Raw genomic sequence first — 271024 nt, forward strand, 5'->3', positions numbered from 1 at the left:
TGTGTTTTCTGCTAAAAGGTTATTAAAACATTGAAGTCACCAAAAAAGAAATTACATACGTACTATATCACGTAATACCCACTTGCGATTACCTTGTAATGTAGTCCAAATATGTAGAAACTGTGATTTATAACCCTATTCCAATTCCATAATACCACATCAAGTGAAGATGTATAGTGATGTTGCTGAGTGTCATTATTTGGCTGGATGATGTTCGCATGTGAGGGACTGTCCTGCCAGATAGGAACAGCTGTAGGTTAGGAGTTGTGGGAAGCTGGCAGAGGGCAGCGGGGCTGTCAACACTGACCGACTGGCCCGCAGACATCAGACAGCAACTGGCACTTCAATTAGCAGAGGGCCCAGTCACCACCACTGGTTTCCCTCCACAGTCAAGCTGTGTCACTGCTCTGCTCAAACCTTCTGCAGCAGCCTTCTTCAAAGAGCACACGCTTTGTTGTGCGCTGTACTAGCAGACTTCATTTGTAGCACAGATCTTAATAAAGTTACTGGAGTTTGACTGATATGAGTTGTCCAAGGCGTATGCTGATAGTGGTTTTGCAATGGGGCAGCTGATAGTTGGTATTTTGTGCCACTGTTCACTCGTATTGTGTTTATAATGATGGACAATTTCCACCAAACTTAAAGTTTGCTCCATGTAAAACTGCTGAAAGAGCTTTTAAACTTTAATATCACAATAGCCTAAAACAAGCCACTGAAGCCTAAACATTACAGTAAATTTGTGCTGTAGGGGGGAATTGTATGTCTACATTACTACTAAATGAAGAATGGATTAGCAAAATAGGCATGACTACATTTATGTTTTAAGTAGCTGAAAACATGAAGAGCCTCTCAAGAGTAGGACATATTGCAGTGTAATCCTGTAACATATCGAATGTCAGAAACAAGATTTCATTCCTGAAAATGTGTTTTCAGCTGTGTGTTCTGTTTGTTGAGACTTGTCCTCAGTCTGGTTATTGTGAATGGGAGCAGCTCTTCGAAGTGTTGGAATGAAGTGCTGTTCTATGACGAGCCGGAAGATGGCGCGCCAACGTTAAGTAAAAAACAAGCAGCGCACTGCCGCTCACATGGCTGTTTATCACTTGAAGTGAGTCAACAGAAATGTAGGAGCCCATCTACCACCTATTACAAAACTATAGATTTTTCAGGAATGTAACTATTAAATATCACAGCTGATTTGCTGAGTAGCGTTTATGGTATAATGTATTTTATTGAGAGCTTCACCTGTTATATGTTTTTAATCTATTATGTGTTTAAGCTCAGGGAAAAAATCTTCTCCCTGTTAATTTTGCTTTGATATCGGTATAAAATTCTCCTGAACTTTGTCATAAGTTCACTAGACATCTTAATCGAAAAAATCTGTTTATACACATACACACATACCACTTCCATCACTGTCCCACCCACCTCCCCACCCATTTCTATCCTCTGATTGGACTCGGCTCCTGTCAGTCAATGGACCGGGCCCGTTAAGCTCTCTTCACTTGCTCTTAAAAAACTCTGGAATCTCACACGGTAACACATAGACGTTTTTTTCTACTCAAAATAAAAGCGGCAAAGTAGCCTTTTCAATAAAGTAAAAAAAAACTGGGTTTTAAATAACGACAGTTGTTTTATTTGTTGAAAATAAACACCACAAACTGTATAAATGTGCTAATTGCAGTCTATCCATATAAATAGAATAGCAGTAAAACTGGATGCAATTTCAACAAAATCACCCAACAATTCTGATGAATAACTTGCATGACTTCCACGCTCTCTGCCCTCAAAATATCACATCTCGAATCGAGGATAACCAAAAGCCCATATATCGCCAGCGCTGCTTCCTACACATCTCCTCTTGTTGGCGTACTTCGCTTTGTTGCTTCGTGGTGTTTGAATCCTTGTATCTGATTTGCAGATTTCCGTCAGCTCGTGAAGGCATCAGTAGTTTCATTGTGGCCCTGCAGAGCTAACGCCATCACACGCAGCGGCTACGACGAGCAGCACGGCGACATCAGGGCCACCACATCAGCGCAGCCTTCATTACTGTCCAATTATTTCTGTATAACGACAATGGAATACAGTGCTGCGGATTATTAGACGCGTTTGAACGGGTAAGACACATTGTTTTCCATTTTACTCATCATTCAGCTCGCTTGTTTCTATAAAGCCGAATGAATTACTTTGATTTTTCACGTATTACTATTATTGACATTTCTTGAACGTAAAGGTGCTTAGCCTGTTAGCTAGCTACACCTTTCTCCACCTTCCCTATGTAGAAAGATTGTCTGGGTGAGGCGTCGGCTTTTCTAAGTGCGATACTCTGTGTGTATTAATTGGAATATAAACACCAGCATACATGTAGCCTGAGTAAGTTGAATGAAGAAACAGCACCCGAAGCTCATTAGACAAGTAGGTTATCCACGGTCAATGGCACAGTAGAGGCAATACGCTGTTATTAGCACACAGGAGGCTTTTAGCCCTCAAAGCATCTTGACGCATTGGTTTTTGATCCTCTGCTCGGTTGTTTACCATGCCCCCACCTCCCCACTTTCTCTCATCATCATCCCAGCATCTCCTATTGATGCCTGGCGGAGTCAGATGAAGGACACGACCCCCCATGATTGACAGTGGCTCTGTGATCTGGGATGCATTTAGGCTCCTCTGCATGCAGTAGGGAGACCGTAGAGCTGGGTTAACTTTGAGGACCACTTTGCATTTCTCTACAGAAGGTGGAGGTGAAGGTGTGAGCTGCAGGTGAAGTGTGTTAGCATCGCTTTAATACATCTACCCATGCTGTGCTGATGCTTGGTTGTGACTTCTAGGGGATAGCATGATGTTTAACACGTGTATCCCTACTTCAATAAGTCTGATGTATTAGTATGTGAATACCTTCCTGTGATGCCGGCCTTCCTGCTGCTCAGTTAAGGGAAGTTTCTCCCTCCTTTCCTTTTTGCTGTCGAGGTTAATTACCCATGTCACCTCTGTCTCCTTTTTAAACAATGATGGGCATCCCTCCATCCATTCAGTCATCCCTTTTGACCCGGACTGAACTGCAACCATTTGTTCCACACACTGTCTTTGCAAAATGAGTTAGTGTAATTGATTATATGATCTGCCGCTGCCATTAGGTGCCCAGTAGCTTCTCTCTTACTTTATCTTTTCTCCCCTTAAGACATGTTTCTTAATGAAGCGGCCTCTATTTTCAAAATGTGGCTGACAGCAAGACGTGCCGCTTGTAATGAATGTATTTTTGGTGGCTCTCAAGGGAAAGCAGCACAAACTGGAAGTGATGCAATGTGATGTGGACTTGTAATTTCCCCTGCTTTCTTTTGCTGCAGAAGTCCTATTATCCCTATTTTCAGAAAGCCGGTTTTGAGCAATGGCAGCAGCTGGCAAACAGTTCGCTAAGTGTTAGATTTCTGCACCAAGAAGACAGAGCTGTTTATTTATCAACCATGTGATGTTATGGCCTGCTGAGTTCAGGTGCTGCAGGTGCAGTGTATGGAAGGCCAGTTTACTGGAAGGATTTGAGGAAGGATCTGTCCCCAGGCTGCTGGGAATATCTCTGTTGAGAGATAGTAGCCTTGGAAACCAAGCACAGGAACCAGTGTGCTTTATGAAACATCTTTTTTTGTTGGTGTTGTTGAAGCTGTACATACAAAGTGAAAGTGGATCTCATTCTCAAGGTGTGACGATGTGGATTGTAGGATCTAATCATGTGATGTCTGTTGGAAGTCAGCATTAAGCTTACCAAATTCTTAAAATTACAGCTATTAAATGAAAGTTTGTTTGTGTTAAATCTGGAATTCTTGCAGTGAAGTTCTGTGTTGCCGATGTACCCATCTGAGTCATGGCTTTTTGCAGAAAAACACTGCTCTTGTCAGGATAAATTATGAGTTACGGGCTGCTCCTTTTCATGCTTGGTGCTATAGAATAAGATGAGGCATGCACGGTGTCACTAATGAAAGTCCCTTTTTGTTAAGCCCACAGATTTAAACACCTTCTGATGCTCTTATACTGTGGTGAAACGCTGCCAAAGCACCGTGTTCCTAATCACAGTTTGCCCAGTCACTGACTGACAGACGGATACTTTGTGCTGGCAGCGGAGACCTGATCAGGCAGGTTATCACACAGAGGTGAGGAAGTGAGGACAGTAGAACACAGGAAGTCAAACGCAGCAGTTGATGTGTAAGCATGCACAAGTTGCTCTTGTCATTTTGAGAAATAGTCCCGAGACTAAACTTGAGAAACTGTAGTCTGGATTTAAGAAAAGACGTGCCATGGATTTGTGGTTTTTGTTTACATTACTGGATTACTTAGTTATTGCCAAAATAATCTGTGAGGGGGCCCTGGGTCCAAAATTAGCAGGGGGGGCCCCATTAGTGCACCAGTCCTCCCACCCTCCATGCAATGTGCAGTAGTACCTGGCCTCCAGTTTGCCATGTTGTGATTTGATTAAACACGAGCTGGTGTAGGAACATTCAACAGGTAAGCACAAACTGGAAAAATACAAACCTTGTAACTGGAGTTTGACACAGGGGCCCTCCTCCAGACAGGGCCTCAGGAGTGTGACACAGCAGGACCTCCTTTGTGACCGTGAACAGTGGTCAGCTGATATTGTGGTATAACGGTGCATATTCTAAAACACGTTTTCAGTTAAAAGAATGCAAACCAGTTGACACATACAGTAGTATGGTTGGAGCTTTCGGGGCCCCTGGGACCCCAGCCCAGCTCCCCTTATACCCGACTCAACTTTTCCCAATCTCTATGGAAGCACTATGGAATGATGAGTCATTATACTCGACTGTCAAAGTCCAGAACCCATGGATGCATGTTGACGTGCTTATTAAGACATACTCTGTTGGACATGTCCCGTTCACTGTTGTCTGCTTCATGCTGTTTGTCTCTGGTGGAGGAGGAGGAGGAGGAGGTCATGCTTTCAGTTGCATGTTTGTCTGTTTGTTTCTTAGCACAGTGGTTCACACCCTCTATGGCTTGTGAACTCTCAAAATTAGATGACGTCTACTTGTGACCACTTATTACAGATTATGGCCTTAGTATTAATGTTATATTGATTTTCTCCTCCCAGATGGTTTCATTTTGAAGCATTTCTTTAGTTGTATATTATAGCCATGATGTTAGAGTATTTTTTACACTGTTTCAGCCTTTCTTCTCATCTTGTGACTCTTTAGGGATTGGCGTCCCAAACCAAAGCTGGAGAACCACTGACTTAGCAGATATCTTTAAAAACTTGTGAACAGTCTGATGAAATTTGGTGGGACGGTGGAACTGTCGAACAAGTTATTTGTGTTTGGTGTGGGAGGGAGTGTATTTTACAAATGTTTTTCTCTTTCTCTTTACTCACTAGAATGAAAACAATGTGGCACGTGTCCGTTACTGTGCATCCAGATGTGATCATAACATAGCAGATATAGAAGACCGTGCAGTCTTCGTCCAGGCATTTTGCTTTGGAGGTGATTTCTTGTTTCAAGCTGGCCTTGCCATCGACCCACTTTAGACCACGTCTTGACTGGAGAACACCTGCTCTTGGAATTTGCTCAGACTCAGTCGGGTGACCTCCATTTATCCCTTCTGCGTAGCTTTGATTCATGGTTTTGGGGTGTACTGTGCTCCACATGTATGGTGTACTGTGCCACTGTATTGTGATTTATCTGTGTACCCATCAGAGAAGGGGACATAGAGCTATTGGGAAGTGCAGGGGTGCTCATGGCGGCTGCATCATCTCTAATGTCACTGTGGTCACTGTCACTGTGCTGCTCTGTGGCAGGAGCCATTTTGCACAGTTTTGGATGTGGTCCCTGTCTAGTAACCAGTGCAGAGAGCTGGCAGCACCCATGGTAAAGCTCTAATCCTCATCATTTTGCAACTTTATGTAACCTCTAATCTCTGTTACTTAAGACTTACACACTAACCCAGCAGTAAACAAGCAGTCAGGGAGCATTTCACTTTGTTTGGTGAGTTGACTTCAAAGAGACTCAGGCATAATGCTGCAATCAATGATTCAGTTCATTATCAGTTCATCTACTGATATTTTTTGAATGTATAGATAAGTATAAAATGTGAGACAATAGAATAAAAATATGACTTCAAATTCAGCACATGTTTAAGAAGCAGGATCCAGCAAATGCTCAGCATGTTTGCTTGATAAATGACTTGAATGATTAGTGCATTGTCATCTGTTGTTCATGACTTCATGATTAACCTTTGGGAACAGGATTTAAAACAAAATAGTCGAAGCTCAAAGGTCCATTTCTTAGATTTTCTGAGCTTTTAGTCGCAACTCTTTTCTTCTTGGGCAAACATCAGTGGTTGTCAGTTGATCTTCTTTTGATCAACTAATCAATTAACATTGAAACAATACAAAAAAAATAGAATGAGGATATTTCCTAGTTATCTATGAAACTGAAGTGCTGATCTATGGGTTTTACCCTGTTGGTTGGACAAAACAAGCAATTCGAGTATGGCCAGTTGGATACTGAGAATTACTGTTTGGCATTTTTCGATATATGGTTGCAAATAAACATCACTATGTACAGGCTAGAAGTATGAAAATAGATATGCAGTAGACTGTACTCTCAGAAAGAACAGCTAGACGACAATCATGCAATATTTATGTACAAGTTAAACTGTTGTACTTAAGAGTTTGAAGCTTTGTTCATAACATTAACATTTGAATTCTAAATAAATATTTGAATGCTGCCCACCTTTTCTTTGTTTTTGCATGTCTATTCATTCTGTTTAAACAGCTCAGTCTCATTCCTGGTTTGTAAGTTTCCAGCTTCTGTCACATCCCTCTGCAGTCACAGGCTCTAATACAGACACAAGGTACCCTTTAACATCTGAGACGACCAGGCTTCTGACTCCAGTGTAACCATCTGCAGTAATTCCAGAAACTGATCTTTTCTTAAATCTAAGTAGCTTTGGTCCATAAACTTAACTCCAAGCATTTCACAACTGGAACTGTTTCACAACCGTAACCACGTTTTGAGAAGGCTTTCAGGCTGGAACACACGAGATGTGGAGGAGCATGACAAAGACGTGGCATGAGAGCGTCTGCTTCAGTCCATATGTGTTGGCATTTAGTTTTTCCAAAACAACATTTTCACTGCGGTCAGAACACTGTTTGCTCTCTCCGCTTGCCAAAGACAGACATGCACCTGTATTAACAGGCCAGTCTAGCATCAATAAGCCTGAGGATATGATTATTATTTCATCATTTTTTATTAGCCTGCTGCCGACATGTGTTTATGTTGACAGCACTGCCAAGCTATATTCATTGAAGTTGATTTAATAAAAAGACTAGATCACATGAATCATTTTATTCAAATTGAGGATCTTGTTTGAGGATTTTTTTTTTTCGGGTGACGACATCATAAGATATAAAAACAGACGTTCAAAGCTTCATTTGAAAACCTCATTGTAGAAGCTTCGCATGTAAATAATGACATTTGGTACAATCGTAGTATTGTGCTCTACAAGTAATGCACGAGTGCGCTGCGAAGAATGTCAGAACTGTGTATACAGAGGTAAATTATCTGCGTCTCTTCATGATACAGCATAATATAAACAGCTCAGAATACACAGCTTTCTTAGACATTTTCTTATCCATTTTACAAAATACACACAGAGTTCCAGTTTGATTGTCAGTCTCTGAATGGAAAGCTCAAATCTGCTGCTTATTAAATCAAACCCAGCAGATTTGAGCGTTTTCACATGAATGATTAAATGTAGCCCCCACCCCAGCTCATTAGCTAAAGCTGAAGAAAAAAAGCTCCATCCTCCGCAGGAGAGTCCAGCTCGGGAGTGGATGTCATCACATGGAGCCTGTGGCGGGTCAGATGGCTCGGGCTCAGCGTCACACCAGAACCTCAGAGGTCCACAACAATGTTGTGCTTTGTGTCACGCTTCCAGTGGAGAGGGGTGAAATGTGTCTCTCTTCTCCCTCTCCCTGTGCTTGGTGGCTGAGTCGTGACGCACTCGCAGGCTGAAATGAAGTTATTGTTACGGATGAGTAAATGTTGAACTACGAATGAATGCAGGCTATGACAGAGCCTGTGGGGACGTACGCTGACATGTGAGAGCAGGACTACAGATCATATGATCACCTCTGAAACGCCCACAGTCCCTCCAGCATCACTATATCACAACTGCTAGTTTTCTTTCCACTCCGCTAACTCAGAACCCAAGTCGCTTTTTCCGCCATCTATCTGATTTATTACAAAATAGAAACATTGGTGAGCCACGCATACACCGTTGGGTCATTGTTACAGCGATATCAAGGGAGCAAATGATGTGTGAAAGTGATACACTTGCATGAAAGCTTGTCACGGTGGGGCCCATGGAGATGTCCGTCTTAGGGTGTTTCTTCAAAGGAATTCAATTAGCAGGAGTTGTTTGTCTTGCTTCAAGGAGCCGGAGTAACACAGATCCTATCACACTGATAGCATCACGCACAGCCTTCCACTTCCACCTGCCATGGCTCATCTTTGTGTTTGCTTATGTGTGTGTTGGCTCAAAATGTGCAAAGTCAGTCACTGGTCCTCAAGTGTGGCTTCATTTCCTCTGAAAAGAATCACAGTTGCTCATTTACATCTGGAGCGCAGGCGAGGCATGAGAGCACCGGCAAGCGTGGCTTTCTCTCATATCCTGCTCAACATTTTCCATTTTAATCTTCCTCATTTTTTTTCTTAATCTCTCCGATTCCATTTAGCTCTCAAGTCCATTTAGCCTTCATTCAGAAGTTCAATAGTGCAGTGGAGCGCCTTGGTCTATATTTAAAACCTTACCGCTGAGTAAATCGAGCAGAAATCCTTTAATTCTGCCAGCCACCACCCAAACCGAAAGTTTAGACCGCTGCTGAAGCGGTGGAATGGTTTCTTCCATATGCGGGTGTCTGAGCAGCTAGCCAGAGATTCAAGGCATGGTGTGGTCGTTAGACAAGCAGCTGGGAGAGCGGACTGACTCCACGCATTATGCTATCTACGACTCTGTGTCACGCAATGGATGTCCTGCTACAAACTTCACAAAGCAAGCTGATGAGATTTTAAAACACTGTTTTCCCATCTTGTAATTATCAGACATCATGTCATCAGCTAGTTATTATTTATGTGAGTCATTTAGCTGCTGAAAAACGTCTTCACAGTCTTTGTTTTGTTGATTCCATGTCTAGTCCAAAAAAAAAGCAGCAAATCCTCTGTGTGGAAGAGCTGGAATGTGTTTTTTGTTCGTGATGAATTGGTTAAACAAGTGATAATTTGAATTTGCTGATGAACATATTGATTATTTTGCTCGTCATTGGCACTCTTGACATTCACGGTGATGAATGTCAATCTCTGATCATTCTCTGATCATTCTCTGAGTCAATCAGCATTATTGTAGAGTGAGAGCTAGTTTCTACAGGTAGATTTTCATAGTGTATGGGAATGAACTGAAGACAATTGTGGCTTTGAAGATGAAGAAAAACACATTAAAACACAACAGCAAGCTTTGGAAAATGGCTGATGGTGATACAGAGTGTGCACTCTGTTTAGTAAATGGGGTAAAACATGTCTGACAATACAGGTGTGTAAGAAAAAAGAGCAGCCTACTGACAAAACCCAAGGCAGACACAAGCTTTGGTGTTTTGCTGTATATTCATGGAGTCTGACAACAGAAAAGCATCAGTGGGAAACATAAACATTTGCTGCGAGCTCCTGACTATACAGTGATGTTCATACAGGCAGATGTACCCCTCTGACAGAAGCTTGAATAGACCAGCATGCACTGCAGCCACAGCCTGCAGCTTTTCAGATGTGTTGCTGATGAAAAGTGAGTATGAAAAGCAAAGTCCCCTTCAGTTTTTTTCCATTTGCAGAATTGAGCAGAGCACATGACAGCATTTTGTGTCTCTCACTTTAGAGACACAACTGGTGTTTCTTTTCTTTCCCTACGTTGATGAAGAGAGTAGGTTTATTGTCAGCAGGCATTCTGGTTAACACTGTGAAATGTGTTGATATTAGATCCCATCCATTGTCTGAGGTTTGGCACCGATAACAACATTTCTTTGAGTTTAATCATGTTTTACTACAAAGCTTATTTTTCAGAGAATAAAAGTTCTCAAATATTGTCCAAACACAGGTGGCTGGATGAGAAATTTGCCTTTAAAATAGTCTAAATTCAGAGCCTTCTGATACTTTTGATACTACCACAAAAGTTAAGAGGTTTGAAGGCCAGCCTTTACTCTGATAAATGCAACAAATCTCTAACCTAATCACAAGAAAATACAATGGAAAGTGGGTGTGAAATACAGAAATCACCTTGTTTCATCACAAAATACCTTCTAGAGTGGATCGAACCAACACGAGCTAATTCTGTTTAACAGAAAATCAAGCCAGTCCAAATAGAAACAAAAAGCTTTGTAAAGTTGCATTTGAAGACAGTGATCAGGTCGTGGAACATCTTGGCGTTGATACGTGAGGCACGAGTAGTAATCATCTGGGCCTCCACCGGACGGACAGCACACCTCATTGCTTTATCATTTATTAATGATATGTGTACCATGGTGGCAGGAAGACTGATTGCAAGTGTTTGTTTTGGGAGGTGAAAACAGAAGTGCTTTCTGTATGAACTGTATGTTAATGGGCTGGAGATTTTACATACATAGTTAATTTGCGGTGAATTCTCCAGCTGTGTCTAATGCCATGTGTGAATTACAAAGGCAATATTATGTCCCAACAAAGCCTCCCTGTGCTGCGTGTGGATGATGCTGTTAGAAAATCTGCATTGCAAAGAAGTTATTATGTTTTATGGTCTCTATGAATTTCAATGTGGACTTACGCGGTTTGTGATTTTGGTTGACGCGCACAGATTTCCACCGAGCGCAGTGGAAGAGTGGCTGTTTATATGTAGAACTCCAGCTTCTGAGCGTTCATCTCATCTCACATATTAACTGTGTCAGACTCCCTGCCGAGAGGTTCCATCATGACCGCTTTCCACTGCAGTGTGCCGTCTCCTGAACTCTGCCGCCTGTCTGCCCTCTGTGTTACGCTCCGCTCACTGTTTGACTGTGCAGCATCATTTCTCTGCAGTGCTGATGCAGCTACGAGACGCTGACAGCGGAAATGAATGCTCGACCTGCCGGTGGCGTCACGCTGGCGCACCAGACCTCCTGGGCCTTGATCTTCTCATCTTTATCATTTCGCAGATTCCCCTGTGAAAAATGTCATGTATTAGAAATGAAGAATGCAAATCACTTGTAATGAGTTTTCATTTTAAAGTGACAAACCTGTGTGGATTTGCTTCGAGTGGCCTCCACTGCAGGTGAAAGTTCAATCTAATGAATCTAAAGCAGAATTACCTAATTACCACTGAGGACCCTCAGGGTTTTCCCTGCCTGTCTAACTCAAAGGCCGGCCGCCTTTGTATCATTGGCCACCACCAACAAAAACACAAAGGCTTTTCTTTCCATCTAAACTATTGTGCCTTTTATCAGCAACTGCATCGATGTGCTTATACCAAGTGCATGCAAGTTACCCATGGCACTCCAGTGTGGAAGAGCGGGGGAATGATACATTTACAGCTTCTGCAAGATCAAGATAAACAATGAAATTCTGATGTGCTCGACTTTTCGTCAGGATGTTGTGGGGCGTCCCAGACGCTGTATGAAAGCTCGTTTAGAAAGTCAAACTACGCAGGTACAGTATAGATGCCAGATGATCAGCCATGGTGCTGGTAATTTGTTGGCCCTGACTAAACCTTCTTTAAATCGTGTCATCTAATCACGGCATTATGTCCTCCTTAACATGTAAAAGTGTAGTAAAGCAATTTCTTTTGACTTGCCAATTAGTGTTGGTTGATATGACTTGTGCAGCATGATGATATCAATTTGTAAACCATCAGAGATTTTACCAGACTCTTTATACTGTGGTATCCATCCCCTTAAAGGCAGTGGTTCCCAAGTGGTTGTCAGCATATGACCTTTTAAATGAAGTCATGTGTAAAGAAAGAAAGACATCCTTTTATTAGTCACAATCCACACAACAGGCAGAGTTACAGGGGGGAGAAACTGTACATGCCATGCTTCTGTGAAATCCTCTTCTCTGCTTTTATCCCATCCTGGCAAGTCCTTCCTCCGTGGCAGACCAGGAGTGGTGGGCGACCAGGTGACAGCGGCGCCCGCTGTCGGTCAGGTGGTGATCTTCTTGCATGTTTTTAGTGGGGTTATTTTATGGAGGATACCCAGGGAGAAAATGCAACCTCCACACAGAAAGGCCCCTTTCCTCGAGCAGCAGGCACCAAAGGCATGGTGGAGGACGCGCCCCCGGCACCCACAGCAGGAATCGAACCCGGGACCTTCTAGCTGTGAGGCAACAGTGTTACCACCGTGCCACCAAATGAACTTGCTAGAAGTTCAACCAAAAAGTGAAATTCTCAGTTTGTTTCATTAAGAATGACTACATAGCCATTACCATAAAGAAGCAAAGAGTCTTAAAAGAAAACATACTTTGATTTGTGGAAAATGTTGTGTTGTCAAAAAGGGGCTATATATATATATACACACACACACACACACACACACATATATATATTCAATTCAATATACCTTTATTAGGGGAAATTCCAAATATATAAGCACTACAATGTAAAATGGCACAGTGATGGAAGATTTTCTCTGCATCACCCACTTCCTGCCAGTCATTCAGGGGTTCCCCCAACTTTGTGTTAGATCAGTTGTTAATTCTGTCCTCCTACGAACACACAGAAGCTTTGGAGTGTTTCTGAAGCGTTACTCTTGATCTGAAAAAACACCCTGATTTTAGCTTTCACCTGGTAAATCCCTCTCTCGTGTAGCATAGATGCAGAAAGCCAGTGCAGATGGAGTACAGGGGGCCTAATGTGTTGTGAGGATAATTGTCCATTTTAATCCACTCCTCAGCAGTGTCTGTCAGTCAGCTTCTCAGTGAGGGCTCGCAGCCCACTGGCAGTCCTGACCCGTCAATCAAATCACATCCACCAGGGCTCGTGGGAATGGGGATGAAACATTTTTGGATTTAATTAGTGCTCTTGCATGTCGTATCTTTACCATGAACTTCATGATGATGTTTCAGAAAAACACAGGCAGCTGAATATATTATCATTGCTCAACAACCCCACAGTCTGCAAGGTTGCTCTAAATCCATGTAAAGGCTGTAGCCTGCAGCTGTAAGCTTTGCAAATGCAGCTATTATTGAAATGGCAAAGTGCCCTACTTACCCTTTAGAGACTAGCCCTGAAATGAACCAGAAGTGGGTGGCTGACGGCGAGTTTTATGTTAAACTGCGCAAGACGTGAAGCGTCTGAGCGGCGCAGAGGGAGAGCAGTCGCCCACCACCAGAGACTTGGGTTCATTTCCCAGCAATGGCACCTCTGGCTTGGCCCGAGCCCCCAAAGACTGTGAGTGTCTGTGTTCACAGGTAAGCCAGGGAGGGAGCGTGCCTCTGCTGCTGAGATAGCGACTTCTGCACACATGTTCTGCAAAGCTTCCTGCTTGTTTCCTCGCCTCCTGCACTGTCAGGAAGTAACTCGAAGGAAGCAAGGACAGTTCAAATTAAGTGGAAAAATCACTTTCTGGCCATGGTTGTTGTTACTCCGTGTGAGTTTGAGCTTTAAGGGAGTGCTCGGAAATACTTGGAAATCTCTTGTGTTGGAAGTAACAAATACTTTTACTTAATAATGATTGTTTATACAAAAGGTTTATTGTTTAGTCCTCAAATTGCCAGAAATAATGAAAAATGCCAGAAGAGCCCAAATGCTGTACCTATATGTCAGATATATATGACAAAGAAGAAACACTTGGCACAATGGGAGCACTACATCGACATATAGCAGCTGGTGTGTTTGGAGATGACAGAATGTATGATGTGAGCACTGGTACAAACGGTATGATATAGCTTTCCCAGGCCATTGGAGGGGGAGGGGTTACACACATACAGTGTATGGAATTGGCTGTGCTGTAACACTGCTGCATGCAAATAGGAGAAAATGAAATAAAAAAATCAGCACAAAGGCTGATTTTTCTGCCTGAACTCTGGCTGCACAGTTCAGTACATGCAGTGCCACTGTCCTTCAGTCGCAGCTCAACACATTGAGAGCCGTGTCTTCTCTATGGATCGTGCTGTGTCTGGCCGGCTCAGTAGCCCACTCGTCTATCCCAGTAGCCGAGCAGCAGCAGCAGAATGACTGAGCCCGTTGTGCCTCGGCCGGTCATGTGACAGCTTTGTGTGGCTCAATGACTTTCCCCCGCAGCCTCAGTGCCATTATGTTTTATTGGAGGGGGCTGCTGATGAAAAGAGAGAGTCAGCTCTCCCTCCGGGGCCAGGGGCTCCACAAGCTCACAGCAAAGCTTGCTGGGAGCCCGTCGCCATGACTGCGTCAGGCAACAGAGAGAGTGGAGAGGAGGAAGGAGGCCACGGAGTGGACAGAGACATGTGGAGCAGCCAAATGGCAATTTTCTGCTGGTAAAGAAGACTTTAATCACATGTTTCACTCACACACTGAGGTCAGCTCGAGTATTCTGGGACACCCTCACAGTTCTTGCGCACAGATCCCCAAAATAGACACACTGTAACCTGCGACTGAAAAAGAAGTTTTCTTTCTGGCTCAACATTTGAATACTACTGGTACTTTCCTCACACCCCACTACAGCAGGGGTGGGGAACCTTTTTCCTATCAAGGGCCATTTCAGTTTTTGCTTAGTGGGGCCCCCAGAAGTTGGGGGTGGTATCTGTATTTATGAATTGCCTCACAGGCCGTATATGGCTCGAGGCCAGAGGTCTTCACCCCTGCGCTATTTGTTTTTAAAGGTGCTTTCTGTCCTGCTGAATTAAATTCTCAGGATGAGTGCAGCTGTATGATGTCATTCATAAATGTGCTAAAATACCACAGACTTAGCTGGAAAGGAAGAGTGTCAGAGCAAGTCTCTTCTCATCCTGTTGTCCTCATTATCTCGGCTGTTTTTCTCATTTCCTCTCTGCATCGTCTTCTACTTTGTCTCTTTTTGTCCTGCGTTATCTGCTGAGAGACAGAGAAGCCAAAGCAGTCCCCCACCCCACTATCTCCATCCACATCTCCACCATTCAGCTGTTCGGCTAGGAGATTTTAAATTAGAAAGTAGTGCTTTTAAAAATAGTCGTGTTTTTGTGTGCGTGTGTGTGTGTGTGTGTGTGTGTGCGTGTGTGTGTGGAGTCAAGCAGGTGGCTGCTGCACTGACACTGGTTGATGATATCTGCAGTGACAGTCTAATGACCATTCAACTCGAGCATAATTGTCTGCGCTGCCAAATAGCAAGCTGAACACAAACTGCTTCCCACCATGCCCTGCTTCACGTATATTGATCTTACACAGAAAACATCAACCCACGTTGGCCAATGAACCGTTCACTTTGTCGAGACCTATTCAGCCAATAACAGGAAACTGTCATGTAATGGACCCCCCCATACACAAACCACCAGCAGCAGCAGCAGCAGCAGCTTTCCATGTGGGCGTCTGCTGTTGCTGAACAAACTGTTGCATCACAGCACCCGAGCCTGCGTGCACTTGCAGTGTCATTACCGTTACGCCCCAGCAATCAACAAAGCCACGGAGACAGATTAAATTAGATTAGCAGGACTGAGCTTTAAAGTCAAATCAGCAGCTAATGGGTTCTAACATATCTGGCAGCGGTGACAGTGTGTCTTTTGTAAATAAAGGGCAGTTAGGAGGCGCGCCATGCAGTTAACCCTGACCGTCCTGCCACACAATGACTTCATTGTGCGGCTCAGCTGTCAGTCAAAGAGCTGGCAGCCACTGTAAAGTTTGTCCACGCCTGGTGGAGAGTTGTCCTGTAAATAAAAGTTTCTGTGTAGCGTGTCAGAAATGTCCTTTATGGTTGAGTTCCGCTCTTTTTTTCCTTCCTTCCTCCACAGTGACAGAGCATGTATTCTAATGAAGGAGTTACTATTAGAATAATGAGCCTGAAAACTGACAGAAGGCAGGAAAGTTAATCAGACAAGTTAATGATATAACGCAATATGTCAATAATTCAAACTGTTGGAAGGCCATGCGTGTCCTTGGCAGGGATTGGTCCATGGTGGATGTGTGTGCACGGACACACATCATCTCATTATTATATAAGAATGAAGGAAATTAAAAATATGGTTTGGCAATAAGCAAATGTTGCATATATGAATAAATGCTTAAATGTGTGCCATAACCAAAAATTAAAAAGATAAAGAATTCATTCATTTATATTATGAACAGATTGAAGCTTGTGTTTAAAAACATACGTTTCTTTTTAGACTTTCTTTTAATTATTGGACTAACATCATTTATTGATGCATTCATTTATATTTTTGACAAGTCTAATAAACTTCTAAGGCCTTTTTGTCAGTTTTTGGGGGCTGATTTCACATCCACTCAGTGGCTTCGCTTTGCCAGCATGGAAGCATTGCAGTGTTTTTCTGCTGGTCTGTAAAGCACTCAACCTCCCTTTCATAACAATGATTCTGTACGTGAAATGAAACGTTTATTTCCTAACCAGTTGGCATTGAGTAGTTGTTGTTGTTTTGTTTTTTTTTCAAGCCTGCTTGTGATTCCCTTCATTTAAAAGCATCCCCTCATTCACACCTGGAGAAGTGAATGAATGCATTTCATAAAAGCACCTGCCTGCTGGAGAGGCCGTGAAACGGGGTCATCACAGGCTTTTGATTAAAGTGTTGCTTGCGGCAACCTGTTGTTTACTAGTTGAAATATTACAGTCACAATGGTGACATGTTATTGTGTCACTCAGGTGAGGTTTATTTAGTTATTTGAAGTGGATTGGGGTTATTTGTTCCAGCTGTGTTTATCAACGTCTTCCTCTCTATATTTTATCACACTGTTTCATCACCATGATTATAGGTCAGAAAAGCTGTACAAATACAAGTTAAGGCTGACGGTCCCTTGGCACTGTGCCAAAGCATTCTGGGAAAAATTTGCAAGACCTATTTTTCACAAATAAGTGTGAATGACGGCGGCTGGCACATGCACTTGATTTTCATGTTTTATTGAATGAGAAAATGAATAATTGAGCATTTCTGTGTCCCTGCAGGGCCTCTGTTGTGGCAGCGCACAAAGCAATGTGGAGGAAATAAAAATCCTGATACGCTGAAAACCAGAGGTACGACTCTTCACACCACGCTGGACTCTCACATTTGTAACCTCACGCAAACACACTTACAGATGAAGTCGGGCGTGTTTAGTTGCACGTGCGCCATATGAGAGTGGCCTCATGCAGATACTGACAGCAGATGGATGGACTGCAAAACATGCTCATTCTGGAGGATCAGAACCAGCTGGCCACCAGTAGCTGAGATTGTTTGCCAGAGGCCAGCCTGCTGTCCCAAATGCATACACATACCTGCGGTGCATTAGCGTGGACTGTGTGTTCTGCACTCGGCAGCATGTGTACAGTTCCCTCATAAAAGGAAGCTTTTGCTAATGCCTCTTTGTGTACCTGCTATCACTGGAGCAGTGTGCTGTAGTTGTTTCAGATTGACCACAGGGCATCCGATGTAACAGCTAAAGGCTAAAGTGTCGTATCCCTTTATATGTTTATACACTATATGACCTGACCCAACTGTCTATTTCTGCTGCTGCCATCTTTAATCCGCAGTGCAGCAGTAAGGTCGGCCCATACATCGCCGTGGGGGTTAATGAGAGGTTAGCCAGTGCATGCTGCAGCTATTCCACTATGTGATTTCTCATGTACGCCAGCTGATCTGTGTGTCTTTTTTCTTATCCCATGCACCATATTTCCGGGCTAAAATTGCAGCAGATGAGAGATGTTTCAGTTATTTTCTAATCTGAGCCTTGGCATGCCGGGTCACTGCTAGGTTAGAGTGGAACACGATGGCACTGATGTCAGATTAGTTATTGACGGCTAGCAGCAGGTCCACAATGTACCCGAGTCCAAGAAGAGCATGAGCACGATGTGGCATCAAGAGAGGTGCACTTTGTCACATAAATGAATATGTGAAGGAAGCTGACAGATAGGCAGGAAATGAAATTCTTGAAATCCTTTGATTCAGGTTCATGCCGTCCCATCCCTAATCTTGACCAGCCTCTAATGCTGCAAGACACAAACATCTCAAACATGACTGACTGAAGAACACCCAACACACATTTGTTGTGACAGCAGTTCAGCATAATGAATGCAGATGCTTTTATGCAGGCTCACTGAATGGTTTGATATGGTCATGAAAAACAGTGATGTGTATCATTTGCTGTGGCCTTCACTGTCATCCCATCCTCTGTCCACCATCTGTCCATTGGAAAGTAGAAGACACACAAAATGTGTTTCTGCCAAACAGCAGGCCTCCAGGCCTCATCGTATTTTTAGTTTCCCAAATAATTTCTGTGATCTACAGCCCGAATCAAGAACCTTCTTTTTTGTTCTGTCAGCCATTTGTTAGCTTCACTTTTGTTCTGTGACCTATTTTGAAGCCAAAGAGATGTCCATGTCCGACTTTATCGGAGACCTTTCAGTCTGTAGCTTCCGCTCCATCAGTGGAGCTTCCAACGACCCAAACCCTGCTGACAAAGGAGACACTTTCTCAAAACCCAGCGGAGCAACTGACAAACAGCTATAAATGGAGAGGAGGGATATTTGGTAGGATTCATCAATGGGTTAGTGGAAAGAAGCTGAACAAGGGATTCTTCCAGGAAGCCAGAGTCAGCTGAGTATCCGACATTCATAGCAAGCGTATTCATTATGCAGGCTCAGTCATCGCTGCACTAATAGCTCCTTTATTATGTGTGCTCCAGTTTCCTACCGTGCTTCTGCGTGTCTCGCTGTTTGGAGATGGAGCCGGCAGAGTGGGCTCAATGCAGAGCGGAATCACAGTTTTGCGTGTGACTCAGCTTTTTTTCGGAAGAGCTGCTCGGCGTGTTGAGCGACTGTGGCGTGGTTGACATGCCACAGTACACGGCGGGCGTCAGAAGAAGCTCTGCGGAGCTAGCACATCAAGAGCAACCTTACTGTGGGAGCGTGGAGCAGATGTATGTATGTGTGTGTAAGTGTGAGAGTGCGTGTGTGCTTCAGCGCTCTTGCTGGGTGGGTGGCACTGTAGGCTGGTGAGAAACAGAAAGTGACTCACCGATGCAAGCGTGTTTTCAAGCTTCCACTTCTCTCTGGCTCTCTGAGAGTTTCTGCATTGTGCAGACAGAAGAGCTAAACAGCACAGCGGTAATTATCCGCACATATCCTAGACACTGATATCCAGTGCTTGAATCATTTGCAGCCATGAGACAAATACATGCTTGTGTTCGCCTTTTGCCTCCTCGCAGCTCCAAAGCTGACTATTCACCCTTGCCTCCTCCCAGCTTGTTACCTCCACCATAATGACTGTGCCAGTGTGGGCTGTGCAGCTATTCACTGAAATGTCAGCATGCCCTTAGACTGTGGCTCCATTGTGGTTCCCAGTTTGCCTGATGGAAAGGAGATGCAGTCAGTGGGTAGAAGTGGTTCTGCTAATGAACCTAGTTAAGCTCCTCTCCATTATATTGACACATCTGGTGGCATTTTTTGTCCGCGTGCTCTTGCTCTACCTAATTAAGTGATCTGCTCAGCATCTGGGCCGCAAACTGAAGTGCACCCACCACCGCACACTGGACCTACTGCACTGTATGCTGGCTCTCTGTGCTTGTTACTGAGTTTTAAAGAAGCCTCTTCAACCTCAGCCTGACACATCACCAGCTGTCACCAGCAGGTTCTGAGCACAGGACGTCCCCAGGTCATCCTTTGGCCATTTGATGGCTGTTAAGTATGCTGGTTTATAGAAAGAGCACTTCGTCTTGACTGTCAGATCCACTCATGTCAGAGCACCTCGCTCTCATCCTCACCGTCACTACGCCGTCAAGGTGCCGTGGTGGAGAATCTGTGAATTAGCTGGAGCAGCAGCAGCGCTCAGCCCCGCTGAGAGACGTCAGCTCTGGGAAACATCAAAGTGCGCTGGATCCTCAGTCAGCAGCACACAATGAGACATCATTCTGTCCCTGCTCGCAGTGACAGCACCGTATAGACGGATGTGTGGCAGCGTGTTTGTGAATGTAGACATTATTATCATTCATGATGTAGACACATGTTTAAACCCTAACATTTAGATGATTTAATGATGATGTAGATGTTTCCAGGATTTTTTTTTTTTTTTTTTTTTACAATGAATTGTAAAAAGTTCCATTCTGGTTCCAAATGGGAATATTTGCTGTTTTTTTAGACTTGACTGTGAATTTAAACTGACTATCTTTGGGTTTGGGACAGTTTTGAAGACATCTCATTGGGCTCTTTTAAACTGTGCTGAATATTTTATGACATATTTTCTATATTGTGACATATTTTATAGAGAGAACAGTGATATAATCAGCATAATCAATCATGAAAATAAGTGCTGGTTTCAGCACTGAGCAGCTGTGTTCTTCATGTGTGTGTCATACAGGTTTCCTTTGATTTGCCGCCTGTCTGTTGTTTCAGTTCCATAAGTTTTTTCCTATATTTTCCAAAATTCAATCGGATAAATTCCAGAGAACACAAAGATGTTCATTTGGTTGCACAGTACACGTCAGTCATGAGTTATGACTAAAGTCACGCTCTGTACTCAAACTTTGCGGTGGCTACATTCTTTCTGGTCCGCTGATGTGACGGCCAGTGAGAAACTGGTGTGTTTGTTTCTCCTTTCACAGATTATCCCCATGCATGATCGTAGAACAATGTGCTAGAAATATCCCAAGGTAAAAATATACACCCAAACAGCAAAATGGGCCCAAATATGCAGGCTTGTTTGCCAATAGCTGCTTTTTCAGGTCCAGCTTGAACTGCGAGACCGATGTGTTTTTTGATACTCAGGTCTGACTCTGAGTTCTTTGTGGAGCCCTGCTCTTACCCTGCTCACCGTTCCACGTGTCGTTCAAACAAAGCCTTTGAACAACACGTGGAAAGTAGCGTTACAGAATCTAGATGAGGTGGAGAGGGAAAAAGAGCAGGTGGGATGATTGACCGCTTTTAATCTACACCTCTACAGAAAGTTCTTTTGATATTCCGCCCTGTCCTCCACCCCTCAGTCCTCCATCTCACTTCAGATAAAAGAGGTCAGGGTGGGCGTAGGAAACCCAGAAGATGGAGAGGTTCAACCACAGCTTTTTAATGATTTCTCAGTTAAGCCCCCCATAAGTCTACCGTTGGCTGGGTGGGTGCAGAAAGCAGACGTTTGGCTCAGACAGAACTGGACTATTTATGCAGCATGTTGTCTGTTTATACTGATTCGTCTTGTTTGTCTGACTGGGAAGTTACATGGTTTAAAGTTTATGAACTGTCTCTGTTGAGCGCCGACAGCTGGCTGCCCTGGCTGGCTGCTGGCTGCAGCTTGTTGTTCTGCTGCTGACAGGATGCAAGCACGCACGTGTGTGTCTGTGTGTCTGTGTGTGTGTGTGTGTGTGTGTGTGTGTGGTTATGTGTGTGAGTGAGAGAGCCTACTGTGCAGATGGTAGTCCCATAACCTCATCCTGTTTTACTGACTCGCCAACTTGCTAAAGAGCCCACCTTCAGCGCATCTGCTGCAGCATGCTAATGACTCGCTTTGGTTCTGTTCAAAGATTTAAGTCTCAGAAATTTCTCCTCTGCTTCTAACAAGTCAAGTTCCTGTACTTGTGAGGTCAAAGCTGTGAGCGAGTGTTATGTAGTCTTATCTTTCCTGTTCGTCTGTGCTCTGTGTGTCTTACATAGCAGAAACATATCTTGACAAAAATGAGAGACTAGGTGAGCTCTCTGTCTATGTGCATGCACATTGAACGTCTAGGTCACCATATGGTCGGGGAGAAGAGAATGAACGCCGATTTTTATTGGCCTGTTAGAGAAAGCAGGGGCGGGGAATCAGATGGCTGGAACAACAGCAGCTGTAGATCCTCACTGATGAGCTTTAGACTCGCTGTCCAGCCCGCTGAGAGCTGTGACAGGTATATTGTCAGCAGAGCTGCGAGAGGCTGCGGGTGCACCAGGCCGTCGAATGGCTCACACTCGGATGGGCCTCACAAAGGCTAACAATTGAGTCTTTCACTCGGCTGTGGCAGGGCTGAAAATGTCCCACATAAAAACATTTCTGGTTTGCAAATTAGCCCGATCTTAACCCACCCAGGCGAGATGACGTCGATCCCACGAAGAGCACCTCTGGGGCAGAAACACCATGAATCCCATTGGAGGTCACTACACGGAGCTTCAGTTATGTAAATGCACCTCATGGACTGCACTTTGATTCCTCAAAGCTCTCACTGTTCCAGCTCAACTTTGTCATTATGTCTTATTTACCACTTTTCTGATGAAGGTTGTGAAGTGGTTCAGAGTTGTTAAACATTAAGAAGAGAGCACTTTTGATGTTTCACTAACTTCCTCTGCTCGGGGCAGTCTGGTTTGTCAATAATGGGCCACAGTTTCCATCAGAACTCCACATGTTGGAGGTTTAGCTGTGATGTGATTTTAATTATAATGGGGGTGGGGTATAAGGGTGGGGTGAGGGTGGCTGTTAGGTCTAGGCCATATGCCGGCCCCGGGTCCCCAGGGACTAAGCCAGCAGCTTAATGAGCAGCCCCACAGGAATTAGTGCTGCTTTAACCTCAGTGTTGTGACTGCTGAGAGAGGCCTGCTGCTCAGCTGATTTACAGCCGCTGATGGGTGGAAGAGGAGGAGTAGCTAAGGGGCCTCATCCTGTCTGTAAGTTCACATGAAGAGCTCTCCCTGAACTGTTTCAGGATACGGAGCTCTAACATCATTCAAAGTAACACAGTTGTTTCCTCCTCGACCTGAGAGGAATTATGAACTCGGTAAAAACGAGCTCTAATCTTCCATTATTAAGGCTGGGAAGTCTTTCAGTACTAGTGCCAAGACAATAACAGGTTTTCAGTACCGATAACAGAAATCTACATTTTTTGATACCTTACTTTTAGAAATATGAATGTTTTTCAACAGAACTCTTTTTTTGGATTTGATAAGTTCGCACACCAGCAGTTGTACAGGACCACAGCGTTAGTCAAATTCTGATTTCGATCAGGAACTATCTGACAGAAGAATTAAGATACATGATTACATATCTGACTGTATATGTGATGCCAGCTTTCGGGACTGGACAGAAGTGATCCTTTCAATACAGACACATTCAGCACCCGTCAGTCAGCACCAAAAAAAGTATTGAGGTTTGGCCGTGTTTATTTACATTCGCATTTTTATCTTTAGCAAGATTTTGCTGTTTGGCCCTTATCTGCCCTCTTGTGGATATACTTTTCAATCATTCAGGTACTCAAAGTACATGTGCAAAATTGTAAGTTATGCAATTCACCTGCAGCTGTTTGTCTGCGTGAACAACTCCATGTGCCACATTGTACCGTGGACGCCATCACACCACAGTCAGTTGTATAGAGAGGACATTGACGATATAGTATAGTTGCTGAAGTGGTTGCTTTTCTAATCTACATTGGATTTAGAAATCTCTTCATTTTAACGTGCACGAAAGGGAAACCTGCTGCGGCAGTAAAGTTCAGAAAACATTTAAAAGGTGGAGTAAACACAGGAAGCAGGATGTGGGACGGAGTCTGTCATGCTGAGTATGTGAAGCACAGAGTAGAACATCAGTGTCACGCTGTAATCTTTCATACACGCAGCATCACATTTCACATAAGTCCTGATGTTTTCATTCCTTTATCGTGTCAGTTTGAAATGTCCAATTTCAGACTGACTACTGTCTGCGAGAGCTCTCACTGTCTGGTCTGACAGGTTCCCATCATGCCGTTACTGCTGCAACGGCATCATAGCCCTCTTCAAACATTATCTGCTGACTGATCTTAATGGATCCCACCCGCTGTGTTGTGCTGTAGCCTCGATACAAACCAACAAAAGACAACGGGGGGCAAATTGCGTCAGGCCTGCCTCTCACATATGATACTACTGTGGTGACCGAAAGTCTACCTTCATAATACAGCACAAGAGGTGCCAAATAAGGACCTGCAGTTTCAGTGTCTGTGGTTTGGAAGGACAAATGCATCAGGGTGCATTGAATGTGAAGAGAAACTTTGAGGACCAGCAGACAAAAGCCAGTCCCACACTGGCACAGTGATGGTACAGTATCCACTGGGGTTGGTTATGATGCCACACATCTGTGGACAGACGACCAAGCTCTGCTGTAGCAAGATTGACAGGCTGTTTGTTTCCATGTGGCTTCACATGATTGAACCATGATTGATGGTCAGTCAATCACACAGGAAGCCCTCTGGCCCATCAGTCAGCCCAGCCTCAGACCCAAAGGACAGGTTCTTTGCCACTGCATGACCAGTTTCTCAGTTGTCAGTCATTTCTCCTGATGGATTCACACTGCACTTCTAACAGGATGCTGGTGTTGTCTGTCTGTCAGTCAGTCTGTATTAGTTGGTCCATATTGGTATTCTTATAATAGAAATAATAGTCACCTAAGGTCAATAAACAATAATATAGAGTGGAATATTATCATCCAGGCCTACATTTTAGTTCATTTCAGTGATGAAAGCATTAAAAGTAGCTTTACAGTTTTGTAAAATTGGTATTCCTGTTGTTCACTTGTTCATTGCATCTCTTGTGTATGGCTGTGTTGTTCCGTGCACGTGCGCGTGTGTGCCCATGCATGTAAACCCCGTGAAGACAAAGAATGATGAGCCTTAAAGATTATCCCCAGCGGAGCACAATCCTCTTTGGAGGTGCTGAGCGGCGGGGGCGTTCCTGAGCCTGGGCGCTGTCTAGACGCTGCTGCTCTGTGTGCAGGAACGTGCTGTACTGAGCCAGGCAGCTGCACACACTGGGCGCATGGAGTCACAGCTGATTCACAGTCTCCTCAGAGGCACAGCACATTTTCACATCTGAAGTCACAGACACATGCGCGCACTCACAGAAACAGAGAGACTTTTTCTTTCTGGAGACAGGTTTGAAGCCGTGCTTTAAAGGTGGAGTGATGTTGTGCTGTCTCCTCATCCCCGGTTCACCCTCCATCATTCAAAGGCTCTTTAATCGTCATGGCTACTGCGTCATTTCCAGACTATGCCAACAGAGCCAGGACCCGTCAGTGTGCTCAGGAATGTGGTAACCTAGCAACGGGATTGGAGAGACAGATCACTGTGTTGGGTCGGTGATGGGCAACCATGCCTTGTCTGCGCTCTGACAGCCTCATGTGATGTCACCCTCCAAGGCTTTGTTTTGAGCTGAAAGGGGGAGCAACCGCAGGGATGGAGAAGGCTACAGCAGCTAGGAGAACTGAGGAGTATGGCATCATAAGCAGGGATGTATGTAGAGGCATGTATCTAGAGCCTGATGTATGTTACTCCTCTGTGCCAAAAAACTGTTGTCTACAACCTAATATAGGTTATATAATATATATATATGTGTGTGTGTGTGTGTGTGTGTGTGTGTGTGTGTGTGTGTGTGTGTGTGTGTGTGTGTGTGTGTGTATATGTATATGTATGTATGTATGTATGTGTATATATATATGTGTGTGTGTGTGTGTGTGTGTGTGTGTGTATATGTATGTATGTATGTATGTGTATATATATATATATGTGTGTGTGTGTGTGTGTGTGTGGGTGTGTGTATATATATATATATATGTGTGTGTGTGTGTGTGTGTGTGTGTATATATGTATGTATGTGTATATGTGTGTGTGTGTGTGTGTGTGTGTGTGTGTGTGTGTGTGTGTGTGTATGTATGTATGTATATGTATATATATATATATGTGTGTGTGTGTGTGTATATGTGTGTGTGTGTGGGTGTGTATATACAGTCGTCCTCAAAATTATTCATACCCTTGCTAATTCTTGAGATTTTTTAATTTAGTGACGAAATATTACATTTTTTTTAAGTTTGTGTATCAGTTATATGTGAACAACAATTGAACGAATGACAACAATATAAAATTTATGAAAATATTCATTTCAGGGGTATTTTATTGATGGATTCCCAAAAAATGCCATGTTCAAAATTATTCATACCCCTGACAATATTTCAACAAAAATGTACCAAATGTGGTAATCTTTGTCCAGTAGTTACTTTAAGGTGTCACAATGGAATAAAACCCTTTAACATTGTTGACCAAATGTTAAACACTGATTTAAAAACAAAAAAACCCCATCCTTCCAGAAGAGTATAAATAGGGGAAAAGTGCTCAGGTCATTCCCAATTTCTGGTCATCATGGTCAAGAAGAAGGAGCTCAGCGAGGACCTACGTCACCGTCTTGTATGTGCCTACAGTGAAGGAAAGGGTTATAAGGCCATTTCCAAGCAGTATGATGTCCCTGTGTCAACCGTCCAGAGCATCATCAACAAGCACAAGAGGTTCAATACTGTTAAAAACCTCAGTGGGCGTGGCAGAAAGCTTAAGGTGTCCTCTAAACTTGCCAGGAAAATCTGCCGAGAGGTCAACAACAACCCACAGACCACAACCAAGGCCCTAATTGAAATGCTTGACCAGGCAGGGACACAGGTGTCACGGTCCACCATCGAGCGAGTTTTGCACAGAGGAGGTCTCCATGGACGTACACCTCGGAAGACGCCGTTGCTCAGGAAGAAACATCTGGAAGCTCGTCTGGCCTTTTCTAGACGTCATCTGAAGCAAGATCCCAGCTTTTGGTCAACCATCCTGTGGTCTGACGAGACAAAGTTGGAGTTATTTGGCCATATGGATACTCAGTATGTCTGGAGAAAGAAAGGAGAAGCCTACAGACCGAAGAACACTGTGCCCACTGTCAAGTATGGTGGTGGGAACATAATGCTATGGGGATGTTTCTTCTCCAGTGGCACAGGGAATCTCGTCAAGGTCCAAGGAACCATGAAAAAGGAGGATTACATCAGGATCCTTGATGAAAATGTGAAGGAATCTGCTGAGAAACTCCAGCTTGGCCACAACTGGACGTTCCAGCAAGACAATGATCCTAAACACACTGCCAAGGTAGTGAAGGAATGGTTCAAAGACAATGATGTCAGCGTCCTAGAATGGCCAAGTCAAAGTCCTGACCTGAACCCCATTGAAAACTTGTGGCATCACTTGAAGACCAGAGTGATGGCTAGGAAACCGACCAATCTGACCCAGCTTGAGGCTTTCGCCAAGGAAGAGTGGGCCAACATCCCACAGGAGACATGCAGGAAGCTTGTGGACACGTACAAGAATCGTCTAGAAGCAGTCATAAAGAACAAAGGCTATGCGATTGACTATTAAAGAAAGACAAAGGACGAGGGTATGAATAAATTTGAACATGGCATTTTTTGGGAATCCATCAATAAAATACCTCTGAAATAAAGATTTGTTTGAATTTTGTATTGTTGTCATTCTTTCAATTGTTGGTCACTTATAACTGGAACACAAACTTGAAAAATTGCATTCATTTCATCACTACATTAAAAAATCACAAGAATTAGCAAGGGTATGAATAATTTTGAGGACGACTGTATATATATATGTGTGTGTGTGTGTGTGTGTGTGTGTGTGTGTGTGTGTGTGTGTGTGTGTGTGTGTGTGTGTGTGTGTATATAAACACCAGAAAAGTAAGGTTGAAGATACCTCGGTGGAAATAAGGTGCAAAGCTGTGGTTTCTCTGGCGCTCTCTTTTCATCTGCAAGGTAGAGGAAGTTACTACAGCACGGAGCATCAAACTCATTTATCCTGTGTGTACACGCCATGAAGAATGCATGTGGCTGCTGGGTAATAAAACGTGCATCTGCTGTGATGGGACATACATAATAGCTTATTATGCGGACATCAGTATAGTTCTACATTAGCTTTGTGTTTTTCTTCTGCTGTTGGAGGCTGTGCAGAGAGGGTGGAGCAGGCAGTATCACACTAGTCAAACCTGCAGCATTTGCCGCAGCCTTTGACTCCAGGTCGGCCCGTTGATGAAGATGAAATGCAGAGAGTGAGAGCGGGACACAGAGGCCTCCTTGGCCTATATAGAGAAGGAGTCTTCAGAAAAACAGCCTCTCTCCAAATGGAAGAACTTTGTGGGTTTTTTAAGCATTTTGGGGTTGAGCCACATTATTACACAGCTCTCCTAAAACGTTATTCTCAGTAATGTGAATGGAAACTTAACACCCTTCAAGGTGTATTTCAGGGTTTTAATCACATCCTGTAGGCTGTCATACTGATGATGCTGAGATAGCTTCTGCTAGGGAGGTTCAGCAGAGTGTTGCACCATCACAGGAAGGTGCATCACCCGCAAGCTGAAATGTACAGTTGTGACCTTCAGTCTGTTTTTGTCTCACAAGGGTATTTCCTTTTGCCATTTTGCCCCCATAGCATCGTAATTGTAAACCTGTTGCTGATAAACCACTACCCACTATAAAGCAAGCCACTGCATCTCTTCAGTATCAGTGAATGCATGTGGTTGGACACGCTCGTCACTGTCTGCACAGGCTCTTCTCTAATAATATGCAAATTGAATACAGTGTGTGACCCTGACACCACTGTCCTTTGTCTCGTTGCCCTGAATGACAAGAACCTGGGGAACCTGCAGCAGTGCGTTCTAACAATGTTTTCTGCCCTTCTGTTTCCTCTGGTGATACTCAGTGATCTGAGGATGCTTTGAGAGTAGGGCTGGGCAATATGGCTGAAAACTGTATCACGATACAAGTGTTTTATATCGGTCGATATCGATAATTATTGATATTTTTTATGACCTATTTAAAATAAGGACCAGAAGAAAAATACATTCAATTTAAACATTTTTATTTTAAATTTAACCTTCCAAGGCAGAAAGGAAATGTCAACACAACCATGGAAACACTCAAATAATAAATGTAAATAAAAGTGTAAAAATGTAAACAGTGAGAAACCTGAGAACTTTTTTTCTGCAGGTTTAGTGCAGGAAGTTCACAAGCTGATTCACCCTCTGGTGAATAAAATGTTTTCAAATATGTGCAGTGTTTTGTAAACATAGCAGAAACTGAGGTAGACTTGACATCTGTAACATACAAAAAAACAAACATGATAGACAGCACAGTAACACTGACTGAACTATAAAACCAGCCTAGACATATGAACAACTTTAGTCACTCTTCTTACTCTAAACATACATTAACTATTCAATTATATTTTTATTGCAAGTGTGTTTAAAAAAAAAAGTATGTGCAAGAGATGTTTATAACCTGGCTTCTCCACAGTGCTCAGTGAAGCATGTGTATATGATAAACATGGACAAATGTGAAACATTCTATTCCCCCCAGTGTGACAAGTGTCTGGTGAAGACAAATAATCACCTAAAAATGTCAAAGCTATCCGTCTAAGGGTGCTTACAGAGTGACTGTGAAGGTGCCTCCTCCATTCTGTGCTCATGTGCTACTTTGTTTCTGAGCCAGAGCCCAGCAGTGCAACCATCCTGCTGTATGCCACGCTGATCACTGCCTGACATCCAGCCGCTCAGCCGATGACGTGACTGACGTGGGCACACGGTAAATGCATAAGTGTAATATATGATTTGACCAGTGTATTAAAAGAGGCTGGCAGAGAGAACTTGTCATTTGTGAAGTCATCACATTTACTGTTAATGATTAAAATTTGAAAGTACACTTGAAGCTGAATTTCCAGTGTGAGGTTTCCTGCCTTGTGTCATGGAAGAAAAGCACTTGTGAAAGATAATTGATGGCTCCCTCTGAGGACCAGATGAATATTTTGATGAGGAGAGCGGAGGCAGCATCTTGTGTTGGTGTTGATTCATCCAGAGCCCAGGGGAAGCAAAGAGTGTGGGGGCTGCCAGTTCAAGCCCTGGACACAGTTGCGTTATTAACAGAAGGTCAGCTGTCAGCACACGTCTGCAGGCCTCACATCAAGCAGCTCACTCAATTTTGCGCCTCTGGCTGACATGTTTGTAACCTTGTCGTCCATTTAATGAAGGTTCACAAGCCTTCTCTTCTAGCTTCTACATTTCTTTTCTTAGTCCAATAAAACCAAGCCAGACCACAAGGAGCGCATATTACACAGAGCATCTGGAACAACTTTGATTACCTCTCCATAAAAAATATATAGAAGCTATATTGAGAGAGAGCTGGCACATATTCACCTGAAGAACTTATAGGGCTGAACTCAGAAGCATGAAGTTGCTCACATCCAGTCTCACGAGATCAACCTTTTTTATCAGCTGTTGCAAAATCACATTAATGTTGTCAGTCAGCCAAACCGAAATATGAAAACTGTTGACTGTTGTCTGTTTAACACTCATCACAAGCTGGTGTCTGTACTATTGGCCAAGTTGAATTGTTACGGAAAGAAACGCCACGTTGTGTGGTTTAGATTTGATTCTAAGTCATTTTAATGAGAGCGCACAGAGCTCAGAGCTGAGCAGCAGCTTGTCCTGTCAGACTGTACAGCTACAACACATATTATCTAATGTGAGCTAATGTAACATTAGCTTAGCAGCCAAAGTGAGACTGGGAGCTGTGAGTAGAATCATTCTATACTATATCTTTAGCTTTAATTCTTAGATGTGACTTAGATGTGAATCATATTTCATATTGTATGTAGAGATTGTAGCCCTGACTAAATAAAACTTTCATTTAATTGGATGTGTTTAACTGTCAAACCATTTTTGGTATCGGAAAAATGTAAATAGGAGCTAATTAGTTGCTACGTTAGTGAAAATATGTCTAGACCCCGTAGAAGGGTACTGATAGGCCCATTTGATTCAGACAGTCTGAGCTCAAACACAAAACAGATGATAAGTCAGTGTATTTTCTGTTGATCAGCTCCACTTCAGGGTAGGGCTGGACGATATGGCTGAAAACTCTATTGCGATATAAGTGTTTTATATTGGTCGATATCGATAATTATTGATATTTTTTATGATCTATTTAAAATAAGGACCAGGAGAAAAACACATTCAATTCAAACGTTTTTATTTTAAATTTAACCTTCCTCTGATTATAATCCCCTCAGCTATCAAGGCAGAAAGGAAATGTCAACACAACCATGGAAAACACTGAGAACTTTTTTTCTGCAGCTTTAGTGCAGGAAGTTCACAAGCTGATTCACCTTCTGCTGAATAAAATGTTTTTAAATATGTGCAGTGTTTTGTAAACATAGCAGAAACTGAGGTGGACTTGACATCTGTAACATACAAACAAACAAACATGATAGACAGTAAGTAACAGTGACTGAACTATAAAACCAGCCTAGACATATGAACAACTTTAGTCACTCTTCTTACTCTCAACATACATGAACTATTCAATTATATTTTTATTGCAAGTGTGTTTAAGAAAAAAAAAGTACGTGCAAGAGATGTTTATAACCTGGCTTCTCCTCAGTGCTCAGTGAAGCATGTCTTTAGCTATATGATATGTCGCTGCCTCCGTTATGTCTTCGTGCCTTTTAGATGATTTGTCATCAGGCACTGAAGCAGATACCTCTGCATGGTGGTCAGCTGCTTGTGTGGTGGTGCTGCGGTTGTAGATGTTGTTGGACGTTGGCGAATAGGGCTGCGCTCCAAAGAGTGAGTGCGGCTAAGGTGGTTAAACAAGTTTGTGGTATTACCGTTCTTGGTGGGGACGACAGTCTTGCATAAGTTACAGACCACATTGGTCTGACTACGGTCCGACTTATAAAATCCAAAAAACTCCATACTGGCGAGCTGACTTTCCCTGTTCTGTCGACGATTTCTTCGCTCGCTGCAGCGCTCACTTTCTATTTCTCATCTCACTCCTCGCGGAGTAACAAACACGTGACAGCGAGATGGCGCTACCAAACTTGATAATGTTACATGATTGGCGTGTTAGCGTGTCTCTCTCACTGATTAGCGATTACTCCCTACGTTGCTCAGTTACCTGAGAGCGAGTCCCTTTGTTCATGCAACCAACCTCGCTTCGCAACTTCTGTTTCTTCCGATGAAGAAAAAAAAATTATCGAATGCTTTATCGAACGCATCTTATATTGATATTGATGACGTGTCTATCGCGAGATATATCGCTATCGGCCCAGCCCTACTTCAGGGTCAATAGCTTTCATCCCTACAGGAGGAGGGTGATTGGATGACTGCTGGGCTTACTGCCACTGAGCGCAGAGTCATGGTAGTCTGGACTCAAAGAGGCTAACGAATCAGCAGTTATAGTGCTGAGTCGCTGTCTGCCTTCCATGTCCCCACCTTGCTGGATCATAAGGTGTCATCCTCTTTCAGCTCCTACGAGTGTTGCCACTGTAGTTGCTGCTGCTGACATTGAGCCGCCCTGACACAATGGTGCCACTGCCGGCCCCACCCAGCTTGATTTTGACAGAGGAGCGGCGACGACAGAGGCTAGCTCCTTTCACAGTATGGAGAGAGCGGAGAGAAAAGACAGGGTCACAGGAGCAGGAATGGATGAGGCCTGTGTTGTTGTGATCCGGGCTCAGCCAGCAGGAAGAGATGTAGACAAGCATGTGGCCTCTCTGCTTCCCCCGGCGGAACCACAGACGAGCCGGGCGCAGGAGGAAGGGTTGTTCCAGTTTTGACAGCTCGCAGCTCATAATCCCAACCGGAGAGGAGACGCTGCTGACTGAAATGAACCATAAAGAGCTGTGTATAAAAAAAAAACAGCAGATACAGTAATGCCCAATTTTGACTGCCGTCTCCGGTCTTCCTTGTGCTCTCTGGCTCTGTAGCTGAGGTAGCGCACAAAGGTCTGCACACTGGGAGGTGACCTGCGCTGTCTGAGGAGCTCACACTGCGAGGGATAAAAGCAGGACAGAGTTTGTGATTTTTAATGAAAGGGGTTTGAGCATCCTCAGGCAGACCTCCAGCGGGGACACGGGCTGTAAAAAAAACGAGCTGTGAAAACAAGATAATCTAGTCCAGATTCTTGGCTTTCCAGAGCGTACCTCACCCAGCCTCTTTGAAGTAAGCTGGAAACTGCCAGTGCAGGATGCTTACTTAAGGCCAAAATGGAGAGCTTAACTTTTTAACGTTGACCTTGGGGAGGCCGGAAGCAGCTGCTCATGTCTAGTGAAGGCCGCTAGTTAAAGTTAAAAAGAATAAATCTTCTTGAATTGGGAGACGTGTTTTTGTTTTCCCTTTTACTATTTCCACTTATTAACATTTCCTCCTTTCCTGACATTGTCCCAAGCTTGCAAATCATTTCCTACAGAGTTGTAACAGAGTTGTTTTCAAGCAAACTAAAAATAGGCATGCCCAAGTTTTCCTTTTCAATCCCACCCAGCTGATTCTTAGTCGGTGTCTCTGCTCAGCGGTGTGTGTATTTCCCTTTTGCTCACCACAGCAAATCCTCCTTCCCGGGAAAAGGGAGGCCACTTTGTCTCGCTGCGGTTCGGCCGGCCTGGAGGCAGCAGGAATGTTTAGGGGAGGCAGGGATCACAGCTGCTGCAGCGGTGGTGTTGTGTAGGCAGTGTTTCCTCTGTGATGTGCCATGTGACCTCAGTGACCCCCACGGCATGAAGCCAGGCCAGCCTGAACAAGGGCTGCCCTCAGAGGGTCTAAGCCACATCGGTCCAACAGAATGTCCCTTTATTTCAAATGTGCACGAGTTGTTTGTGTTTAAAACTGCAGTGTGTGTTAACGTGTGTTCAGTCATACATGATTAGGATCAGTCCAATGTGCGTAATATGGAAGTGTCTAGAAAGGATTAGACAAAATATAAACTTTGGTTTATTTGTAAAGCAGTAGCTGTAGAATATTTCCAACATATTTGACTCATATACGTAATTTATATTCAGCCTCTCTTTACTTGTGCAATATGTTCGACCCAAATTGTGACCCACATGGCATACTAATTTTAATAGAGGCATGATTTGACATGCTTTCTAAAATTGCAACATTTTTGAATGTGGTTTCTGTCTGTGAAAACTCTGGCTAAACTTCCCCAAAGCCAACAGAGTGGGACAGCGCTGCTAGCATTAGCGTTACCCTAAATTCTGACACAATGCAATGGAGAAAGGATGTGCAATTGGTGAAATTTGTCCACGACAGACCAGGAGCGGTGGGCTGTCATCCAACCGGCGCCCGGGGACCCAGTTCCTTTCATCACCATTGGTCAGGTGGTGATATTCTTGCATGTTTTTCGTGGGTTTTTTTTTGTGGAGGATACCCCAGATGAATACGAGGAGAACATGCAAACTCCGCACAGAAAGGCCCCTTTTTCCTCGAGCAGCAGGCACCGAAGGTGGAGGACACGCCCCCGGCGCCCACAGCGGGAATCAAACCCGGGACCTTCTAGCTGTGAGGTGAGAGTGTTGCCACTGTGCCACCTGAGTGGCTAACCCTGACTGGCACAGGCCTCCGCCCTCTGCAGGATGCAGCATGACGCTGGCAGGACAGCATGCTGGGAGTGCAGAGGTGAGGCTTTTCCCTGGCAGACACGGGGGCGCAGCATATGACACCCAGAGCCCATCATTAGCCTGCTCGCTTTGTCGTGTGTCTGGGCGCTCGCTCCTCCCCCGTCCATCTTCCTGTCTATCCATTTCATCACCTGCCGCCTTCAGTTCCGCCCCCAGTCAACCCTCTCCTTCAATTCAATTCTGTCTCTTTATGTCATTGAGATTCCTCGACATAAACTTACAAATTTACTTGTATTTAAATGAGTCGATTTCATTAGAATTGTGCTATGATAAATGCTGGCATGACTATGGTGGGCTATATTCACATACGCCCCCTGCATTGTATACCAGCTTAAACTGATATTTGTGTAGTGAGAAGTGCTGGGGCAGGCAAATGAATGTTAACAGCTCAAGGACTGTAACTCTGCACTAAATTAATCACACTTACAAACACCACTGCACTGAGTCATACTAAGTTAAGATAGATAAGAGAAATGTGTGGCAGCCAGCAGTTGAGTTTTCAAAGCAGCATGAGACAATGAACAGACTAACAGAGACCAAATCCCATGTGCTACAAAATTGAATTGAGTTGTGGGCGCTGGGGGGCATGTCCTCCACCATGCCTTCGGTGCCTGCTGCTCAAGGAAAGGGGACTTTCTGTGTGGAGATTGCATGTTCTCCCCATGTTCACCTGGGGGATCCTCCATAAAAAAATGAAACCCCCCTCTAAAAAACATGCATGAAGATCACCACCTGACCAATGGTGACGAAGAAGAAACTGGGTCCCCGGGCACCGGTCGGCTGGCAGCCCACCGCTCCTGGTCTGCCGTGGAGGAAGGATGACCAGGATGGGTTAAAAGCAGAAGAAGAATTTCACCAAGCATCGTGTGTGTGTGTGTGTGTGTGTGTGTGTGTGTGTGTGTGTGTGTGTGTGTGTGTGTGTGTGTGTGTGTGTGTGTGTGTGTGTGTGTGTTGTGTGCATGTAGTGTGACTAATAAAGGATGTCTTTCTTACTTTGCTGTTTTAGTTCACTCTCACTGCCTTGATCCAGCAGGCAGCTGCTAATAGCAAAAAAGCTCTGATAAACCATCTGTACTCACTGAAGAGCAGACAGACACAGAGACTAGCTGGTGAACATAGTGGAGCAACAAGCAGCTAAAAAGCCAGTAAGTTCCCTGAGGAGGTGACGGAGACCAAAAATGGGGCTAAAAGCAGAGTGGATATTGGCTTTATGTTTGTCAGGTGGCAAAGGCTCCAAATTGATATTAATGTTGTTGTGTGTGCTGGATGTGTAAATAACTGTTTGCATTCCCCAAGTACTTGTCTTTCCCCAAGTGGACCAGAAGAGGTATTAACTGACCAGGATATGCTGGGTATACACAGCATACACTGTATATGACTGATAAACACTGCTAATTGTCATTCAACCTTATGAGACCCATCATTGTGGTAGTCTGTTGTGTTCTTGTGTATATGTTATGTACAGTATGTTACAGGGTAGGTCTGTTATTTCCAGTATGTGTGGCCCTGCAATCAGTATATGATATGCAGTGGAAAGCGTGGCTGTGCTCTCCTGAGCAGTTGCTGGAGTCATAACAGCGTGCACTGCCTTCATTTTCTCATTTTCAAGCATCGACAACAAGCTAGCTGTTTCCCCTCTGCTTCCAGTCTTTATGCTAAGCTAGGCTGATAGCCTTCTGACTCCAGCTCTGTACTTGTCACATCTACATGTCAGCAGTATCAAACTTCTCATCTCACTCTCGCAAAGAAAACAAATAGGTACATGTCCCAAAATGTTTAACTATTCCTTTAAAAGCGTTGAAGTGAATCTTTGAATTTCCTGAGTTACATATGTACAGTAACCTTTGATCCTGAAGCAGACGGGGATACCAGGTCAGAACATACATATTGTGTTTTCCACATTCTGATTCCATCGTAGTGGGTAGCATCCTAGCTGCTTTGTAGGATGGGTGATGGTCTAAGTAAAGCTCCTAGCACTCTTGCCTGTTGATGAAAAGGCAGGTTACTGAGTGCAGTTGTTGATACCTTTCTATTTCTTTGTCACCATCAGGACAGTTATCTGAGCATCTATTGCACTTGCCAAGTGTGAAGTGAGTCTGTGTCCATGGCACAGTTTAAAATGGAGAAGAATTGTAGTCTGAATGTGTCCTTGTCAAGGATATATGCTCCCACATGTATGTCCTAGTCTGTGTGAAACAAATTAGCAGACCACCTCTCCACCCCCACCCCTCCATTCTGTTTCCCCTCTCATGGACCCGGAGGTGTTTTCATTTGGACACCATCTCAACGGGGTTGACTTCAGCCCTTTCATGACCATAGGGATGGAAAAAGCCTTTCCTGAGGGGTTAATATGACAGTGTGCCCTCCACCTCCTGCTTTTAATGACACCCCCCACCTCCCTATCAAATATAAATGCAGCATCTCCCTCAACGGTTCCCCCCAGACGCCATGACATACCTTCAGCTCTGCACAAACGCCCCATGAATTATTCACCCAGAGTGGCTCGTGGACGTGGGTGTGCCTCTTGCAAAACCCCCCCAACGCCCTTCTTCAGCCCCCTGTCTTTTCTTAGACATGCACACAGGTGAAAATCACCTTATTTCACAATGACTTAATCAATTTTCATCCCATTTACTCTTTTTATCATGCTCTTTACATGTTCACATGCTTTAGGTCTTTGGCTCCAATTAAAGAACCTAATGAGTTTTGTCTATCCAGTGCTATATGAATAGCCTTTTGTGTTAACTAATTATAGATCTCACTCCACTACTGGTCATGTTCTGCGTTGTAATTGGATTTTCCCAGAGGGTCTATTGATTTTATGTTGAAAGTGGCTGAAACGTGGGATGAGGTACCTGGTCTGATATGAATCATGGGAGCATACTTAAAGCTGTATGCAAGCTGAACAAAGGAGAATACTTCATGCTTTCTTATGTGTAAATGTTTGGAGTTTAGAGACCCTTTGCCACGGTTAATTTCAGTGAAACTATGCTATGAAACGCCTCGGTTTTGGTTGAGGTTTAGTCCCTGCTAGTGCTCTTTTCCTGCAGCCCTCTGGGATGAGGATGAGAAACTGGGGGAGCAAACAGCAAAAAAGCCCCTACGGCAAGCAGGTGGTGGCTTTTTCTGCGAAGGAGGAATAATTAATCAGAGGAGAGGGCTGCGTGAAAAGGAGGGAAGGAAGGGGGAAATAAAGAGATGAAAGAGGCTTCAGTTCAAAGGCAGCAGCCAGTGATGAGCTTGGCCCTCACTGGCCTTGTAACAGGGCTTACAGCCGTCACGGCTGTCTTTGGACTGAAGCAGATTGCATTTAACATGAATCCAGTAATCTGATTGCTGACACGATTGTTCTAATTGATTAGAGTTGGTAAGCAAAACACAGCAATTGAATTACAGAATATGGTATTGGTTGGACTACTGTGGGGGGAGAAGACAGGATTTCTGTATACTGGAGTCAGAAGTTCAGTGTGGCGTGCTGTGGTTATACAGTGAATAGAAAGAAAATCTAGTGATTTTCAATCTGTCTCACTATCAGGATCATCTGTGTGATTAGAAGTAGCCATCCTTTGTAAATTCCTCAGAAGACGTCTTAAAAAGCATCATGTTGTCTATTAAAAAAAAAACTCCCCAGTAGCGTCCCCATGCTCCCGTTTGTGTCCCACCTACAAAGCTGATTGGTCAATAGTTTCTCTAACTGTTGGAATCCACCATCTATGAGCCTATTTGAATCTTGAAAAACAGATGTTTAGAATTACAATCCGTTGAATTTAAACAAAATGAGTTCATAAGTGAAGATATTATAATGACCAATGACCAACTAGGCAATGTTAAGAGGTAATGTCAAAGTTTTGACAGTAACCTTCCCAGTCAGAGGCTTTCTGGGGTTTGAGGCTGCCTCTGTAACAACATTACAGTAGTAGACTAGAATAACAATACTCCAGTTGGGCCTGTGGTAGCAGCAGATACAGTTATGACTGACTGCTTGATGTGTAATGTCACTCTGGGTGACAGGAGTGCCTCCACACTGCTTGCATATCGCAGTGGAGAGAGATACTTCGCATGTGTATGTGTGTGTGTGTGTGTGTGTGTGTGTGTGTGTGTGTGTGTGTGTGTGTGTGTGTGTGTGTGTGTGTGTGTGTGTGTGTGTGTGTGTGTGTGTGTATGTGTGTGTGTGTGTGTGTGTGTGTGTGTGTGTGTGTGTGTGTGTGTGTGTGTGTGTGTGTGTGTGTGTGTGTGTGTCATCACATATGATCTGCCCCAAATCAGAATCAAAAATCCATCAAAACCAGCTCCATCCAGCTCTATATGACCAGCTGTAATGCTAAGCCATAGCTCGCCCTGAAAATAGACCTGATCCATCGTCACCCCTCCTCCAAAGATTATCATTTAACAGCTGCACAGACACAGCTTTCCATCCGGCTCAGAAGGATCAATACATTTGTTTCCCTTCCAAAAACCGATTCGGTCTGCTTCAGCCAGTCATGGGTTACGTAAAGAGTGAGAATGCAGAGCGTTTGTGGTCTCCATCGGTGCTGCCTTGCGCTGCGAGCATATATGATTAGAGATGCTCTGCAGTCTTGCGCTGAGCGTAGCATTGCTGCTGTTGTTGCCTGGCCCCCTGCCTGGCCCGCGTCCTGTCACACAGGATTACAGCACCCGCTGACAGAGTCGTTGTGGCGTGTGCCGCTGCACTGCTGCTTCGCGAGCGAGCCGGCCATTTTTCTCTGCCAGCTCGGTTTGATGCCAGGTCATTGACATGGATCAAACTGAGACGATTACAAGGAGCACGGAGGTGATCAGGATGGGAAGTCAGCACCAGCCAAATGCTTCTAAGAGATGAAAGTGGTTGCTGGATTTCAAGCACAAAATAATGATTGACTGATGGTTGATCTGTCTGTAGCTGGTAGATGTTCACATTGTGAAGTCATTTCCCACCCTGGAGGTGATATTGCACTCATCCTGATCCCCTTTGCATCTGCGTAGTGCAGCTGTCAGCACAGAGATTGTGTCTTTATCCAGAAGGCACGTATATGTGATATGTGTTACTTAAAGCAGTGCTTCCTCAGGCAGTCACTGCACTGCTGCTGAATCACCGGCACTGACATTTTACAATGCTGCGAACCAAAACTGAGAACACCTTTCTACTCTCTCACAATTCCACACACTGCGCACATTCAGTGACCCATATCAGACCATTTCTAGCAAACACTTGAAAGATGCTAAAATTAAAAAGAAGACACAGATTGAACATATAGAGTGCCACAGAGAGAAGAGGCAGGGCATTCAGCTTGAGAAGCTCGTCCCTCTGTGTGCCGTGGGATTTTGTGAAAACATGTACATTATTATTGCAGTGTACAACTCAGGGTGAAACATAAGACTTGTCTCTGGGGTTTGTGTCAGGAGGAGGAATAATCCAGTGGATGTGTGCATTTCCAGTGTGGATGTGTGTATTTCAGGGTATCTCCAGTAGTTGCTGGGCTCAGCGGAGCTTTGTGGGGATTCGCAGTAAAACCTGGAGTGGACGTTTGACTGTCCATTCTTGGAATGAACAGTCAAACTGCTCACTGCTGTGGGTTTGTGGGAAAAACAAAACAGACTCTTTCCTCTGTGGACTGAACTCTGGGACTGTGGGGCATGTCTTAAAAAGCACTGGCAAAGACAGCACATTGTTATCTTGTTTGGTTTAAAAAAAAACCACACAAATAATACGGTACGATGCCTCTCTTTCAAACACTTCCTGTGACAACCTCTGATTGTGCTGACGGCATTTCGGCCTCTGTCGGCACCAGCGTGCCATCTGAGGGATCAGTCTGTAATTATGTTGAAAGAGAGTGGTCACGGTGTGTCAGTCAGTATGAGGCTGTTGTTCTAATTGGTAGAGAAGAAGGTTTCTCTCAGTGGCTGCACTGGAATCCATAAAGACCCAGCCTTAAACAAGGGCAGCCAATGCTAGCCTTCTGACATACCAAAGTAAAGCTCATCCTGAGGGAGGCACTAAAGGAAAAGTGTCTAAACTAGGAAGGGTTTATACTCTGTGTAACAGGAATGTACTCAGCAGATTTGTGCCCAATAGATTTGGTACATTTCATTATATCTTGTGCCTCTTTTGTAATTTTGGCTTGAGGGCGGCACTAGACAAGAGGTCATGGTGGTCACTGAAACCATCAGGGACCGTGAATATCCACAGCAGATTCTGCGGTGATATCTATCCAGCAGACAGATATTGTGTCAAGGTGTTGCTGTTCATGTACTTTCTGGCTTTCATCTTTGCAGCCTCTTGTCTCTGGCAGCTTGTCATTAGATTGCTGTGTGATTATCGCAATTCAAAGTGCTTATTGTCCCTCAGTGGCACTGTCGACTGATAGAAGAGTGAGGTTCCTTTCTATGATCCTCCACTTGTTTATTGCTGCTGCTGCTGCTGCTGCTGCTGCTGCTGCTGCTGCTGCTGCTAAGAAGGGAAAGCCCACACTCATCCTTCATTATTCCTCTCTCTGTCCTTATAGTGTGTCACCAGTGAATAAATTTCCTGCCTTTCGCTGCAGTCAGATGAGGCGGCTGAGCCATAAGACAGAGGGAAAGCAGGGGAGAGACAGAGAGAGGGGGAGGTGAAATATATTCGCCAAGTGACACAGACTGAGGACAGACTGGAGCTGAAGGCCAGACCGGCACTTTGTCTTCAGGGAGAGCCTGGATTTATCGCCCGTTGTGTCTGCGCTGATAAACCGTGGCGACACAGTTATTTCCATTCTTGTTTTGCTGAGAAACAATTACATGGCATTAGTTCCTCTGGGAGTACACCAAATTGTCTAAGGGTAATCTTGTGCCCCGCTGAGGTGTGGCTCATGTCCTTTTTTAAATCTCAACATTTAATTTTTTCTGAGGGACGGACCGCTGTAGCTTAGTCATAAATGAACTATTGAGAAGGATGTTTTCAGCCTGCAGTTTGGAGCCGTATCTCCATTTCAGCCGACAGGAACATGTGTGCAACAGAAACGTTCCTTCTCCTCTGCAGCGTAGCGTCTGCAGCGGATAGATTCCACTCTACACAATAGTTTCTGCTCATCACAAAAACAAAGTCAGATTTTGTACAGCACATATATCACGACTCTTATGTGGCAATGACCTTGTAAGTGTTCGTCTGTTTGGCACTTCCATAAAGTTGGCTCAAATCAACAGAGTCGAGGCCGAGCCTTTAGCTTTGAGTCAAGCTCCACAAACGCAGGATCCTATCGTTCCTGTAATGTAACTCCATCTCCAAACCCAAGCTGAGATACCCTGGTGATGCCCATGACTAGTAAATTAACTTTGCAAAATTGGTGGAGTGCAACTTTTAGATGTACCACCACTAATTGCCACTAGAGTGTGGCTTCAGAAAAATCCCACATTGTCCCAACGTATTGAAAAGTTCCAAGCTTTTCTCTCAAAACATAAATAATTGAACACACCTCAGTGGTTGTGGTTGTTTTACTGGTTGGGTATGTTTTCTCCTGACTGACAGGTGTCTCAGTTAGTCACGGTGGTGGCTCATCACTTGCTTATGCAACTGCAGCTCCACCCAAATCTTTTTTGATTTACCATTGCCAAAAGTTGTGGATGGTAGTTGGTACCTGAACTTTCAACTGTGTTGATGCTGGTGCAGGGATCTTGAGGTGAGTAAACCCCACCTACTCGCGATGATTATCGGTATAGCTATTTAGTGGGCCTTGAGCTAAGAGTATTTTGTCAACTTGTATTTCTAATGTCTAGAATTAACTTTCTGGTTCAGCTGAAGAGTTTGCTCATCCTTTGTTTGCTCTCTCCCATATGACTCCCACAGTACTGCTGAAGCGACAGACTAATTCACTGTAGTAACCTGTAAAGGAACCTGTTGGTGTCCATGTTTTCTCTATTCCTTGGCTCTATTTTTACTTTTTGTTAGATTTTGAATGAGGTTTTCTTACTTCTGGAGTCCTGAAATTTCAGTTTCATTTTGGTTATCGACATCCCACTCGTTGCTGTAACTGTATTTGCAGCTGAGTCCTTTGTTTTTTGCTTGTTAAGTAGAAAGTCAGTGCTGGCAGCCTTCTACAGCTCTCTGGAATGCAGTAGTACTTTTTATATAAAGAGGACTGTGGCAGATGATTTATAGGTAGACTGCACAGTAAAGGATATAGTTGAATGCTTTGATAGCATCCAACATGTGGAAGACAGGTGCAGATTCTTACTTCTGGCTGCTCAGGCAGACAGAGATCGTTTGGCTCGACGATCAAGCCAGCATTCAGTCGCCAGCACTCTGTCCTCCCACCAGTCTCCATTAAGATCAACAGGGCGATGTTGACAGCACAGCCATGCCTCCACGTCTCCCCTTCTGTCCGGTCAGCCTCCCTGATAGGAGGCGTTATTCTTTCTGACCAAGAGAGAGACACATTGTTTGTGTGAGTCATCCAGAGACCAAGCTGCTGTGTGAGGCTATAAAAACGGTCCCTGTCTCTCAGACCAGAGTGCCCATCAGTGGATGGATGTCATCTGTAGAGAAAGCAGTGTGAAGTGAAAACCTTGAAGAGAGTGATGAATTCCATGCTGTTTGGTGTGCTGTGCGGCCGAGTGCTTTTCTGTCGGCCCGTTCTTCTTCCAGACAGCATGTCTCATCTTATTGATCCACCAGTCCAGCTTCTAGTTTATAAGTTGAATTCATTCATCTCTTTTAGCCTGTTTGTGTTTTCATTTCTGCTGCCCATTATCATGTTTCATTTATCATTGTTGATGCAATCTTCCATTGTTGCACTTTACACACCCCCAACCTGCTGTCAGGTTGTAAAGTCATTCTGTTTTCATGCCATTGTTGGTTGAACTATGCTAGAGTTCTGTGATTAAACCACCTGCTTTAATTTAAACCAAGCTGGTTTTCTTTCTCTTGCCATCCACAGACTATAGATAATGGGCTGTGTGCAATGCAAGGATAAGGAGGCAACCAAACTCACAGATGACCGAGACACCAGCATCTCCCAGGGAGCAGGATACCGCTATGGGGCGGACCCCACGCCGCAGCACTACCCCAGCTTTGGGGTCACCGCCATCCCCAATTACAACAACTTCCACGCCCCCGTCGGACAAGGCATGACCGTCTTCGGAGGGGTCAGCACTTCCTCTCACACTGGAACCCTTAGGACTCGTGGAGGGACAGGTAAGGGAAGAGTAAACGCCACAGCAGCATCAAACTGAAGCAAAGTGAAATCAAAGCTGCGGCTAATTAGCCTTCTAGACCACGAACTGACTTTAGTGGTGCATTTTTCTTCGGCAAGCATTTGATTGGCTGCATTGAAATTAGATATTCACCTACATAGATGGATACCGAACAATATTCTAATGAATTATTGCACAACAAGGGGGCGCCATCGAGCTCACCCTTTTGGTCTGTGATGTCTCTCAAAGGTGATTCACAGAGCAGCTTTGTATGCTGGAGCTGTTTCCTTTCAGCTGGACTTTAAATATTTGATTGATAAATGGTAAACAGAGTTGTTAGGAATGATAATGAGGGTTATGAAACCAAGGATGTTTTAATAAATAAGGATTCTGCCTTCAGCACATCATTTGTTTTAATCAATCATTCACATCTTTGCCAATATAAATGTATTAAATATTTAAGTAAATTGATCAACTCAGTTATATTTTGATCAACTCTGGTTTTCTGATTTTCTTATGAACTCTGCAGTCACAGCAGTGTGTCTTTCTCTCAAGAGATTAAAAATAACACAAACTTTGTCTAATCCAGATATAATCACATACAGCCTCTGAAGCTCTAATACATTTGGAAATGATGGAAAGCGAAAGAAGACATCGACGCTAATCGTAAAGCATAAAACAGTACATACAGCATTAACCTTAGTGCAGACTAATCCAGCTCCGCTGCAGAGGTGCTGTTCAGGATTGCTCATGTACAAGAGATCCTTCGTCTCCATATGTTATTTTTGGACATTTGCTGGAACGACTGATGAGTTTTCTCATAGGAGGATATATACAACTCTCGTATTCCATGTTATAGTTTTTATTCTCACTGACCCACAAACAAGACATGTAACAATCAGGTAAATATCAAAGTCCAAAATGGTTTATTCTAGTAAACACGCAAGGGTCAAAATACTGAAAGGCCAATGAGAGAAAGGCAGACCTAACTGACAGGGATCAGGCAGGGGTCAGGAAGCTGGAAAGCTTAGTGAACTGCAAACACAGTCTGGCAACAGGCTAACAGAATCTAGTCCGAGGGAATGGCACGCAGGTGTGTGACTGGGTGAAGCAGGCCAGGTAAGGGAAAGGCGTTACTGGAGACCAGGAGGGAGTGGAAGACAGAGGTATACCTCTTTAAGAGAAAATGAGCCTGTATATGCAGGTTTTGAAATGCAGGTAAAGCCACTAAACATGGGCTGCTGACTCCTCTCCCATTGCCAGTAGAGGAGCTTGCCTCTCTGCTCCTTTGGTTTTTCTGCTGTGTCACATTTGACGTCACATTACACCAGAAAACAGAGAACAGTAGAAAGGAGCCGGACAGCAATAGTAAAGTGGTTACTTTGTTTATGCCTCCTCACTAACAACAGGGCAACCTCATATGAATGTGATATCTCAGCAACACGTTGAGGGAATTTCTTCAGATTTGGCCTGAAAGTTCACTTGGACTCAAGGATGAACTGATTAGGTTTCGCTGGTCAAAGGTCACTATGACCTCACACGACACATTTTGGGCCATAACAAAATAAATATTATTCTAATTAGGACAGAATTTCATAGAAATGTCTAATAGGATAAAATAATGAAATGATGGCATTTTATAGCCAAAAGGTCACAGTCTGGACTGTCTGCACTGACATGGATGTAAACCGCAAACATCCAACCACACAGCAGTAATTGTAATGGATGGAAACGGAGTCTAACGAGTTGACAGTTCTGTCTGATGTCAGGAAACAGTTATGCACTAACATCCAGAACTGTCATCATCATAGCTGCACAAAAGAGGCGAAAACTGACGTGTCCAACCAGCTGTCACGTTTCCATCACTGCAGATCGGAGCTTGAGCCACTAAAAACGCGTGACTCCTGCAGAGCCATTTGTCCTGCGAATGAATACCCATTAAACCCTTTCCCACTGAAGACAAAAGCCAGATGTTAGTGGGTGTTAGTGAATTTTTTTCGTCCAGAGTGAAAGAGGCAAACAGGAAAAACAAATGAGGCATTCATTTGCTTTTCATGAGTGAATGTATGAATACTGAGGGATCAGTAGTCTTCCTGGCACATCATTTAGGATAGTATCATGGTGTGGAAGAGTTCTGAGAACTTTAAAACAAAGAGAATAAGCTTTTTGTCTCCTTGTATCACAGGTTGTTCAAAGGTTATGTCATGGACAGCTGTGATCTCATTAGCTGCACATTGAAAGGTCAACACCAAATAAAGTCGAAGTTTATACTGATTGAACTTTGAGCCCTGCAATGAGGCAGAAAATCCAAACTGAGTGCAACACCCAAGGCAATGCTCCCTCAAGATTTGGGACATTCACTCTCTCAATTGGACAGTGAGTTACAGCGATATGGAGCAGCTCTGCCACTGATCATGTGTAGAGATCCTGTGTAGCGAAAGCAGCTTCAGTCTCCTGTCACTGTCTACCCAGGATGCATTCATCCGCAGCATCACTCATGCAGTTATGTGTGTAAAAGCTGATGAATAAAAGGTTGTGATTATGTGCCTGTAGCATGACTGAAATACGAGACATTCTGTAGCCCTGTTGATGAAAACAGAGGACGAGTGACGGACAACTGAAGAATGGCAGCAGTAGATAAGCCCTCACAACCTTAATGTGCCTCACTTTAAGTAAGTTGTACACCGTGTGAATTTTTAAATCAAAAATGTTCGCTCAATAATGGAGCACACTCTCAGACTGGTGTTGCTGGTCAAGGTGTTGCACTGAATACTTGAAAATTGGCAAAAGTAATTGTATGAGAAATGAAAAAAGGGAGCTTGATAGAGAAGAAGTTCATGCAGTGAGGTGTGTTTGAGTGTAGCTGCTCAGCGGCCAGCAGATTAGGCTGTGGGTGTGATGTATGTGACTGATACACACGAAGCAATGCACTACGACAACAACTACAGTCAACAGCTTCTGGGTCAAAAATTACAAACAATCAAAGCCATCAGTCAAGAGACTGCAAAAGCTAGGAGAGACAAACGGAACACAGAAGAGGAAATAATTCATCTGAAGGATATTTCTTGCAGCAATGTACCTTTGTCACATGAGGGAAAGTATCTGCAACACATATTGGAGTGTGAAGGTTGTTTCTTTTTACTTCATTCCCACACATTTACAGCATTGGTTGCGCTCAGTGAAAGCTCCCAGCCGCCCACATACATACACCTCCGTATGCAAATCGTGAAGGGATTCTTTGTGTAGTGATAGACTTCCTGTGGCATCCCAGAGTCCCAGTAATCCTCACCTCACAGTCCCTGCTGCAGCTCCACTGCTGACCCCAACCCAGCCATGTCAAGAACGTCCGGCTGGCATTAGCACAGGGCTTTGTGTGCCGGGCTCATTGTTTAGGTAGGGAATATTCCTACTCAGGATATCCTTTATGTTTGACTGAGCCCAGGCTGCTCTGCAGAGGAACTCAGCATTTCCACTCAACTTAGCAGGAGTCCTCTCCCTCAAAGTGCGGATTATTTTCTACGCTGTGTAATCCAAATCCACACAGTGGCAGAGGAGCAGAGAGGGGTTTAGCTTTTTAATTTTGTCATGGTGGGGAAATTTGGACATAAGCTGCCCCTCCCTCTCAACCTCTGTTATAACACAGCTGCCTGGCTTGTTTGCCTAACAGCCACAATCACCCCACTCAGTCGCACTGCAGAGGAACCCAAATTGCAGTTGGCATCGGACATCTTATTGATTAACAGTTGATCTTTTGCTGATGTCATTTCCCCACATGGAAATTCACAGCTAGTCCTATGGCCTTATGTAACTAATTGAGTAGGATCCCAGCAGACAACTCTAAGATGAATCAATAAATCAGTTTATACCGAGTGTCCACCTTTGCTGACCTAATGGAACATTTGAACAGTGAAAACCACAGCCGTGATGCATTCAGGGCCTTGTTATGTTCCGAAGGCTAGAAAGCCAAAGTGTTTCTATCAAACACTCTCTTTTTACCAGCCTGCTCTGCCTCCTCTCTGTTTGTTATCACATGAATAGCGGCAGGTCCTCTCTATCTGCAGTCCCATCAGCGAGAGCCTCACATAGCCTCTTCCTATCGACACCGTTCCCCACAAAGCCTCAGCCCGCTGAGAGCGTCTGGAGTGAAATGACTTGAATAAATGTGATCAAGAGAGTTTAAGTGGACTTTAAAGAAGTACCCATTCAGCTTCCATTTGTCAAACACTCAGGCATGAAACAGCTCAACAGCCACAGTCGCCACAAATCTGAGCAAAACACTTTGAGAGCTGATTTTGTCTTATCTCGACTCTCGTGTGCTCTGTTATGACACAGGACAAATCAAAAAAACCTGAGATAGTGAGATAGATAGAGATTCATACCTCGAAAAGGCTCATGTTTATGACATTGTTTTGACCTTCATCCCTATTGGTAATGATCACGTTGCACTCGCTAAGTTAATTGTTGAGATCTAGGAAAGCAACAACATTATTAAAATGAAGTCTACTGGTGAAAGAAACCCGAGCATCAGACAATCAGACAAAACCATAGATTAGTGAAACTTATTTGGAAGTGAAAACAAGGTGAACAGTCAGAGTCATCCTAAATCTGTGCCTCGGTTTTCCTGAGCTGTGAGGATTTTTTCACATTATGGGAACACTCACTTTCAATTTGACCTCTTTTGATTATTCCGATAAACTGTGGGCTCAGAAAGTTCTTTCCTGACAAAATGATATTAACTCAAGGTCTACTAACTTGCTTTTTGCAGAGCTTTTAACAACATCTAATGGTCTTTGTGCAGTCCTCATCTCTGAAGAAATAAACTGGTGCTATCCCTACATCTCCATGTTGTAGTTTCTCTAAACAGTGTTTCCACATTTGTTGCACATGGCAAATACCCCAGTGCCTCTCATCATATGATTATTAGACATTCTCAAAAAACCTGAGTGTGTTCTTAAACTGCAGAAAGCTCAGACTGTACTGAAGTCAGTGGAGAAATGTACAAGTTCATTCTAGAAATGATGGTCTTAATAGATGAATTCATTCATTTTGATACTGTGTGTGTTGTGGTAACAATTACAGACATTATTGTACTGCTTTGAAGATACGGACTGTTGACTTGATTTCTTAGTCGTAGTGGTTTCTGATTGTTTCGTACCACCTCGCACCATCATGTTGCCAAATGAAAAATATGTGAGTTGAGTAAATGATAAGATTGCAGTCAGCGATAATCTAAATGTAAGCTTCAAAAAGCCTCCTTGAAAAGTAACCTAGCATGGGCACCCCTGTGGCTTAGGTGGCAAACATGAACTATAACGTTCAACTGGTCTTGAGGGTTGATAATCAGCATGGCTGCTATGAAACTGTTTTCTCAAAGCATGGGTTAATGGGTGTTGAATATGGCACCACTATTACACTGTTAGAGTCTTTGTAGGGTTAGGGTTAGTATTAGTCCCCTGCTAGTAAGCATAGGCCTCACTGTCTACTCATGAGACACTGGCATCCTATTCAGTGCACAGATCCCAGTGCTGTGTTTGATTATGATGTCTGTATAGTGAAGTGTTGATGTACTGTAATATTAGCAGATACCCATTAAGAAGTGAAACAGATGGACGTGGCTTCCACTGACATGCATTCAGATGAATTACATAACATCAATACTGTCGCTTCACACTTCTAGTTTGTACAACTTTCCACAGGAACTCTCTTGCTGTTGTGTGAAAACCATTTCGGTTTTCTCTTATCACTAAAGAGGCCAACGGCATGAGGGAGGTTGTGGATATGAGCTTCATGGAAGTCGTGCAAAAACTACGTTACTTACATTGAGAATTTTGGACATGAACGGTGTGTAAAAAAACATCTTTCACTTTCCTTTCTCCTCTATTTCTGCCATCAGTAGTGTTGTTGTGAGATAATGCTGGACTGGCTGGGAAGGTTTTTCAGGCCACTGATTTTTATCTAGAGAGGTTTTAGCCCATCTGATTGGAATCAAACTGGATGGAGGCAATCCAGATCCCAGCTTCCGTCACCATACTGTTGAATGTCCGAAGCAGCTCACTGCTGTCCTGCAAGGCTGGATTACTGTGAGACCATACAGTTCAGGTGGTGGATCTCCCCCAGACAAGCAGACAAACACTTGCATGAAAGAGCAATGTTGAACCTTTCTAAACTGAAACTGTTGTAGGGATGCTCTGATTAAGAGAAGCACAGTGTTCATTGACAGTGGTCAGACAGTGAATTCAATCACAAATGGAGTTCTCAAAGCGCTATAACCTCATCACCCTAATTAAAAGTAAATAAGAATGAATGATCCATTCAGTGTAATTTTACAGTTTGTGTTAATATATACACAAAGACCTGGATGAACTGGTTTAGTTTGGCCTCAGGATCCCAAACCTGGGAGTTGATTTCTTTGCAAAATGTTTTATCTTCAAACCACGGTCTGTTTTCTTTTATTTAGCAGCCATTTACCATTTGATATTTATGTTCTACCAAACACACCTAAAAGGGCACTTTAACAGTTTGAATTTTTCTCTACTTCACACTTTCATTAGTATTATTAACCTCCTGCTGTGATCTGTTAACACATCTTTCAGTGAGCCTAAATTCCTTCATCACGTTTGCCACAAGCAAGCAGTAAGCAGGAATGTAAGGGTGAGAAAATATTCCTGTGAGAGAGGTGCTACTGGGAGATATTCAAATGAGAGCTACTATTCTTTCTTACTGCTGTGATGAGGGCAGAATTAGGAGGATTAGTGGAGGGAGATGTGGGAGAGGGGATAAGACACAGCAGGGAGAAGGTGACTTCAGGTACTTTATGAAAAGAATTTGGATTCTCCAAAGGTTGTTCTGCCCTTATGGAGCCGATTCTACTACAGGAAAGCTGTAGTGGCAAAGAATTAGAGAGAGCAAAGGTTAACAATACTACAAGACAAAGGAGTTTAGTGTGCTTGAAATGAACTAGTTGGTAAGTCATGCCGTCTGACCACGTCTAAAGACAGAAGTGTTCATGGCTGTTCTGAATGGCCATGCTGAAAAGCCAGGCTAAAAGCCTGCTGTGCTCGCCTCCCCCTGGCCGCATCTCACTGCTCCCCTTATCACTCTTGAATTCTCTGTCTTTAGCAGGTCTTTGCAGGCTTGAATTGCATTGAATTGTACAAATGGACACTCCTCAGAGGCTTTCATGGTGCTGAATTGTATCTGTGAAGAATGAAATATAGAGTTTGAGAGAGATATTGAAATTCTGCCGACTGCAACACCTTCACGAACGTGGCCAGCCACTGAATGAAGTGGGAATAATTTGTGCTTTCCATTTCAGAAGCCACAAAAACTGTCACATGCAGCCCCCCCTCAAGTCTAACCTCTAAATGTGGAGGTAGAAGGGATGCTAGTAGATGACACAGCAAGTACTTTGTGTAAAGCATACTGACATATTTAGCATCTGCAGCTACGCTAACGATTAGCCACAGTGTTTTATGCTAAATGCTCGCTGTACAAACTACTTTTTTTCCACCATACCATAATCTTAACATGTTTGCAATGAAAATGCAAACATGCTGATATTTAGTATGCAGTTTTTACAATGTTCACCATCTTGGTTTTGCTTGTTAGCACTAAATTTAAGTACAGCTGAGGCTGAACAGTACTCAACAGTAACTGTTGAGACATTTCAGTCACAAATGGCAAACCTTATGGTGGTACAAGGGGAAAGTGAGAGGATGAACACAGTCATTAGGATTCATCCCCTGTGACCATGAATATCTATACCAAATTATGTGCCAATCTGTCAAGTAGATGTTCAGATATTTAACTGGACAACTGAAAAATTTGATATGCCTTTGGCACCAAATAAAACATTTGGGGTCACCAAAGTTATTGTGATTTATCCTTTGATGACCATGAATGTTTGTACAAAATATAAATGTAATCCATTGAACAGCTGTCAATATTTCACTCTGGACTAACCACCAGCGCTGCTCTTTAATGATAAGAATAATAAGAATAATAAAAATAAAAGCTCCAACAGAATAAGTCTCTATTGCAGAAACACAACCAGTGCTCAAGTTCCATTACTGGGAAAAGCCTTCAAAATGTCCTTTACTTACTGGGGGCTCTGTTTCCATTCTATTTGCATCACCTGTACAATTTGATTACCCATTAAATTCAACATGACTGACTTACAGTCAAACCACTTACTCAGTGTACTGCAGCTACTACTGCGTCCTCAGTTAAACATGGCTCTGAGCTTCATTTTCTCTTGCTAATCTGCCGAGTGCTGACTCTGTGTTTCTATCCCCCCTGCAGGAGTCACCCTCTTTGTGGCACTTTATGACTACGAGGCACGGACAGAAGACGACCTCAGCTTCAGGAAAGGAGAAAGGTTCCAGATTATCAACAGCACGTAAGTCGCTACAGCTGCTTATCAGCCTGCCTGCACTCGGGAGGAATGCAAGCTTCCTATTTTATCACTGTCTTAAAGGGGATGGTGCTGCTGGGAGGAGAGCAGACAGGGCGTTGAATTTCAGCTGAGGTAAAAGTGGCAGCTTGTACATGGAAAAAAGTGTTTTGGTTTCATAATCTGGAGCAGGCTAGAGCTTAAAATAAGTCTGCTTTGCTTCAGTTTGTGGAAGTATAAAGTTCTGAAAAACATTTTTCAGTTGTTAGCACCAACGTGGCGCCCTAACATTTCAACTGAATTCTTTAGATGTAAAAACAGGCTTAAATGCAATCAAAAGAAGGCCAGAATTTGCAGCATCTTTGTACTGGGTACAATATTTAAGAGTGCAGAGCATTTCAAACGAGGTAAAAGTGGTGGCTTGAACATGCAATTTGACAATCAACAGTAAACACAGTTTATTTAAGGTTTACACAGGGTGGAGCCGGGTCTCCAGCCAGCAGTGATGAGTGTGGTGTTCCTTCAAGATTTCCCTCTGAGCTTGGACAGGAAGTACCCTGTTACACCCACAGTGCTGCTGGCTAGCCTTTCTTGCAGTCAGCAGAACTGCAGACGACCTGTGTGTGCGTGCGTGCGTGCGTGCGTGCGTGCGTGCGTGCGTGTGTGCGTGCGTGCGTGTCTGTGTGTGTGTGTGTGTGTGTGTGTGTGTGTGTGTGTGTGTGTGTGTGTGTGTGTGTGTGTGTGTGTGTGTGTGTGTGTGTGTGTGGAAGGAGAGGCGTGATCATTTGCCAACTCTTAAACCATCCTGGCCCCAGCTTGCGGATGGTTTTCATTTTCTTTCTGTCTACATGAGGCCTGCTGGAGTGACCCTCAGCTGCCTCTCTGTTTGGGTTTCTGCAGTGGTGCAGTGACATATGAGGAGGCGGGAGACTGCTGGTCCTCTGCCCTGACCCTGCTCTCCTTTAGGTTTCATGGACAGCAGGTTTGCTGTGACTCCGTTGTTTCATTAAGCTGATTGCCTGTATGTAGCCGTCACTACACGGCTAGCTCTTTGATTTCTGTGCCAATAGGTGAACATGCAGCCAGTGGAATGACACAGTGTCACAAAGCAGCCCTATCATTAGAATGGATTCTGGATAACTACCAAAGGTTTAGTTTCACAATGAAGTCAGTTTTTTTGTTTTTTTGGTTCTTCAAGTGAAACAAAACTGAAAGTATGGGAATGCTATTTCTGTCAATAGTGAGTAACAGTTGCCGCTGACCGCTTTGGGTTCCATTCAGTTTAAAAATCAATTAGCAAGCTTTTGAAACTTCTTGGGATGTATCGTCCTTCACCGTGAACGTCAAGTCTGCGTTATTGTTGATTGATAATACAACACAGGTACAGACTGACATGAAAAATCGTACTGTAGACTTGATGTTTACTGTGATGGATTACACAAATACAGCAGGAGTCTATTTATTTATTTCTGTCCATTAAGGAAACCAATAGATGCCAATGACGCAGCAGCATTCCTGGCAAAATGACAGCCTGTGGAGTAACATAAATATGATTTGGACTAAAGGTTTGAAACTGATATGGTCCTTGAAGATTCTGTTTGCATAAATATGATTAACATGTATTTCCTTTGTGCTCCTCATGTAAGTAACACTGCTGCTGTCTTTTAAATATGAAATTGCTTCAAGTGCAAATTATAGGCTGAACTGTAAACCAATTTCCATGTTATCAATACACCATAATAGCCAGCCATAGTGAATAAAACTGTATCACTTATCAAAGCTACAGTTTGCACAAAAAAATAGTCACTGATGAAAGAAACAAACGTGGAGTGATAACATAATCACACATTGACGATTATTTAGCTATGATTAAGTTACAATATAGATTCAACAATTCATTTCCCAGAAAACATGTAGCATTTAGAGCAGTGTCTGTTCCTTATCATTTCTACCAAAAAACAGAATTCTCTTCATATGAAATTATTAGGAAAATACTATCTTTTTCATGCTTTTGGGGCAATGTGGCAACTTGGAAACATGAGCTCAGTATTTTTACAGCCTTTGTTCTTTATCTAGCCTATATGTAGCTTTAGAGATGAAATCCAGGGCAAAAGAAGCACACAGAATGTCCCCAGTGCAAACCATACCCTTGGATAAGTGTTGCTTCTAATATTAGTCATGGTAGTTAATGCAACACTTGTGCTCGTAGAACGTGCTTTATTGATGCTTTCCTGTACTTTCACACAGAAACACAGCATCTGACGTATGAAATGTTAATGCTTATGCCGTGTAAGCCAGCTGCTGATGAATTATGGAAACTCTCTACTGTACATGGCTGCCTTATCACCCCAGCCTTTGGCCCAGCAAGGTTAGTCTTCCTCCTCACCACACCCAGCGAGCATCCTGTCCGGGCCAGCGTCTTGCACATTCCAGGACACACCTCAGTCCCTGCTGGCGCTCAGCCAGAGCAGGAAGACACCATCATTTGGAGCCTAGGCTCCCTCCTCTTCCTCCCTTCTCTCTCCTCCTCCTCAGCAGGGGCCAGACAGAGGTGTATCTTCACCCCTTCTCCCTCTCTCCTCTCCTCTCCACCTCCCTTCATCCTCCCACGCCTCAAATATGGACTGGGCTTCTTCCAGCCAGCCACACTGACCCCTGCTGGACCAAGGCGGTAAAAGCCTAAAATCCTCATCTGCCCCAGCCATCAGAGCTGGCAGGAAGTGACTGACAGATGCCCGAGCAGGCGGGGCTCACGTGAGGCAGCTCCACAAGAGATCCCAGCGCCGCCGCCGCATCAACTGACAGAAGGCACTGTTGTCCCTTTTTGTTTTGTGATGACATCCTCTAGGAAACAGGCCTCCATCCCTGAATGTTTATAAGGTGCTGCATTCAGCCCAGGCTTTTTATAACCCACCATGTTATTGTGAAGCTTCATCAGACATAATCAGGAAGCAGCTCCTGTTTTTACAGAATGCTACAAGTCTACGCTGTTCGTAAATGAAATTAGTGTTGTTCTCATTCTGCTGAATGCACATGCACAGACACATTGTGGTGCTGTGAATGAGTGCCTGTGCTGTGTGACTCCTCTCAGTCAACACGGTCCTGTGTTTAATTATTCTCTCATCAGCAGTCACCACGGGGAGAGAGGATTTGAATCCATTTGGAGACAGGAGGGAGGTTCTTTGTTTACTCTTGTTGTTGTTTTCTGTCTTTTTGCGGCAGAGCGGAGTTGGTTTAAGGGGTTTTGTTTCTGAAGACAAAAGAGGCAGCGGGACAGACTGGGGCCCACCCCGCCCCGTCTGTTTATGTCTCTCTGGCTCCACACAAACACACATACCGACACATCTTACACCGCACAAACACATCCTCCCGCTCCTGCATACTTTTCTCTCTCAGAAGGCAGATTGCTGAGACTCCATCTTTCCCTCCGTCCTCCCTCCTGAGGGATCCCTCGTGAACAAAGGGAAGCAGGCCTGTTTCTGCCTGGGATGTCGTCCCCAGGCGATCCCCCCTCATGGCTTTATTCAGCATAAATGTAGGACCAACAGCGCCTCTCCTCCCCCTTCCTCCACTCCCTTCTCTCTCTCTGTCTGTGTTTAGCATCCCTCTCACACACACACACAAACACACATACCCACAGACGCTCCCTCCTGGTGTGTAAGGGGTGTGATAGAAACAAGTCACCGGGTGGTACAGTGTGTCACAGGGCCATTGTCAAAGTATGAGCATGGGGGAAGAAAATGTACATGTGAGATTGTGCATTCATGTGAAAGCATTGGTAATTATGGTAAACCACTACTGCTAGCTGTCCCTTAAGGCAGCCAGATATCGATGTGTGTGAAGAAGAGAGTGAGGGATTGAAGGGAGAAGGCGAGGAGAAGAGGGGAAGGGAAATGGTGGAGAAGTAGAGATGAATGAAGGGGAGAGTGTCTGTAGGAGTGTGATAAAACATAAATGCATGTTAGTAACAACCTAGAAAACTCCACGCTCAGCTTGTTTACTGCCTCATTCACTTCTGCTTTTCTTAAAGGATGCTATTACCTATGTTTTTCTACAAATCACATGAAAAGATCAAAACCAATAAATGCTTTAAGATCGCCCCGCCGTGTTTGCGGCTCTCAGCCTCCAGCCCAAAGATGTTTGTGTTTAAAAATGGGTGACAAATGTGTCGTTTTCTTCATAAAATGTGCTTAGCGATCTCCTAAAACAGCTGTAGCAAACAGGAACAATAAGGGCGTGTGGTGCGGGAGAGTAAGTTTCACTTTGTGCATTAAAAAACTTCCATTCAAATTCCAAAAAAGTTGAAATATCACAAGAAAAGTTTTTCCGTCTGGCTGAGGTGGAAAATTAGGTGGATAGATAAATGCAAAATTCAGTGAAATGGAAAACAGATCGTTGCACACATAAAGCATGTGACAGAAATGCCACTGAAGCTTGTGCTCGTTGAAGAGGAGAACAGCAGCAGTCAGAGGAAAACCTCAGATCGCTGTGGAGACTGTAACCTTCCTAAAATGAGAGCACGAAACAAACAGAAATGTCATGTTTCCACCACGTTTTCCACAATGTTTTCATTCTTTTTTAGGTTTAGCTGGAGCTCCTCTAATTATGTCATCTCTTTGTGCCCTCTCCTTCTGCAGTGGTTTAATGACACCATCTCCAGACTGGAAGCGCTGCACCACCAGCCATTTATCTGAATGCACCCAGCTCCAAATATTTTCACATAGCAGCAGTGGCTGCAAGTGAACATGCATTCATTTGCATTTTCGCATTCATTTCCTGCTGATTTTGTGTAAATTTGTGCTAAATTTTAGTGGGAACAAGTCAAATGAAACAGCGCAACAATGTGGCTCACTGATGTGTTTTTAATGGACAGCACGGCGCAGAGGAGTACAGTGTACAGCGTCTCAGGCTTTAGCCACACAGGCAGTTTTTGATTATAGGATCAGTTCATTGTTGGTTTTGGTCTTTTCATGGGATTTGTTGGCAGTGAAAGGAAATCATTAAAGGAAAAGTCCTTAATGAATTGAGAGAGACTCCCAACAGCACAGAGCTCATGGCAGGGCAGTCAGCTGGCCTTAGGTATGGCGAGGGCAACAGTCAGAGTGAAGAGCAAAAGCTGCTCCAGTCACATGCCTCTGAGGCTCCAGCAGACCATGACGCTGCAGTGCATCATGGTCTGCTGAGGGCTTCTGCGGGCGTACAGATCAATCTGTTTGCCTGTTCTAAGATGGATTCCTGCATGTATGATCGTTGAAATCCTGGCCCTGACTCTGAGGGACTGACAGCAAAACCTGCTCTTTAGTGTCAAACCACAGATTTGTAACAAATTAAATGGGAAAGAATTGATAAATAAATGCCATTCATGTTCCAGTGGAGATCTAGAGACTTGGAGAGTCTCTGCAGAGGAGCATTGAAGCTGTCTGGAAGTTCTTAATGGACCAACAGCTTACTGAGACACGTCGTGTTGCTTTTAACTTTCATTTATCACTAATGTGACCTTTGTGGCTGTGCTGGAGAAATCTCTAGGTGGCATCATACTTTTTTATTTTGATCAGAAGGAAAATAAACAGCAAACATATCAGGTCGTGCCATTTTAGTGGTCGCCCCATGCTGGAATTCACAAAGAAGCTAAACTTAAATTTATTTAAAGGTCTGTCTAATGTCAATATTGTGGCACATTCTGAATGAATTTCCATTTTAAAGTTGCAGAGGTTTCGCTTCTCATGCTAATGGTTATGATGCAACTCAAACAGACCAAGTGCCTCAAATGAATGTGGCCAAATACATAAACTGAATCTTGGCTTTTAAGATGCAGTGATGGGAGGAAGAGGGGGGTGTGACGGACTTCTTGAACCCAAAGTGCGTCAGGATGTGGGAATATGAAAGGGAGAAAAGATTAAATATGAGACGTGTTAGGTAGGGAGGAGGATGGAAGATGAGTAGCTGAGTGAGTGGACAGATGAAAGAGTTGGAGGCGCAGTGAGGGATGGATGAGCCCAAAGAGACGCAGAGGACATCAGAGGGAGACACTAATGGCTGTGTGGGCATCCAGGCTGAGAGGTCTTTAAGGAGTCTCTCCTCCCTTCTCCTCCTCTGCCCTTCTGTGCTTTCTAGACATTTAGCAGACCCCCTTTAACACAGCCAAACTTCAACTCGTGTGTCACTAACGTCACACTTCAGCGACTGAGTAGAGAGGCTGAAACAAGAGTGCCAGGAATGCAGGAAAAGACAAACAGTTCAGCTCTATTTATCTTAAAAAACAGTTTCACTTTTTGTGAAACATCGCGTTTGCGTGTTAAATGCTGAGCTGGTGTCAGGATGTGGTTAGCTTAGCTTAGAAGACTGTGAAGACTGGACGGAGGGGGGACAGCTGGCCTCTGGCCAACGCTACAACAGCCAGGAGAAGTCAGCTAAACAGAAGAGCGTGTACTTGTAGGGGTGCTGCATGTTGTAGCTCATGTGTTTCTTGTTGAAGTACGACCAAGCTGTTAGCTAAGGAACAGTTCCAGCACGTAACTCTGCCTCTGAAACCACAGTTTGTTCTCCTCACAGGTTAAACCAACAAGATTCAACGGTGGGACAGTTTGGTGAACTTAAGCTTTCATGGTGTTAGGTTTTCACTTCGGACAGTCAGGCTAGCTGTTTACACGTAGCTACGGTAACCACGTCCTGAGTGCAGCTCTGCAGTTACCGCACAGACATGAGGTTGATTTTAATCCTCTCACCTTCCTTCTCTCAGAAAGAACAACCATAAATATTCAAACTGTGGACTTTTTGACTATTGTTTAGTTTAATAAAATGTAGAGAGTTCAAATTATTGGAGATTTGTCTTGACTGGTTCTTGATTTCTGTCAACTCACACAGTGTGTACAATGCCATTGTACCTTTTCAATGTCATTGGCTGCAGGGTTCAGAGCATGTCAGCTGATATGAAATAAAGTGTGTTAATGTCTCTCTCTCTCTCTCTCTCTCTCTCTCTCTCTCTCTCTCTCTCTCTCTCTCTCTCTCTCTCTCTCTCTCTCTCTCTCTCTCTCTCTCTCTCTCTCTCTCTCTCTCTCTCTCTCTCTCTCTCTCTCTCTCTCTCTCCTCCAGTGAGGGGGACTGGTGGGATGCTCGCTCGCTCACCACTGGTGGTAGCGGCTACATTCCCAGTAATTACGTGGCTCCAGTGGACTCCATCCAGGCTGAGGAGTAAGTAGTGTGTGTGTGTGTGTGTGTGTGTGTGTGTGTGTGTGTGTGTGTGTGTGTGTGTGTGTGTGTGTGTGTGTGTGTGTGTGTGTGTGTGTGAATACTCCTCAGAGACCCAGTGACTTTCATGTAGAACGTGCTCTGAAGTAGCTCTAGATTAGTGGACATGAGGCTGCAGACTGACAGCCACACATGCAGATTTAACCTTCTGAGGAACAAAATTCAGCAGATAAAGGTCATCGTCATCCCCTAGTTTCTACTTTCTGAGCATGTTTCTACTGGCCTGATAAAATGACATTTATGTGACACTATAAAGAGATGGATTTAGAATTTGAAATGCCAGCCAGACTCTGAGTGAGAGGTAAACATATCCAAGTTGGTGTGGGATTTTTTTCACTTTACTCTTCATTGAGTGGATCCATTTTTAGCTTCAACATGTACACACTCTACCATTGAGACATATGAAGAAAGGGAAAGAATGAGAAAACACAAGTACTTTAATCATCAGTCTGTGTGTGTAGCATCTACTGCTGCCACAGACCTGAACCGCTCACCCCCCCCTCCACCCCCACCTGCCGTTTCAGTCAGAATAAGGTTTCTGAGTAAAGATTCGCTCAGTTCACTGTGGTGTAGAATCTCATTATGAGCCGACTGGAGCATGCTGCGATTAAAAGCAGAGTGGGTGCAGCTCTGGCTATCAGCACAGATCTACATCTGTGAAACACGTACTTTGGTGTCATACCGCTCACATTTCCTCTGTCTCTTTTCCTCCTCTCAGTGTCGTCTCAGTCCATTTGAGAACCACTTTGAAAAGTTAGCTTTTTAAATATGTTAACCTCTACCTTTTTCTTCCTGATGACCACTCTTTTTGGTTTGGTTTCAGGAGAAACATATCTGCTGGCACAGCAGTGACAGCAGATACCATACCATTATGTCATGCATATTGTGCGTACATGTATCTCTTGCCAAATGGAGAAATTTTGGCCTAACAGGGTCACTACTGGGAAATGTGAGGAGGTCAGTATTATGATTCATCTCCAGGGCACCAACAATTCATTTTCAGAAATAGTGGCCACAGTCAAAACTGCAGGCAACATGTCACCATGTACACATGACACAAGACTCTTTCCCACAGTGAAGCCTTAAAGACAGGTGTGTAGGGTCAAACACTGTCCACCACAATAGCTACAAAGGATTTTCTGTTCTTTTCAAAATGACCTTGAGAACACGTTGACGGACAATGGAAGTGGAAGTGAGAACAGGGGCTGCACGGTGGCGCAGCAGGTAGTGCGCGTGCCTCGCAGCAAGAAGGTTGCCAGTTCGATCCCCGGGTCAGGCGGGACCTTTCTGTGTGAAGTTTGCATGTTCTTCCCGTGCATGTGTGGGTTCTCTCCGGGTACTCCGGCTTCCTCCCACAGACCAAAAACATGCTCATTAGGTTAATTGATGACTCTAAATTGTCCGTAGGTGTGAGTGTGAGTGTGAATGTTTGTTTGTCCTTGCATGTGGCCCTGCAATCGGCTGGCGACCGGCTCAGGGTGTACCCCGCCTCCCGCCCATTGTAGCTGGGATAGGCCCCCGCAACCCCAAAAGGGATAGGCGGTATAGATAATCGATGGATGATGAGAACAAAACTGAGAATGGGGTGCGAGCAAACGGTGACTTCCTGCTAGGGATGCACCGATCCACTTTTTCCACTTCCGATACCGATATCTAAGGTTTACTAATTAGCTGATACCGATCAGATTTGACTTAAACATTTCTTTCCTGTTTTTTTTTTTTTTTAAATGAACACATATAAGGTATTTATTTTATTATTTTATTTTTATTTATCTAATAACTATGCACCAGTACAACAATATTAAACCAATAGCTTCTCTAGCTTGGTCAAACAACATGTAAAAAAATATAAGAAGTGTAACTGGATCTGTCTCGGCATCACTCACAGCGCTGTGATAGCAGTCCCTCGTTGACAACCAGCTGCATTGTGTATGCAACGCAGCCTAAACTACGCACTCTCATGCTGTCCATCGCCTTTCACATGTTGATGGCGTTGTCCCTCAGAATCACGTGGACTTAACTCAACGTACATCAAACATTTCCTTCAGGGTAGCTGCGATCGCTGCGAACTTAAAAGTGACACGGGACATCCTCTCTCTACATCATACCGCCAACTTTTTGTTTATTCAGTTCAATGAAGTCAGCGTGCTCCCTGGCATGAAATCTTTGTAGGTGCTTGATTAAGCTGCTCGTGTTATAACTTGCCGTTTTACCAAAGCCCCTCGTAACATTTCGAGTTTGTAGGCTGAGATAGTTTGAAAAAGTTCCAGACAGCCGATCCTTTCGCTCGCTCTATTTTAAAACAATGCGGTCCACAATCTGTGCATTTCAGCACGCGTGTTGCTTGCACATCACGCCCCTCACAGCGCCTATAGCATAGCGTAGATCGGCACCTATGTATCAGGTTGATTGTCACCGATATCAATATCGGATCGGTGCATCCCTACTTCCTGCAGTGTTTCAGTGTCTTCTTTAACCCTGCTCTTTGACTTAACCTGTTTTCTCATGTATCTGCAGCTGGTACTTTGGTAAACTGGGCCGTAAGGATGCAGAGAGGCAGCTGCTGTCCACTGGCAACCCTCGAGGAACCTATCTCATCCGGGAGAGTGAAACCACTAAGGGTAAAACCACACACTATCAACCCGTGTTACTCTGAGAGAGTGTGTGTGTGTGTGTGTGTGTGTGTGTGTGTGTGTGTGTGTGTGTGTGTGTGTGTGTGTGTGTGTGTGTGTGTGTGTGTGTGTGTGTTATGCCATAAGAGATTCACTGCCTCTGGGGAAAAAAACATTCACATCAGCCTGAGAGTTTAATTACGAGTGGAACCTGTAGAATCTCTCTGATATTTCCCGTGTGGCCTTTGTGAGCTCCAGCAGTGTGTAGAGCCTCAACGCTCATTGCGTGATAATTGTTTCAGTTGCAGAATGTTTTCAGATGTCAGGTACTTGAAGTGAGTGCTGGATGCGTGGTTGTTATTCTTTAGCTTGTTTACTGACTGTTTAGTCAGATGTTTCCTGATTCAAATCATTCTGTTGCCAGTTTTATGGAGACAAGTTCTTGATGTTCAGTGACTCATCCCCTGACCTGTGTCCCCCAGGTGCCTTCTCCCTGTCCATACGGGACTGGGACGATGTGAAAGGCGACCATGTCAAGCATTATAAGATCCGCAAGCTGGACAGCGGTGGCTACTACATCACCACCAGGGCTCAGTTTGACACACTGCAGCAGCTGGTTCAGCACTACTCAGGTAGAAACACTGCAACGACATTAGACTGCTTTTGTATGTGTTGATTTTATGATTTCAGACCAAACAATACAACATAACACAATACTATACCGTCGTTTTAGGATTTTCATTTTAGAATTCATTCTGGGTAATTTTAAGATGCATTCTGCTTCACTTCAGGACATATCCTCATTATTTTTTGGACATATTCTGGTTCATTTTAGGATTTTCTCTAGTGAATTACACAACCTACCTACCTCCCTCCCTCCAGAGCATTAGGACATATTGCGGCTGCTTTTTGGATTTATTCTGGGTCATTTTAGGACATATTGAAGTTAATGTATTCTTTTTCATGTCAGGACGTGTCCTCTTCACTTTAGGAAACATTCTGGTTCATTTTAGAGTGTATTCTGGACAGAAGCAGAGGAAAACAAAGTCAATACAGATATTAAGACCATGTATTAGGCTTGTGCTGATTGGCAATCGGATCCTATATCGATGGCTGGCCATTATTAAGGCAATTCTGACTAATTTACTATCAGTGCGAAGATGTTAAGAAATACTCTGCACACCTACTGTGCATTTAGAGATGTTTCTGGTACAGCAGCATGTCCACCTGCTGAGCCCCATTAATCAGTGCGAGTGATAAGTGAATTTTAAATCCTTAATTACAGTATGTAAGCCAGACTTAAAGCTGTATTAGCAAGCTTGACATTTGAGCAGTCTTGAACATCTGAAGGACTTCATTACCCAGAAATTAAGTGACATCATATTACAGCATCAATCTTGACCATACCCAGCATCTGGAATTGGTTTAATTAGCTGCATCAGTGATGCAAAGCCTCAAAACATGTGATTTATATTTAAGATTTACACAAAGTTATTGCCTTGTGCAGCTTAAGACCTACAGGACTGAAAGAACATGAGATGTACTGGAAATTAGCTTGATAACCACAAAGGCTGCCCCTCGGTGGTCTGGTTATAATATGGCTCAGGCTAAATATATATGAAGGATCGCACGGCTCACTCTCCATTAATAAGGCAAACAGACAGATGTTGCCGTAGAGAGATTTGTTATGTTGGAGGCAGAGTGTTGACACCGTGGACCGATATGCACAAGCCAATATAGCACCGTCAGTCTTCTCCTCTGTCCAGTGTCCATTTCCTTGGATTGATCCAGAATGCATTAAGCAGACACTGTTACACTATAATTGCATCTGGTCTGCCAGCACATTTTCACATACAGGAAAAAAAAGCAGCACTTAACCATGAGGCACAAATGGAAAGAAATGGAACGCTGCTGTGTGTTAAATCAGTTGCATTTGCTGTCTCACATGTGCTCTTATGTATTTTTATTAGGATTTACATTCTTTTCAAATGCAGCACCACTGAGCAGTGAACGAGACACACGATGTCGTAGCTGGAGTAGAAAGGCACTTTGTTAGCACTCCTCCTGAGAAAAGAGAGATACAGTTGGCATCACTGTGAGCCCATGTGTGTTTATGCTCGCTCGTCTGGGCCGTGAGTGCCGCTGACACATTATTTGAAAATCACATTTACAGGATGAGACAGCAATTATTGTTTCGCTCATCTCTCCATCTCTTTCTGGAGTTTGTCCTCATTTGTTTGTTGCTCTTACTCTGTGTAATGATGATGATGCATATCTGAGTCTGTGTTCTCATTCTTCCATTTGTTTTGTCGCTCTGATCCTCTGTCTCCTCCCACTGAGAAAATGATATTTTTCTGTCATGCTCTAATTGGCACATTGACATATCGATGATTAAGCCCTAAAATCAACACCATGGATTTTCTGTAGTGTCCTCAACATTTTATCACCACTCTTGATGACGTGTGGCGCCGACGACACGTCTTTGCAGATAACCTTGACTCCTTTCAGGGCTTGTGCTTTTATTGCTTTCTGCTTGCCTCTTTTTTTCGTGTCTTTAAAGAGCTTAAGAGGATATCTGGCATCATTTACTGCGGCTATTCCTCAGATGCAACTGAGAGGACAATAAAGGAACAACATATGTGGCCTTCTGCGAGGCTGCACATCTGAATACTGATCATATTTGTGATCGTACTTAAAAAATGAAACAAAACATAAAGATATGAGATGAACTAATATCCTACATTTGCTACTTGTGGCCACAGAAGCCACTGTTCCGCAGAAGTTGCATCATGGCGCTTTAAAGCCACTACAGATTAAGTGTATATGTGATTTTTCCACCTTTCAAATGATGCTGATAGCAGGAGCTTTCTCTGCAGGCACGTGAGGTGATCTTGGTGAAACCTGGCGCAGTCTGTGTGTCGCTTTCATTCATTGCTCTCGTGTTGGATCAGTGCCTTTGCGATGCTCAAAGTTAGAAATGGAAACTGCTCAGGTTCGGTTCTTCATTTCAGAGCCATGTAGTGGCTTTGATTCACAGATAAAATGTCTTTCATGAGCAAACCAAAACTGAGCGAGTAGAGTTCAGCGCTGTGACTGTACCAGCAACACAGAAATCAACACTGACACATTCTTCCTTTAAAGTATAATAGGCTTTTCATGTGGGATTAATGGATTGACCTTACGCTAATCAAAGCACAAAATGCATCATTTGAGGCTGCCACACCTTTCTGAGAAACACTGACTGTTTTGTTATGTGTAGATATGGTCCACATATTGACAGGTTTTATGACAGCCAGCAGAGTGAACATACAGCTGTATTGATGTCTGAGTGGAGCAGCTGAGGCAGCAGGCAGGCGGCCCAGATGGGCTTTGATGGCTGAGTTGCAGGTTGAACACTCCCATGGGTGAGATGCAGGCCTTTATCTCATCTTTACTGCCCCGTGCAAACAACCTGGGGCCTTATCACTGGCAGCGAGGGGGAAGAGGGGTCACTTTGTCCCTGCAGTATTACTAGATATCACCATGGAAGTACCAACGGAAACTATTCCCTAATCCACTGGTTTAATCAATCATGGGCAAACATGAGAGCTTCCTCCAGAGTAAAAGGAAGAGATGTTTGATTTCTTGACACAGATGACGCCGTCATCAGCTACAGTGACAGCCAATAGAGAGGATCGAAATGGAAGCAGCTGGAGTACCACTCTGTTGCCTAAACAAGCATGGTTGTTAATGCTTCTCGTGGTGCTTAAAGTCCCTCTGTTCCATCTTTGCTTAACCACAACTGTAGATGCGCATTTCCCAGATGACTAGAGGGACCGATGGCCGGAGCTATCTCTTTACATAAATTACCGCCATTATCGTAAAGTCGTAGCTGCCATTAGCCAAAGTGAGCCGTAACGTAGAACCTATACTTTCTGCTTTGGTACTCCAGCTTCTGTGCAGCATGAAATGCTTTTTACTGTGTATTCAATCAACAAGATGAGGCCACAACAAAAATAATTAAAAATGTGCAGTGCTGAAAATCATGCCCAAGACAACATTTCATTTTTAACCTATCACTAAAACATAAGTGCAAAGTTACACCTAGCTATATTAGTTTATTTAAGTGGCCTGCAACAAATAGTGCCCAGCCTGTCAGGCATTACAGCCCCAGCTTGTAATGCCATCTTGCCATTAAAGATTGAAGAAGAAGATTAGTAGATTCCAAGACCAAGCCTGATGACATCATCAGAGATGTACATGAACTGGCAGCACTCTGGTTAATTAGATGATCAGCAAGGATCATGGAGAGCATATTAGACTGATTACGACTGGATCCCCTGACCTGGAAGCAGCCTGTGTGCCACCCAGGAAGGATTTCATGTTTACTCTGCTCTTTGTCGTCCTGTTTCAAGTCACGTTGCTTTGAGGCTTTTCTCTCTCCTGCAGAAGGCTCTGCTAACTGTCTGTGCATCTCTCTCTATGCTCTTATTTGTGCATCGCTGTGTGGCGTCTGTAGACCGAGCTGCCGGGCTCTGCTGTCGCTTGGTGGTTCCCTGCCACAAAGGGATGCCCCGCCTCGCCGACCTGTCCGTCAAAACCAAAGATGTGTGGGAGATCCCGCGGGAGTCACTGCAGCTCATCAAGCGTCTTGGGAACGGGCAGTTTGGGGAGGTCTGGATGGGTACGGATCCAGTCGCCTTGAGAAAAAGAGGCCACATGGAAGGGCCACGCTGAGCCAGCAGAAACACCAGGCTGACACCAAAACACCAGCAAGTAATCTGGCCTTGGAGGGGAGGAGATCAAATGACAAAATGGGCCAGGAAATTTTGATAATTCTCAGTTTGGGGCTTTTGCCAGGGAAATACTTCTATTTCTGAGTGCTCCCTCCCAAAATCAGGTGGAAAAACAGCCAATGTGTCAGGAAACTGCTCTCACAGTCTAAAGATGGCTCCCTTCCATGTCCCTCACTGCATGTTCCCCTCCGCGGTAGTTAACCCTGTGTGCCTTGCCTTCCCTCCCCCTGTAGAGAGTGCGGATGGTTTGTGCTTTAATTTAACGGGCGTGTGTGTGAACTACATTCCTGACACTGTGGGCTTGAGTCATGATGCCTGGGAGATCAGCAGAGAAGCACTTGAATTGGAACTAAAGCTGGGGACAGGATGTTTTGCTGATGTGTTTTACGGTAAGGACCCCCCCCCCCCCCCCCCCCTTCCAATATCTGCTTTGATATAATTTAATTGACTACACTCTAAAGTACTGGACTCCAAAATGGTCAATATTCAATCAGTGTTTAATTGCACTGGGCATTGGGGATTTTGCCTGCTGCAGTTTAGTTTTGTAAATGATGTATCCTTTGACTTGAAATGTCTATTTTTTAGCCTTTAGTTCAATGACATTACAAGCTAGTACCTGCTTCTCATCCACAGTTTAAGCATGAACATCTATCTTGTCCTGGAGCTTGGCTTGCTAAAAGAGCTAGCAAGCCATTATCCAGTGGCAAAAGGTGTGGTGCTAACATCAGTGTGCAGGCTACATAGCTAATTAGCCAGTCAGGGGATGTGCTTGGACATAATAAAACAAAATGTCAGCATTTGTCAGTTTAGATGTAAGTGGTGTGGTCTTTATTCTTCAGCATGACTGCTACTAGAATTGTCATTAGCTAGCAAACCAAAGTTAGCAGGGCGAGTTTGTTAACACTGTGTCTGTGTTCCTGTCAATAAAACATATACACTGGTCCACTTAGAGACTTGCAGGCAGAAGGAGCATTTCTTATATACCATAAAAATTCCTTTTAACAACTTAGTGTTTATTATTTCCGAATGTTTAGTGTTGACCATTTTGGACTTCCATACTGCACAACATGAGGTCGTGCACTCTTATCATATTCCAGCTGGACAGATACTGAGGATAGGGCCTCTCCCAGTAACATCCAGCCACTGGATCCTATTACCTCACAACCCAGCAGGTGACTGTCACCCGCTCAATCCCCACTCCCATAATGTGCACAGCTGCATCACTCAAGAAGCCTACTCTGATTTAGGAGCTTACTCTTAAATTAAACCCCCAGACCCAGCACACATATGTAGACCAAATGTTATCTAAGGGGCTCTGTCTTCCCTTTGGGTCACTACTAATATTCCTGCATCCATTACTGTCACAGAATGAGATAAATGGAGTACTGCTTTATTGGAGTGATTACAGTGATCCATATCTTGTGCTCTAACACAGCAGCTAGAGGCAGAGCACACTGGTGGCATCGCCATGCTGTGTGCCGGTAACTGGCATGCAATCACTGAGGAGCTTACAGGCTTGCTTTTGTTAATCATCCTACAAAGGATTATCTGCTCCTGTGTTGGTGTATTGTGGCTCTCAAAGCCCTGCTGGATCCCTCTCCTGACTTTTAAAAGCCATTTCAAATCAAGGTCCATTCTAAATCTCAAACCCATTTAATTATCCTTCAGCACAACCTCTGCGCATGAGGGTTGCAGATGAGCCGATTCTCATAGTGCCTCCTGATCTCATTCTGTGTTGCCTGTTTACCTCATTGTCATTTCAAAGCCAGACTTTTCCTCTGTTTTCGACTACCATCGACTCTCAGCCGCCAATCAGCTCCTCAGGTTAGACGGCAGAGATGTCAAGTCTGACTTTGAAATGATGCGATTTGAATATGAAAAGATGTTCCTGCTGTACTGATGTCAGCATGTGTGTGCGTGTGCCAGGAACGTGGAATGGCACCACTAAAGTGGCAGTGAAGACTCTGAAGCCTGGCACCATGTCCCCTGAGTCCTTCCTGGAGGAGGCTCAGATCATGAAGAAACTCCGCCACGACAAGCTGGTGCAGCTCTACGCTGTGGTGTCTGAGGAGCCCATTTACATCGTCACAGAATACATGGGCAAAGGTAGACGAGGACAAACATATGCATCTATCCACACTGCTCTCTAACACGAATGCAAACAGTTCTTTGCAAAAGCATCAGCGAGTTTTTGCAAATTTTGTAATGGAGTTTCATGAAGTTTGTTTAATATGAATTTCCTTCAGTTTAACAGAAAGCAGAGCTGTAAAAAATGATATCAAAATGTGAGACCCCGAGTCTCAAGCAAAGTCCTGCAGAGGTGTGTAGCTGAGACCTGAACCTGGCATGTACCAGCAATAAGACCCAACTCAATTGATCCCAAATGATTATTAGAAATTTGAGGTCTGAGGCTTTGCTACATAACATGCAATACAGTAAATGTAACTATCTAATGTAGTAATGCTGTGGTCCAAAGTGCTGATAGATGGACTGACCTATCAATGGACAGCCCTACTGCTTGTGGGGCAAAACATTTTATGGGGTTAGTTTTCACTCCTTTGCTTTGTTCGACCAGAGTTGCCACAATCGCAAAAACAGATGCGCAATGTACAAAATGTTCGAAATCCAAAGCACTGTACTGCTCTTTATATGCTAGTATGTACTTAAACATATGGCACTGTGCACAAGCATGCATGTAGGCTTTGTTTTTGACTCAAGTGTTTTTGTTACATTCTAGTCAGAGTAATAGCAACTGTTCTGGTATGGTGAACCCTTTGTTTCAAAGAGACTGAAGATGATTAAGGCCTTCAAAACAATCCTCCAAAACACTGGAATTTAGAAACCCCACAAGAAAGAGCTGTGGATGCACATTAAACGCCAGAGAACACAGGAATGGAAACTTTGATGTGCATCACTGTGTCTGTTGCATGCAGAGACTGCCACATCTAGGTCATTCCATTCAGCTGGAGAGGAGAATGAGTTTTCAAAAAGCAGACCCAGTGTGAAATTTTATGAATGTCTGAAGTATTTGTGGTGATCATCAAGTCGCTCGATCCTGTAGTTACCCTCTAACTGTCTAACAGGCAAATTACAAACCTCATATCAAAACATTCAGATGTCAGATTATTACTTGTGGTCGGTAATTGCTGAATTACAATCAGTTCCTGTAAAGGGTGGGGGCAATAGGGCACCACTGATTCGCTGATGTATCCAAGACATACAGCTTGTGTCTTCAGTGTGTGTTTGTGTACACTGACTGACAACAGCCATCTGTTTCTGTCTGCTCTAGGAAGCCTGCTGGACTTCTTGAAGGATGGAGAAGGACGAGGGTTGAAGCTGCCTAACCTGGTGGACATGGCAGCACAGGTACACTGGGATCACTTCATGTTTTATCTGTAGACACTGCACTGTGCTGAGTTCACTGCTCTGTTTCTGCTACATGAAAGTAACAGGAGTCACTTTCAGTTTCCTGGAAACAACAGAAAAGAGATACTCAGATACTTTAGAACCATACTAAAAACTTTGTTTAGCTCAACTGCAGAGAGGACCAGGCCTTTGTTTGAAACAGGCTTGTATTAGAGAGCAGCCTTTGCTTCTTCTGTCCCTGTTTTTGATGTTAAACTGATGGAATCAGTCTTGTATTAGAGTCGTGTCATACTGATTAGTCACTAGTGGTGCTGCAACAATAGCATTTGGCAGTGTTGGAAAACAGTGAAAATGCCCTCATTCTTCCTAAAGCCCAATGAGACACATCCATATCCAACTTTGATATGGCCAAAATATTCCATTTCATATCGTATATGACAAAGAAAAAGATCAAACATCCCATTCAAAAAGACGAAATCATGTTGCTTAAGAAACTACTGACACAATTAATCAAAATAGTCAAAGATTCATTTCCTTTTCATTGATTGATTGATTGATTGATTGATTGATTGATTGATTGATTGATTGATTGATTGACTGTTTGTTTCAGCCTCATTACCATTGCTACTCATAACATAAATGCTGTTTTCATTCACTTATATTATTATTTGCATTTTGCTTCTTCTTCACGGTTTTGCAGTGGCTGTTAAGTTACTGTCAATCAAACTCAACATGTCCTGCAGAGATACAGCTCAGTGGGCAAATTCCTGTTAGGCTTTTATTTTGAAACATTTGCTGAAAGGGTTGAGTGTCATTGACAGTAGTTGCTGCATTTAATTGATTTACAGTATGTGTCATTAAGAGACCACATGAGGGCCTGTTCTTCATTCAGTAGAATAGCACAGAATAAACACATATTCCTGTAATGTCTATCTCTGTATAATCTTTCATGTCACTAATATATTCAGCCCACAGCAGAGCATCGTATTTTGACCCAGTTTTTTTAGCAGGTAATAAGTCAGTGTGAGAATATCTGTGGAATGAAACTTCTCCTAAACCTGATTATAACTGCCATGAACTGCTGCCATTTCTAAAGCCCAAGGGCATACAGGAGACTTTTTTTCTTAACGAAGCCTGTTTCAGACTCCTAAACAAGCTCTTCCTCCGCTCTGGAGAATCACTTGTCTGCAGATCTTTTGTTGTTGCTGTTTTTTTGGGGTGGGGAATTAAATTGGCATTTTGTTTTTCTCTGCCAGACAATATGTATTGATACATTGAAAGCTACATATGGAGTAGTGCTATAATATAATCAGTAATTATGTAGAAAAAAACTTTCCACTCTCCTGAAGCACATTACAGTTGGAGCATTCAGAGGAAACCATAGCAGGATGTTTTTGTCAGTCAGTGTTGATGCAGCCGTGCTCCCTGTGCTGTGATCCAGGTGGCAGCAGGCATGGCCTACATCGAGAGGATGAACTACATCCACAGAGACCTGCGCTCTGCCAACATCCTGGTGGGAGACAACCTGGTGTGCAAGATTGCTGACTTTGGCCTGGCCAGGCTCATCGAAGACAACGAATACACAGCTCGGCAAGGTGGGGCTTCCCACTGCTCTCCCACAAACACACATGATGTTAAATGCATGTGTAATGTTCCCACCAACAGACATTCACAGACTGTGTGACTGCATGAGGTCATGGAGGAAATTCTCCCAGCGGGCTGCAAAATTTGCGGCGCACCCACAATCAAAATGACTAACAAATGGTTAACTATGAAGCCTCAGTTAGTCTGTTACACACAGAGCAGACACTCCCTGCTGCACAGACAGACAGATGTTTCCTAGAAATGAATGTTATTCTAGTATTGACCATTGAAGCTGTCTGGAGTGTCTGGAGCCAGATGTGGACCCAGTTGAGGTGTCCACACTCTAGAGTGGACCTGCACAGCTGTATCTTTCTCATCCACGCTGGTCACTGGTCTGTGACGGGCGTGGTTGTTTTTCTCACCAGGCAGCCATCTATGATCACAACACCAAAGCTAATTGAAAAAAAATCAGAGATTTAGGCAGCGATTCAAAGGTCAGGAACCAATCAGGCGCTGACGATGAACAGTAATGTTTGATCCAGCCCTCTGTTGCATCTCTCTCTCCCCATCATCAAGAAAGTAACAGAACCATCTCTGACAGACGGTTTTCATGTGCTGCTACATGCTGCGGGTCATGTTAGATGAAGTGACCAATGACAAAAGTATTTGTCAACACCCAGTAAACTGTACATGTCCTTCATCTCCCTGGTGGTTAGTTTGAGCTCATCGCAGCTGTTTGGTGCAGTTTGTCTGTGCTCGGACCTTTTTTTATAGCTGACAGATTCTGGAAGTAACATCATAGAAGTTCTAGCAGTGTTTGTAATCACATGTATGTTGTGTGCCCCTGCAGTGAGTCACACAGAAGTGGCGTGATCATTTTAATTAATCAGTGCAATAGTTTATATGGGCTGCAGCGGTGAGCACCGTCGCCTCACAGCTGTGGCCTGTCTGCGTGGGTTTCCTCCCTCATGCAGGTTAGGTTAATTGGTGATTCTGAATTGCCCGTAGCTGTGAAGGAGTGTATGAATGGTTGTTTGTCTCCATGTGTCAGCCCTGTGATGAACAGGCAACGTTCCAGGCTGTACCACGCCTCTCGCCCAGCATCGACTGGGCTTGGCTCCAGCACTCAGACGACCCTCCGAGGGATGAGCAGTTATAAATAATGGATGGATACACCTTAGTTTATGTCTACCCCCTGTAGTTAATTTGATTGTATTGAAACTCATGTTTGACATCTGGTCATGCCTATAAAGCTCACTGACACACACTAATGATGTGATCAAAACTCAACTCTGTGTTTGTGGACTTAATGATTGTGGACTAGAATCATCCACTTGTCACTGTGGACACAGCTGATGTCTGAGTGGCTCTTCTCAAACGCAGGGCTCACATGTCCATGATGTCTTCAGACTGTCTCTTTATCATCTTGTCCTTTAATGGTGTGACATATGAGGGGGACCTGCCATACATTTGAATCATAGATGGAAATACTTTTGTCTGTCACACGCTTGTAGAAAGGCCGTGACACTCCTCTAGAGCCACGCAAGATCGTACAAAGCACAGGCTGAGCCGTTCTCCTCATAGCAGTGAACTGATGTTGATCTGCTGATGAGTTCACTTTATTAATGTTTATCTGCTCTCTGCAGGTGCAAAGTTCCCCATCAAGTGGACCGCCCCAGAGGCTGCGCTGTACGGGAAATTCACCATCAAATCGGACGTGTGGTCGTTTGGCATCTTACTGACGGAGCTGGTGACCAAGGGTCGGGTGCCATACCCAGGTGAGGAGAAGGAAGGGTTAACCCGACAGCAGAGGCTCGCTGTGGTGGAGCTTCACCTTGAGCCACTCGGGACACGTCGATAAAGTGGCCTGATAAGGAGCAACCTCTGAGTTGTTACCAAACCACACACAGCTTGTGCTATGACAACAGGCGGCCCCTCCTGCTGTTTATGGGAGTAAAAGGTTCTTTAATGCTTGGGTAACCTTAAATGCCCTTCCAAAATGTGAGATAACCCTTAATTACCGCTGTTGCCTGTGGGACAACTTGAATTTCAGACAGAAAGTAAGAGAGAAAGCGAGGGGGAGTCCGGGCCAGGGCACGGAGTGTGCTCAGAGTGCAGCTCCGTGCAGGGAGGGAAACACATGTTTGTCCAGATGGGGCTGGTGGGCCGGTTATGCTTCAGGGAGAAGGCGAGGAAGGTTAGCATGCAACGAGCTGAGGGAGCAGCATCATGCTAACAGATGTGTTAGCCGCTTTCAGAGGCAGTCAGGGTACTTGAACGGGGTTGGTAGGAGCCAAGTTGTGGACTGAAAGCACTGTTACCTTACTCAGATAGATGGGAAGTAGTCATCAGAATAACTACTTGAGTGCAAATAAACAAGTATATACTGAAAAAAACAAAAGCTCCACATGTTTAAATATGACGTGTGGCTGTGATCAGCACTGTGATGTGGTTCACTCCCAGAGACAAGACACTGTCCATCAAACATTTCATCACCTGGTTTTCAGCAAATGTAACTGAAATAAACTTCCAGAAAGTAAAAAAGTGACAGCATGCAACACCTAGACTGCAGTTTGAATTCTACTTCTGTGGCACTGTGGTGGCACTATGAGGCTAGCTCAGACCAGTTTATACTATAGAGCTGCGCTGCTGGTGCTGTTTAAAAATCAATATTCCAATAGTGGAAAAAAAAAAATACATTTAGTAAAAACAAAAAATATGGATGTTTTGTCTCCTGTGTGTCCCCACTGTAGATTCATTCATTATTCTGCAGCTGTGAAGAGCCACAGCAGACCTGGGATCAGCAGACCATCAGTCTATTAATTAAATACAATTTGTAGAAAAACAGTAACAGTAATGAGAGGAGTGTGTGCAAATGTAGAGAGGAAAAACATTCATTTTGCTTCCACACAACTGGTTCCTGTGATTTACAGGTTTGGTTTGAGACGAAAGAGTCAACATGTTAAGAAAAGTCTGGTACCAGAGGGGTTTGAGAGAGGCTGACTGTTTGTGATGAAGGTCACCGAGGCTGAATCCGGTGTCAGCTAGTTTTTCATTTAGTCTTAGTCTTGTGTCAAACGTCCTCATGAGTGTTGATCATATTCAGTCAACCTCATCCTGACTAAAGGTCTGAATATTCCAGTCTTATTATAGTCAAATTAAAACCCGAACAAGTTCAAGGCAACGACAAAGTCAGACTGATTGGACGAGATCTTGTCATTATCTGATGGAAAACACACGTTAGATGATGAACAATGCAGCTTTGCACAAAGTGTCTGGTCCAGTGAGCGTTTAGCCCGTTTTAAACTGAAGCTCCTGCTGCTGCTTTAAAAACATTTGCAGTCATATCGATGTGTTTTAGAGCCCCTGGGACAGTTACTCACCTCACGCATGTGTTTGACTCTCAGGCATGAACAACCGTGAGGTGCTGGAGCAGGTGGAGCGGGGCTACAGGATGCCGTGCCCCCAGGACTGCCCCATCTCGCTGCACGAGCTCATGCTGCAGTGCTGGAAGAAGGACGCCGAGGAGCGGCCCACCTTCGAGTACCTGCAAGCCTTCTTGGAGGACTACTTCACAGCCACCGAGCCTCAGTACCAGCCCGGGGACAACCTCTAAGCCCCTCTCCCACTCGGGGTCGGCCCGGGGCTGGGGCCTGTTACAAAGAGCCTTCCCAGCCAGGACTTTATTTTAGGGATCTGTACAGCTTCCTCAGCTCAACCCGAGCATTTCAGTTCCACCACCAACCCCTGAAACACAACCCTCAGTCTGTGACACGCCCCCTAGTGTCTGAACTCTGCAAATGTGATAATTAAGGAAGTTGAGGCGGGATAGGGGATGGACGAAGCGAACTGGGGTTGTGATAATGCAATGAAACCTGTATTCAATGTAAATAAGAAAGGCTTGTTTTAGTTTGTTTGTTTGCTTCTGTTTCAGATTTTATTTTCTCCTGCACAGAATAATAATAATGCTAAAAATGGCAAAGGAAGAGCAGCGTTTCAGCACAGTTAATCTGTATTATACTGTAGCTCCTCTGTTCTTTTCTAGAGATTGAATTTGAAGCCTCGATATATTTTTTTGCTCATTTCCCATAACATGTATAAAGATTCATCCCAGATTACTGCTTTATTCTTGACTTTTCAGTTAGTAGTATCGCAGAGGCTCCTGAAGACGATCATGACGCACTCCCCCATCAGCCTTTTTTTTTCTTGCCCCCCCACCCAAAAAAAAAGCTTTCACATAGTGCTAGTTGTTAGGCTGCTGCTATACGGAAAACGGCTCTTTTACAAATCCTATATGTCACATTTTTGTAAATTCCAGCCGAGCGTGGAAGGATTTTCAACATATCCCTCCACGCTTCGAATTTTGAGGAAATTTGGGTGGAAATATTTCTGTCTTTGTACCATCAGTGTTTTTGTTTAACTGGAAGAAAGGAAGATTGAATTTATTTAAGAAGAGAGAATGTATGTCTTATTTGAGCAGTCAATCACGGGCAGCTCCTCGTCAGCACGCTTGTTTTCAGGAAGTCAGCGTGTGGGCGGTGGCGTTTTCCTCGTCTCCTGCACGTCCTCCACTTGAGCCCGCAAAGCGCCGACCTGCAGCCGAATCTGGACCACTTCACCTCCTGAGTTAGTTCTTCTCTTATGTTTTAGGTTATATTCTCTCAGTATTTGAGTCTTTGGGTTTTACAAGGTCTGTTTTTATTTAACCTTTTTAAGTGATCCTTTGAGAGCCAGTTGTACTGTATGTTCAGCAGAGGTTTGGGGCCAGTTCACGTCGCAGCTCACATAAGAGAGGAAGCCACCGAGCTGAAGGTGGATTGAACCCAGCCCTGTCCTGGTCTTAATGCAGATGGTTTCGTGGCCCATGGAAACCCTTCACTTTTCAGTTGTACAGCTAAATGATTTTAAGTGTCGCTAACTTCCCTCCTTTATATCTCGTCATTTCCATTTTTTAACATGACTTGTTTTGTTATTTCAGTGATTTGGCGTTTGAAATTCAGAAAAGAACAATAAACATTTTACACTCTTTCCAAGACACTTCCTTTCCACATGCCAGCGTTTGTATGCTTAAACTGGTCATCTTTTGGGTGTGTGTGTGTGTGTGTGTGTGTGTGTGTGTGTGTGTGTGTGTGTGTGTGTGTGTGTGTGTGTGTGTGACCGACCAGGTATTTATCACGTTGTGGGGACAAAAATCTGTAGACTTGCAGACTGCAGACTGAGGATAGGGTTACAGGTTAGGTTAGGTTAGGTACAGGGTTAGGAACAGGCAAATAGTGGTTAGGGTTAGGGTAAGGCTCCAGGAAATGAATGTAAGTCTATGTAATGTCCCCACAAGTGATAAAAACACAACTTCTGTTTGTGTGTGTGTGTGTGCGTGCGTGCTTTGTGATGCTTATAAATTAATGCATCACTAATCACAATCCAGTATTTTATTTTTTTCTGAAATGAGCCATTCTGCATAATGGCTACTTTCATTTGGGGATAATACATATATTTTCAAGCAGTTCTTTTGCACTACTACACTACACAAGTGTAGGTGCAGTGAACACTGAAGCGTTAAATGATTGTTTTTAAATGTAACAATTACAAAATGCCAGAAATAAACACTTAAAATCAGAAGTAACGTTAACCATATCATTTGAACAGCATGTTAATCTCTGCTGATGGATCTCCTTTTTGCATCCTCTTCTTATTCAGTGTAGATTTACTGAAGAGAATCATACTAGAGAATATTAAATGATCATTCCACTCTTTAGTCGACCTTTTTCTTATTGGACTCTTTGACTTGTTACAGCAGGAAAATTGTAGTTTTTACTAAGAAAACCCAAACCCTGAGAGTGAAGCTGCTAAATGGAATTCAGCAATTATCAATGTTATGTATTACACCTATGACATTTCATACATTCCTCTGTGCCAACTAACCAGGCTGGTCATCAGCGTGTCCTGCAGCGCGACATGTTAAACAGTGTGGAGGTGTGAAGTGCTGCCTAAAGGTGAGGTGGAGCTCCTGCAGAGACACAGGACAGGTGCCAAGTAGACACAGAGCTGAATGCTGTGGTCATAATCCAGCATGGAGCAGGAGAAAGAAGCAGGGCAGGCAGCATTTGCCCTTTTTTCTTTATTTTTGCAGACTTTTGCCCCTCTTTTGTCCCACTTTGGAATACTCAGTTCCCCATGCGCTGTGGTCCAAGTCACATGAGTCCTCACAGACTTTCCACGCAGCCCGGTTTCTTACTGAACTGAGCCAGCACGCATGAGAGCAGGCTGGCACACCTACATGGAATGCTGCCTTTATTAATGTTTTTACACCTGTGTCTGACAGCTCCACGTGTCTGCTGTGTTGTTGCTGTTGCAGTAAAGCATCTCTCACCTCCCATTAGGAGAGTTTTCCAAACTGGTATTTGTCTGGTATCAGCCACTGTCTCCCGCCTCTGTTTGTCCTGTGTTGTTTGATTTCTGCATCGATACTGATGGGAGGTGTAAACTGCGAGCTAATATTTGACATGACCTCAAAAGTCATCGGTTCAACGGGCAGCTTCATGTCCTTCTGTGTCTCCCCTGTGGTCAAATCACATCCTCTCCTCCATCTCCGTCCAGTTGATTTTGTCCTCAGCTTGTATCTTTTTCCCAGGCTCTTTCCTCTCTGTCTGAAGGTAATAATTTTTGTCATTTACAGAAAGTCAAGACTCGTTTGCTTAGAAATTGCAGAAAAAGAAGTTTATCAGCTTTCACAAGTCTTCATCAGGGTCTCAAACAGTGGGACAGAAATGTCAGAACAACTACTGTGATGAATTGCAAATTTAAGCACTTAAATTCAGGACCAAAGACCTGCAGAACAGTCTCGTCGGCCTCAGTTATACTTCATGTTTACAGCCTCTTTGCAAGTGTTTGCATGCTAGCATGTTAAGCTAAGGTGGTGATGGAGCTGACAGGAGACTAGGAGACCAGTGGCTAGCCGACACAAGCGCTGGAGTTGACAGGGGGCTAGCGGGCAGTGGGTCTGATGGCTGGGGAGCTGGGACTGAAGGAGGACTAACAGAATCGGAAAAACAAGGCACAAGTCTGAACACAGAGGGAATCCAGAGAAACACTCACAAACAGACTGGAAATCTGGACACAACTGGAAAAGAGTGAGGGGAAGACAAGGACTTGAACACACTGAGGAGGGAGAGCTAATGAGGCGCACGTAAAGACAATCACACACACACACACAGGCGGGAAAATACAGGAAGTAAAGCAAAATGTTTCAGTGGTTTTTATTTCTCTAGTAAACTTTGTCTTCAGCTGCATCTCTCGGCTGGAAAACACACACACACACACACACACACACACACACACACACACACACACACACACACACACACACACACACACACAGACACACACACACACACACACACACACACACCTGTGTCCTTAGGCAAGAATTGATGCTCAGATCAGCAAGGTGATGACTGTGTTACTACAGGCTCTGGTCACAGTGATGAGCTCCCTTCCCAAACTGTTTCTCACCATCTTTTGGTTTTGTATTTAGTCTCATTTCGTGCTGTCAGTGATTGGCATCGACTGAGCGTTCAGACCAGGTGTCAGGTGATGTGACTCCCTCCTCCTCAAGCTTTATAGGAGCAGCAGCTGGACCTGTCTCACCCATCCCTCATTGTATCATTGATGGTCTTGTCCTTGTGGAGACGTAACCAGCTGGTGCTCACCGCTGTGGAACGCTGTGGAAGAAGCCACTTGTGTGTGACACCTTCATACCAGAGGTCAGAGGTCCTGTAGACTCCAGGTACGTCAGATTTGATCCATTTTAATATTAACAGCTTATATTTTCACCCTGATGTAGCTCATTTATCCTGTATTTCCAGATTATTGACAATGCACTGTGACTGGATAAAAGGAAGAAGAAATATTTTCAGCGTTCCTTAATTAGTTAAAATGTTCTTTGTTTAAGTAAGTCTCAGTAAAACAGGCGTCAGACAGAGAGCTACATGGATCTGTGTGCGATCAAGTGGATCTTTATGTGCTGTTATTATGTAACAGCAATTTTCCAGGCAGTTAGAGACTGAAAAAAACACAACCTTGCACACTGTTTTCTTCTCTTCAGTGACTTTCAGGTGAGACCCACCCAACGCAAACATCACCCAGCGTTTACCGGAGTCAACTGAACGGCTCACTTTAACTTTGGAGCTGAATCACATTACAAAAAAACATTGAACAAAAAAATAAAGGCTAAAGAGATGGATGAAATGACCCCTGAAAGCATTTAAACCAGAAGTAGATTTGACTGAAATTGTAGATCCACATCCAAGTATTTCTGAATGAATGTTTCTAATGTGTCTTGGTTTTGGATTTGTGTTTCTCACTGACTTCATATTTTACATTTGAGTCATTTAGTTGCTAATTGTTAATAATTCACAGCGCCTTAGAACCTCAGTTTTAGTAATTCATTCACTTAAATATCTCACAAACACTGTAATGCAAAGCAGCCCCTTACCAGTGTGTGTGTACTGCACTCCTCTTCCCCTCCACCTCTCTGATAGCTTTATTGCAGGTGTTAGCATGTGAGCTATTTGCCTGGCGGTGAACGAACCATGGAGGGAACTGGCGTTGCCATCTTCATCACTGTTCAGAAGATTTACTACCCGCTCCTTTGCATCATGGGTATTCCAGGTTCGTATCTTGTCATCTTATTTGGTTGATACCAGTGCATGATCAGGCACAATTTGCAGGTTACTGCTAACTTTTTTATTGTTAATCAGTCACTTTCAGCTCACCATGCTTCAATTCCCTGCACACGATGACCCACAGCTGCCATCAGAACATCCAGGCCAATAACCATTTATTAATGAATGACCACAGCAAGCCTGCAGTTAGCCTGCTGTTAGCCTGCTGTTACATGTTAAAGAAAGAGACCCATAATACTGATAACAGTGTCAACTCTGCACACTTAGCTATGAGGCTGGAAGCTGGGTAGAACATTTCCAGAAAACTGCAGCGCTGTCTGACACATATTGTATGTGATAATTGGCTATTTCTTGACCAACGACTGCTGGGTGCATCGGGGGCAGTTTCAGTGATTTGGAGACCACAGGCAAAGAGTGTGAACTATTGGTCAGTTCAGGTTTATCTGAGTGTTCGAGAGTGCAGTCGTGTAGTCTATGTTTATTATAATGGGTATACTGTTATGATCCCCCTGACACACACACACACACACACACACACATACCCCATGGCAACACCCAATAAGCACCACTACACTCATTAACACGTGCAGGACGTGCATTCACACATAACTGAGGGCATTCAGAAAGACTGAGTGTGTGTTATCAGGAGGAAACCTCCATTCACAACTGGAGATGTAAATGTTTTGTACTCTGAGCTGATTTTCTGTTGTTTTCAGAGTCCTTTAGCAGTTCATGCTGTCATTTTCTGTTCACAGTGTTTTGTATCTGAGCATGCTGCATATCTTTGCAGGAGAATCTGCTCTGTAGGATTATGACATGGTGTTATATTGAGCTCTGCTTGAGTTAGCTCTAAAATATTGCGCATGTCATTTTTCGTGCGCTCGAATAGATGATTTTCTTTAGATGATATCAGCTGTGTCCAGAGACTAAAAATCCTACATCATGTACAGGTCTGCAGAGATGGGAAGAGTACTAGAATGTTATACTCAAATAAAATGAAAGTACTTGCGTAAAATGTACATAAAGTCAGTTAAAATGACATAACATTTTTGAAATGATGTGTGGGTCGGGGTGGGGGGGTATCTGGTGATATATGATGCTACTGTTAAGTTAAAGAACACCTTTAGGCCAAAATTAAATGTCAATCCAACAACACGAGAGGAGCGACATCACGCCATCAAGCCCTTGCAGTATGTCCAAGCCAACAGTGAATTTCAAAATTCCATTTGCTGCATACAGACAGATTTTGCAGACTGAGTGTACACTTGATTATCCATTATAAAGCTTCAACAGCCTTCCTCTGTTTAGCCTTGGTAGAATTAACCGGAAAAGAGGATAAAACTCCATTCAGTTACACACAATTGACACAATCAATGAGAAGGGCTATGGACACCATGATGGGTGCAACAAGCAATGTTAGGCCACACAAATGAAATAAGTGCTACTTCAATGGTAGAATAAAATATCACCACAGCAGACAGCACAGATATGTGGAAGCAATCTAAACTCCACAGCAGCTGCAGCCGCAAACTCATTTTTACACAGTGCATAGCATGCACACACAATGCTACATTGCTAGCCAGCAGTGGTCATTAATGTCTCTGTAAGCTGCTGTAGGCTAACGTTACTTTGAGTATCATTCTGTCAGCCCTGTGCACTGCAAAGTCCTCAACAATCTGCTCTTGGTTCAACTTCTTCTCTTGATTATTCTCATTCATCATAAAATTAGTTCATCTCCATCGCTTCGTGCTCCTCAAAGATTTCAAACATTTTGAGCTGATAGAGGCTCTCTAGTCCCAACTGTGACAGAAACAGCTGAAAGGCCTCACATACCTCACTGAAGGAACTTCCTCAGCAGTGCAGTGAATGTGAAGGTCACCGCTTGAGGGTCCACAGTGAGAAATTTTGCAATTAACCAAACCCAGCACCACCTACAGCGCAGTGGGTGCACAGCAGGCTGAGGCAGCAGGGCATTAACTAGCTCAGCTTCTAGCAACAACAACATATGTTTGCTCCTCAGTCATGGGGTCTATGCTGTTTTGTTTATAAAAAATATCCTGTGTCAGCAAACTTTTCTTAAACTAGCAGCTACCTTCTTCCTCTCTCTCTTCTCAAATGCACTTTGAAAACGCTTCATATTGGTAACAATTGTGTGTCTCTGATGGTACCTCAAGTTTCTACATGATTTGATTCAGCACAAATGCAGCATGCAAAAGTCGAAGGTCAAGGTGGTAGAGTCCATATCCGTATTGTGGACGATAATAAATAATGGCCAGTCTAGATATTTAATTGGAAAGGCCCAGATTTACATATTCACAGATTTATTTTGAACTATTAACTACAGATAAGTAATTGTTTGAAGTGACGAGGAAGGAAAATTCTTTTGTCAGGGGTGGGTGAAGACCAAACTAGAGCAAACCAGAGAGTAGACTTACATTTGTTGTGTGGCCAAAAGTACAACTGCAATGAATGCTAATGCCCTCTGTCGCCCTCTGTTTGCCTATTAGCTAATCATCCTCTGTTTTCAGCTTTTTCTCCTGCTGAGACCAACACAAGATCAGTTAATGCATTGATGAAGTCATTGGTAACAACCAAAAGTACAAGAAGACAGGCAAACGTCACGTATCTATCTGAGCTTTTGTGTTCCTGTCTTCCAGCAAACCTCTTCACATTCTACATGATCTGCTTCCGTAAATGCGGGATGTCTGACACGGCCATCGTTTACCTGAGCTGTCTGGCTATTATGGACACCTGCTACCTGGTGTGGGTGATCCTCTTTGATCTGACCCTTACCTTCTGGATACTGCAGCCCTTCTGGCACTCTCACCCCTGGTGTGGCATCTTGGGAGTCCTACAGTATGGATCGCTCTACAGCTCCTCCTGGATTGTGGTGGTCTTCACCATTGAGCGTTACCTCGTCCTCCGTAACACGGCAGCTAAGCAGCAATTCTCCCAGGTCTGGGTCACTATAGTGATCTGTGTGGCTATCGTCCTGGTGTCACATCTTGTCTCTGTGCCGCTGGGCTGGATCAACATCGTCACACCTGTCAACTTAACTGTGGCAGGGGAGAATGTGACGCTGCCCAGGTGTCATTACCGTGATGGGGCTTACTCTACTGTTGTAGTGTGGATAACCACCTTCCTCTCAGGGGGAATGCCCATTGTGTTGGTGATTATCTTCAACTATCTTGTTGGGTATCATCTGTGCCATGCCAGCAACCTCTTCACCAAGGAGGAGCGTCGCATCATGCATGGGAGGAGCACCAGGGGCATGTTGAGGAGGACCATCCTGCTGCTGGGCACTGTCTCCGTGGCCTTCGTCGTGCTCAGCCTGCCCCGCTTCGTAACATACTGCATCCTGAGGACCAAGTACAACAATGAGAACTTCAACAGGAATGACTACAGCATCCCCATAAACGTGGCTGGAGACTTGGCCAACATGCTGCAGAACCTTAATTCCACCACCAACTTCCTGCTTTACTGCATGGTGAGCCGGCGCTTCCGGCGAGAACTGGTCCATGTGCTGACTTGTAAGGAGAAGGCACGTGAGCTGGGCTCTGTCCTCACCCACAACACCAAGAAAGTTTTTTCAGTTACAGATCATAAGGCCTTGCCATCCAGCAACAGTGTGACTGTGGTCTTAACCAATCTCAAACAGAACAAGTAGAAAGGATCTGGACGAATGGATCTGATAAAAATAACTAAGCACATTTGTTCTTGACTTTGTAAATTGTAGTCTGTCAAAATAATCTGTATCCGCAAGTACATACTTAGCAAGGAATGGCAAGGGTGGTCAGTCCACCACCAGACTGAAATATCTCAACATTTTGGCATATTTCCGTGAAATATGGTCCTGACATTCATGGTTCCCAGAGGATGAATCCTAATGACTTTGGAGTTTCACATGGTGACCAGCTGGTGTCCAGCAAGTGATGCAGTGTCTTATTTAAAGTTTCCACTTACCCAGTAAAATCTCTGAACATGTAATGGATTTGCCCAAATTTTGGTCCATTGACACTCTGTACTCAAATCAAGCTGTACTCAGTCAAATTACCCATGGAGAGGCGATGAGCCTGGGACAATACACAACAACTGCCCTATTCTGGCTGGAATGGATGAGAACCTGACGCAGATTTCGTGGTCCATAGCTCTCATTCACTCCCTGGACTTGTTTTTGATGTAAACTCAAAAAGCTCAGTTTGCATACATACATCATGGAGGAGGGTAGCAGAATTCAAGTTATATTTTGCTGATGTATGAGGTGGCTAATGATCTGCATTTTCATGAAAAGTATCTATAGTTTTTGGGTGGATTTTTAATGCATTTTGTTATGTCTGCACTGTCACATTATGTTTTATGGCCCCCTGACAAGGCCAGACAGCTGTGAAAGGCTGATGTACACAAAAGAACAGAACTGCTGCTGCTTGTTAATAGGGAAATTACTATATCCTCACATGGACCCAAAGACATGCTTAATGCGGCTGTATTGCTTTTGTCTGTGTAGTTGAATAATCAGCAGATGGTAGAAAACTCAACTTTTCCTGTTGGGGAATCAAACCACAGTCTTCCGCGTGACAGGCGGAGATACTGTGAATACTAAGGACTGTTGCATTATTACTTTTGGCACATAAATGGTCTGGTAGTGCTGGTCCAGAGTTTCTTGGTAATACACATAGACATTTATGCTAAAGGACATGTTCAGCTGCCACTTGACGTTCTGGGTGGCGATTATGGTACCCAGGAAGCAGAAGGACTCACAAAGGGTTGTTAAGTGGATGATTTGAAAACATTTGGATCAATAGTAGTGGTCCTGAAAAGCAAGTGAGTGCACAGGCTGAAATTCTTTCAGGCTCATGCAGCCAAATGTAAAATAACAAGTTATTCATTTGGCGCCATCGTTGCCAGTCAATCATCAGAGTGTAGAGAACCTGAGGGCACCAGCAGCAGAGAGAGCAGAGAGCAGCCCACTGAGCCCACTGAGCCCACTGATACCAGTTCAGCTGTTAGGGTTCAAGGTTTCGCAGGTGGAGCACAAAGACAGACGACAATATAAGAATAAGAAGAGCAAAGTTTGGCTTTATCTGGCTGCTGTTTAGCTATAGTGGGTGGTTTTTGTTGAAGCCGATGCGCTTGTCAATGTCACTTTTTGTGAACCAACCAATCACAGCCTGGATGGGGCAGGACATTAAAAAAGTAGACATGCTGCAGTAAACTACTAAGTACTTTGTATTAACAAAGAGAACCAACCACCACTGCAGACCACTGCTCTTGCACAAGGATGTAATGAAGGAGCAAAGCTTACAAAATCCTAAATGTTGGTTATGTATTTTTGAAACTGTCGTATTGACCAACTGGAAATAACATTAAACTAATGGCAGGCTATATAGTACACTGTTATATGAAATTATAATCAATGTATTTTATACTAACATTATACTATTAATATTACTCTTTTTATTTAATATCCTAATATATTTATTTTACTCATCCATGTTGTGGATAGTACATCTGCAATGGGCAGTAGATTCCAGTGCCATTGTGCCAATGTTTGCTCCTACCTATAATTCTTATAAATATTTTTAAGTAATGCTGTTCAGGACCATTTTTTAATATTTAGCTCAAAGCACCACTTCACAGTGCTGCTCATGTGGCTCTACACTTGTTTTGCTCATCATGCAATACAGATGAAATATATGACATAAGTGAATGAATATGGATGGATGTGATCAAGGGAGCGTTTAAAAGCCCATTAGAAATTATTCTCTAGTATGTCTGGCTCACCCAGAACTTACAGTGGCAAAGGAGAACAAACCTGCTGTCTAGCCATGAAAATGTTGCTGCTCAACCAAAACTGCTGTATGACAATCAATAGTAGTGATTTGTCCCAAATAAAATCTTAATATATGACCAGTGGTGCAAATTTGTGTCCATGTCCTCTTTTCCATGGGCTGGATGAGAATGAGACCTGCCACCTGTCAAATGACAGAATCAGTTCGACCTGGCCGGCCACAGAATGCCAGGCTTGCTGAAGAAACAACCTGGCAGCTGCCGTCTTAATGCCCCACATTATTTGCATAAATGGGTCACGAGACTTCACTGCTTTGCATAGTGGGAATATTTCCTGTTTGCCTCAGAACAGGTTTGTGCTGTGTCTGACGAATACGCAGCTCTCAGAAAAGGTAGGTGTGGGAGTTCAGTCAAGTTCTGCTTTTTTTGTCTTTGTTATGTGAATTTAAAGGGAAAACATAGAGGAAACTTTTAAAATGGTTTTTATTTGTCACGTTAGACGGCATACCTGACATACCTTTAGATCAGTGATTGTGACCTTTGTACTAGTTGGAGGCGTCCGTGTTATGTTACACCCGAACTTTCCTCTAAAGCTACCTGCAGTGTTTCACACCTATTCAGTGAGGAAGAGACAAGAAAGCAAACTCTACTCTTGAGAACAGTCTATATCTATGTGCTCTTTACTTTGTGAGGTGTGCATTTTCATTTGTGATGATTGTTTTTGCTTGTTGACAGTGGCTTTGTTGTTAAAAGTGTATTTTGAATCTCTCAGTTGAAACTGGTTGTTTTCTTGCCTCTTGTGCTTCTGTGATGTACTGCGCTGTATGTGTCCCTCTTAAGTTGTCAATGAAGTTGTTAAGTTGTCATACTAATAACTGTTAAATCCCTTTAAAATTGTCTTCATTCTCACTTCAGCAGAGTTAACAGACACTTTTCCTCAGAAGCAGAATGGACTCTTTCAAAGGTAGGATACAAAGCTTTGTTAGACTCGCAGCTGAATCAAAATGTCTCTCTGAGTGAGGCGCAAACCGGTTTTTCTGTTGGCTCTTGTTGTCAGGACCTTGCCCTCATCAGAGTGTTCCTGTTGAGATAGGTGAGAGCATGACATCCTCCAGTCTGGACTTGGCCTGGCCTCCGTCATGTCAACAGTGTAGTGGACATTCAGACACCAATAAAAGGCCGCAGGAGCATGGTTATGAGCAAGCTGAGGGGGCAGCGCATGACGTTAACCAGTGGAGACTCTACAACCATGAACCCAGAGCACCCTGTCACACCGCCCCCCAGCCTCACTTCATTCCCCCGACACACTCAGATGCACAGATGAACCCCCTCCTGCCTGCAGCTGCTTGGCCTCGAGGTTTCAGAGAGCAGGTGCCGCTGTATGAACAGGACCTCATGGTCCCTTCAAACTATCCCCAGGAGCACTCTGTGGAGGAGGCAGAAAGCTTGGAGCCCCCTCTCCCGCTCATTTCAGACGTTAACTGCACCCACCGCGTCCCATCACGACACCCTGCACCACGTATGCCTGGTCAGTGTCCGTGTTTCATTATCATTAGAGCACAAAACGTTATCCTGTAGATGTGTGCTGGTGCTGTCAGTGCTGGGGAATGTGTATATGTTCTTACGTTTGACAGTCTGTTACTGAAAGATGACACATTATTTCATGTTACTTTGAAGCAAATGATCAGATAAATGACATATTTGACCATAAGATTCCTTTAATAATCAGTTGATGATAACAGTGTTTCAGGGTGAGTTCACCCAAATTAGAAAAGCATGTGTTTGACATATATAATGATACTAATTATTACGCAAGTGTCATGGGACACTAACATCCTCCACTGAGACAGAGAGATTAACTGAGCAATTTTAGAGCAACAAGATTATTAATAGTGTGACACACCACAAACACCTGGTATACATCCAAAAATAATGAATGTGCAAATGTGTGAAATCTAAACTTGTCAAAGGGTCAGTTCACCCAGATCACTGGCACTCTCACCCCTGGTGTGGCATCTTGGGAGTCCTACAGTATGGATCGCTCTACAGCTCTTCACCATTGAGCGTTACCTCGTCCTTGTCCTGTCCGCGGGTGTACCCCGCCTCTCGCCCGTTGACAGCTGGGATAGGCTCCAGCCCCCCCACAACCCCGAAAGGGATAGTCGGGTATAAACAATGGATGGATGGATTAAGGATAGGATACTGTGTTGCTGCTAAAATGTTAAAATCTGAAATAAATAACTGAATCAATCTGATACGCTTCCATCAGCAATCAGAGACAGACATCTCGAAACATGGACAAACAAAATAACCTGCATAGCAGGTGAGGAAGTGAGAAAATGTCTGTTTTTGTCTATGTACATAACCTCTGAAAGAAGAATAACACACTCTCTCTCTTTAAAAGAGAGAGAGTGAATTCATAAGCAATAAATTCCCCCTTGCTCATCTCAGTACACTCCTGTCGTGACCAGTAGCTCATGGCTGCTAATGGCAGCTAATGTGAGCAGACTTTAGGTGGATTTTGCTGTTTGAATGAGTCACTTACAACTTCATGACTTTTCATGACCCTACTCGTTCAACACAATTTACAATTACCTCGTAATTGTGACCACAGTAGCTTCTGTGGAAAAAATGCTCGCTTTAATAAGCTTAGATATTGGCTTACTAAATCCGGAATATTAGCAGACATGTTTTTGACAGACATCTTTTCTGTTTTTTACTGAGCCAAAAAGACAGTAAAACCTGTGAGGAAATCTAGTTTGTGCACATTTATTTATCAGCGGGGTTTGAGGGATGCTGGTCGGTCCGTCCACCAGTGGACAACAAACCTTGACTGCCATCACAGTGTCAAGACATTCATAATCCACTTACAATCAACTGTAAAAACTCAGCTGTACTTTAGTGGTAATTAGTAAATGATAGCATGTATGCTAAACTAAGATGTTATTGTTGTCATTGTGCACGTTAGCATGCTGATGTTAGCATTTAGTCAGACTGACTGTGTCAAAGTACAGCCTGCTAGCGTGGCTGTACACTCTCAGTCTTGTACATTATTTTTCTAATCTATAGCAGGTTTTCCCTGGTGCTGAGTAGGTGGGTCACACTGTCTTAATGAGCTGTTCACCCTAAAATAATTTCATCTGTGTGGGTCTCAGTGGACACTTTTAGTGTCCCATGGCACTTATGTAATAGCTGGTGTTATTAGTAGTAGATTAGTTAATTATTTTGCAATTTTATATTGATCTATTTTACAAATATTGAAAATTATTGAATAGATTTGGCTGCAGGCATCATCACTCTACAAATACCCATATTGGCCATCAGACATCTGAACCTGTTGTTCGAATGACTGTGTTCTTAATGTAGGAGAAAAAATGTATCTGCTTCTTCACAGATCCAGTAATCACAACATCTGTGACCCATTAGGTATCATTGGGCCGCTGCTCATTGTGCTTCTATTGAGTCTGCGTGACCTCATTACTGCTGAACTGGAAACTGTCCAAACTAGGAATTTTATGTCTGCTCCTACACATTTCTCTGCAGGCCCCAATCCAGTGCAGGGGAGGCTTCTCAGACAGTGTGCGTGCTGCCCTCCAGCAAATCTGGCCCAGCTCAATAATTATTATCGTCATTATAAACATGATTTCCCCGTGGATCCAAACCAGGAGCCTCAGCGCCAACAGTCATGGTATAAGAACAATTCCCGTCCTGTTTGTCATCATGATCTGATATCTGATAATGATTCACATGATGCTTCCCAGATGTCATATGGAAATCTCTGATTGTTCCTGATTATTTCCCTCCACAGGAATCCCCCACATAATAGGCTGCAACTTAAAGACGTGCCAAATGCCCCCCATGGATCTGCCCCTCAGTGCGTGAAGCCTCCTGGAGATGTGATGCACGAGGTCAGCGTGAACCACTCCCTCCAGGCTGGTCCAGGGGAGATCAAGAGGACCATCAGTCTACCTGAGGAGTGTAGTAAGTCTCACTGGTGTCCCTGCATGAATATGTATTCAGTACAATTAAGGATGTTTCACTGATTTCTCTCATTGGACAGGGAATGTTTTCATCACATATTCTGTGGACACAGCCAAAGAAATTCTTCTTTTTGCCAAATTTCTGAGTGATCATGGATTCGAGCCAGCAGTAAGTCCTGTCATCACCATCGCCTTTGATTTTCGGCGACTTTCCATCCAAACACTCACACTCTGCCCATCTCTTGATAGATCGACATCTTTGACAATCCAATCCGAAGAATGGGCATCAACAAATGGATGGACAGATATTTGAATGATGTAAGTCTGACTGTTGAGTCTGAGCAGCGGAGAATCAATCAAGTTGCAATCTGTAGTCTTCTGCAGCAGCTGACAGTGAGATGTCATTTTACAGAAATCAGTCCTCATCATTGTGGTCATCAGCCCCAAGTACAAGGAGGATGTGGAGGGAGATGGAGATGATGAGCATGGCCTGCACACCAAGTACATTCACAATCAGGTGGGAACTCTCATTACTGCCAACACGGCCATCAATAATGGAGCCTGTGTGAAATATCGCCCTCTTATGGCAAACTTATGTGGTTAAACTCCCTCCAACCAAATCTCAGTAGGGACAGGAGAATGAGGAAATGCCTACAGGGACTTGAAAGCAGGGCAGTTCATTTCCTAGCTCCACCCAGTGTCCCCACCCTCACAGTCCCACAGTGTCAGTGTGTCACAGGTGCTGAAGCAACCCAGCTGTGGACCTGGAAGGCTGTCACAGCTCATGATGCTCAGCGCAGTCTCATCTCTGTTAGGGCTGGTGTTTCTTGTCTACAGTCTTACTGATACTTTTATTGTTATCCAGAGGGAAAATGAACTTCACTTTCCCTCCTGTGTCCAGTATTCGTTACATTTTTCAGACTGCAGTGCTTCAGTGAGTACGTTTAAACAGTTCATCCAGGCTACAGCGTATCAGTAGCTCCAATTCAGCTAACAGCAAAAATGGACACAGAGGCAGATGCTAACGATGTTAACCAGACAAAGATAAAAGGGGCGGTGTATTGATTTTCAGCCTGTATTATTAAGTAAAGCACTGGAGTAAGTGGAGTAAGTTATGGAGTACTACAGGCACTGAGTATCCTCTTTTCCTCTTGGTGCAGATCCAAAATGAGTTCATCCAACAAGGCTGCCGGAACTTCAGACTGGTGCCTGTGCTGTTTCCTAATGCAACCAAGGTCAGTACAAATAATAAACAGTGAAGGGTCCTTTCAATTCTCTTTTCTGAACAATGATCACATGAGAAGGCAAGATTTGGGTGAACTGAACGCTGAACACAAGCAGAGCTGACTGTCATCACCCAACCAACAGAGTGGAAAATTAGCTCCAGTTGATGCTGATAAAGTAAGAAGGTGTCTGGTTGATTTCAGACGCAAAACAATGATTCACTGTTGAGTGGCTGGTGACTGAGGCTGGACCTTTTCCACAGCTGATGTTTGACATGTCACAGTAAGAAGAGCATGAGTGTAAATCAACAACTGAATGATGGCTGAATTCCATTCAGCTGCTTCAGTTTCAGGGTGCTGGTGTTGTGCATGTTGGCTCACTGTCATGACTTACTGGGACAGAGCCATCATTATGCTACATTAGTAACACCTGGGCTTTAATTCCTCAGCTCTGATGACATATTGTAGTTATGGCTAAGACTTATGGGAAATGCAGTTGTTGAATGCTAAGAATTATCGTTTGTCGGTTAAAATGTAGCTACCAAAACAGATGATAATGCTGTGAAGAGGTGTGCTGCTCAGCAGGTCAGTCTCTATGAGTCCCTGAGATTAATGGCAGAAATATTTTGGATGAAAGGATCAGCCACAGGTCTGTCAGTGGAGGGCTGAATGGGCTCCAGCTGCTGTATTTAACAGCTCACTATGAGTGGTTTCACTATCAAACACAGTCTGTGAAAAACCCATGTTCCCAAACTCACATTATTTATCTCTTTATGTTGTTAGTTTACATTTATTCATGAGTTTTATATATTTCTATTGGTGTACTGTATACCTAATAAGGTTGTTTTGTTGTTTTGTTTGGTCTGTTCTTCAGACTGCAGTGCATGTCTTTTTCCACACACTCTGTTTGAAGGCGAGGCTCTTGCACCTTGCACTCTCCTCCATAAGCAGGAAACAGCGGTCACCATGGATACTAATCCATATTTTGCACATCTAGATATTGTGTTATTGTGCTGTTTCCCTGCACATAGAGTGGACACTGTTTAGATTTAAAAGCTATGCTTTGCTGTTGGCTAATAGGTTAAATAAATGTTTCACTGTGGTTAAATTGGGAGTTTGCCGTCTCTATTTGTAACAGACAATATATTATTTTACATAAGCATGCCTTATTGAACTCTACCCACTGACCCACTCTGCTGCTCTGCTCTGTGTCCGGGCCACAGAGACATGTCCCCAGCTGGCTGCAGAGCACCAGGATCTACCGCTGGCCCCACGATACCATGGACCTGCTGCTGCGCCTGCTCAGGGAGGAGCGCTACGTCATCCCACAGCGAGGGGATGTCGTCACCCTCTCTATTCGTCCCCTCTGAGAGAAACAGAAACTGACAGACAATTGTGCAAACGAAGCAATTGAAAGAAAATAGTTTGTTTTGTCAAAACCTCGGCATGTTGTAGGTGTGACTTTGTTTCATGTGCCTGGATGAGGACTGTTAGCGTCACAACAGAGTGATGTTTTCCCTCTCTCACTTATTTTTACATGCAGGTTTTCTGTTTGCTCTGTCATTTATAATTCGTCTTAACAGTATTCCTAATCTCACTGCATACTCTGAAGTCTTCCTCCATGATGAGAACATTTGAAATGAGAACCCACACAGAACACAGCCATTAAAAAAAGCATCATGCGCCCTTAAAGCCTGGAGTGTGCCACCAGAATATTTATAGACTTTTGCAGCGTTTAATTAGAATTCATGCAGATACATTTTCTAAAGCTCAATTGATTGTTTTAATTTGCTCTGCTAGTGCTGGAGGCCACCTGTTATATACTGGAGAGGGTCTGGCCAATCAGAGCCCCTGCTGCTGCTCTGCGGGTTGGCTGAGAGGAGCTACAGTCAGGTGATCATTCTCTGTGGGTTTGTCACTCCGAGGGACCCTTTAATTTACACACAGTCATTTAATGTACTGTAAAACACACATTAGTAAACTCAATTTTAAAACAACATTAAAAAGCATTTAGTGATTCATTTTTCACTTCAACTTCAAGATTTATACATAGAGGATGTAAAGCTGTAATGTAAAGTGTTCATCTGGTGTTCTTTATATTGGACCACAAGTACTAAAAAAATACATGATATAAATTGTGTGCAACAGTATATACATATGTCCTTAGTGGGGTGATAAATAATGATGTAGGCCGATGACAGAGATGATGATGTGTCCCTCTGCGTCTCCTCTAGGCTGTTAGGGTGCCTCGCCATCATCTCCACCACTCACAGCAGTGGACTTTATGTGTCATCCCTCTCAGTAAATAACAGGTGCTGTAGTGAGTACCAGATGGATGCTGTGGGGCATGCACCACATCCTGCTTCACCCTTATCCCATTGGCGGTATTCTTAGAGAGCAAAGCTGACATTCATACAATCTGGAAATAGGGTATTTACATGGCATACTCCAGTCTTCTCAGTACAGACTGTGTATTTTGTGAAGCCTATGTTTAACCACAAGGTGGCAGCATGTCCCAGGTGATGACAACACTCCCAGCCCTGGTTACTTTCTTGTGGCAATAGCTCCAACATCCATTCAGCATAAATCAATGTTATTAATATTATGTTTTGACATTGCTTTAGAATAAATGTCCTCATTTTGACTAACTGCTGAGGATATCTGATTTCCATTCTGACTGTGGTTCTAGAAAAAAAAAAAAGGAGGGTCCTGAGAGCAGCACTGTGATAAAGGATCCGTAGACAGGGCGCAGGAAGTCTGTCCATATGTTGAACACCAACTCCTGATAAGCCCTGAACTTCATCATTTGTGCCCTGTTAGTGTGTACAGACTGGTTCAACTCTGTAAGGCAGTTTAACAAACCTGACAAAAAAATGATTTGCTCCCATCAGTGTGTGAGGGGAGCTGTGGTGATGTCCAGGCTTTTATCAGCTCCTGCAGGAGGGTGCTGTCTGTAAACATAAGTGCTGCCAGTACCAATAAATCCACTGTTTGTTATTGTTCCAGCACTTGTGTGCTACTAGACTCTACCTTATCTGGTGAGTCCAAAGCAGCCAGATCCAGATATTTCCCCTAAAGGGCCTGGATCCCCTATCCATGTACCCTGCTGCCTGTAAAATACACTCCGAACACGAGCTCATTTTGTCACTGTTTCCGTACTTCACCCATATATCCATGACAACAAGCATTAATCCTGCTAAAGTGACTTTTGGGGATCAAAACAATCTTGATTTACGTCTTGCGAGAAGACCTCTAGGGACACATCAGCACTAGCAGTTGTTGGAGCTGAACTTTGATGTAACAGCAAGAAGATGGTCAGTAATAATGAAAGGAGAGGAGTCATGGTCAGAGGACAAATTCACTTTTTTAATATAGAAATCATCTCTACTGAGGGGCATGCATGCAAAACACTTCAAAGAACATGTCACAGCAATTTTGTAGGATCACCAAATCAAGTGTTATGAAGCCAGTCATTTAGAACTGCGTTCCTAAAGTCCAGATATGATCTTATTATCTTCCCTACCTAATGAAGTGGGAATGCTCAGGTTGCACGTATGGTTCCACATGTGAGTGCTGTCTTTGCTAACATTTCACTTCGAAATTGTAGTTAGACAGGAAAACTGAACTAAATGTCATCTTACTAGCTTCCTCTAGGGCTTTTAACCACATCTAATGGAGTTTTCATCAACTGAACGAATGAACACTACAAACAGACCACAGCGTCCACTGGGAAGAGGTCAAAGGTCATTGACTGGGAGGCAGTGGATCAAGGACGGTCACATCAGCAGCGAACAGAGCCAGGGGTTACCATCTTCCTCCATGTATGATCCATTGATATCACATGACCGGGGTTCCACATTTCCATCACATGAGGACACCTGAGTGATTCTTATAATACAAACTCCATCTTGTATGTCCAGTAAGTGGACCTGTAGTTTGGGATTTTGGTTAAACTAAGTTCTGCTGGGATTGGATGGACATTTCGTCTGGGACTGTGGGCATTAATAGTTCACCTCCATCATCATCATCATTGAGAAGTACACACTCTTAAAGATTTTTCATGATGAAGTGAGTTGTGTTTTCACCATCATGGTTTGAGCCTCTGCTTCCACTGAGGCATCCATACTAAAAATGTATGCACTCAGTGTACTAGAAAGCACTTTAGATACAAGCCCCCACCAAACACTGCATTAAATATTGCATATATAATATAGTTAGATGTTAAATGTGTCCCTCATATGCGCTCGTAGACCTCAGGCATGCTGCTGGCAAACATAGGCAGACGCCGGCTGATTCACTCATTAAGAGGACCAGGCTCTCACTCAAGGTCAGCACACACTCCAGCAGACAGAGGTTCCCTCTCCATCTAGATGAAAATGCTAATGAAACATTTTTCATCATCTGGGAGTCGTTGACTGCGATGTCCCCGACATGAACCGGACCGAACCAACTGTTTGGAGCATTATGGCTCTTTCAGTGGAGAGGAGAAAGCAGTGAGCTCAGCACATCCTCCACCGCTGCCTGCCATGTATGGGCCATTACAGGGATCTGAGTGGAATACTGAACAGCCGCAAGATGTGTAGGAGGAAAAAAGCCATCACACACACATCCAGTGACGTACTGTACCTACAGGCTGTCTCGTGGAGTTGCACAAAAAATGTGCTTCAGAGGCTCTAAAAGATTGAAAAGGATAAGGTTATCACTGATGCCAGAAACGTTTGATTCAGGCACATTTACAGAGATTTGATAAATTGTACTTCTGACACCATTCAAATTCTGAATACAATAAAGAATTCCCAGAAGTGCAGAACCCTATCCAGGGTTTTAGAAATACTAAGGTAATAAGTGCTGTTTCAGTGCTTATCAATGTCCTAAGAACAGGCATTTTAACAGTCTATTTAAGAACAATGGTTATGACATAGCCCTGCGATCAGCTGGCGACCAGTCCAGGGTGTACCCCGCCTCTTGCCCGTTGACAGCCGAGATAGGCTCTGGCTCCCCCGCGACCCCGAAAGGGATAAGCGACATAGAAAATGGATGGATGGATGGATGGATGGTTATGACATATACTAGAACACTGTGTCCTGTATCATTTCTTTATGGACTTGATGCATTCTTGTGTGACGTCCTTTTTGTTTGATGTATTCTCGGGAAGCTTTTTTCTTTCCCAGGAAATATATCAACCAATAAGAAATGTGTTCCTTACCAATGGGGCAAGTGAGGCTTTCCAGCTCTTTGATCTGGCTCTGTTAGTGTGTTGATGATGCAGTGGCAAATGAGGTGAAATGCTTTCAAGCTTTACATTAAGTTCAACAATACTGTTTCCTGTTTCGATGGGAGGCGCATTTAGTGACAGAATAAAAGTCAGTCAAGGGCATCAGTTTAAAACTCTCAATAATGCTTTCTGCAGCACTGTGGTTCATTTGATTGTTGTACTTAAGCTATTGAAAATTACCCAGCTATCAGACTAATGCAGAGGATGGACAATTTTTTTCATTTCCTTATTTGTGATCTAAAGGTTATTTTCCATCAGGCTTGTAGTGCAATCTAAATATATCACTGATATCATATTACACAAATGGGGGGTTAGGTAGAGCCCAGACTTCCTCTGCAGGTTTAAATTGATGCATAGTATAAGTAACAGATCAATGGCTAAGCTTTCAGTATGGTTTAATGGACACTCCTGACCCTCAGGGGAGTGTCTGACCTCCTCTAACTCATTTTCCATGATGAACATGTGTGAATCTGGCATTTGTTTAGATATCTGCTCATGTACACTATGAGCAGTGTGCTGTTGTTGTTTTTTCAGAGTTTAGCACTTCATGTTTCCACACTTCAATACAAGTGGCACGAACATGTTAGGACCTGTCATTTGTCCCTTGTTGAGGCGATATTTGTATTGCCGGTGTAGGTACAGACGTTTTCAATCTTATTTTGAAAATAACAAACAGGATGATTCCGGATATATCTGGTGAATTCATGGAAATTTGGATTTTCACAATTTGTAGCAGACAAGGGTATCTGAGAACATGGCGCTAAAAACAGTCTTTATTCAATCCTACGGTTTTAGCAAATGTTTCGAAGAACGACATCCAAGATGAATATAATCCGTCTGGTTGCGACATAAACTTCTGCGAACTGTCTTGGTTACCTGGCTCGGTAGCAGGCGGTCGATAAAAGTGGCAACTATGCCTGTCTGTCTATAACTGCTGGCCATAAACAACTATCTCTGTTGTGACTTCCAAAATAAATCAATTATTTTCTCTCAGGTACTTTGTACGCCTGCGCGGGTGGCTCTTCAACATCGCTTTTATTCTGAAAAAAAAAAAAAGTTTCGGAAGTACTATTCGTACGCATTCTGACTAGCTTACATCCACTCATAGGTTTGCTAGCATGGGCTAGCCTGTTATGGAAGAAGGAGCACCAGTGAGGGGCTGTCTGATAAAACGGGACTGGCTGGGACTAGTTCTGAGGCGTGATTTGGAAAGATAACGCTACATACCGGAAGCCTGCGGAACGTCCTCCTGCCTGAAAACAAAAACATCACAGAGAAAGCTGAAATCACGGGACAGCTCCAATTACAAGTACAACATGGACCCGACAGCTGCGGAGAGTCCGATAATTACCCGCCGCTGTCGAGCTTAGCTCTCCCGACCACAGCTGAACCTCAACGGCGGCGGCGGCACCGCGGGGCGCGCTGAAGCCAAGGCAATCTTTGTTAGCGTTTTTTCATGGGACACAACCGGGCTTCCCCTCCGCTTTGTCGTTGTTTTACCGCCGTGACAGCGTCCCCCTCGGCTGGTCTCGGCTGGCCACCGAGGTCCTCGCATCTTATGGACTCCTAACAGTAGTTTTTTGGCTTTTCTGTCGGTTGGTCCCTCTGTTACGGACGCGGCAGTCATGTTTGCCGTGCGAATCGTCACCGCAGACTTCTATCTGGCAAGTCCCATTAAAGACCTGGACGTCTGCTATTCTGAATTCAGGGAAAGCGACGTGAAGAAAGTGCCGGTGGTGCGGATATTTGGAGCAACACCCGCAGGTTAGCCAACTCTTCTGTTTATTTTGTGTTTTTCTTTACTGTTGAAGCTAATGGCTGTGCTTTCTTGCAACGCTCCACGCGGCACGTTACGTGTTCGTGGCTGATGTTTGGACACGCGCGCACACCAACACGTCCGCGGTGTATTGTTTAGAGGAAATGTAATGGCTCTAGCATGCACAATGACGACAGGAAGATGATTTAGGGTGTTGACATATTGTACCAACGCGGCGTGCAGCGCTTTTGCTTTGAATACGCGCTGCCTGCAGCGGTGGGAGTCCCCCCCCCCCTTCACACGACTCCGCTTTGTTTTCCCTCCCCTGCTCCATCAAGGCACGGTGGTGGCGGACACCTCTGGCTTCAGGGCCACATGTGGCATTCAGGGACGGCTTACACATTTTCGTTAATGGTGGTTTTAGTGCAACCTGTGGAGTGTGGACAGGCGAGACTACAACATACTGCCTCCTCTTTTAGCTTTTCATTTCATTTTCCCGAGTGTAATACAAGTAAAAAGACAGATGTAGATGAAAGGAAACGAAACTTTGCTCACCTTCTTAGTGAAATTAGGTGACTGCAGCAAGATCAATGGCCAAAGAACTAGTGTATCAGAGGCAGAGATTGAGACCAAATGGGGATAAAATCTATGGTTCCGTAAAAGCACTCTGGTGTAGGTTCTGTGTTCTGTAGGAGACCGTACATTCTGAAGTGGCAGGAGCCATCATGACAGCACATTAGTATGCAGGATGTAACAATGAGGGGGACATGATGAATGAATGAATGAATGAAGACAGAATCCTACATGGTGTGCGAATTAATGTGCGATCCATATTTGACATTACATTATCAACCAAGACCTAAAGATTTATATATAAAGAAAATGTTACGTAAATGAGGGGCTAAGATTTACTGGAGATTTGTGTTTTTATTTGGGATTTGGCACATGCCCTGCGCTCTAATAAATCCATTACAGCCGAGCACTCCGGGCACCTTAATCCCCACGCTGCAAAACAATAGAACCGTTTCCTGCACAATGGCATAGCATTATCACCCCAGCCAAATCCTCTTGCGATTGCTGTGCCCTCTCTTCAACCCTATTTGACAGGTGAAAACACCGTTGCAGTACAGAGACAGTTTGTATTTTTAGCAGGGTTAGTCCCAAGTGGGGAAAATAGGAGTCCAACTTGTCCCCCATGCTGTGGCAGTGCTCCTCTGCAGGACAACCCAGAGCAACGTCCAGCAGGATGTACTTCAGTAAGGATTAAAGGATATAGAGCAGGACTGTGGGCCAGGGTTAGGGTGTCAGGTCTAATTTGGTTCTGTCATAAACCTGCACGTTCGCATGCGGTTGCACTGATATGAGGGGGCTGCACACTCACTGCAGCAGAGGCAGCCTGGGCAGCCTTGGTAGCTTGTCAGTGAATTTATGCTGAAAGACAATTCATCAACACTGATCGAAGAACAATGAGCCCAATGCACACAGCGTTGCAATTAGGCTCTACAGTTAGGAAATACAGTGCACCATATTACTGATATGGGATTAATTTCATGATACTAGACTGGATACTGTCCTACATTTTGTCCTGGATCATTGTTTGGTAGAGATTATATCATAACATCATATTATTGTTTTAATGTTCTTTTTTTCCCTTTTTCTGGTGTGGTTTTAATTTGCTGCACTATTGTCGAGTGGTGCCACTTCTGAGCTTGATCCAGTGAGTAAAATGAATAATGTTTGGTCCAGAGCTGAAACAAACAGTCAGTTAATAGCTGATTGTCAGTAAATTAATTGACAATGATGAACCATAGAAGCAATTTTCCTTGCAAAAATGCAAAACAGTGGTTTTACAGTCTGGAATGTGAATATGTGAATATTGCCTGGTGATATTTGATTGGACAGAAAATACAAGTAATATCAAAATGTCACCTAGGGCTTCAGGAAATCATAATGGGCACTGGAAAGGATCCAGTGAATTTTTTTTTCTTGATTCATGACTGATATAATTAATTGACAGTAAAAAGTGCTGTGGATTAACTCTCTGTCCATCAAATAATTGATTAATATCAGCTAATCGTTTGAGCCATATTTAGGGAAAAATCTGGTATTTTTCCAACTTAGTTCTTTTTGTGATCGTAGGTCACAGTGACTTTGCACTAAACTGGCTGGTTGATGCCCTTTTCAGTTAACAATAGTAGCTAATCCAGTCAGGTATTTTTGCGTTTACTTTCATTCAGACTGAGAGATAAGTGATCACCAACAGTTATTCCCAATTGTGACATAATCCAGAATGCTGTTGTTTGATGTTAGGACAGTTTTACAGAGAAATCGTTGAGGTATTTAGTGGTAAAATATTGATCAGTTAGGGATTTTGTTGGGGTTACACAACCTTTGTTGTAGAAATTGACCTTTTCCACAGCAGACTTTTACTTCAGTAAGCAGGAAATGCGTAGGTGTAATTAATAACATTAATGGTCGCTCAGTTTCACTTGTTCTTTACCACCCAAATGAGCCAGCATGCACAATACCAGAACCAACATGGAACTCATCCATTGTTAATCAAACTATAAAGGAAAGAATCTTTGTATGTCTGTCAGCCTGTCCATTGATTTTCTCAAAAACTGCTCATCCCATTGACTTCATGCTTGGTGCGTCCATTGCTGAGGGCCCAAGGAAGTGCAGTGTCGAGTGTGAAGTTGTTTAGATGAGCAGTTTTTGAAAGCCAGAAAAAGAGAAACACTGCCCTGCATTACAGAGTTTAACTGACAGATGGTGACTATGTTAGGGCTGGGGCAACTCATTGCTGTAATCAATGTCATCGATTACAACAACAGTGCGTCCCAAAGATGGCTGTGCCAAGTCAAAGCCTGGATTCCCCTGCACAACAAGCTGCAACTGAAAGACCTCTCCCACAATCATCTGAAGTGTGGGACTATTTTAAACCAAGACCCAACAGTGTGGTGCTCTGTTAGCTCTGTAAATTGGGAATTGCTGATCAGAGCAATACAAGAGCTATTGCCAGACGCTAAAGCAATCCGGAGAGCTTTGTCAAGACTGCAGCGACAGTAAGCCATCATCATCCTATTTAATTTTTGTCCCCAGCATGATACTTTTATTAGGATTATCAATACAGAGAAGGTGTTTCTGTTATTAGTAGTCACTTTAAATCGGTTTTCTAAATGTAATAACGTTGTTATTCGGCTGTTTTACATTTTCTGTTTACTTTAACGACCACGTATGAATGTAACAATGGCTTAAAATAATGTTGCAGACTGGTACCGTCTGTAAATTGTAAATTATGTGTGTAAATTATTTTCCTTGCCCCACACTGATGCAAAAATACATTTGCCATTGATAAGCAGGAGGATCAGGGTTAATAACATTTTTTAATTATGTAGTTTGACATTTTTAATCTGTAAAATTTGGCATTTTGCTTTTCCTGTGTACAGTTTGCCTTTGGCCTGCATTCAGTCAATTAAATGTAATTTAGCAAAGGAGAAGTAACAATGATTATTATTTTTAGAAATTTAGATGTGGCTCTTGTTTTGGGAACATCACTGATGGTCTAAATTGTCTATGTAAAACTGATGGCGTATTGTACTATTACTGTGCTGCTAATAAAGTCTAACAAGTAAAAAAAAAAAAAACAAACAAACCACTGCACGTGCATACATTTAAACCTGTCTTAAGCTGGAAGCAGCAATACTGGAGGCCAAGCAATTGGCCCATTCTGAGTAGCCTGGGTGTTAATTACAACTGTGCTTTCCTTTTATGGTATGTGAACATGTCTGCTCTGCAAAAGGTTTGCAGGAAGGCAGCTGTAGTGGCAACACTGCAATGAACTGATACAGATGTGCCAATTGTCATAACAATGCTCCTGCTTTCCCTCCATTTTGTGGTAATGTTTGACCCACGTGTGTTGGCACACACTCTTGTTGTAACCCTGTATAAATGCTTAAACCTCTGGTCCTGTCTGATTGGTTAACATTCTTTGAGTATGTTGCATTTAAACACATGCCTGTATCCCAATGGAGCTTTAAAAGCCTTCACTGATTTCGTTCTTACACAAGTACGTACACAGACACAGTAGTTGGTATTGTTTCCTTGTTATACTGTATATGTGGTCTGAGTCAGAGTAAATGATAAAGTGGTGAGTCTGTAGTTTGTGTGCTGTGGTGGGTTCTCTGCAGATTTGCACAGTTTGACTCTCCTCTTGCTCAGTTTATGTATTACTTCTGGCGCGCCCGAGTCAGTCAGCTCTGCTTTTCCAGAAATAAAATTACATCACCATCTGGAAGACATTGAAGTGGAGAGAGCTCTTTCTCTTTCTCTGTGCCTCAGAAACAGACCACACCTCCTCAAGAGGAGTTATGTTTTAATATTTCCTGTTGCCTTCATGGTGATTTTTTTATTGTCTGGCCAGAAGGGGGGAATTCATGAGCTGCTTTGCTTAATGTTTGTCGTCTTTTATCTCATCAGCGTGTTTACCCCTGTGTAAGCGGTCAACAGTGCATGTGCACCATGTGGCTCTGCCTACATCCCCAGGCCTTGTATTCCCTGTCCTTCCCTGACCTAAGCCATGCACACTCCCACCAATCAGTCCTGTGTAATTTGATGCCACGCTTCCTATTTTTCCCCCTCTCCCATCTCTTTGTTAGCACTCAGCCAGCCAGACTGTGTTGCACACATACTGTTCGTGCACTCATCGTGATCAGTATCACACTATGATATGATCACATTTATAATAATATAAGTACTTCATTAGCATGCTTGTTGGTTCAAAGTCTCACAGGGCCATAAACAGTGAGCGTCTTCTCACACTGCTAAGACTTGCTGTGGAGCAAATCTTTTGAGGTTTGACAGCATTGATCTCCACCGTTGATGCCGACAACCTCGGCCCAGATGCACTGACAGGCCCTGGGCCCCATGACAGCAGGAGACACACTGTTTTGGTTCCTTGCTTGGACATGTGCACTTGAGTGTTTATTGGGTGTGCGTAAGAGCAGAGAGGGAGGAAGTGCATGACCAATTGACCTGAATGAGGGGGGCCAAGCATTAAGCGCAGGGAGAAATCAAACCAAGGGCCTCTTCCTCTCCTCTGCCCCTCTTCCCCCAGGTTTAGCTCTCTCCAGGGGAACCCTTAATGCCATCTGAAGGAATTCCTCCCGGATCCATTAATAGGATAATAGGCAGATTCAAAAGGACTCTGCGGCTCATTAGGCAGAAGGTCATTGTCCCTTTAACTGTTTACTTGCCTCTCTCCCTGTCAGTTACTTGGGTTCAATTATCATCCTCAAACTGGCACTGCAGTTGCCTCTAATTACTTTAGAATTGAGTGAGATGCCTAATTGTTAATATGAGGTTACTGGATTTGACTTTTTATTCTTTTGTTCTGGTGATTTTCTTGTTTTGTTCAAGGAGTCTGGTCAGTAAGGCCATGTTGGTAATAGAAGAACGTCACAGAGAGGCTGAATACTGCCCCACACTAATTCTCATCTTGTGATGTTTTTGCATCTAAAAAGCCTTCTTGTCAAGGCTAAGAATAAGAGGAGGGAATGTTTTACAGAATTTTGTCTCTTCTTTGGGGACTCTTTTGGGACTGAAGTTGGTCAGTGGAATAAATGCAGAGGACTCAGGTTCTTACTGCTGTAAGTGCAAATATACTGACAGCTCAGTTTTACCAGTAGGTTTGGACTATATATAAAATGACAGAGCCCAATCACACTCGTATTTTTAAAAGCAAAATTTTGGACTGGTATTGATTCATGGATCACCCTAGTGGCCTGAAGGTCTGGGCACTGACCATGAATCACAGTGTCCCTGATTCATGTGCATAATAGGTATACACAGCATCATCCTCAATACTATCCTTATTAAGTGGATTGGTTTCCTCTGTCAGTGACATCATAAAGTTCAGTGTTTTCACCATCAGTTACATTCATTGATTCTTGGTGGACTGCCAACTCAGCTTTTAGTGCCACAGCAATCCCTGGCCTCATTTTACCTCATATAAAAATAATGCTAGTGTGTTCCATGCAGTGATGTACGTACGATGTACGTAATGTGTGCACTGGTGTTGGGTCAGTACTCCATATTGGTAAGTACCATGAGTTTAGGTACTAGAACCCGCATCAGGGGAGAACAAGTTGGCTCTTGCGTCCATAGCTGGCAACCCAGGGTCCAAGTAGTCAATTGACCAGTTTGTTTCTCGAGCGATGAAGTCTTTTAATGCATCATTTCTCTGGTCATGAAGTGGCGATAGCCTGTTCAAGTTTCATAGTAGAGAGCAGTCAGACTGCCTGATGTTCACGACTAAGGTTGTTTCTGCCAGTGGGACTTGTAACAGCACACAAAGTTGGAACACAAAACAGTTGACGGCATTTTCATGGCTGCGGATGGCACTGTCTTACATTGTGGTTGAACTGCACATAACATTCTTCATATATGGATCCTGTATGATTGACAGCTTTTTTTTGAAAGCCACACAGGAATGCTTCTTTTAGCCATTTAGATGTTTACCTACTTACTATATTGTTGTCACCCACGTCTGACTCACTTACTCAGTTTATGACAATATTAACATTATTGGAGCACATCCTGGATTAGTTTCCTGTGTGTGTTTGTCACTGTTGACTCCAGAGGTGCCCCAGTCAGTCATCAACCATTACACAGTGCCCGGCAGCAGTCACTCACACCTCCCCACTGCTGTTGTGCTGGTTACCCGAGTGCCGTTTCCTCATGTCTCTGTTGTAGGAGCCTACCTAGCTGGTACTAGCTGTGCTAGCTGGCTTGAGACTGGCTCGTCCAGACACAGTCAGGGCAGCCATAGTAAAAAAGCCTCAAAAGGTAAACACGCCCCTCCCCTTCCCCTCTTTCCCACAGGCCTTTGTGAACCATGTATATAAATGAGGGAGGAGGCCTTGTCTCCCTCCTCCCTCCCTTGATACCACAGGTGGCCTTTGTGGTGGATTACAGTCACAGAGGCTGAAATGCTTGCGGCTAATGAGCAACATCTAGCCACAGGTGATGTGTTGGACACAATACTGATTTGTCTAAAGTCATTCAACCAACTGATCAATTATCTGAAAATTCAAAAGTGCTGAAATGTGACATTTTTTGACATTTTTATTATCAGAACGCTATCAGGGAATTTACAGCATAAATCAATTTGGCATGTTGTCACGCGCAACCAAACAGCCATTAAATGCAATGGTGTAAGCAATTGCCAATATCCTTTCTGCAACTCAAGGTCCTTTCTTGTAATGGTGTCAATGCCAGATGAAGGCGACATAGTGTGGATGCAGAATAACCACTGTTCTAGTTTTACATTTTAGTCCAAAAGCTTTACACGAGTTGTTTGAGTGTAAGATTGGATTGGATATCTCCACGTCTTCCTAAATCCAGTGTAGAAGGCACAAGTTGAAATGTAAAAGGCTGCAATGTATGAGAAAAAAGAAGCAAGCAAGTGTCAGGCAACAGGTCAGAAAGTCTTTTACAGGGTTCGGACACCTGCACTGTGCAATATCTTGCTGGTGGTCCTGGTGTGATTCACCAATGAAAAGCTTTTAATGTAATACTGGGACAGCAGGAAGGATTTGAATTAAAGTAACTTTACACAGCCCCTATGCCACTGCAGGGAAGGATTCAATTCTGATAAGTAAAAGTTCCCTCACTATTGAAATGCTTTGTGTATGACTGGAACCCCACTGAGATCATCACATGGATCGCACAGGACAAGTTGATGACCCCTGGTTTTGGTATATGTTACTCTGATCACATGGTGTTGGTGAGCCGGCTAAAATACCAGCTTTGGCAGGGGCAATTTTGGGGGGCAACACCACTACCTTTTATTTTTTACATGCGCATATGCTGATTAGTGAGTTGGTGAGATTTATCAGCTTACTTTTTCCCTGTCCTGCTGCATTGAGCCCTTTTGCTTGTCCAGTCTCTTTCTCTTACTGGTTCTTTCCTGAGTCCTGCGCATACAGAACTGTCCTAAACTTCAAAGCTACATTCTGTAATTTAAGAAAGTAGACCAATAGTCACAGTGTGTTACCTGCTAAAGCAGCTGGCGTGAGATAGCTGAACTAACCAGCCACAGCCTTTGCTGACTACCTGGTAGCTGGCAATGGTTTCTTTTTATCTTAGAGGAACTGTGAGTGTACAGCAGCTGCCTCACTGTCCTTGCTGCTGCTGCTGCTGCTGCTGCTGCTGCTGCTGCTGCTGCTGCTGCTGCTGCTGCTGCCGCCGCTGCCGCTGCTGCCCAGTCAATCTGATTGATGGCTATAATAGCTCCCTCCGGCTTCTCAGTGGGTATCCGAAGGCGTCACTGTCGAGGGCACAGGCCCGACACTGCAGCAATCCTCATGCCCAGTGCATTTCCTGTCACCTTGATTCACACTGAGTCAGGTGGGGTGGGTGACTTTGCATTAACATCTGTAGCTGTTGTATCTTTTTGCAATTTTGGAAATCAGCTCATTATTGTGCAGGCTTGACTCTGCTTTTTTTGGGTGGGGTGATAATGTGTTGATCCTCCACAGGGAGTTTAAAACACCTGTTCAGCTGCTGCTGTAATTTAATGTCTGGCCCAAGGACACTACAGCAGTGGTATAATGTACAGTAAGCATTGTGAAAGCATCCATCTGTCCAATCCAACCTTGCTTACGGCTGACACTATCTTCTGAACCAGCTGTTCTTTCAGCAGACAAGGTCCATAGATGAAGGGAGTTAACTGTGTTCACCAGGCTGACTTAGATTAAAAGTAACGCAGGACAGGTTGCTAGTCTGACATATAAACAGACAACCACATTCTCATTTGAACCCAGGAACATCTGGCTTGATGTTATTTTGTACATCAGGTGGGTTTGTTGTCGGATTGCCCTGCCCTGTCACATTTTCCCCAGTCAACCAGTGAAATGGTCAGTTTGTTCCTCCAGTTCACTCTCTTGGTTGATTTGTGTCTGTAAGACTGAAGGTTAACCTTGTTAAATGCATTCACGTTTTTTCTTCTTTTCAAGTACAAATACTGTTCATCAGAATGGCAGTGCCTGTCTGTCCACTTCATTTTACATTTCCTCATTGTGCAGGTGTGCCTCAGTCACAGGCCATGAATTGTCTATTGACTGATGTCCACACGTGGTAACAAGCTTGTCTGTAAATCTAATTTTAAATGTAGTGCCTGCCCTGTTTGTATTATAAGCCACTGGGGCATTCGGGTTATGCCAGAGTAAGTCCCCCCAAGGAGGGGGAGCATTGGAGTTGTTGTTGTTGTTCTCTGGTAGCTGTGTGCCAGATGGCTTTGCCAATGAGGTAATGTGATTTAGTTCATTTCCATGGTGAGATAGATGCCCGTTGGTGAGGGGGGAATGGGGGATAACGGGAAGTATTTTGTCTTTTGATGCAGTTGTATGAAAAAGCCATGGTTTGATGTGAAGTGCCTGCTAATGCAGGGGCCTGCTGAGGGCCGCTGTTGACTGGAGGTTTGTAAAGTCGCCCATCCTGGCAGCACCTCATCTTTTCCAAAGTAGGTTCCTGTAATGTGGTTCTGTGTGGTCTGAAGAGAGAAGCCTATGTTGGCACGTGGTGTTAGGTCATTTCAGGTCCTCTGCTCAGTGTCGGGCTCTTCCTCTCTCCTCCTGCACCATTGTCCCCTCAGAGAGAAAGAGGAGGGGCCCCGCTTTGTCCGTCGAGCTGGTGAGAAAGGGAGACTTCCCACTCTGTGTTCCCCCAGGGCCACTGGCACTGCTGCAGGAGAACTCTGCAGTGTTTCAAGACAGATTAAGACCTTGTTTAAAAAGAATGAAAGAATTTGGCAGGCAGAGGAAAGCTTGAATCGCTGCTGGAGGGGGGAGAGCGCTTTGAACTTACCATGCTGTGCCATTCAGCATTGATGTTAATGAGGCCTGGATCAGTGTGTGTGTGTGTGTGTGTGTGTGTGTGTGTGTGTGTGTGTGTGTGTGTGTGTGTGTGTGTGTGTGTGTGTGTGTGTGTGTGTGTGTGTGTGTGTGTGTGTGTGTGTGTGTGTGTGTGTGTGTGTGTGTGTGTGTGTTATGGGGGGGCGGGGGGTATAGGGGTGCTGGCATACACACAAAGACAAACAAATCTGTAGCATTGTGCATATCTGCAAATTAGAGTGTAATAGCACCGTGGTTGTCATTATAGGAATGCACCAGTGGTTCTGCACATGAGCTCTCTGATTAATGTTATTGTGTAATAGGATATGATTCATAGGATATTTGCCTCTACATGTAAAATATTATTGTGCTTCTGACATGAAACCAGACTGCATAACTTGATCATTTTAAAGCCCTGGATCAGACCTGGTCAAACATGATGGAGGGCTTTAAAGCAGCAGAGTTACAAAGTGATGGTAACGAGTGTTAATGGTTTCAGTCGAGGCTGAGGGAAAGCGCTTGCTCAATTTATGCTCTCAATCGTGCATGTGGACAGCATGCAGCGACAAATGTGTGGACACGTTTGTGTGTGTTGTCTACTGATGCTCAATACATTACATTACATTGGAGTACCTCATAAAGCACATTCAGATTGAATGAGTTAACCTTCACCTTTTCACAAATTTTGACTGCTGCAGTGTTTGTGCATTCCACATTTATTTGACACAAATAGCCAATATATCAGCAGCACAGACATTAGCAGTAGCGAGCTAGCAATGTGCACATCATTTATGTGCGGCGTGTTGCATTTGAGTGAGCTGAAGATCGGCTGACGGTTCAGCCTGTTTGACTACTTACACTGATAGCATGATGCAAACACCAGCCATGTTTAATGATGACCATGACATGCAGGAGGAGGTTCAGCTGTGCCGTGACCCTCCCACAACAGGGCAGCAACTGGACTTCTTAATGACCCTGCCAGTGTGTGGTTTCTAAAAAGGCTTCACCAGGCTGACTAATTGTCCATTAAAGGTACATTTCCTGACTTTGCCATATCCGCTGTAGTGCTTCTAAACTTGATTAACTGTGGACTCCAAAGTCATATTCAAAACACTGTGAGGACATAATTGTGGTATTGGAGGCACCATTGGCCCTGAGAGTGTGTCTTTATGGTCTCTGGTGACTTCTGATTTTAGTCAATTAGTTGTTTTGTTGTCTTTTTATGGTGCGGGACCAATTAGTCATGAGTTATTACTGAGAAATGTTAATCACATCTCAGATCACAAAGCAATACAACAAATATGCGTTGGTGTTTTAGAAGCTCTAGACTTTAGGTCTCTTTGCTTACATTTAGCTGTCGAGCGTATTTGCTTAAAGTCAGTGCATTCCTTACATGTCCAGCTGAAGACCAACAGCCATCAGTCTTTCTGCTGCTTTCTTTTTTAAATCGGAGACCATAGAGGGAACCAAGGGGTCTTTTTTAATCAATTTTTAATTCCATAGCAGTGTACAGTCAGTTTGAGGGCAGGCTTATTAAAAGGGGGAAGGGGAGGGATATTCTGGAAGCCCAGCTCTAAAAATAGCACAGCTCGTGTGTGTGTGTGTGTGTGTGTGTGTGTGTGTGTGTGTGTGTGTGTGTGTGTGTGTGTGTGTGTGTGTGTGTGTGTGTGTGTGTGTGTGTGTGTGTGTGTGTGTGTGTGTGTGTGTGAGAGAGAGAGACTGTGTGTTTGAATGCAGTCGAGCTCGTGCCTGTGGTGGAAGCAGGCTGGTTGTTGCTGCTGTTAAACAGGCCACCAACTCTTAAACACTGTCTGATGACTGTCCCCAGCTGTCTTTTGTGAAACGTTTTTTGCATTTTTGGGAGACATTTACCATCTCTGACGTCAGAACTAAAACCTTTCATTCCTTGAGGAGGTCTGTCCTGATCTGCTCGGTTCTTTTTGCGTCCGCTCTCTGTTCTCAGGCTGTAATCAGCTCCAGTCACAGCAATATCACAGCTACAATTTAGTGTTTCTTTGTGTCTTTATGGCTGTCCCTGTGTTAGACTGAGGGTGGAGGGGTGGGAGTAGGGAAGGGAGGGCTCTGAGAAGAAGAGAGAGAGCGAGCATGTGTGCGAGTCTTGCTCACCCAATGCACCAGCCGAGCTGCCGTCCCTACTTCTTGTGATGTGTGGCAGAGAGCGAGACACGCCGTGAATATTAAATTTCATCGGAGCTGAGAAAAGGAGGGCAGGCAGAGCTTGGAAATCTCTCCTGTTGTCTGGCGAGAGATTGCCGCCCCTGATCAGAGAGGAGTTCGGACACACACACAAACACACAGCATCCTCTAGCACCGTGGCAACCACCCAGTTCTAACCAGTTCTCCTCATGCTCATTATGAAATCTGTAGCATCTGTCATGTCAGGATTTCTCTCTGATTCTTCTTTCCTTTTCACACTGGACTCCCATTTCTCTTTCCTGAAGACCTTTCTTTGCGCCAAGTTATTACATGTTGTATTCCCTGTTTCTTTTATTGACTCTTGTTTTCCCCATCATCCTCGCTTCATTTTCTTCCTCCTCCTCCTCCTCTCAAGGTGCTCCATATTAGATCTACCAGTCCCAACCATATGAGTAACTGAGGTGTCTGCTTAAAATGGAGATGCACATTATTACACTAATTTCTCCCATAATTAGTGGAGAAGAGTTTTACATAATGCATTACATAAGGGAGCAGAGTGTCTTTGGCGCTTGCCTCCTGTTGTCAAACTAGCCTTATGCATTCACAATTTATTAAGACACTGGCTAGACAGGCAGTGAGCTTGGTTGAACTCCAAGCTTGCTGAAACACGCTTATTTGTTTTTCTCTCTGGGAATGACATGAGAGGGCAGATACTGCTCACATGTCTGTCTTTAAAAGGCCTTGAAACCTTAAATTCTCAATCAGCCTCTTCCTGTGAGAGCCACATGAACACAGTATATTTGCCAGTTACACCAGCTTTGTTTATTTTCCATTAGGTTTCTGCTCTTCTTTTTCACCTTTCATGGGCTTAAAGTGAGCGGGACTCATTTTGAAGAAAAAGTTATGTCAGGTGCCATGCACCAATCAGGATTTAGCCACATTTGAATTAAACCTTTGATGTCAGTTGGTGGGTTGTTTGGTTTCTGTCCATCACATTTCTTCAAACCACAGTGCTGATGAAGCAGATTAGATTAGATTAGATTAGCGTGGAGGCATAGATTTATTGTCGTGTCTCATGCTAATAGCGCTTAGCCCTAAACTGAGATGAGGAGCAGGCTACAGTGGTTTGGTCAGCTCACTTCTTTCTAACTCCACACCCGTATGTTTCTTTGATTTTTAAACTTGTAGTCTTTAGCCCCAACCGATGCTGACTATTGAAATTAAGAAAGCCAATAAGCATGTTTGTGTGTTTTTCCTTGAAGGCTGTATTGACGAGCAGCATGCAGTTGCTGCAGTCTGCCTGTCTTTGTGATCAGCATCATGAGATAGATATTGTGGCCCATGTGCTTTGAGTGTACCATTTGTGTGTGTGTGTGTGTGTGTGTGTGTGTGTGTGTGTGTGTGTGTGTGTGTGTGTGTGTGTGTGTGTGTGTGTGTGTGTGTGTGTGTGTGTGTGTGTGTGTGTGTGTGTGTGTGTGTGTGTGTGTGCGTGCCTGCATATGTGTGAGTAGCTGCAGGCACCCTGAGGATTTTCCCTCTGCTGGTCACAGTCTGTGCCTCTCTCTGTTCTCTCTCTCTCTTTCTCTGCTGTACTCAGCCTCCACTCATCGTCCCCTCCTTCTACTCCACATTCCTTTGTTTTCCTCGACATGCCATTCCAGTTTCAAGAGTTTTCACTTTCTCTCCTGAATCACATCAGCATTTCCTTTCATCCCCCTCCCCCTCGCTCTCTCCTGCCCTCGGATTGTCCTGGGCTGCTCTCCACGGGAGAGCTGCCGCATAGCGCACAGAGAGGGAGTGTTTACAACTGGAGCTGGTCTGGCCTTTGCCCCTCACCCTGTCAACTCCCCCTGCACCTCCACTACTCAGAGCTCCACACACCATTTAAATCTCTCTGTCCTGCACGCCCACGTCTTCTTCTCTTCTGGTAGCCCCACATACTCGCATGCCTGAACATTAAGATGGTAGCAGTCGTTAATGAGGGCAGATAGAGAGGGGCTGAAAGTAAATTGACAGGTCCTTTTGTGGGTTGGGGTGGTCCAAGTTTTATTCAGTCCAGACTTAAATGTTTGTCCCTTAAACGTTCCTGCTGGGATAACAAGCAGTATACTGTGGCACCTTTAGCTCACCAGGAGGCCTCAACCTCCATCTATTTCTTTGAGCCGTTTCATCATTTTCCAAAGAACAAAGCACATTTGTTTGGTTTTTTTGAACTAGGTGATTCTCATCAGGAAAGAAAACTTCTGTCTCTAAAGCAGTTCAATAAGGGTCAATCACAGGAATTGGCTGCTTTAGAACATGTAGTCAGTGCTCTGGTTTCTCTGATCTGCTTTTTTCTCACCTGACATTGATTCTGATGCTTAAACTCAGGGTAACTGCTAACGTTCAGTACTGATTCGATACTGGCTCGTGCAGCAGTGAGACGATGAAAACCCTCATAGTAAAACACATAAATGTACCCCCTCTGCTCATGTCATAATGTGTGCAGATCGTCTCGACACATATTTGAATTATATTTGTATCTTATTGGGGCATATGAGGCAAAAACCCATAACACGGACAATGAGTGTTAATAAAGTGTGTTGGTTTTTTATTTAGCTCAAAAGTGATTGTGGATAATGTTTGCTTTTGGAATGGGATGTTGATGACGTTAGACAGTCAGGACCGATCTTAAGTGAAAAAACTGATGGGCTTTGATTTATGGAGGGATGGCATTTTAATCCGGTAAGATGGGCAGGAAGGTGGAATTGTTGATACGTTTGTGGTGATTTTATTGTCTGGGCAGTAGTCAGTGCAGCCTTGATGCTGTCATAATGAAAACCCTCATTTTGAAATGCAGGAATCAACTTGCCCTCACTAACATGTGATAATACGTATTGGTTGATTGTTATTGTTATTGAGGTCTGTGAGGAAAAATCAGGATGATAATAACATGACTGTGTTAAAGTGCATGGTGGTTTCATTCTAGCTGAGAAATAGTTTTGATGATTTGGCTGCTCAGTAACCACACTTCCATTCTGAACATGGTATTTTCAGTGGTTGGTGTGACTGTCGGTATGGAAAATTAAAAAATGAAATAACTGAAACAGGCTGGTCCACTGGCAATTACATGTGCAGCATGTCTTTTCTGTGTGTCGAAGCTAAATTGGATTTCACTCTGCACAGAAAGGCGTTTTCATTTTTTCCCCTTTGCATGTTGATACAGTTTAATTGAATTAAGTTCTAACTTCATCTCATTCCTCCAGCCCTTCTTTCCCACTGTACCTCACTACATCTGCACTACTCTCTTCTCCTTTGTTGCTGTCTTTCCTCCTCTTCCTCCTCCTCCTCCTCCTCCTCTTCATGGCTCACTGCAGGACTCAGGCCTCCACCATTGTGCACGTCCTCTCCTGGACCGGCCCTGCTCCTGCCTTTGGGCTGTGCTTGGCCTACATGGCCTACGCTGATGCTCCCTATATTTATGTGCAGTGCTGAGGCCAAACAGACCTGCTTTTTGCTCTCCCTGTCTGTCTCTGCTCTCAGAAGTTCAGCTGAGGTTATGTGGGAATACAGTGTCCTAGTTCACAGGGTTCTTCCTGTAAACTCTCAGCCTGCTAATTACACTCTCACTGCATGGATTCTCTCTCTCTCTCTCTCTCTCTCTCTCTCTCTCTCTCTCTCTCTCTCTCTCTCTCTCTCTCTCTCTCTCTCTCTCTTTTCTCTGTTTGTCTCTTCTCACTCATGCCCCCTCTGTTTCTCTTTGTCCCTCTCTCTATGATCTGTTTCTATCCACACTTTGGTAAAAAGCCATTTTTTTTGTCTTTCTGTCCAGACCTATTGCTTCCTGTTTGTTTGCTCTCCAGCTGTTTCCATCCAAATGGTGTTATTGCTCACATTTTAAGTAGATTTCTGTGATTCTGACAAAATAGAACGCTGGACAAAACAAGATTACATAACCAGTAACTTAATTTCTGGCCCCTTCATGGTAATTTGTGTCTGCTTCTCACCTGATTTGACCCCTCTATTGTTTTGAATTAATCATTTTGTCTCCTTATTTTCTTTTTTGGCATTCAATCTTTGTTTCTGGTCTCAGGAGAGAGTGAACTGATGAATAATAAGATGTTTAGGTGTAGGGCTGTGCATATCCATTATTTTCATGATTGAAATTATTTTGATTGATTATTACGAGTAATTTGAGCAGAATGCTTTTAAGTCACTGTCACTGTTTTAAACAGTGTTCACTGTTGTTGAGCCCTCAGCTGTTTAATTGGTGGAGTTTAGTCTGAGACAAGAGCCAGGGATGGGTAAATATACTGATCCTCACAAGCTGCCGATACTAAAGTTAATACCTGTGTGGTATCTCAGCCAGCAGGCCAAACCATAACTAAATTCTAAACCTTTAAGGGTAGCGTTAGCTCCAACCAACAGCTATCATGATCATAGCCATTTTTAAGTGGAAAGTGTAGAAATGTAATTGGATTAGAGGGATTGTGATCATTTTGGAGGCTGTAGTTTGTGGTGCTGTTGAACTGCAATTCCTGATACAGAGAGGTGTGTCTGTTCTTCAGCCTATCTTCATTAATGGGGTGGCAAAAATAATAGAAACAGCTGTCAGTATAGCACAGTACAATTCAACAGCACTGCAGTGTGTTTTTCAATGCTGATCTTCTTCCTTCATTTTCAAGTCATGGCCAATACACAACATTAGCTCTTGGTGTGACACTAGTTATAGTTCTGGATGGACTGAAGATTGGAGGCTGGATTGGAGGATTTTTATTACTCGAATTACTCCTTGCTTTCCATCTCTAGTGACTTTTTTATGCTCACTTTTAAAATGTGCATGAGATAGATGGATAGAAACTAAATCAGTCTTTTGCTCTTTTCTGTCTTCCCTCCTCTCTCCACACTTACTGCATACACTTGTAGTAATAGCGTCTGGTTTCTCTGCAGCAGATGAAGGACAGGCCAAATAACAGGTGGAGCAGTGGACAGACAAGTGGCTGAATAGGTGATACCCTGAGTGCCACCTTTTCTTTACCTCTCTCCAGATGTCAGATTTGCTAAACATTGCTCGGATATGGATATGCCATTCTTTGTTGGAATACACAAGATGTGTTTCATAAGAGTTTGATTCACAGCCCACAGAAGATCCTGAGTCACCAGGAAATAGTTTGTATAGTCTCTTAATCTCCCTCTCACACCTCTCCCTCTGCGTCTGCATTGACTGTGAGTGATTCATATCTCGTCTGCCCTTCCTCTGACTCCTGCTCAGGTGACTGCAGACAAAAAAAAGGCTTTGATCTCTTTGACAGAATCAGATTTTTTCACCTTCTTGTTCTTTTATCCCAGGAGAGTTGACTGAGCATGTATTCTTTCTCACCGCTGACCTGCTGTACTCCCTTTGCTCTCACTCATCCAAGCCTGAGAGTTTCACAGCCACAAGCCCGCACTGTTGGCTGCTAATCAGCTCTGCTGGAGCAAGACTTAAGTGCCTTGCTCGAGGGCAACTTGGCAGTTGTTGAGCAGTGTATTAGTCAGAAGGTGAATCTTAAATTGAAGAATGCAAAGTTCATACTTAATATTTGCTCAGCTGTTGAAAACAACAGATCTGTAAAAATACCTTGCAGTATAATGTAGGATTCTGGTTTATTCCAGTCAGTAATAATAACAGGGTACTTTTTAAATTAATTTCTGATATCACGGAACATGATGGCTTTGCTAAAATGCAAACCAACAGGTTTGTCAAATTTATTTAAAAGAAAAAACAAAGGCAAAAAGGAACATTTCACCCATACTGTCCATCATAAACATCCATCACCACGTACAAACTGCCATCCTGGTTCAACTTTGACCTACTGTACTGTTTGTCAGATAATCAACACTGACATATAATCAACATCACCAGTAGAGTACCAAGCTCGGTCGGGATTGACAATAATAGCTATATTGGGTGTATGATAAGCAGCAATATCAACAAGTGACAGCAGCAAACTTTTCCTGATCCTGAGTTTTGGTCTCACTCTGCAGTTGCCATCTGTAGTTTAGCTGCTGTAAGTGCTCTGATATCAGTCTGCCTCCTTTGTTAGACAGCACACTGCTACTCATGCAGGTCATGTCTCCCTCTCCAAACACACTCTCGCCCCATTGTGATGAATGTGACTGATGCAGTTTGGTGCACTGAGATGGGGTTTTTACTCTGAGGAGATTGTTGACAGCTTCCCAGATTTCCATTTGTCTGACACCGCGTTCTGAGCCTCCCTCCAGTGTGAGCTGATCTCACAGAGGTGGAGAACATCTGACTTACAGGATGAATTGTAGCCTTGGTAACAGCAGATTTGGTGTGGACCAGTTCAGGTTGGACCATGTTCATGCTGCCTCACAGCTCTCTCTGCAAACTGTCAGACCTCAGACAGATTACAGATTACTTGGTTGGTTTGGACATGTTGCATAATTGTTTGTAGTTTATCATTTCACATGCCTCTTTCAGTTCCACAGTCACTGTCTTACATCTTCCCCAGCCGCACAATACTGTGTCTGTCTGACCAAAGAGATGACAGATTACTTAATCTGCTGTTTTAAGAAAAATGTTTTATTTTGAACTGATGTGTAAAAATGTGACAGCATCCCCTACAAACTGGAGCCTCACACTTTGTAAATCAGCATTCTTTAATATTGTTAGTTGTTAAGCTGTTAGTTATTTCAAGACGCTTACTTTCAAATTCTTATAATGCCAAAAAACAAAAAGGGACGTTTGCTGCCTCACTCCTAATGATGGAAGGCTACAGACCAGGATTCTCCTTCTGCCACCTGTTTTGATCAATATAATCCTACAGGCCTCTGAATTAAACTCACAGAGAGCCACAGAACTGTAGATTCAGGAGGTATCATGCTGAAATAATGTTAAATCCAATGCTGTCTGACTGATAAACAAACCTGATAATCACACTGAATTGCCACATCTTTCTACTTCATTTTTCAAACTGAGTTTTTTTTGTTACTGAGGGGTTGTTATTTAAGAGTTGTTGTCTTCATAGGTCAACTTACAGCAACCAGTAGAGCTGTGCTGATCTCGCCCAAGTTTGCTGCCATTTTTAAGTTACTGTTTTTATGGCTCTAGCACAAGAAGATGACATCCCCATCTGAAATCTTATCTTATCTTATCTTATCTTATCTTATCTTATCTTATCTTATCTTATCTTATCTTATCTTATCTTATCTTATCTTATCTTATCTTAAAGCTCTCATTGTCTTGTTTGTTTGTCCAAAAAGAAGATATCCAGCTCTCAGTGAGAAAAATCTGACCTGTTTTGATTGGTAAAAGTTCAAAATGTGTGCTGTGGTTCAATCTAGAACTAGACCATAAGACCTCAAAAAATATTTACTGTATTTTGACCAATACTAGATAGGAGATGTTAGATTGTCAATGTCCATGGACTGACAGCAAGGGATGTTGTGATTACATGGTCTGCATCTTAAACAGTTAGGTCACCGGGGAACCCCACAAAATCCAGTGTCTACCTGGAAAAACTACGCACTTTTGAAATAGAAAATACGAGGATGCAGCACAGCCATTCATTTCACTTGGCTGAAACATGGTGACAGGATAAAACACAGCGGGTCATGAGTTTGTGACTGGTAGAGCAGGTGAGGAGTGGATGGATGGAAAGTACAGAGAGTACAAGCAATCGACGAAAGGGATTTCACCTTTGCAAAGTCCAGACTTATGAAGGAGTACCATCTTGTTACACACCCTGTTTAGGGCTGGGCAACATGGTAAAAAAATATGGTGGTGTGGTTGCTGGGGTGGAACCTTTTCGGATGTTGGTCAAAATTTTGTTGTGTTTCCCGTCTTGGTTGGCATCGACCAACAGCATATTTTGCAGACTGTTTTAGTGCTTCGTCGCTTTTAAGATATCCAAACCACTTCCATATAATTAACCAAGTAATTTGAGCTGTAAGCCAAAAACTGCAGACTGACTGGCTGTTGTTGTGTTTTTTGTGCGACAGACTGTTCGATCTGTCCATATCGAGTAAAAATATCCAAAGCTTATCACCGCTATCAATGTAGATTTGATCACCATCTCCTCAAGATGGCTTTATCACCCAGCTGTACCTCTGTTTAATATTTAAGAGGAGAAAAGCATGTCATAAGTGAGAGTGGAGTTCATAACTCTTGTCTGTTCTGATCAAACTGTCATTTGCAATTCTTGGAGTTTACAGATTGTGGGCTGCTGATGCGAAAGGTTACAGTATATGTTTTCACAATCAACTCAGTGATTCATTGCCAGAAGACAAGACCTGTTTGTCTCCCATTATTCTTCTGATTTTGTATAGTTCTAATCACATCCCATGAGTGTCTGTCCATCTTGCTTTTGAGTCATCCCCAACCCATTCCAAATTTGCCTGAGTGTGCTACCTCCATCTACACTCTGCTGTCACCAGCCAGGCAGACACACAAGAATCTTAACAAGAACAAACGTCAGGAAGACCGGCCTGTCCAATCACAGCATAGGCTGGCCAACATCAGACTGCAGCCAAGCTCAATTTTGGGGTTTGCATTTACGAAGATTGATGTATTCTTGCTTTGTCTGCTTAACGAAGGCCTGGCATGAAGCACCTTCCAAGTCACCATCTGGTCAGCCTCATCCTGTCTGCTCAGATGACTGGCTCTACTGTGCCGTCTGTCTCCCCAGCCAGGGAGACATTGGGTGATAGCTGGCAACGAGGTACATCCACGCCTGTCCTCCAGCAGGCTCAGCTTGAGCGACGGGGACATGCTGGCTACAAAGTGGTCATTAAGGAAAAATGTGGAGCTGATTCTGTTCCCTGTCATGAAACTGGGGCAGGGGGACAATGGATTGGTTGCCTTTTACCTGCTTGCTACAGGCATTATCTCATACACAAGTGTCTGGATTTGTATGAAACCTGATGCACATCACGGCTTGGCTCTTGCATTGTCAAACTTACACTGATTTGACTGAGGCTACATGTGAACTTGCCAGTCAAACCAAAGTGTTGCGTGGATTGGGTCAGAAGTGGATTGGATCACCACTGGTGTGCTGTTTGCTTACTGTTGCCTTGTTGATGTCAAGCCTGGGAACAATAGTGTTTGAGAAAATGCATCTTCAGCCGGCCGCAAATGTTCACCTTAGTTAGCAGACCTAAAGCAGTGTAGGAAGTCCTCCGCCTTGTTTAGTAATAATCAGGCTTGAACGTCATCTCTCCTCAGCCCCTGGCACGTTGCTCAGGCATTCAGCCAGGACAGGCCTGGCTGTGCAGCAGGAGGGAGGGGCTCACCTATTTGTCCAGTCAACAAAGCCCAGACACAGTGAGAGAGGTAGACTTGCCCATTCAGTTTCAAGCTTGGACACCCTCCAAGCAGCTACAGTTTTTTTTCTTCATGTGTTGAGGAAAAGGCCCTTTTTCTGTGCTGAGACTGAAATATGTTTGCAATTTGGAGTCCACATTTCCCCTCAGGCAAAGCAATTATTGGTGGTCAGCTGTGATTGGTGTTGGGGGGTGGGGATGTATGGGTATTATATAAGAGGGACTCAGAACACTGCTTGCTTTGAATTAACAATTGAATGATTGAAACTGGGTGAAATTGTTGGGAATGCCTTTGCAGTGATGCTCTTCCTTAAATACTGTACCTGCTATTCCATATTGCTAGAAATCATAACCAGGGACTATGATGCATCAAAGGTTTGCCCAAACTGCAGTGAACACCCTTCATCTATGCAGGTCACCGTGGCTTTTAACAAGAAGCAGCAGCAGGAAGTGTTCAGTTTGCATTGCTGATGGGGATTGATTGGTGTGCGGTGGTTAAGATTTTTGGACTGGCATGCACTAATATCTATACACTATGGAAAATGCATTATTTTTGTGGTCCAGTGAGCAGAGAGTACGGAGTATATGAGATGCAATCACTGGTGTTTCATCAGGGTTTATGTTAAGTCAGGCCAGCTGAGTCACTGATAGCGCTTGTTTAAATGCACCAGAGCTGCTCTTGTTTATATGAGTGGGAGAGTGCAAAGGATGAAGGACTGCAGTTTAGAACAAAGTTGACTGACTCAAGCTTTGCAGTTTATGTTGTGTGTGAGAGAACAAGTGAGTGATGCAGATGTAGAGGATAGTGAAGGAGCTTGCTCTTCCGGCAGAGCAGCCTTCTCCAGATGGCCAGAGAGAAAGGGCACTCCTGCATTGAGGTGGCGTAGTGCTTAAGGTGCACGATATGGATGGCTGCTTTTGTTGCATGTCACCCCCCCCCCCCCCCCCCCCCCTTCCCCCATTGCCTGTCTTCACTTCTCTCTCACTTCTAGATAAAGGCAGAAAATACCTCCCGTCAATTAAGGTTGAATTTTTTGTATTGCATGACCAACTGTGTGCACATGATGAGCCTTCAAGAAACAGAGAGACAGCAGTCTGTTATATTTTGAACAGTGTTTGAATGATGGAAGGACTAGACTGATTCCTCTTTGGCACCACAGCAGATGCAGCATACAGATTCCTTTTGTAGGAATGGCCGCCGTGCATCATTTCCCTTGTGGCTGTGAGAGCACTGCAGCAGTCATTGTGTAGATACTCTTGCAAGATGCACTATTTGTTGTTTGTCCTTTGTTGGAGTCGCCTTTGCTCCCTGGCCCTGCTGTGAACAACAGTGGATGGTTCTTTGTTTTACAGTTTTACAGTGTAGCAGCAGCCATTGCATGGCACGCGTGTTGTTTTCTTCTCGCTCTCTCATTCTTCCTTTCTTGGAAAGTATGCTGGTCACCTGAGTGCCAGTGTGTTTTGGAAGTAGGCAGTAGAATATGACTGGCTTGGGGGGACCACAGACCAGTAAGCTAATAATCAACAAGAACCTTTGCACAGTCAATGCAGCAGCAGGCCACAATGTTTCAATTTGTCAGAGGCACATGCTGGATCTGTGCACCAGCTGCAAATACATAATTGAAGAAGTTTGTGGGTGCATGTACAAGATTGTGAAGCTTGGCGCAAAACCTTGCTGCAGGTAATGTGCACAACCATTATTCATGGCAGTTCTTCCAAAAGTCTATTAATGAAACACTGGATTTAGAAGATTATTGTGTTCATTGTTGAGTGTCACTGTTTACTCTTGACAGCTCACTTCACTGAGAGTCCTTCATTTGTCTTCCCAACGTGTTCCAGAAAAGTCCTCCTTGAAATAGTGATTCAGTCTGGCAACACGTCAGCTCTCCCACCGTGGCCAGACTTTAACGGCCTGACTCCTCCGTCAAAGACCCGGGCACATGATGCAGGCCACTGTAATTAGTTTATAAAGCAGAGAGCATAAAGTCCTCCTCGGCTCTCATTCATACGCTGACTGCTCATCTGTATATTCCATCCCCTCTCTCCTCTCCAGCAGTTAATTTAAGGAGCAGATGATGGGAGTGAATCCATTAGAAAGAGTGTGATTTAAAGGGTTGTCACCCTCCTCTGTTCACTCCTCCTCCTCTTATTGCAGTCATTCTGTTCTCCTGCTCAGACACACACACACACACACACACACACACACACACACACACACACACACACACACACACACACTGGAACTTTACTCATTGTGTGGATCCCTCCACGTCTGACTTCCAACTATTCTACTGTTGCTCACTGAATATATTACTCTATATTACTCTATGAAGTATCTCAATACAGGAGCTACACTCCAATAATATTTTCTGGAATCCATTTGGGAATGACCCCAACATTATTGAGGGACATGACCACACACATCGCCAGCAATTAGCTCATTAGAACAGTGGCAGTGAACATGAAGGGTGGTGCCAGCACTGCTACCCTGGCAGAGGAGGTATTGATTGGCCGGTCTCGTCATGCAGATTAGTTATTTCTGCTTGGAACTGACTATTTATATATTTTGCTGGGTAACACACAAAAACACACAAGCACTTCCAATTTCATACACAGGCTTAAGAATTATGCGTGGGTGGTGGGTGTTTGTGTTTTTCTGCGTAGGCATGTGTTTTCTAGACCACCGCCAATATATGAGAAAGAATGCTCCTTGCAGAGCATATTGGGTTTAGTAGTGTATAGGGTAGCAGCAGTATATCAGTCCTATGGTATACCATAGTATGAAAATTGATGCCTATCATACCATGTACATTTGCTTATCTACGATACTGAAAGTGAAATCTATACAGTTACATACATCCAAGTGCCCACAAGTGTGACCAGCGTTGGAAAAGAAATGGGTACTGCACATGCTACGCACACTGAAATATTTACATTTTCACAACCTGCATGGATGATCTTGTCTTCTCCTGGCTTCAAGGCTTTCCAACTGCACTGAGGACAGGATTTTTACAGGATCTGGCTGGTGCAATTGGTTGATTTTTGGCAAAATTTTGAATATGACATGCAGAATAAGTTGATCTTGATGTAATATCACTATTTTCAGGTTAGATTTGGTTAATTCTCTTGAAGTAAATGTTCGTTGCACATCATTTGTTCAAGGACCATCAGAAATTTGAAAGTCCAACAATAACTTCTTTTTGTACAGTTTCTGGCTTTGGTAAATTGTATAATTACAGTACAAATGGTGAATTGAGGTACATCCACACAGGGAATAATAGAGAGGAGTCTGTAAATATATGAAACACATATGTCATTCAAACAAAAAAACAAAAAGATTTGTGGCCTTCTTGTGGCTTAGTGGTTAAAACACAGACCATGTGACCACAGCGTTTACTATTTGATTATTACCAGCAATGTTTTTGTTCACATGCTGTTGTAGAAAGTCCAAATGTATTTTGCCTTCTGCTGTTTTTTGCAGACACCAAACAGCTTCAGGCCAACTGTGATGTAAATGTAGAGCAGGAAAACCAAGATGGATGTGATCAGATTCATCACCTGACTGTAGAAAGTGTACAACAGAGTGTTTAATTGCATTTAGATCTTATCTGGAACTGAGACATTTGAAACGTTGTGGAAATGAGGCCAAACCTTCTTCAAAAGTCAGTCTCCTCATCTGACTCTTGCTAAGAGAGCAAACAAACCTGTTTCCCAAAATATCTGTATGTTCCTCAACATACCACCCTAAAATTCCACCACAGTCCTTAAAAGACTTAAATGAAGGCATATAGTAAATATGAAGACTCTGACTTTGTGAAACATGGAGGTATTTTCGGCCACATCGTTGCTTTGCCGTCGCAGTCAGGTCCCCTCTGCCCTCTTCCTCTCCTCTCCTCCAGACCTACTCTCTCTCTGTCTCATCTGCTTGGTGCTTTGCCAGACTGCTCAGTGAGCTAGATACTGACTCTGTGTGTTTGTGTGTGTCTGTGTGTGTGTTTCAGATTACTGGCCCTTAATTCTATCACCTCTCTAAACTGAGTGCACTGCACGTGTTGTGTATTTTCCGTTTTGCCCACCTGTGTGCCCTCAAATACCCTCATTTTGTAGATTACATGAACATCTTGGCCCTTGGCTGAAGGGCCTGTGAGGTTTGGACTCAGTTTAAAATCTCTGCTCAAGTGTACCTTGATTAAAGTTTTTCAGGCAAGGGGGAGTTTTTCTCACTTTCACCACCATCATCATGGATGTGAATAGTGAACACATTCTGACGTTCCCTCTCCAGGCGCTGGGAGTGCTCAGGCCTAGATTTCACACAGCTCTCCCTGAGCCTTTTTAATTAATACCAACACTGGTTTTATTAACATTTTCTGCCACTCTTCCCTGTGGCAGCTCTCTGTCTGATTACAGAGGGAGTCTGACTGCTCCCTCGAACTGCTGCTCATATTTAGAACACAGTGAGTGATGGATTTTGCTCCTTTTAGTACAGTTAAATCTACAGTTTGAAAATTGGCATTATCAAATGCCACATTTTTGAATGTGATCACTGCTTACGGATCTCATATTCACTGGCAGGTTTTTGGCGTGAATTTGCAGCAGCGTCCCTGGAACAGAGCATTTGTACTCAGCAAACCTTCCTTTGACAAATAAAGGTCTCTTCTTTCTGTTTCTGTGTTCCAGCCATGCATGGGAAGTTTACAGAAGTAATGCTTGTAACAGGGATGAGGATTTGCTACAAATTGGCTCTGTGTACTTGCATATCTTACCAGCTCCTTAGCAGAGAGCACCCTTTTTGTCCTTCAGCACCATCACTGACTTTTAACATTTTACCATTTGCCAGGAAATGTGACTGTTTTTCCCATAACAAGCAGGACTCTAACTGGAACTGAAGCTTTAACTACAGCTGGTTACCAAGCAGAGTGGCGGACAGAGTAAACAGACTTAACCGCCAAGGAAAAAGTTAGCAGCATGACTCATGACTGGCCAGTGCTGACTCGGCTCTCATCCTGATAAAAAAACACCTCTTCAGAGCAAAGTGTCACATCTGCATGAATTCAGTGTACCACCTCAAACCCCTAAAAGGCACTCCACACGCATAGGTGTTTGCATTTATGATGCTGATGAGAAAATAATTTGGGAAATGTCCATCAAGGCCTCTACACACCCCCACAGTTCTGAGAAGAAGTCTAATCAGCCAGTATAATTGATGAATGAATCACCAGTGTGGGTCTATTGTAGGTTTTTTGGGCCTTTTAAGGCTGAAACCTGAAGTTTTGAATCGATGAAGCAGAACTATAAGCTCAGAATTCATACCAGATGTGAGATGTCAGTGATGCAAAGTGATACCGAAGCTCATTTGTTGACACCAGTATCCATTCAGCCTGCATTCTTCTCTGAACCAGCTGTTCTGTCAGCAACACAGCTATATGTGGGTGCTGACTGCCAGAAATACCCTCAAAACTTCACATTGGTTCAGAATACAAGAATTGTTTTTATTTACTGATTCCATCAACCAAGGCTTTTATACCCCCGTAGTTAACCTGGAAATATCACAGTCAAACTGAGTCCCTTGATTGATTGTTAGACATGTAGTTCATAAGTTTATATCATATTGGCAGTAGGAGATTGTGTGACTTGAATGGCTGCCTGTGGAGATGGCGCTTCAGTAGTCTCTTAGAGTTGGTGTTGAAGTCTATCTGGCAAGTGAGATGAGTGAGAGATGTCACAAATGGAAGTATGCAAAGTATTGTTTTGATGACTAGATTTGCAGTATAGAATCTATTAAATGCCTTAAAATAGTGAAAATGCCCATTACAATTCACAGGGCCAGAGGTGACATCTTCAGAATGCTTGTTTTGTTCAGCCCAAGCCCCAAAGTCATTCAGTTTATGATCATATCAAACATATAAAAGCACCATCAAGGATGTTTGGTATTTTGGGGGACACATGTTAATAAACCTTTATTTGAGGCTTCATTTTATGTTGATAGAGTGGTAGTTTACCTGCTAGCTGATGTGTTCATCCTATTGTACAGCCATCAGCATACGGCTGTTCCAATTGCTGCAGACCTTCTGTAATATGTGTGGAATTAAGCAAGTACTCACAAAGCATGTGAGCCTTTGTGTATGTTATATCATTCTACTTGGTGGAATGTTTGCTTTTCTTGTTTATTTTCTCTGTATTGTCAAACTACTTCATTTTTTTAGTGGATAGATGTCTGTAGTTATCATTCTGTGGTCTAGCATGGCTAACAACATGTTAACAGCTGTCTGCTTGGCTAAGTGGCTGATAGCTGCTGGCTGACTGCCTTACTGACCCAGTGGAGGTGTCGGGTTGCCACCAACCGGGTGCTGAGTCATGAAGCTGCCGTGCAGATTACCATGAGGACGTGGGCGGTGGGAGGAGGACACACTGGGGGAGGCACTTGGCAGAGTGGACCTCCTCTACCCACCCCCCTTAGAGATTAGGACCTGAAGCTGTCACAGTCCCTCCATCCCTCCCTCATTGACAAATCCTCTAGTGGGAAGGAAGCATGTGGTAGGGAAACATGAGGAAAACAATCACATAAGTCACATCAGTCGCCAGTCATGGTGGGCCTTCATTGTGATTTTGAATGCCATGTTAACTCCTCCTGGTAAATAATATGTCCTTTATATGTGCCAGGTCATGCATAAAGGTATCCATCAGAAAAGATAGCAAAGATGAACTCATGAGAAAAATTGGATCAGTGTAAATCAAGTAGAACTAGATGTAGAAGGATGCACCAGACTGCTTTGTCTGAAATGCGACTTGGTCAAGTGTACAGTTTTCAAATACTGATAACCTACATGAAAAAGTGATTGCTATTTTGGGCAAGTGTGATTTGTGTACTTCCCGGTGCATTGAAGGGACAATACAAATGACAGTGGGCCTGGAGGAATTTCCTCAACATACCAACTACAGACTCATATTGTCACTTTCAGGAAGCCTTTGGCTAATTGACAGCATGAAAGTGATGAGCCATCCAGCTGAAGCAGCAGATTTCTATCTAAAACATGAAATCCTGCTCAGTACACGTTTCTCCCCGCCACCTCCCCGCTAACATTTCTTCCCTCTCACACCCAGACATACATGTCCACACTCTGTCTTTATTACTCTGGTGCTTCCTGCAGCATTGCATTCTTCTTTTGTTTCTTCTGCAGACATGGTCATACTTTCTCTTTCATTATCATTTTTCCTGTCTTTCGGTGACTCTCTTGCTTTCACAGACACACACTTTCTCTCTCCGTCTCTCTTTCTGTGGCCTGACCAGCTGGGTGGAAAGAATCACTTGTTTATCTCCCGTGCTGCCTGTCAGGGGCTTTTGCTTTGCCGTTGCCTAGCAACTGCAGAAGAAGCCGGCATTGCCTGCCCGTGTGTGTGTTTGAGAGAGAGGGAGAGAGAGAGAGTCCATGTTGACAGGGCAGGCCGAGGACAGACAGACGCGTGCCGTCCTCACTGCTCCCCTCACCTCCTGAGTGGCTGGCAGCCTTTGTGTGGCTCCCAGTGGAGCTACGCACACCTTGGACTTGAACAGCTGAGACACACTAATAGATATTCCTGACTAGACAGAGACCCACTCATCCCACTGTCTCTCTGCATCTAGCTGGCTGCAATACCGTAATGTATTATTTCATGTGACTGTTCAGTCATGACTCCTTTCACTCCTGAAACTGCCCTCCATCCATTCCCCCAGTGTTTTTATTTGTTTCAAATGTGGATGCATTGCACATTTATTAGAATTCTGATCTTGTCAAATATAATGGCTCATTATGGAACAGTAATTCAGGTTTTTGGTGGAACCCACAGAAACTATGGTCTTATAACAGCCTCATAACCAATATATGACTCCATAAAAAATGGATGATGTCACGCAACAAGCCTGAGTCTGAGTCAAGCCTTTCTGGCTCCTTGGGGGTCTGAAGAAAACACTTAAAGTGTGATTAGTTTGCAGGAGCATAATAATAAATAACTGTAAGCTATTTAGTGAAATATTTCAAACCTACCTGTGAAGGAGATAAGGACACAACTAACCTTTGATGTGTGCAGGTTCCTTGGATCATCGTAGCAACATGCAAAGAGGGTTTCAACCAGCTTGTTTTGCCCATAAGGATCAGACCAGGGTTAAAGTATTATAGTGAAAAATAAGTCCATATCCTAAAAATATTCAGTTTACCATGATAGATGAAAGCAGTGTATCCTTACGTGTGGGAGATGTTTGACATTTTTTCTTTATAAATATGTGATATAACCTCGTCTGTCCCTTCAATTGCAGTGGAGATTGTGTGCTAGATTTTACATAATTTGGCTTTTACAGTTTTGCATAAGTTTAATATTTCATAATGCAGCCCTCATTTAAGCAAGGCATTCATATGAACAAAAAGGAGGTGTGTTTCCCTCACATACAAACCTGTCTGGATCTTCAGCAGGGAGCTGTGGCTGTGACCTCCAGCATATGCTGCACCCTCACTCTTAAACAGTAGATGTCTGAGTCAGTCTTAACACCAAACCTGCCCTGAGAGAAGCTCATTGTCTTTCTGCTCCACACCTCCCGTCCTGTTTGGAGCTTGTCATATGTATCACTGTGGAGAGAGCTGCTGGGAATATTTCTTCCTCTTTTGGAAGCTCCACTTTGGGTCCAGCAATCTCAACAATCGTGCCCAGGGGACTGAGCCATTGCATCGCACGCAGCATCTGTCATACCATAGCATGAGGATTGGGAATTGGCAAGGGGTGTGTGTGTGTGTGTGTGTGTGTGTGTGTGTGTGTGTGTGTGTGTGTGTGTGTGTGTGTGTGTGTGTGTGTGTGTGTGTGTGTGTGTGTGTGTGTGTGTGTGTGTGTGTGTGTGTGTGTGTGTGTGTGTGTGTGTGTGTGTGTGTGTGTGTGTGTGTGTGTGTGTGTGCGTGCGTGCGTGCGTGGGGTGGAGGAATGGTGGCAGAACCCTCCTTCCCCTCCCTCTCCTGAAGCCCTGCTGTCAGCAACAGGGTTGGGAAGGTAGGCATGTCTCTGGGCATGTGCAGACACGTCTGAGCAAGAGTCTAGCTCCTGCTCTATACTGCCTCCTCCTGTCTGACTGTCTGTCTGTCAGCCAGTCACTGGTGCCAGATACTGTAAACGGGGAGAGTCAGAAGCTCAGGTTTCTATGAGCCTCTGCGCCCTTATCCTTTGTTGTTTTGAGTTTTACAGTTATTGCTTATCTCCCATGTAGCCTCATTAAACATAGTGTGGGCTGCTACTGCACTATGCAGATAAAAGCCCAAGCTTATGCAAGAAAGGAAATGAATTGTAGCGTGGTGTCTGCAGCACAGTTCACCTCAGATGACTCTCAGTAGTCTGCCAGGGAGTGATGATGTCACAGCGTCCCTCGTTATAAATACTGTATCTCCCTCTCTCCGCACCGGCTGACCTCACTTCACAGCGCTGAAGACCTCAATCCTCTCCGCTCTACCCACAATTCCCAGAGATGCTCTCCCTCTCTGTTTCTGTTTAGTTATTTAGCTAATGGCCATGCTTTAACACTCTGTGCATGTCTGTCATGAATCATGGCATTACGGGCTTGTTGTCGCATTCATCCATCTGTGTTGCTTTGCAGTGTTTGGATGAAAGTACAGGAAAAAAAAACAGTTCACTGGACCCTCAGTACACTCCATCCATCTCAATTGCACCCTGTCAGTGGATTTAATAGTCTCTGTAGAAGAAGTCACATCTAAGGCTACAGCTGCTCAGCTCATGTGTGTGTTCAACAAGGACTGTGTCACTGCATGCTGCTGAAATGGGTACAGTGGGTTGATTCACGTGGTCCTGTAATACTGGCAATGCTGACAGGTATTTTGAAGAAGTGACATCACAGTCATGCTAAAATGCTGGCATGTAGCCTGATGTGCATCTGGATTGAAGGTTGCGGCTGTCTTGAGTTTGTTGGCATTACTCTCTTGTTTTCCTCTTGCCACCCCATTATCTCAGTGGGCTTTTTCTTTTCAGACCACGGTAAACATGAATATGGTCATTTCCGCAGTCTTGTATAACGTTATAGTCCATACATTCTAGTTGTAGTGGTACGGTAAATGTAACATGGGGACATCTATGGTGGGACAACAGCATAATATTAGACGACTTAATACAGCAGATCAGTGCATGAAAGTGAGATGGTCAAAGTCAAATCTCATGTCCCATCACATATACTGAGGTCAGTATTACAGTTGGTATGATGAGGCCTGATGTCAATGACAGGCAAGATTTGCAGTAGTAAACAGATATTTAGTTCAATTTATTTTCAGTTTTGTTTGTTTAAGTAACTGAATGAAGCTTCTAATTTGTTACACTGTGTTTGGGACGAAAGATTGTTCTTCTCTGTCAAATTAATTGAATAGATTTGTTGTTTTATTGCAGGCCAGAAAACATGTCTCCATCTCCATGGCGTCTTCCCCTACATCTACGTGCCATACGATGGCCACGGCCAACAGCCAGAGCGCTACCTACGGCAGGTGGCCTTCAGCATCGACAGGGCTCTCAACGTTGCCATGGGAAACCCTGCATCCAACACCCAGCATGTCTTCAAAGTGGTCCTGGTCTCTGGCATGTAAGTGACTCATGATTTCTGGTCATACCAGCAGCTGATGAAGTTGAGATTTGCTCTGAGTAGTAGCATGAAACATGACCATTTTCAAATTCTTGGAATAACAAATCCTTATAATGAATGATGCAGGTTTACGTGCAGTGTGTCATTTTAATCCATGTTGTCTTTGTCTTGTCTTACAGGCCTTTCTATGGCTACCACGCTAAGGAGAAGCACTTTATGAAGATCTATCTGTACAATCCTCAGATGGTCAAAAGGTAAGGTTAGAGGGGATCGATGCAGTTTAATGTGAATAGGGATCATCCTGAGCTCCAGTTGTTTGATATTACTGAGTGCCAGACTGTGTGCGCATGACTCCGCCAGCTCACTAAACTGAAATCGATTGCTGTGTATTCAGTTGTACAAATTGATTGGTTGAGTGTGTGTGTGTGTGTGTGTGTGTGTGTGTGTGTGTGTGTGTGTGTGTGTGTGTGTGTGTGTGTGTGTGTGTGTGTGTGTGTGTGTGTGTGTGTGTGTGTGTGTGTGTGTGTGTGTGTGTGTGTGTGTGTGTGTGTGTTTGTGTGCATGGAAGCACACTGGAAGACTGTGAATTATTTGCCAGAGCGATCAGTGTTTGTGGTGACAATGTGAGTGGAGTTGTGCAGCTGAATTGGTGCTTGGCAGAAAGAGTCACACATGAGGGAGAGAGGAAAAGAGAGGGACAGGAAGAGGCTTGAGGAGATGGCTGTATGTAGCGATGAGGAAGAAAGGGAAAAGGAAGACTAAAATACAGACTGAGGAAGAAAAAGAACAAGGGACTGCAGTGAAAAAATCCTAAAGCAATGACGAGAGGGAAAGAAGGGAGAGGATATCTGAAGAAGAAGGATCAGAGGCTAAAAAGGCTGAGGCAGATGAGAAAGAAGAACAGGAGAATTTGACTGGCAGGTATGGCTGCCCTGCATCCCTCCTCAGCCCCTTGTCTCTGATCAGTCAGTCAATCAGTCTGCACGGTGCTCTGACCTTTAAAGGGGAAACATGACTCCAGGCCAGAGCTTAAACATTCACACAGTGAACCACTCCCCGTTCATCTTGATCTGGCAAGTGCTGCGAATGCAAGGATTTCTGTGGTTGATGATGGCTCTTGAAACCAGTTGTCCTTTTTCCTGTGTGGACACTTGACATAGATTTAAATGAAGGGATTACCTTTATATATTTTAAAGAGGTGCTCCACTGATTTTAAATGTCATAGTCATCTGACATTTGAAAACAGTCGTCTAATGTCTTCTGTGGCTCTGAGGAACTTTCTAATTCTGAAAGCCTTTTTACACAAAGCACATTACAAATACACAGCACAAAGACATTCAGCTTTGTCAGTGTAATTTGAAAGATGGGCTTTTTACCAGGAAGGGGACTGACTTGTGTGAAGTACTGGTGAAACAATGAAAAATCATCCAGGAAGACCAGTTAGAGTAACAGATTGTGTTCAAAGGCTTTTCAGATGCCTGAACACCATAGAACAGGCTGTAATACAGACAGGAGAACTTTTTTTTGCAACAAAGCTGATATGGCGTCACATCACTCACAAAGTTAACAGAAGAACACATGTATTTCATTGACCAATGCAGTGCCTTGCCAGATGACGTACTGTTGCTTTGTAGCAAATACTCAGCCCGGTTGAACTTTTTGGCTGGCTGTCCTTGTGTTGGCACCCCTGTCATACTGGTGCACTTGTTGCTTTCAGATAAATGAGAGTGCTGTCTGAAACTGTGAAGAAACACAGCCTCTTCTTCATTTGAATGAGGCCTCAGTACCTGCACAGAGGCCTTCAGCCCAGACAAAATGTTGAAAGTTGAAAGGTTCAGCTTGGGTCAGAACACATTTATAGCATTATCTGGTGTCTTAATCAGCAATCACCTACATGCAAGCACACGTTCCAAGTAGATTACTTATAATATGATAACATGAACGCTGTATTTCTACTGATTACCTTGATATGATTGTCACGATGAAAGATAAAATCATGGTCACAGTGATAGCTAAATCCTGTGTCAGAGTAGTGTCAGCATTGTTTTGGTGTGAGATTAACCTTCGAACTCATGATGTGTTACTCAAACAGGACGTCCTGGATCAGATTTCAATCTCTGAGTCCCTGCGAAGGCCTCATTCACACACCCTGATTTAAATGGCACGCTCTTTCTTGCCACTCACGAGCTTGAAGCGTGTGGGCACTTCTGCATTGAGCACATAGTTTTTATACCTGGCTCTATACTCAGATGGCCAATTAGTTTCTCACGTTTCAGTCATAGTGGAGCACAACGAAGCTGTCCAATTTCTGAGCGATGTGTTTCCATGCATCATTTTCTCACTGAGGTCCTGGTTGTGTTGTAGAAACTTCTGCCAGGCCCAGACCAACAGCCCAGACCCCTTGATTTCAAAGGGAGAAACTAATCCTCTTCTGATCCATATCATCTCAGCTACACAAAAACAGCCAATAATTGTGTAGCGGAGGGGAAATGACCGCTAACCGTGTGGAATTCTCTTTGCCAAATGGCGGCAGATATGTTTTATGATGGAATAACCTCTGTTTGTCGTAGGGTGTGCGAGCTGTTACAAAACGGAGCAGTGATGAACAAGAGTTACCAGCCCCATGAGGGCCACATCCCCTTCCTGCTGCAGCTCTTCATAGACTACAATCTGTACGGCATGAACCTGCTTAACTTGGGGGCTGTCAAGTTCCGCAGAGGCCAGAAAAAAGGTGAGCAGACAGAGGTCACAGCTGATCCCTCCTTTGGGTTTTCTTTCATTTTTTCCAGGTGTTTTCTCTTTGTGTATTCCAGATGTTTGGGGACACACAGCTCTCTGTCCATTCTAACAGCAATTCCTGGTTTCTTTCTTTATACCTGTCTTTGAAAGTGTTGCAAGGGTTTTCTTTCTTCAGTCATCATTATCTAATTTTAATATTAGTATTTGATTACAGTGCTAACACCAAAACCAAATCATAAACAAAGAACATGCTTAGACCTGACCTGTTTTCACCCATCCCATACCTCCTCTTGTTTGAGGCAGTTTTTAGGTTATGCATGCATCCCTGTGCCATTGAAGAAGTGGCCTCACAGGACACACTGCTGTTTTTTTGTGTGGCCACAGCCAGGCTTCCCTCTGCTCACTGCATTGTTCCCCTGGCTGAGCATGGATAGAGAGCGGGCCAGGGAAGGCTGCCATGCCTTGTGTCATATCAAATTAGTCCTGATCTCACCTCAGCCTCGGGATGCCTCTGTTGCTTTTGAAAGCTCTCTGTTTTCATCTTACTTCTTTTCACATGCTTCGTCTTGTGGTCTTCTCTCTTTTCTTTCTCTCTTTTTATACTCTCTCTGGACCATTTTAGCTATTCTGTTCTTTTCACTCGTGCTTGCTGAGGTGGCAAAAGTAAAATCGAGTGGAAGCGTGATGCCTCCTGAAAGTCATTCAGGAAGCTTCTACAGAATCAGGAAATAAAGGAAAAAAAACTCAACGGTGTGTGGACAGAACAAGAACAAGCGAGCAGATATTGGGTGTCAGCAGCAGGCACTTTGCAGTCTCAGTCTCTGTTTTTGTTGTGTTTGCCTTGAGCTCCTCGGCACAGAGTCCTTTGGAGCTCCGTCAGCCCTGCAGAGTGACAACACAGAGACACACAGTAGACCTGCATCTTCTCCAGGGTTTGCCTTCAAACACTCTGTTCATAATGCTGATGCCCGGCAAAAGTTGCATGCATCGCTTTGTGAAATGTAAACAGATAAAGTACGATATCTACATCTATATTTACATTTTTCTGTTTTCGATATCACTGTACTTGTCAGGGTGATATTGTCTTTGTCCAATTTTAGCAACTCTGGACCCAGCTTTAAAAAAATACATTTCCATAATGGTATGTTCTTGTTAACTGTCTCTGTTACTGGTTAGCGTTCAGACATCCAGAGCAGCATTAGTGATTCATGTGGGGGTGTGTGTCTGGCAACCTGACAAATTTAAGACCAATATTCACTTATTTACTTTGGTTTTAGTCTCCACCATCTTCCCTAGTGCTCTTAAGCTGCTAAACATCTACCATGAGGACTAGCTAGCCATTAACTTTGTGTGTCTGCCCTTTGGTGCTGGGCTTTTGGCTTATCAGAGCATTTTCACTAAAAACAGCTGTTTGGTGTAGTTCAAAACAATTTTTCTTACAGCAGTGAGTTAACTAAAATATTGAGTTGCAAACAGTGAAAGCAAAACAGCAAGCTACAAGATGCTAAAGCATTAGTAGAGCTGGTGGGAACTGCAAAATCAGGTGATAATATTCTGTACATTTGTCACTTACATCTGACCCTGTTTACATCGCACATAACCATTTCAGCTCATGTTCATACAAGCTACCACCTGAGCGACTGTGACTCAGGAGGTAGAGCAGTCGTCCACCAATCAGGAGGTCGGTGGTTCGATTCCTGGCCTCAGCAGTCCGCATGCCGAAGTATCCTTGGGCAAGATACTGAATCCCAAAACTGCCCCTGATGCTGTGCCATCGGCGTGTGAATTAATATGTACGTCACTTTAGATAAAAGCGTCCGCCAAAAATGACTAATTGTAATGTAAACAAACATGAAACATGAAAAGTTGAATTCATAAGCAATGAAACACACTGTTGCTCAGTTTAACACACAGGGGTTTTGCTGCTACAGCCTTGGTGCTGCTGTGGTCTGATATGACCAGTAGCGCATGATGGCTAATGTTATCTCCAGTCGGCAAAAACTATACATGAACAGAAGCTGTCACTGACATTGCTGTGTCAGGTTACTGACTTTATGATTCTCCTCTACTTGTGCTTCTCTTACACTATGACTTAGCATACATTTCGGTGGTTTTCTGCCAAAAGTAAGATAAGAGGTTAACACACTGTATGTCACCAGATAAAATGTTTGTTGTCCCTTTCCACTCGGGAAGTCGGGTTGCCAAACAGTGATGTCTTAAAAGCAGCTGAGGGAATCGTGGGAAATGAATTGAAGCTTGTGCCATTATCCAGTAATCCACTCAAGTATTGTTCAAAATCACCAGCTACAGCAGAGCCACAGGATTTGGTATCCGTACATTAATAAGTGTCAAGTGTGAACTGACTCTTGAGAAGTGGGGACACAGGTTTGCACAGCAGCAAGTCAACCTCACAGCCACTGGGCCTCACAGTGGGAGTGGCACACTGAGGGTTTCCTCCTCAGATCTTGGGTGATCCTGATGGAGCCTAAACCCCTGATTGTAAACTCTGTTTGATCACAGCTTAGTTTTAATCTCAGAGCTGCACCTCTGCTCATCATTGCTGATGAGGCCTCTCACCCCACACTCCCAGAGAGCATCCAGCCCAGCAGAGGCGCCTCCACATGTGGGGACATTAATCATTCAGGACAGGAAATTCCACTCTTGATTTTAATGAAGTTCTTTTTTCAATATCCTCACGCTTGACTCTCTTCCGACAAAAGCAGGGCTCCCATGTTTGATCCACCTCTATGCTGATGCAATGAGTGGAAAGAGGGCCCCAATGCCCCAAACAACAAAGAAACTTAAGTGCCCAACTAATGGATACACCTGTTTACATTTCTTCTCCCCTCAAGCTCAAAGTTGAAAGCAAGTTCTTAATCAGGGATCAAGTGGAAGAATGATGAAAGGGGCCGGACTGGTAAAATGGTCCAGTTTGAGATGAACAGAGGCCTTAATGTGTTTTGAAGTCCACTACAGAGCTTGAACACTCACCTCCAAAACAGTTAACAAGACAACAATTGGAGTGAGTCCAACAAATGACCCATGTGACAAAGGATGGGAACAAGGGTGTCTCATTGTACCTGCCCATACTAGCCTAATTTACTGCATTGTTTCAAGGATTATTATTGTATTTATTGTATTAGTATCATTAATAATAAAATTGTACTCTAACAGGTTAATTGTGACAGGAAACATGAGCAGTCAGAAATGGCGCATTTCCATTACACAGTTTCAGCTCTACTTGGCTCGGTTCTACTCAACTCTACTTGGTTTGGTTGACTTTCCATTACAATTGAGTACTTCATAGTACCTCCTCAACGTAGGCGGGGTTGTCATACCACGGCTGCACGAAACTGCCATGACGTCAATTTGTACGCGACGCAAACAGAGCCGACAAACAATGGAGGACATCGAGAAGAAACCCAAAAAAGGCTTCGGGCTGCAATAAAGAATAAAGTCAGCGGTTGCTGTTGCCCGGCGTTACAATGGAGGGGGCGGGATTGTTTTTCCGGTGTTGGACGTCGCAGACCAGTGACGACACTCTCCGGCCAATCAGTGGCCGACAGGCTGTTGACGTCACACATATAGTATCGCTTCTACTCACTTGGAACCTCGCCAGGTACTAAAAATAGTATCAGGTACCAGGTACTATCCCTAATGGAAACACAAAACAACCGGGTGGAGTAGAGTGGAGTCGAGCCGCGCTAGTGGAAATGTGGCAATAGTTTGACAAGCTTTGAGCTAACCCCAGGTTGGTGAAAGTTCATTCTGATCTCATAAACTTGACAAAGAAATCTTAAGGTCCACTTCTTAACACCTTTTCCAGAGCTTTCAACCACATGTGATAGCCATGGTCAGTGGATGGGCTTTGACCTCATCATAGAACTTAAGAGATTAACCCCTTTTCAGTACCACGAGAGCTCTGCTGGAATTCTCTAAAGACAGCATGCCTGCCTACAGGGAAGCCTGGACTGGTGCTTCATATCACATGTCGCAGCTGTGAGAAACACAGGACCCTGAACATCATCTGTCTGTGAACACCAGACCAAAACCACTCACAGCATCAACTGGGAAGAGGTCAAAGGTCGAGGACGACATTCACTACCAGTATCTGAGACCAACCCCACCCTCCTCCACCCCCCATATATGACCACCTGTAATAATCTGACACCTGAAGCATCCCCATGATAACAGCACCTTTCAGCTGCTGAGGAAGTCCTGGTTGAAAGCTGTAGAAAAGGCTAGTCAGTGGACGTTGAGTGTTGTTTTCAAGATCAAGAATCAACTTTGACTCCAGGTTCCCAGCTGACTGTCATTCACTGCAGATGATATCGTCTCACTCATATCTTCCCATGTGAAGAATAAGCCATGATTGTGCTCTTATCAGTCCTACTGCATTCATGTCACCAGAAAATGAAGGAAGATGTTTTCTTTCAGCGAGCTGACAGCTTCTTTCAGAGCTTATAGTACCAGTTACTCAACGGTGCGCCTGTGTGTTTTCCAGAGGACGCAGCAGCTGTCCCAGACAGGCAAACTCCTAGCAGTCATCCCAGCATCAGCCCCTGGAAGAGCCCCTGCACCTCCAAGCTTAATGACAGCACCCTGGGGGGCACATTTGTCCGATGGGAGGAGAATACAATCCCCTGGTGAGTTCCACCTGCACAGTCTCTGTGGCAGTAGCTCTTACTCCAAGCAATTGTCCTGACAGTAAAGGTGAATCTGTTTTTTTCTCTGAATACAACTTGTGCTGCAAGAGATGGTTGACTTTCCACAGTTTGTTTCAGCCACGTCTTTGAGGAGGTCTTTTTTTGGAAGATATGTTTTTCCTGTTTTCATGAATTCTCCTGACTCATTATTCAAAATAGTTTTATTGTTGTTTTATTTGCACTAATGCCCTTTAAAATAAACCAGCCTGATGAAAATAACTAAAAGCCAGCAAAGTCAAACTTTCTTTCATCTTCATGTATCAAAAATTAATTCATAGCCAGTAGTACAGTAGAATTTACTGTAGGGCAAGAATGCTACCTCTTTTAAATTTTTGATACCTCCTCTTCAAGAATTCCCTGTTCTTTCTGTCTGCCTGCAGCTCCCTAGTCCTGGATGAGGTGGAGAAGCAGAGCACCTGTGAACTAGAGGTTGATGCTGTGGCTGTAGATATCCTCAACCGCCTGGAAATTGAAAGTAAGATCACTGAGGACATTGTCCCCACTTGCTGCACCCCTCCACCAGTCTTTGCTGGTATTGTGTCCCACTCTGACACAGTTGTAGGAGTGAGGAAGGCAAATGGTTGTCTGCTGAATCATCAGTGCTTGAGGAGACATTTGGCTGAGATGACTGACGGAACGCAGCTGCTCAGAGCACCTCCCTCTGATCACCTCTACCCATCAAATCCATTAGCAGCCCTAAACATAAACAGCCGATCTAACACCTCCTGTCACGAGGGAGCAGAGGGAGACAGAGATTAACTGAGATGAGAGAATCCAGGATGGAGCTGCATTTCACTGAAGTGAACATGACCCATAAAGCAGATGGTGTTTCTGACAAAGCCCAGCACAGAGCAGAAGCAACTATTGCTTCTGTTTGCTTAAACCTTTGGATTTAATGACTGTGACTTTGGCCTCGTGTTTTTATAATATTCAGAGGTTTTGTACATCTGGATTTGTTTTATTTTCGGTTGTGATGAAAAGACAAATTCCATCCTTTTACTTGAAACAGGAGGGACGTGGGACTCTCCACGTGTCAGAGCTAAACTAGGCATGCTTTTTAATAAATACACCATCTTTTTGTTATATTCTCCCTAACTGGGATGCCAAATATATGCCCTTTTTGCACATTTTAAGTCACAACTGGATTCAGTAGTATTGGATCCTCTGCCTTTTTTATCCCTTCAGTGGAAGCCACACAGACCAGCTGTACTGGTAAACACACGGGTGCAGTTCACTGCTTACACTCGTGGTTTCTTGGTATTAAAGTCAAACAGTTCTCCGGTGGTCAGATTCTCACTGGTATGAGAAGCCACAAGTGTGCAGTGTTTGTTGGTGCTGCTTTAAAAGGATCGTTCAGTACACATGTCCTTGTGGGGATGAGGGCTTCAGGTTACAGTCCAGCCAGTTTTGCTGAATGTTTTGTTTGTGGATGGAGGTTGTAAGTATGGAGGGACTTCATATGATTTAGATCCTGCTGGACGCAGAAGCATAAACCACAACTAGCATCTGTCTTAGAGTGAAGAAAGGAAAGGAGAGGCCACTCCAGGCCAGGCAGTGCTTGTGTTCTGACTCATACTTTTCCATCTGCTCTGTAACAGTGTACAAAAAGTGCACTGTTGAAAATAGGACTACAGTATATATGGGTTGAACTTTATGGTTCATGTCTGGCATCGCTTTGATTCATTAGTTTTGCTTGCCATAAAAACTGAGAAAGTCTTTGTTGTATGTTATAAACTCATCATATAAACAATAATAAAGTATGATAGGATTGTTAGCTGACTCACAGTGTTGCAACTGTGTCCAGATCAGATTGGCAGGAACCCTGGCCTGCAGTCCATCTGGGAGGATGAAAAGCAGAGGAGGAGGGAGAAGAACCAGGCCTCCCAGATAGAAACCCCTGAGTCACAAGGTGAGCAGATCCACAGTGGAAACAGCCTTCAGAACTTTTCTTTTTCACACATTGTAGAGCATGTTTATGTGTAAATCCTCTCCCTGCCAACAGGTTAATATTCATACAAGACAGTGGAGACAGACTTCAGCAAGGTTTCTTCATCAAAGAAAAAGTTGAAATTCAAAATGTTCAAAGCTTTAGCAAAGCTGCAGTGAGCTGGCCTCATTTCGGGGGCGCCGGCCTTTCTGTTCTCTGTGATAGTTATGACCATGCTTTGAGGCGATATAAATTCTTTTGTGGCTAACTGTATTGTTTCATTGTGTTTAGCTCCTTGTTAGCTAGTTGTGACATCTGTCTTGGTTTAGTTGCTGAGCCCTGTTCCAGTGGAAGACAGCATTTTGAATTTTCCATTACCTACACCAGTCAGAGTATCATTGTTGTTAGAACTGTCCCTCTGATTGGTGACACGTCTTTGTCTTCTTACCATAAACAAGAACTTTAAACTTGCCAAACTCTGAGTTGTCCCCGCACACAGAGAGCTGTCATGGAAACAGGGTGATAAGTAATCACAGGCTAATGTGCTTGTGTTGCGCTGAAATGTGTTTGCTTTCACACTTGCAGCCCTGCTTGCAAGTACACAAGGTTCCCAGGTCTGAAAAGTGTAGAGCTCGTACAAAGATTACAGTTTGCACAGAAAATGTGACGACTTGGGAAGTATTCTGTCGTTCAGTCCTGGAATGTAGAATTACACCCAATCCAATTTTATTGTTGTGATTTAGCAATAGAACTCCACTAACAGCAAAATTACCCAGCCACTACTAGCATGCTTACCAGCAATTACCGACCACAATGTTTTAATTGTTGCGAAACATTTGAGGTCTGGAGAAGCTCTGGAATGTAAGAACACAGCGTTTTCAGGAATGATGAACACACTGTTGAATTTGTCTGTCTGATGTTTTCCAGATCGCGGGTTTGTCACTTCAACGGACAGCGAGAAAATCTTCCTGAAGAGATTCAAGGAGATCCTGAAGGAGAACGAGTTTGACGTGTAAGTTCTTTGTCCTTCCTGACTGATGTTTCAGAACAAATCTTATCTGAAAGTTCATCGCAGGACAGCTGTCCCATGTCCCTGAGGAAATCCAGACAAGAAGCAGGGACTTTTGGAAGAGAGGAACAGCGTGACGGTGTGAAAATGAGCACAAGATGCTTCCAGTCACTTCAGCAAGACATGTTTCCCACAGTCTCAGACCACATTCAGTGCAAGTTGTCTCATCTTTGGGTCTCTGTGTTGACCTGTAATGAATCTGTTGCATGTCCTCAGTTTCCCTGTGCCTCTCATCTTCATGTCAGTGTTTTTGCCGCCGCCTCTTTCCTCTCAGGGAGGGAGGGAGGGACGGAGGGAGGGAGGGAGTGAGAGCAGGGTTTGGAAGACATGGGAAGGAGGGATGGAGAGAGCAAAGTCAGAACAGATGTAGCGAGCGGGGTGGAGACAGAATGTGTGTAGTATAGAGAAATAGGCAAGGAGAGAGTGAAATGATGATGACGAGGTTACACACACACACACACACACACACACACACACACACACACACACACACACAGTGTACAGGCAGAAAGTATTTCCTGTTGTAAATAAAAGTACAGTTGGCTCGGCAGCCGTGCGTGCCTCTGCATCACATCCAGATGGCTTCTATTCACTAACCTCTGATATCAGACAGGAACAGAGGAGAGGGGGTGAGGTGTAGGAGCAGTGTGTCTTTCGTTGTCGAGCTTGTAGAGAGCTTGACTGATGGAACACACACACACACACACACACACTCAGCTCGCTGGCGGCTCTCAACTCCCCCCACTGCCTGGCTGTCTCAGTTACTCTCTCTGTTAATACTCACACACAGTCTGTCACTTCCTTTCTGTTGGCATTCCCTTCCTCTATTATGCCCAGCGACTGCTGTTGCTGCACTCTCAAGGACTCACTTGGCACTGCAGACCTTGCTGGAGATTTCTCATTTCGTTTCACTTTGTTCATTATCACTTTTTTATCGTGCATGTTTTCAGGCTTTCCCTCTGTCACACAAACAAGCACCCCATGCACCATAATCACGGACCTTTGTTTCAGTACATGCTGAAATATTTTAGAAACCTCAGTCTTTATTTTCTGACTGCATCTTATTCTCTGCTGTGCCCTTCATCCACCTGATTCCACCATACCCTTCACTAAATGATGTGGTAAACATGGATCATTTTTGGTTGAAAGGCCAAGACAGTGTGGTTTCTGTTGGTTCAGAAGAACTCCAGATTGGCCTCTCAAAGCTGGTTGGTGGATCCATTCCCCCTCCTGTGACCTTCTCGCACACTGTTGATCAGGTTCCAGTGGTTCCTCACATTTTTTGCTCATCACTAGAACTAGATCAATAAGATCCAGGTTGATACATCAGCAGGTGGCTGTTTATTGCAGGTAAATTGATTGCAGTACAGTGTTGTCATTATTGTCCTGAGGGAGCACTGGCTCGTTAATTTTCGCGTGGTAAAATGTCCTGCTTGGTAAGAATATTGGTCGCAATCCTTCAATAAACAGACCAACCAGCATCTACTTACAGTGCGACCCCTCATCAGTGGTTGCATATGTCTACCAATTGTTACCAGATAAACCAAACTGTGTGACAGAATCAGTTTTTTCTGGTTCCTGTTCTGTCATGTTTTCATCATCATCCTGCAATCCATAGTGGGGTCTTGACCTCCAGGTTGGGAACCACTACTTTAGACCGTAAAACAAGCCCGTGTCCATTATCTCCCGTGAGTATTGGTAGATAACATAAATATGGAGCGGGGTCGTCATGCTCATCATGAGAAGTCTTCATCATCGAGTGCGGTGCTGTCCTAACAAGCAACTGCAGAACGTTGCACTGAGGCGACAAATGTGGAATTAGGGTTTTTGAATACAAATATGAATAAAATGTATCTTTAAACTACTTTGCTGCTTTGGACATTCATGCACATGCTCATATTAAATTTCTAACAAGTTGCCTCAAATGAAATGTTGTAAACCCCAGAATGCAACATCTTACCTGGGATGCTGTATCTCCTCATTTCATTCATTAGGAATATTTCTTCAGGGGCTGAGGGTCAACAAGACTTCGTTAACTCAGTGCTGTGGATTAGGAGGTTATCTCTCCTCTCTCTGTTTCAGCTGCGTCATTCAAACTCTCACAGCAAAACAGTGACGGCAGCGAGGGGGGCGTGGCTTGGGAGGGAAATGTGTTAATCGCCGCAGTAATCTCCCGACGCCTGCCAGGCTCCCTCCCTCGTCGCCTCTAAAGTCGTTAGCTAGCAGACTAATTAAGAGACAGCCAGACAGTGGCACGGGCACACTCACTCTCTTGAGGCCTTTCCTCATACGGCCCGGCTGAACAAAGTCTCTGAATGACAATGAGACTGCAGTAAAATCTCGCTTACTGTCATCCTAACCTCAGACTGTGGAACAGCAGCGAGATGCCAGCTGATAAAAACTCAAGACTCATCGATTTCATATATTTAGCCATGTTTTCATCATCCATCACCTCTGAAAAGCATTCACCATTTAACAGCCTTACTATGAGGTTGGATTTATCATTTAGAGCAAGAAGCCTTCAGCTCATTCATCATTTAAAGTGAAAGGGTGACCATGTGGCTGTGGCGTCTCGGTAAATGCAGTATAGAGTTTGTTCTATCTGTTTTTGTTTTATCCTCAGCCGGTGCTGTCTCTGTCTGGAGCGACTCCACAGGAGTGTTTACTTTATTCCTCTAGGCCTGCTGGGCTCAGACATGGTGTTATGCAGCTTCACCTGTCTGTCCACACAGCCCCCAACAGTTTTTGCAGCATGTTTCATCAAAATGTGTTTCTAAGCTTGAATCTATCCTGAGAAAGTTGACCATGCATGCCGACAGTCACTGGATCAACAGGGGGTTGAGTCAGTAGCTTGAGGGAATTTCATATTCAGTTTCTCCTGCTTATTGTGGGATTTTCAACCTGCAGCCTCGGGGGCACATGGCTCTAATCTTCAAGCCTCTGTAGTTAAATCAGATCTGAAAAGCCTCTTGCGGGGTTTGGTGCAGTTCAGCAGCACCTAAATGAAACTTGTTTTTCCTTTTTTGTGACCATTCCTGTGAAATTTGTTCCACTTGCGAACGGCAGCAGTCTGCCTGGTCTACATTTCAATATTTCAGAGTCACTAAGTGGTGAGTTGCTAGGCGATGCAGTAGGGCAGCATGGGTAAGGGAGCGTGATAGGCAGCTTGTAGCTGAGAGCGATCTGGAGGGATACAAAGCCCAAGTTGGCTGACTGCCCGTTTTCCATTCATATTCCCTCTCCAACACACAGACACACACCACTTGGCTGCACACACTCTCATATGCTCACACACACACACACACACACACACACACACACACACACACACACACACACACACACACACACACACACACACACTCTCTCTTACCAGACAAGAGACACTCTCCACACATCCAGCCACCCACAGACTTATACAGCCTTCACACACTTAGACACCGGCTCTGTGTACACATTCACACAGAGTAAACAGGGCACTTCCCTTGATTAAGACCCACAGTAAAGAGATGCTAATAAAACATGACTGCGTGAGGGCAGATACCAGAAGGTTCTCCGCTTTGTGATTCAGGTAACAGCCAAGCTGACAGCACTGCTAATGCTCATACACATTTAAAATGAGTCCACCGTTCCCCTGCAGATGCAACGGGAGCCCAAGTGTTGCATGCATTTCATCTGTGTGCTTGTTTTATGTCCGTGATTAATTCAAACTGTCACTGCCAGGGCACTAATATAATGTGACCTGTTCTTGTATGATTTGTAGTTTAGGCTGTTTTGTTTGTTTTCCGGTTCTCTGCATGTATGTATATTTCTACATCTTTCCCATTCTTGTCAACACAGTATCTCCATAGTGCCTTGAGGGATTTTTTTCAAATTTGGCAAATACATTCACTTGGCCTCAAGGATGAGCTGATTAGATTTTGGTGGTCATGAGTTAGACTTTATAGACTTTATACACTGACTGTGACAGTATTGCATACAATTGTCTCTTAGGATAAAATGATGACATTTTCTATCCACTAATCTCAGGTTTCCACCTTGAGACTGTGCTGATTGTACAGATCTTCATGCTGTTGGCTTGAAGATGTGTGTGAAGCATCCACTCTTTCAGTCAGTAGCTTCGTTGCAGCAGCATCCATATTTGAAGCACTGTAGCTCATTGGCTCTGCTGTGATGAAGCTCTCCATCAGTCCTCTGTGCTCCTCTGGAAAGATGGTCTATGAGTGAAGACAGCATGTTTCTCACTGGAAATGGCTCACTGGAATCGTACGTCAATATCACGATAACTTCCATTTGAACAAAAAATACACTTAATACTATATGGGTCTGGACAGAAATCGACAAACTGCAGCTTGACTGGTTGGAGGAGGCATACAACCGAGAGGCATTCATTCTAGTTATCAGTGAATCCAAGCTTGTGTTTTCTGTGTTGCAGTACATAGTAATCTGTTTCCTGAATCCTTGAGCCTTCAACGATCCTCTGAGAACTTAAACAGAAGGAAAGATTTCTAAAATGTGAAATTACAGCAGTTATTTATTATCCCCCTGCATAAACGGTCTCCATTTCTGTCTCACTCTGCTCAGGACACAAAGTTTGTCTGCTGGCGACTGGGAGGACCAAGAGGATTTTCCTGCTGAATTGACTCTCCACTCTGACCCCAGTGCCCCTGAGGGACTGCCGTGTACCCCCGCTAATGCTGTAGAGGTGCACAGGGACTCGCAGCCAGGTGAGGAAAGACCACTACTGGGGACGCATGAGATCTGTGCTGGTAAAATGGTGAAATAGAGTATCTGTGTATCACACAGTCCTCATGTCAGGTCAGCTTTATTTATATGGTCTCAAAGGGCTTTACAGTCTGTGCAGCATAATGCACCCTGACCTTCAGCGGGTTAATGCAAAACTCCTTCAATTGACAAAAAGATGGAAACCTTGGGAAGAGCAGATCATCATCAGCAGATTGAAAGTACTAGATGTTCAAACTACTGCATCATTCACGGAGAGAAGTCATAGGCTTTGGAAACAGCAAGAAATTAAAGGTAGATTTATCGTTCGGTTTTTTAGCCCTGGTGTTCACTTTTGACGAGGTACATGTTAGTTGTGGTGCAGTCTACGGTGTAGCAGCGGTTCCCTGTTAATTCTACTCGTTTGTACTGTGTAGGAATTAATATTTTCCCCAAATTTTGTTATTTTCTATCTCAGAAAGCAGATGCTCACTGTCCTGGGAGTCCTGGGAACTGTGCTTGGTTTTAAGGCTTCAGCTACAGTCAAAATGCATTGGTCACATTTCACGCAGCACTAAATGCATCAAGGACAAATGAGCATCAAGTCATTGGTTTCCAGCCTGACTGCTTTAATGTATTATTCGGTGGTGTTAATAATATTGAGGCAAAGGATTGCCCTTTATGTTAACTTATAGCAGTCTCGTGGAGGTGATATTTGACAATTCTTCATTGTATAAACAAACAAATTCATTAAAACAAGTTGTTTGACGTTTTCAAACTATTAAGCTGACATGGATCCCATACAGAATTTCCATTTATACTTCCAGTCCACGTGTCCTGGAAGATTTCATTGTCCCAGACAAATGGGAAAAATTCTAGTCAAATTGTATCTGTGTTTATGGACCCTGTTTTCCCGTGTTTTCATGTCAAAGTGATGAGAGAATGAGGACAGGAATTTTTGAAAATGGTCCAGTATTGAACGAGAGAGCTGCAGCTGCAAAAACGGGCTGCAGTGTCTGAGTCATTGTGTCTGACAACATTATGGAAAGGATCCCTGCAGAGATGGACCCTTTTGTTAAAGAGTAAGATCCTTTTTGTTTAATCAGAAACAGCTGTTATGTTGCTCTCACCAAAGTCACCAGATTCCACTTACAGAACAGTATTTTATAACTGTAAAATACACTTCGTTCAAATCAAACGAAATGAAATAAAACTTCATAAAAACCTTCATCTGGCACCAAATAGGTAGAGTTGCGAGAGAGCACAGACATCAGAGGAGCAGCGGGCTTGGCGAGAAGGCAAACCCTAGTACTGTTTCATATTAATGTGTAGGGATCCCGTACCATATACTCTCACCTCTACTGTCCATATTTCCTGTTTGTTTCTGTGCCTTGTTTTATAAATCCAGCAAGAAGATGATGAATTACTAGTCACTGAAGTGCTTTTGTTTGCTACCTCTTTATATTGCCCTGGTTCTCTGACTGTGGTTGGAGAGAGGTAGCTGGTGAAAGTGACTTTTGTTTTCTTCTCCCTATGGCTCCAGTTGTTCATGGTGTGACACTGTGTGATTAGCATTAGCCTAATCTGCCCAATTTACCGTCATGTTCCTGCTGTATGTGCGTGCATGTTGATGGACATCTCTTTTTAGATTATGTGTCAGTTACGCTAACAGTACTCTTCTCTCCCTGCTGCCATCCCAGACTCTGTGAGGAGCAGTTGTAAAATCCCAGAGGAGGCTGTCGTTGATGAGGAGGCCATCTTGAGCCTCCTGGAGAACAGTCAGACCTTCCTCCCGCTCTCTCAGACATCCAACCACTCAACCCTGTTAGGTATGGGAGCCGCTCCTTTCTGTTTAAAAATATATGTCAAACTTAGGCTCTGCCTGCAAATAAAAGTTATAACACAAGCAGAAAGGAAAGCCTGTAGTTCAGAGGGTAAAGCCAATTAGCAGTTGATAGCTTGGACTTCACTGATTCATACAGTACCATGCTTAAAGTTGTTGCTTACAGCTAATTGATGTAACGTCTTGTAAATGCTTTATTGTTGTTGTGTACGCAGATGGCAGCCAAGACCGCGCCATCATTGATTTGCTGGCAGGCCTAGAGGACGATGGTTTCTGCAGGAACCCTGTTAGGCAGAATTCCCAGTCCCAGTCGTTTCCTGGTGCCAGGAGCTACCATTGCAACAGTGATGAGGAGGAGGCAGGGCCAGAGATGGACAAAGAAGAGGCTGAGCTCAGCATGATAATGTCACAGCGGTGGGACAGTGAGCACCCTGAAAACTCATCTTTATCAAGGCAAGTTTGTCTGTGTCGTGATTGAGTGAAAGACCTTTTGTTCTGCCTGTGTCCGATATTATCTGGCTGAGAAGCTCAGCTCAGTTTCCTGCCAACATAATTTGTGTATCTGAGACCAGGGCTGGGTAACCAAGTCTTTGATCATAGAGACTGTAATTTTAATAATAGTTTTGCCATTCCAAAACTTTATTTTGACAATATGGCTGCTTGTGCCCACACAATCTAGATTTGGTTTCTTTTGTTAAATGCAAATTAAACATTTTTCTACTAGTACTGTATTGAACAACAGATGGTTTTGATATCTTTGTAGGTACAGTTTTGGTTCAAAAGCTTTTCAACTCACCCTTGATGAAACTTACAAAGAATATCACAGACAATTTAAAAGACATCTTTTGTACTGAACAGTGTGAAGCTGGGCAGACACAGTATGAGTTTATTAATCTTGTGCAATGCAATCATTTATGCATGGCTCAAATCCACAACTTCTGTCTTCACTCTATACACCTCAATCATAAACAGGGAACCTTCAGTTGGTTTGGTGTAATGCCAATTCCAGTTAAGATTTATTCAGACAAGATGGCTACGTCCTCAGAAGTATTGGCAGAAAAGCGTGTCCGCAGTCTGATTTAGTTTTATCACAGCAAAGTCTCAGTCAAGACAACAGTCAGCCACCACATGTCAAAAACTGCTCCAATGATACTGAAACAAACTCACAGTTTGTAATGGGTCTTTTGACAGCAGCCACTCAGGAGATCAGGTGATGAACTGTTTAACCTGCAAGACAGCTGACCAACTTTTCTGACATACCAGAAATCCATCCGACTGTCCGACTGCCAGCTTTCTGCTTGTATGGGCAAAAAATAATGCATCACAACCCTGTCTAAACCTGGATGTCAAACAGCTGATGTGTCAGAAATTTGGCCTGGTTCCGATAGTAAATAGTCCAAGGCAATCAGTTTGGGTTTACTATGAAAGAGTAAGGTAAGTTACAAGCAATACACACATCCAGATCAATTGGAAATGAGTGAAAGCTTCATTCTCCCCATTGGCTGTGTGCTCCTGCTTCAATACAAACACCACCCAGCAGACACCAGGCAGTCAGATGAAGGTCGTCCACAGTGAGCTGTGCATTGTTTAGTGAGTGCTCTTGTCATCCCTGCGTGTGCAGGCCCTGTGTGAAGGAGCCAGAGGACGGCTCCAGTGACGAGCAGCAGGAGTCCTCTGATGAAGACATGGAGTGGAGTGGGAACAACTCTCTGTTCGCCAACCTGTCCATCCCCCAGCTTGATGGGGCCGCAGACGAGAGCAGCGGTGAGTCATCTCATGCTGAGACGTACTGAGGCAGCACTTAAATGTCAGTGTGCTTTGACGCTTATCTCACATCCCCTGCTGATTCATCTTCCATCAAGGCTATCAGAATACAAAATCAGACAGCAGCTGCACGGTAACAATTTGTGTTGATGCTAGGTTTGGGCTGTATGATTTAATTTCATTATGAGGGCGCTGTGATTTAATATAGTGCAAGACTCTGGGATTCTAATTGATTCCCTGGTGTTTGAGTTATTGTCAGATAACTGTCAGTGAACTTCAGGCTGTGAGGGCACAGTTGTACATGATGGAACTTGTTGATGGACTCATAGTCATGATATTGATATATGATAAAGTACATTTTTTAAGAATCTATTTAGAAACAGTTTATGGATAAAATCATCATCAAAAAGTTTAATCCACTGAATTAAATACCTGACAGATAAAGGTACTTCACTGATCCAACAATCATGTAAGGGATACCTACCAATCTATCAATGTATTATAATATTGATGAAAAATGCCTGCACACTGACTCAAAAACCACACATTTCTTTAAAAGGACTTTTCATTCCCAGTTTGATCAGGTGAAGATATCAGGTGCTGCTTTTGTCATTGATGCTGTTTTCTATCAGTCTTGTACATACATGTGATATATATTTAACTATACCCTTTTTTATATTATCATATTGCCCACCACTAGCGCTTACAAAGGCACATATCATTTTCTTTAGGATTAAATAGATTAAAACGTTTTTCTCTTAGGGTCTGCCATCTGCCAGCTTTGTAGCTGTTTTGCTGGAACCACTTGACCATTGAAACATGGTTAAAATTATGCACCTCAGCCGCAGTAGGTTGGAAATACATGGAAAACACAAAGCTGCCGTCTGTATACACAAATTGGTTTTCAACATCATGTGATTATATACATGTGTGTACAAGTTGACCTTCTATTGTAGTATTTGTGCAATATTTGTATTTCCTATCTGTTATGCAGCCAAGTTTTAAAGATGTTCATTATTTAATAACCACATCATCAGTACAAATTGAGCTGTCTTTGACCAGCAGCCAATGAGGGACAAGCTGCCTCCTACTTTTTAAGATGAGAGAGATGAAGAACAAGAATATGAAACATCTTCTGTTTTAAATGTCAGACCTGGGAATAGACAGTGGGAATCGTTATACCAAAAGATTGTAGTCTAATTAGTTGTAGTACCACTGGAGCCAGTTCCTAATTAGAATTGATATTCAGTGAGCTGTACTCACAAAGGATCTTGCCACTAGGAGTCCTCCTAAATGGCAGTGAAAATGGCTTGGCAAGAGTTTCCTCTTAAGAGCTATACACAAAGCTGCTGAGAGCAGCTTTTTTGTAGGGAGCAAATAGAACTCCTGAACTTAGAAGGGGTGGGTTTGACCTTGTTGTTATCGATGTTTCATGAATGAACCCACTCGCAACTGTGTGTCTACAGTGATTGGTGTTTGTCAGGTGACTGATTTGTATCAGTAAATGGGAAGTGAAATATTCATCAATACACAGGAGTGTGATGAACAGATTAAGCTGTTTTTAGTTTTCAGTCTATAGTGGACCTGTCAACCCTCCCATTTTTCCCAGGATTATCCCATCTTTTACACTTCTCTCCCGCTGTCCTCACATTTGAAATATTTTGTCATAAATTTCCTGTATTTCTAAAAAAAAAAACCTTTTCTTTAAAAACATAAGAAGAAAAAATTTTTTTAAATTATTTTTTTAGCTGTTTAGTGCGGACTAATTAGCACTAGGCCACTTCTAATCCCAGTAAGTGCTAAGTAAGTGCTATCGTTACTGGGATTATAAGTGGGCCAGTGCTAATTAGTTTGCACTAAACAGCTAAAAAAATATAATGTTACCCCTCAAAAAATGCACTGTCCTCATAATTTTCCAGAGCATTAACAATCAAGGCAGATTTGGGATGAGTTAACGTGAACCAGTAACTTATTGTCTCAAATTTATAATTTCACTTGTAAACCGTGCAATAAGCAGGATGATTCATCATGTCCGGGTTTATTTCTCCATATCAACCTTCTCCCTCTTTCCGTGTTAACTTTACACAAAGTTACTGGTTCACGTTAATTCATCCCAAATCTGGCTTGATTGTTAATGCTCTGGTCGAAAATTATGAATGATAGCACACAGTAACGATAGCACTAAACTAGCTTCATCGGCACGTAAATATCTGGAGTCCAAGAAATGTATATTGTATAAAATGGTTCGATTTTATGAAATCAATAATAGCTATGCACGTTATTATTGACATTACCTGTGAAGTCTCTTCAGGGATGGTGGCGTTGCCCTGCATGTTTGCGTCTGGGGCATGCGCATGCGCAGTTGGAGGAATCGCGGATCGATTACTTTCCCCTGCGACTTGACTGTGACCTCATTGACGTCATTTCAGCACTTTTCGAGTCGTACCCGTAAACTTGAATTTGTATCCATAGTGAAGACTTTGTAGTCGTAGAAAAATGAGTCATATTCTCAAGACTTTGCACTCACAGCTTTTAGACTCATACTCATATAAAAACACTCGTAACCCGAACCCAATTTCACAGACTCACGTATATGACAGCGGAATTTTGTGCAAAACAACTTTTATGACACACAAATTGTTAACTTTACAAATACGAAACTTAAATTATGGACACGTCTTTTTGACAGTGATCTTACACCATATTCTTCTTTATCCTTCTGTTTTTCCAAAACACTGACATGAGACGTATCTGCAGCACATACTCACAGACTGCGAGTAGGTTTTAGCAAGTTAGGAGTCCTCTGGACTGTCTCTATCTTCTCTCAAACTAAGGGGCTACTTTTAGTTCTAAAATACTTTTTGAATTCTTTAGGACGGACATGCCCCATATTTTTCGGAGTTTCTCCTAACTGAGCCAATTAAGAGATACTTTTACCCTTAAAATGTTTTGTGAATATTGCCCCAGGTTGTTTCCTTTAATTATTAATAAATCTAAAGTTTTTAAAGGATCATGTTTGAAGAGAAATGAGTATATATGAAAATTAGAGAGTTTAATCTATATTTTGCTGCTGGTAACTCTTACTAAGGTGCCTCTTCTCATCTTTTGTATCCACAGATTCATCATTAACGGACAGTGGCTCCAGGACCCAGTCTTCGCTCATAGTCACAGAAAAGATGCTTGGGAAAAGGAATCCCTTCTCCGGGGAGACTGTTCACATGGAGCCACCTTCCCCAGCTAAAATTCTTCTCGAGTGCAAGCACACTGAGCACAGACCAGTTCATGTGCTGGACACGGAGCAACCACTTGACAAGCACTTTCAATCAAAAAGCAGCCAGGACAGTAGTAGTGAATGTTCGACAGGGTTTAAGGTCAATAAAGAAATCCCCTACATCCCACCAGTCAAACACCCCATTCCGTGCAAGATCGCCAATCACCCTGAGGTGTCTCCCATCTGTGTAGACAAAGAGGACATACGACCCCTGTACACCTATGACAAGAAAACCTCCATAGCTTTGGATAAGACAGATCTGGAAAGTTTCCCATTTGGTAATGGAAAGGTCACCAAAAACAGGAATAAATACGGCAGCATAAAGAATGTAGAAACAAACTGTCTGTCCATTCTTCAGAACCACAGGACCTTTTCTCTCTGTTACTCAGAGGTGAGAAACTGCTCAGCTAAGACAGAGCTGGAACTGAGCCAGAAGGACAGTAAAAGCCCCATCCTGAGGAACATGTCCTCATCCCCGTCACCCATGGAGGAGGATGAGTTTCTTGATCCTCAGGAGGAAGAAATGGGCCAGGACAGTGAGGAGGGAGATGTTGGTGAACTTAAAATCAGGTACGAGGACTATCAGGAAAATAAGACAGAGAGGACTATAGTGGCCCAGCAGGAAGCACACTACAAGTTCTTCCCCAGCGTCATCCTCTCCAACTGCCTCAGTAGGAAGAAAGCTGGGAGCAAAAAGCTGGCTGATTCCTGCAGCGAGGTAGAACAGGCCCAGCCTCGCAGATCAAGGCTAAAAGTGAATAAAAAAAGGTTGGGAATGGTAGGACATAGGAACAAATTAAACATAGTTGAACACTCTACCTCTGACAGCCAGGAAAGTACTGGCTTCACCTCAATCGCACCTGCTAGTCCCGTAACTGCAGACACAGAGATGGCGGTTTTGGAAGATACACCATTTCAAGAGGCTGAGCCAGTTACAGATGGAACAATCACAGAGGGAAAGCCAGTTGCAAAGGGGGAGCCAGAAAGTGAGGACAGGTCTGTAAATGAACAGACAGAAGCCCTTTCAGAGACTTCTGCCACCGTAGTTTCCAGTTTCTCTGAAGAAGCTAAAGATTCAGCAGAGGATAGGTTAAGCCAATTGCAAGATTTATCAGCTAAAGTCACCTGTACTAAACCTTCAGCACTCCCTGGTAGTAAGTACACCCTGAGGGCCAAACGGAAGATGATCTATGATGGTGAGGATGGAGAACACTCAGGTGCTGCTCGTTATAAACACCCAGCCTCCATCAAAGAACGTCTTAAGGACACGAATATCCCCAGTGGGCAGGAAGTAAAGTACCAGAAACGGCGCAAGAAGGAACCCCCTATCATCATTAAGTATATAATTATCAACAGGTTCAAAGGACAGAAGAACATGCTGGTGAAGATGTCTAAAGTGAATGCAGAGGAGCAGTTGGTGTTGCTTACACCAGACAAACTAGAGCAATACAATAAACTGGCCCCTCTCAAGGATTTCTGGCCCAAGGTGCCAGAATCTACTGCTGTCAAGTTTCCTATCACTGAGCCAAAGGCCAAAAAACACCCCAAAAGAAGGGCAAAGGTAAACTCCACAAATAAGAAAACAGTCTGCAACTCCTCCAAACCTCGGGTCAGACAGTGTGAAAGGGCAAAAAGAATTAAAGGCTGTCAGAGAGGCAAAATTCTACCCTCTCTACCGCCCCCTCGGCCATGTTACTGTGAGCTAGCAGAAGACCATGGCATTGATTATACTGATGTAATGGTCGAATTGGGCTATCTCTCTGATAGATCCCCAAGCCCCACAGACACAACACCCCCACGTTGTTGGTCTCCCAGTGACCCTCTTATGGACACCAGGAGTTCCGAACGGCTTATAAATCCACTCAGTGACCCATGTCTTAGTTCTGCTTTTCACAAGCCACGCACAGTGTCTTCAACCAAAGGAGCACAAAGTAAGTGTCAAACTGCCAAAACCAAGAAATTTACAGACACTAAAAGGAAAGTAAGCAAGCCTGCTACTAAGCCTCTGGAGGAAGAGGAACCAAAAAAACAGAAATCGAAACAAAGTAGTGGTGCTGCTCCAAGGCAGAGGAAGAAAGCTAAAGATACAGCTGAAGGTACTGCCAGCAGTTCTACAACCACCGCAACACCTAGAAAGTCTCGCAAAAAGAAGACTGAGGAACCCAAAAGCCATGACTCATGCAAAGACAGCTCCAAGCTCCTTTTCCCAGAGGATGAGCTGCCTACTTCTGAGTGTTCCTCTCAAGAGGTCCCACCATTTCAGCAGCCAGTGAGCACAGATAACAACAGTTCCCAGACTGTATCTACATCAGACTTATTAACTCAGTCTATAGAACCAAAGGTTGAGGACTGTGAGACTTCCATCATGGAGGTCAATCAAAGCTTTTCAGCACCGGCTCAGCTGAAGCAGCAAGGTTGCCAGACCACTGTGGTAAAGGCAGAGGCCTCACAGGAGTGCACAGCTCCTACACCTCCTCTGACTGGTAGACCCTCATTGGAAGGCAATAAAGAAACCCAACTAGCAGCAGTCCACCCACACTCAGGCCCTAAGAATGGAGAAGTCCCCACACTCTCTCAGACACCCTCTGGTTTGGCTGTTCTCAAGCAGCTTCTCCAGAAGAGGCAGCAGGGACAGGCCCTTCCTTTACAAGTGGTCGGTACAGACAGCCACTCCACTGCCATAGCCCAGGCCACAGCACTATTAGATCCTGCAACTAAACCAGCTAAATCCAAAAGAGCTCCCTCCACCACTCCACGGAAACCAAGGGCCCCAAAATCTACCACGCCTAAGGATAAAAAGCCCAGAATCAGGAAAGGCAAGGCAAGCAGCACTCAGCCAACTCTGTCAGTGAAGCAGGAGGGCAACGTGTCAGATGACTGCCCCATCTTCCTCTCAGACCCAGGCTTGGACAGCTGCAACTTCATAGAAGACAGCTTGTCACCAGAGCTCCCTCACAACTATACCTTTGATATAAACGCCATTGACCAGACAGAATTCTCCAGCCCATACAGCAGCAGTCAGTTTGTCCTGACTGATAAAAATTTACCAGTGAAGTTTCTGAGTGATGTTAGCCAGGAAGCTGTATCTGCTCAGGCACTGGGCTTTGAGAAGAAACTTGATCGACTTTTTGGTTCTGGGGAGGAACTACAAAGAGGCTCGGACTGGCACAAAGCAAGGCCTGTCAGCCCTGACCTCTTTGATAGACCCGAGAATGGGGAATCTGTGTCAAATCACCTCACATTCGTCGACTCTGAGAAAATCAGGAGCAGAGAGTGGGACTTCTCTTTAGGTAAAGCCCATACACTTAGCCCCTTTCAAGACTTTCACTGTGAGAGGAAAGAGCTGCTCTTTTCCGTCTTCGACCCTGTCCTGCCTTTGCCTTTAAGTTCTGCATCATTTGTCGACCATGAAGGCTCCTCAACAGGGGAGCTTCTGGAGGGCATTGATGGACTAACATCCACCACACCCAGTAGTTCTCCACGTTCCGTCAGCTCACTATCCCAGATGAAGGCAAGCACGCTGCTGCGAGGGGCAGGAGGTGGAGCCCACATTCTCAAACCCCTCATGTCCCCTCCAAGCCGGGAGGAGATCCTCAGCACTCTGCTGGACCTGGAGATGTCGGAGGCCACTTTCCAGGAACCCTTTTGCAGCGACCCCTCTGATGCACCAGGGAAACCAATGTAAGACAATATTGCAGCACAAGCGGAAATAATAATTACCTTTTGATAAAAATGTATCTGAAAAGCATTCTACATAAGAAATAGAGCCTTACCAATACATCAACATGGAAGACAGGCATGTTGTTTCTTAAAGGTAGTAGTTATGGAACCATGCCTTCACAAGTGGGTCCCCATCCCCAACTATATCATACGCATCATGTATGAGCATGAGGGTGTGCATGTACAGTTGGTGCTGCAGAGAAACATAGCAATGCACAAACAAAAGCAGTAGTTTTATTAGGAAATGCATTTAACATGTTTTTTAAACCTCAAGGATATGCGCAATACAATTTAGTGAAAAACAATGAATTTACACAGAACAGAAAATACAGAACCGAAATGCTAACGATATATTTTAGAAGCAGTTTTGCTCTTAAACAGTTAAATGTCCTGTTCAGTACATATCTTGTCACAGTTCTTAAATGGAGAACTGTGACATGGAATCCTCATCAAAAATATTAGAATGTTTAAGTGGGAATTGGATGATAAATGTTAAGATATCTGTATAGAAATGTGTCTGCCTCAAAATCCAGTCTCAGTCAGGCTCTAATTGATGGAATCTGTAATAATAATAATAATCACATTCCTCTGTCTTTTGTGTAGGGAAGTTGGTGGCCGTAAGTTGCTGGTGGGTACCAGACTGGCTAAGGAGCTAGCAGAGTTCAGTGGGGAACTGTCTTTGGAGGGCCTGCATTTCTGGAAGACTGCCTTCTCAGCCATGACACACCCCGCCACCGCTCTTATCTCATCTTCCCAAGCCCAGGGAGCTGAGGCCTCAGACACAAGTAAAGAGCATGCCAAGCATGACCCATCCTCAGCCAGTGACAAGAAGGTCATCCTTCTGCCCTGTAAAAACCCACCAAGCCGAGAGCGTGTGCATTTGTGGCTAGAAGCCAGAAAACAGTATGAGAGTTTACAGAAAGGGAGAAGAGACACAGGGCTGCTGAAGACAGGGGTTGGGCTGGATGTGGAGGGGAACGCAGAGAGAACTGAGCAGCCCAGTGCTCCCAGCAGTCCAGTAGTGAAGATTGAGCAGTGCGAGAGACTTTCCAGTATCAGGACCCGAAGGAGAAAGAAACGTAGCATGTCCCTAATCATATCTCCCATGAAGAATGCAAGCTCTCAATGTAAATCCACTGAGGTCAGTCCAGTTTCAGATGAAGGCAGTGTGGATATTGAACAAGAGGGCAGAGAAAAAGATGATGATGATGAAGATAAAGCCACCTCTCCAGAGTCCCCAGAGCTGCCTCCCTGGCAGCAGTCCTGTCAGCCCAGCCCCTCAGGCACAGACCAGCCCGTTGAAAAGAGGCAAAGTGGAAACTCTCCAGAACCACTCTCACCAAGACTCTCTAACTATTTAGAGGAGAATCTTAGTCCTTCACTCCTCAATGTCAATAACAGGGATGAGGGGAGGACTAGCCCCCTCCTCCTTCACAGCACCCCCTTTTTAAGGAGACGGAGGAGAAGTAAGGGGGACCTAGAGCCAGTGTGCAGCACACCCCTATCTGTGGGTAAGAAAAACAGTGGTTTCATTCTGCCTGTAATCTGTATCTGTAATGTGTAATATCAGCTAATAAAAGGTGTTCAAGTGACAAGTGTGCCAGGATTTAAAATGTGTAGGTGACCAGTTCTTTGCATTATGTCTAACTTGAGTAAATCTTCTATGTACATGCAGTCCTGCTTGTTACTTAACTGTGTTCTTATTCCTCCTGCAGAGGATCCATGTTCTCAGAGACTCCAGCAGAGGAGGAGAAGCCCACTGAGAAGAGTGTTACTGACCACACAGATGAAGGTCAGACCACAAGTGTTGATTTTTTTCAACCTCTCACCACATCAAAGACCTCAGTCCACCCTGGTTTGGGAAACTGCTTTAGAATACCAGTGCAGAGCTGTGCACGGAGAGTGCCGTATGCACTGATGTATGCCTCCAGCCTGTTACTCTGAATGACGCCAGCCCCTCTTCCTCTTCAGTTGTTTGTATGGACCTTTAATGTTTTTTGCTGTTCATTTGATGTGCCTGTGTTGTCTTGTTTTTCTCTGCCTTCCACAGAACCAGTTTGCTGCTTTGAAGGTGCCAAAGAAAGATAATTCTCAGATTGAAGGACCCAGCATTGCCAACACTTACGGTTTCAAAATCAGCATGCAAAACCTGCAGGATGCCAAAGCTCTGCATGAGGTGAGCGTCAACACTTGATATCATCACTTTATCAGACTGACTCTGTTTTTGCAATTCAGTCCAGTTTTTAGGGTTGGAGTTGCTTATCATTTTATTAAATGTGCTTATTGAGTGAGAATCCTTTAGAGTATAATTTGGTCTAATTAGTTTCTGATTTTAGCCTTTTCAAGTACACAAAGTTCTAATCGTTAACTGTTTAACTTTGTAAATGGAGCTCAAAGAAATGCTGCAACATCTCAGCCCTCAACAGTCTAAAACAACTGCACCTGAGCAAATAAAACCTTTGGCTTTGGACATGGATGTCATCACGATCCAACAGAGCAATCATGGTGGTATTGGAGTTACCGTGACATACCAGAAAGTTCGCTATGAAAGGTTGCCATTGTTTGAAAAATTATGGGAACACTAGAGTTGATCGACACGCCGCTCTGATGTCTGTCCACTCACGGAAGCAGAGTGGCATTGGAGTAATTTTTCCCAAACCTTACAAATGAACTGTGGCTGAGTAAAGGCACACTTCAGAGCAAATAAGGGTATTTTGCCAACTGGAAGCAGATCCAAAATATTACAGGCAATCAGAAGCAAACCTCAGCCACATACAAATCCCAAACATTCCTTTTTGTTTAGAATTATTGTGAAGTTGAACTGTCTAGTGTTGATCTATGGGACCTGTAGTTGTGTTTAGCTGCACCTGTTTTTTTGTAATGGAGGGAAAGCTGAGAGGAAGAGAGAGAATAAGGCAAAACACTGGAGAGAAAGCTTGGCAGGATTCGATCCTCGACCAGCAGGGCCACACATGGTTTCAGGGTTTCAGAGGTGCTGGGCTCAGCCCCTCATGTATCTCTTGGCACATAAACTGACATTTAAGTGGCTGAGTTTTACCACCGAATCCTATTCTCCTTGGAACCCGTGCAGTCTATTAGGATTTACACTTAATATTCCTGGCATTTAATGGATGCTCTTATCCAGACAGACTTGAGTGAATGCATCAGTAAAGTAAGCTTCATTCATTAGCAAGTGGTGAAATCCTCGAGGTCATGGTACCCTGGCAACATTACCGCACCTAAAAAATGGAAAAACTGACACAGGAAAAATAAAATCTGGGCACAGTCAGAGAAAGATCGTGATTATTTTCGATAATTTTGAGTTTAACAGATGAAGGAATAGAATTTGATAGGCAGAGAGCACCCTGATGTGCTGCAAAAGATGAGTTTTCAGCCTTCATTCTTCTCCTAGTTAACAGACACCGTTACCACAAAATCTGAGTCTAAAGATCATGGCTTCAGATTGACTTTTTTCCTTTAAATTAAACTTTTTTTTTGGCTCTCCCCCTCAGGTCCAGCACTTGACGCTGATGGGCATGGAGCTCCATGCAAGAACCCGACGTGACCTAGAGCCTGACCCTGAGTTTGATCCCATATGTGCCTTATTCTACTGCCTCAGTTCTGATGCTCCCCTGCCAGATGTAGATAGCTCCCAGCTGACGGGTGCCATTGTGGTGGACAAAGACCATCAAAGTGACCAAGGTTAAAACTCACGTCATCATCGCACTGCTGAAAAGATGGATATTTGTCATTACCTAACATTATTCAGTAAAATCTAAGTATGTGGCATTGTTTACATGGCTGACACATAAGCACATGATACCTGTGTACAGTCATTCTGATGAATGTGTTGAAATGCCCTCAGCATGTCACAGAGGAACAGCGCCCCTGCTGGTCAGGTCAGGCATCTCTGGGCTGCAGGTGACGTACGCCGCTGATGAGAAAGTGCTGTTTCAGGAGCTGATCACCATCATGAGGAGGTGTGTATGTATGTGTGGCTGAGCAGGTGTCAGCACAGCTCTTTAATATGCTGCTCCCTTTGAAAACATTAATCGAGTGGGTTGACACGACCGCACATATGCAAAGCTGGTGATGAAGCGTCACTCCAGAGTTTTTCTGAAGCAGAAAATGATTTTGATGATATTTATTTAAAACAGTATTTGGTTTGTGAAATGCTAATCAAAGCAATCACTGTATACTGCTCTGAAAATAAACTTTTCGTTCGGCTGTTTTCTGTCAGGTATGACCCAGACATCCTGGTGGGGTATGAGGTGCAGATGCATTCGTGGGGCTACCTCCTCCAGCGGGCCGCAGCGCTCAGAGTGGACATCTGTCAGCAGCTGTCACGAGTGCCAGGTAGAGCCGACTGCCACCACAGCTGGGATGTTTTCCCTTCTGATAGTTAAAGTATGCGTGTGAAGAAGCAGAGTTCAAAGCAGTTTTTAATGTGAAAAATAGATGGATATGCTATGGCTGTATAACTACATCTACATCTGCTACATCTGATTGTTTTCTACAAGGAAAAGTTGTTTGCTGTGCTTGCCATTATGAACAGCATGCAATATGTTGAATGCGATTATTGAACCTGACAATTTGAGTTTGGCTCCTGAAAGTCTGGAACCATCAGACTGAAGGTGTGTGAGGGCGCTTTTATTTTCTTCTGCAGCGTTTGTTTTTGAGCACACCCTTTATCCCAGTCTGAGGGAAATCATTAAATCCAGGTCAAGAGAAAGTGTGTGTATGATTACTTGTGTATGTGTGTGAGTGTTTGTGCATGTGCACACTGTAGGTGTTTTAAGTACAAACATGTGTGGCCCTGTTTGTGTGTATGCATGTGCAACATTAGCACAGATGTGTGGGAAGAGGACCTGTGTTTGTGTCTGTGAATCTAAGTGTGCCTGGGTGTTTCCCTGTGTGTGTCTGTGTGAGTGTCTGTGTGTGGTAGCTGAATGGAGAGCCTCTGGCAGCTCCCCTCCTCCTCTGTAATTGGCTGTCTGTCTGGCTCTGTGCGTGTCCTTAGGTGACTCCAAAGAGAACCGCTTCACTGCAGACAGGGATGAGTACGGAGCCGACACCATGACTGAGATCAGCATCATCGGACGCATCACCCTCAACCTGTGGAGGGTGATGAAGACTGAGGCAGGTGTCCCGACATGACCTCCATCCCCTCCCACACAGGCTGCTGTCAGCCATCAGCGCTCAGAGTTTTAGCTTGTGACCTAGTTTCTCTCATTCCTCTAGCCTTTCAGGATGGATTTTTCTCTGCAGCAGAGGGCATTTGTGCCACTTTATACACTCTGACCATTCAAGGATTTAATTGCAAGCAATATAATCTTAAAATCATTGCATTAGTCAAGTCTGGAAGACATAAAAGCATGGATGACCTTTTCTAAGTCTGCAGAGGAAAGCAATACCCTGATGTTGATTAGTTGTCTCAGTTGGACAAAGCAGGACTGCAGTAGTTACCTGAGCATCATAAGACAACTCTGAGTCAAAAGTAACACTTTGACTGTGGGACTCTTTTTGAACATTACATTATACATTACAACATACATTACATTAGTAGTGAGCGTGCCTCACAGCAAGAAGGTTGCCGGTTCGACTCCCGGGCGGGCCTTTCTGTGTGAAGTTTGCATGTTCTTTCCGTGCATGCGTGGGTTCTCTCCGGGTACTCCGGCTTCCTCCCACAGACCAAAAACATGCTCATTAGGTTGATTGGTGACTGTAAAATTGCCCCTAGGTGAGTGTGTGAGTGTGAATGGTTGTTTGTGCCCTGAGATCGACTGGCGACCGGTCCAGGGTGTACCCCGCCTCTCACCCGTTGAAGGCTGGGATAGGCCCCACCCCCCCACCCCCCCAAATCCCAAAAGGGATAGGCGGTATAGAAAATGGATGGATGGATAAGACATCCAGACTACAGGACAGATTGTAAATGCTGCTCGTACTGGGGCCACATGGGGTTCTTATAATTACATCTGATCTTGAGGTTTTCAACAGCAGGAAGTTTCTGAACATCAAATTTTTAATTTCAGTGAGGCAGGAGATGACAGATACAGACACACAACTGGGCGTCATTTGCATACCCTTGGAAATCAGTATCATATGTATGCATGATGTACAGGGGTGGCATTTATATGGTAAACAAGAGATGGAGATGGGTCTAAAATGACTTACTTAAAAAAAAAAAAAAGAAATCTTTGCATTCATTGCATATTTGTAATTTAACGTTACATAAGAATTATTTTAACTTTTATAATTGTTGCTTTGTTTGTTGTAATATTTCTTTTTACTTTGTGCTGCCAACTGCAGCATCTAGGCCGTGAGCTTTTATCCTCACTCTGAGAGTCCTGTGGTCACAGTCTCCTCGGAGCAGCCTACACTGCATTTGATTGGCCAGCAGTAAATATCTTATGTAACCATATTGCAGCTCAACAGAAATATGGTGTGTGAAATGCAACAGTTGGCACAAGACTGGATGATTTGGGGGAAAACCAAATAACAGACATTTTGACATTGATCAATCTTCTGCGGCATTTTCTCATAAAACAGCAGCTCAGCTGGGGCCTGGGACCCCTCAAAGAGTCATAAAAATGAATAAAAGAAAGTAAGGGAATATATATTTCTGTTCCACAAAACTATGCTTATTTTAACTTTTTTCACATTGTTTGTTTTCTTGTGAAGTATTGGATACTTTCACCTCTGCACATGTCCAAAAATCCTTCAAATGAAACCGTCCGAGAAAGAAAAACCAGCCTTTGGTCGAACTGTTCATAACTCACGTCCACACAAAAGCCATAACCTGTGATTAGTGGTCGCAAGTAGACACTTTCATTTTAAAGAGTCAGAAGCCAAAAACATTACTGTCATAAAAGATGAGTTATGTTGTACACAGACAGGGCGTTCCACAGATTGAAGGTCTGTAGCCGTCATGGAGGAGCTACCTTGAGGAAATGGACAAACATATTTTTTTTTCTTTTTATCAGGTGACGTTGAACAACTACACTTTTGAGAATGTGGCCTTCCATGTACTCCACCAGCGCTTCCCCATGTACAGCCCCCGCACGCTGTCCGACTGGTTTGACCACAACACCGACCTCTACAGGTTTGTGCCAAAGCCAAACACACTTCATCACAAATGTGAACACAGATTATTTTAAGGTTGTCTTTTTTTGTTTTGGACGCTCTGATGTTTTTAAAACCACACAGCACTTTCTGTCTATTTTTATTTGAATCAGCGTGACTTGTGGCTTGGCCAGTGCTTTGAGCGTGTGTGTGTGTGTGTGTGTTTTAGGTGGAAGGTGGTGGACCACTACGTGAGCCGTGTGCGCGGCACCATGCAGCTGCTGCAGCAGCAGGACATCATCGGCAAAACCAGCGAGCTGGCCAGAGTGTTTGGGATTCAGTTCTTTCACGTTCTGACCAGAGGATCACAGGTAGCAACACACGCCTGACATATTCTGAACACTCTGATTGGTCCAAAGGTGTTTGCGTGATAGCCTCAAAGATATCAAAGGGTTACAAATGGTTCAATTCTTCACCGTGGCCAACATGACAGCTGATTCCAGAGACTGCTTAAGATAGATTAAATGGACTATTGTGGAAATAAAGAAGACAAAAAACAATCTGATGAAGGCACAAAACTGGTTTTAAATTCAGAATTACAATACTAAAACATGATGTTCATCCTTGTTGTCTCAACAGTACCGCGTCGAGTCCATGATGCTGCGTGTGGCCAAGCCATTGAACTACATCCCCGTGACGCCCAGCGTCCAGCAGCGAGCCCAGCAGAGGGCGCCGCAGTGCCTGCCTTTGGTCATGGAACCCGAGTCGCGTTTCTACAGCAATTCCGTGATCGTACTGGACTTTCAGTCGCTCTATCCCTCCATCGTCATCGCGTACAACTACTGCTTCTCCACCTGCCTCGGCCATGTGGACAGCCAGGGAACGTAAGGACATGACAGGCCCACACACCTACAGCTTGTACTCCAACTTGCTTAGGTTGCATGTCTTCCAGGAAAGTCTCTTCTCGTGCCGCCTTCCTTCCCTCATTATTTTTAATGGAACAGGCACGCTGAGAGCTCTGCATGTTGTTCACAGCTCAGAGCAGTCAGCGCTGCAAGATAGGGTGTATTTCATTTTTTTTTCCACCAGGATTACTGTAGTTGCATAGCAACAGCTGGAACCATGAGCACTTTCCAACATGCATGTCTACTACTCCAAGGTAAAAGAAGAAAGAGAAGTGGCTGCATGCTTCTCGTTCTCCACAGAGCAGAGTGTCAAATTAGCCTTGGGGGTAGATTTAAATTTCACTGTCACTAAATCAACTGCAGAACGTCAGTTTCAGTGTAGGCTTCTTTTCCAGTAGCTGTGTTTGATTCATGTATTACCATTTTATACAACAGACTTATTTTACATGGAATATTTCTGCCTTTTCAGTGTGCAGTCAACTCCAAACAATGACCAGAAACAAAATCACCCTTTTGAATGCTGAAACACTTTTGAGTAAAATGATTAGCAGATTAAACAGTTCCTTCAAAATCATCAGCAACACTTATTGATGTTTTAAATAACCAAGCCTAAATATCAAGCAGTCTGTGGGCCCAGCTTCTCCAGGACCTTGCCGCTTGTCTCTGCTTTATATTGTGAGCATCTTTGGGGTTTTTGCTTGTCAAGTGGACAAAAGCAAACCCTGTAAAACACAGCAGTGTCTGTTAGTCAACTGTCATCACAATCTGTTTAACCAACAGGGGTTTTCCTCTAAGCCCCTCTCATTATCTCCTTGGAATAACAGTCAAAGGATTTAAGAAGTAAAACTCACGATTTTCTTAGATTTGACCTGATCCTCAGGTGGTGTTAGTGCATCCACAGTCTGGCCTTAAAGCTGCAGGAGCAGAGGTCCAGCTGTCTGACACACCACTCTGCCACAGCCTGTGAGAGGACCGCGCTGCAGTGCTGCCAGCAGCACAGTGACAGAAGAGCGCTATGAAAGGATGTTCACACATGTGTGTCTCTGTTTCAGGCCTGATGAGTTTAAGTTTGGCTGCACCTCCCTGCGGGTTCCTCCTGAGCTCCTCTACCAGCTCCGCAACGACATCACCGTGTCACCCAACGGCATCGCCTTCGTCAAGGTACGGCGCCCTCTGACCATCCGCTCTGATGAGATCACACTTTGCACTCATCGCTGTCCTGGAAGTGTGACTCATCTCTCCATGTCCTCCAGCGGTGCAGGTTTTTTAGGGTCATCAGCTGCTGTGAAGGCCAAGCACATCTATAGAAAGCCCACTTCATGCTCTACTTCCTTCCATTCATTCTTTCATTCATTCACTCATTGCCCCCACACTCCCTGGCTCCTGTCCCACAGTCCCATTACATAACACAAAACACACTCACACACACACACACACACACACACACACACACACACACACACACACACACACACACAGTCACTGCACAGTGAACACTGATGTGTAATGAGGTTATTAAAGGCATAGAGGGAAATCAGATTTGGTCTGCGTCTAATTTTGTTTCTCTGGATTTTGACAAAAACCAGTCTTGATGTTGCTGAAGCTGGCTATTATTAGCTTTGTTTGTGTGGTGCTGTGTCCTAAATCTATAGCACACACGTACTGTGTTCAGGATGTTTTGTATCTTAAACTTCCCTGTGATGCTGGACATCAGTCATCGTTCTCTATAAAGATGGCGTTCGTCGTCGTCTTAAAGAACTGCTGCGTTTGCCAGACGTATCCTTGTTTATAGGTGTTCACCCCTTTGCTGTTTGTGTCCAGCCCACAGTGCGTAAAGGGGTCCTGCCCAGCATGCTGGAGGAAATCCTCAACACGCGAATCATGGTGAAGCAGTCGATGAAAAGCTACAAGCAGGACAAGGCCCTGACGAAGCTGCTGGACGCCCGGCAGCTCGGACTCAAGCTCATTGCCAACGTCACCTTCGGCTACACTGCTGCCAACTACTCTGGACGCATGCCCAGCGTGGAGGTAAGCTCATCAAAGGCTCTTATCAGTTCGGCCATTCTTCGATTTAGAGAATTCTGCGAAGAAATTGAAGACTGCAAAGACTAGGAGTTTTGTGCAGCAGCTTTGTGTTGTTTATGTTTTCAAATCCCAAATATCACCATGTTTAGAGCCAGCTGTGGGTCTTTTTGACAAGAGGAATGGATCGAACATCACACATTTTCATGGGAAATATTTCATTTCAGCTGTTCTTGTAAATCTGAAATGGTCTGGACTGTGGTTTCATGGAGAAAAATGTTTGCTTAATCCACCAATATTTCTCAAAACTTGCGCTTTGTTTGTTCATCAACTTGTCACCTGTGGTTTCCAGGTGGGAGACAGCATCGTCCACAAAGCCAGAGAGACCCTGGAGAGAGCCATCAAACTGGTCAATGACACTAAGAAATGGGGAGCGCGTGTTGTGTACGGAGACACCGACAGGTCAGCAGTTCTTTGTACTTTTCAGCACCTGTTAATCCATGGAGTCAAGGTTCAGTCACAGCACAGCAGCAGGTCAGGCAGGGCTGCACATGCTCATCATGACTGATCCAAAGTCAGCCTAAAGCCACAACTGACACACTAATGATTCCTGTTTGCTTCTCTCACTCTGTGTTAGCACTGCGAGCGGCTCTGTTGATGTGTCACTATTTGCTGGTGATGTGAGAGCCTCTGATGGCACCTGTTACTGCACTCTGAAGCAGCTCATTTTCAACAGTCAAATTACATGTTTTATTGTTTTGACAACTAGCTCAAAGGCACTCATTAATTCTGTGGATCAAAAAGGTTGCAGCTGCCGTGTTTTCCAGGCAGTGATTCACAGTTTCCTTTGCAAGAAATGTGAAGTTTTAAAATCAGCCTTTTCTCTCTATTCATCAAGTTTCTCAGAATGAAAATAGTCCAAAAATTGACACACAGCCACACACAGGATGTGTTCAGGCACAGCACTGCTGCAGTTTAATACATAGTCCAAATCCACAGCAGGATTCTGAGATGTTTGATGACTGACTTCTCTTTGCTGTTCGTTTGTCTTTGACAGCCAACTGTAGAGAGGTGACAGTCAGTGAGGGGGCAGAGAGATGGAACAGGCAACATGTGTGTTCATTTCTGTTCAGCACTCACTCTGTATGTGTGTGTGTGTGTGTGTGTGTGTGTGTGTCTGTCTGTCTGTCTGTCTGTCTGTCTGTCTGTCTGTCTGTCTGTCTGTCTGTCTTGCAGTATGTTTGTTTTGTTGAAGGGAGCCACCAAAGAGCAGGCCTTCAAGATCGGCAACGAGATTGCAGAGGCAGTGACTGCAACTAACCCCAAGCCAGTCAAGCTCAAGTTTGAAAAGGTAGGGCACGCACGCATGCACACACATGCGCACGCACGCACGCACACACACACGCACACACACACGCACACAGCAGCAGCTGCCGCATCTGTACGTCTGTGCCCTTTTATTTGTCAGTCTGTGCCAATTTTCTTTCCCCATCCACACATTTAGTGGTAGTTATTGATCTGTGTGTGTGTGTGTGTGTGTGTGTGTGTGTGTGTGTGTGTGTGTGTGTGTGTGTGTGTGTGTGTGTGTGTGTGTGTTGACAGGTGTACCTGCCCTGCGTGCTGCAGACAAAGAAGCGCTACGTGGGCTACATGTACGAGAGCCTTGACCAAAAGGAGCCCGTGTTTGACGCCAAAGGGATCGAGACGGTGCGCCGCGACAGCTGCCCCGCTGTTTCCAAGGTAACAGGCAAACCAACCCACCTCCTCCCTCCCCTGTCTCACTGTGCTCTACAGCAATCTGTTTCTTCCCACTCTCGCTTACTCAGGCTGCTCCACACGTGTCGGTCAGGGGGAAGGGGCACGCTCAGGGACATCTAATCATATTTTAAACACTATAAACAGCACGTCCTGCTGTATTTGAACCACTTCATCTCTCTCTCAGGCCCTTTTCTTTCTTCTTTCTCCCTCATGTTTATCGTCTCCTCATCCGTCACGTCATGGACGTGTCTCCTCCACAGATTCTGGAGCGTTCCATTAAGCTGCTGTTTGAGACTCGGGACATCAGCCAGGTGAAGCAGTTTGTTCAGCGTCAGTGTGTGAAGGTTCTGGACGGCCGGGCCAGCATGCAGGACCTGACCTTTGCCAAGGAGTACCGGGGCAGTGGCTCATACCGGCCCGGAGCCTGCGTGCCTGCGCTGGAGCTCACCAGGTGTGTGTGTGTGTGTGTGAGTGAGTGAGAGACAGAGAGAGAGCATGTGTACAGTACATTGTCAGTGAGCATTTACAGAAAGGCCACATGCAGAGAAACACCAAAAGACAGAGGAAGTCCTTAGTTTCACTTGGATAAGTATGTTTGCTTGTTGACTGTGTGTGTGTGTGTGTGTGTGTGTGTGTGTGTGTGTGTGTGTGTGTGTGCGTGCGTGCGTGCGTGCGTGCGTGCGTGCGTGCGTGCGTGCGTGCGTGCGTGCGTGCGTGCGTGCGTGCGTGCGTGCGTGCGTGTGTGTGAGAGAGAGAGAGCAGTAGCAGCAGAGTGAGAAAGAGCTCGCTGTCAACAGTTACAGTAGTCAGTGTGAATCCAGTTCCTCCTTCCCCACAGTGCTCATTGTCTGGCTGCACTAGACTGCATTTACAGTACCTGAGTCTGTTGCTAGGCAACCCAGCTCTTAATGGGTGAAAAAAATCAGATTTCAGAGGGAAGTATTCAGCCTCATTCATGAGCACTGGTGTGTATGTGTCGGGTGGGCTGATGACTGGTGTCGCTGAATTGATCATTTATGAATTTATTTACTCAACAATTAATTAGCTTTAATTGAATGATTTGATGCTCGTTCCAATATTTGACAGTAGAGGAGCTGCATTAGAGCACAGGTTCAAGAAGCAGCTCTGAGGCCTACAATCAGGTTCCTCAAGGTCTTTGTTTTCTTTCATCTCAGGCGTATGATGGCTTACGATCGTCGTCTGGAGCCGCGTGTGGGCGAGCGGGTGCCCTACGTGGTCGTGTACGGGATGCCCGGCGTGCCCCTGATCCAGCTGGTGCGTCGGCCCATGGAGGTGCTGCAGGACCCCAGCCTCCGCCTCAACGCCACCTACTACATCACCAAGCAGATCCTGCCCCCACTGGCCCGCATGTTCCAGCTGATTGGAGTGGACGTGTTCAGCTGGTACCAGGAGCTCCCCAGGGTGAGACGGAGAAGAGTGTCCATTTCATGTCAGGAAACACGCAGCCGTGAGGCTTTTTATCTGACTGCGGCAGTTTAGAAGCAATGCAGATCAGTGGTGATAAGAATCCATGTAATGTAGTCTGTTACCTGCACGACGACCTGCAGCATATGAGAAGAAATCAAAGGAACGTAATGGAGGCATGCAGTGAAATCTGAATGATCTGAGTGTGGAGAATGAATTACTGATTAATCATCATCTGTGTTTGATTGATACGTGACTGATCAGCTTACACACTGTTGCTTCCCTTCCTGTCAAAATAAAACCAGACTTTCGGAGGGTCTTTTTCATTCAGTGTGTTTAGTGGAGAGAGAACAAAGGATGAAAAGAGAATCTCTCTCATGCTTCCTGCTGAGGATCCAGTGAGACTCATCAAACTGCAGCACCGCTGCCTCAGTCTTTGTGTCAACACTGAAGTTGGTTCTGCTCTGACAGAGCACACACGCCACCTGCTGGTGGAGCTGAAAGCAGAGATGACGAATGACTGTACACCACATCAGGCTGCAGTTATCTTCTTGTAGTTAATACTGAAAATGCTGTTGGACAATAAAATGTCATTCAAGCCATTGGAGGAGCTTTCATATGTATTTCCTGCATCTCTGCACACAGATCCAGAAGGCGTCCTGCTCCTCCTCTGCAGCGGGTGGAGAGGAAGTGGGTAGGAAGGGAACCATCTCCCAGTACTTCACCACGCTTCACTGCCCGGTGTGTGACGAGCTCACCCAGCTGGGCGTGTGCTCACGGTGCCGTGCTGAGCCCCAGCGAGTCGCAGTTACTCTCTACCAGGACATGAGACAGTGGGAGAGTCAGCAAGACCAGCTGCTGAAGGTGAGAGACAGAGGGTGAGGACGAGGAGCGGTGCAGCTTTCCACGCGTTTTAAGACATAAATATACTTTTGCTCTGATTAATAATTTGTTCCCAAAAAGCTCAATTAGCTAGAAATAATGAACTAAACATTTTAAAAGGTACACCTCCTCCTCGTCCCTCCTGTAAAAAGTCTATGAAAATTCAAATATTGTCCATTTCAGAAGGACAACCTTGATGTCCAAACTAGCAGCAATGTCGCAAAATCATTTTGAATATCTGATTGTTAAACTGATTGAAGGTGAGCACAGAGAAACATATAGACTGAATTTGCATGTGGTTGTAGCTTTAATTTGCTGGCTTGCATCACTGGATTTATATCTGCTGTTTTGAGATTGCAACCATATTTTTTCTCCCCAGAACAAACGCATGCATGTACTAACTAATAAAAATCCATTCAAATATCAAACTGATGTTGTTGTGGAAAGTTGAAATCAAATTTACATATCACAAAGGGCCAAAAAAACCTCAAATTCAGCTGTCCAATTGTTCAGGAAAAGTCCCTTTGAAGGTGCTCAATAAAGATCTGCAGTCAGAAGTCCAAGAAGCAAAATACTTTATTGCCGCCAATAAAGGGGAATGTGTTCAGAAATGCACAGCATGCAAGCCTGAAGGATTCCGACCTTCTGTGGTCTGTGTTCGGTCTTATATACTGTTCACCACACAAAGAAGCAGCAGCTGCCAAGACACCTGCAAGGTCATGGGAAAGTCCCAGAAAGCAGCTGCAGAGACACCTGCGTAGCCCCCGATAAGGATTCTCTATGAGCCTAGTTGGTTTCATGCTTTCTCCACCTCTCTATTTCTACTCATTAAATCATTTCCACTATCAGCTACCATTGGTTACAGTGTTTTCTCTCAAGTCGTCACATTAAAAAAATTCTACATCTGTTTCTCAAGTGTTTCATACACGTCTGCGTAGGAAATATTAAACTACAGTGTTCACCTGATGTGTGACATCAGATTCACACGTATACAGTTAAAGGAAACTTCAGTAACTTTTTGTTGACAGCAGGTTATTTAAAGACAGTAACACAAGATCATATTGCTGCAATATGAATAAATGATGACATTATTTTGTAGTAATCGGCATTCGAGTCAGAAAGTACTGCGTCTCATACCTCTGCCTGCTTGCAACTTCTCTCTTAACTGTAATGTAGAGATTTAAGGAGACTTCAGAGAGGAGGAAGAAGCTTCCTCTGAAATTCATTTTAAGTCCTCATCACATATATAATGAGTCTGGACAGACATGGATGTAAACTGCAACTTGACTGGTTGAAGGATGCAAACAACTGTGAGGCGGTCATTCTGGTCTACAGTGGAAAGAAAATGCAGCATGCATCAATAGTGATATTTGTGTGCGTTTGTGTCCAGATCTGTAGGAACTGTAGCGGCTGTGCAGAGCGGCAGGTGCCCTGTGTGACCCTGGACTGTCCCGTCCTGTACAAGCTGTCCCGGGTCAACAGACAGCTCTCCAAGGCCCCCTACCTCCGACAGCTGCTGGAGCAGTTCTGATTGGCTTCTGAATCCAGGAGCTCCATGCGGATTTGGTGCTAATTGCTGCCCCGCCCCCACCCCCAGTGTTTCATTGTCCATTCAGTTGTAATAGTTTATATGGTGCTTTGATTGGGCCCTGTTGGGTTTTCATTGTCTTGTAACTGTTATTTGTTAAGTATTTCTCTGCGTGTGCAGACTGCCCCTCCAACCCCCCCACCCAAACCCCCCCTACAGGCCTTGTGTTTGTCTTCATGCTTGTTTGCTGCCATCTCCATTAGCTGCTATGGGCTGAGTGAAGCTGATGTCTGTGGTGACACAGCGACAGACCGCCTGTCATGGAACTGAGTGCAGTCCAGTCACAATGACTCGTTGTATCTTGTATGCGCTGTAGCAGTTTGAAGTCATTGGTTTTTAAGGAGCTTCCTTTCAAATCTCAAGACAGACTACATTCAAACCACTAACTGACTTTTCTTCATTTTTCTATTGGCTGCAGTGTTTTTGTAAATAGTTCCTGTATAGCTCCATCTATAATCTCACTGTGCATTATCATAAAAAAAACTGAAGCTCTGGCCATGAATGCAATCAAATCTGTTTTTATGCATTCTGTTAAAAGATGACATTATTCATGTTCCTTTTAACCTTGATTGTATTGATGTCCATTTTTGGCAGATTTGACACGTTCATACTCTTATCTACAGAGTGTGGGAACTGGAAACCATTTCAGTTTGTTTGTTTTTTTTTTATCTGGGACTGTTGCAATACTGTATTTTGATAATTTAAGTCACAAAGAGTCTATTGTTTCCTTGTGCATATATGGTTTGTGTACATTTCCAATTTTCTGTGCAAAAAAAAGCTGTCATCACACCATAACAAGATCTGATCTTCAATTCTCCGTACAGCCATACACAGGACCTGTGTATTTGTATAAATGTAAAAAATGATAATGATGAAGGAGGTGTTTTTTGTTTGTTTTTAATGGACATTGCTGTGGGTGGAGGTTTGAGATTGATATAATAAAAAGTCAATGTATTAAATGCCTTCTGTGTATGATTCAGTTTCTAAAAATTCAAACGAGTCACAGTGACAACACATGATGGAGGGAACCACAAGCCACAGGACACATTACAGTACATGACGAAAACAATCCGAACTCTCATCTTTACAAAAGTGCAACAAAAAAAGAACTTCTTCCAAGTCTCATCACCGTCATCGCACATTTGCCATCAATGAGACCACTGCAATAGTGCAAAATTAAATGACATTTGTAACATCAGTTTTTGGCAGCAGGGTGGTGTGATTGGGGAGGGGGGGGCAACCATCCCTGGTTCAACTCATTCACTCTGCTCATGTGTCCTCAAGCAAGGCACTTCTACCAGCCCTGGGACTTTGTTCTCTAGCTTAGCTTCACCTTTGACCTCACTGTGGAGGGCAGGTAGAGAATCAATGACAGCAGTTCAGTTTGATCCTTCATCATTCAGGAGGGGTCCAAAAGCTTTAAAAGATGCTAATGAGTGCAGAACCCAAACAGAGTCGACAGACTGTGTGGGTGGTCTATAAGCTACACAGTTTCAGGTCAGTCGTCAGGGTTGCATTCACTGCACAGTACATCATATGAGCTGTTGGTAACTGTTCAGGTTCTGGATGACAGATGAGCACAGACATGTGGAGGCTTGGCTCTGCTAGTGTTTAGTGAGAGATCAACAGCACTTAGGAGTCACAGGAGGAGTGTCAGTCTCTCTTCTCTCTGTCCAGAGAGAGCAGCAGTTTGCGTCTGGGGGAGTCTCCTACCAGGGAGATGGTGTCTGAGAAAGAGGCTCCACCTGCAGGCTCTGTCAGCTGGGTGTTGGAGGCCGTGGAGCTGCCAGTTAGACCAGTGATGTCAGGAGGAGAGGAGGCCTTGCTGGGTGAACTGATGAGACTTGCTGTGTCATCCATTTCGATGACCTCAAAGTCTGCATCGTTCCACTGATCAGCCTCATTGTCCTGCTCCTCCTCCTCCTCCTCGTCATTGGCTCCCGAGTCCAACAGTGCCTGACGGTATTCGCTGTCGTCTGCGTCAGGCCGGCCCCTGGCGCGGGGTTTCCTGCTCTGGCCGCTGGGGGCTGAGGCCAGCTTGTACATGACCGGGAAGAGGATGGAGGTGAAGGTGGCTGTGATGAGCGACAGGTACATGAGCAGGGGCTGGTCCTGGAACTTCCCCAGCAGGAAGCCTACAAGAGCGGGCAGCACCATCTCACCCAGCGCTGCACCCACCACGAAGACTGCCGCTGTGTGACCTGTCACTGTGGTGTACTGCTCCACCCAGGAGATGCCACTGGGGAAGGTGGTTGCCATGGATGCCCCATACAGACCAGTGCAAAACCACAGGGCCACCTTCTCCTTGCTGAAGAGGCAGAGGAGAAGAGAGGACACAGTGGAGCCCACCAGGCTGAGTAGGATCATAGTGCCTGGGTACATGCAAGCCGCAAAGAAGATGGCCAATCCCCTGCAGGCAGCAAACGATGCCCAGAACAGTGAGTTGAGTCCAGCTGCCTGGGACTGACGCATGTGGGCGTAGTCCTTGGCAAAGATGTAGATGAAGGAGCCGTACGCTACCTCAGCACCTACGTAGGAAAAGAAGAAGAAGAAGAGCAGGACAACAAGAGCCACGTGATGCTTTGCCACCAGTGGCTTTCCTGACGAGGTGCGGGCTTTGTCACGTGAAACGCTGCTGCGACAGTAGAGGATGAAGAAGAGGAAGGAGATGAGAAAGACGAAAGAGCCGATCACAACGTAGGCCCACATGGATTTGAGGGTGCTGCTCCTGCTGTGGACGTAGCTGATGATGGTGTGAATGTCGGGGGCTTTGCTGATTTTCTCCGTGTTGACAGGAGGTGTAGAGCTTGTGGGTACGATTCCTGTGCTGCTGTTCCCCTCAGGCCCAAACAGCAGCTTGGCGATGATTGGAGACACGAAGGCCCCCGCTGCGAAGCTGAAGTGCAGAGCCTGCATGTGGGGGCCCGCCTGCTCACCCCATGTGTTCAGTATGAGGACATTACCACCTAATGGAGAGAGGAGAGAAACAGTGATTATAGAATAAATCATCTTTAACAATTACACTGAATGAGCTGCTGCATGTTGTTGCAGTGACATCACACTTCCTGATCCTGTGATGTTTCACCTCTTTCTTTAATGTCTCTGATTGGCTTGGAAGGCAACAAGTACTAGTCAATCAGGGGCAGAGCAGGACGGCTCATGCCTTCGCCATATTAGGATTAGTAATTTAGCAGTTGGATCTTTTGTTGAAGGGGCTATATCGCCACCTGTTGGTTTGGCAGTGTTTTAATTGTGTTCTCATAACTGAGAACACAACTAGCAGGTGGTACAGCACCTGTGAGGATGTACCGTGTGTGTAGAAGCAAACTGAGGGAATGAATCATTAACGCCTGCAGGGTTGCAAGCCAGTACTATAAGTTCATGCATTGCGTGTTGTCATACCTGTATCCAGAACACCCATCGACATCCCAATGCTGGACATGAGCCCGGTGAGGAGCAGGGCTTGCTTACAGAAAGGGATAGCACACATTCCAAACGCTGTGACCAGCATCGAAAACCCTGGAAGGCAAGAAAATCAGAGAGAAACTTCAGTTGAATCAGTGTTGAAAATCATGAGAAACTGTGATGTAAAGCTAGTGGATGGGACCTGTCACAGGTGGTTACCTCAGGTTACAACAACAAAGGATAAATCCTTCACCTTCTATTACACCACTCGAGCATCCAACCACAGCATGAAACTCTGGCAACATCTTTGTCACAAGACAGAGTCAGTAAAGTTTTAAGCTGAGACCCCCCTACAACCGCACAATCTGTGGCTACAACACAAATTCTACGACAACTACATGACATGAGGAGCTACCTAGCAGGAGATGGGGGTTCATGCAGTCAAACAGAATGCCTCCGAAGAGCGAGCCGCCGATGTAGCCCGCCGAGCGGCCAACAAAGATGTAAGAAATGTTGCTGATGTTCTGCTTCACATTCACAGCCAGGTCCTCGAACGTGGGGCCAAGGACAGAGATACTCATCCCCTGGAAAAACAAGAGCCCAGCATGAGTCACAAGGAGAGCGTACAGTTACTGCATGCGACCACTTTTCTGCATGTTTAAAGAAATTGCTATATATGTTAAATTAGTAGTGCTGAGTGGATTGTATGAGTTCTTTAGGAATTAAATGTTCATCTACTGTGTGTTGCTCTCACTCACACTCATCCCTCAAGCCTTTCCAAATAACAATGACCTATATCAACCATGCTGCCTGGATTTGAAAGTTACAGGAAGTTGCAGAGTGACAGCACTCATATGCAAAATGCAACATGCCTTCTGTGTGCACGGCGTCCTCGTCAGATAAGAACATTTAACTTTTACTGCTGTTAATGTTTTATACCACTGAAAACATTTTGTAACCATGCCGGACTACTTACGCCAGAAACAATGTTTTCTGTATCAGTGATAACATGTTGTTTTAGGGTGAAACTGTTTCTTTAACTATCCCATTGCTTCTCACAAGACCACACTTCTTCCCTTCCATGGTTTGTAAATGAATGAAAGTGAACCATGGTGTTGCTGAAATAACAAAGCCTGTGTGTGTTTAAGTTTCCCACTGCAAAGGAAAGACATGGACGTTCCACAAGTAAGCAGGTGTGTGCTGATGGATTTCAGTAATCTAATGCTCACAGCACAGTTGAAGAACAAGTTTTGCAACTATGTAAATCCTCCTGTCTGAATACACATTACAACTGGCCTATTATTGACTGACAGCTTGACTCTTAGGGGGAAATATGGTTGGCTCATTTGTAAAGTTATCACTGTCTGCTTTTGCATTGATATGTCTTTTTTTTTTGGTTGTACCTCTGTCACAACTAGTGAAAGACGACCTGCAGGTCAGACTGCTGCTCACAGAGGCTCATCAGAAAGAACATGACAGTTGTGATGCGTAAAGGAAGAGTACAAATCAAATTAAACTGTATACTTAGAGTAAATTACAGGCAACATGCCCTAAAACTATACGTACTGCAAAAGCTTAAAATTAATGTTCACGAAAGAGCATGACAATAACTCGTCATTTTCGGTTTCCTCTTCTCATTTAAATTCCTTTAGTGTAAACAGGTGTTTGTTATGCGAACTACCTCATAACATTAACATAGCATTAGCTACCTGTACCTATATATTAGCTAACATACCCTCACAAATGTGAACTAGCGAGCTTTTAGGTTGTCATTAGCGTTCTCTACACACCTTGTAGTTAATGAGTACAAAGCCTGAGGAAACATTTACATGTAACATTTTCTCTCTCGAACCACGCAGGCTTTAGCCAACATTGCCTCATTCACTCCTGAGTTTACCAAGCCCAGGAAAGATGCGCAGAGCGCGAGAGTGATCATCCAGCGGCCGCACGTTCCATATCCGCCCCTTCCTCCGCCGACCACCTCGACCCGGTTGTCGCATCCCGCTTTCGTCGTCCTCTTGACCGCCTTCAGCGCACTCTTCAGCCCTCTCCCGGTGTCCTTCCTTTTATCAAACAGGGTGTCTTCTTCCTGGTCATCGTTGTCGTCGTCGTCCTCCATGCTGGCGAAACGAACGTGCTTCTTTTTAACGACGGTGTCTCGTGCACCGGACGACGACATACCTGTCAATTTATTACTACGACTGCTGACAGTAATGGTGCGCTGTCAGCGAGAGACAGCGACTGACAACACTTAGACGGCACTTAGACTGGATTCTTGTGTTTTTTGCGCTTCCTGGTCGCAGGTTTCGCGGGGCTAAATCTTTAAAATTAAGTCAGGCATCTTTCCAGATGCTGGGAGGTTCAGAGAATGACAGTGGGATACCACTACTGCTGCAGCGGCGGTGTCCCTCCATACACCAACAGCCAACGTATAGCTGCTGGTCGTTTACAAAGATCGTCTATTAAGACGAAGGTTCACTCTGTACAGAAATGTGACCCGCCTACCGAATGACGCAAATAACATGGAACGATATTTTGTTCAAACTTTATGAATGACTCAGTCATGTATTAGCCGGAGCGAGCTTTATTTACTCTTTGTTTGCTTTTTTGAGATTTTCCCATACTTTATTAGCATTGTCAGCTTACACGAGTTATTCTTTTCTCCATCTATGACTAAATATAGAAAATAATTTTATAGATAAAATTGGCTCCATGGTCAATATCGTGACTGTCAGATTGGGAGTAACTACCGCACTGACAGACAATTCAGGTGGTCGTTGATACTCTCAGTATCCTGAACTCATAGCTGAGTAAGACGTCTTCGCTTTTTTCCTCTCTAATTCAGCTGACGCGTTAAAAATTGACCAGGCTACAGGAAGTAGTCGCCACCAGGTTAGCACTTGGAGGAATGGCGGCCTCTCGTGGTGGGAGAACAACATAGCGCAGGAGTGTGACAACCTGATCCCATTACCAGGCTCGAAGTGGGGCCACCAGAGATGGTGTGACTGTGCGCCATCGCTCATTTGAATATGTGTTTATATCTGATAAGAAGCTCAGAGATCTCCATGCTCGTTTTACGTACAAATAGAACATTTGATAGATTCTTCTGCTCCAAAACAGCAACGAAGTTCGTGAACAACTACAGTTCTTTTCTACTATGAATATGATTTTCACTCTAATTATTTCTTATGTATACTGTTTTCCAAGAGTACAGTGTTATCTTTAATTATGTGCTTTGTTACAACAAATGTTATTTAAATATTTACAAGACTCAGTCCTGGATTACGGTTTGTTTTTACAGTCCAATGTTTGTGATAAAAGTACATTTTTTTCCCCACCAATTAGGATAAAATCATTTGTATGATAGCCTTTGGAATGAATTGAATTCAGTGTCAAGAACTATTTTCTAAAAATACTTACTTTTCTTCATTTAAGTTTATTAGGTTAAATTAAAGAAACATGGGTTATTTCCAAGCACATAGACAAAATAGAAACATATTTTAGTTGTTTCAAAAACAAACAAACAAACAAACAAAACACTCCAATTAAACGAAATGTCCTTGAATGTGTTTGCTTTGAATATGTGAATATTCTGAATATTAATGAATATTGTGTTATCCACATTGGTGTGATGGAATTTAGCCACTAAGTCGGGCTGTAAATCTCTGTCCTCACTGACACTCAGTGTAAATTTAGATGCCTCTGTCTCATGTCGCAGTGCCAAGGTGCCACATGTCATTGCAGAATTTTCACTCGTGTGTAAACTTACTGTTGGTTGTTACCAATGCTGATGGCCAGCAGAGCGGTAGAGCAGAGGCCAAACGGCGTGCAGGGGGAGGGAGAGAGCGTGCTTCAGGTCCATTTCACAAGCAGGACTCATTTCACTTATTTACTGGATCATTTCTTATCAAAGGTTCTCAGATTTGTTGCTAGACTAAGCTAACTGTTCAAATTAAGTCTATAGCCCATTTCTGCAATTACCTGTGGAAACAAATCATCACTGAGGTCACAGCAGCTGTTTTGTTTCATCAGGACTCAAGCTGACTTTGTTGTGAACAAGTCTAATTCAGGTCTTATTGCCTCTTCATAGGAGACAATGTTCTTTACAACGTACACAACGAGCTTGTATTTGGAACAAATGAAGAGTCATTCCCACTTCAAAGTGTGTCTGTATTGTCATCGTGCTGCTTAAACCATCTCATAGCTGTCTTACACTGCTTTGTTTAAGACAATGAAAATAAAGGATCATGTGTGATATAATCTGCAGTGGAGTTGGAGGGAGGCAGAAATATTCACAGATGTCCAAAGAATGTGGTAGCAAATGCAGCCTGAACGTTAAAACCTTTTCACATCGGCCATTTTCTCTCAACTGTGCAATGACACTATTATCCATATTAGCAACAGTACGTTCATAAACTGTATATATCGTGCATATACATACATACACCTAGTATTTTTCAGGTGCAATACAACAAATGCCATTAGTTAGTTTTCTCATAACAATATTGGCAATAGTACATTTTCTATGGCAGTAAGATTTTTATGGCATTTACTATTTTTTATCTGTACAAATGTACATAGGGCTGCACGGTGGCGCAGCAAGTAGTGCGCGTGCCTCACAGCAAGAAGGTTGCTGGTTCGATCCCCGGGTCAGGCGGGGCCTTTCTGTGTGATGTTTGCATGTTCTTCCCGTGCATGCGTGGGTTCTCTCCGGGTACTCCGGCTTCCTCCCACAGACCAAAAACATGCTCATTAGGTTAATTGATGACTCTAAATTGTCCGTAGGTATGAGTGTGAGTGTGAATGGTTGTTTGTCCTTGCATGTGGCCCTGCAATCGGCTGGCGACCGGTTCAGGGTGTACCCCGCCTCTCGCCCATTGTAGCTGGGATAGGCTCCAGCCCCCCGCAACCCCGAAAGGGATAGGCGGTATAGATAATGGATGGATGGATGGACAAATGTACATATACATGGTTGTTTTTCTATTCTGTATACTTGTACACTACACCTTACCTCTTTATGCCACTGTGTTTGCGCTTTGTAATCCTTGCTGGCTGTAATGACTGAATTCCTCTGGTGTGGGATCAACAAAGGCTTATCTTATCCTATATTATTTTATTCCAGTGTTTTTTTCTTGTTTGTAATCTGGCCTACATCAAGGATAATTAGATATCTGATCCAGGCCTGGTGCACCTCCTGCCTGGGTGCAAACCTCTGGTAAACAGGAAGCCAGCTACAGTGAAAAGATGGCCCAACGAGGCTGAGGAGGTTTGTTCACTTCAATAATAAACTGCTATTTTATCTGCTGCACTAGTTCATGTCTTAGATTGTCATTAGATTTTGATCCACTTCCATGATTTTTCTTCTTATAGAATTTTTTATACATATCTGTAAGGGGAATGTGCCAGGGAGCCTTCAAGGCAGAACCTCATTGCCAATGACTGCTTCACTGTAATTATTGTGGATTTGACAATTAAGAACTGGAAACTTCTGGAGAGCTGAAGGCTTTCAATATAAGAGGTCTACATGAATCTCTCCTCCTCAACTCACACTTCACATTTTTTCAAAAAAACTGACTTCAACTGACATTTCTATTACTTTCAGTTAATGCACTTGATGATAGGAATGACACCTCAAAGTCCTTTATGGAGATTTAATCACTAGGCCAACAACAACATTCATTCATTCTTGCACTTCAGCCACCACTTCACGTGCTTTCACTCCTTACAGGTTGACACTGAACTCTTATCAGTGATTTAAAGTACACACATTTTAATATTATTGTATCCTGTATTCTGCTATTCAGCTCCCTTTCATCTGAGGAAACACATTTCAGCTCCCAGCTCTTTAAGGCCAGGCAGTTAATCTGTATGATACTCCCACACACGCAAACACACCGGGAGCAATTAGGGGTTCAGTGCACAGAATGAGCTTTAGGGTTCAGAACACTTCCACATGCACACTGCAGGAGTTGGGGATTGAAGCCGTGACCTTCTGATTGGCGGCCGCCCCGCTCTACCTCCTCAGTCACAGGCTTGCTTCACAGTTTATTTCAGCTTTCAGCATTCATGTGCATTTCCTGCACAAAATGCTTTTCCTAGTTAAACATACTGTTTTGTAGCATCCCTTCAGAGGCCCCCTTCAAAGATCCTTGGATATCCACATATAATGCAATCCTTACAGCCCCCCCTGGGCTGCCACATACAGTATATTGAGAATATTTGTTCCCTGAGTTAAGCCCCCCAGGCAGCACTTCCTTCCAGACTGTTTCCTTTAGAAGTATGGGCAGCAATGACCCAGTTAGACCTGATGAAACATGTGAATTTTAGAGAGTCTTTTAATTGCCCACATATAGGCCAGAGATTCTTAAGAAGCGGGTCATTCACAGTTCATTCACTGATGAGACTATTAAACGTTTCACTTGTTTGAAGATGTATCTGGTTCTGTTTATTATGCAGTTTTGCAGCACTTGCCCTTAGCTGACACCACGCAGCGATACTCTGGACTGTTGAACCGTGAGCATCTGCAGACAGAAAGCCTGTTAGCCACGCAGGAATATCTGTCCAATCATCAATCGCCGTGCTGTACGTACATCGTCACAGGGGGTGACAAACAAATGAAAGGCCAGAGCGCAGTGATAACAGACTACCAGCCACAGACATGGAACGATGAATTAGGACAGAGTCACAGACAATTTAAACATCTTTTTTACTGTTTTGAAAATGCTGAAATCTGATTGTGTTTACATAATAATACATTGCATATACTAGAGTTCACCACACATCCCGCAGCAGATAGGAAAGACAGGAAAGGTTATATTTTAGTAGAAAACATTTTGGTAACTCATGAGATATATAAATAAAAGAACACTAAGCAACAAGTGAACAGAAATTAAGATAAAAATTATGTAAAAAATAGTATGAAAGTAGCAAAGATGCATGTCTTTCAGCAAAGTTTTACACAAGTAAATCTTTATCTGTACTTGAAGAAAAAACAATACACATACATAAGAGATATTCTGAATAAAGCCAGTGGCTGGATTAGATGTGAGAGAACCAAGATAATGACAGCAAATTAACAATAAAACGCAATCCAGCAGATAAGCTCATTCAAAACACTTAAAACACATGTTCGCCACATACAGCCTCTGCAGACACTACGAAGGCAAAGGCACTTGAATAAGGCAACCTGTCTGAGAGAGCTGGTCTAAAGTCACTACTGAACGAAAACACAACATGCAATGTTCTTTCTAACTTTTTCAAAATGTCTCTTTGGATGCTGCAGATAATTTCAAGAAGCAGGTATAAAGCAGGCCTAAATGAAGCAAGCAAAAATAATGATTAAACATAAGGAGGAATTTAAATGAGTGCATGACGACGAGGTTTACAATCAAACTCCAGAGCTACAAATTAAGCATCTTCTTTGACAAGAAAGTCCTTAGTCTCACCGGTGACTATAACAGAAGGAAAGCAAAATAAAAGTCTATGATGAACAGTCATAAATGGCATTAAAACAAGACTTGAATTGAAAGACAGTGGATATTATGTCATCACAATAAAAAGATATATTTAAAGAGCAAAAAAGATGTAAACGCTGATGAAGTTTCTTCTACTTGTTTTGTAAAAAAGGCATTTCCGGTTTTTCACTAAAGAGCAAAGCTCGGACAGCTCCGTGGTTTTCTAAGACTTTTCAGTTTATTTGTGTTTCTCACTGCTCACATGAACACTGCTCTGCTGGACTGCCTCTGATGCAGGAACGGGATGCTGGGGTCGTCCGGATGGGGGCAGAGCTCTACACTGATACAACATCTGAGGTAGACAGTGTCACAGGTCTGCAGAGAAAACATCACAGACCCACAGAAGTTCAGCGCTGGTGCACTGACGTCCAAAAGGTCTCTGAGTTTTCAAAAAGCAATCTATCACTGTCAACAGTGACGGACTGCTGTTACTTGCTAACGCGGTCAGATGGTTCACTGACTCCTACCTGTAGGCTTTCGGGACACGAAGCAGCAAAACAGGACAAACACACTTTCAGCTATTTTCATTTCAGTACATTTTGGTCTTCAGTAAATGAAATCACGGCTTTAGGCAAATGCCTGTCAATTACAGCATGACATTCTCCACAAAAACGAAAAAATAAATAGGATATGAACACATAAAACAAAACCTCCTACTAAAGGTTTATGTACTGGGTACAGAGTTAATGATTAACTTCACTTGACTTGACTAATGGTCACGTAGTCAATGATTAGTAAAGCTCATGTCCTCAGCTCAGTTTCAAATAGTGAAGTGATACTGTTGGTAAATGTGTTTTATGAAGTTTCGAGGAACTACATATGCACCATTATATTACTTTAAGAGGTCTTCCATCCAATCTGTCCGATCTGTTGTTGGCATGATGGCGGTTGTTTTCTGACCTGGACAGCATCAGCTACTGGGCAAACCTCATTTTCTTTTACTAGAAAGCATATGAGCTTTTCCCCCTTTAACCACAAGCATGACACTGTAAATGTATGGTGCACAAGGAAAGCACGTGTGGAAAATATTGGACCAAATTACAGAGAAAAAAGAAAAACTTTAAAAACAAGTCTCACCACTGGTTGTTTATATGTATAAAAGAAATACTGCTTAATGTCAACACTACAGTCAATTAACAGACATGTCCACAAACTTATCAGTCAATATTAAGGTTCATAAATGAACGCAGGTGTACTTGTGCTGGCTAAGAGTTTTTGTTGTTAAAGGAATAATTTGACATTTTGGCTTTACATGCTTCCAACACTCCACAGGATAAAACGTGTTAATCCATGAGCTTCAGAGGAGCTGGGAGTCTGATTTTGTTACGTTCACAGAGGGCTAGGCTAGCAGTTTGCAGTCTTGGTGCCAAGCGAGCCAACAGGCTGCTGGCAGGAGCTTCATCGTTAACAGATAACAGATGACCGTTGACAGATGATTTTTCATCTAACTGCTGGAAAAAAGCCAAAAATTTCCTAACATGTCAAACTATCCCTTTTCAGACATTATTGTGAAGTACATTTTTACACATTTCTCAGGCACGTGGTTCGATTACAAGCAGCCCCTCTGTTAGTAGAAATTAATAATTAGTTTGTGGTAATTTGATTAGCCAGGATGGAATTAATGAATATACACCATATAAGCATAATATAAATGTAAACCATGAAGGCCTTAAATGTGGATTTCACCACAACGGAACCAGCAGATGATGTAATAATGCAGGTGTCTCCTTAAGGTCCCCATCATCTCAGTTCATGCTGTACTTACATACAGTATTACCAAACTAATCTGAAATCAAGTACCACAAGCTAATTGAAACATGGTGAATCTGGGTCCTTTGGGCCATCGAGGGTCTAATCCATCCATCGCATAAAATCTCCTGGACCCAGCGGCTCGTCTTGAGATGTAAAATCATTGTGCTTCGTCCCTGCTGCGTCCCTTGAAGTGTCTGAGCGCCTTCACAGCTCAGATGGTCCCAGAGTTTCATGCTTAACACTAACAATGAACTCCTGACCCCTAATCTCTCAGAGCACTTCTCTGAGGAGACACTTCCTGTCCCTTTAAAGTACTATCAACAGATTATCCCCAACATTTACAATTTTGGCATGCTTTAAGACAGTGTCTGAGGGGACACTGGAGACAATAGGGATGGCAGGTTTAAGGAGAAATCTGTAGTGGACCAGTTTGCTTTGCATGGATGCAAAACAAAGACTGACTGAGCTAAACCAAGTTTCCCCACAGTATGGGCTTCCTTCCTATGACATACTTCTACATCTAAAACCACATGGTAGTGTTGCACACAGATTGTAAAGAATGATGTGAGTCCACATTTCCCTTGAGAACGCACTCTGAAAGCAGCATGCCTTCTCTCCTGTGTGACAAATATGAAATGTAAAGTTTTCTCCATTTTCTTTTAAAACTTCGAGCTTGCCTGCTGTACGATTAGTTCAGTCTAATTGAAACGATTTAATGCATAGTTCTTCAAGATCACATTCATGTTTAACTGCACTTCAGCCTATGACTCATCTGATATGTTTCAACGCTTTGGCATTTTCTGACAGTCTCCCACAGAGGGCAGTCATTACAATCTTCTAAAAAACACATATACTGAGTCTCAGTACTTCGCAGTCTCAGTCTGACCCCGGGCTGTATGTCTCTCTTTCAGTCTGTCCAGCAGGGCTCTTAGAGGACAGACTCTCCAGTTTTGTATTGTGCGTCTCCCTGAGCCTTCTCATGCTCTACCATCTTCTGGCTGACGTCCTGGTCTCTGCTCAGCGCCTCCTTCTCCTTCCTCTTGCGCCTGGCCTCCACCCAGGGGATCAGACACAGCACGGCTCCTCCGAAGATCGGGGGAATGCCCGCCAGGTAGAAGGCCACGTCGTAGCTGCCTAGTCTGTCCCTCAGGAAACCTAAAGACAGAAAGCAGTGCAGCATTAGTGCAACATCGACACACCAGGAGAAACAGCTGCTGCATGAGAACACAATCACAACACTGACCTTACTGGAGCCTGTGAGGGTCAGCAATAAGCAGGATTATCTAAAGGGATGCACGTGTGTCTATTTTTAGCTTCTTGGAGTTCAATCTCGCTGATTATGTCAAATGGGGGCTGAGAAGCATTCATCAGATCCTGCTGCTGACAGTGAATATGTGGACTTCATGCCAGCTGCTGGGACAGGGTCTGCACTCTTGTGTTCATGTTGATGCGTCTCAAACAAAGCTTTTACATGCACTAAAGTCACCTGTAGTAACTGCAGAGAGCTGACAAAAACCTGCTTGTAAATGAGACACGAACTGTTCATAATTGAGAAACCTGATTTTTCCACAAGGGCCCACAGCACAGCTGATTACTGATCTGCCTGTTAACGTGGATTTTTACAATAACTAGGTTAGTACAGAGCATGTAAAGGTCTGTGCCATGACTCAGTTTCTCCCAGTGACGTGCATGTGAACATTTCTGGAGAGTCACTTGTTCAAGCCCCGTGTCTGCAAGCAGTCGCTTCGTAAAGCTTCCTCGAGCAACAGTGAATCTGCAGCTGACTCCGACCTCTGATCCTATTGGAGAAATAAAATTCAATACATTCTGTGTGTCTATCTAAAGAAAATAACTTCCTTGTCTCTCAGGCAGTTCAGGCGCTCTTCACATGATGCTCGTGTGAGCTGATGGACATGTTACAATGCAGCTTTAGTCATATGCATTCCAGTGTTGAAGAGGTCATGCATTTCCCATGGACACAGCTGCTTGTGTACAATATGTGCTTCTGATCTGAGCCCTACACATTCAGCAACCACAAGGTGCCAAAGGAAACACTAGGTGGTGCAAAAGCCCCAAAAGACAACTTCTCTTGGTCTCAAACAGAGGCTGACAGCTTTACTACAGGAATCCTTTTTGTCTGACAGCAAGAGTCCATCTGTTGATAGGATTGGAGGGCAAAGGCCAAAGCTGCCACACAAGTTCCATTTTAAAACTTTACTTGTGAGATTTACCAAAGGACATAGCAGAGAATGACAACACCTTCTTTCTCTTAACAGATGAATAAGATCTCTAAAGATTTCTTTCAGTGCTTTCAATGACTGCGATGCAGATGTGACGGTGCTTGGCAAAGCTGAATCAAAGTGAAGTATCTATTGATCACGGCAGGGAAAGTTAATTTTCCTCTCAATAAGAGCAGAGCAACACCTCTGGAGCTGGGAAGTGTCTTGCTCAAGAGCTCATGAAGAGTCTACAAATGCACTAAACCACCATGCTTTACTCAGATGTCAACAGCATGATGTGACCACATATATGTATCAGTGATTACTGAGAGCATCGTATTGAGACTACTCCTGTATTACCTGCGATGGGGGGTCCCACAGTCATGGGCACAGACATCAGGCCCAGCAGGAAGCCGATGGCCTGGGACACGTCTTTGGAACCGACCAGCTCAAAGGCGATAGGAGCCATGATGCAGATGAAGCAGCCATCAAACAGCCCCATCAAGAGGCACACAGCGATCAGCCCGCCGAAGATGTTGCACAGAGGGATCATCATGGACATGAGACCGATGACGAAGAAGGAGGTCACCTAGGAGGTCAAGAGAGAAGTGTCCTTCAAAGGTGTCCATCTTTATGGTGGCATTTTTCATTTTCTTAATTTTTTTTTCCTTAGGGGACAGTTTCCATTTAAGTTCAAGTTAGTTTTAGTGTCACATGACCATCGTATGATCATCTACATGCTGTTTTCAGTGATTAGAGCTTTTCCATGTCAATAGAGGAATTAAAGTTCAACTCACTTATTCATTGCTTTTGTAGTCAGAATTGTGTTGTTAATAGCTTTCTATTATTAAAAGGAAAAAGGGTCTTCGGGGAATATCAGAAATGTGGATGGGTATGTCCCTGTCTGTTTGATTGACAGTAGCTAGCAGGCTGCTCAGTGCTCATGCACAGTGTAAAGTGAGCCACACCAGCATCTACCAGATGAGCAGCTAATCAGACATCTAGATTACAAAGTGAAGTTAGCAGTGCACTTTTCCCCCAGGAATGTTTGTTCACTCAGCCAACAAGTGAAGGTGCAGGACAAGACATGTTTACACATAAGAAAGAGACTTAAGCAGGAAAGCTAATGCAGGCTATGAAAACAATATCACCTGTAAACCCTTTAACTCTGAGGCCACGCACTCACCTGCAGGAAGACTTTGTTGACTCCATTAACATAGTCTGCCACTCTGCCGAAGATGAGGCGACCCACGCAAGATGTGATGCCGATACACATGAGCAGAACTTCTTTATTGGTGTCTGCTCCAAAACGCTCCTCCACGTGCTTCATCTGTGGACAATAAGAGAGGTGAGTAGATGAACACAGCTGTCTCATGGCCCTAAACAAAGAAAGCTAAAGTGCAGAAAAGGAAACTGCAAATACAAATGTAGTGGTGGAGATTAGTTAAGCTTCATTTATTCAAGATTATAAGAGAGGCCTGAAAACGAATTATATATATGCAACATCACAACAAGGCAATTCAGAAGGCTCACAGTCAATTCTATGATGGGTTTTTCTGTTTTGAAGGGAGAAACAAGCTCTGTTCCTGGAGTTTAATATGAATTTTGTAAGACAATTTGCTATCTAACCAAATTCATAAGTATTTATAATGCTGTACTCTGTTGATTAGATTTCAATCAAGAGCCTGAATCAGAGCAGCAAATCAAAACTTTAAATTAGTAAAAGCAAGTCTACAGGTCACTAAGAGTGACCTGTACTCATAAAAGAGCTCGGCCTGTACCAGCTCTATGTGGAAAGTGTCCTTAGACAACTTTTGTTGTGATTTGGCGCTATACAAATAAAACTGAATTGAATTGAAGTGACTCTGGAGAAGGTTTGAGGCAGAGCAGATGACATACAGGATGGTATTCAGCATAAAAATGAACATTGCTGTGTAAATCATTCTTATGTATAGTGTAAATAGCAGGGGGCTAATATTGATCTGTGTGGGACACCTTCATCAGCCATCTGGGCCTTGATTGGAAACCATCAGTTTCCAACAGTATAAACAGTATAAATTCAAACCACAACACATGATCTGAACCAGCTGTACTATAAGCAGAGTCATTAAAAACCCAATGGGAAGCTACTTATTTAACAAAATGTGATTAACAGCATCAACAGAGATTTACGAGGAGCGCAGCACAATGTTGCTTCTCATCACGTCACTTAATCAGTTTCCTCCAGAGGCACATAGTTGTGAGTGGACCACTGATTCTAGGATTTAATACAGACAGAAGAGCTTAGAAAGAAACAGATATGTGATTATTCAGACTATTTAAATGAAGGAAAAATGAAAAGATACAGCATACATCTGGCTGTAACTGTCTGTGAGGTTTGGCAGCATTGAGGCCGACATCCAGATCCCAGGAAATTCCCACTACTCCAAACAGATTGAAACCCTGTCAGCTCCTCTACCTCCAGGCAGTCTGCAGCAGTCCTGCTCAAAGGGTCTGTCTGTCTGCTGCCTCCACCCCGGCCCCCCTCCACCCCGCAGGTCACACAACCATCTGCAAAGACCACTGGATGACTTGTCTTTGTTACTACACCACAACACCATTCTCTTTGTGTTCAGGGGCGTCCTGCTCGGAGAGGACTCCTGCATCCAAGAAGCAGTGTGCAGGCATAACAACTGGAGGCTCAGTGTGTGTATGCATGCATGTATCAGCAGAGTAACTGATGATACACACAGTGCACCCAGGCTGACCCTGGGGGAGGCGATTTTCAGAGGCATGACAGATGTGACTGGTATTCTGCCAGCAGGAGTTCACATGTTACGTTCACTACTCCCTCCTCTTATCATTTTCACACACATACACACACAAGCAAAAACCCCACATCAGATAGATCTATGATGGACGCTTCCTCTGCTCTGATGTCACACCGTTAGATTACTGAGCAAACATGAGGAGGACAACCCCGCCCAGGTAAACGCTACTGGGTGTTTATGGCACACACAAGAAGGCATTCCCTATTGAACTCTCTGACTCGTTCACACACGGCATCAATTATGTCTGTTATGTATTCGAGGCTTCCTGTGAGGTAGCAGGATGGTGTGGTGTCGCATGTGTATTCATTGCAAATATAAAGCAAGAAAAACAGCCACTGTCCTCCTCCTCTGTCTTTAAGCAGATTCTGTGCTACTTTAGATTAGATATCTTCCTTCACTCCCGCATCAGCCTCTGTCATCCTAGAGTTCATGGAGCTTTGGCATTTCAAAGTAAACTGATCTATCCTTGCTGACAATCAGTCTGTCTCCAAACACTATCTGTGCCCCCCAAATGACTGTACACTGACCGCCACCAATCTCCTGAGGGGGTTTCTACACAAGCATGAGTTTGAGGAAAAGATCATTCTATTTAAACTGACTGATGGGGCGCTGATGCTTGTCAGAGCTGCATAAACATGCACGAATGATCGGAGCAGGATGCAGTTTGACTGTTTGCTTTTTGAGGGTCTATATGTGTCTTTGATCACTTTCATCAACTCAAGCTCACTTCTGTGTGATGTAATTCAGAGCTTGGCAGGTCTAGTGCTATTTAATTTTTTTCTCATTGTCAACAAACCGCATGAAAAGACCAAAACCAACAGTCATTAATGTTATGAGTAAAGCATGACAAACACTTGCTGGAACTAACATGCTGCATTCAGTTAAACACAGGACCTACAGAAGAACAACACTATAAAATGACACATCGCCAATACACTCTTAAAAGCTGCTTTAATGGTGTGTTTTAGGGTAAATTTTCCCTTTCAGAGCCCCACTGTGCACCAGCCCACTTTCTCTCTGCTCTCTCTTTTTGGCTGTTTTATGGTCATTAAACATCGAGCTCGGCTCCAGCCCACACACCGCAGCCCTGCAGGTGCTCCTCATTAAGCACACTGAAATAATTTGATTTTAAAGAAGGTTTCTAAAGAAAAGCACCAGTCTATATGCTGCTGATGTGAGTCTGCTATGATTCAGCAATACTGATTCAGCAAGTCTGCCTGATATGAACTCTAGAGAGTAAATGATCAAATTATTAGAAGAAGTTGCCCTTGGCAATACACCACCACATCTTAAAATAATCCACTTACAGGGCAACCACAGCCATACCTGAAGGTCAACTTCTTATCTCAAATCAGCAATACTTGGAAAAGTGTGCAAATGTGTATGTGTCTGACTACCCACACTGGACTTTCCTCTTACAGACTTCACATATCTGCAGCTTGATATGGAGAGAGGAAAAACACACATAGAACTGTGCGGCTGTAAAACACTGCACTCAGCAATTTATGCAAAGAAACACAAATTCATGCACGCAAACAGGCCAGATGAACAGTGAAAAGTTTCCCTTGGTGTGAATTTCCCTTGGGGATGAATTAAGTATCTATCTATCTATCTATCTATCTATCTATCTATCTATCTATCTATCTATCTATCTATCTATCTATCTATCTATCTATCTATCTATCTATCTATCTATCTATCTATCTATCTAAAAGCTGAACAATGTGCTGTTTGACCCACGTTTTCCCCTTCTTCTTCTTCTTCTTCTCCCCATGCAGTGTCACAAGGCCAGGGCTTGGCCTTAAATGCAAGGAGGGGGGCTCTGTGTGGCGGGAAGGACGGGTGCTGTGGCTATAAGGCCAGGGGTGACACTGGGGCTGCAGCCGAGCCCCTGCAGTGTCCCAGTCTGAGTAGTAGACACAGGAGAAGTGTTGGGAAAACACGGGCTGGGATCCCCGGGACAGGCTGATCTCCCACCAATAGCAGAGTCATCATGTCCAAATAAACAGTCATCTCTTGAGTCTGTCCAACACATCCAGGCTCTGCTCTCCTGCCCTACCAAGATGTTTTCTCCAACACTCATATTGGAGCCAAAAATAAAGGGAGATTCAGGGGAAGCGACACTTTACAGGCCTGTGTCATGACTGAAATGAGATGCAGGTTGAGTCTTCCTGTCATATTTGGTTACATTCATGAAGACCACACAAGTATCTAGTGTGGACACAAGCTGCTGTGAGGGAATTACAAAAGCTGCTGCTGACATACAGTTTGTGGAACTTTAGCATATAAACAGTAAGACTCAGTGTAAGAGTCTGTTTCATTAAGGCGTCAACAGATAATTTGCTATTAGATCAACATCTCCTAACTGAAAACTTAACAGGTTGGTTTACTCCCTTGCTTCTGGTGATTTCTAGCCCTCCAGGTGGTTTTATTTTGTTTGTTAAGACTTTCAGATATCTGTCTCTAAGACTTTTGCCTCCAACCCAATAAAATGGAGCTTTGTGGTGCTCACAGCATTGGAAACAAATGCTAAAAATGAAAAATTCAACATCTCTTTTCAGAAAGAGTGTCCTTGGGGTAAGGGAGGGTTAACTGATGAATGAGAAAACATGTTTTTGACAATACGGGTGAAGCGGCTCTTTAAGGAGGTATGAAACGTTGTCAATTTGAACAGCAGGCATTTCTAGTTCATCTTCAGCTCATATAATTCCATTAACTTACTAAGAACCAGGTGATTGTGTAACTTTAGGACATGAAAATGTCCAAAACACACAAAAGTGGTTTTGGTTTTAACATATTGATGATTACACTTAAGTAACTCCAAGTTACTGAGTAGAGTTTCTGGCCATCAGTCTCAAGGACTGATGGTACGTTACAGTTAGTGACAGTAACATACCAAGAAACGCAGCATGTGCCAGCATAAGCAGGAAAGAAGAAGACTCCAGGCGGCAGGTGACAGTGACAGATAATGAAATGTAGCAAACCACCAGCAAATGGTAAGCAAGAAGATGATTGGCAGCTGGCAAACATATGTAAACAGTGTAGGTTTCAAAATATTCAAAAAGCTTTGCAATTTGCTACAGTATGGGACAGAAAATGTCTTCAACATATTCATTAGGCCTCAAGCATAAACAGTGTGGTTTGGTGAGAAACACTGAACTTTGACACTGTAAATATAATATTGTTAATACTAGGAAGAAGAAGAAGAAGAAGAAGAAGAAGAAGAAGAAGAAGAAGAAGAAGAAGAAGAAGAAGAAGAAGAAGAAGCATCTTTCATGCTTTAGCACAAAGTAATTTTCAATGACATGAGCAACAAGAAGTTTAGAGGATTGTAGTGAAACAAGATGATGTGTGACTGAATGATTTGTCCAAGGGGTAACATGTACAGTGAGAATAAATTTGGTCCCAGAACAGATCCTTGGGGCACTCCATAGGTGATGCTAGCTGTTGATGGATGGAGACAAAAAAAAAATCCTGTTTTCCTGGTAAGTGGAGAACCACTCCAGTACAACTTCCTCAGTCTCTCAATGAGAATTTTGTGCTCTGGGGTGTCAAAAGCCGCACTTAACTTCAGCAGCTCTAGGAGAGCGCAGGGTCCTGAGTCTGCAGCCAGTAATAAATCATTTGTCACACAAAGGACTGCTGTTTCCAGAGTAGCTTTCAAAAGGAACTGTTAATTATATTGACCAGATGATGTGTGATTGCATCTATTGTCTCTGTCAGTAAATTGGGGTGACAGTGTGACACAGTATCAGGAAGGTGCTGTAGAGATATGGGAATGAAACAATTCCAAGTGCGGGCCAGGGATATCCACAGATGTTCCAGGAGGAGTTATCTGTGCTCAGATGTTTCTTATCTTATCAATAAGGAAAGTCAAGAACTGTTCATAGTCTGCTGGACTTAAGGTGGGTGTGGTTGTTTGTGGGAGACTGACAAGATTATTGATGGTGTCGACTAAAGTGCAAGGATTATGATGATAAACAGAGATTATGTGCAGAGACAACCTTGTATACTGTATGGACTGCAGAAGAGTCATAAACCATCTCATGGTAACGCTCCGTAACATCACTGAACACCTGGAAGATTCTGGCAGGGGTTTAGACTTGTCTTCCTCTCACCGTTCATGTGAAACCCACATCTCACAGTGTTTTGATATCTATGTTGTTGAAGCTCCCTGGTTGAACTCTCACCCTTATCCCTCCTTCATGCCAATGAACACATCCAAAACATAGGATTTGGATACTGGGAAATCACACCATGGAATTCTTCTGCTAATATTTATGTGCTGCTATTCGTCATCAGACTGACATTCACCCCAGAGAGTGGGGAGATAATACCCAGCAACACAAACAAGACATAAAAACATGTGTGAAGGTCATAGAAATCAAAATTTGAAGTACGTAGAAAATGTAAACTTACCAGGTGAACATAAGGCACAAAGTAGCCGTAAAGGGCTGCGGGGATACCGAAGGCCCAAATGCGATATCCCAAAGACTTCCAGATATTGGTATTGAAGATCTGGCTCATGGGTGGGCACTTGCTGCCTGTGCGAGTGTTGGAGGTTTTGACTGGCAGCAAGGGCTTGTAGGTGAAGCCAGCCAGCATCAGCACAAACATGAGGATGCACAGGACTCGCATGGTGTTCTGGAGACCCACTTTCTCCAGCAGGCCTGACAGCACGAAGGGCAGGGTGATGGTGAAGATGCTGCTGCCGGCGGTTACAATGCCGTTCACCAGGCCCAGGCGCTTCTTGAAGTAGTGGCCCAGGATGACCAGGCTGGGCTGGTAGGCGAAAGAGCAGCCGCAGGCAAACACAATGCCGTAGGTGAAGTACATGGGTCCGAGGGACCTGAGAGAAGATAAAAAAACAAGATACATCACTGAATGTATGCACCCAGCAAATGACCAGCCACTGATTTCCATTAGTGCTCCTGAACAAGTTCTCATGGGACTGGTTATAAGAAAAGTTCTCAAACCACTGAAAAGGTCACTAGAAAGCCATGTTTACATATGGTTCATAATTCAGTGTTTTTGCTCCAGGGAAGCTCCATCTACCAGAAACCTCAACAAGATACAGCAAATGAAACACGTTTACTTTGGTTGGTCTTTATATTTTTCATTGTCTGCGCATTCAAAGGGCTGTATCAACAGTTATCCAACAGGAAACAGACTGGTTGACTGCTTGTCGCGAATAAATGTTTTAAAATCTGGAGTCACTGAGGGTCATCCCCTCCCTAATTCTAGTTATGCCGCCTACTTATCTACCAACAGCTGGAGTAAAACTGTCCAGTTTCCAGCAGCAGAGGATCATGGTCTTCTTGACATGATCATTTTGGTGAATCTGCAACCTGTGCCTAACTGCTTTAGATACTTAATAAGCTGCTTTCTGCTGCTTTCAAGAGGTTTAGATGATTCTGCTTCCACCTGCTTTCTGGAAGAGTCCAAGTCCTCAGATGGTTGATAAAGGAGTCCCTCAAGGGTCAATATTAGTCCCCCTCTATGCATAATTCACATTTATTTTCCCACTCAACCTTGCAATTTTCATTTTTATATCGACGATACCATCTTTAAGCCACTGACTCTACCTCAAACCTTCTCCAGATCACAGTCTTCTTTTGATGACCTGCAGATATCTTATTCATTTAAAGCTTCTTCTAAAAAGATAACATTTCAAAAGGGCATGCCGCTTTGATGTTGCTGCTGAACTGCAAAACACACTGATGTTAGAGACACTAATTCCTAATACAGGGGTGGGAATGTCCAGCCACTGGGCCTTACATGGTCTATGAGGCCATTTGATCCCGCCCCTGAGGCTATTCATAGATACAAAAGTTACTCTGGCATGCAAAAAAATTCTCCAGGCAGCAATGACTTTTTCTGAGCTAAAGAAATAACATAAAACAGTAGACTAACACATTGCTGCTTGATGTGCATCATGGTGATTGTCAAGAAAAGAAAAGTAGATGTGAAATGTTGTGCTTTCCAACAGAAACAGACAAATGATGATGTTTTTTGGGGGGTTTTTTGGAAGTGAAAGTAAAATGGTTACAGTTGAGTGGGGCCGTGTGAAATCCATTTGAATTTTTGCCATATTCCATTTATTTTTTCCCAGATTCTGTGGGCTCCGTTTTAACTTTTCTGAATTCTGTGTTTTATTATTTAAGCTCAGAAAGAGTGTCTGATCATGTGGTGGCTGAATAAAATTCCACTAGTTCAATAAGAAAATATTTCAAATGTAATGAATATCAATGAATTTGATGTAACACAACATTGCACTATTTTTTCTTCTGATCTCTCTGATCTTCTGTAGGACAGCTTCAATGTACAGCTCGAACACACCGTTACTCTCACGCTCAGGCAACTTGTTTACAATGCTTGACAAGAAACAGATGAAGCATTTTCTTTTTTTTTCCCCAACAGTATATCTGATTATGTGCTCACAGTCAGTCTTCAACAAACTTTTTTCTGGCATCAGTTGATGTGCACTTCTGGGAGTTTGTTGAAACTCTTACTTGGTTTACAATTGACTCCATTTTTATTATCAAGATCCACAATTCCATCCGTGTTTTCTGATTTGCAGAGATCACTGGGCACTTGAGAAATTGCAAGGATGAATGCACTTGGATAAAGTTGATACTTATCAAAAGTTTGGATGCCCAACAAGCAGATTTCACAAGACAGCATTCAGACACAGACAATGCTTTGCAGGCATGTTCCTGGTCAGCAAGCTAACAGCTGAGAAGCTTAAACCTCATTCAGAAGGAGAAGGGGAGCCTTGTTGCTGCTGTGGAGCTGCAAGAACCAGACAAAGTAAAACTGTTTCAAAGTGTTAGTTTGTCAGCAATATTTCAAAAGAGATGAATGAAAACCTTTGGTGGAAACTCGGTGAGAGCTGTGTCTGTGTGATTTGGCCTTCATGGTGCACATTAACAAGTACCTCTATGAGCTGAACCAAAGCTCCAGCAGCCTCTCAGCTCTCTGCTTTCAGACAGAAGCTAAAATCATTTATGTCTGAGGTCCACATGAATACAGGATGGTGCTACCAAGTGGTTTCAAAGTCCTGTTTGAAGTTAATAAATCTGAGCGTTTGCTTTAGAAAATAAGTTGCCAACAGTGAAATCACATGACTAAGAAGTTTTGCACCTTGCACTGGCCGTGCAAAGCCCAGCTGTCACCCTGCACTGTGTCCGACAGTCACTTGACAAGCAGCATTAATTCTTTTTCTTCTTCTTGTTCTTATTATCATCATTATTATTATTCTTTGTTGCATATATTTTGTGGTTGTCTGTATGTTTAAACTACTACTGCAACAGAATAATTTCTCAAATTGGGATCAATAACGTAACAGTTGAAGTCTAAGTCTAAGTAGCTCAACTGTTTTATTCATTATTTATTGCTCTCACAAGTGATAGCAAAGCTTTGTTTGGGTCATATATTTCTGGAATCGTTGACTCAAGACTAATGGTGGCTTGTCGTCCCAGGAATGATAGAAAATGTGTTGGGGACAAACAGAGATCTTCCAAGGGATGCCTTCAGGACCCAAGGAATTTTTGTATGGATGTAACCAACGCTTAGCATATGGTGGACTGAACCGAGTGCTGACTACAACAGAGTGCACGTTCTCATGATGTTACTGTAGTTACTATCACTGGCTGGCTGCTTAGTGGGATGCATTACTTTCACTTTTAGATGGTTAAAATTGTTTTACCGGATGGTTCCTGGACGGTGGTGAGAACAGTTAGTATGAAGCACATTTAAAATCTTTTTATTTTTTCTTACATCATAGTTTGACAAATGAATCTCACTACCTCGTCCATTTAGAGCTGCTCTGGACCTCAAAGTCGCATCACATGATCACTCTCTGCAGTTTGCCCAGTTGTCATGGAATTGTAGATGTTCAACTTTCTGTTCCTCTCAGCACTCTAAGGACCTCTCGTCCAGATTAGCGTAAAACTAACAGATGGGCAACTTCATCTGCTGAGTAAGATCAAGTGACACGTTCAAAAGCACCAGAGCAGCAACTAAAAATGGCCTTTTGGTGAGGTTGTTTTGTCCACTCCTTTCCAAGGTCAAGAATGAACTATTAATCTCTACATTATAGTTGCGGGTTTTAAACTATGTACTATGTACTTATTAAGTGAATTCTATAAGTGCTCAATATTTTTATGTTGCTATGTAATCATGAGCCTACAGGGGACGGTCACCTGCAGCTGCTTTCAGTTTTACAGAGCATTAGAGTGAATATCAGCTCATTTAGCTCTCTGGTCCTCAACTTTACCGTTTTGGTACAAAAGCCTTATTTCAGATCTTGTTTTTATCGATTCTAAATGTTTTCAAGTATACTGTAATTTTATCTTTATCTTTTATGTATTTATTCATATACCATATCATGTTTATTATCCTGTACTTTAATTTTTAGTTGTCATTCATTATTGTTTTTATTGTTAGCTGCTTTGTTTGCAAGGACTGTTTTACATCTTGACACCATTCTGAATGAGGATACCTCCTCAATGGTATTTTGAGGTAAAATAAAGGTTGATGGATATATATAATATATCTAAAAAATGAAACTTAACCTAAAATCTGTTGGCTAACTGGTATTCTAAACAAGAAGGAGTGCGTGTCATGTATACTCTATGCAGCGGTTATTTCTTCCTTACTTGACAAAGGAGCTGGCCAGTAGGCCTACGAGGCCAACAGCAGCACCTCCCACTGCAGTAATTCTGCAGCCGAGGGCATCGGTGAAGATGCTGACGATGGGAGAGCAGAAAAAGATCATCCCCATGGAGAGGGAGCCCACCCACGCTGCAGGAGACACAGACACAGAAAGTAATAGTGAATGAATGGATGAGGAAATCTCACAACAAGCTGTAATCCAGAGGGATTATCATTTCACATTCAAAACAAAAAACTGTCACAGACACCAAACAAACTGTCTCCAGGAAGACTCTGATGACCAAACAAAGCCTAGAGATAAAATAACAGCACGCTGTTGCTCTTGTATCCATGCACACATTCACTCAGTGGCACCCACACACGTGCATACACACTCTCACACACTCATTAATAACACTACATTGTTTGTATTTGCATCCGTTTGTCTTTGTATCCGTGAATGAAGTGTGTTTGGTAAAAGCTGCAGAGACACGACTTGCCTTTACTAGAGCACGCATACAATGAGTAAGACCTGCAACAGCAGGGACACGTATGGAGTGGACAGGAAGGAGTGATCAGGAAAACACTCGATCTTAACACGAAGCACAAAGATAGCATAGAGATATCATCTTAGGTAGAACATACCGTAACACTGCACTTCACTTCCTTAGTATGAAATGACTAAAAATGACCCAGGCAACAAACATCTAATAGCGTTGCCAGTCAATTTCTAAAAATAGCCTTCCAACAAAAGGTTCAGGTGGGGGTGAGCAGCAGGAATACAATCTTTCAATTAAATTTCAAATTATAGATAAACTAACCAGAATAAGAGGATGTCTGTATTTGGCTAATCCAGTGAATTAAAACGTGACGAATTAAGCTACTTCATCAAACTGGTGCATAGATCCAACATTACCATGAAGCTGTCTTGCTTGTTGAGGCAGAACAATGGCACTAGGCTTTAAAGTGTGTCTCTTCACTCCCCTCAGTATTTTACATGTTGTCAGTTTAACGTTACCAGAACAGAAAACAAGTTTTTCATTGTTCAAGATAACCAAAGTGATTCATTTTTGATGAAAAGTCGGATCTGCCTTAGAAGTGTCAGTAGAGCTAAAACTGTGACCATCAGGGCAAACACAGGAAACATCCACAGTATTTGCTTAATGCCTGGTCAGCAGTCTTCTGTGTGTCTAAGGTTAAATACCACTGTCACATGCTGCAGCAGACCTCCAATATAAATCGAGATGCATAGGATACATTTCCAGCAATGCAGAAAGGCACTTCTGACACAGAAACAGGAGAGCTTGATCACTGTGGGATTTCTCAAAGAAAAGTAGAATGAAACAGTGTTTGTATATAACTGTAGGTAGACAGGTTGTTATTCATGTTAAGACAAATGGCCGGGACCATCTGTGCTGACTTACGCTGGGAGCAACAGATGTCACTCTGGAAATGCTTCACAAAAAGAAATAGCATGCAAGCTTTTAGATTTGAAGTTGTATCAGGGAAAAGAAGCATGCATGTGGTAAGTGAAAAAGCAAGTAACAATGCTGACAAAACACACAAGTACACAAATTGTGCAAGCCCTGGTGCAGCGCCCTTTGACCATGAAGAGGATGAGGAAGCCAGGAGTGAGTGACGTGTTTTGGTAGGAACGACTGCCTGGGGCACTTTCAGGCCTTCACTAGAATCACACATCCTATACTTGATACTGTAACAGCATTAGGTTACACGTTTAATCACAAGCCTGCACACAAGATATAGATGACGTTGTTTTTCTCAATTCTGAGGCAAAGTCAGAGGAAACTTGTGGGAAAGTGTAGAGCAGCTGGAGTTTGAGAGATTTTGTTGTCTGTTTTGAAGGTGAGTAACGGGAGACAACTGTGTCAGGTTTTAGGGTTATGACTGGAATCCTTATCTCACCTCATGCTGTCAGAGTATTAAGCACTCTCAGGTTTCCCTATAAGATAGAGGTTATGAAGCAGCTCAGGATAAAAAACAGGCTGCTACCCTTAGGATCAATCATAACTGTACTGCCAGCAGCTAACAGTGCATTCGTTCGCCACAGTCAATAGAATCATCTGGGGACCTTGAATGTCTGTGCAAAAGTTTGTGGCGATCCTTTAGAAAGGTGTGGAGATATTTCTCTTGATAATGAAAAAACTTTGACCTGCTGGTGCCATTAGATACAAAGACATGGAATCATCAAAGTCACTAAGAATATCTATATCAAATGTCATGGCAATAGCATGGCATACCTTGAGACATTTAACTCAAAACCAAGAAAGAGTGAAAAGTCAGGAGTCATTTGGATCCATCGTCTGGGGACCTTGAACATCTGTACAAAATTTCATGGCAGTTCAGCCAGTATTAACTTCAGTCAATAGACTGGAGTGACTGACCATAACATGTTTTATACAGAGTTTGTTTGCAGTACAGACACTTGGGGACTTCTCTCTATTTCCCACAATGCTGCACTCCAATTCAGTTTTACATGTTGTATGGATGCTGATGTTTGAGTGATTAGGTACTCATTTGTCATGTGAAAAATAGCCAAACTTAGATACTTTCAGAGCTGCGTTATCCCTTTCTGAAAATCGGTACACATTCATATTTTCATATGTAAAAACACTGCAGTGCAACCTATATTTAGTTGCCGTCCTCTCGCTCAGTGCCCTGCTCTGCTCTCCCTGTGTGAGCCAACACACTGTCAAAGCTACTTAGGATCTATTCCAGACACTGCAGTAAGAAAAATGCAGCAAATTCAATGGGGTCCACTCTGCCTGGACTCATATTTGTGGGGATATCAGTCCGCTTTAAGCTACATAATGTAATAAATGGCAGTGAACAAGAAGGGCAAAGAATACCTCAAGGACAACAGGAAATTGCTGTTGTGGTTTCATCTGCTGGCTCTCTCGATTTAAAAGCATTTACGCTTCAGACGAAGAGGAATTCCAGTTGGAAAAATGTAATATCAGGATTCTCTTCGTCCCAGTGACATTCAACATTAGCCGCGGGCACTGACAAACGAGGCGGAGTCGCCCTAAGTCGTCTGTCTGCTTTGTTAAAGACTCTTTGCTGGAAACTCCTCTGCTCTGAACCCGCTCACCCCACACTGACCAAACCTACAGCAGTGCAAACTGCATAAAACTCTTGCCTCTAACAAACCAGACAGAATGGATTCATAGCCAATAAGGTAACACCTCGGAGAGTTCTTGCATTGCAGAACTCGAACTCAAATCTTTTGTGCTCAGCATTTCCTGAAAAGGTGTCCGTCATGTTTGACCCTCTTGTGCTACCAAGAAGATTGGTTCCAAACCTTTTTCATCTGACGTACTCTAACTTTGAGCTGTTTCAGCTGTTTATTACCTTGAGCTAACAATTTCAACCATAGTTACCTATTAGTTTTAGCTAATTATGCAACTATGTCTCTCACTTGCTAACTGGTTCTCGTAACTGCAACGCATGGTGTTATTGTGTTAGAGCTGTCTCATGTTGGTAATAATGTACAGTACTATGCAGGCAGTCAATCATAGCTGCTAGCTTACTGGTTATTGTAAATACACTAAAGATTACAATCACAACTGTGTGTATATATTTGTTTCTTTTCAAATCCTAATTTCTACTTGTGTCAAATTATTTGAGTTTTTCATGTACACAACTACAGAAGTACCTCCAATGACATAAGTACCCCTGGTTGGAGAGGACATCAAACAAGATCCAGTAAATAACACAGAATGCTCCAAATGGATCCCTGATGACCTCACTTCAATTTGTGAATAAATTCAAAGAGGTTGCATTAAAGCAGCTGATAGACGAGTTATCTATTAACCAACGCTAATGGAACAAACTAATGGACAGCCTTACCTGGCTCATACTGCAGTGGTCTGACTGACCATTTTCCTGGCTTGGTCAAATAAACAACGTGTCCCGGTAGCACATTCTGGGAATCTGTTGACTAAAGATGCTCAGGCTGAAATCTAACATGGAGAATGAAGACAGGCTTCATTTAACACCAGATAGCCCTATGTCTGAGGTTGTTACACTGGAATAAACAACTGAGGAGTGTGAGGTGTTAATAAATCAACTGCTCTCACTTTCAACAAACCAGGAACAGGACCAGGTGTTCCACTTCTTTGCCAAATCAACATGAATGCTTGTAGTTTAACTCCTCTCTCTGGGTGTTTTGCCAGCATGCAGCTGTAATGTTAATGAAACTGACTTTTTCAAATGAGTTCTTACAATGCTAAAAAAAAAAAAAACAGTCTTTCGCGATGGCCAAAGAGCTTCCTCTGGTGACATATTTTTGCTCCACATAAATAACTGTTGGCTACTGTCCATTTATGTCACCTGAGTTATAGGATATGAGCTGACAATCAGGAACATGCAGTGCAGCAGATTTTTTAAATATCCTTTGGCTCGGCCATGGACTGGTTCTACACTGAACAACTCCAGTGAGCATGCCTACAGACTGTATGTCTGAGATCCGTCAGTCTGTAGTGTAGCGTGTACTCGTACTGGCAGCGTAATGTGTTTTGGACTTTCTACCGAAATTTGACCTTCTGTAGTTGGACCTCTTGTCAACAAACCACTGTTGTTGCTACTGAAAATATCTACAACACATAATTTCCTGCAATGAACGGGACACTTTCCCTCTGTGTCCAGCTTGCTTTTCCAAGAAGCCTCGACAGCGGTAAAATTTCACAACATAAAAAATATCATGAGTAACTCCTGTGCCTCTAAACAGCAGTGGAATTACCTCTGTCAAACTGCTGCTTTTATGGCGATGTCCCATGACAGAGCAGCTGCAAAGACACTCAGTGTGAGAGCTAACATCAGGCATGACCTGTCCAGGTCCAGTGTTGCCTGCAGGACAACACAGAGCTCTGGACTGTCCCAAAACCTATTATCATGAGGACAGGATCCAGGCTCACTGGATCTCCACAGGCAAAAGAAATGACAGGGCAGTGCACTTGGCTAAACTGCTGCTGCAGTTGAACCTCCACCACCTCACCAGCCAGCTCACATTACAATCAGAGCTGTAGACCTGGGGTCATGAAGTGGACCGTAATGAACTGAACTCACTCTTGGCTTGAGAGTAAAGAAAAGCAAAACGAAGGTGGAGAGACCCTTGTGTTTCCCAGCTGGCCTAGCCTTGGATTAAACCCTGAAGGAGTTTTGATTCCTACTGCTTGTTTCATTATTAAAAAATGGACAAGCCACAAAAGAAAAACAAAGCAGGGCAAGCAGCAGGGTTAATAGGTTTACAAGCTGTGGCCTATGTTAAGCTCAACATGCTTGGCACATAGCTGAGACTCATTACTAATGTCCCTCCCGTGGGGAGCTGCAGTAACACAAAAACAGCCACAAGTGTTGGAACGTCTCCGCAACTGACTTCAACTCTGGAATCGCCACCGCTGGCCAGCACAGATGATAGATGTGTTCTCTGAAAATGTTTAGTTTGGGCTCGAGCGGGACTGAAGAGTAGCCATTTTAAAAGATTTAAAAGAAGCTAACCCAGATTTCACTCTTCAAATTAGATTTTCTAAGACATGAAAGAAATTAATGTCTCATGCTTCCACTGAATATTCACTGATTCTAAGCTTTGTCTTAAATGTTCATTTGTTAATATTAGTAGAATAGTCTGCCTTGTTTTCAGAGTCACAAAGCTTTTATTGGAATGGAATAGAATTATCCTACTGCACTGGAAGAAGTTTTCATTTGTTTGAGTAAAAAGACAAAAAACAAAACAAAACATGAAAACGCTGAGCAGTACTCCTTTTGACTATAAACTAATGCTAATGTGTAAAACTAGTGGAGTTCCCCTTTAAGACTGATAATGAGGCATCATCACTAGTTCAACCTGACATCTGTGCAGTGCAGGGTGGTATAATCGTTACTGGCGCAGGTCCACGGTTTCAGTCCCATCCACATCTGTCAAGTCTGATAAGGTTTAGGCATCTTTGCCCTCACTAATTTACCCTGAAATACAGTAAGTAGATGAAGGAAAAGCAGTTGCAGTCTGGAAAAAAACAGATTCCTGCAGGTGAAGCCTGACTTTTTCTCAGCATGGAAGCACCTGAGGAAATTCTTGTTACTATTCTGAGTTCTTCAACTTCAGCCCTTTGGCAAACTGTAGACTTCATGTTGTCTTATACTGTACAACAACCAATCTTGTCAAAGTAGGACTTTCCAGCTGCTGCTGATCAGTCACAAAGACCCCAGTCATAACCTTAATCAGGGTCTCAACGTGTTGCACATACACATCTGGGCCTGAGTGGACCATATAGAATCACAGCCATTACTCCATCTCTTACTTCCAGCAGCTGGAAGCCATTTACAGTGGGGCTGCTCCGGTGGAGGCTCTGGAGGGGGAGAAGCAGTGAGAAATGACTTTTTTGTACGCTTGCAACCAAAGTTCCAACCCAGGTCCTTCATGTATTTTCTGGCCTCACACCACAGGAAGTGAAACCTTATACCTGATGACCCTGCAAAAAAGTCAGGGAGCAGTAATTTATGTCTGCATAAAGTAGGAAAAAACACATCATATGCATGTTTGGAATGACTTCTCTCTGGAGTGCATTCAAGAAGTCCAAGTGAAAAATGGTAAATGGGAGTTGCGTCCCATATCAGAGGAAAGGGAAGGGGTGGTGTGTCAGGGCCGGCTGTGATTGGGGGAGCTTTTTGTCCACCCTTTTTTTTAGTGCACAGTATAGACATGGCTCCAGGCCACAGTTTGGATATGCCTCTCATTTAATCCTTGCTCAATATCTCCAGAATTGGTTGCCTGATTGTATCTGCATTCAGTTTGAAAAGTGAAAGTCAGTCAAAAGGAGACTGTAGTTAGATCACATAAAAGTAACAAATTCATTTTGTCTTTTGAAATAGTTGAAAGCTACCTTGCATACTTTTAAAAACTACAAAATAAAACACTAACATTTTGTTTTTTCTGCAGGATAAAAAAAAACAGTTGGGCAAAGACCTTTGGCTGTTTTTACTCTGTAATGTTGAAAAAGAGAGTTGCGACACTCTTTGATCGAGCCGCCAAGCGGTCATGTGAACAGTTTCATGCTGGACAGACAGCAGCAGCGACAACATACCGACAACTACGTGTCATTGACTGCACTGGATTCTTCACTGGATGATCACTGCTTAAAACATCTCTAGACGCACACAAGGATCACAGAGTCAACTGCTTATCCATACAATGAGAGCAAAAATATTCAAACTCCTTTCCACAAGTAACACTACAGACCCCTGACAGGCCCCGGGCACATTTAAGCAGTTCCCCCATGGGTGACCGCCAAGCAGTACCATGAGGACCGGTCTGGTGACAAGCAATCCTCCTAAAAACAAAGGTAACAACACAGAATCAACCCATTCTGCATGTCATGGGTCCATCACATGCAGGAGAACAGTAGTTGAAAGGATGGATATGTAAATGTCCATGTACACTACAGACATGTTTGCCAAAGCAAACAGGGACTTATCTACAAACAAATAGATGGAGCAACATTAGCATTCAGTTGGAGTTGTATTTGTGTCCAGTTACTGAATGTAAGTCCAATATTCACTGATTTTTAGTTACATTTTTCTCTACTATGTGAAGCTGTGGACTGTAAAACCAAGACAAAAACACCTAAAATGTTCTGCAGCTGAGGGGAACATCAGAGCTGGGTGAATATGGTATTAATATAAAGCAACTTTAAAAACTGTACATGTACTGTTTCTATTGTGCAGCATATGATGTATGATGAGCACAATGAGCTCTGAGCCACTCTTTATAAACATGATCACCTCCAGAACAGTACAGCATACTGTTTTGTAGAGTGCTCTGTTCAGGGATGCAATAAAGAGTGAACGAATCAGTTTCCTCTCTCCCCTGTTGAGCTTGAGAACTGTAGTGAAAGCTTAATTAAACACATCACATTGCATAGTAACACCTACACTCCACAAAGCTTGTTGACAGTATAATATCAAACTCTTATATTGGTGCATTGATGGAATTAACCTGGTTGTCATACAGACTACCTTCTCATGCCCCCGCTCATGTGTTTTCCAGCCCCATCACACCAGAGCTTGTGTGGTCTGGGATGCGTGTTATGTGCAGGAGGCCAAACAATTGGTCCTCGTCCTGTCGTTGAAGTGCTGCTCTGCTTCCAGCATGTTTACCTGTTCTTGGCTTTATCTCTTGACAACCTTCACCTAAACTCAGGCTCAGGCTTACACACGCCTGAGATCAAATGGCCTGTCAAATATTAACATGTGCATGTTTAAAGCTTGCCAAGGTTTTTGAAGTGATTCGATCGATGTAGTGGGTTTTTTTGTTTAAATTGTCCATGCAGGCCATTTGTTAGAACTCAAGCCTTTTAAAGTCTGTGGGGTACACAGAAACAGGCATGGAACATTTTAATATAATGAATTGAATAGGAGCCATATATGAATATCTACTCGAAACCTTGAACAGAACACAAACAGTGGACATTTTGCAATCAGATACAACACATTCCTCCTTCTACAAATAAAAAGTGGAATTCATGAAGAATAAACTCAACCCAGCGCACTCTGAGGCTTTGATGATGAAGTTAGCCACTGTTAGCAAACGTTGATCTTGTCGTGTCATTACTGAGTCAGTTCACTGACTTCATGACTCTTCCTGTTTTGCTACCGTTACACTGCATTTCCCATCATCCTGTAGTGGCTGCTGTTCAGCAAATGTTAGACAGGACTGCTTTGATGTTGGACTCAACCATTGATGTCTTTAACTGCATTCAGCTGATGGACACAAATCACATGCAGGACACGCACTTACATGCACTATTTATTAGGCCAGGCAACCCGTGGACATAGTCCACCACACGTTTTGTGCTGCAGCATGACAAATACCCAGCAAAGTATTGTAGTGGTAGCGGTAGTAGTAGGGGCTATTTTTTAGATTAGCGAAATTGACAATGGCACTTTGCACTGAGCAGAATTGGGAAAAGGCAGAAGAAATCCAAAGACAGCAAAAGGAGAGAGGAAGGCCTCACACAGGGAGTCCTTCCTCTCTGATCTGATCAAGCTTCAGTGGGTTCTGCCTGTGAGGATGGGCTGCCTCAAAGACTGTAGGTGGTTGTTTCATAATCAAAAATGTGATTTATCCCTTGTGACAGCACCAGCAGCACCACAGGGAGATAAATGTATTCCCTCTTGTTAATATGAAGAAGAGTTAACATCCAATCTGCACAGACACACCTGGGTCAGGGTCATATTTCTTGGTGGTGGATTTATAGCTGCTGCACCTAAAATACTGTTCATTGATTGTTGGCAGGGGCAGGTCAAACTGCAGTGAAGTCTGTTGCTGTGTGTGTGAGTGATCATGAAACACATCACACTCAGCGTGACAGGCCCTCACACACAGTGATACTAAGACAATATTTTCATCTTAACTGCACAGTCAGTGTGTCCGTTTCACATTCAGGGACAAAACATCAGATTCATCTTTCGCCCCCCCCATGCTTTCTTTTCACATTGAACGAAAATAATATTCAGCCAAAACACAGTCAGGTGACTTCTTGTTATTGACATGGACGTCAGTCAACAGCACGAGTTCAGGTTACTTCAGATTCATCAAAACAGCACGATCAAGGATGCTAAAGTCTGTGTTTGGTCCACAGGCCCATGCTGCTCTAACATCAGACAACAGGCAAGTGGCTTTTATGGCACAAGGCCCAGGGCAAACCCCATCTGTCATTCCCACAGGGAGGGAACCAGAGCCCGTAATGCAGATGTGAAGGCCACTGACCTGACAGCTCAGGCCAGCGCATGGGCTGGACCTCCCCGCCCCAGCATTACGCATCATGATTGGTGGACTACGCAGACCAATTTCCCACTTTCGTGCACATTATCTTTGGCACCAGAGAATGCAACAGCTGCCATGTGACAGCTGATAACGTCTCTCAGCCTGTCATGATAGGCTTCTCTGATGCAGAATATGGGAAATTCATCAATGTACCACTTGGACCTGTCAGATGTCTTCATGCCACAAGACCATAGAAGTACAATGAACATTCTCACTCAAAGAATAAAGATGTTATTGTGGGAAGCTTGAGTGTTGATACTGTGATAGAACAGGCCTGAGCAGCTAACACTGGAGAGAGCCTGCCGAGACAAAAACATGCCTTATAACTAATGTTTTTTAGGTTCAATCCCCTTATGGTTAATCATTAAGAATCCATCTGCAGCCACAGCCGGCTTAGTGGAGCTCTGTGGGGCTGCAAAGAAGTAATTTACAGCCTTATGAAAGCAGGGAATTAAGATTGATCATACAGCCGTTAATTAAGTAAATCTATGAAATTAATAAGTGTAACAGTCTGTGTGAAATAGAGCAAGCTGACTTCTGCCTGAGACTCAGAGGCGGCCAGGATCATTTGATCACACAGCTTCTCTTGATCAAATGTCGCAGCACATCAGCTCACAAAGTAATCCAGGGTCATATTCATATTCATATTCATACTCCCTGACAAGCAGCTGAACTGTTTCCAGCTAAAGTCTTTCAGCAGTCAAGCCGTGGTCCCCAGAGTGAAAGGACACACATGGGCAATACGAGTTTGATTGAAACAGGACTCAAGGGAGATTTCCATTTCTGAAGGAAGACCGAATGCCACCACAAACTGACATGCTGTCACAGACAGACTCTGAGGCCAAAAGGAGTGATATTCTGTGGCATGTTTTAGTTTCCAGATTCTAAAAAAGTAAGGATGAATAAGTTTAAAGTACATTAACAACTTTAGAAATAAGGTGCTTTAACTTTCATACCTTTTTGAGGAGCTGTTCACTGATCCTGCAGACTTTCTGCAACTCTGCTGAAGTAAGTGCTCAAACCTGGTAAAGCAGGCAAAACAGACCAACTTGCCAAACCCAAATGATCCTTTTCATAATTTTACATTTGGTGGTTTCGCATAAGATGCTGCATTTCATCACTCACATGTGCCAAATACCAGTTTATAACAGAAAAAGTCTTTCATGTGGAGGCATATGGCTTCAACAGCAAATGAGTTTGACATGACAAGAATCAGCGTGTTGGAACGTGCACTGGTATGTCCTGAGTTGGGTCTCACAACACAGCGAGCATGCAGTCTCCATGAAGAACACAAGCATGAAAACTTTCCCACTCATGTGCAAACGTTAAACAGCAAATGAACAACTAGTGATTTGGTCATCTCTCCATGTTAAGTGCTATGTTTACTCTGGGTCTTCAAGACTGCACCTCTGAATTGCATCCATTCAGATTTCATCCTCGAGGGATAAATAAAGTAGAATTAAGCCAGATGGAATTACTAAACTGACCCACTATAACATGAGAACATGAGCTATCATTATATGATGGGACATTACCACAATCCCACTGCTGCACCATGCTAGGCCAACTATATACTCTGCAGGTATCATTTCTGTTACATATGAACATTGCAGCCACTTGGCTTTTAATACGTCACTGATTAAGGCCATAGTGGTGCCATATCTTAAGAACAGCAGGGTGAGTCCCATCCATGTGTGAGATAAAGTCCACTTTGTGCTAAAAACACCCCCCTTATATCAAAGTCAAGCCTTACACATGTACTATGCACCCTAATGTAAAAGTTATATCTACTGATCTTCAGTTGGTGCTCAGCAGTACCTCCTATATTTACAGTATAGAGCCATACGTGCAGACAGCAGACAGAGGGGCCCAGGGCTGCAGTGCTAGCGTGGATGGAAGGGAAACTGCTGCCTTAAGATAAACTGAGTCTACAGATAGGTGAGTTCATGTCCTCAGCCAGGATATGGTGGGTAGTTCCTCTTTTAAAACAATGTGAAATGCTAGGGGTCTTTCTGTTATCTTTTTCAGTAGTTTAGCCTATAAATGCCAAAAGCCGGAGAAAATACCCATTGCAAGATGACAAAGAACAAAGTGAGGTCTTACACTAGCTTTTTTTTTGTCGGACCAACAGTTCAAAACCTAAAGATTATCACTCAATAATTATACAAAACAGAGAAAAGTAGCAAATCTTCACATTTTGGAAGCTGAAACAACTCTATTTAGAAATGAGTTAATCCATTGTCAAAACTGTTATCAGTTGAAAGTTAAAACTGAATTCTAATAATACAATTTATACTTCCAGAACTGAGCTTAGGATATGAGCATGGTATTACAAAGTAAATCCATCTCAACCATGTGAATATAAGTATGAGAAATGATCAACACTGAGATCAAATTATTTGTCTGGCTATAAGTCATCCCTAATCATGACTGAGAGCTCACAGTTAATCAAATCACTGTGTAGTCTTTACACTGCTGATTACAGCAAATATCCACTTGAGTTCATTATAGTCTCATTCACTTCTGTCTGTTTTTCTCCTGGTCTCACTGAGACAAAAATACCAACGTTGGAAGGAAAGGGGTCCCATTAGAATGATTCACGATGTTTATCGAGTCTGTCTGGCCTCTCGTCCTGCCTGTTAAGGCGACTGGCCCCTCCCACCGCCTCCTGTCTCTACACCATTGTCCGACTTCAAAAGCACTCAATAAGCCGATGCTGCCTGTCAGGCCTCCTCTCATGACAGGAAGACCTGCTGTGGAGTGCGGTCACCTTGGCTGAAGCAGCACTTCATGTTCTCTCTGAGAAAAGGCAAACAGGTTCGGGAAAAACACGCAAGCGAACGTGTGCTCACGTCAGGAGGTGGACAAGAGCAGGAAAAACAGGGCATAGTCGGAAATGCACTGTTATTGTTATGAGAAGAGCAAGACACAGAGTATATTTAAACCTGAGCCTTTGAATCAAAACTTCAGTGTCAGGCATCTCCATTTCAGCTGCAGATTCATAATCTAATACATTATGTTATAATTCTGTTGTATATCATTGGGTATTGTGGAAGTATATATTAACCTTATATCACCTATATCATATAACCATCACTGGTCTAGACTTAAGGCACACAGACAACTAAGGAAACTCTGCTGTCCCAACAGTTGCTGAGGTCCATACCAAGGTGGCAATATGATGCTATGGCAGAGAACACTTTTGCTGCAGTCATGTCCAGTGAAAACAAAGCCTGACAGACCTTTCAAAGACAGTCTGCAGAACGTGAAACATACCCCATGACACAGCAAGTGGAACAGTTGGGAAAACTGCAAAATTACAAGCCCATTGACTAGAAATCCACAGCATTCTGCCTTGATGAACAGCATTTCTGACTAACTGAAGGGCTGACAGCAGCGCTGTGAGAGGTTTGGATGCAGGGTGACAGCTGGATGACAGCTGGCGATGATGCGGCTCTCACACCGGATTACAGAACAAGAGCACGAAGCAGAGGCAAACACTCTGTAGATAGTGTGGATGCAGCAGACTCATTTTAAGCAAGTAAGCAGACAGACTGTGACAGGATTGAAGATGAAGGGAAAGATTGCGGTAACAGTTAATGACAAAGGTGAACATTGATTGCAGGTCGGTGACAGGACATGTACTCCATCTCCTACATGAAAGTTGCTCTTGCTATGCACCCAAACACTGACGTACATGAATACGTCATTTCAAAACAGGCCCAGAGCACAACCTACTGAAACACCTTTTAGAATGAAGCAGCACAAACCCAAATGGCTTGGTTCAAAATGTGTGATGTTTCAGATGTGGAGCTCTATAAGAGCCCTGAAGGCCTCATAGAGAAATGAAACCCACAACCAGGACTCGTTCTAGGGCTCAATCAATTCCCAAAGGAGCCAGGTACAAAGGTTCTGTAGACATGAATGATTACATAACACGCTGACTTTGAACCATCCATTTCATGGTAACCCTGCAAACAACTGATTTACTATATTTAGTTGCATTTCATTGCAAATTCTGGGATTTTTTTGTACTTAACTCACTTGTTGTCTCATTTCTTTTACTTCCACTTACGATCACTAAGATCACTCTAGGTTCACAGGATTAAAACAATCCTATTACAGGATGTGACAAATACTCACATAAATGCCCTCAATATTAAATTGCATCTCGTTCAAGAGTTCTGTTATCAGGCTGCAGTTGTGTTTAGCATGCAAAGCTGTGTCCTGTTCCTCAATATCACTTGTGAAGACACAAGAAGAAGCAAAGCCATTGGTGGAAGTTGCATAAGCGCGCCTTGAGTCCAACTGTTGCCCCCTCCTCCCCACATTCCATCATCCAGTTGTTCAGCCTCACATGGGAGAAGACATCACTCATCAAGACAGAGCACCAGTGGACTCTGGTCACTGGGGGAGGGCGGTGGGTGGTGTGTGTGTACACTGGATTGAATTATATAGAGCAGTAAAAATAAAATAGCTGCATTTGTTGAAATACCAACAGTGATTTGTGTTGATCCATGCAGGTTTTTTGGTAGCTGCTGTAAACTGTGAACAAAGTTCATCACAAAACTAGATTTGCCACATTGCGGTTGAATGCCACCATGGCTCCACCAACCAGACAAGCTGCATTTACAGCCATATCTGTCAAGACTCATATGACTGACAGTCGCTTCACCCGCCATCTTACCTCACATGACATCTTATCTCAGGACGCGTGATCGACCAAAGCAAAAAAAGTTTAGTGTAAAAAAAGTTTAGTGTAAAAAGTGTAGTCTGGACTTCTAACAGTCTTTTAACATCAAACAATTTACCACCTCCCATGTTTACGTTCAACAAAAAACATCCGATATAGCTAAACAGCAGCCAGCTAAAGCCAAACCTTGCTTATCTTATTCTTATATTGTCTTCTGTCTTCGTGCTCCACCTGCGAAACCTTGAACCCTAACAGCTGAACTGGTATCAGTGGACTGCTCTCTCTCCTCTCTGCTGCTGGTGCCTTCAGGTTCACTATGCTCTGCTGATTGACTGGTAATGGCAGTAAAGGGGATTTGTAGTCAACCTGGCCCACAGAGCAACTGGGCCACCAGGATTTCTTCTGCTGCTCAGATGGCCAGTCCAATGCCGCACCTGACAATTAAGCTGACGTATCACACAGACTGAAGCAAATAAAAGGACAAGGTGAAGCCAGTGATGCTGCTGGACATATGTCCACGGCCATCCCTCTGGGGAACTCAAGCTGTGGAGGTCCTCCACAGGTCCCCTGCTGCATATGCCTGTGTGGTAGCTTTACACAGCCAGTGAGCTAAACGCTGGCTTTTGTCAGAAGCTTCTGTTAGAGTTAAACATTTACTCTCATCTCTTAATAAGCTACATACACATAGTAATACAACCAACATGCCCTCCAGTAACTATAAGCTGCACACACATAGCCACACAGGCAATGTGACCTTCAGTAACCTCAGAAAACACAGAAAACGAAACTTAAGATATCTCGTGTCAGGTAACACATAATTTACATATAGGGGGGGGGTCTAGCTATCTTCTCTTTCAGGGCGCTGTCTCCTATGGATTGGATGGGTCGTGTGCCAACAGGTTGGGACCAGCCTGTGGACCAAGGAGAGGGCACTGAAGTCTAAACCACGATGATCACCACCTGTTTTGACCAATCAGATAGCTGCACATTTCTTTTTAAAACTTTGTATAATCGTAAGTCAGGCGTTCTCATTCTGGCGGGTGGTTGCAGCTAACTGCTTGCAGACTGCGATTTCCCAAAAGACTGAGATCCATGTACATGTTATCTATTTTATCAGTGTGTTAATAAATATCCTTAACTGAAGACAGAATATCTCCTGACCTCTTTCTGCAAAAAACGACCACGCTCACACTTCCCCTGCAATTACTTTTTTATTACTTAATAGTTATACCTTCGAGGGCCTATGATTTACCTAATGACTTTGGATTTCGCAGATTTATTATTTATATGAATATATTAAGGTTTCATTGCTGATGTGAGCATGTGTGACATAGATTATACCTGTTGAATATGAACCATTTATTACTACTACTACTTACTTTCCAAACTATTTGAAATTAAATCCTTGGGTCACGTTCATTCATAGCTCAATTTAATTAGCACTACTGTGGTGGAATGGTGGAACAGGTGGTAACACTCTCGCCTCACAGCTAGAAGGTCCCAGTTCGAATTCTGCTGTGGGCGCTGGTGGCATGTCCTCCATCATGCCTTCAGTGCCCGCTACTCGAGGAAAAAGAGGCCTTTCTGTGTGGAGTTTGCATGTTAAAACTTAAAAAAACCCCACTAAAAAAAACATGCAAGAACCTGACCAATGGTGACAACGAAGGAACTGGTCCCCGGGCACCGATCGGCTGGCAGCCCACCACTCCTGGTCTGCCACAGAGGAAGGACGACCAGGATGGGTTAAAAGCGGAGAAAGAATTTGACAAATGCATGGCGTGTGCAGTCCCCCCCCCCCCCCCCCCCCCCCCAAGTCCACATGTTGTGTGTGTAATTGAGACTAATAAAAGATTTCTTTTTTTATCTTCTTCTTCATTCTTCATTCTTCTGTGCTGTCCAGGGCGGGGCACCATGAAAGAAGTGATAACAGAGTGAGGGGTGAAGGAGTTCATGCCTGATGCCAATAGTCCTAACTATGATGTGTCTGTGTGAGGTTCAGGTGCTTATGATCGAATGATTTGTGCAGGTCTCACCTACAGGAACATGAAGTTTCTCCAGATCACACAACATTTCACTCTCAAGTAAAGGGAAATGACACAATGGCATTATCTCTGCAAGTATTTGCACTCTGAAGCATTGGCTCTTTATTACTTGGTCAGTTACAGGCCACCACAGCTTACTGATGACTGGATGTTCCAGACTGGACATCTGCTTCATGTCAGGGATTTTTACCTTTAAATGGAGCCGAGCACGACAGTCGAACCACATGTACCAAACGCAGATGTTCACATGATTGCAGCGCAAAGAGTCCCCCCCACATTAACCCATCTTATCATGTTAAGGCAGCTTTTTAGTCTCCACGCTCCGTATCTTTGAACTTTGGGTTCTAGCAGACTAAAAAAAGGGGTTTCCATACAGCTTCTACTCTTACACACTCATCTGCCAAACAGCAGCACCAACAACAGGTGGTTACAATCACAGCAGAACATCAGGTCATTATTCATGGGCAAAGGCCATCCCTCTCTCTGCCACACACACACACACACACACACACACACACACACACACACACAAAGAAGAGAGGGATGTGACCTTTTACCATACTCTAACCCCCGATCTGCTTCCTGCAGTAACCTGAAAAGGCAAACAAGCTTCTCATAGGAAAGTGTAGCAGTGTAATACCACTTGGTTTTAACTGGATTACACCACAGCACCAAAGCATTACATAATATGTGTCTTGAGGTGGATGAGCAGCTTTTGTGGCAGGCGCTGGTTCATTAATGATTTGAGCGCCTCGCGTGTGTCGTGTCTCCCTCTGAAGGCACGCCGCAGCCGCAAAGGGCTAACTTTCACTTCTGGCAGTTTCTGGTAGAAACCAGCATAACCACAGAGAAACACTGACACCACATTTACTGCCATGCCTTCACCTCGCCGCCAACAGACAATAAAGCACTTATTACCCCTCAGTTAACCTCAGCTGCTTCTGTTTGAGTGGCGCCTCTGTCATTCAGGAAACGACATATTGTTACCTGCTAGCTGACGTTAGCTAGCGTGACACCGCGTCCAGTTGGCGAAATGGCAAACGCAAGTTTTAAAAATCTGCCTTAAAAGAAGGCAGAAACACTGATTTTACTCAGAACTGGGCAGCAGGTGAGCGCGGAGAGGTCTGCCGGTGCGACGGTCAGCGGTTCAACTCCCCGCCACTAACCGTTTAACGACGCGTGTGCGTCAGCCTCACCGGAGGACACCGCCGGAGGGACGGTGCACTGCGAGCTGCTTGTTCTGGACTTTCAATCACCTTTCATCCAAAACCACATAAGTGTAACGTCACTAGCTCAGGGTAACTGCATAATTAGCGTTCAAATCATTACGTTGCATGCTGAATTTTAGGGCTGTTTAACTCAAACGCACAACCTCCGGCTGTGCGCCCCCCTTCCATTGAGATCTCTGCCGCCCCCCTCCACCTCACTCACCTGTCCTGAAGCGGAGGTCTTCATCGTGCTCGGAGCCGAACTCCCGCAGGAGGGAGAGGAAGAGTATACCGAAGGCGTTCTGGATCCCGAACACCGAGCCGTTACACCACATGGAAGACAACATCACCACCCATCCCCAGCCGCCCTCGGGGTGCACAAACTCGTCCTCCTCCGCTCCCGGAGCCGGCGTTTGCTCCGGGACGCTCACTTTGCTGTCTCCGTTCTCCTTCTTCTCCTCCTCCTCCGGTCGCTTCTCCTCTGCGTGCTCGCCGGCGGGCACCTCACCCTTATCCGCTGTGTCACCTTCAAGCATATTGGTCCCCTCTGTCATTGTTCTGATGTCAGGTTTGTCTTAAAGAGCAAAGAAGCCACAGCAGTTTGGCGCTGCTTTAAAACCTGGAGGTGTGCTGCCTTCAGTGACAGGGTCAGAGCTGATCTGATTCAGATGGAGGTTACGTTTGATGGCTCAGGGTAAAGTCACATCCATTGAGGAGAAACTTGAGTTGTGTCAGTGCTGGTGATGCAGCATCTGTTCCTACAGTAACTGTCAAATAGCTGTTGTTGCAATATTATAAATAGACAGCGCAGAGGGGCGGGCCTCCGAGGAATCCTGCAGCTGATTGGACGCTGTCATTCACCAGTGACGACCAGGTCTTGAAATACAGACGAGGCGTTGCTGTCTATACGTTTTCCACGTCCAGTACTGTGAGATATTGATGTATGCAGTCTTGTGTTTCCACTCTTCCGCAGGTTCCTCACTGCTGGTCTGGAAAGTGTCACTTCCCTCTGCAGCGGCTCAAAATAGACACACTGCAGGGCCAGCAGGTGGACATACAGACACACAGACACGTGCGCTAAGCAGATGATTTAAGAAAAAGCGGACGATGCTGACTGAACTCTGGTTGGAGATCAGATACTACACCAGAGCATAATCACTTTCATAGGCTCCCACACAGCTTGACAAGCCATTTTAAGAGAAGAAATCATTTTGTAAAATGATGTCGATGTCAAATGTATTATTATTACGTCACTCAATCTGAATACTGCTGTAGGTGATGCTGTTGCTGGTTTCTTATGGCGAGCAACAGACTAGCAGGGTATTTGTATTCTGTTGTCGTGCTTGTGTATTCAGCAGTTAAACAGCAAACTCTTGTGGCATTGCAGTGTTACACATCACTGACACACACACACACACACACACACACACACACACACACACACACACACACACACACACACACACATTCCGTCTCCAAACTGAAGCTGAGATGTTCCTCATGACTGCAACACAAGCCTGAATGATCCACCCCCGTGCGTAACTGTTGGAGAGGTGTTCTTTTCATGAAGTTCTGCACCTTTTTCCTCCAAGCAGACCGTTGCTCATTGTGATCAAAAAGTTTTAATGTAACTTCATCATTTATTTTTTATTTATATACAATGTCTTCTATCATTTAAGGAAACTACATTGCACTTAAGATGTCCCCTAAAGCGTGGTGTTACATCCAGCTTTATTTAGTAAGCCTCTAAATCGTGTGCATGGCCTCTTTCTACTGATCCCAAATCCCAAAAATGCTCTTAAAAGATTCAGTCCACATAAATGCATTTAAAAATCATTCAAGAATAGCACTTAATTGCAATCTGCTCTTCTCCATGTGCAGCTTTTAATCCTAGAAAGGTGGCAAAGTTTTACTAATGGAAAAAAAAATTAACCTTTGTGCTATTTTAATTATAGTTTAATCAAAAATGAGGTTTAGGGGACAGACTGGTTTAACTGAAAATGTGTGGAATTGGCCCTATGGCCAACAGAGTGTGTAGGTAAATAAAGTCTGACTTGATGATGTGATCATAGGCAAAACAAAAGTTATGAGGGACAGGGCCGTGCAGAGACCTTTGGAGGGACAGGTGCTCAAAGTTAAAAGGGGGCACATGGAACACGAATTTGAAAGACCATACAGAAACATACCTTGCAATATAACAGGTTGAATGGTGGCAACCCATATTCATAAAGAATGTAACATGGAATCACAACATACCATCATTGTCCACACCTCATATATCTGTTAGAGGCCAGCGGAAAGCAAAATTAGTCTGTTTTACCTGATGGGGTACATTGAACAGCTTCTGTTGAGAGGGTTGGTGAGGAGGCTGCTGCTGCTGATATGGCATTTCATACCTTTTCAAAAATTGTACTGTATAGCTGAATTTAATCCATTCATAATCTGCCCTTTATTATTCCTAGTGTTAAATTAATAAAGTAAAAAAATAATTAAATGATATAGAAATCATGTATTTAAATATTTTTGTGCTTTTATTCAGTTTGACTATCGACTTTGACAGCAAGGTTCTAAAAGTTAGATAATTTGTATGCATATTATACTTAATTTGTGTGTAAATGTTATAAACAAACAAGTACTGATATGTTTAAATGAGAGGTTGAGAAAATCAAAATTCAAATTCTTCTATTATTGTTGTATTTATACTGTAAGAGTCCAAAATTATGTGAATATGCATATTGTATAGTTTCAGTAAAATAACATAATTTATGCCTCATTGCCTCTAGAAACATAGGAAAAAACAGCTTGACTGTAAAATAACACGATATCTCTCTAATGCACTTTGCCCATGACAAGAGAAACAAACAAACAAGCCTGACACACACTGTGCTTGTTTAACGAGCGGCTATAACTTGTGAGAGGTGTGTGTGCAGAGTTGGATGACACAGAGGATGCTCACTGCTCACTTCACTTCCTCAGTCATCTTGCAAGAATACACTGTGCACAAGCGAATACGCTGCAAAACCTTTTCATCGGACCAGTCGTTTACTGCCTCAGGTCTTCTTCAGTTTCGCAGGACTGGCAGTGTCCGTCTCCAGCTGCTCAGCGATTAGCAGCAGGTCATATCTGGGCACGTCAGGGCAGCGACGGCAGAGTGAGGGCACGTTGTGGATCATGTGACCGACCAAGGTAGATCTAAATTATTATTATTTTGTTTTATTTATTATTATTTTGGGCCACACAGAGGGACTTTCTCACACACACACACACACACACACACACACACACACACACACACACACACACACACACACACACACACACACACACACACACACACACACACACACACACACACACACACACACACACACACACACACACACACTTTGACAAAAGGGCACTTGGGGAATCAAGGGGCAAAGGGGCAGGTGCGCCACAGTAAACACAAGAACTGAAAATCTCAAAATGAAAGCTTTGAAAAGGCCAACGTTATTTTGAGACTGTTTTATTTCCTCTATTCCTCTATTTCTTCTTCTTCTTCTTCTTTAGTGAAAATGAAAATTTTAAGCACTTCAACTTAGAGAAAAAAATCACAGACTCAGGCAGACTTCCTGAACAACTGTAGATAACATATAATATTTGTTGGACTTCATCTTCTTCTGATGCTTGTGTGGTTTCACTAGAGCACCGAGACAAAGAACCACCTGAATGTCACATGGAGAAGGGGAAAACAAAACGGGGGCAGGAGCAATATGTCTGCATCCTCTCTGCCTGATGGCTGCTCACATTCCCATCCATGGCTGTAAAAGCCAGCCATGCCAGTCTTCTAAAAAAAGGTGAATGACATCTATCTGTCAGCACAGCTGCTGAACGCCCCCTCAGCGCTCTTCTTTGGCCACTTTGGGTGCCTGTCCATCCTGGTCTTCAGCGACTACCTCTCCCTTCCTCTTCCTCAGGCCCTTCATCTTCCGTGTGTGCAGCTTGGACAGATCCTGCTTCTGCATGTGTACGCGGCCGAACTTGGTGCCAAAGGCATCGTGGGAAATGTTCTTCTTCTTCTTGGCCTGCAACAGTGAATAAGAGCATTAAAGACGTGTCAGTTTGAGAAATGAAGTTCTATTCAGAAACCTTCTTTGGAAGAAGGAGCACAGCAGAGTAGTATAAAGTATAGTATGTACGGCTGAATTACTGCTATATTAACACTTGCCTTTGTGTAGCATAAAGCAGCTAGCAAAACAGAAAGGGTCTGTCAGTGTATTATCTCTCTATTAGCTTGTTCCAATATTTGACTGAAGCTACAGTGTATGATGAATATTTACATCATATGGAAATATTGTAGATTTCATAGGTATCATTTTAAAAATGAGTTTCCCAAAAAGTGCAATGTTTTTTTATTTTGAAATTAATTCTCTAATGCTCAATAAACTGTCAGTGATGCTGAATATTCAGCGTAGCTGGAGATCAGTCACAGCGATGAACGTGGTTTCATGTGCCTTATTTCCCTGTCATTGACATTGTTGTCATGGTAACATTAACTGCTAAGTTCACACATTAATGTCACACTAGAGAATGCATGTCAGCGCCTCAATCGCAGATGCAGAATGTCTCTCCTTCTCTCTAGCACAGATTTTCTGTATCTATTATAAAGTAGTTGTAGGAAAATGTCTGAGTCAGAAAAAAATATGGACTAACTGTCTGAGCCTTGTCTGCCTCGGTTTCATGCTGGCCCATTCACAAGAGATGTGACGTTAATTAATTGAATAAATGCTACTTTGTTATTGCAAATCATTCCAGACCTCTGACCTTGAATAGAAATCAGATGCAGACCTTTGAGTACAGTAGCATGTTTAAAACTGCTGTTCTACAGGTTGAAACCAGTTCAGTGGGTTTGAACGCTGCACAGCATTAGTTTGTAATTACTGGCTGACAGGGGTTCAATGCTAACGATAGCATCACCTTGGAAGCACAGTGAGTACAGTTCAGAGTGGAAAAGTTGTGACAAGTCTGACAACATAGAGTGTATGATGTTCTAAAATGGTCACTGGGCAGATGTTAAACCCTTTTCATTTCTGCAGCAATATGTTGTGTCCTCTGGCGCCACCCTCAGGACAAACTTTACATTTTTCAGTCCACTGGTGGTCAGGATGTAGTGCAACATTTTGGGAAATGTGTCTATTTGCTTGATATTAATTTCATGCCTTTGCATAAAATACTGAACTGGAGTCAGAAATGTTGGCTTAGCTTAGCATGAAGACTGGAAGCAGAGGGAAAGAAACAGCTAGCCTGGCTGGGGCCATGTGTGGCTATAATACATGTTTAGTATTTTTTAATAATAAAAGCTTGGTCATGTGCACAGAAAAAATGAACAAAGCAAGAAAATAAAAAACAAAATAAATAATAGCCAATAATGATGTTAAATTTGAATATAATTCCCATTTTCCATCAAAGGAAAGCTTGGAGTCATGAATCCAGCTGATCTTTACCTTCAGAGCCTTTGGCTGTCTGTGAGATAACTTGTACAGGTCGTCTGAAGCCATATGTGTTCTTCTGAGGACGAAGTCAAATGATGGCCCGATCTCCTCGAGCTCTATCCGCGGCGTCCTGCACCCAGACTTCTTCAACAGAGACCTGCAGTGACACATAACGTCAATATCTGTGTTGTGGGTGTTGTTAGCAGAGATAATGTGAAAGTGGCCATAACAGTGACTTCAATTTCAATTCCAAAGGATCTAAAAAAGACCACAAACATGAGTTGGTCACTGGCAAAGGCGAGAAGTAAACTCAGCAGGATCTGTGAGAACTCAACTTACGCTGACCAATTCAGATTCAAACATTCTTTTAACCAACTCTAGTTTCCATACCTGTAGCTGCGCATGTAGATCTTTCCATCCAGGGCAGTGAAGTGCAGAACATGTTCCAAACCTGCCAGACGCACCGCAGACACTGTGGGACCTCTGAAGAAGTCTGAAAGGTAGGTCAAAGAAATGAGCAAAGGAACAAAAAGACACAGTTTCCCCCAAAAGGAAATCTAGAAACACACTCATACCTATAAACAGACTCTTCAGACGTTTGAGCTCACTGTCCGTGTCAAAAGCCTCCCCTGCAAACACAAGCATTGGTTTGGTCCCCTCAGGACATTTACTGGTCTGCAACAGAAAAACAGAACGACTCCATTTCAGCACACTGTGGGCTGTTACCAGTGACTGACCCCCTCAGTCACTGGAAGACAAGGCAGAAAAAAATCCATCTCAACAGTGGTATAGACCTACAAGAATGGAAAGACAAGGTAGAGGACAACGCAATACTGGAGGAAATAAATATTCAACATGGTGGTCTCTTGGGCTGCTCTTCTGACTAACTTGCTGACTGGTTGCAAATCTTGCCAGAGCTCCAGTGTGTGGTCAGGTGACGATGGAGTGAGGTCTTATAGGAGCATTTAGCAGTAGAGAAATCAGTCGGTAAGCAATGCCACTGCTCTGCTTGTAAAGGTCTTGGGAAAGCGCGTTATGTTTCCTGCGTGACAGCTTGGTAATGAATGGTTTGTTGACTTGCATTTAGAGGTGGGGAACCCTTTTTCAAGGAGTGGAAGTACTAATCTGCCAAAATGCATTAACCCCGCTGATTCTATTCAGCACAGGCAGAGAACATTCAGTGTTCAATACTTCTCTCCTGTGTCATTCCACTTTACTGCACATCCTTTTTTTCTATTGTTTGGAAAGTGATTATGAATACCTGATCTCAATTTCATGTGAAAATCTATTGGAAAATATGCTTAATGAAAAAATATCGATGCGTTGCACACTCATTTCCTCCAGTATTTGTCTTTTCCTTTCTTGAGTACAAATAAAGTCACTTTATTTGTTCACTTTCAAATAAAGTTCACTTTCTCAGCCTACACCTCACAGACACTATGTGAAACTATTCTACACAAAGTTACACAAAGGATTACCTGGTCAAGCTGGTTTGGTTGTCATGGTAATACTACGGATCAGTCTGCTGTTTTGGTTTGGTGTGCCTGCACTTGAGGTCTGTTCCCTGATCCTGTGAGCTCGTAGCATGGCTGTTAGTGTAGTTATTGAATTTGGGTTTCTTGGTTGACCACACTGCACCTCGTTTTACAAAGTCATGCTTACTTATGTGTTTCTAAAGGATGAGATGATGATCAAATTCTGATTTTTAAAAAGCTTTTCCTCGCTGAACAGAGAAAGGTCAAGCCTCACTCTGAGCTGTTTGTGCTTCGTCAGTATCTCAGAAGGTGACCACTGCTGTCTCTGTGTTCCCACCACCACACCTAAACACCGCCGGTCGCTGGAGCAAAACATTTTATATATAACATCAGATTGAAAGAATAGTTCAACCTTTTGAGAAATATCCTTATTTGCTTTGAGTGAGACCAGAAGATCAATATCACTGCCATGGCTCATGGCCGGACTTGGTTAGCTCAGCTTCACATAAAGACAATATAAGCAATGTAAAAACTGCTTCAGGCTCCTTTACTGCTTGACTACTGTGATCTGCTGTTACACTTTAACTTACCTGGGTAAATAAAGGTTTAATTATTAGTACTGTATCGCACTTACTTGAAAAACACAAACAGAATTGTCAAGCGGGATGCATGGCCATCATGTCTGTATGAACAGGTGCTGCACAGAGCTGCAGTAAAAAGGTCCAGCACAGACCTCAGCATACAATCACATATATTCTTTTTTTTGTGCAGATTGAACAAATGAGTGAGCTGTAGAGGTTTTGGTAGGCATATTTTTGAGCTTTGGACATTGTCAGGCCAGCCGTTTCCCCCTGCTCGTCATGCTAAGCTAAGCTAAGATTTCTGACTGCAGTTCAGTATTTTATGCAAAGACATGAAATTAATATCAGTCTCAAGCAAACAGACACATTTCCCAAAATGCTGCACTACTCCTTTACAAGTGCAATCTGCCCTCAGACTCCATGGGTAGAAAAACACTTGTTTCTGATTGGTTAGCAGGCGTCACAACAAATCCATCATTGTTTAACTACAAGACCACAAATCCATTTTCCCTGAACAAACAACACAGATGTTACAGAATAACTGCAGCCATTACCTTTATATCACTCAGAGAGACGTACTTCTCAATTCCAAGTTCAATCATATCAAGCACGTGAAAGTCAAAGAGACGACCTGCAAACAAACAAAGGACACAATGACACACACATCAGTCACTCAAAACGAATATCATTAACTTTCAGCATACACATCTTATTGGAGGTCAACAGGTCAGTGGTTAATAAGATTATGGTCACAGTCACGTCACACTAGGCACCATGCGAGCTGACCATATCACACCAGTCCTCAGATCACTACATTGGCTTCCTGTGAGTCAAAGAATAGACTTTAAAATCTTACTGTTGGTCTACAAAGCATTAAATGGTCTAGGACCAAAATACATTCTAGATTTATTGACTCCATATGAGGTATCCAGACCTCTCAGGTCATCAGGGACAGGTCTACTGTATGTTCCCAGAATGAGAACCAAACAAAGTGAAGCAGCTTTCAGTTATTATGCTCCTCACCTGTGGAACATTCTCCCTGCACACCTGAGGTCTGCACCAAGTGTCAGCTCATTTAAATCAGGGTTGAAAACATTATTATTTGCTAAAGCTTTTACTTAAAGTAAATATATCTGCTCAATGATTTTAATCATTTTAAATGCTAAATTATTGTCTTTTACTGGCTTCTGTTTTAAATTTCCCTTTAATTGTATTTTATTTTATTTTTCTATTCTCTTCTACTCTCTTTCTTTCTTTGAAATGTATGATTTTAATGTATTTTTATGCTTCTGTAAAGCACTTTGAATTGCCTAGTGTATGAATTGTGCTATACAAATAAATTTGCCTTGCCTTGCCTTGATGACACTTCAGCAGGCGATGATTCTTCATTTAGTGACATGATGGGAAAAGGTAATGTGAGAGGTTGAGAAAAGAGAATTTACCAAATATGAGGTTGTGGGGTCGTTTCTTGTTGTGGGAGCCGAACAGAAACAGAGAGCAGTCTGACTTCTTGGAGAAAAATTCCTGAGAAAGAGTTGAAATGATGAGCAATCAAACTGCAAAACATCTCCAGACATCTGACTGTAATGACACATTTGGGGTGTCCTGTGTGTCTTGTACACTAACCAGTGACGTTGAGTCCTCAAACGGCCTTGTTATGTTCTTCCTGAAAAGCAAGAAAGGATTTATACACTGAAGAGACTGAAGCTCAACACGTTTCATAACACGTGTAGATAATTAGCTGTGTTGACTTTGACACTTCACACCAAAGACAGTTTAATGTATTTCAGTTAAATTCAACTTTGGATTGATATTTAATTTACTGAGCAATGATTCTATAACAGTCCATAGGGTTTATCTGTATCCCGTGCAATGGGTTACAACACATCTAAATCCTTTTTCATAAGACACTGTTATATCTTAAATATGATCTCAGATCTCACCACAAATCCTGCTGAGTTCAGAAAGAAACTGAAGTAAAGGAAATTGTCATTTCAAAGTATTGTTTCTTTCGCACATTATCTGCATTCGCTATTAACTAAGTGTTCTTGAAGGAAAAGCCACACAACAGCTCAAAGTCTGGGCTTGTCCCTGGAGCCAATGAAATTCAACTATAAATGACAAAAAAACAGAAAGAAAAGGAAAAATAACTGCTTATTTGAAATGCTCTGACTCTATTTCCAATTGTGATCATTTGACTTTCCTGAAGAGGAAAATCCAAACCCTAACCCAAGGAAATAAAACAAAGTTACATGGATCCAATAAGTGCATTTCTGAGATGTAAACCACTTACTTCTTGTACAGCACAGCACTGGGCTTCTTCAAGGCATACTGCAGGAAAATTAAAAAAAAAAAAAAAAAAAAAAAAAGATCCCTTGATTGAATTCACAATTCTGCTGAGTGAGACCAGTTTTCATTTAAGCTCAACCACAAATGTGGTTGCAATTCTCTGCATCCCTCTGATAATGTGGGATAAACCCAGGAAGTTCCCTCCTCTCCCTTCAAATACAGCCCTGCTGTCAGACTGTCCCGTCCCAGACCCACAGACCCTGCCCGCGTACACGAGACCCACAACAGTCACATTCAATGCTTCACAACTGTGGTTTCTTTGACACGGTTCTACTGATGCACTAATAAGTTTCAATAACATCATATTAATCACTTTCACTGCAAACACTGTGGACAGGAGAGTCCACAGTGTTTGCAGTGACCACATGTTTGAAACGTATTGCTGCATCAAATTCAGAATAAGCAGATATTTACATAAAAATAATGAAGTAGATGAGGTCAAGTGTTAAATATACTGTCTGTAGTCAGTGTATGTTGAAAAGGAAGAGCCAATGACCACATTCTGTTTCAGTTTACGGTTCACAAAGAATCCCAACTTCTCACTTTCACTGCCACTGCCTGAAATCCCTTAGACTGCAGTATGACGTCTGGAGTCTTCAGTGGTGTAACGGAGAAAGTGGGCATGCTCGTCATCATAAAAATGCATCGTAATATTGTGATGTTTATTGCAACTTCAGCTAAATCTGCTGCCTCCCTTCAATACACAGCTCCACTCACTCATCAGAGCATCTCTAGTCTCTTTGCCCGTCTGTGGCACAGCAGCCTTCAGCGTTGATACACTACAACTTGTGATGTGTAACTTATCAGATGTGCTGTACAAAAATACTGTTTGATCCAAGTTGTTTAAGAATGAATTGAAATTTGAGCGCTTAGGTCAAATCACACCCATATTACCAGTTTGAATGTCACAGTGGGGCTGTGTAAATGCTCTATGCCTCCTAACTGTGACATCACATATCCACAGGAAGTGACAGACAGCGCCTTCAGTATAAACTGAAGCCACAGGTGAGAAACAGCCCAGTTTAATGGATGAACAACTGTTAACTCAAACTCACAGGCTTCCAGAAGCATTTCTGAAACCTCATGATTTGTTCATTTCTTGTCCATCACACCGATGCGTTGTGTGACTTGAGATCTAATAGATGTCTGGATTATTAGACTGTTGTTGTAGACTGACTACTTTATAAATAGATTTTTAATTGTATTGGATTGAAGAAGATGTGATAAAGAGCTGCTAAAACAAGTATAACTGAAAAAAACAAGATATTATCTTAGATTGGAGATTGATGAAGAGGATTATTACACCCTTTTAACAGCCCGTGCATTTGTGGGCCTTGATGCTGAGTGCATCATCAGGTTACTTACGATGTCTTTGAGGGCCTCGGTGACGAGTTGACTGGTGTTGCCCCCTTTCATTATCATGGCAGTCTTCACATTCTCAATCAGCTTGGGTGCTCTGCCCTCCAAGAAGCGCTTGGAGCGCTTCGTCTTGGGTTTTCTGAGGATACACACACACAAACAGAGACATGACAAACTGCCAGTGCGCTTCACTGCGACAGAAAACAAAAACCGAGCCAAAGAGGCTGTCAGTCACAACATATGACGAGTCTGAAAAAGAAATGAGTGTTAAATATGGTGCTGATTCTCAGGAGTCTTTTAATTGTCTCTTCTTTAATATTGTTGGTTACTGTTGGTCATTGTACTGTTCAAAGGGAAGGTCTCACCAGTTTTACAGCCAGTTCAGACTGCGCTATGATAAAAGCAAAAACATCTGATACCTGCTTTAATCTGACAACCCCAATTGTTTATCGTTTGCTAAATTAAACTCGTTAAACTAAATTAAACTAGAGAGAAAGTACAATAATGGCCGATATGTTAACGAACCACTTTACTGAATATTTATCCTTATTTTGATCGTTAACTGTCTTTTATAGAGTAATTCTGAAAATGTCATACTTCTCTGTTTAAGATGATTACTAAATCAGAGTGATGTTTATCCCTTACCCATTTTTATCATAAAAGTTCTGTTCTCTATTTTCCTTGGTATTTCAGTCTGACTATCATTTGCGGGCAAGTACGAGCACCCCACCAAACTCATATCAGCTACATTTGTATTAGATTTGGACAACGTGTCGTCAAAACACATCCCGATAAAACACATTTCACAGCAAAAAGGTCTCTAAACAAGAATATCTGTCCATTAAGATGATGTTCGCTGTCAAACGGCATGCTAGGCTAATGTTATCAGTCTTAACGGAGTTAGTTTCACGACCACTGAACAAGATAACTCTGTAAGAAATAAATACAGATATGTTAAACTGTGAGTTCCAAAAAATGAATCGTCCAACTTACACAACACCATCTAACTGCGTCATTTTGTGTCTTTATTCGGGTTCCTGCCAGCTACAGCAGCACTAGCGTGGCCGATTCCCCACGTGAAATCAAGCGGCGGAAGAACAATAGTCTTCTTTTTCTTCTTCTTTGGTGGTATGGTGGTTCATATCCTGCTTCATGTGAATTACCGCCATCTAGTGTCACAGCTTCACAATGCAGACTGTCCACTAGGGGAGCTACAGGCCAAGATAAGGAGAAACGGGGGAGGTGGGACTATTATAGGAATTAACTGTATTGAATGTAAAGTTCATTTAAATTCACCTCAGATTCACCACTTATCCCTGGGATAATCAGATTTGTGTATGAATGTTCACATTGATTACATTATATCAAATAAAAATCATGTCACTGAGTGAACATACTTCAAATCATTTGATTACTGAAAACAGCAATATGGTTTATCTTGACCTCATATCAGGAGATATCATCAACTGTGTCATGCATAGCAAAAGATTTTTGGGTGACATGTGCAAGCATCATAGTCATAGTTACAGGAAAAATCTGGTCCTGGACCTTGGTTGGTATGGTTCAGGTAATGTGAAGGGTTTACAGATGCAGTCTTAAACCTCCCTTAGTTTGAAAGATTCTGTGGGCTGAAATGTGGAGGAAAGGAGAGGAAGAGTACAACTTTACAAGCACTGTATACTCAGGTTATAAAATGTGATATATTATAGATAAATTGCTGATTAGTTACCGAACAGTTTAAAAAGTAGTTGAATTTGCTTAAAATTGACCAGCGACAACATACACTGCTGCACACTCAGTCATGCATATATAACAACAATAATAATGATAATAATAATAATAATCCACAGACATGTGTCATTCTACTACCTCATGAGCACTTTTACTTTTGATACATACATTTTACTTCCACTTAAGTAATGGAGTAATTTTACCCTGATGTATTTCTACTTTAGAATAGAAAAAGATCTGAATACTTCTTCCACCACTGAATATAACTGTGAAAAACTGGATTTCCATTTTTGTCTACTATTTCACTAAATCACACCCTGAAGTTCCCAAAACAGAGCAAATATATACTTCTCAGACCTGGTCATTCTTAAGAGCAGAAAGACGGATGTCCCAAATGTTTATTGCTCCAGGGTTTTCCCCAAGCCAACAGACATTTGTTCAACTGAAAACCAAACATTTGCTTTTTTCAGCTGCTTAGAGAGAAAGGCCAAAGTCAGGGAACGTACAACAGTATACAAAAAGTATTCACCTCCACTGGAAGTTCTCATGTTCTATCTTTTCCAACGCTGAATCATAGTAGATTTAATCTGACTTTTCTTACAAATGTAAAATACAAAATACATGTCTGAATCATTGGTCCCCTCCTTTAAAAGGTACGGTGGCCCTGGGGGTCAAAACATTTCAAATCAGTCATTTCAGAGTTTACTCAGCAGACGTGTTCAGGTAGGTTGGTGCTTGGCCGAATCAGCCAGAGGGCTGGGCCAAACTCCACCCAGCTATGATTGGTTGTTTTACTGTCAGGCAACTGATGATGCTCTGGGCATGTGTTAGCAAGTGTTAGCATGCCATCTTCTCCAGCGCTGATGACCCTTCTTATGTTGCTTGTTGAAGAGTAGCTGTTGTGTTTTCTGAGATTTTACCACGTTTTGTGAAATGTTGTTGTGTTTTGACCCTCAGGGCCACTGTAGATAAGACATAGCTGAATCACCACTGGTGCAGCTGATTGGTATTAACAGTCACGTCTTCAGTTACATGGAGATCACCTGTGTGCAGTACACAGGTATCAGTTGATTGTAGAAGAAATAGACATGTATGTGGAAGGTTCAGCTGTTGATGAATCTGGACTGCGGCAAAATCTCCTTCATGAAGACAAACACCCCAAACAACTCCGTGAAAACATAATTGTAAAGCAAAAGCCAGGTGATGGACAGAAGAACATTTCCAGACCATTTAACATGGCTAATTACAGACTCTCAAGTGACCTATTTATGCACAACTTTGATGCACTTGTACTTAACATGGGGATTTCCATTTGTTTATGACTGTACTTCAACTTCTACTCTGCTACATTTCAGAGGGAAACTATACATTTTACTCCACTACATTTATTAGTTTTCAGATTAAGATTTAAAATAGAGCAGCATTTGACATGCTTATAATTACAATGCATTGTCACAGTTAAATATCCTCTAAACCTCTGTAATGGTTTATGCACCCAAGCTTCTTCCTCCTCCTCCTCCTCTTCTTCCTCTTCTTCTAACAGCTACAGTTGCCAGTTTCAGCAGATATGATGGAAATCTCACCCAAGTGCTCAGAAATCAAAACTGGTTAAAACTGTTGCAACCAAACTCAGTCCACATATTCATGTGACAGGTATGGCTTTGCTCCACGGTCCTGTCATGTTGTGCCACTATGAGGCGCGGTTCAGTTTTAATTCGTTATGTCATTATGTGAGGCCCAAATGCGTAAAATTGTCCATTCATTCAGAAAATATTTGGAAAAAACGGTCCAAACATTGAACACTTTGCATAACAGAATTTTCCTCTTCATAACACATTAATCATCACATGACCCCTCACACTACTGGTCTGAATACACGGTTATCCAAGGAGGGCTGCTGGACTTGCTTATAGAAACCTGAAAATGTTTCCCCTCTTATCCAAGTGGCTTCCTCAGTTCAACCTGACTGATAAGGAGTCCCAGGTATTTAAACTCTGTGGGGTCATTATCGCGGTTTGTGACCACTTAAATCGTTTAAACTCAGTGTAACGTCATTAGAGTGACATACTTTTCAGATTTGCGGGCATACACGTTTATGTATTCCTCGTTAGTATAGTGGACAGTATCTCCGCCTGTCACGCGGAAGACCGGGGTTCGATTCCCCGACGGGGAGAATGACGTTTTCAACCAGCTGCTAATTTTTCACGAAGAGAAATAATACAGCGGCCATCAAGCACATCTGAACATAATGCTATACATTGCGGGTGTACTTCTAAGTGACGAGTGGAGTGTCTCAGTTATTTAACCTCTGTAGGTGCGTTATCTCCATCTTTGAAAACACTGAGGACGTTCGTGCTCCTTGCTGTGTAACTGCAGTCATTAGAGTCGTTGAAGTCACCTGGAAAAAGGTGTGAACAACAGTTTTGGAGTCGTCACATGAAGCCAACTGTGAATAGCTGTCAAATCTCCTGGAAAATCAATGGGAGGAATGGCCCCTCCAAACTGTCAGGATTATTACCAGTCAAGTAATTTGAGAACACTGACCTACTGGACTGAGGCAAACACACGGCAGCGTCCCATTTAAGGTGCTGGTGGAGGCTCCACCTGTAAGCTTGTCCTTGTCGGCATCACTTCACAAAGTTCTCTTAAATGATCAGTTAAAGGGAAGATGGGACTCACTGTTTACTTCTCTGAATTCATTCAATTCATATTTCAACTGACCAACCTCAGTGATAGGAGGAAGAAGATCGGCTCTCAACTGCATAACATGATGCAGGGCCAGGATTTCGTTTGACATGCATATACCAGGTGTATTTTGATGAAGTTAACATCATGACCCACAGTTTCCCTGTAAATATTAATCTTATTGGCCTCTATAAACATTAAGTAAGCCCTGTTGATTGACCCTGGTACCCAGTCCATGTCTCCCTGAACGCATGAGGAAGACTGAAGTCAGCTGGAAGAAGCTTCTTTGGTCTGATGAGAATCAAACAGTGAAGTTTTTGGCCACTGGGCACCAGATTGCACTGAACGTCATAAACACAGCATCATGCTGTGGGGGTGCTTCTCAGCTGCGGCCCCTGGGAGGCCTGTGAGGGTAGATGGTAGAAGAAATGATAATAGTGACCATGTGGTCACTGAACCAACCTGCAGTTTTTCCAATTGCTGTTGCTCACAACATTTTACGTGTTGCTATACTCCTATTTTTTTATTTTTTTTTTTTTGCCATATCATATTAAATGGTAGGCTACATCCACAGTAGTTTGTCAAGATAATTTATATGACAGACATTTATACAGAGCACTCCACCTCCACATCAAGATCAGTTTAAGTCATGCAGAGTATTAGAAAATATGTTTATGTTATATGTGTTATATGTTTCTGATGATGTCATCAGGGTTATCTCAGCTCATGTTTGGTTAACAAAAACACAGCAGAACATTAGGCTGACAGAAGTGCACATTGAGCAGGAGTGGTCTAATGAAAGACACTATCCAGGTGCATGATGGGAAATAAAGGATCCAGTGTTTCAGAAGCTTGACACATACTCGGACCCTGTGATGCTCTGATTTCGACAATTTGACCTAATTGTCTTTATAAAAACAGTCAAAGACAGACTACAAATCCAATCTGTTAGGACCAAAACACGCTGAATAAAGAACACAGCAGCTGCACAGATAAGTATCGTTTTATTGAAGCATCAAGCTCATAGCACAGATATATTTAGCACATCTTGACCATCCAAAGAACAGCAAAAGAAAGAATTAGAACAGCAAAGTTTCTCCTTCAGTACATCCTGATACATCCTGCAACTGCACCCTCTCACCCGGGGAGGCTTTCACCGCCCCATCCTCTGCAGTCTTTCAGATGATTCGCAGAGGAAGGGACAGTGAAATAAACAAAAAAAACATTTAGTCAGCTCTGAAAAGGTCATCCCTTAACTTAAGAACACTCTTGAACACTGGTTTTACAACAAAACAAACATCTGGACAAAAGGGGAAGAAGAAAAAAAAAAAGAGAGAGAATATTGGTCCGCAGCAAAAATACAAAATATTTTTTTGTATAAAACTCTATTACCGTTCAACTGCAAAAATGCATTTTGAGTTCACTGTATAAAAAAATAAAACAAGATAGCAATGATCCACACCAACAATGCTAAAATATACTTAATCCAAGAACAGACAGCATTAAACTTGAAATCCCTCAATGTGTGACTTCAAAAGAGAACCTGCAACAGTCATGGCGGATCACCTAAGTCAGCAGACAGGCAGTTGAGAGGAGGTCATGTAAGGGCAGTGATTGGTCCTCAGGAAAAGAATGAAACCACTCCCAAACGTCATGATACACAAACTAGAGGGAAACAATTCCGGCATCAACTTCACTGCTTGTTCTTACATGAGCTGCCCCGACTGGCTCAGAGGGCCTTAGATGATGAATGTACTGTTACAGGTGCTTATGCAATCATCGCAGATATTTCAAAGAACAGATTGTATTGCACCGCAGGGCTGAGAGCAGGTTAAGACCCCCGCTGTGTCCCCTCTGGTTCAAAATTCAAACTGCATTCTCTGGCAGGAGAAGCATCGCGAACACCACGGAAGAGGACAGACCTTGGACGTTTGACTACTGTTTCATGAATAAGAGGTCTAACCTGCTTTCAGCACTTTTCCACAACTTGAAATAACATTAATTACAAGTCGATCCAACTCCTAAAGGTAAAAGAGTCCCCGCCTGTCCAAAACATCAGGATGCGGCAGTTGCAACAACGCTTTCAGCTGGTAAAACAAGAGGAAGGTGAAGCACAGACCTACTGACAAAAGGAGGAAGAGACGGCGCTATACTACACTGTCAAGCAACACAGCACTAGTAGTCACATGCACCATAGTGTCACAGGATTTTCCCCCTCGACGAACAAAGGGCATTGATCCAAACAAAAAGAAAAAGAAAACTGCTAGGGGAGTCACATTTTCGACCAATTCACTGCAAAAAATGTCTGGGCACAATAAATTTAATAAAATGGCAGTTTATGCAGCGGTTACATGTGGAATGATCCGGGATCACCCTGGCATGCTCAGACTGGTGGGCCTCTATTGTGTGCTCACAGATTTCTGTATGGGGCGGAAAGAGACAGAGAGAGGATGGATATTATGTGGGAAGAAGAAAAATGCTTTGCTGGGCAACTAAGCAAAAAGTGTCTGATTCATTATTTCCCATTCAGAGCGGGCGCAGCCAGGAGGGCTGCCTCTCGTCATGTCACAGTTCTGGGGCCAGCTGACAGTCTGACTCTGGCAGGGGGAGACCCGCTGTGAGCTGGACAATGGCTGCTCGGCAGAGGTCATTGTGAGCTCTGTGTGTGTGGGAGGGAGGAGGAGGGTGGGGGGGTGCTCTCCTGGAGTCGTACATTCAGCTCAAACCCGGTCCAGGCTTTTCTCTAGAGATGTGTACATTCGAAAGATGGAGGGGGGGGGCAGACTGCTGCTTTACACAGCCTGTGCTACATTCACATGTTCCATTTAATCAATTGGTGTGAATGTGGAAAATCACAGTGCTGAATATGACTGTGGGATCTATAGGATAGAAGCTTCCTATAGATACAGCACGCCGTACAAAAATGAGCCTGGATGCAGCAAAGTGCTCATGTCAAATGCTTTAAATGATTCATATTCATACATTTCCAGGCGTAGAACTCTGAAGGCCTGTTTATTTGGGGAAACACAAGGACTATATGATTGTCGAGGTGGAGGAGCACATGAATGAATGCAGGTTGAGGGAGTTGGCTTCAAAGCCCAGCAGAGCAGAAAGTCTTTCGCTTCAGTGCAGTTCACAGCAAAAGAAGAGCACAACGACCAATAAGCTGCAAGCCTTTTCTCCAATAGTGCGACATTAAACAGCAAGTATGGCGTTCATTTTCAAAGGAACTCAAATATGTCCTGACATACAACAATGAATAGAAAGGCCAAAAGCTTCCCACCACTTATACATTCAATCAGACTTGAGACAGAAGGTTGGCCTTTTAGTACCATGAGTCGACAGGTTTTTAAAGTGCACTCAGAAAGTGGTGGATCAGAAATACCAATTGTTACATTGGAGGGTAAATTAGATGCAGACTGCTTGGAGGCTGGTTGTGAATTTGCAATTTTTCTTTTTTTTTTAAAAATGGACAGGCTGAGCTCATAGAGAGGCAGACTGATCTGAGCATGTCAGGGCCCTGGCCTAGTGCGGGCGGAAGCCTTGTCTGTGGGGGATGAGGGGGGACACCTGCAGGAAGGGACCGTCGTACTGGGCACAGGTGGACAGTCTCAAACAGAGCGTGTTTAATTCCTCTACATGCACTTCAAGATCACAGCAAGAGTGAGCTAGAATATCGAAACAGAGAAAAGAGCTTTCATGCAAGAGATCTAAGTCACAGTTACAACAATGCAAACAACTCAAACTGGAGGTTAAACTAGGGCTCATGGCCGCGTCAGCACCGGAAGATTCTGAACGATGACGGCAACAGAAGGGGAGGAGGGGGAAGGAGGACGACGAGCTCTCTACTGGGGGGTGAGGCTGGCCGCAGAGGGGGAGTCCTGGGCGGCCACCTTTCTTTTTACGCCTCTTCTTCATCCTCAACCCTCAGCTCTGCTGGTTCTGCTGGCGGTTCTGGGCGTAGCTTGTGAAGACAAAATTGTAATCGTTGAATTGAGCCAACTGGCGGTCGAGGCGCTTGTAGCCCTCGAGTTTCTGGGCAGAAGTAAAGACACTGCGACATTTGGAGCTCTGCAGGGGCAAAAAGGAGGGAAAAGAGGAATTTAGTCAGTGGCAAACTGAATTATAATCACACTGAATAAAAGCAAGCTTGAAATTTGAAACACACCTGATTGACAAAAAGCGTAGTCACAAATTTTCCTGGCTTGAACACCTCCACCACCTTCCTGACCAGATCATCGTAGGATGTCTGGGAGAGGTTGGTTTCGAAGCTGACGTAGGAGAACTCTGGCTCCGGGGTGATGTGGATGGTCCAGTAAGTTCCCTGGGGGAAAAACAAGCAGAGGCACATTACAGAAATGTTTAAGTCACTGGCATGACAGAGGCGGCTGCTCAGACAAAGAGACACTCACGTCAGCCTTCATTCCATTCATTGAGTATCCACAAGGGTTGAACATTGTGGCATCAATCACAGAACCTGGTATCAGGTCACGAATTCCACTCATCTGCAACAAGAAAACCAAAATCAATTCAGAACATGGAAACCCTCAATGCCTAAGCCTCTTCCCATCAGCGGAGGGACGCTGTGTGCTGAGGGCACTAACTTACACGAGTGACATCACTTGCAGAAACACCATCTTTCATATAGAACTGGTCCATGATGGCTGGATCGAGATCACTCATCAGAACTTCCAGCGTCTGATCCGCATGCTTGTTCTCCCAGTACTCTGGTAAGTCCAGGGTAAACAGGTACCTGTGGGACGCAGGCAGAGAGAGGGCATGTAAGTTTTATCAAACCAGGAGAAAGCAGACAAGAGCACAGACTTAATCTTTTTACCGCCATCTCACGATCAGTCATTATCTGTGCTAAAATCCAAATGTCGTCTAGCAATATCCTGCTGTGGCTGGACACGGTGTGAGCCGTGCATGAAGTGAAGGAAACTGTGCGACGCTTACCAGCAGTCAGAGTTCAAACGTCCCATACAGTAGGCTGCGCCATCTGGAGGGGCAAAGAGAAAGAGGGTTGTTACAGTGGCTCTCATAGTCATCGGTCACCTGAAAGCATCTCATATATGGAATTGCATGCATCCTTCACTCTTCTGCCTTACTGGTCACAACAACAGATATGCTAGAGAGCTGTTACGTACTTGGGAAAATCTGGCCCAGAAAGTCCACTTCCTCCTGGAAGTTTCGATGAGGGAATTCTTGATGGGTTGGCTTCATAAAGTTCTTGCGGGAGTAGAAGAAATTCTGCAAAAAAGATGCATCAAAACATTAGAAAGATTAACAGCCGCAGGCATCAAGCACACACAGAAACCATGAGGTGGTACGTCAGACTCGGACGTGAGCACAGAGCATGGTATCTTTTTACATATACTCAAATTGCTTTGTTACCTCGATGGCATCGAAACCGCAGTACTCCCTGGCGAGTTCCAGCAGAGGCACCAGTGCTTGCAGTAAGAGGGTGGTTCCGCATGTCTTCAAAATGAAACGTCTCTTGGAGACAAACATGCTACTCTCACTGTGGAAGGAAAGAAGTAAAAGAGGAATGTGAAACATCTGTATTTGAATTAGATGTGTGCCACTGACTCATTATACAAGTGATGATTAACTGGCGGTTCTCCTTCCGCCCATGTCCCAGTCTACTATTTCAAATATACACCTAAGAGGTCAAACAAACTGCAGGTCCACATATTTGTAGCTCAACAGGGATTTTTTTTTTAAAAAAACACTTTCTTTGTCAAGCATGGTGCTCATTTAACCACCACTTACACCACGCACAAAAAATGCATGCATTCACAGATCTCCTGGATCAAACGTGTCAACGGGGACGCATCACATGGAAATATGGGTGTCAGGGAGAGGAGCCAAAAAAAAAAAAAAAAAAAAAATTCTCAGTAAATGTGTTCTAACTTGCCATGCAGAGGTCGGAACCACACGGCAGCAGTAATTAGAAGGAAAGTGCTCTTGGGCAACTCTGCAAGAGTTGTAAAACATCCTTGCATGTGGGAAATCCTACCCATTTGGTACCCATCTGTATTTGTTCATGCAAGTTCACCCTGGTTATGTTCATTAGTAGTATAACTGTCTGCAGACTGTATTAGACTGTGGGAAAGGGGAGAAGGAAGAACAGCATGTAACGTGCTGTGGCTCTGTCTCAGCACCTGGGACAGAGGCCGTTCAGTCAATGGCAAGCGGCTTACAGGTGACTGCTGTTTAATCCTTCCAGCCTTCTAATAAGCAGCAAAACAGAGGACACACGGCAAGTAAAGAGACAGCACTCACCTGAGTATATAAGCTTCCTGCTTGTCAGACTTTGTCACACTTATGATCAAACAATGCACATTCTCCAAAAGTTTGTCCCACTCAAACCTAAAAAAAAAAAAAACAGAGATGAAATGCAACAGTTAGTATTCTGGTAATTACATTTTATCCACTCCCACTACAGAGGAGAAACACACACACACACACACACACACACACACACACACACACACACACACACACACACACACACACACACACACACACACACACACACACACACACACACACACACACACACACACACACACACACACACACACACACACACACACACACACACACACACACACACACACACGAGAGTAAATGGAGTTGTTTTGATTATGTCTTAACGAGGAAGGCATACACTCGTCTACAGTCATGGCCTGCAGGGAAAGTCATAACAGGGAGGCAGGGATTGTGCTTGTGGAAATGACAGTGCTATGGGGAATATCAGACAACACACAAGCAATAACTACAAATGAATATCAAATGGACTTTCTGTAATTTGTCTGCTGACATAAAACAAATGTATGCCTTCATTTGACCTGAGATTTACTGTCCCAGAGGAGGGTGGGGGGATTACTACGATCGATAAAATGCTGCCATTTCAGATCACCAAAGAAGAAATGCATCAGACTGACAGTAATAAGGTACTTGCTATGTCCAGGAAAGCTGCAGGGTAATGTGGATTTGGGTTGTTTGAATATTAAAATCACAGGCTGGCCAGACAGCACAGCCAGTGCTCTCCTCGGCGACAGGAAAGCTGCTTCTGCCGCTGCCATCTCCCCCCCTCCCACCACCACTCTAAGAAAGCTGCAGTGCAAATGCAGCTGCGTCACGTTCTCATTACAACCTTGGAAGGGCAGCCTGGACCCATTCAGAGCGTTCAGTAGGAAGCAGAGCACAGCCTGGGCTGGTAGAGAAAGACCGCGAGGAGGGCAAAGCTCAATAGGGAATTTACCAGCAGCCAATGTTGCATAGTTCACCCCCTGAGAGATGGACAGGGCTGCATGAATCGACAGCCTTTTCTGGGGAACCTCTGAAAGAGAAATGTGCCTCAGTAACTAGACTGTCAGCAGCGGTTCTCTAACCGGCAGTGACAGCTCTGGACAGAAAGCAGGTGTGAACAGAAAGCCATTTGCTCGTTGACTAGCTCAACCACACAGTTTTTCAGCCACCTGTTTTATACATTGGAAATGTGCAAAACTGAGTGGAAATTACATGAAGTTTAAGAAAAAAAGAACGCTAAATGTCTCAAAAAAGCTTGATATATAAATGTATCTGACAAGTTTTGCCACCACTCTCTCTCTATAACGGCTCCATTCCAATAGAAAAACACAAACGTAGGCATAAACTAATGAGTAAAACTGGGTTCTGGTAAACTTCAGGTACCTGGGCGGTCTATCACCCGACATGACGGCATAACCAAAACTCCACAAGTTCAAGTGTGCCAGGGAACCCTTGTTGCATGCCACCCGCTTCATTCCCATCAACCAATCCGCCACAAATGGTTCAGAAAACAAAATTCATTCACGTTACTCAAATGCCCTCTTAAAGATGGGCAGCACCCCTGAAATGCCATGCTTTACTGACGTACTGGAGCTTGAATAATTTCTAACTTTTCGAATAACTATGAGTATATTTGCAAGCGAAAAACAGACAGACCTGAAAACTTGTCAGACATTTAGATGGAACCACAAATACTGACAGACACAGACGCCTTCCAGGTGTACATGTACACAGCAAACGACAACAGATTATCATTCTCTTGAGCTGCTGGGGGACAAGTAATAAGAGTCTGACTACATCAGTGATGACTATTGACTAGCTACAAGTTGGCGTATGTGCATGCTTTTTATCATCACTGTGCTCCTCACCACTCTGAGGCCAAAATTAAGTAACCAACCAACCTTTGGAACGGCTCATTTGGATGATGGGGAGTCAGAACAATGTGCGAGTGCTTCAAAATGTTTCCTTCATGCTTCACCCTCACACTGCAAAACACAAGCAGCTGCACTGCCTGGATGTGGTGGGTGTCCGGATTAAATCTGCTCCTCAAAGAATGACATAATACAACAATCATGTCATGCTGCAGGCTAAAAGCCAACACGCTAGCTTTATAGTCGTGCACCATCTTACTTCTTGACCATGGCCACCATTATTGAGAGATTAGAAAACTGAGTTAGTGTGTTTGGAATCTCTGAACTGGAGTGTTACATGTAGTGTGTCAACAATTAGCCGCATTCACTATAGCCTGAATGTTGTGCTGCCATCACAATTTGGACAATATAATTGTCCATTACGGTGCAGATGTCTTCACACACTGCCATTGAGATTACATTCCAGGCTAAGGACACGGTATTTTTTTCATATTGAATAGAAACATAGGACATTTTTACCTTCTGCCCGTTTGTCACAACAGTAAACTGCAGCCTGTTTCACTTTACATCTTACAGTTAAGCATAAGACTGTGGTAGACTGATAAGAAGGGTAGACCACTCAAGCATTTGACCTCTACTGCTCAAAACGTGTTTAGAAGGTACAAATTTACAGGAGAAAAATTGACCTTGCTTAAACCCTACTACAAAGAACTATGTAAATTGCAGTTTTTCTTGCCCAGCCAGTACAAGAATAGCCCTAAAGGCATGGCTTGTTCAGCTAGGATTTTACGATTGACTTTTTTCTTTTAAACATTAAATGACAGAGCAGTTGCAACAACCCGGCCTCCCAGCGTCATACCAGAGTGACAACGTTACTGGAGACATGGGTCAGCTCCTGTTTCAGTGTGAAATATACACCAGAGGCCATTTCTGGTCGCTCAGCAAGATCAGATCTTCATCAAAGAAAGCGTGGTCACCAGGAAAAGACCAGATTAGACTGCCAAACACGAGAGGTTCCTGACATACCCTGGAGACAGGGATACATACTTTACCGGGTTGACACAGATTCCTGGAATTTGGGCTACTTTCCACTGGCCCTAACTGGCTTTAACAACTAGTTGCTTGAAAATCGCTAGAAGCAGACTGTAAGCTGCCACCAAGCCCTGAGGAAGGACAGTGGAGGTAACGTAAGTGAGCTCACATTTGTGAATCAGATGCCCTTGTGGACTTATATGGACATTGGCTGACGTCCAGCGAGACTGATCCACTGACAGTGTCCCTCTGAGCCTTTAATCTGCCCTGCGGCTGTAAATTAATGCCAGTCCTCATTCACCCGACTGGCCACACACTTTCCTTATGCAGACATCTGTGATCTGGTTAATGATCAAAAAAAGTCACTGAAAGCACAGGGCACACTTAGCCTTGAACCTTCCTATAGGCCATTAAATTAGTAACACAGCACAGCAGTCACAGGTAAGAGAATACAGTGTCAAGTGGTTTGAACGAGGGGTGGGCGGTATACTGGTTCTGTCATGGTCACAGTCACCAGGGTCGTGTTCTGTCATGACATGGATTTTGAAATACTGTCATCACAGTGACAGATGTTTGGGTACATTAAGAATAATGGGCTTTACTGTGGCTGTAATAACATACAGGTAGAGGGCTACGAACACACTCAGAGCTGGAGTTACATCCACTGCTATTTTCCTTCGCAATAAGACAGACTCTGGTGAAATGAAGATGGGAAGGTAACATTATGAGCAATGCACGCCAGTTTCTCTGTTGTTGGCTGCAAGAACCAACAAAATAATCTTCATCTACACCTAATGAGATGATGACCCAGTGGATGAACTTAATGGAAACAACTGGAAGACTCTTGAGCTATAAGTGCGCAAACATTTAATAATCATTTTACTTCAGACTGTTTTGAGGACTGATACAAAGCAGGATTCACTTCAAACCTGATGGATCGACTTCAACTTCAGAAACTAAGTTCTGACATTATGTAGCTTTACTGTTGATTTTGCTAGTTAGCCAGTTGAATATGGTGTTATTACATTCCACCGCTACTGTAACTAGTATAATCTATTGTAGACCCACACGCTGGAGCAATGTTGGAGTATTTACAGTAAAGACAAAGCCACGTTCAATAACCAGAGCAGTAGGTTGGATGTGTGATGCTTTTAGTGTCAGCATAAAATGCTGTTGAGATACCCTAATCAGACCTCTTGTCTAACTCTGAGAATGAGTTGCATTACATTTAATGATTAACCAATATTATGGGGCAGGCTACTCCTTCAAAAACACATGTGGACTATACCTAATTTTCATTGCTATTTGGAGCCAATAAACACAATGTTTTTTTGTTTTTTTTTGTCATTTTGTGTCTTGAGATATGTTCATACCAACATGAATAAACCTAGATAATTCAGACTGACAGAGAGGGTGAGCTGCAGGGGTGATTTCCAGCCAGCTGTCATCATAAATCATTATTCTGAGGACAGTATTAACACACCTCCAGGGGCCCCACCCTCAAACTGAAGAATGAACACCTGTCCTGACCAAACTCCCTCAGAGCAAACAGTAACATGGCTCACCTAAAGGATTTTCATCTATCCATTTACAACTGACTTTTCTCTATTTGGCACAAGGTCCTCAAGCATGGTAACAAATGAATTTTGAATGGGGTCAAAGGTCAGTAGCCTTTTAAGGCATTCACATGCATTTCACTGAACGTCCCGTCACCCAGACCCTTTCCTTTGAACGCAGTCAAACGCCTCCAATGAAACCGCAGTAGGGAGACCCTCTGACCAATCAGAAGAACTGGGAGGGGAGTGTCTACATGGCTGAAAACGTGACTTGACCGGAACAAGGACTACATATCATTTTTGTCAAATCTACAGCAGATCTTGGGGTAGCTGTAAGCAGAGCAGACTAAATTGGCCATCGGCCGCTGGAGCTCATCCACAGAAACCTCCCCGATGACTCAGTGTCTCTGTCATAGTACATGTTGACTGGTACCATTTCAGATCCGTCTTACCTGCCGCGAAGGCCGCAAGCGCTCCTCTTTGAACAAAACTAAATTCTCTAGTTTACCAGACAGTGACATTTAAGTGATCGGTCACTGATATGTTGGTGGTCGTGGTCGGGGTCGAGGCAACACGCGGTGACGACGGGCGACCACATGCTTGACACCTCCACTGAGGCCCCCTCGCTGTTGCATGACGCAGAAAAAAAACCCTCCTCATTTACAGTGAGACACACGTACAGCACTATTTTATCAAACCCCGTTTGAGTACTATAAATAGGTAGCTTGGTGTATTTTAGTACTGTGATTTAACGTTAATGTAATCAAATGATGTCCCGACACCAATGCGGGGGTAATAAAACGAACCGACAGGGGGAAAGAGAGCTCAAGCCCGCCTAATGCTGGCACCACAGTGAGCTGACACATAACGTTAATGAAAGGAAAGACTGGCTCAACTGATCCAAAAGACATTTTGAGCCGCACGACGAGTAAGAGATCAACAGGAGACAGCTGAATATTTGAGTGTTTTCTCCCAGGGGCTAGCTAGAGTTAGCTACCTTTAACCTTAACGTTCATCTGGTTACCGACTTTCTGTCCAGATGGCAGCTAAACTTTAGCTATACTATTAGTCTATCGCTCACCATAACACGTGAGGGGCCGTATCAATGTACCAAAAAGATAGTTTCCATACATTTCCTCGGTGAAGAATGAATGACTCAGCTTGAAAGTACCACCGTTTAAGGGGGAGGTGGCCATTTTTGAGTGACGGTGTTGGCTAGTTTTACTGGTAGTATGCTCTGGTGTCAGAATAAGGTTCCCTTCCCTGTTGAGTAAGCCAACTTATAATTAAGAAATTGTTACGGACAAGAAACTGCGTATGGAAAGCAAGATTTAAACCTCATTTAGCTGTTCACATGTCATGAATGAGAGGAGGGAATGAAGCCAAACATGTGGCCGGCGTTACAGCCAACATTTCCGTACGCTGCTGTGGACTGACGCGACACCTGAGACATTCAAATGACACGAACCTTGGGATGGTACGGAGGTCCCCGGTTCCTTTGGTCTCATCCTGCCGAGAGAACCACACCTCCAACAGCTTCTCAGTCCCCTCGAAGAAATGTGCACCGTTATCTTCCATCATGAGACAACAGACACCCAACAAAAAATATTAACCGTCGGTTGTAACGTTTACAACTTAATAAGTCCTTTCTCGATCAGTTATAATTTATTGAGGTACTGTCCTTAAAGCAATCCAGGTGTAGATTTTCTTAAGTTGCCGTCTTCCCTTTTGCAGAGAATACCGTTAGCGAGTGCTAGCTAATATCGCCGGCCATACTGTGTAGAGCACTGAATGGAGATGGCGTGGTGTCTTTATATGCTAGCTGTGATACGTCAGTCTCGCGTTTAACCAATCAGTTCGTAGTGCTCTCTCTTGTGATATGCGGTTGGTTCCGGAATCTATCAATCATCAATCATTGTGACGACAGGGTTTTCCTCACGTGACGTTTTTTATGTCTTTTTTTTTTCAGCCTATACGCGTAGCGTGGAATATCTGTATAATATCAAAATACAGTAGCCCAAATAACTATTTTGAAAGGTATTATAAGGATAATATGACAGCAAGCGATGTTCATTCGAATCCCTTCTTGAAAATGTATGTGTTTGGGGGTGGGGTGTGGGGTGTGTGTGTGTGTGTGTGTGGGGGGGGGTTAATCTATTTATCACAGAAATGTTAGATTTTAGAACTCCAATATGTTTAAGGCAGCTTTCATTGTTAAGGCAGCTTTCATTGTTATAACAGATTATATGATTGAACACCATTTAGGTATCAAATAAAAAATGACGTTGCAAACATTTAAGTTATTTTCTTTGGAAATATTCATTACTACTACTACTACTACTACTACTACTACTACTACTACTACTACTACTACTAATAATAATAATAATAATAATAATAATAATAATAAATACTCAAAGAGGGTGCCAAGAGAGTGGTAGCAATTTGGGTTGATTTTACACCAATTTAAAAATATAAGACAATAGTTATTTTCAGAGATACATTGATTTATATCGTAAATTTGATCAAATGTATTTGTTTTATCGTAATAATAAGTGGTTTATACAATAGTTCAGGGTTGACAAAATATTTGTAAATATGTATAAAGACTACAACTTATATACTTTGAAAGATCAGCCCTGCTTTTACACCATGTATTCCAAACCACGGATGTCTACATTTTTGAAGAGCGTTCACGAGTACGCGAAGTGCAACAAACCGCAGCGAGAAACGCGGGTTGTAGTTTCCTACATCCCCTTTTAGTGGCCTGCCAACCGCGGCGCCTTTTCGAAAGAACTACCCTACCCAGCGACCCCTGCGCGCCAATTAGAAACGTCAACGAGCCAGTGAACATTAAGCGGAGCAGACCAAAATCCCAAACAAGGAAATGGTGGGGGAATAAAACGACCAGATTATTTAATTAATGCATGTAATAATTAATATTTTATTTTATTGTAAATTAAGACGTATTTATGGGTTAAAATGGATTACGACTTCAAAACAAAGCTGGCGGCCGAGAGAGAGAGAGTAGAAGATCTGTTCGAATATGAAGGTTGCAAAGTGGGTCGAGGCACCTACGGGCACGTTTATAAAGCTAAGCGCAAAGACGGGTAAGATAACCGTGAACGTTATTGTTTATACTGCCATGAAACTGACTGCGGGATGCATTTTGTGAACACACACCTCAGTTGTGTGTTGAACGGGGCGTTAGATTTGAACCTCCCCGAAGCGTTAACCCGTGTCTCTGTGTTTTTGTTTTCATGTAACGCACTCACTCACTCACCAACGGTCCCCCCCTTCCTCCACCCCCTCCTCCTCCTCTCCACCCCCCCAAACAACACAGCTAACCCGCGGTGCTATTTCTTTTTTGACAAGTCTCGTCTTTACGATGGCTACGAAGACAGCTTGCTCTTAATGTGTTTGAACGCGCTGGAGGACACTGGTGTCGTCATTCAACACGAGAGTGGCATTTCAGCGTCTTTCCACGGCCAAGCTGCTCCCCCATTTTTAATACTGTGCCCTGCCAAACTTTTTTTTACTCTCAGATCAGTCAGATCTGTCTGTTACGGCTCTTTACATTGTTAATGTCAGGCATGCGACAGTGCATGTTTCAATGTGATGTGTATTACAGCATGGTGAAGGTGGACATTATGCTCTCACGTTTCTTCTCTAATATATCAGCAATGTCAGTATTTGTTGCTAAAATGTGCAAATTCTCAGTTAACAATAACATTCTACAGTGCAAATATGTGTTAGTATGGAAAGATGCTGAAGACTGACGTTTGTAAGACTGCCAAAAGTTAGGTTAATCATTCTGACCTGACAACTTGGAAAGTGAAGTGAATGCCAGGAGGGCCCTTATCGAGGGGATAGTGCATGAATAGTCTCCTCATTTTCTTCCTTTTCATCATTAAAATTGTAGATCTTAGTCGTTTTTGGCTGCTGGCAAAAATGTTTAAGAAATCTGAAGTAGTGATTTACTGATTCCACATTCTAGATCACTATCTGTGCCTATAATGGCCTTATTGGACTGGGTATCAGCCAGATGTGACCAATCCAGTTTATTTGGCACTGTTTATAAAATTGCAATTATAGAGTTAGTCACAGTTGGGAAGAAACTGCCATTTATGTAAACCTCCTAGAACAATATCATTAAACTTTCTACAAGCCTGAAAGACTGTTACAGTGATCAGGCATCAGCCAGATGTGGCAGATGACCAGATGTGATAGAAGAGGTTATGTGTAGTTACAGTCTAATGTTACCTTACACATGAAATGTTGTGAAGGGTAACATTAAAGCTAATAAGGCTGAACGATACGCAAGAAAAAGAAATCATGTCACGATGTTATAGAGTATGGTAATTTCAGTATGAAAAACATACTGTACCAAACAAGCATGTGTCCTTAGGTCTGGAGAATATGATTTGGAGGCAGCGTAATGCTTCATCTATTATTCATGTATTTATTTGTGGTTGAGCCCTAAAAGGTACGATAAAAAAAGAAAAAAGAGTGCAGGTATTTTATAGTAACCAACACCGGTCTGTCTCAGATAAGCCTTCCCTTTATTAATCATTGACTCATTGAGTTGTAAAGCCCAGCCAAGGCTGCAGGCAGTGTCTTATCATATTCACCTCTACAGCACTGGATAATAGAGATATGATGTGAGGTCAAAAGGTGAACATAGGAAGGTCGTGGGCAGTCACTTCTGTAGCAGTCATACCTTAGAGCTTGTTTAATGCTTTGAGGTAAGAACATCCTTAAGAGTATTATCAATGGTGTACGGGGGTTACAGTGTATGTGGCCTACTGAAGGGCTTCTTGAAACAGCACTGAACAAATGAAAGAAGAAATACAGTGTGGTGGCTAAAATTTTCAATATAGCACAAATTATTATGCCTTTAGGGCATAATCTTATCAATCTTGTCATGTTTTACTTCAACTGATTATTGTTTTACGCAGGTACTGTAGAACTTCTTGGTTTTGTTAAATGCATTGGGGGACCATTATCTTGCCTGTGCAATCAGTTCTACTTTCCTAAGAGGAAAGTGAAGCAGCTAATAGATACTATATATTACAAGCAATATGTTATATTGTAATATGTAATAATGGTGGTGTCTGTCCTTGGACAAATAAACTTTGCAACTATAAGTGGAATCTGGAGAGATGCAGCCGTCAGCCTGGACTGTATTCTCCAAGGGTGGAGGCAAGGCCTGTATGGAGGGCATCACATCTAAGATGCCATGTTTTTTAATGTTGGCTGGCTTTACACCTAAGGCTTAAGGGGTATGCAACTTTAGCAAGTTTTTCCCAGCTGACAGGAGAAGCATGCACTTGACAAGCCGTGAAGATGTATTGTCAAGTAGATGGAGCGTCTCCATATGCATACAACCTGGAATTGTGCCTGTAGGAGCCTGGATGATAGTTGTGTGGCTCAAACATAAAGTATGTGCATCCCTCTGCTGCAGACATGAGCTATGAGACGTGTGCTAACCTCAGCCAGTGAAGTATACCCACTGTGTGCACTATGAGTGAACTACAAGAGTTATCGACATGTGAAAAAACAGTGACATGCTGGTATAAAGATGCTGCTTATCCTTTTAACAGCTGTTGGAAAGATGGTTAATGTGGTCCAAACTCATTCCAAGCAGTGCCTCAGTGGGTCTTGCATTAATGGGAGAAGATACCAACACTTAGCACATGTAATCATTGCTAAAGTTTGGACATGGTGTTACTTCTGAGTCATTTTCTTGATAACCATGAAGTATGAATGATATGCAGCATTCAGACTGCTGGATAAATAACTGGCTTGAATGGCACTAATAAGTTTCATTTCTTTGATAATATTTTGAAGTTTAGTCACATTCATCTCAGTTCTTTGAACTTTAGCCCTGTCCATGTGCCATGTTGGGTCTACTTGTGGTGTACTATAATAATATTACACAAGACCTTAGGTCATCTGTGACTCTTGAAGTCCAAAGTAAACTCTGTTCAGACATGTGCAGTGCTGCTTGTCTCTGGTGGTTTTTAAGCATAGGTTTATGGTTCTGGCATTGCATCACATACACCAAGAGCCAGTCATCAGTGCATCCGCAGAACACAGTCTTCCAAATGGACATAATTGCAGAGGCCTGTGTTGGTATTGCTGGCACACGCTAACGAGGTATGCAGTGGCACTGACCAAGCTGGCAGTTGCCTTTCGGGTGTTGTCTGTGTGTGGTCGGCCATCGGCAGTAGATTTTGTGGTGTGTTCCTCACTGTTGGATCCATTAGCAACTGTTCCAGCATGCTGAATCAACATCAGAGGCAGTTGGTGGGAGAGAGAGTTCTCTGATTGGCTAGCCTTCCCGTGACAAACAGTCTGAAATTATGATGGTAATATTTCAGTATTTTTACCATTTTAAAGATAATCTAATTAGGGATTTTGATTAGTGGAGAAATTAATGAGATGTTTAACAGAAGACGTGAGGGCATGCAGCCGTCAGTCTTTTTCAGCGCTGGTTTTATAAAGTAGGCTTCATGTGTCAGGAGCTTAAGAGGACAGGCCCAGACCTGATGCAAAGCTCCATTTCTCTGCAAACAGAAAAATGCCAATTCACATGCCTGTGGGGTTATATGGAGGACCTGTCCATTAACACAAAAACCAGTGACACTGATGTTATGTCTGAATGAAGGAAGAGCAAAAAGGCTAAGAACGACAAGCACATATCCATCTTTAGATGTCATGTTTCGTGGTTTTCTTACCTTTTGTTCATTCTGATTTTGCATAGCAGAGTAGTGGATACAATATTTTATTTTGTGAATTTGACTAAATTCATCAGAGGAAGTTTAGTTACAAACCAAAAGATTAAATGTTATGAGCTGTTTTTAGCATCTGTGCAGCTCAATTAGTATTAGAGATGTGTGCCTGAGAGCTCCAGTTAATCCATGACCATCTCCAATGCAAATTAGGCTGAAGTAGGTTTGATCTCAGCACCACGAGGACCTGTTTGATCTGTGCGGGCTGCTCACTGAATGAAGTTGTTATTGGCTGCTGTCGACAGATTGTGTTTACATTTTAATCATGCCTCTTTGCACCGTTTTAAATCGAATGTTTCCTTTCAGCTCTCATTTTCTCCACTGCTCTCTGCTCAGGTTGGATTTCATTCACTGCTTATCTCATCTCAGTGATCAATATTAGTCTGCTGAATGTGCTCTGCCCCGCACTCTCACATTTCACTTATTAACTGGTTTTCATGCACAGATGCGATTCACAAGGGCAAATGGCTACCCTGCAAATGCCAGGAAACAAGAACAAAGAACAGCCGCAGCTGAGAGCTGCAGCTAAGCTGGTGTGTAGTTTAAATCCTGAGCATCTGTCTTTGCATCAAGGGTGAAATTCATGCAGGGCAGTGCTCCAGGCCTGGCAGGAGAGGCAACAACAGAGCACTCCTGCAGGGAATGGATGGCTTTGCTGCCAAAGGCTATCTCTAATGGCAGGGATTCCTCTGTGACAGTCAAACCCTTGCAGGCTTTTTCATGCCCTCTGCTGTCCTTCTCTTTCTCCCTAAACACCTCCTGCTTCAATAATCAAACCCCAAAAGGCCAAAGCAGGAGTCAGAGTTCTTGAGGTTGATGTTGAAAAGGCCGCTGGTTAAGAAAATCTGTGCCATCCAGTAATACCAGTCTCATTTTGTCTTTTTATCCCTACAGGAAAGATGAGAAGGAGTATGCACTGAAACAAATAGAAGGCACTGGAATATCGATGTCTGCCTGCAGGGAAATCGCTGTAAGTTACAGCTTTTTTATTAGCCTGTTTGCTTTTGAGGCCTCAGATCACTGTTTGATTTTTAAGAAAAACTACAACATTTTCCAAAATATGCTACTTTGCTTTCCTTCCAAGACAGATCACTTGATAGGTATCTATGTTGTGTGTGCGTTGAGCTTAGAGCTGGAGCCTAGCTTAGCATACATACAGGAATTGTACAAATAAGACCGTTTTACAGTTGTTTGTAGGTGTATTTTCTTTTCTTTTCCAGTCATTATGCTAAGTTAGGCTAACAGTGCCCTGATTCAAGCTCCATAGTCAACTCACAGACATGAGACTGGTACCAGCAAGCAAGCAAAATAAAATGTGAACTCTTCCTTCATGGCTCCGTTGGCGTTTTGAAAATGTGTGGTTTGTATTGTTGCCACCGTCTGAAATCCTAGACAAGATGTCCACGGAAAGTTCACAGAAAGCTTTAGATTTAGAAAATCTAGCTGTCACTTGTGTGGTAAGTTGGCCTCCTCACACTATTATCTTTTAATAGGACAACTGAGCTTTGGTATTTTTAGCTCTACTCTCCATTTAGTGTCTGCTCAAGGTGGATGAATAGATGCTCTGTGCTGTAATTGAATTCAGTATTAAGAGACAGGTTTACCCTTTACACTTAGTTATGCTCTACTATACCACTTTGAGTTCTCAAGATACTTCTTGTAATGTGGAGATGCTGGTTTTAGAATAAACATGTGCATTAGTATCATACTGGCTCTTAATTAGTCATAATAAATCACTTATTAATGTTCTGCATGACCATTTTCTTTAACTACTAGACCATTAATGAAGAGTTTTCCACAATAACCTTCTAATTACTGCGTATTTATAGTTAGTAAGGAGGTTATACATGAGTTACACTCTTAATAACCAAGACCTATCCCTTAATAACCTTGACCTCCTAACCCACAGAATAAGGCATGAAGTGCTTTATAATGACTAATAAACAGCTGGTGTGCTACTAATATGCATGCAGGCTGATCAGCAGCTAGTTAATGGTGAATATGTGTACCTTCATGTAAAGTGTTCTGGAGCTCTTTCTCTTCTCACAGGGAATGTTTTTATTACTACATGTCGTTTGTGTCAGGGAATTTTCATCCTGTTTAGTTTTTATCTTCTTAAAAACGAAATGCTAGATGTGCATGAGCCCCTCAATGCTTTGCTATAACTTAGTAAAAGTCTCCGCAGGGGACCTGTAACGTAGTGTTGCTTTCTTCAATGAAAATTATGACCAAATATCGTCGTCAACAAACCTTTATCATATGACGAAAACGAGACGAGACGCAACGTAAATGCTGGCCGTGTGACGATAGCTGTAAATAAATATATAATGCAATATTGTTGATGAATAAAAATGAGTCCAAATTTGGTTTACAAAATAAAAATTCTGCTAAAATGTCTCTTCATTTTCGTTGACTAAAACGAGACGAAATGTTCTAATATTATTTTGTCTCGTTTAGTCGCGTTGTTATTATTATTTTGCAGTATTTCTGTTTCCTGTGTCTCACTTCAGCGGCAGCATCAGGTCGCACTGCGCAGTCGCAGGCGACGTCACGGCATTGGTTCCCACTCGCGGCATTATTTAGAAGAAGCAGCTGCGGTAGGTTAGCGTTAACGACAGACAGCTGACGCAGAGAACGGGGCCGATGGCCGGCCAGCTGGCTTCGGTTGGTAAAATAAATATGTTGTGAATTCAAATCAGAGCGTCGTCTGGAATGGATGTATTCTTGAGTCTATAAGCTAACAATAATATAATAAGACCACCTTGTTTGAATTGTGAAATGGGTTTGACTAAAAGAAAATTTTGGTTTTGTCTATACTACTAGATACTTAAACTGCATTAACTGGGTTAAATAGAATTGCATTACTAAAAAGAGACTAAAATACAATTTTCATTGACTAAAACTAGACAATAATTGGATAATTCTGACTGAAATAAGACTAAAATGCTCAGACTTTTAGTCGACTGAAACTTGACTAGACTAAAAAGAGAATGAACGTGACTAAAACTAATCAAAACTAAAATGGCAGCTTGACACAAAGACTAGACTAAAATTAAAACAGACCGCCAAAAACAACACTACTGTAACGCCTTGTCATTTGTTGCTTGTGCACTGTTGGCCCTGATAGAATATGCAGCAGAATTCTCCCACTAATAAGCCGTGAAATGAGTTGATCCCCCATTTTTTTAGCTTCTATTTATTTGCCTTTTGGCAAATCAACACCATTAAAAGTATGCTGATGCTTCAATATGATGAAGTGTCGCTGTTTACATGAATGTACAGACAACTATCACTGGATTCAAACTGAAAGAAACTTAAAAACCGATTCTCTGGCAAGTTCTGGGGTTATAAAGAGCATTTTTTCTATGAGCTCTCAGCAGATTTATGGATGATATCCTCAGGAAGTGCAACTGACATGTATCTTTTTTCAAGCTATTTGCTTCCTTCCTAACATATCCTTTTCAACTGCTGAAAGCTGCTGCTGCTACTGGTGCTGATACTGAGTGAACACTGAGGTTCTTTCAGTAACTGTCATGTCTGAAAAAGTCATAACGAACAAAGATCAGAAAGCTCTCTTAAACGCATCACTTCATGTGATATTCCATGGATGAACAGGGCTCTGTTTAATGGATTTGCCTCTTTTTGGCCGTCGTCGCCAAATTGTGGCTCTTTAAAGAAGCGTTTGCTTTTTGATGTTGATCGATGAATCACAACCTGATGTTGATGTTTTAGATATCAACGCCCATGCCATGGTGTCATGCCATCTTCATTCAAACAGCAGTAAAATGGCACCAAACAACAAGGTTAACAGGAAAATTCAAGGTTGTCGTAATTAACCATGTGTGAGACTTTCATGGTTTCCAGTGTGCTGTAGTGTTTGTGTATTTGTGGTGGGGGTTGGTGCAGCCTGAGGGCAGATCAGCCTGCCACTCAGCCAGTCCTTAGAGGCTGCAGATAGAGAAAGAATGTGGCCCGTCTGACAGGCTGATGATATTATGTAAGGCTCTCTGGTTTCTGGTATAACTCATTCACCTGCGTGGAGACTTTGGGACATATGGTGCAAACACTGCCCGCAATACTGAGCAAACTCAATCTACGCTGCAGGGATATTTTTGTTACTTTCAGCTGCACATTTACATTTCATCTGCAGTTGCACATTCAGTAGTTGTCAAGATGTTCACATCTGTTCACAGCTCTTCATTTTGCTGACAGTAAGTTACAGTTTGTCACTCATCCGACAAACGTCATCCTTCATTTTAAGTGTGTGTGAATGTAGTGGGTGGTGGGTGGAGCGGTGAAGAGCTTTTGTTTTCCTTGACATTTTGGAATGAGCTAAAAGGCGCAAACCAGTGATTTTGCATTCTTGCCTGTTTTGTTTCAAGTCCAAAGTATGCGAGCTGATTTTCTCACAAAAAAACACAGGACAAAAATCTCCCTAAACCTTGAAAATGACCTGAAGTAATGTTAAGTGTGCACAATTAGTAGCACATGGGCTGAGTTATGCCAGGAGACTCTTCACACATCAAATTCCTAAGTCACCAGCCAACCAGTAGAAAAGGGAGATATGGCACAGCTACTGAAGAGCATCGACAACCAGCTGATCACACATCAGCCATCATGGAGCGGGCATAGCTATTCCCAAGAGGACCAGAATCTCCTCTCAAGAGCGAGCCACATTAAGTGCTGTGTAGTTCTGGTCTTCTCCTGGCTGACAACAGTATCAGATTCACACATGCAGCAGGTTTGAGGTGTGACTGTGAGTCCTGTCAGTGTAAAAGTAGTTAAAGCAGACGTCCTCTCAGCGAAATACAGCCATCATTAATGTTCTTGATAGACAGTGAAAAGAGTCTGTTGGTTTAATTTCACATTTGAGTCCTCTCATCTGACGTCCCTGTCGACAGGATGTCCACTCGGCTAATGTTCTGGAGCCATAAGAGGACTTTAGAGCACTTTACCAAAACATGTCATTTTGGGGCACTTTCTGAAACAACTGATAGGGTATAGTTAGTGTTTTTTCCGATACCGGTAAAATGATGCTTTTAAAATGCTACCAGTGCCTCAACCAGTGCTAAAAAAAAGAACAGGAAACGGCAGTCAACAACATTAAAAACTTGATCCAAAACACTGAACGTAGTTGAATTACAAATTCACACAATAAATAAAACCTAAGCCAACCACAGTAAAGGAATCCTAAACAACAGTCACAGCACTGTTAATTAGGAGGTTTGGAATAAAAAGTTATCGCCATGGGCATTGGATCAGAATGTGTGGAAATGAAGTCATGAAAGTCCCCTCCTCTGAACAAAAGGTTTATTTCCTCCAAAACTCAAAGGAATTGCATTCATGAATATGAAGTGAGAACAAAACACACGAGGGCTGTAGCATCTGAAAGAAAACAAGTACAAGTACAAGATTAAGACTTAACGCAGTAAGTCAAATTAGTCTCACATGCTCATCTTAAAAAAATAAGGATAAATGAAGTTCTCAGTGAAACTAACATGCTCATAGGATAAAGGGTGAGATAAGCTCCTCTTAACGGGACTGCTGCCCTGTGCGGGGGTGAAAAGGTGAGTTAGTCAGGGCGCAGTCTTTAAATAAGGATGATCAGGTTAACTTCAGGTAATCAGGTCAGCAAAAGGTGACAAAGGGTGAAAACAAGAGCCAATTAGTGATGAGGAAAGGAGAGGAAATGAAGCGAGGTAAAGGAAGTGAGGTAGGTTAGTACTAAAGTTCAGAATACCTCGGCTTCAGACTTCAGCAAGTCTTTAGCAGAAATAGGATCATTTTTGCTGTCTCTGGCAAAGTATGACCCCTCTCCTGGCTGACTGCATGTCCTGCTATGCTTATTTGATATTCTAGTAAACAGACAAAAATAAACTCACAAAATGGCAAGAAAGGAAATATTCTCGCATCCATTTTCCCTTTAAAAGAGAAAAATACAGCCGTAATCATTCTGAATGTCGCTTTCACTGAACTAAGACTAAAATTGCTTCTAATAACTAATTGTCATTGATTTTGCTGATTGCTGCTGCTTTGATAACTCAGTGTCCTCACTAAGAAATACAGTAACATAACAAACTGCAATCAACAAATATCTTTTGAAAAAACATTTCTGAGCGGCCTTCTTTGCACACTGCACTGATTCCACGAGCTGAGTAATGTTCTGGTCTCGCTCCTGGAAGAAAATGAAAAAATGTGTAAACAAATGTGTAAAAGCAGCTCAGCGTCACGGTTCATCTTGTGCATCTGTTGTTTCTTTGAATCTGCGGTGCTGTCAGGTGTCAGGGGATGGAAACTCTGCTCTGTGGTCTGCACCACACAGACTGGCCAGTCCCTCGCCCTGCAGAGTCTAAGCCAAGAAATGGCGATGGGCTGTCAGGTGATACTGTCTGCAAAAAATGAGCCCACAACATTAGCAAGGCAAGCTTATTTACAGTGCACAGCACGTTTCATGTCAAAGGAACTTCAGAGTGCTTTACATGATGTAAAAGAACGCTAACATTTGATGCATACAGGGTGTCTCGCAGACATAATATCCCAGCATGTCCCTGCTGCAGAGACATGCAGAGACACGCAGTCAGTGAATGTCAAAAAATCCCAGATGAATTTAAAAAATGCTGCTTTTTCTAGGACATCAAAACCACTTTTCATTCATGAAGTGTGTTCTTCTTGTTTACTGCTTTTTTAGGATGAGGTGTGTCTTATGTGTTTTGCAAGCACGCAACTATTTGAGATAATGAGATAAGCTGGGGTTGCTGCATAGTTCTCAGCAGCTGTAATGTTGCCTAACCAAACACAGTTTCATGAATGAAATCCAAATATGTTTTAATGTTTTATGATCTATCAGACTGACAAATCCTGCTCTTAAACACATGTCCTTCACGTGTCCACCTGCATGCCTGCAGGCTTTTTTTATGCAGCGTTACTTTAGCTGCTTTATAAAAACCACCTGCTAGTTTGTTTTGCCATTCCACCACGGTGAGGGTAAAACGTCTCTTTGTGTGCTGTTGCTGTGTTTGCATACATGCAGAATCCCTCCAGGGCTCATTTTCTCACCTTCAGACAAACCTGCGTGCTGCTGCTCATTCATGTCTTCAAAGGAAAAACAGACCTTCCGCAGAGTTGGGAAAATGCAAAATGATGCAATATAGGAGGCGTGAGGCCTTCATTTGCTTTTCTAGTTGCTGTTTAAATGTTATTTTATTTTGAAGTGAAGTGGTCATGTTAATGGTTTTTGCAACATAAACTGTAATGCAACCACAGAATCAGTCAGACAGGTTTTTAAGTCTACAGTTTCTGGTCAAAAGAGCTTGCAGATATGCTGCAGTGCTGTGTGCAGACACTGAAATGAACAACAGACATTTCAGGTGTGTTTACTGTCATTGTTACTTCCATAGAAGTGATAGATGACTGAGTTAAAGCCACTTTGTGAAGCCTTTTTAAAATGTAATACTTTTGCAGCCCAGCATTGTAGTATACCTGTTTGTTGAAGGTGTGTCCTGCTCACTTGTTGACCCATTACACTACTGTGTCACTGTGTTCGATATGACCAGTCAGGCATTTTTTTAAATGATCATCTCTTTCAGTGGCATGGTTCTACAGGGTCTCCTGGTCACATTTCTTGGCAAAAAAGCTAAAATCCTTTACATACACTACACCATCAGAGCAAACAAGCCCTGTGATATTGTGTCAGGTACGAGTGAGACAGTGAAATAGGATCCAGGAAGTCCAGCTTGAATAATTGTTCCATGAGTTTGAAGGTTTGTCCGAACACTGCACAGCGGTTTAGACTATTATGAGGAAGGATTTTATAGCTCTGGAAAGTTATCATGGCGGCAATCATTTTATCTTTTGTCACCGCAATCAAAATTACACAGCGCTCGCATTTGTTGGCACGGCCTCTGCAGTGCTTTGCCAGATGATGTTGTGGCAAAGCCTGGGCCAGATTCAAATTTTTTGAGGAATGAATTCTAGTGGAATTTTTGTGAATGAAACGTCCCCGTAAAACAAACTGTTTTCTAAACCAAACTGTGGCTGGTGATGTTAACGATTCAACCTCATGAACACATGCTAACTGATGAGCAGGTGGCATTCATCAAGTTGAAACAAGCAATTTACGAGACGTTTGTGCCACCAACAGAGTTTGGTCAGTCTGACTTGAATAACAAAACAAAAATGTTCTTACAATCTTCTGTTTTTTTTTTCAATCCAATATTGGTTTAATCTGCCTTGTGTTTGCAGTTGAGATGCAGTTGTTAAGATCCTGATTCACTTGCTGTGTTTAGTTCTTGCAGCATTGTATTTCCTAGGACTGTTTGGCCTGTTACTGTCTCTGACAGCCTGTCAATATCTGCATGTCAGCAGGTGTCGGATTGCCTGCCAGCTCACCAATCTCCCCCTTCGGTCCCTGATAGTAGCTTCTCTGCCAAACAGGGAGAAGGGCAGTGAGTCATGGCCTTCAGGACTCAAGTTGTTGTCGTGGCATTGTCTTATTTGATGCTTAGTCATTGCCTGACAGATGATGACTCAGACCTCCAGTTGAAGAATCTCACAAATATCTCTTGTGTACATTGAGTAATTTTAGGTGTCGTCATGGATTCAACTGATTTTCATTCACCTACAGTTTGGGCTGGTTGCAGTTCAGAGCTCTTAGTAAGTGTTATGTTACTTGAACAAGCAGAGAAACTCGGTGGTTAAAACAAGACCACGGATCTGCTCTGCCTTTTAAGATTTGAAAGAACAATCGTCCCTTTGTGAACCCTCCGATGATGGCGAAGAAGGCCTGTTTTTGATAAACGCTGTGCAGGCAAACTGAAAATAAGATGTATTCTGTCATGGCGTTTGCAGCGTTCTTTTCCAGAACAATCAGATCAGACCATGGCCGTGTCTCTGGAGGGGAGCAGACAGAAGCTTTGCTGGGGCATTTTTGCTTTTGCTTTTGCTTTTCCTCGAACACTGAACACTAACAAATAATCATGATGTGCTACTGCCCAGTACCGTACAGTACAGACAGAAAGCCCCAGTGTCATGTTTCAGCTTTTAGAAAGGCAGAGGTTGGGCGGAACAGTGTCTTGAAAAGGGGAGTGGGACTGTGGCTCTGTGTATCGAGACTATGTGATGTTCTGAAAATGTTTTATGTGTATGAGTTTTTGAGATTCTGCCCTGTTTTTTTTTTTGTTTTGTTTTTTGTTTTTTGCATAAACAGTAGTGTTTGCCATGTGTAATTAAATTCAAGGATAAGGGTGTGTAAAGCAGCTCATAAACATAAACTGATGCAAAGTGTGTGATCTTTGGTCAGAGCTAGCTTTTCATTGGGTGTTCAGGCCGACAACAGCACTGCAATAAAAACCAGAATTCAAGGACCATGTTGTTGCAGTCACTGGGGAGACGATGAAATGCAATCCAGAAAGTCCAGTTTCTAGACGGGGATACATCCGCTCAGCTTCTCTCCACCTATCCCCAACTCTGTGCTCTCAGTGTCAGCGTGCTCAGAAGGTTTACTAGTCTCATGACTAGGCCAAAATATGAAGCTTGGATTAACAGTATTTACTGCAATGCAGAAGAATTAGGTTAGATTATGATTCATGCATTAATGTAAAAGTAGGATTTTGCTGTTGTAGTTGCTTGAAGTGGAGCTCATCTTGAATTATTTTGTATAGGACTAATGATTATTTTCATTTTGGAATAATCTGCTGATTATTTTCTCCCTTAATCGATTGAGTGGTTTGGTTTGGAAAAATTCTGAAATTACCCAGAGCCCAAAGTCAGTCGCTGTTTTGTTCTCTTTATCAAGTTTTGCTAATGTTAACTAACCCAGCCGTTGTCAACACTTCACAGCAAGGCTGACCACTGCCTTCATATTAAAATGTATTTATTGTTGTCGGAATCACTTGCAATGGAAAAACTCACCTTCACGTTAAAGAGTAAATATTCCATCTTTGAGAATCTGTGGAGATCCTTCATGGTGTTTTTAGAGGGAAGGAACTCATTGGAGGCTTGCTCCCCCTGCATGTAACCATTAACAACTGTCATGTCTGTTTGTTGTTGTTCCTTTTTCTTAAATCTGAATTGCCTTTCCCGAGGGGACAACTAGACTGTTGTGTGTACCACTGGTATTCTGAAGGATGACTGTGATTGTTTTGTTCTGCACCTATGATTGTTAGTGTGATTATTTCTGAAACTAATAAACACACTTGTTGAAGCACGTGCAGGAAGAGGCATGCTGCCAGCAGTAGCTTTTAGCGCATTACCTTATGGCTGTAAATGAACAAACAAACAAATGAGAGGAACAGAAAAGTGTATTTAATGTGGATCTTTGATATTTAGCTGATACTGATCGCAGTTTATATGCTCGGAGACAGGACTCCCACCAGCAGCAGCCGTAGCTGGAGGTTATGTTTTCGTGTTGTCCATCCATGCGTATGTATGTACATACATTGCATAAGGACATCCCATCGTCACAAATGCAATATATCAGGAAGGCCTTGAGGGAACTTCCTCAAATTAGACCCAAACATTCACTTGGACTCAAGGATGAACTGGTTAGATTTAGTGATCAAAGGTCACTGTCACACAACACATTTTTGGCCAGAACTCAAGAATTCATATTCACACAAATGTCTGTGAGCATAAAATGGTGATGTGATACATTTTATATCCAACCATTATTCAACACCATAACTGAGGAACAGAAGGGGAGGTGGTGACCATATTTCACATTTAATCAGATGCTGAATTGGTGACGCTAATCTTGGGTGTCCTCCTTGAAACTGTGCTGATTGTACAGATCATCTGTGCTGAGGATTCAAGATGTGTGTGAAACATCCATATTTCAGTTTGTATCTTCTTTGCAGCAGCATCCATATCTGAAGCGTTGTAGCTCGTTGGTTCTGCTGATTCTGAGCTTCAGGTGATTGTTGTTTCTCCATGTGATGAAGCTCTCCATCAGTCCTCTGTGCTCCTCTGGAAAACTAGTCTCTGAGTGAAGACACCATGTTCCTCACTGGAAATGACTCACTGGATTCATACATGTCAATATAGCGATAACTTTCATTTGACCAAAAAATACACTTAAGACTTTTTATTAAATCCCCTCAAAGTCTTCACTACATGTAATATATGAGTGTGAACAGACATGTACGTTAACTACTACCTGACTGGTTGGAGGAGCCGCAGCTTCGGCTGCGAGGATTGTGAGCTAAACAGTGGAAATAAAACATTCACGTTACAAAGTAATCTGACCAGGAATGTGCCCTTACATGTATTTGATTGGCCAATGCACTGTGCTCTGGGATGACATCACATTGTGTTGCAGCAAACGTTGAGCCAGGTTCAAAAGGGTCAATGCCCTGCACTTATTTGCTGGAGCCCCCTGATGTGGCACAGAAACTGTGCCAACACTGTGACCTCATTGAAATGAATGAGCTGTGTTTTACCGAGCAGTGCTAAGAGCCTGAACGCTGCCCGAGCTTTATTGTTTAAACTTAGGAAAAGACAATTACAGTCGTCTGTCTTAGTATTAGTACTTGTATTTGTAACATGACAGAATGCTGACCTTGTCAAGGGGTCAAAGTTTAATTTAAATCGGACTGTTATTGACGACAAGAAAACCATGTGCTCGTCTTCAGTAGTAGTCAGTTACGGCTCCATGCACATGGATTCCTCTCCCAGTGCAGCAGAGGAATGCCTGTCTTTAGCACCATTATGTCCCAGCAGAGCAAGCTTCACCCTGCTTGTTTCCTCAACACTACATCTGCCAGAGCTCGCTTTTGCCTCAAAAATCTCATAGACTTGCCCGGCAGAACAAAGGAGTCTTTGTGCCTCCCAAACCACCACCTCGCTTCATTTAGGAAACTGTCCAGTTCAGCAACTGGCATGCCACAGCCAGCAGAGTTGAGGCGGGAAGGGTGGAGGGAGGTTGGTTTGGCTGCAGTGTGCTATGGTTCTGCAGTGTAGAATGGCGGGGGTCTTTTCTGATTTTTCCATGTCCGTGTTGATATGCCCCTTTAGGACTGGAGAAACGTAAGGCATGAGGAGCAAAGCAAACCAGTGCAGGTCACCTTTATAGATGAGTTTGCCGTTCTGATTGATTTTATTATATCAAAAAGTGAATTATCCAGTCCAGCATGCTTTTCAAACTACATGAAGTGCAGTGAGATTCAGCTGAGTGAGAGCAGCATCTGATAAAATGGAAGAACTGCTAAGTGATGACAGATATTTCAAGCTATGCAGGGTTCATTTTCTGCCAGGGTCCATTTTTCAGAGACATCATTTGACTAAAAAAATCCCAAATTTGTTGCTTTGTTGTCCCCATGCATTCAAATGCCTCCAGTGCTTCTGAGAGGAGAGGATGGTGCACTTTCTGTTTCTATTCTGGGTGTTGAGCTGAAAGTAAGTCATGATGAGATGAGGATCAAACATGATGTCAGGTCTCAGAAATTCAAGAAATAATTATCTGAAGTAGGAGTAAACAAGGCAGGCTGAGCTATGAAAAGCAGGAAAATGAAAAGTGGAACACTTTACCGACCCAGCTGCTGATATTTAATTTTTTGCCCATCCTCCTTAACTTGGAGGCCAGAAGTCAGCTTCACCAGGGCACCTCATCAGGATGTCAGGGCCTTTCATATGTTTTTTTCTGCTTATGACATCACCTCACTTCTTCTCTGGGCCGTCCTGCGTTCTCTCAGTCAACTCAACATGGGCAGCAGGTTGCACAACACGGCCCACTGAAGTTTCCCAGCCGTTAAACCCCTGTGACAGGAGCAAGTCTGTGTTTAGATAATGCTTGAGTAAATCCTCTGCTAGCTGGTTGTGGGCGGCGAGCTGACTTGTGTAGGTTGAGTTCATCAGGGTGGGGCTTAAAGATGGAGGCAGTCCAGGTAGGGTGGAAAACAGGAACTGTCTGTGATTTGGAAAATGAGCTCCAGCTTGGCACCTGTAGTGTGTAGTTTGTTTCTTAGTGTTGGTGGTGGTTCAGTATTTTTAAGTATATTTCCAACACATTGGTGGTGTACAACAGTTGTACTGAAAGTGTGTTTTGAATGCTCATGAATCCTGATTTTCACTGGTGCACTTCAGTAACTTAAAGCTGTTTAGCATAGTATTTACACTTCAAGTATACTCAAGTATTACTCAAGTGGTACTCAAGGAATACTTGAGTACACTAAGTTTACTTGAAGGCGACAAAGATCGCACAAAGTGTACTTAATACGTTCTTCAGTAAATATAACCTAATGACCTGACAGCTCTGCGTTAAGTAATTATTGATTCAGGTTCAGGTGATATGGCAAATTATTTTCATGGACAGACATTCTAAGATATTTCAGGATCAACAGATAATGACATCTCCTGACTGAACTGTAGGGAACTATAGTAAAATTACAAAGCTGAATTTGATGTAATGTACTGTACCATCGTACCATAGACATCTTTTTAACAATGTCCACGTGTTCCTAGACCTGCAGTCACCCTCAGAGGGTAAAGTACTATTATTAACAGTAGCAATGAGGCCAAAACTATGCAAATAAAATTAGAAACTGGAGTTATCCTTGAATGACTGCATGTCATTGTTTCACCACAATATGATTCAGTTGAAAGACATGGATAAGAAGTTCTTGTCTTAATTCAGGTGTCCCCGGTGGTTTAATTATTATTGCGGAAATCCATTCATTCACTCACCTGCTCCTGTTTCACATCTGTTCACTCCATTAGGTTTGACCTTCATGAATTGAAACATTGTTCATGAATTTCATTATTCCCCTGAAATGAGTCTTGTTTTCCCTGTCGGTCACAATGGCTTTTGTTCAGCTGACCTCATAAATATTCCCTTTTTTCCCTTCATGCCATGGCTGTGTGTGTGGGCAGATACAGTATGAACACTGGCTCCAGTAATTGAAGGGTGTTATTCTGCTTTTTCATAGCCTCGTGAAGATAAGTGTGCAATCACTTCCTCAGTAATAATGATCCACTGTGAGAAAATAACACAGTAATAAATTGGCTGAGCAGCCCCTTCACCTCAAAGGTAGAAACATAAAATTAGAATCCTGCTTTGAAATGAGCCTTCATCTTTTCTGCCTCGGCCTGCATAAGGCAGCCTGTGTTTTCTGGCTGCCGTCAGCCATTCTTCCCCACCGTGCTCGTCACTGTGCAAACAGGAACATATCTTAGTTGTATTTGTAGAGGGTGTAGGCTGAGAATCGGGAACACGTGGTTGCTAGGGATCAGATGAGCGCTGATGTCTCGCTGTCAGATAGATGGAAGAGTTTTTTTCAGCTATTGTTTGATAAAGATTCATCCTACCAAAATAAGCTCTGGTAAACTATACAGCACAGAGGATATGTGGACTAATAAATCTGCTACAGCAGAACAAATGTAGTGTGTGTGTGTGTGTGTGTGTGTGTGTGTGTGTGTGTGTGTGTGTGTGTGTGTGTGTGTGTGTGTGTGTGTGTGTGTGTGCATGTGCGTGCGTGCGTGCGTGCGTGCGTGTGTGTGTCTAACGTGCCTCGGATCTCATCCACTTCTCCTGGGTCCTGTACTAAAGCTGTCATCCCTGAAGCTGCCGTTGCGGTCCATCAAACACGCAGCCTAGTCAAGCAGTATTTGTCTGTAAATGTCACCAAATGGCTGCTGCCGCTGCTGCTGCTGCTGCACTAACGTTTCGCTGTGCCAACAGTCGTCACTTTGTGCGTTCTGGAGGGATAAGGCCTGGCGTGCAGATGCCCTGACAGACAGAGCTGCAGTGTTTGTCTCTAACCAGCGGCAGGCAGAGCCCTGCACAGAGCAGCCTGCAGTGGATTTATCGACCCGTTGCTCACCAGCCACATGAGAGAAGTCATTAATCAGTCCTCAGGAGCAGGATGATCCAGGGCAGCGATGTTTTTCTTGTGGGCTTTTATTTCCCACAAAGCCTCATCCTTTTGTCAGTCTGTTCTGAAGACAGAAGACGATTCTGAACCCTGAGATGTAACCCACACAGGTTATTAAGTGTTGGTCCTCATAGCTGAAATCCCCTTTAAACCAGTGTTAATTTGAGGACCTTTCAGTTTTGGTATTAGTTTTAGTAGCATTTCAGTCATTTGATTGTTGGAGTTTTAGGCTAGTTACAGTCAACAATATCTTCTCGACTGTGAGAAATGGCATTTAATAAAGTATGTTTTCATTAGCGTATAATCACCTGAGAATAAGAATCGTAGTGTTTTCGTTACCTTGAGCTCCTTATATCTACAGATGGAGTCGTCCTCTTTCCGCCATTTGCACCGCCATGTTTCTACGCTCAAACGCTGGCTCCAGAGAGGGCCATTTTTTTCATTTCATTATAGGAGAGGCTGATATCTGTAACCTCACCACTAAATACCACTAGGTCCTACACACTGCACCTTTAAGATGTTTTAGTTTGCTTAAGTGAAATGTTAGTTTCATATTTATGGTATATTTTAATCTTAATTCTAACTTCTTCTATATCAGTGGTTAAACAATGAATCTTCATTCATTCATAACAGTGGTAATACATTTAATTCTAAATCAAATTATTATAAAAAACATTTAGTGACAAAATGAAACCTGCTTTAAACTCTTCATTTCAACAAAACCTCTAGCAATTAGTAGTCAGTAATCAGTGGAAAGGTTCAAGTCACAGGATACAATCTGCCTGTTAAGTTGTGGAAAAAGAAAGAGACAAAAAGCGTTCTCTGTGGCGTACTGAAGACAGTAAAGTAGGCCATTGTGGGAACAGTGGGTATGGTTCACAGAAAAAGAGTGACACACTTGAATCATGGTCCTCTTCTACTAAATAACAGCTACACTGGTTTCAGCTCTGTGAAACCAAAGACAACATCAGACGGTTTCAGTCAAATCTGACTCTTGACTAAAAACCAGTGTTGCTAGATTCTTCTTTCTGGTCTCAGGCGCAGGCTAAAACCTGCTTACCAGTGTTATGTGAAGGTCAGTGACCTGAAAACACATTTGGGTCTTGAGTAGCCCCTTTAAAGGTGAACTGGCAGCCCTGGTCAGAGCCTGGCTAAGCTGTGAATGTTTGGAGCCCGTCCAGTGAGTGCATTCTCTCAGAGGCCTTTACAAAAACATGACCTATTTTCCTCAAAAGGGGGACAAACGGCCTCGTCTTTTATTCCTGCCACGTTTGATTCTTGCCGTTTATTTCTCATTTAACCACCAGTTTAAACATATTGGCCGGTAGCTGTATGCTGTGTGGTGTTCCTGCAGTAAGTGGTGTACAGTGGGTTCATCGGTCCCCTGTTCAGTCAGTGTGTCTCTTTTGCTTCAGTGATGATCAGGGTCTGTTTACAGCACACAACAGTTCAGTATGATGATATTCAGCAGTCTGCTCACAGTGTTACCCCCATCCCTGGGCCTGTTGAAGAATGGCCTGAATGGCCTTTGCCTAATAGCGCATAAAAGTGAGTCACAAGATTTTCTGCACATGGAAAACTTTCCCACAGGGCATCCGGCTCTCTGTGGGTAAGGCAGGATTACAGATGTGTGATTATGGCCTGTAGTGGCGTTTCCCAGGACTTGGTTTTATTGTTTTATGTTATTATACCAGCAGCTTGCAAACAGTCCAAATAATATAATTCTTGTAAAATATATTTATTTACAGTCGAGATAAGTATATGTTTTACATACAGTGTGCGTCACATGGCTTTAGAAAATGATCTGCTCTGAGCTGTTTTGTTGCCGTCATGTGAGACGGAGCAGTGAAGTTGTGTTTCAGCATTAACAACATGGAGAAACATTTTTGTAACGGGTCACTGGATTAATGCCACAGGGTTTGAGCTGCTAATGATTCCACTGCAGGCACTTGTTTGCTCTTGCACCAACACACCTAGATGAGCAGAGCAGTTTTGGAACAGGTCTATAAAATAGATGATGGAGCAGGGTGTGCTTCAGGGTTTGGTTACATGATGACGGCATGTCCTCAGGTTCTCAGTCAGATCCAATTAGGATAGAGGTGCAGCGAGGCGGCCATGAGGATTCCTTGATAAATACAGGTTTTACTGTTTGATTACAGTAAAACATGTAAGTTTAAAACTTACCATACATTGAATTCCATTGTGATTTTATTTTTTTTATTTGAACTTGAGTGACCCAGTGCCGCTCTATGGCTCTTTTCCATTTTGAGTTAAAGGCACTCCAGAGGCATTTTCTTCTAAACAAAACTGTGTACACTCAGTCTTACTCACCAAATAGCTTTGTTCCCAGGGGACAAAATATTATCTTAAAATTTACCTTTTTGAAGAATGTACCAAGTACACTTCTATCTTTGTCACCTTCAAGTAAACTTACATGTACTCAAGCATTCCTTGAGTCCACCTGAGTAATGCTTGAAATGTAAACAGTTGCTAAATTGACACAACTTTTTCCAAACTTCAAGTGTACTGAAGTACACCAGTGAAAATCAGGATTCATGAGAAATCAAAACGCACCTCCAGTACAATTGTATTATAGCACCAATGTGATGGAAATATACCTAAATATACTTCAGATGAAATTAAAGTACACTTTAATTAAGCATGCTAATAGTGTATTACAATGGACTAGAAAGTAAGTACACTTTATTACAACTAAAAGTATTTGTAATTTTTACACTTTTTAAAAGTACACTTAAATAGAATTTATAGTAGACTTACAATAAAGTACACTTTTAATTAGCACTTTGAAATAATACTAAATATTAGCATGTTCACTCTTATAATTTTAAGTAGAACTTAGTGACATCTGTTAATTAAAGTATATGTCAAACATACTTTAAATTATGCAAAAAAAGAAAAGTCTCCATGTAATGACTTTTCTATACTTCAGTTATATTTCTAATACAAAGTATTCTACTTTTTGACCTGGGTTTGTATCTTCAGGCCTAAACAAACATGTTGAGCATAGTTCCTTCCTTTTTTTTTTTTTTTTTTTTTTTTTTTTAAGTTTCATGCCTTTCATTGTTTGCTTCTCTGCATTCTTTACTTGCATTTTTTGCATGTTTACTCACCAGCGGTCTTACACTCCCCTGCCTTTGCAGACGCGTGGCTGCCTTTCTTGGGTTGGTCATAGAAAACATGTCTTTCCTCACAGAGAATCTGCCATACAGCAGAATAATTTGCCAAGAGTTTCTTGTCTATTCCAGCATTGTTTCTGCGGCTGAGGTATGTGGTTGGGAAGGACGTGAGGCTTTCACTTGGACCCTCTCACTGGCTGTGAGGAGGAGTGAATGTAGATGTAGGTGTGAAACCATTGGCAGGGATGTGTAGTGTCACCCCCGATACATGCTAGTGCAAACGCATGTGCATGTGCTGAAGAACCAACAAAATGGGAGCCCATTTGTAAAAACAATCAAAAATATCATCAAGCATTTCAAGTGGCTGATGGTTTCATGTAACTCATCGGACACACTGACACAGGTATTCTACACACATTCTACAACTTACACAAAACCAGTCCTAGCAGCTGCTCTTCCAGTCCTACCAGTCTGAGAGCCTGAACACATGTACAGATGCACACACTGTGCAATTTGTATGTAAATGAGTACAAGAATGCAGGAGCTTGTGCCTGTCATGTTGTGGAGGCAAGAAATGTATTTATTATATTCTGTATTCCTTGCCTGTGGCTCTCAGCTGGAAGCCCATTTGTTCCTACTGAAGACTTAAATATTTAAAAAACAAACTACATCAATCAGTCATTCAAAAGAAAATGAATCAGCAGCTGTTTTCATCATCAGTTAATTAACAGACAAAAATAGACGTTGAGTCGCCACCTTGGCCTCTGGGAAATGATCTCTCTCGCAGTGGTCCTGGTTGTGTGGAGCGAGGTATCCGATAATTTGGGGTTTAATGTTAACGTTTTGATAACCCTACGCCTTGGTCAGCTTCCTACCTGCCTTCAATAGATACTGTCAGCCCATCCTTTGTAACACCCTGGGAACCAGCTGTACCTTGGATTAGCTGGCTAACAGATATAGCGATAAAGATTTCATTCATTAGAGTTAGAGGCAGGGCTTTTCTTTCAGCGTCTCCTGCAAATGCTGATAATGTTATACATAGTCATTATCCAATTTTTTAATGACGTATTTTGCCATTTTGAATACATTATCATGCAATCTACCTTTTGCTTTTAGTGTTGTCAACGTTTCTTGTCCACACATTTGCCCCATTGAAGTAACCTACTGTGAGAGATGTTCAAAGAAAACCGATACACATTAAGCAGCTGCTTTGCCGCAATGAGAAACATCAAACCAAACCCGAGCAGAAGAAACGACTTTTCTCTTACAAGTGGCTTCAAGATGTGCTCTGGCTGGAAGCTAATGATGGACGCACCGAAATGTGGTGCAAGAAATATATTTCATATCCACATCTCCCAGACAAACCTGGTGCAAAGAGTGTATGGCATCCATTATTTGATAAACAGGAAAAGTGAGGAGTGCACAAATGTAGCACAAGCTATTGTGAACAAACAAGCTAGTTAGCTGAAAAGTGCAGCTGCCCACTAGCTAAATGGAAAAACAAGTTAAAAAAGGTACACACCCCTGAAAATGATTATTATTGATTATTTAAGTGTGCCTCATGTTTTGGGAACACCTTAATAAAGTGTCTAAAACTGGTGGCATACTGTAATAAAACTGGTGGCACAAATGCAGGTTGACGATATTGAGAAAGCTGCAAGCAGCAATACTGGAGGCCAAGCAGTGGACCCATTCCAAACAGGCACGTTTTCAACCGCCACTGCACAAGTACAATAAATGGGTTAAACACGTGTTCACGATCCTGCGTCAAACGCTGGGTTTGTGTGGGAATGTGGTATTAGTGCCAGCGATCATATGAGGTCTCACTGAGTCTTGTCCAGCACACGGGCCTCAGGGTTGAAAGCGGTGCCCCAGAGCTGGGGTGTACAAACCCTAAGCCCAGGGCTCATTAGCACAATGCCCCATTATAGCCTGTGGATTAAGGTTGTGATTAAACACAAACCTCATTTCCACATCCACAGGTCAAATCAAACAGCTAGCATGCGATTCCCACATTATTCCCCTGGGTTTGTCCTTTCCTGTGTCACTTTCCATGCTAAGGTTCTCCATGTGGTTACAACAAAATTTGAAATGTCGTATTTTTGCTGCACAGTTGATCCAGTTGTTACAGTTTATCTACTGTGTATTTATTTTGATGGTTCTGCTTATATTTTGAGGGCAGTGGTGTTCCGGTCTGTTCTTTTCCCTGTCATCCAAAGGTTCTTTGCACGTTAAGAATCAGCTTCCTTTGTCTAGAAATCAGTGGAAATCTGAAAAATCAACACAGGTTTGGTAGACAGAACAACAGCTAAAACAGTCATGCACAGAAAGTTGCGTGGTTTGTTGAGGCTGTTTGTCAGTGTCAAACTCAGTAACGTAAGTGGAGTCTTGTGTCCTTAGAGCCATCTCAGTAAAGTAACTGCAGTACGACAACAGAAAAGCCTTTTTGTGCTTTCAGATGTTCAGTATGCATGAGACTGTGTGCTCACGCAGGACATTTTCTTCTGGACAAATGTTTCTTTTCTCTGCAGCTCTCTCAGGAGCCAGTGTGTCCTTTTCACAGTGCGTCTTAGGTTTGTTATCAGCCGAGTCGCTATCCAAAATGACATGCTTGCTTTGCTGGATTTGTTCCTGTCTGATGTGTTTCCTTTGTTTAAGAACACCACCTCAACCATTTGATTGATTTCTCAGATGTGTCATGACACAAAAGTTATTCCAGAAACAACTCCAGAAGTCTCTGAAAGCGCTTGATGGTTCAGACATCGAAGTGTCTGAACCCGTTCCTCGTACACCTTGCAGAATCAGGGGGTTGCATCCAACATTTTTTGTCATTTTCTGAATCAGATAACCTGACAAGCACTCACACTGCACATGGCTATTTGCCAGGTGTGTGTGAGGGAGTAAGCAGTGTTTGAACATCTTGCCTGTGGTTTCTTTACGGTTGCCCCAGTCTGCCATTGAAACCCAATTTGAAGGGCAGTTATTAACAGAATACCTAGTTCTTTGCTCATATCAGAAGCTGTTCTTACTGCATGGCATAAAATCAGACGATGGCATGCTTAGTATTAGTAGATGGTATTACATAATGGAACATTTTTGAAAGGACTGTTTCCATATATAGGACAGCTAGCCAGCAGCTGGTGTCTTTGTAAGCAGCTACCTGTTTTTATTAGCCATGCTGACAGTCAGTCACTCATCAGTGGCAGACCGTCCATGGATTGATGGCCATGAAATTTTGTACAGATATCTTCAAGGGCCCCAAGTGACTTTTTTTCCGGCGCCGCCATTAGGTGGACATTGTTGGTTAAACATCTCAGCAACTATTAAGTGGATTGCCGTGAAATTTGGTGCAGACTTTCCAGAGGATGATTTGTGTCAAGTCTCAATTTCAGCAGTTGGTTTCTAATCAACTAAATAATGGCATTCCCATGAGCCTGTACTTTATGTTTAGTGCTAATTATATTAATAAGGTAAGACACTAAACTAAGAAGGTGAACCTGGTAAACATTATATCTACAGAATATCAACATTAGCACTGTCTATGTGAGCCTTGTGTACAGACAGAACTTTTGTTCATCTTAGTAAAGGTCATTGCAAACCATATCCAGTTGAATTAAAAAAAAAAAAAAAAAAAGATCAGACAGCTCAGTAGAATAAAAAATTTTTATCAAGCACTTTTCTAGGTAATGCTTCACATGATGAATTAGGTAAGCAATACCAGAACAGTTCTGTTTGAGTAAGAGGAAAGTTCTTTCACCTAACTCAGGATTTGTGTCAATGCATTCTCCGAATTTAGAGTGTGTCCCTCTGAGTAGCCGACCTGGTTTTAACACCCCAAGGTAATTACAAAGCTTTAGTTACTCTTTGGGTGTGACTTGGAGTCACATTGATATTTGACTGCCAAAACCGCTTCCAGCAGGATTGCATTCTCATACAAAATGGGGAAATGTGGACCCAAAAAGCAAAGTGCATACAGAAGAACAAGCACACGGGTTATGGGGGAAGGTTGGTTCCACTAATAGTGGATGTAAAACTGAAAGACGACCATACTGGACATTTTGAAGAGACACACAAGTCCAGGGTCTGAGCATCTGCACTGTTCC

The 271024-nt window shown here is 43.3% G+C and overlaps 9 protein-coding genes, 1 long non-coding RNA gene and 1 other non-coding gene across 13 annotated transcripts in view; 7 read left to right on the plus strand and 4 right to left on the minus strand.

Annotated features, from left to right (window-relative positions):
* The first annotated feature begins 1943 nt into the window (after positions 1-1943).
* On the plus strand, positions 1944-77118 carry fynb (FYN proto-oncogene, Src family tyrosine kinase b). 3 transcript variants are annotated; one of them, XM_070986849.1, is made up of 14 exons: positions 1980-2114; positions 17108-17176; positions 43269-43525; positions 51826-51922; positions 59009-59107; positions 61682-61785; positions 62259-62408; positions 66275-66439; positions 66785-66940; positions 68478-68657; positions 69841-69917; positions 71359-71512; positions 73148-73279; positions 74909-76537. In XM_070986849.1, exons 3-14 carry the CDS (start codon positions 43279-43281, stop codon positions 75115-75117), a joined length of 1770 nt encoding a protein of 589 aa, XP_070842950.1. In that variant the 5' UTR covers positions 1980-2114; positions 17108-17176; positions 43269-43278; the 3' UTR covers positions 75118-76537. The 3 variants fall into 3 exon arrangements, with proteins under 3 accessions (XP_070842948.1, XP_070842950.1, XP_070842949.1); XM_070986847.1 differs by lacking the exon at positions 66785-66940 and having other exon boundaries at positions 1944-2114; positions 74909-77118; XM_070986848.1 differs by lacking the exon at positions 66275-66439.
* A 2974-nt stretch (positions 77119-80092) lies between these two features.
* LOC139348088 (probable G-protein coupled receptor 139) lies at positions 80093-83852 on the plus strand. Its single transcript, XM_070988036.1, has 2 exons — positions 80093-80171; positions 82843-83852. The coding sequence occupies exons 1-2, from the start codon at positions 80093-80095 to the stop codon at positions 83850-83852; spliced, it is 1089 nt and encodes a 362-aa protein (XP_070844137.1).
* A 3526-nt stretch (positions 83853-87378) lies between these two features.
* On the plus strand, positions 87379-89908 carry LOC139347871 (uncharacterized). Its single transcript, XR_011603354.1, has 3 exons — positions 87379-87500; positions 89516-89654; positions 89781-89908. It is a non-coding gene; the product is annotated as an uncharacterized lncRNA (long non-coding RNA).
* A 9-nt stretch (positions 89909-89917) lies between these two features.
* traf3ip2a (TRAF3 interacting protein 2a) lies at positions 89918-93094 on the plus strand. Its single transcript, XM_070987707.1, has 6 exons — positions 89918-89953; positions 90033-90121; positions 90202-90270; positions 90365-90469; positions 91113-91187; positions 92399-93094. The coding sequence occupies exons 3-6, from the start codon at positions 90232-90234 to the stop codon at positions 92543-92545; spliced, it is 366 nt and encodes a 121-aa protein (XP_070843808.1). The 5' UTR covers positions 89918-89953; positions 90033-90121; positions 90202-90231; the 3' UTR covers positions 92546-93094.
* Positions 93095-97517: 4423 nt separating this feature from the next.
* On the plus strand, positions 97518-172520 carry rev3l (REV3 like, DNA directed polymerase zeta catalytic subunit). Its single transcript, XM_070986792.1, has 32 exons — positions 97518-98214; positions 129967-130156; positions 130336-130410; positions 132727-132887; positions 137400-137541; positions 137982-138076; positions 139406-139510; positions 140456-140540; positions 145182-145324; positions 147020-147148; positions 147378-147615; positions 148784-148926; positions 152044-155878; positions 156521-157428; positions 157633-157709; positions 157968-158093; positions 159430-159619; positions 159783-159897; positions 160158-160273; positions 160938-161056; positions 162901-163019; positions 163209-163350; positions 163619-163863; positions 164937-165045; positions 165706-165912; positions 166259-166368; positions 167143-167257; positions 167509-167646; positions 167925-168115; positions 168840-169086; positions 169735-169953; positions 171362-172520. The coding sequence occupies exons 1-32, from the start codon at positions 98076-98078 to the stop codon at positions 171500-171502; spliced, it is 9114 nt and encodes a 3037-aa protein (XP_070842893.1). The 5' UTR covers positions 97518-98075; the 3' UTR covers positions 171503-172520.
* mfsd4b (major facilitator superfamily domain containing 4B) lies at positions 172440-177414 on the minus strand. The gene is made up of 4 exons (XM_070986793.1): positions 176862-177414; positions 175380-175548; positions 174962-175078; positions 172440-174525 (listed from the first exon to the last, which is right to left on the minus strand). Exons 1-4 carry the CDS (start codon positions 177141-177143, stop codon positions 173213-173215), a joined length of 1881 nt encoding a protein of 626 aa, XP_070842894.1. The 5' UTR covers positions 177144-177414; the 3' UTR covers positions 172440-173212.
* A 4237-nt stretch (positions 177415-181651) lies between these two features.
* slc16a10 (solute carrier family 16 member 10) lies at positions 181652-216470 on the minus strand. Its single transcript, XM_070988143.1, has 6 exons — positions 215922-216470; positions 197920-198064; positions 193679-194108; positions 187636-187779; positions 186810-187038; positions 181652-185385 (listed from the first exon to the last, which is right to left on the minus strand). The coding sequence occupies exons 1-6, from the start codon at positions 216250-216252 to the stop codon at positions 185159-185161; spliced, it is 1506 nt and encodes a 501-aa protein (XP_070844244.1). The 5' UTR covers positions 216253-216470; the 3' UTR covers positions 181652-185158.
* A 2724-nt stretch (positions 216471-219194) lies between these two features.
* rpf2 (ribosome production factor 2 homolog) lies at positions 219195-228026 on the minus strand. Its single transcript, XM_070987298.1, has 10 exons — positions 227927-228026; positions 226940-227072; positions 225519-225556; positions 224852-224891; positions 224668-224749; positions 223780-223856; positions 221745-221844; positions 221560-221662; positions 221182-221326; positions 219195-219762 (listed from the first exon to the last, which is right to left on the minus strand). Exons 1-10 carry the CDS (start codon positions 227947-227949, stop codon positions 219577-219579), a joined length of 927 nt encoding a protein of 308 aa, XP_070843399.1. The 5' UTR covers positions 227950-228026; the 3' UTR covers positions 219195-219576.
* Positions 228027-230765: 2739 nt separating this feature from the next.
* On the plus strand, positions 230766-230837 carry trnad-guc (transfer RNA aspartic acid (anticodon GUC)). Its single transcript has one exon. It is a non-coding gene; the product is annotated as a tRNA-Asp (tRNA).
* Positions 230838-232334: 1497 nt separating this feature from the next.
* amd1 (adenosylmethionine decarboxylase 1) lies at positions 232335-243915 on the minus strand. The gene is made up of 9 exons (XM_070987137.1): positions 243595-243915; positions 237635-237721; positions 236744-236870; positions 236497-236599; positions 236306-236348; positions 235958-236102; positions 235762-235854; positions 235518-235673; positions 232335-235420 (listed from the first exon to the last, which is right to left on the minus strand). The coding sequence occupies exons 1-9, from the start codon at positions 243705-243707 to the stop codon at positions 235277-235279; spliced, it is 1011 nt and encodes a 336-aa protein (XP_070843238.1). The 5' UTR covers positions 243708-243915; the 3' UTR covers positions 232335-235276.
* A 1048-nt stretch (positions 243916-244963) lies between these two features.
* Positions 244964-271024, plus strand: part of cdk19 (cyclin dependent kinase 19) — a 52432-nt gene continuing 26371 nt past the window's right edge. The window contains exons 1-2 of the mRNA XM_070987199.1: positions 244964-245236; positions 249815-249890. Coding sequence (XP_070843300.1) covers positions 245109-245236; positions 249815-249890 — 204 coding nt within the window. The 5' untranslated portion in view covers positions 244964-245108. The remainder of the gene's footprint in view (positions 245237-249814; positions 249891-271024) is intronic.

The sequence above is a fragment of the Chaetodon trifascialis genome, chromosome 19 (genome assembly GCF_039877785.1).
Source record: "Chaetodon trifascialis isolate fChaTrf1 chromosome 19, fChaTrf1.hap1, whole genome shotgun sequence".
NCBI lineage: Eukaryota > Metazoa > Chordata > Actinopteri > Chaetodontiformes > Chaetodontidae > Chaetodon > Chaetodon trifascialis.

Coding starts and splice junctions, on each gene's coding strand:
- slc16a10 (XM_070988143.1), bottom strand. CDS start 216,252: ATGACAGAGGGGACCAATATGCTTGAAGGTGACACAGCGGATAAGGGT. Junction 194,109..197,919: donor CTGGCCAGCTCCTTTGTCAA/GTAAGGAAGAAA, acceptor ATCTTCTCTCAG/GTCCCTCGGACCCATGTACT. Junction 185,386..186,809: donor TGTGGGACCCCCCATCGCAG/GTAATACAGGAG, acceptor TTCTGTCTTTAG/GTTTCCTGAGGGACAGACTA.
- traf3ip2a (XM_070987707.1), top strand. CDS start 90,232: ATGGGCATCAACAAATGGATGGACAGATATTTGAATGAT. Junction 90,470..91,112: donor CCAAGTACATTCACAATCAG/GTGGGAACTCTC, acceptor CTCTTGGTGCAG/ATCCAAAATGAGTTCATCCA. Junction 91,188..92,398: donor TGTTTCCTAATGCAACCAAG/GTCAGTACAAAT, acceptor TCCGGGCCACAG/AGACATGTCCCCAGCTGGCT.
- rpf2 (XM_070987298.1), bottom strand. CDS start 227,949: ATGACGCAGTTAGATGGTGTTGT. Junction 227,073..227,926: donor ACGCAGTTAGATGGTGTTGT/GTAAGTTGGACG, acceptor GTGTATCCTCAG/AAAACCCAAGACGAAGCGCT. Junction 221,845..223,779: donor TCTCTCTGAGTGATATAAAG/GTAATGGCTGCA, acceptor TTTCTGTTGCAG/ACCAGTAAATGTCCTGAGGG.
- mfsd4b (XM_070986793.1), bottom strand. CDS start 177,143: ATGTCGTCGTCCGGTGCACGAGACACCGTCGTTAAAAAGAAGCACGTT. Junction 175,079..175,379: donor GAACCCCCATCTCCTGCTAG/GTAGCTCCTCAT, acceptor CTTGCCTTCCAG/GGTTTTCGATGCTGGTCACA. Junction 174,526..174,961: donor GATGGGTGTTCTGGATACAG/GTATGACAACAC, acceptor TCTCTCCATTAG/GTGGTAATGTCCTCATACTG.
- fynb (XM_070986849.1), top strand. CDS start 43,279: ATGGGCTGTGTGCAATGCAAGGATAAGGAGGCAACCAAACTCACAGAT. Junction 66,440..66,784: donor GTTTGGGGAGGTCTGGATGG/GTACGGATCCAG, acceptor CTCCCCCTGTAG/AGAGTGCGGATGGTTTGTGC. Junction 73,280..74,908: donor GGGTCGGGTGCCATACCCAG/GTGAGGAGAAGG, acceptor TTTGACTCTCAG/GCATGAACAACCGTGAGGTG.
- rev3l (XM_070986792.1), top strand. CDS start 98,076: ATGTTTGCCGTGCGAATCGTCACCGCAGACTTCTATCTGGCAAGTCCC. Junction 132,888..137,399: donor CCGCAGAGGCCAGAAAAAAG/GTGAGCAGACAG, acceptor TGTGTTTTCCAG/AGGACGCAGCAGCTGTCCCA. Junction 145,325..147,019: donor GCACAGGGACTCGCAGCCAG/GTGAGGAAAGAC, acceptor CTGCCATCCCAG/ACTCTGTGAGGAGCAGTTGT.
- LOC139348088 (XM_070988036.1), top strand. CDS start 80,093: ATGGAGGGAACTGGCGTTGCCATCTTCATCACTGTTCAGAAGATTTAC. Junction 80,172..82,842: donor TTGCATCATGGGTATTCCAG/GTTCGTATCTTG, acceptor CCTGTCTTCCAG/CAAACCTCTTCACATTCTAC.
- amd1 (XM_070987137.1), bottom strand. CDS start 243,707: ATGATGGAAGATAACGGTGCACATTTCTTCGAGGGGACTGAGAAGCTG. Junction 236,349..236,496: donor TCTGGGCCAGATTTTCCCAA/GTACGTAACAGC, acceptor TTGCCCCTCCAG/ATGGCGCAGCCTACTGTATG. Junction 235,855..235,957: donor CTGCAAGTGATGTCACTCGT/GTAAGTTAGTGC, acceptor TTCTTGTTGCAG/ATGAGTGGAATTCGTGACCT.